At 43.8% G+C, this 288358-nt stretch overlaps 1 protein-coding gene across 1 annotated transcript; it reads left to right on the top strand.

The window, feature by feature from the left end:
* Positions 1-61906: 61906 nt before the first annotated feature.
* Positions 61907-271245, top strand: LRFN1 (leucine rich repeat and fibronectin type III domain containing 1). The gene is made up of 4 exons (XM_040404862.1): positions 61907-61993; positions 182136-182224; positions 250780-252178; positions 270402-271245. The coding sequence occupies exons 3-4, from the start codon at positions 250800-250802 to the stop codon at positions 271243-271245; spliced, it is 2223 nt and encodes a 740-aa protein (XP_040260796.1). The 5' UTR covers positions 61907-61993; positions 182136-182224; positions 250780-250799.
* The last annotated feature ends 17113 nt before the right edge of the window (positions 271246-288358 follow it).

Genomic DNA, 288358 nt, shown 5'->3' with positions numbered 1-288358 from the left:
CTGTGGATGGCACTGTAGGGGGATCTGTGGATGGCAGTGCCATCCACAGATCCGCCTACAGTGCCATCCACAGATCCCCCTCCCCTAAACAGTGCCATCCACAGATCTCCCCCCTAAACAGTGCCATCAACAGATCCCCCCTAAACAGTGCTATCCATAGATCCCCCCCTCCCCTAAACAGTGCCATGATGGCACTGTTTAGGGGAGGGGGGATCTGTGGATGGCACTGTTTAGGGGGGGATCTGTGGATGGCACTGTTTAGGGGGGATCTGTGGGTGGCACTGTTTAGGGGGGATCTGTAGATGGCACTGTTTAGGGGGGAGATCTGTGGATGGCACTGTTTAGGGGAGGGGGATCTGTGGATGGCACTGTTTAGGGGGATCTGTGGATGGCACTGTTTAGGGGGGAGATCTGTGGATGGCACTGTTTAGGGGAGGGGGATCTGTGGATGGCACTGTTTAGGGGGGGATCTGTGGATGGCACTCTTTAGGGGGGGATCTGTGGATGGCACTGTTTAGGGGGGATCTGTGGGTGGCACTGTTTAGGGGGGATCTGTGGATGGCACTGTTTAGGGGGAGATCTGTGGATGGCACTGTTTAGGGGAGGGGGATCTGTGGATGGCACTGTTTAGGGGGGATCTGTGGATGGCACTGTTTAGAGGGGAGATCTGTGGATGGCACTGTTTAGGGGAGGGGGGATCTGTGGATGGCACTGTTTAGGGGGGATCTGTGGATGGCACTGTTTAGGGGGGAGATCTGTGGATGGCACTGTTTAGGGGAGGGGGATCTGTGGATGGCACTGTTTAGGGGAGGGGGGATTTGTGGATGGCACTGTTTAGGGGGGATCTGTGGATGGCACTGTTTAGGGGGGAGATCTGTGGAATGCACTGTTTAGGGGAGGGGGGATCTGTGGATGGCACTGTTTAGGGGGGATCTGTGGATGGCACTGTTTAGGGGGGATCTGTGGATGGCACTGTTTAGGGGGATCTGTGGATGGCACTGTTTAGGGGGATCTGTGGATGGCACTGTTTAGGGGGGAGATCTGTGGGTGGCACTGTTTAGGGGAGGGGGGATCTGTGGATGGCACTGTTTAGGGGGGATCTGTGGATGGCACTGTTTAGGTGGATCTGTGGATGGCACTGTTTAGGGGGGATCTGTGGATGGCACTGTTTAGGGGGATCTGTGGATGGCACTGTTTAGGGGGGATCTGTGGATGGCAATGATTAGGGGGGAGATCTGTGGATGGCACTGTTTAGGGGAGGGGGGATCTGTGGATGGCACTGTTTAGGGGAGGGGGATCTGTGGATGGCACTGTTTAGGGGAGGAGGGATCTGTGGATGGCACTGTTTAGGGGGGAGATCTGTGGATGGCACTGTTTAGGGGAGGGGGATCTGTGGATGGCACTGTTTAGGGGGGATCTGTGGATGGCACTGTTTAGGGGGGATCTGTGGATGGCACTGTTCAGGGGGGGATCTGTGGATGTCTTTGTGATTAATTACTCTGCTTTAATTATGTTCAATTTGTAGCAATAAAAACACATCCTGCATATCAGATATTTACATTACAATTCATAACAGTAGCAAAATTAGTTATGACGTAGCAAGGAAAAAAATGTAATGGTTGGGGGTCACCACAACATGAGGAACTGTATTAAGGGGTCACGGCTTTAGAAAGGTTGAGAACCACTGCACTACATGAACAATTGTACGACAATGTGAATGAGGCCCTCCTTTATGTGATATACAGGTTGTATCGCAGTGCCTCTTCCTTGTAATTTTTGGCAGCACTTGCACTTTATATACAAGTAAATATACAGGAAAGAATAACAATTTTTCCTCTAAAATTGATTTTTTTTGTTTTTGTTTTGTGCGTATTATTGTCAGTCTGTAAAAGTGGCGTACTACTCGGACAACATCGCTCCTAGCAGCGACCTGGGAGTCCAAGATGCATCCAGACATCCTCCTCTTGCTGTTACTGAACCTTTGCGGTGGTGTTTCCATAAATTTCTGACCTTTTCCTATAAACCAGGCACTCTCCCCTCTTCAGAGCAGGTCGGTGCCTGGTTTAATGCTCGGGTTCTCCCATTGACTGCCATTATACTCGGGTGCTCAGTAGAGCACCCGAGCATCCCGATGTGTTCGTCCCGAGCACTATGGTGCTTGATCAACACTAGATGAGACGCAGCATGAAAAGTTGCATTATGCATCACAAAAAGAGTGGAACCTCAGGGGTGGAGTATCAGAAAAAAGGGTGTGTTTATGCCATAACTTTCTCTATCATCTCCGGGATGCCAACTACTAAAAGATGGCAAGTTTGGCTATAGGGGTTGTGCAGCGTACTCAAGTTGTGTTTAATAGTGTTTCTGGGTGTAGTAGTGCAATGACACTAACCTGAGACGGCTGACTCTCTGCATAAGCAGGTGATGGTAGGAAAATGTTCGTGACGCCAGTGCCAATTAAACGGTGGCACGCCGTTTGCTGATAGCAGGAATAAATGAGGAACACCGTGAGGTTAAAGCAGAACTCCAACTTTAGTTTTAAATATAGAGACATTCACGGAAGCGCAGTTCCTTTGCATACAGTCGATTTTTCAATACGGTTGATGCAGGCAATACAGATTGAGCAAGGTGACTACAGAGTGTTAAACACACAGGACTTGCAGTACAGGAGCTTGCACTCTATCTCTGACTGATCCTGGAACATAGCAAATCTTCTCCAAGGCCCAATACCTTAACTCTGGCGTATATCCTTGGTTTTAGCTTTATAAAGTACCTCCTCTGTTATCTTGAGTACCTCTTGCTTCTCTGCGCTTTTGCCTCTGTCTCTCTCCCTCTTTCCTCAGACTCTAGAAGCTTCTGAACGGTGGTCTTCCTGCTTCTGCATATATATATATTCAGGAGGGGAACCTTCTCCTTGGATTCAGAACCCGGTTACAGGGACTGCAATACCCTCTCCTGGTCCGCAGGCTTCAGGCCTGGACTTGTCTCTGACATAGTCTAAGCTCCAGCTTCAGACTACAGGCTGCAGCTTTAGACAGACACTTAGACTAGACTCCCTCTCACTTCCCTGACTGGGCCTTATATAAACTAGGGCTCTCTAGCTCCCTCTAGTGACTAGAAGCTGGAATGACACCCCTAGCAGGCCTGTACATGCAAGTATAATAGTAACAGGGAAATACATAGCATTACATTACATGACAATTTATAAAGATGACATATACCAACTTCCCCATAAATAAGGGGGACGACAGCACAACAAGTGACCCTTTTGTAGTGACGGGCATTACAGTCCCCGTACACTACATACCCCACTGCTTTAAGCTGAGTACGACCTCGTACTCCATCATGGGTCGCCCAACTGGAATCTCTACCTGAAACAGAAAAAAAAAAGACATGCAGGCATACATACATGTAATTCATCTGCATTTACATTCATATCAGGTCCAATTGGCAAAGATGAAGGGTAGTGACAAGGGGCGTCGTTCTCTTCTCTCAGGATAGTGAATGGAACTGGGGCGCTGACCTGGCACAGCGTAACATTATAACCAGGATAGTCCATGACAATGAATAAGTCCATAATAGAACAGCACAATAGATAAAACAGTATAAAAGTTCTTGGAGGCTCAAAGAACAAACATGAGTCCGTACCCAGGTTATTTTCCTATTAAATCACAGAGGTTCCTTAGTATGAAGTTGCACAATAAAATTGTAGAATATAAAACAAGTGCTGTAATACCCCTGATCAACCTGAAAAGGGGGTGAAGGGTAAAAGGTGCAACTAAGGAACAGGCACAACTTGGCGTGGGGGTAGCAAAAGCAGGCAGGAGGTCCTGGAAACAAACTTGGTTTTGTTAGCTTTATTACTTCAGTGGTCAACACCTACCACTGAGCTGTGGATGAACTGGCAGTCGCCACAAACGACCAGGAACATAGGACTCCTGTCCTGGAAGGGTTAATACCCTCATTCATTGAATAAATCAAAAGGCCTAGCAGGCTGGTTTACAGAGGCATATCATAATCACTTGACCCTGCTGGCAAGTACGGCCTGTAGTAGTCCTCTACAGGAGGATGGGCCCACATAACGGTGTTAGGGGGCAGCTGCAGAGTAAAGGGGCCCCTAATAGGTATTGGCCCCATGGGCCTAGGGGTAAACCCTTGGGTGGACCGTACCGGTCCCGGCATGATAATGGTGGGATGGATTGCAGCGGTTACCGCCGCCTCAAGCGGTCCGGTGGGCTCTGTGCAGCAATTCACAGCAACAGGGGGTCTTCTTTGGGGCACTGGCGGAGCGGTGGCAGCAGAAGGTAGTCTACGGGTGGTGACAGGCACCCTTACCTCGTCCTTCTTCGGCGGCATCTGGATCCTGGCGGTCGCGATCTTGCGCAGCTCCCGCAACTTCTCCTCCAGCCGGACAATCTGCTCACCGATGCTCTCCGTGTCAGAGTCGCGGTCATCTGCTGGCGCCGCCGGCGCAGGTACAGTCACCGATGGCACGGACTCGGCCTCTGCAGGTTCTGGTGATGCATCGGGTCTCCGACCCCTCCGGATGTTCTCAAAGGTATTTCGAAGTCCCTTTAGATTTTCCATCTCTTGCATGGTCTTCTCCCGACGAGGCAGCTCGGGGGAAGGGTAAGGGCTCACCCATTTTTCCAACACAGTTGGCTGCCAGAAGACGTTAGGCGCAATGAAGGAGCTCCGCTCCTGGAAGGCGTGATGGGCCGGCTCTGGAGAGCGTTCCGGTTCCCGCTCGCAGCCAGAGTAGTCTTCTTCTTCTGCCTCCCAGTCCTCAGGTTCTCGCTTGGGACGGGTCACGGCAGTGGCATAAGGGCCTCTCAGGCTCTCGGCAGGGGTGAACTCCACTTCCTCTCCCTCGCGGAGGCTGTGCTGATAGGAAGGGAGGTAGTCTCTCTTGACAGACCTTCTATTAACATATAAGTCTCTGCCAGTCAGGTAATCTTGTATGAACCCGTAGCCACGGGTTTTGTCAAAGGACACCACCAACCCCTTTCTCCTTTCCAGGCAGGGTTGGGTGTTGGTGTGTCTTTCATGGATTGTCTTGGTCAACTCTTCATAATAGATCTTGGTCTTTGTATTCCGCTTTATAGCGGCCTCCCGGATCTCTGCCATAAGTGACGACCACTTGAAAGAGGGTTGAAAGAAGTCTCTCCAAGAGCCATAGCAGGGCTCTGGTTCTTTCTCCCGTGGCGGGCAGGCGGGTTTCTCCGGTCCCGGAGAGTAGGCCGGTGGAGCCTCCTCTGGCTCTACACCAATAGCACTCATTTTTGAAATCTCAGGTGCGGACGTTGCAGCAACGCTCTGTTCACTTTCCAACATTCTCGATCCTTCTGAGGAGAGCGATAGGGTCGCGTCAATTAAATCAGCCAGCTCCTCCCATTGCACTGGGAGGCCGCCCCCCAGGTATTCCAGTATACGGAAGGCGGTGTCCATGCTGGCAGACATGCAAATGTCCAGATAAGCAGTGGCGCCTGACCTTGAACTCCTTCCCGCTATTTCCTCAGAAAGGCGCCAATTTTTCCCGCCTTTTCGGGATGAAGATGACGCAGCAGTTATTTCAGTAGCCTCAGCGGCCATCTTTAGCAAGAAACGCTGTCTATTCACTGACAGCAAGCAGGATGATGAAAAGTCCACAAAACCACACTCCGATGTGGCGATTTCCTTCCTCTTAGTAGCGCAACACTGCACAGCGCTTTTTAGAGGTTTTAGGAACACTTTTGGTATGATTTTCAGTTCACAAAGTCCACTTTAAATAAACAGGCAATTTGTCACTTTGGTCACAGGGCAACTGTATAAGGCACAAAGTTCACGCTTCTTGCACTAGAAAGCGTGCGTATCCTGTTCGTGACGCCAAAAGAGAGGTGCAGCGTACTCAAGTTGTGTTTAATAGTGTTTCTGGGTGTTGTAGTGCAATGACACTAACCTGAGACGGCTGACTCTCTGCATAGGCAGGTGATGGTAGGAAAATGTTCGTGACGCCAGTGCCAATTAAACGGTGGCACGCCGTTTGCTGATAGCAGGAATAAATGAGGAACACCGTGATGTTAAAACAGAACTCCAACTTTAGTAGTTTTAAATATAGAGACATTCACGGAAGCGCAGTTCCTTTGCATACAGTCGATTTTTCAATACGGTTGATGCAGGCAATACAGATTGAGCAAGGTGACTACAGAGTGTTAAACACACAGGACTTGCAGTACAGGAGCTTGCACTCTATCTCTGACTGATCCTGGAACATAGCAAATCTTCTCCAAGGCCCAATACCTTAACTCTGGTGTATATCCTTGGTTTTAGCTTTATAAAGTACCTCCTCTGTTATCTTGAGTACCTCTTGCTTCTCTGCGCTTTTGCCTCTGTCTCTCTCCCTCTTTCCTCAGACTCTAGAAGCTTCTGAACGGTGGTCTTCCTGCTTCTGCATATATATATATTCAGGAGGGGAACCTTCTCCTTGGATTCGGAACCCGGTTACAGGGACTGCAATACCCTCTCCTGGTCCGCAGGCTTCAGGCCTGGACTTGTCTCTGACATAGTCTAAGCTCCAGCTTCAGACTACAGGCTGCAGCTTTAGACAGACACTTAGACTAGACTCCCTTTCACTTCCCTGACTGGGCCTTATATAAACTAGGGCTCTCTAGCTCCCTCTAGTGACTAGAAGCTGGAATGACACCCCTAGCAGGCCTGTACATGCAAGTATAATAGTAACAGGGAAATACATAGTATTACATTACATGACAATTTATAAAGATGACATATACCAACTTCCCCATAAATAAGGAGGGACGACAGCACACCAAGTGACACTTTTGTAGTGACGGGCATTACAGTCCCCGTACACTACAGTTGACGTGCATGCTCACAGGGTTACCTTGTTATCGGACATATCTAGCAACCAATTACAGCACAGCTTTCATTTTGCAAAGTTTTTTTGAAAAATGTAAGCTGCATTGTGATTGACTGCTATGGGCAACAAAGACAGTATCATAAATATCATCCAACCAGTGGCTATTGCATAACTACAACTCCTAGGATGCCTTGACATCATATGACTTGGCAGGATTAGAGTTATAGTTAGACAACTATAGACACCAATGTAATTAACACTTGCTTTTTGATGCCAGGCACGTTTTCCCCAGAGTGTATTTTTAATCTGAAGAATTTCTTTTTTTACGGTTTTATGGCTTTTTTTTTTCATCTCTGGTCTATGATTTATAGACTGCAGCGCTATTCAGGGTCTAGGAACATTTTTTGGATATTGCCTGAGCAATTAGCCCAGCTACACAAGGATCAAACAATGTTCTTTTTTCAGTCTTCAGAGACTTCAGTGGGGAGAATACAGCCATCCAAAAAAAGTGCAGGACGGTCTTTTCAACTACAGACACAAAAATACGGCTGTCTGCACTGGATGACATGGACCTGTACAATATATACACAATTAATATATAAAATACAATTTAGTGACTAGTGGACAGCACCAATCTATCTGCACTTATTACCGAACCAGCATATCGGAAATTGGTGTCTGTGTATGCATGTAAAGATATATATAAAGTACACCAAGTATACATAACCAATAAGTTACGGTATACTGACCATGACCATTTGCTATGTACTGTAGTAACAAAAAATATTTAAAGGGGTTTCCCAAGATCTTAATCTTGAAAAAGTGAAGGTCTGACAACCGGGATCCCTGACGATCAACTGTTTGAGAAGACAGTGGTGCTTACTAGAGATGAGCGAATCGAATCCCACGAAATTTGATTCGCCTCGAAGACGAACTTCCTCGTGCTTCGTGTAAGCGAATCTATTTAACCTGAAATAGTGTAGAAATTTTTTTTTTAAAAATCATACTTACCTCCTCCATTTGCTCGCGATGGGCAAACAGCCGCCATCTTGATTGAAGATCTTGGGCCGAAATCCCCTGCGTGGTGACGTATGACGTCACCACGTCGGCTGGCGTGATGATGTAATCCCGCGCCGTGCGAGATTTTGCGCCAAATCCTCAAACAAGATGACGGCGGCCAGCCCGTTGCGAGCAAATGGAGGCGGTAAGTTTGATTGAATTTTTTTTATTGGTAATTTTACACTCAAATGCCGCGATCATGTAAGAATGCGGCATCTGAGGGGTACAATGACGGGAGGGCGGCGCTATCGCAGCTGTCATTGCACCCACATTTTTTGCAAAATTCGCTGAATCGAACTTTTGAAAAATCCACTCATCTCTAGTGCTTACGGTAGCACCTTGGCCTTCTCTCTGCTCTTTGTCGGCCGCTGTGCTTGGTAAGCTGCGAGAAGGCAGCAATGCTCACAGGAGCACCAGTGCCTTCTCAAAACAGCTGATTGACGGAGATCCCGGGTGTTGGACCACCACCGATCAGATATGATGACCTATCCTATCTTGGAAAACCCTTCTAACATTTTTCAGGCCATCACCTGGATCTGAATACTTTTATAAGTATTCAATAAATTCAATAAATTTAGTAGTCATTCAATAAATTGTATCTATATAGCGCCACCTGCTGTTTGTTCCTTTCCTAATCTCTCTGTCCACCTCAGTAACATCATAGAGGTGGCCGCACATGCTCAGTTCCATCTGTCAACTGCTACCAGCCGTATCTACTGTTAAAAGATGTCTGAGTTAGGGTGCCTTCACACACGGCAGATATTGTGGCAGAAAATTCCACAACTGAAAAAAATCTGTTCTATTCACTTGAATGGGGCGGCAATCACATGGATTTCTGCAAGCTCCATTAAGGTGAATGGAACTGATTTCAGTCACAGAATTTTCAGCTGTGTGTGAAGGCACCCTTACAGGGAGAGAGCTGCAGCAGCAAGGACACACTCACGGAGATGTGACAGGGAGAGGGCTGCAGAAAGGACACACTCCCTGAGCTGCCAGCCTAAAATAAATCTAGCAGAGCAATTGGAGCAATGAATGGGGAGATCTCTGGATCCATGTGAGGTCCAGGGCTGGTTCTAGCTTTGTTAGAAAGAGATTGTCATGTCCTATATGATGTCTGATGTTTATTTTTTACATTAGTCATGGGATAACCTCTTTAAGTTTCCTCTACAATGTCCGATATATGTTTGGTTTCCTTTGGTGTACGGTACTCACCGAGTTTAGAAATTACTTCTTGAAATGGAAAATTGTACAATGAGATGGGAAACTGTATTAAATCCATTTTACAGATGATGTTATAGAGCTTCCCTTTAATTTGCTGATAATGCCCCTGACATTGGGATGTTATATGTGCAGCTGGCGGGTGCCAGAGTCTGGGGTATCCCTTACCCCTTAAGAAGTTTTTACGATATATGTCCCTCTGATAGAGCAAGTTGTCGTGGCGCCAGTTGCATTGAAGCAACGAGGACATGGAGTCCCCTTTAAGTATAGTGGTGTTGGTACCAGGGGCGTTGCTAGGGTCTGAAGACATCTGGGGCATGAGCCCCCGTGAAGCCACGCCCCCACTCCGTGAAGCCACGCCCTCATCGCCACCAGGGGGGGCCTTCACAGTAGTTATTAACCCCTTTTAGCAGTCCCCTCTTTTAGTGGATGGGGGACTGCTGAAAGGGGTTAATAACTACAGTGAAGGGCCTAGCCGTCTGGGCAACCCCACAGATCATCCTAACCTATGGTAAGCCTAATTTAAAATCAAGCAAACCCCCCAACTATAAACTAATCACAGATTGTGCTGCTGGGATGCCAGAATCAGTTTTAATCTGTGAAGGAACCCATCAACAAGTGTAGAAAGTTGGAACCCATCAACAAGTGTAGAAAGTTGGAACCCATCAACCCCCTTGTACTTGTTCCGCTACTTGCAGGCTGCGCGGGCATGAGTTCAGAACTTCAGTCGCTTTGGTCCGCAATTCTCTTCTGCGGCGCGTGATCCCGTGAGACCTGTGACCCCCCTCGGCGGGTCTGGCGGGATCACTCGCCGCAGAACAGAATTGCAGACCAAAATGACTGAAGTTCTGAACTCATGCCCGCGCAGCCTGCAAGTAGCAGAACAAGTACATAGGGGGTTGGGGGAGGATCTGTGGGATTGTCCAGACGGCTAGGAATAGCCTAATAAATAAAAAAATCCCACCAGCATAAACATTCAGGGCACTGGACAAAACATCCGGGGCTTCAGCCCCGAATCTTTTGACCTAACGACACCCCTGGTTGGTACCCAGATGTAGTATTGCCAGAGTGGTGTAGAGTGACCTACAATCTCCCTGAAGGTGTCGTATGCATGTGTCACGTGCTTCTACCTGGATATCCTTGGATCTCAGACGTGGTCGTCCGTTGCAGTGCAAAAGGGGTGATTAACTTGGATGATGAAGGAATAATTGAGTCCAGACTTTGCATATAGTTCCAATGTAGCTTTACTTGAATAAATCTGTTCCAAAACAATCCACAGAACTCGACTTGGTTCCCAATTGGTTTTAGCATGGATTTGGCAGGAAAACAGCACCTGCAACAAACTTCTCTATGCTTTCTCAGCTCTGCTATGTCAGCAATATTAAATTGGAATCTTTTCCTTCAGCTTGCTTTCTGCTGCAACTTCTAACTTATCTGTAGTCTGTCTCTCACTGTAATCCTAGGAAAACTTCTTTCTGGCTTCAAGCTTCCTTAGCTTGGCTTTAGGCAATGCAAGCCCAGGAGGGGACATGCAACCATTTAGAACTCACAGGCAGGGCCTGTCTGGCAGAGACGAGGTCTGCTTCCTTCCCCTAGCAGGAGGCAAGCTAGACACACAACTTCTCCCCAGGAGGGGTAGGCTGGAACTGACTCCTAACTAATCTCCTCCCTAGAGGGAGCAAGAGAGACGGAAAGAAGGTTCCATCCTCTGCTAACCAGCTCTGCCGAGTGTTGCTGCCACCTACTGGTGAACCAAGCTATCGCATGAACATAACCAGTTACATAAGAATAAATATGCACAGTGTGAAGGACATGGTACAAATGCATTAGATGACATTAAGTTTAGCATCAGAAACAGTAGTTGGGTGTAAAAGTGGTAATGGCCCAACTCTGAGTCATTACATATGTTATACTGAATCAGTGATTCTGCAAATACCTTAATTTTCTATGGGTTGTTCTATTTGTGACAGCCAAAGCAAGATGCCAGAAGATGCCTGGAAATACGAACAGATTGCCTTCTCTTAGAATATGCCATCGTGTGATCTTTTTGAGATACCAATCAGCAGAACAAAGAAACCATGATTCATCTATCTGAGACATATTTGCAGTATCATGTAAGGCTGTGGCTTGATCACCATGGCCCCTTTGTCTGGGTGATCATTGGTGGTCACCTGGGGGTTGGATAGGCTGGAAGACCGTCATGGTCAGTATCGGACTGGGGTACTTGGGACCCACCGCAGGAAATTATTCTCGAAGCCCCACTCCTACACCATGCATTAAATGTAATAGGTTTTGGATCAAAGAAAGAGACTCTAATGGCAAGTGCTTGGCTCCAAAGGCAGTCACAATGTTTTTTTCCCCTGGATCTTTGGAGACCACTATGGCATCAGAGCTTATGGATCCTGTGGTACTCTGGTGGACCAGCCCAACTGTAAAGCAAGGTTTTTAATTGGTTCTTCCCCTTTAATTTTATGCAGTTGTTTAGTGATGTCTATACCTGCCTTATTTCTGCAGTGTGAGGTAACTGTACATGTGTACTAACCTTTAGGAGGGGCAAGGAGACTAGAAAACACTTAGGGGGCAATTTACTATGCAAACGACGGTCTTAATAAATGTGCCCCTGTGTTTTGGAACAGAGAGCTCAGCTCCACTGAAGACATCATCAGGGTAAGATGTCTTGCTACCATCACCTCTCTTTGTATAATTTAGGCCTCATGCACACGACCGCTGTTTGTTTCCGCATCCGTTCCGCCGATTTTAGCATTTCTGAAGCGGACCCATTCATTTCTATGGAGCCGTTGAAAATGCGGACAGTCCTCCATTTGTTATCCGCGTCCATGGTCCGTGGTTCCAGTCTGTCAAAAAAATATAACCTGTCCTATTCTTGTCCGCGAAAAATGGTTAGCGGACCCATTCAAGTCAATGGGACCACCAAAAATGCGGATGCACACCGTCTGTCATCCACGTCCATTGTTGTAGAATCAGTTGCCTGGTGACCAGCATATATACCAGTATGCTGGGTGGGGATATTAAAATTACACTTTTTTTACCTTCCTTTTTTTGAGGCGGTCCGTCCTAAAAACGGAAGACACACGGAAACACAGCGGAAATAAAAAATGGCAACGCACAACGAATCCCCAATTTGCGGACTGCAAAAAAACTGTTGTGTGCATGAGGCCTTAGGCATCAACCAAGTGCAATGTTGGGCACTGGTCAATGGAGCTGGCCCATTTGTTGGTGACTCTCGGTGACTGTTACTTTACTTATTTGTCTTTATATATATTTTATCATAGTTTAGTAAACTCTTTTTTCACCTAATCCGTGTTAAGTCTATTTTTTCCAAACTTCTGATCCCACCATAATACACCAACCCTGTTCATGGCATATCTACTGGATCCTCTGGCTTCCACACCTGTCTCCAGAACCCATGTCTCTTCTGATAAGGAAATACATGGTGAGGTCTCTCTGATCATTTCTGTGGGGGCCACTACTTCTGCGTTACAGAAAGTATTTTCAGTCATCCTGCCAGCAAATTGATGACCTAGGCACCATTTCAGGATCCTTGGCTGAGAGGCAGGTGGATGATTAGATGTTGTGTGCGTCATTACCTAGTTCCCTGCAGCGCGCCATGACATGCACCACCCTGTCACCAATCTCATCTTGCTTCATTAATCTACAAATAATTAGATCGCTGCACCTCCAGATTCTGGATATTGACGAGTTTTCTGCTTAAGACAAACTATTGTCCTAAAAATCTCAGCTCCAGGCCTGGAAGATCGGTGAAGACCGCGCTCATGACCAGTCACAAGGGGCTGCCAAGTGCTCAGCGAGGCAATGACTAATTTGTTGTGTCAAGGAGTAGTCACATGTCAAGGAGCACACATCACATCTTAAGGAGCCCCCAGGAGCGAGCATAATGGCGTCCTCGCCGCTGTATAGTGGGCTTACAATTAGTAGTTTGCTCCTTTTATCCCATTAGTAAGTGTCAATTGGATGAATGTGTCAATCTATCTAAGCACATTCAACTGGTGCGTAATCTTAAAAGGCTACTGCAGGTGATTAAACAAAAAAGAAAAAAGTTCCCTGGCTCTAAAATAATGAATAATGAGTTTTTACAATATACTAAATTGATTCTGCGTTGTTCCTCTGTCTTCTTGCATCCTACTGCATGTGATGATCCTACTGTACATGATGATGCATTGTTGATGGCATGATGACATCATCAGATAAATGATAGAACCATAGCTATCTGGCCAAATCAAGGTTGATGGAGACCTCTGAGCAAAGAATTTAGTGATAGCTACTCATTCATATAATGGTCAGATACTCATGAAACTCCAAGTGAATAAAATTGCCCACCTCTGGGTCTCTCAGTAGAGATGAGTGAATCTGACCAGGGGAAACATCTGCATGGAGTTTTGTATGTTCTCCCCGTGTTTGTGTGGGTTTCCTCCCGCACTCCAAAAAATAGGCAAGTTGGCTTCCTACAAAATTGTCTCGAGTGTGGTTTAGGCCCCTTTCACACAAGCGTGATTTCCGCGTGACGTGAACGCATTGCACCCGCACTGAATCCGGACCCATTCATTTCAATGGGTCTGTATACATGAGCGTTGGTTTTCACGCATCACCTGTGCGTAGCGTGAAAATCGCAGCATGTTCAATATTCTGCGTTTTTCACGCAAGGCTTGCCCCATAGAAGTGAATGGGGCTGCGTGAAAAACGCATCGCATCTGCAAGAAAGTGCGGATGCAATGCGTTTTTCACTGATGCTTGCTAAGAGATGTTGTTTGTAAACCTTCAGTTTTTATCACGCGCTTGAAAACTGCATCAATGCGCATTTCACCCGCGCGAAAAAAACTGAATCACTGAACGCAATCGCAGACAAAACTGACTGCGATTGCTTGCAAAATGGTGCGAGTTTTCCTGAACGCATCCGGACCTAATCCGGATCGTTCGTGTGAAAGGGGCCTTAGGGTTTAGTGCCTATATGGCAGCCGGGGAGTTGCCCCAACAACACAAATGATTGTCATTGAATTGGTCAACTAATTTCGGCAACAATCGATTGTACTTTAATTTAAAGTGCTGCAATCGGCCTGAAAATTTGTGTATGAGGTCTCCTAGGACTATTCGTTTCTATTTTTTTTTTTTTTATATATAAATTTTTCTCTCTCACCCCAAAATTCTCCCAAATCAAATCACCAAAAATGTATGTTCCTTTTTTGTATTTTAGATCCTCTAGGAAACATGGCAGCATTTGTACAATACATCGCAATACTTCTGTATTGCGGTGTACTGTGGTTTTATTACATAAAGCTTCTGTCAAGGTGTCATAGGAGTACTAAGATGGCAAGTCTAGGGTCCTTCATTAGGCCACTGGCTGCCATGACATCTGCTTGGCACCCCATGATAGGCGTCATGGGATGGGGGGCCGATTGGGATACGGAGGAAACCCCTCCCTCAAGTGTCGGACTGGGGTTCCTTGGGAATACCAGAGGAAATTATCATCAAGGCCAAAACCCTATATCATCCATAAAGTCTAATAGGTTTTGAAGACCCTAGTGGCAAGTGATTGGCTCCAAAGGCAAGTCAAATGGATTTTTCTTCTGGACCTTTGGGGCTCAAGAGCTTGGGCTCTAATAGTCTGGTGAGCCAGTCCGACCATGCCTCCTAATGTCTAGTTGCTCAGATGCCATAGTCAGGAGATGGTATTGGCATTATCTCACACTGCAGGTGGGTGTCAGCAGCATGAGATGCGGCATTCACTTATATGGAGCGGGCTCTTACACGGACTGTACTGTACGTCACAATGCACTAAGGAGGTTACATATACAAGGCATGCATCCATACAAAATATCAGTGAGCACCACCTTAGACTCCATATTCTGTTCCTTCTCCACATGTGTAGGCTACAGAGCCAACATACATACGTGAATAAAGCCTTAGAAATAGATTTTTTTCCTTCTCTTGAGACATCCCATTCTCATGCATTTGCTCATTCTGATACAACATACATATTTTTTTCCATCTCGTACACTATCCATACATGCTGAGCACGTAACGTGCTGAAATAACTTTACAGCTTATTGGAAAATTTCTGCCTTGCGAGAACCCGCAGCCTCTGAAATTGAGCATTAAATGTTAATTGGCCACGTGACAGTAATACTTTTTGAATTGCACAGATGTTTGCAAGTAAATATGCTGTTAAAATAAAGACAATATTGGCCTCTGATATAGACCACTAAAGTGGTCACACCGTAAAAAAAAAAAAAAAAAAACACAACGCATCTCCAATATCTGTATTTTCCAAGACTATTCCCTTATTTTCATTGCTTTTCTCTAAGATGATTGTGGAAGATTCTTGGACTCAAATGCAAATTCTGCCACGTATAGTACTGGTCTCCTTTAATGGGACCAGGTGACTTTTTGTGCTTCCTAAGGTTCCAGGGCTTGGACATCTGCACCCCGGATAGTTACAACCCTAGACAACTGACAAAGGCTTGGCTTCTCAATAGGCACAGGGCAAGAGGACATTCTTTGAGCCTACATTTGTCTATGATCCATTGGCGGTATATGTCAGGAGGATTTCTCGGTATATACAGCAAGCCATTTGGTAGCATCAGAGTTCAGCTTTCTTTTCTTTTTGGAAAGAGAGCTATTTTGCATATTCTTTTCCCAGAAACCCAGAGGAGCATTACCTGGCCTATAAGACTTCTTCTACCTCCTAGAGGCTCTCCTTAAGGAAAAATAATACCCCCCATAGGCCAAACAAATGGCTGAAACTTATTTCGAACCATTCCATTCCATGAAGACAATCCTTACCCAGGAATCCTTATTTAGAGCAGATATTCTTTCTGTAAACCTCATCTTTTAGTTTTCTCAGAGTCACCCACCCCCTCCTCCCATCCCCATTCATCTCTTCTCTCAGCCACTCGAGCGGCGGAATAAATCAACCTAATTGCGCAATCACATCACTGTGTATTTAGCAGAAATAATCCGACAAAATGAAAATTTAATTAAACATAATTTAGACCGCAATCATCATTTTAATACATATCTCGGTTCGTGGGTCCTCTCCCCCTTTCTCAGTTAAAGGGGTTAAGTCACTGACAATACTTATCCACATGATAGAGGATAAGTATCTGATCACTGGGGGTCCAACTCAGTGGACCTGCAGCAATCTCAAGAATGCAGGTACTGTTAGTATTAAAGGGCACCTGTGAGCAGTATTAACCCTATTAAACCAGGCCTATCGCCTCATAGGGTTGACCCTGCTGATCAAAATGATAGCTGTTTTGTGAAAATCGGTTGCAGCATTCCCGAGAAAAAGGACTTTTATTCTCTATAAAAATGAGGACCTCAGGGTACTGTGGGGCGTGGCCAGCACAGGAAAGCTAAGAAGTTAGGCTCCTCCCCTCATTGCATTGAAGTCCTCTTTTGTTTAAAGAACAAAAGTCTTTATTCTCAGGAACGCCGCAACCGATTTTCACAAGACAGGTATCATTTTAATCAGTAAGATCAACTCTACCAGGCAGTGTGAATGGTTTCATAGGGTTTATCCTGCTAACAGGTCCCCTTTAAGTATTGTTAGTGGGATAACCCTTTTAACGGAAATTCATAGAAATTGATAGACCCCATGACACAAAAATGTCTGAAAATGTATGAATTTCTAAAGATGGTCGATCAGTCCAATTGGTAAATCCTTTTATTCCCTATGAAATCGGGAATATCTTTTCATATAAGGTCCACGTCCGATCTGTATTTTCCACGGATTGCACGTGTACGTATTCATTTCTATGGGGCCACAAAAAACGTAGTCAGCACCAGATGTCATCCTTGTGCTGTCTGTATCTGTGCGGCCATTCCGCAAATAAAGAACATGTCCTATTCTTGTCCGTTTCTAAAATAGGACCCGTGGGAAGTGCAGAAGGCACACGGCCAGTGTCACGGCCTATGGTGTACGCTGTGACACTGTTGCCACACTTGCGGTTGCCCGCGGCAACGTGTTGCTGTTAGAGCATGCGGTGGCAGTGTCTCGGCCTTCTGGGTGATTGCTGTGACATGGTTGCCACGCATGCTGTTGCCGGTGGTAACGTATGGTTTTCTATGCTTGTGTATGCACTTCCCCTTTAAGTTGGGGTGGTGCTGTAAGCTGTCTGGTGCTGTAAGGGTTAACTCCCAGACTGGGTGTGGTCACTTGTGCTTCTTATTCCTGTGACAGTATGACCACAAGGGTGGCCCTCACTGGACAGATGGAACACCCTGGACTGGAGCAGAGCTCCAGCACCAACGACAGCTGAAGTGCAACTGACTCCAGCCAGGAAACCACAGTAGATATAAGCCAAGTGACCACACCCAGTCAGGGAGTTAACCCTTACAGCACCAGACAGAGGGAGGCTACAACTTAAAGGGGAAGTGCATACACAAGCATACTAAACCACACATTATCACCGGCAACAGCATGCGTGGCAACCATGTCATAGCAATCACCCAGAAGGCCGAGACACTGCCATCGCATGCTCTAACAGCAACACGTTGCCGCGGGCAACCGCAAGTGTGGCAGCAGTGTCACAGCGTACACCATAGGCCGTGACAGCCAGTATCCGTATTTTGCAGATCTGCGGATTGCAGACCGCAAAACGGTCTGTTGTGTTTTTACTTAGTTTTTCCTCCTACAAATTTCTGGATATTTTTTGGATAAGTGGGTATTATCATTGCCCTTGCCAAAGGGAGGTGTCCTTACATAGCCCGGCACTGATGAGACATGAGGGTGTGCAGGATTGACAACACCCCGTTTTCACTTTATTCACAAATTTCCAATTGGAATAACGGAGGAATGGTACATTGCCAAGTTATAAAACAGATGCTCCAGAACTGATATATTACGGGGAATACAATTCTTCACTAAAACAGACGCACTTTCACACTAGCGTTTTTCTTTTCCGGCGCTGAGTTCCGTCCTAGGGGCTCAAATCCGGAAAAGAACTGATCAGTTTTATCCTAATGCATTCTGAATGGAGAGTAATCCGTTCAGGATGCATCAGGATGTCTTCAGTTCAGTCTTTTTGACTGATCAGGCTTTTCAGAAAACCGTAGCATGTTGTATTTTTACCTCCGGCCAAAAATCCTGAACACTTTGACTGAACTCCGGATCCGGTCTTTTTCCCATTGACTTGACTTGCGCTGTGAGTTCAGTCAAACCGGATCCGGTTTTTGCATGTTAAACCCGAAAAATTTGAAAAAAAAGTTAAAGTCCATAAATGGCGGATCCGTTTTTTCCAATGCATTTTTTCATTGTGATCCAAATCCTGATCAGGATTCAAATGTAATCCGTTTTCACACGTTTTTCTGGATCCGGTGGGCAGTTCCGGTGTCGGAATTGCACGCCGGATTTAAACAACGCTAGTGTGAAAGTAGCCTAAAACAAGGAGAAGTTGGAGAAGTGAGCTGAATCCAAAGGGATGGAAACACATAGGAAGCAAATACACTAGAGCAGGGATGCTCAACCTGAGGCCCTCCAGCTGTTGCAAAAGTACAACTCCCAGCATGCCCAAATAGCAGTAGGCTGTTAAGACATGCTGGGAGTTGTAGTTTTGCAACAGCTGGAGGGCCTCAGGTTGGTCATCCCTGCTCTAGAGCACTAAAACGGGACATAGACTTGTGTGGCTCCTGTTTGACAGCGCCCGGCATCTTCAACATCCTTTTGCCCGGCCCTGTAATCGGCGCATGTGTAACATCCCAGAGTTATGTTACTAAACTCTTTTCCCCGCTACTATTTGTTGGTAACATGTGCCTTGTCATCTAATTTGATTTTACATAATACTCCTCACAAATGTGCATTTTCTAAGCCTGTTACATGTATTTGCTGTAATTTTCATGTACACCAGCAGGTGGCAGCAATGTGTTACCAGGGTCTTAGGTCAATTTAGCATATCTAGACTGGAATAGTTTATTCCAGTTTAGTTCCCCCCTCTTTGAGCAGAGTGGGCTGGCCCATGTCCTACCTCATGGGGAGGGAAGGAAGTTATAGTTAGTGTGCCAGCCACCCCGGCTAGGGGAAGGCTGTGCTGGTAGGAGCTCCCAGTTCTAGGGATCCCAAACCAGGATCTTGTCTCCGTTGAGACCAAAGATCTTCATCCCCAGTCTGAGCCTTCAGCCTCAACTGGTGACAAGCAAGCAGCACCTCCAGAACTCCAGGACAAACCATTCCCTGTGAGCAGAACTGTGAGTAACATCCAGAGATCAGGAGAAGCCAAATTCCTCCTCAGCTAGTCAGTCCCATACACAGCAGAAGATAGACAGAGCAGAAGATATAGATTCCTGCCACATATTACAGAGCCATAAGCAGACGACTAATCCTGCAAGAGAGCTCCAGGCACATGATAGATGCAGAAGAGATATTGATTCCTGCCATACATTGCCAAATACCTGCTGGGACCCAGGACTATTGCTGTAACTCATATGGATTAATGCTGCCTCCAGTAAAGACAAGTTGAATTATATTTCAAGTCTGGATCTCATTTACTGCTACTAAAACCCTCAATTACTCCTACTAGCAACACACTCATTTATTGCAAGTGAGCCAGGATCCAGGAGTCCAGCCGTACCCAGGTAGGAGACACCGTTGACACTATACCTACTACTACACAGAGACATTACACCACTCTGGCATTCCTCACCTGGTACGTGAGTTGCAACACCTTAAAGGGCCCTGAGACTGTACCCTGCGCACGCTGCAATTGGCGTCACGAACAAAAACTATTAACTATACCCATATCCGGACCCACTGTATACTTTGGTGTCCGCCTAACCGTACCACGGTCCTGCTCATTGCGCATGCGCCATGCAATCTTTAATTGACTCATGCGCAGCACATCTCTGCTGGATATTTCCAATGTTGAGATGCTAACTGCGCCTGCAACCAGGAATATAACCTTATAGAAACCAGGTCGGGAAGGAGATCAGAGCTGCAGCTATTACTTGCAGATCTCACTCCCCACCCCGTTTCTAAGGGCTCATTCACATGACCGTTGGATGTTTTGTGGTCCGCAAAACATGGATACCAGCCGCGTGCATTTCGCGTTGTGCAGAACAGAAGGGCCGGCCCATAATAGAACAGTCCGTTATGTGGACAATAATAGGACATGTTCTATTTAGTTGCAGAACGGCCATGTGTAATGCCCCACTTTTTACACCTCTCCACTATCTTTTATGGTTAATATAATGTCATCATACGTATTTATTCCAGATCCTGCAAAATGTGTATATTTATTTCTATGCAACTGTTATGTTATGATCAGTGCTTTAAGTGGGCCAAAAGAGGTGCCGGTACTCTATTAGGCGCCGGTGCTCCCCCCCCCTGCACATCAGACCCCCCCATCACACACATATATATTAGTTCCTCTATGTACCAGTACCCCCCCCCCCCCACCGCACATTCGTTCCTCTCTGTACCAGTACCCCCCTGCACATCAGACCCCCCCCCCCCCCCCCCTCATCACACACATTAATTCCTCTCTGTACCAGTACCCCTGCCAGGGGGGGGGGTACTGGTACAGAGAGGAACTAATGTGTGTGGGGGGAGGGGGGGTGCCTGTCACTCACCAGTACTCTTCAGAAGTTGGATTCCAAAGCAAAGTCGATGTTCTTTGCTGCACCGTCCGACTCCTGACTCCAAGGAGGACCAGTCACTGGTCGCCGCACTGATCGCTCCTCAGTCACAGGCGCGCGGGAAGGAGTTGACGTCACCTAACGTGAGGTCAACTCCCTGCCTGCGCCAGCCTGAGCCGTACTCTGCAACGACCCGCCCCCCTCCACTAGCTGCCCAGCCAACGACATTAGGGAGGAGATACTGCCAGCTCTCCGCTGCGCTCCGGTACCGGAAACCCACGTACTGGGCGCACGGAGAGGTGCTGGTACTCTCCAGGGCAATTTTTGGAAGTGGCGGTACTGAGTACCGCCGCGTTCCGGCCCACTTCAAGCACTGGTTATGATGTAATGTGCCTGGTTCACCAGCAGATGGCGGCAACAATGGCAAAGCTACAGGGACAGAGGATAGAACTTTCTTTCCGTTCTCTTCTCTCCCTCTAGGGAGGAGTTTAGTTAGTGAAGGTCAGTGTGTGTGGAGTACCCCCTGAAAAGGGAGTTTGTGCTGCAGGAGCTCGTCCCTGCCGGGCGAGCACTGCTAAAGCCAGCAGAGCACCATCAGCTACAAGCCCAAGCTACAAGCCTCAGGAGCCAGGAGTAAAAGTTCCCTGGATAAAGATAAAGAGAGAGAGTCAGACTACAGAAAGCTAAGTACAGCAGAGAGGAAAAGTTCCTATTTAATCCTGTCAGCACAGCAGAGCCAGAAAGTAACAGATGCAGCAGAGCCGAGTGTGTTTGCCTGCCAGAATTTATGCCAAAGCCTGCTGGTGACCGAGATAAAGTTGGAAGATTGTTGTCTGATGAAAGTTTATTCAAGTAAAGCTGTTATCAAGTTCTTCACAAGGTCTGGACTGAATTTATTTCTTCATACCACCATTCAACTACCCCTTGATTTTGCTGCGCACGACAACGCCTGGGATTCTACTGTATCCAGGTAGGAGCAAGTGCACATCTTAAGGGACATTAGCGCCCCCCCCCTTCCTCCCCCCTACACCTCTCTGGCATTCCTACCCTGGGTTCCAACTATATATATTTTTTTATTATTCCAGCTAAAAATTTGCTATGTTTTGCATGATCTAACTTAAATGTTTCATTTTTCCGCACGAGACCGAGGGGTTGTTCGAGATTGTAAGAAACCTCACTAACAGCAGGCAAAATGACATAAAAATAACTCACCCAGCACTCTGGCGCCACTGCTACGGTGGTCCTTGCACGGTCCTACGTCACTCACATAATTGACGTATGGCACCGATGCAGGATTGGCAGGGACCACGCGAAAGGCTACGGAGGATCAGAGGATTTAAAGGGTGAGTAATCTTTATTTTTTGTGTTATACCACATCCTGCTTTTGGCAAAGTTTCTTAAAGGGTTTGTATCATCTCAGACATTGGGGGTCATAGCGCTAGGATATGCGACCAATGTCAGATAGGTGCTGGTCTGTATTTCTAGAACGGAGCCCCCAAAGTGAACGAGGGTGCACTGCTCATGCGTGGCCACCCTCCATTTATTTGTAAAAATAGAGAGTGCTGGCTGAGCTGTTTCCGGCAGTCCCACAGAAGTAAACGCACCTGCGTCCGCACGGTGCATGGTGCACTCTCTATTCATTTCGCTTGCTCGCTCACTCGGCTATTTTCGGAACTCTTATGGAAGTGAACGGAGGGCACACCGCCCAGTTGTAGAGACAGGGTCAGGCCCCACCTCTTAGACATGCTTAGACCAGGCCGCAGGGGCAATATGTGAGTGTTGGTGGGCCGATGGGGGTAGTAGTTGTTTACTCACTGTTCTGTAGGGCTCCCTGGGACGGTGTGCAGTGATTGGAAGGACAGCACCAGTTCCTTCGGGGCACACTCTGTTGTCCAGGGACTCCCGCCAGATGGTGGTTGAGGTGCCCTTGGTGGAATGGTTTAAGGTGCAGTGGAGGCAGGGTCCCTGGTGTTCGTGACGCCAGCACCGTTAGGTGCAAAGGAAGGTGGTAGAAAGGATGGGGGGGTCAATGGTTGTGAACAACAGAACTTTTTACTTAATCAATTACCTTGAGGTAGTTAGTGCAGTACATTTATACGGCAAGGGTGACTACCCATATGGTGCGATGCATACACGATTGGCTTAGCTGCAATCCTAGTAACAGGCTTGACAATAGGTGCATTGAGATTTTCCTTTGGCTGGCATGAGAGAGTCCCTTTCTAACTGTCCTCACTATGTCCACACTCTAGCCGCCAGATACTGAATATAATAATGACTCTTACTTGTGTTTGGCAACCCACAGGTTGGTCTCCCTAAAGGCAGGCATGAATCCTCTGCTCCATTGTTTGCACTGGTTGCTTTCAGAAACACTGGTCCACAATGTCCATAGAGGAATGTGGTAATGGACAACCTTGCGCCTAGTCGTCCGGCTGTGTACCATGTGCTTTTAAACTTCTCCCGGTCACTGGTGCTCTGGAGTCCATGAGCTAAGGCTGCTTCTATCTCCACTAGACTTTCTCTATATCCACAGTTTACTGTGGTCTGTGCTAGGTAGCTGTAAAAATGGGCTTCCTACTACCTCAGCTTGGCCAGGGCCAGGGGCTAAAATGGCAGCTACATATTAGACTTTGCTTCTCCTGCTCCTCACACATCACTACCGCTCTCCTTACTTCTCAGCTAACTTCCTTCCTTCTACCTCTGACTTGACACAACCTAAGATATATAATAAACTTTGCCCATTTTCAGTTTGAATTTGTCGGGACTGTCCCTGAAAATTAGGAAGCGTTGCTGCAAATTCAGGATTGGTGGCAAGGCCTATATAAAGAGGCCAGTGGCGTACATAGAAAAGTAAGGGACCCATAGCAAGGATCAAACCAGGCCCCCACACAGGACAGAAGGGTTTCTGTCTAAACCCATTTCAATGATCCTTGGGCCATTTTTTCCACTGCCTCATTTGCTAAAAGTTGTTCCTTTAGAGGGTGGAGTCCTGACCAAGTTTTCACCCCACAATAGAAGAGGAGATGATCCCAACTGGGCCCCCTCTTGCCCTGGGCCCCATAGCAGTCGCACGGTCTGCCACTATGGTAGTTAAAGTCCTGAAAGAGGCTGACACGGTGTATACCCAACATACGTCACTCCCTCGCATGCACAGAGTCACAAAGAATCTACTGGTGCCAACCTTGAGATTCCAGAAGCCATTGTCACCGACGTTCACGAGTAGCCTGGAGAAGAGCAGCAGACATGACTTCTTATTAAACCTCTGGGCCCTGCATTAGACTGGAGACGAGGACTGGAGAAATCATATACAAGTCAGACTCCTAATTAAACCTCAGGATTGCAGCTTTGTTCATTTGCGCTCGATGGTTCCTACTGCCAATCACAGGCCCGGACTAATTAAATTTGATCATATTCCAAAGCTATGTGAGCAGGATAAATTTAATTAAAAGGCAAGATACTGGATCTTCAATCTTCCATATTGAAACTATCACTGCAGGTTGGATAATGAAAAGCTGCCCGTAGTATCTGTATTAATAGGTATTGGTAATATGAAAAGGTACGTTTGATCCCGCCACCTTCACAGGCCCCCGAATACAGCTTCTGCATTAAAATTATAAGGACTGGAACATGGTGTGACTGTTAGGTTTGTCTTTCGCATTTTTGGTTTAAGCAGAATTCCTTTTTTTGCCAGCAAAATTGATGTATTCTGTACTGAAGTTGAGATTTTTTCGACATCATCCTACACAACGTCTGCCTAATACCAGTACTCCTTCGTTGCCAACTATGCTGGAACTCTTCCCGATTTCCCAACAGTCTTGGCAAATTCAGGCGGTCTGGGGCTGGAAATCGGGTGGGGCTAATGTAAACCCCACCTATAAGTGGGTGTTTACGGGGCAGGGCTTAGATGCCCCAATTTTACCAACGTAAGTATTGGTAAGTATACATGAACTCTAAACTGTCCAACAACTTATGGATTCTTAAAGGGTTTTTCTCTATATGAGTTCGGTGGCAGTCCAACTCCCGGCACTCTCACCGATCAGCCATTTGAAGAGGCCGTGGTGCTCCAGTGAGGGCTGCAGCCTCCTCACAGCATACCGAGCACAGTGCCGTTACATTGTATAGAGGTTGAGCTTGGTATTGCACCCTAGGTCCATTCGTGCCTGATGAACATGATGTCATCGGCATAGGAAGAGGCTGTGGTGCTCACCGGATACTCTTCCTACAGTTGATCGGCAGGGGGTGCTGGGAGTTGGACCATCGATATGATATTGATGACCTCATCATATTGAAAACTTTCTTTCGGTGCCCATACAGAAAATAGCAAATTTAGTCAAACCGGCCGATTTGGCGAGACCGGACAACTATTTTATGTGTATCAGGAGGGGTTTGTGCCAACTCTCCTCCTACAGATGTCAGGGGGAAGAAGGGTTTGGCCTGTTCATTTTCAACATGCCCTATTCTTTGTTCTCACAGGAGCTAATCCACCGATAGAGGTGTCTGGCTGCGGCTTACTCCCATCTTACCGGTGAGAATACATGCATGCTTGGCTGAATCAAGTGTGCATGTGTATCATGGATGCGGGTTGAATAGCTTCCAGCTGAACGCTTGCTGAACACCCACTTTTTATTAAATATAAAGTGAAGAACTACTTGGACTCTCATTCCCAAATTACTTTTAGGTCTCATTCAAACTTGGAACTGAACTTTAATCTGCAATAAGGTATCTAATATGTATGCAGTGACCCAGAAGATCACTGCTAAAGAGTTACATTTTGTGATTTATTGCCTAAGCACTTTATGGTGTCTTCTTTTTACTTGTTCACAGTAAATCCCTAATGGTCATGTTTGGGCAACATATTGTTAAATGGCAGCTTTTCAGTGCAGTTGCCTGGGTGATGGGCTGCTCCTGCCACTTGATTAGAGAGTCTGCGTGTTGCACTGCATCGCTGACAGCAGAATGGAGGTAAGTATTTGAGTTTATTATTTTTATTTGGCAGCATGCTGTTCAGCCACAATGGGGTGGGGGTCATTATTTTGTAATTGGAGAAAGCACTATGGGGACATTTTGGCTGGAAAAAGGAGCATTTTTGTACTGGCACATATTATAAGGGGGCCACTGTGGGGACATTCGTCGTACTGGGGGCACTGAAAGGGGGTAGTGTTTTTGTACTGACAGGTTAGAAGGGAGTATTTTTTGTACTGGCACATAAAGTGGCATTTTTTGTACTTAGCACACATTATAATGGAGCATTTTTGTACTGGCACACATTCTTTGGTGACCACTATGGGGACATTTCTTCTACATGGAGAACTAAAAGTTTTGTTTTTTTTGTACTGGCACACAGGAAATTTTTTTGTATTGGCACACATAAGAGGGTATTTTTGTACTGCCACACATTGCAGGGGGGAATTATTTTACTGGCAAACATTATAAGTAGTGATGAACTAACTTGTGTTTTTTAAGTTCGGGTATTAGTGCAATTCCGTTATGGATTTGGAATGCTATGACGGAATGCACCACGGAAGCCTTCAAGAGGCATTCCGTTTTGCATTCCATCATAATAGAAGTCAATGGGCAGCATGACGGATGCATCTGGTTTCCGTTATGCGCCATTTTAGTTTTCGCCTCAAGCAGCAGAAAGGCTAGGTACACCGCTAGGAACTAGGCCTAGTCGAAGAACCTTCATCCCTGAGGTTGAAAGCTGCCTTAAACAACTTAACCGAGAGACTACCCCTGAAAGAAAGGACTTGCATTAGTTCGAAAAGCGTCAGTATTTTTCCACCTTATCTGCATGCGATTTTATAGGGTTTCAATAAAGAGTAAAGAGACTTTTTTTTTTTTTTGGCAGCAAGAACTGGTGCTGGACATTTTTCAAGATTTTCCCTTTTTTTTTGTTTCGTTATTGCTGCCGGTAAAAGAACACAAGCAGTTAAAGGATGAACCCTGCCCTATACAATAAAGAGATTGCCCCATGTCTGCATTCATTGGGTTCTAGGCAGAATTCTGCTCAATTTACGGTGTGAAATTCTCACTTCTCCCAGCAGAGGAGAGCCTGATTTATTTAGATATCTTTAGGCGATTTTAGGCAAAGTGAGCATTCAGTATCAAAGCTTCGGAATGCTTTTTCTTGTACAAACACTTCTCTCCCTGGATTCTTCCATCTTCCCTGGTAGCGATACTAGACATCTGGCCTGTGCTTTGCTCCTGTGCGTCCTAGTTGGGCGTAATGTCTCTACACAATATGCCTGGCAGGCTGATCTGAATGAGGCTGAGGAAATACATTCTGGTTCCGCCTGTACAACGCTCTCATACACCCCTCCACACTCCTCCACCCGCTTTCCATTAGCTGCTGCAGATACTCTGTCGTTCCTGAGGCAGGGACTCTGTTATCTCAGCTTGGATGAGGTTTTCTGCAACGTTTGGGGATTGTCAGGAAGATCTCTTGATATAGGCAGCATCACCTATACAACAATGTATATTATAAGAGAGTCCCCTGGCTGGATGCACAGTGGGAGTGGGGAGGTTTGATTGATGTCCTTGTATCTGCATTCCAATCCTTTCTTGGTGGAAACACAGTGTGGGGATTGGCTCTGGTAGACAGGGTGTGCGGACGCAGTACAGAGGCAAATTACCGGTTCTTAAATCAAACTTCCGTGTTTATTCACACATAAAGCAAAAACAAAACATCACTTTGCAGTCTTGGTGTTAGTTCACACACAATGGAAAGTCCACATAGCAAAAATCATCTTGTTGGCAGTTCTGCCTCCAGCAGTCCATAGCAGGCTTTTAGGGGCCCGTTTCCCTTACAGACGGGTCTCAGCCCTCCAGCACGGCACAAGCCTCAGATCCCAGCACACACACCTCCTGAGCTCCACTGTCAGACTGAGGTAATCCTCCTCACCTGGCAGTGCTGGCTGGTTTTTAGGCCTGGCAAAACCCAGCCTGGAACAAGGGGAGTAATCACCCACCCAGCACTTTGACTACTCCCAGTAAGAGCTGTCCCGGATCAGCTATACAGCCATACTAAGTATTAAGGTGTCAAACAGCAACTGCTGCTGACACATAAAAACCGGCTCTTACTCCACCGAGGCCAGGAACCTCGGTGACACGCACCTTTCATCCACAATGATTCCTTGTACCTTCTTATAGCAGATATAAAGGAGATAATGACCATGGGAAATATCCTTAAAGAGGACCTTTCATCGGTCCAAACATTGTAAGATAACTATCAGACTGTGTAGAGCGGCGCCCCGGGATCTCACTGCACTTACTATTATTCCGGGGCGCCGCTCTACACAGCCTGATAGTTATCTTACAATGTTTGGACCGATGAAAGGTCCTCTTTAAAGGGCTTCTGTCACCCCCAAAACTCTTTTTGATTTTTCATTTTTGGGCATATTAAAATCCTTATTGGACGACTATTCCCAATATAGGGCTCTTACCTTGTTCTGTGGCTTCGTTTAATAAAAAATCGATCTTTTAAAATATGCCAATGACTTTACTACCAGCAAGTAGGGTGTCTACTTGCTGGTAGCCGCTGCATCCTCCTTTTAAAAAAACACCCCCTCCTCTTGTTGATTGACAGGGCCAGCGAGCGCTCTCCTCCTCTGGCTGCCCCTGTCAGCAATTCAAATCCCGCGCCTGCGCCTTACGTGTCTTCATTCGGCGCAGGCGCACTGAGAGGAGGACGCTCACTTCCTCAGCACTTCCTCAGTGCGCCTGCGCCGATGACGTAAACCCGAAAGAGAAGACGTCATTGGCGCAGGCGCCCTACTTGCTGCTAGTGAAGTCATTTGCATATTTTAAAAGATCGATTTTTAATTAAACGAAGCCACAGAACAAGGTAAGAGCCCTATATAGGGAATAGTCGTCCAATAAGGATTTTAATATGCCCAAAAATGAAAAATTAGTTTTGGGGGTGACAGAAGCCCTTTAAGAAAGTAAGACAATGAGACAAGAATGTTTCCAATGACAGCAGACAAGACAGACATCAGTGAAAGGTTGCAAGTTATGGATTCCGTTTTTGTTTTCCGTTATAACATGGTTATAACGGAAAATAACGGAATCCATAAGACGGAAGTCAACACGGCAGGAAGCTGTAAGGTACCTTTCACACGGGCGAGAATTCCATGCGGGTGCAATGCGTGAGGTGAACGCATTGCACCCGCACTGAATCTGGACCCATTCACTTCAATAGGGCTGTGTACATGAGCGGTGATTTTCACGCATCACTGGTGCGTTGCTCGAAAATCGCAGCAAGCTGTATATTTTGCGTTTTTCACACAACGCAGGCCCCATAGAAGTGAATGGGGCTGTGAAAATCGCAAGCATCCGCAAACAAGTGCGGATGCGGTGCGATTTTCACGCATGGTTGCTAGGAGATGATCGGGATGGGGACCCGATCTTTATTATTTTCCCTTATAACATGGTTATAAGGGAAAATAATAGCATTCTTAATACAGAATGCTTAGTAAAATAGTGATGGAGGGGTTAAAAATAAAAAACAATTAATAAACTCACCTTAATCCACTTGAACGCTCAGCCTGGCATGTCGTCTTTCTTTTTTGATGAAAAAGACCTGTGGTGACGTCACTGCGCTCATCACATGGTCCATCACCATGGACCATGTGATGAGCACAGTGACGTCATCAAAAGTCCTTTAGCGAGGTCTTGAAGAAAGTAGAAAGAAGAGGAGCTCCGCTATGCGATCAAGTGGATGGGGTGAGTTAAATTTGTTTATTATTTTAAACCCCTCAATGGACATTTTACTAAGCATTCTATATTAAGAATGCTATTAAATCGCGCATTTTCCTGCAACGCACACGCATCTTGTCCGGCCCTCGCACGCGACGCCCGTGTGAAAGAGGCCTAAGTGTGTTGGTAACACACTTACAGCCAATGCATTACAATACAGAATTATTGCAATGCATTGTTAAGGGGTTCAGACACCCAAAAGTCCCAAAGTGGGACAAAAAATAAAGTTAAAAAATAAGTAATAAAATTTTAAGTTTCAAGTAAAAAAAAAAAGCATCCTTTTCCCAAAATAAAGTAAAAAAAAAAATGTTTAAAAGGGAAAAAGAGAAAAGTAGACATATTAGGTATCGCCGCGTCTGCATCGACCGGCTCGATAAAGGTATCACTCGATCAGTGAAATATCAGGTGAACGCCGTATATCAGGTCACCTTGCCTCACAAAAAGTGTAATACTAAGTGATCAAAAAGGTGTATTTAGCCCAAAATGGTACTAATAAAACCGTAATCTCATCCCGCAAAAATTGAGACCCTACCTAAGACAATCTCTCAAAAAAAAATGGCAACACAAAAACAAGATTTTTTTTCTGTTCAAAAAGGCTTTCACTGTGTAAAACTTTACAAAAATAAAAATGATAGACATAATAGGTGTCGCCACATCTGTAACAACCTGTTCTATAAAAATATCACATTATATGCCCCCTCAGGTGAATGCTGTACAAAAAATAAAATAAAAAAGATGCCAAAAATGCCTCACCTTGCCTCACAAAAAGTGTAATACCAAGCGATCAAAAAGTCTTATATACCCCAAAATGGTACCAATGGAACCATTACCTCATCCCGCAAAAAATTAGCCCCCACATAAGACAATCACTTAAAAAATAAAAACCAATGGCACCCGTAAACGAATTTGCACTGCAAAAGCCATATGGCGCTCCTTCCTTTCTGAGTCCTGCCATGTGCCCCCACAGCAGTTTACCACCACATATGGGGTGTTGCCGTATTCAAAAGAAAATTGGTAACAAAATATGGGGTGCACTTGTGAAAATAAAAAATTTGGGGCTAGAGCAACATTTTCTTGGAAGAAATTTAACTTTTCATTTTTGCAGCCAAGTGTTTCCAGATTCTGTAAAGCACTAAGGTGGTCAAAGTTCTCAGTACCTTCCTTAATATATTCTTTAAGGGGTGTAGTTTCCAACATAGGGTCACTTTTTATGGGTTTCCACTGTAGGGGTATGTAGGGTCTCTTGAAATACAAAATGGTACAAAAACCAATTTAGCAAAATCTGCCTCCAAAATCTATATGGCGCTCCTTTCCTTCTGACCACTGCCACGTGCCCATAGGGCAGTTTACCACCACATATGGGGTATTTTTGTAAACTGCAGAATCAGAGTAATATATATTCAGGTTTATTTTGCTGTTAACCCTTGCTGTGTTGCAAGAAAAAAATGATTAACATAAAAAATCTACCAAAAAAGTTACATTTTAAAATTTCACCTCCATTTTCCTTTAATTCTTGTGGAACACCTCAAGAGTTAACAAAGTTTTTAACATCAGTTTTGAATCATTTGAGCGGTGTAGTTTCTAAATTGGGGTCATTTATGGGTGGTTTCCATTACGTAAGCAACTCAAAATCACTTTATAACTGAATTGGTGCTTAAAAAAATAGTTTTGGAAATTTGGTTGAAAATTTGAAAAATGGCTTCTAAACTCTTAAGCCTTCTAATGTCCTAAAAAAATAGCATGACATTTGCAAAATGATGCCAGCATAAAGCAGACATATGGGGAATGTTGATAACTATTTTATGAGGAATTACTATCTGTTTTAAAAGTAGAAAAATTCAAATTTAGAAAATTGAGAATTTTTCAAAATTTTTGGTAAATTTTGGATTATTTTATAAATACAGTAAAGGTGAAATATATCGACTCAAATTTACCACTATCATGTTGTACAATGTGTCACGAGAAAACAATCTCAGAATGGCTTGGATGAGTAAAAGCGTTTCAAAGTTATTACCACATAAAGTGACACATGTCAGATTTGCATTTAAGGTGAAAACTGGCTCGGTACTGAAGGGGTTAACCAGTATTCAGTGTTTATTCACACTTGGCACATTAACAGAACATAAACAAAATCACCTTAGATTTAAGTCCTGGTGTTCGGTACACACATTGCCGCGGGTACCGCGTATAGACTTCAAGTCCTGGTGTGTGTTCACACCTTGCAGTGGAACCACGTATGGAGTTCAACTGCCACTTGGATATAGTCGACCTGTCCTTAGAGATGTCGCGAACATAAAATTTTCCGTTTGCGAACGGCGAACGCGAATTTCCGCAAATGTTTGCGAACGGGCGATCCGCCATAGACTTCAATAGGCAGGCGAATTTTAAAACCCACAGGGACTCTTTCTGGCCACAATAGTGATGGAAAAGTTGTTTCAAGGGGACTAACACCTGGACTGTGGCATGCCGGGGGGGGATCCATGGCAAAACTCCCATGGAAAATTACGTAGTTGACGCAGAGTGTGGTAAGTTGAATTCGCAATGCGATTAATATAACCTGCATTAATCGCATTGCGAATTCAACTTAGAGCTAAGTTCCTAATGGTTGTATTGCTAGAATTGACGAATATAACGAATATAGCACTATATTCTCAATCTTCGTTATATTCTAGCAATACAACCATTAGGAACCCAGCTCTAAGTTGAATTCGCAATGCGATTAATATAACCTGTATTAATCGCATTGCGATTACAACTTAGTCAAATTTGTGACACTGCAGCTTCAGAATGAATCTAAGATGGATGCTGTCCTTGCTTTTTGATAGGAGGTGGGAGGGTCTGGGAGGGAGGGTCTGCTGCTGATTGGCTGGAATGTGTCTGCTGACTGTGAGGTACAGGGTCAAAGTTTACTCAATGATGACGAATAGGGGGCGGACCGAACATCGCATATGTTCGCCCACCGCGGCAAACACGAACAAGCTATGTTCGCCGGGAACTGTTCACCGGCGAATAGTTCGGGACTTCTCTACTAGTTGTTAGCCTGTTGCAAATCATGTGATACTTGAAACATTCCTTGTGGGTCTATATAATGGCAACAGGAAGGTCCTACTACTTGACACAATCCCCCTTGCGCTGCAGTAAAATAATCCAGGACAAAAGCATGTTGATTTTTCCTTAGATATACTGAATTTTTTTCAATTGCATCAAACAGATAATCTGTTATGTTATCGAACAATTCTCCAATGTCTTCAATTTGCTTTGCATTTTTTAAGACTCCAGCAGATACATAATATGTGCTCAAATAAGGGAGATACATTACTACCTTTTCCCAAGCAGCAAGCTTAGTGCTTACAGTCCTTCGATGAGGGCAATGGCTTACTTTGGGGCAACACTGTCTCTTTAAATTGCAACAGGCAAATATAACACAGTCACTTTTATCGGTAACTAATCCCTCACTCTTTGACTTGCATAGCGAAAATCTAGTTGGGCATCGACACTTTGGCTTTGGTGTCTTGCAGTTATTACATTGGCTTTCTCATTTCTATGCACGTTGTCTACTACAGAATAATCTGCACAGTCCCAATCTGTCAAAGTAATCCTCCTCCTGACACAGTTTTGCACACAGTCTCTCACATAGAAATGTTTACAAACTGTAGTGTTGATCACGAATATTCGAATTTTGAATTTTTATCGCGAATATAGGTACTTCGAAAATTTGCGAATATTTCGAATATAGTTATATATTCGTAATTTCGAATATTCAAATTTATTTTGATTTTTTTTTTTTGATTTTGATTTTTTGATTTTTTCAGTACACATGATCCCTCACTGCTTCTAGCTTGTGGGCCAATAAGAAGGCTGCAATATACTTGACTTTAGGAGTAGTAGTGTTTGCAAATTTTGCTCTATATTCTTTTTTTTTGAATATTCACTATATATTGCTATATATTCTTGTTTTAGAATATTACGAATATTCGAAAAAACTAATGTATAGCAATATAGAGAATATTCGAAAAAAATCGAATATAGAGCAATTTAGCTAATATAGTGCTATAATCTTCTTTGTCTAATAGTTGTTGTAAGTTGAAAAATTCTCTATGAAAAATTCGAATTCCGAAAATTCGCATAATACACAATCATTACCTTCCCGATTTTTCGAGTAAAAAAAAAAATCGCGAATTCGAAAATTCACGTTTTTTTTTTTACTACAAAAATATCGCGAATTCGAATATGACCCCTGCCGCTCATCACTAACAAACTGCAGGCTGGCTGGTCTTGGTCACAGACCTGACTGTTTCCATTGTGCAGGAACTACAGTAGGTGAATTCTTCCTACCCTTCAGCTCTGTTACTCAGCTTCTCTGCAATGCTCAACTGCTGGCCCTATCTGTGCCCTGAGGCCTTTGTTAGTAGTACAAGTTACCTCCACTTGCTAGCTAGCTACTCCCAGGAATATTGCTGTCTTTGCTTCCTGCAATAGATTTCCAGCTCACTCTGCAATCACCTGCCTGCTTCTAACATAAGGTCTGCAGAACACTGCTATTTATCATCTCTTTGCCATGTGCTCTCACTACGTCTTAAATTATTGAATAAATTAAGGAAATCGAATGCCATATGCAAAATGTCTTTGTGCATCTGCACGTATTATCCAAAAGTAATACCAGTCGATGGTAGCATAACCACAGTGTTGTTTCCACACACATCTGCAATATCTGTTGCATATAACTTTCCCAGAGTGGTCTCATTGCAGCCTGTCTGTGACATTCCACACCAATATACGGCTATGCCCTGGCCCTGTGCACTCAGGGCCGCACCGCCAATTAGGCGAGGTGAGGTGACCGATTCAGGCGCCGCGGCCCTGGTGACAAGTGGTGGGCGACAGGGCACATGGAGATGAGCGCTTCCATTGTGGAAGCAGTCATCTCCATAGTCATCTGTATCGCCGTCCTCAGGACAGCAATACAGAGGGATGTTCTGTGGCTGGGCAGGGAAGGGAGAGGTGTCTCCCTTCCCCGTTCCTCTGATAGGCTGCAGGCCTAGTGCCTACAGTCTATCAGGGGCCGGCGCAGGAGGCGCGATGACATCTTTGCGCCGTCTGAACCGTACAGCGCGGGACACAGACCGGAAGAGGCCTGCATCGCATCGCTGCCAGCCTGATGGAGGTAAGTATAAGTGTTTATTTTTTATAAATATGGTACAATACAGGAAAGGAGCTCTATGGAGGCACTTCTTACTGGCACATGATTGGGGGGCATCTATGGTGGGGCACTTCTTACTAGCACATGATTGGGGGGCATCTTTGGGGGGCACTTCTTACTAGCACATGATTGGGGGCATCTATGGGGGGGCACTTCTTACTGGCACATGATTGGGGGTATCTATGGGGGCACTTTTTACTGGCACATTATTGGGGGGCATCTATGGGGGCACTTTTTACTGCCACATTATTGGGTGGCACTATGGGGGCATCTACTGAGGCCACAAAGAAGGGGTATTTTATATGGGGGGCTCTGTATAGGGGCATTTTATACTGGGACACATTATGGTGGGTACTATGTGGAAGTGGGAGAGGAGTACTATGGGGGCATTTACTGGGGGCACTAAGAAGGTGTATTTTAAACTGGCACATTATGGGGGCACTATGGGGACATTAGCTCAACTGGGGGCATTAAAAGGGGGTATTTTTTGCACTGGCACATTATAAGGAGAATTATTACTACTGGGGGGCATCATGGTGGGCTTTATTACTACTGGGGGTCTATGGGGAACATGATTACTAGTATGGGCACTATAGGAGCATTATTACTTCTGGGGCACAGTGGGGACATGCTGGGACACTATTACTACCATGTGTGCTCTAGTAGAGAATTATTACTATTGGTTGGACTTTTGGGAGCACTATTACTGTGGGGGCAGCCTGGCACAGTATCAGCTTATCACAGTTATTTTTGGGGGACGTTATGTTTACACTATGAGTGTCAGGGGCACTGTTTGCTGGGCGCAGTTATTTTAGGACACTGCGTTCCAATAATTATCTGTGTGGTACTACTATTATCAGGGGGTTTATCTGTTTCTGCAGTATAATATTGGGGAGCACAGCGGAACAGTATTGGGGGTGGTAGAATGATTTGTCCAGAAGATGGGAGGATGATGGAAAAGTAGTAAACTAAGAATTTTTTTGTCAAACTGCAGAGACGAAAAATGGCTGAAAAATGGTGGTCTGGTCTGAAGGTCTGAAAGGAGAAGATGAGGAAAGAAAACATCTACATCAAAGGAGACATCACTGGATGTAAAAGGTATGGGGTATAACACCCACACATCACATTGCATTTCGAGCATGGTGTATAAACAGTATTACCTGCATAATAGTTCAAGCTAGTGATCACACCAGAAGAAAGGATGCAGGTCTTCTATGTAAGACGGGGAGCACTTATATGTTCATACTGGGAGTTGTAGTTTTTCTGGAGTGTCGGGGACAGCTGATCCCTGCTCTGTAGGATGATGCAGAAAGCTCAGGGAAGGGCAGCACTATACGAGGAGCTTGATATTGAGAATGTAAGATCTTTGGCCAAGTATTTCCTACTGCATTTTTCTATACTGAATTTTAGTGTCGAACGAAGCAAGCTTCGGATCTTAACCCGAAGCCGCTTCGGTCAGAGCTTAGTTTGAATGCTGCGCGGAGATTTGTCTCTGTACAGCGTTCAAATGTATGGGCTACGGCGAGGGAAATTCGTTATTCCTAAAGGACTTTGGTGAATAACTCCGGGATTTGATTTTTAAATTTTAAAACCATTTTAAAACATGGATCCGAAGTCGGATTTGGTACTGAGGTACCAGTTGGTATTGAAGCCAATTTTGGATCCATGTTTTAAAATGGTTTTAAAGTAAAAAAAATTGATGGCCGAAGTTATTCACCAAAGTCTTGAGAGACTTCAGGAATAACTCACTTCTCCTTGCCAGAGCCCATACATTTTAATGCTGTACGGAGACCTGTTTGGAGCAAATCGACTTGAGCTCGATTCGCTCAACACTGTTGAATATACAAGTCAAACTAAATATGCTCACATGCATGTATAGTAACTGTGGCAACTTCTGTGTGTGTGTGTGTGTATATTGTGAGGGATAAGCTCTTTTTCGGGGGTCATTCTCACAATGATCTTCACAACAGCCGGATTGCAGGTCCAGATGTGAGGTTTATTTTCACAGCAACAAAACATAAATTAAACAAAGCAAACACCTGCCCGTCCAGGAACTTGCTAATACAAAAACACAAGCCCTGGCTCACCTAGATCGAGTGGAACATAAATGCGGCTTTCTCCAGCCATACAGTCCAGGTGATCCTTCAACACCTTTTGGGGGATTGTGGCCCAGTAGTCCTCCCGACTCTGGCCTCGTGACTAGTGTTGAGCGAACTTCTGTTTTAAGTTCGGCGTCTAAAGTTCGGCTTCCGGTTAGCGAAGAATCCCCATATGGATTCCGAATTCCGTTGTGGTCCATGGTAGCGGAATCAATAATGGCCAATTATTGATTCCGCTACCACGGACCACAACGGAATTCGGAATCCATATCGGGATTCTCTGCTAACCGGAAGCCGAACTTTAGACGCCAAACTTAAAACAGAAATTCGCTCAACACTACTCGTGACGCGTCAGGGCGTCCCCCAATGTCCCGGCTAGCACCTAGCCCCGTGGCCCCTCAGCCAGCCCAGCTGAGACCACTCGTACAGAGCCTACAGCAGGACTCTGTTGCACAAAGACTCTCTCTTCTCTGACTGGCTCTTATCCCAGACTGATTGTGTCACCTGGTGCTGCCTCAGACCTGATGACTGACGGGGAAGACATGGAAACTCCTGCCATAAATCTCCCCTAGCAGCTATGAGTCCTGTCACTGCCTCACAATATATATATATGTATATATATACTGTATACGGTATCTATAAGATTTATGTTCCTTTAACAATCCACAATGAGACTGGAATAATTGTGACAGATATTTGATGTGTGCCGCCTTACGCACATCTCAACAGCAAGTTTACAACCATTACACCGGCTTGTTCTTTGTAAGGTCATAATGAGCCTTGGGCCAACGACTGAATTTTATCACAGATTCAGTCATTGTAATTTCTCCTGGCTGGTTCAAACTTTGTCAGAAACATCTTATAATATCCCAGCTGGTCATATCTGATAAGGAATGCAGGTGACGACGTGTTTGAAGTCACCTTAAGAAAAAAGGTCACCGCCACCCTCCTTCCCCTACACGCACACCTCTAAGGCCTCTTTCACACGGGCGTCATGTTTTTTGGCCGGATAAGATGCGGGTGCGTTGCGGGAAAATGCGCGATTTTACTGCGCGAGTGCAAAACATTGTAATGCGTTTTGCACGCGCGTGAGAAAAATCGGCATGTTTGGTACCCAAACCCGAACTTCTTCACTGAAGTTCGGGTTTGGGTTAGGTGTTGTGTAGATTGTATTATTTTCCCTTATAACATGGTTATAAGGGAAAATAATAGCATTCTTAATACAGAATGCATAGTACAATAGGGCCTTAATCCACTTGTTCGCGCAGCCTGGCTTCTCTTCTGTCTTCTTCTTTGAGGAATAGGACCTTTGATGATGTCACTGCGCTCATCACATGGTCCATCACATGATCTTTCACCATGGTGATGGATCATGTGACGGACCATGTGATGAGCGCAGAGATGCTTATTTTTTAACCCCTCCAGCGCTATTGTACTATGCATTCTGTATTAAGAATTCTATTATTTTCCCTTATAACCATGTTATAAGGGAAAATAATAATAATCGGGTCCCCATCCCGATCGTCTCCTAGCAACCGTGCGTGAAAATCGCACCGCATCCGCACTTGCTTGCGATTTTCACGCAGCCCAATTCACTTCTATGGGGCCTGCGTTGCGTGGAAAACGCACAAAGAGGAGCATGGATTAGAACATTTTCAAAACTCTTCTGCATGCTGCATACATTTTCCTTGAGGATAATTACTTGCTGGGTGGATTTGGAAAAGAAGGAATAGTTGCAGGCATGTTGCAGATTTTTCTTAGGCCCCTTTCACACGGGCGAGAACTCCGCGAGGGTGCAAATCCTGTAGGGGCTGTCCAGATTAACTCTGTCACTGCCATACATTACCATACTGGGCATACAGAGCATGTTACCAGTGCCTGCATAGAACTGCGCAGGAACACACAACCCAACTGGTAACACCCATCTGGACCTTCATTGCACACTGCTAGCAATTCATTCATAACTTCTAGCAGGAATAATAAAAGGGATAGCACATCATAGAGCCATAAGAATAGATGTTCCAGAATTGTTATTCCATGGGGAGAGCAAGTAGTTACTAAAATAGTCATGTCAGAAGAGGTGACAGCTCCTCTGTAAGGGTGCGACCACACTGTCAGGTTTCTGCATGCAGAATTGGAAACCAAAATCAGGAGTCAATTTAAAATAGAGATGAAGCTGTATCTGTCCTTCATAGGTTTTCTCCTTTTATGATGCAGTCCTGCATCAGGAAACCTGTCCGTGTGGTCTGCAGTTTGTTTAAACTGATGATCTATCCTCTGGATAGATCATCAGCTTCTGATCGGCAGGGGTCCGACACCCGGTACCCCCGCCGATCAGCTGTTTGAGAAGGCAGCGGCGCTATAGCAGCGGCGCTATAGCAGCGCTGCGGCCTTCTCACTGTTTACCGCAGGCCCAGTGACGTCACGACTAGTATCAACTGGCCTGGGCGGGGCTAAGCTCCATTCCCTTGAATGGAGCTTAGTCGCGCCCAAGCCAGTTGATACTAGTCGGGACGTCACTCGGCCAGCGGTAAACAGTGAGAAGGCCGCGGTGCTGCTGAAGCGCCGCTGCCTTCTCAAACAGCTGATTGGCGGGGGTACCGGGTGTCGGACCCCCGCCGATCAGAAGCTGATGATCTATCCAGAGGATAGATCATCAGTTTAAACAAAGTGCAGAACCCCTTTAAGTATCTGGGTTCAGTGAATCGTGCTGCAGAGGCAACCCCGATCACAGATTTTTTGCAGACGCAGAAATGTCTTGAAGCAACACCTCTGCATTGCTCTTCCAAAAAAAAAGAGATGTATTAGTGTCACAACGGATTATTGTTTTTGTAAAAGAGGCGGCGAAAAGCAAGATTGGCGTCTTCTCAGATGTAGTTACAATGGAGTGACAAGACACCGGGGAATAGCTGCCAACGCTTGCATATATATCAAGGTCATCTCCGGATCACCATTCTTTTGCAAATACATCTCCCTCCTCGACATTTCTGCCCGCCTTAGTCTGAGCGCTGACACCTCCGTACCTCTAGGAGAGAACACACATAGAATATGGAGATCAGCGTGAAAACAGGAGCAGATGTTGCTCCCAGCCTGGTAACTACGGGGATGAGAGAGTCACATTAAGTCACGTTGATAGGAAATACAAAATCTGGAATTGCAGCTTCCACGAGTTGAGCTGGCAGCCAAGCTCGGCCTCAGCCAAGTCTGAATGCATCAATCCTGCTCCTGAGCCCTGTCACCGCACCGCCGGGTTATAGCCGGTGCCTCGTCCTGAAAGAGCGGACAGCATTATCTGCAACACAGGAAGGCAATTATGGGAAGTGCTTATTATCACAGACACCGGACAAAACATCGACTCCAGATCACGCGACTAACTCACAACATGTGGCGAGTTTACATGGGATCTGGTTGAGTGCCCACTCCCATGGCGGTGCTTATTCTACTAGCTACGGCTGCATGTTCTTTTTTAAGACTATCCAAGCAATGTATGAACAGGAAAGATTTTCATGCTTTCTGCATGATTGCATTTTACTCATCATTCTTTCAATTGGCCTTTATTACAAAATGTTCAGCCGCATTTGAATTACAAGGGTTAAAAATCAGTCTGTTTCCCTTCTCAGTTCCGCCAGCTGATGGCTCATGTGAAGCCTCATCTCTGATCTCCTAACCACTCATTTAAGCCACATTCTTATCAGTTTGACATGAGTTTAGCTATAGTAAGCCGTTTATGAGGTCAGGAGATCAGAGATAAGGGCTTCACATGAGCCATCAGTGGACAGGACTGAGAAGTGATACACTGCAAGCAGACTGATTTTTAACCCTTTGATCTCATACGCGGCTGAACATTTTTAATAAAGGCCAACTGAAACAATTCATTTTTAGCCCAAAATGAGTCAAATGCAGTCACAATTTTTTTTCCCTAAAGATGACCATGATCTTTAAAGAGGATCTCTTACCTCATGTCTGTGTTAGTAAATTCCAACAACAAAAATATATTTTTAGCCCAAAATGAGTCAAATGCAATCATTAAAAAATTGCTGTGACGGTGACCATGGCCTTTAAAGAGGATTTCTCACTTCATGTCTGTTTTCGCAAATTCCTCTATCCCCAATGCATTGAAGTTCCGGAGCATCTTTTTTTTTAGAGCTCGTTGTTGTTCCTCTGCTAATCCTCCTAGAAAGGTATGAAAAGGTTGACAAATGAGTGTTACTAGTTGTGGGCATGTAACTACACAGTCTGATACTGTCCAATCAGTGCTGACAATGGTCAAAACAGTCTATAGTGACACAGCCCTTTGACAAGGGGAATGGGAACACCCAGCTTTTAATTTCTTCATAGATAAGCTGGAGGAATTACAGAGAAACGGATACTTCCGAGTTGCTGTTTTACGGAGAGCACATCATTTTACTAAGACAGACATGCTATGTGAGCCGACCGGTCTTCGTTAAATATGTAGGAATGTATCCTGACTATAACACATAGGAAGAGGCTTGGGCTTGCAGGCGTGGGTCACCGCCGACCACCATTCTTATGATATACATTTTGATGACCCTCATCTCAAATATGATTTATGTGCATAAAGCTCAAAGGGCTCTGAACCCGGACATATCCCCATCTTCACCCCTCCAGCCCCCCTGATATGAGCATCGGAGCATTTTTTGGAGATCCGATGACATATCGGACTCTCCATAGGGACATATCCCCATCTTCACCCTTCCGGCCCCTCTTATATGAGCACCGGAGCTCCGATTCTCTCCCTTGCCCTGCGCGATCCAGCTTTTTTGTTTACAATGGCACACTGCTAGGTGGAGGCTTCCGCCCATCAGTGCTCCCGGTGACATCTCTGATGGGCGGGCTGTAGCAGTTCCCCTAGCTGTTTTGCAAGCTAGGGCACTGATACAGCCTGCCCTTTAGTGCCAGTGACGTCACCGGGAACACTGATGGGCGGAAGCCTCCACCTAGCAGTGTGCCATTGTAAACAAAAAAGCTGTATCGCGCAGGGCAAGGGAGAGAATCGGAGCTCCGATGCTCATATAAGAGGGGCCGGAAGGGTGAAGATGGGGATATGTCCCTATGGAGAGTCCGGTACGTCATCAGATCTCCAAAAAATACTCCAATGCTCATATCAGGGGGGCTGGAGGGGTGAAGATGGGGATATGTTCGGGTTCAGCTCTGAACCTGGACGACCCCTTTAAAGGGGTTGTCTCACCTCAGACTTCGGTGGCATATAACTAGGATATGCTACCAATGTCAGATAAGTGCGGGTCCCAGACCAGGACCCCCAAAATGAAAGGAGAATGGGCGCCCTCCATTCATTTCTATTGGAGTTCTGAAAATAGGCGAGTGCTGGAGCGTGCAGTCCCATAGAGGTGAATGGGGCAGTGGCCGTGCTTCTCATTCATTTTGGGGGCCCCATTCTTGAGACAGGTGCGGGTCCACGCACCTGTCTGACATTGGAACCATATCTAAGCATTATGCCATCAATGCCTGAGATGACACAACCCTTTGATCATGATTCAGAGGGAATCTGTCACCCAGGGGCCCAGCTAAAGGCTCAAGGGCCTTGATGCAAGAGCTCTGTGAACAGTTTGCTACAATGTATCAATCTGGAGACCTGACTGTTTAGCTGAGAGATACAATTGTATCCACTTCTCATCTGAGAGCAGGAGGAGCTGTGTACAGGATCACTGCCTCTGAATGTAATCAACAGGGCTGTCATTCACTGAAAGCAAACGTGTGTCTTAAAATGAGAGAGGATGAACCACAAAGTACCTTTTAAAAGTTGTAGAAAAAACTTAGTAGTTCATTTTTATTTACAGAAAAACAGGGAAAAAACCTAATGTTCTGACACAATAGGTTATTTGTGAATCAACTCATTAGAAGGAGACCCTTGTGAGAGTCATTTACTAACATTTTTGAGCCAAGTTTTGGGCGAAAGAAAGTTGCAACACTCCATTTTGCGCCGTTTTAAATGCCCATGTGACAATATTTTGTTGTGTGGGTGTTTTTACGGCATCCTTGCTACTTGTGAGTGGCAGGGGCATGACGGGGGCCAGGCATGGACCGGGACATCTGCCCCAAGAAATTGACTTGCTTCCAGGTGTAAATGTTTACACCAGGCCAGGGGTACACACTGCCAGAGGGGCGCCTAATTTATGACAAGGTGCTTCCTTAAGCAGCGTAGGGGGGGAATCAAAGACCAGCGTAAAACACCAGTCTTTGCAAATGATCCCCATTTATTCCAAGGTCACCTTCAAATGGGGTTGTCTTCTGCTGGACCTTTGTGGCCCATGATTTTGGTCTGGGCTGGAAGATCTTTCGGTGCTCTTGTGGGCCAGCTGACCCTGGCGGTATTTCACTGAGGGTTGCTGACCACTTGGGCACTGCCAGAAAGATCAATCTAATAGTTGGCACAAGTATTGCTACAGTACATTTGCTGGGCCATATAGGCCCTTCTTGCCTACACTATTTTTCTTTTCTTTTTTTATTAGAAAAGTGGCGAGCATGACGTAAAAACGGGAAAAGTGGAAAATTTTTGCACAAAACGAGACAAATAAACTTCCAGCAGTCTGCAGTAAAGGTATTGCTGGGTGTTACTACTAGAGGGTGTGTCTGACTCTGTCCAGTCAGTGCTGCTGGTGTCAGATTGTGCAGGGACACCCCCTAACTGGAAACACCCGTCTGTACCTTTACAGCAAGCTGCTGACAATTCATTCATAAACTTATAGTAGAAATTACAGAGGAAAGGCACTACACAGAGTCATAAGAATAGATGCTGCAGAATTGGAATTACATGGAGAATGCAAGTAATTACTAAAACAGACATGTCAGAAGAGGGGACAGCTCCTCGCTAAGGCTACTTTCACACTTGCGTTCGGGGCTCCGCTTGTGAGCTCCGTTTGAAGGGTCTCACAGGCGGCCCCGAACGCATCCGTACAGCCCTAATGCATTCTGAGTGGACGCGAATCCGCTCAGAATGCATCAGTTTGGCACCGTTTGTCCTCCGCTCCGCTCAGCAAGCTGACACCTGAACGCTGCTTGCAGCGTTCGGGTGTCCGCCTGGCCGTGCGGAGGCAAGCGGATCCGTCCAGACTTACAATGTAAGTCAATAGGGACGGATCCGTTTGAAGTTTACACAATATGGCTCAATGTTCAAATGGATCCGTCCCCATTGACTTTCAATGTAAAGTCTGGACGGATCCGTTCAGGCTACTTTCACACTTAGAATTTTTTCTAAGCTATAATGCAGACGGATCCGTTCTGAACGGATACAAATGTCTGCATTATAGGAGCGGATCCGTCTGAGCAGACATCAGACGGACCCTCTCTGAACGCTAGTGTGAAAGTAGCCTTAGTTGTATTGCTTCTCCTGCATTAGATGTGCATTTATGTGTTCACCTGGAGTCATGAGTGACCGACCTTCTCTGTGGTTCCTGGGATGATTAGGTGATGGCCCCAGGTCCAAGTTCTGCCATCTTCAGAAAACCACTTATTTCCCAGGGGAAGTCACGGCCAGCCAAGCATTTCCTCTATACAGGACATGTACTGTAGTTTAACATGGCAATCATTCAGATTTAGATGACCATTTAGTACATGGACAGCTCGAGACTGCCAGATAGAGAGATCCTCCTGTATAGCATCTGTCACTTATGGCTCACAGAGGAGGGTTCCAAGCACTGACACCCCATCATGATGTCAATATGCTCTAAAAAGTTTGTATTCCTGGCACAACTCCTTCAAGCTACGAGTCTGTTTGACATGTCTAAGCAACTACAGATGCAGAGATTTGTGCATTATGAAAATTGATCAACACATTAAGCCTTCTACCTAACTTATGGCTGCAAGTCTTCGAGGCCAACAATTCATCCATTACACCCTAGCTGGTTTCAGGAGCCAGGAAGCTTTATAGATGTGTCCTTCCTTATCTTTTCTCTTGGTTCAACATATCCAGATGCTACATGGGTGTGGAAGGACTGCGTCAACCAAAAAGTTGACTTTGAGCTAAACTTAAGGGTGTCATAACTGCAGTCACCCTTTTACCCATATACAGGGATCTGTATATGGCAGGGGAACCAACAGGCTGCTGTCTCCTGGATTAGTCTCTGTGTGGTTGACAGCTGATCCATGAGGGGTTAGAGCCATCGTTGCAGAAAAGCGCGGGTTCAAAAACAAATTAAAGTCAGGGACAGGCTGAGGTCAGAGCAGGCATAGTATGAGCAGCACAGTAAATGGTCCGAGGTCAGAGCAGGCAGCAAAGGATCAATATAGAGGTCAGGCAGTGAAGGGTCATAATCTGGAAAAGGGGCAGAAAGTCAGTACACAGGCAGACAACAGAGCAGACATTTTTGTAGTAACCTAGCAAGATAGAAAATCTATTGCTCAGGCACCTTCCCACAGGGGAAGGTGCCTTACGTACCTCAAGTTAGCCATCCACTGGCTGAAGCAGATTAGGATAAGTGTGCTGGTCTTTATGACCCGTAGGGAGCATATTGCACGCACTCTAAGGGCACAGGAAGAGAGGCCTAACCATCAAGCATAGTAAAATAGTTTATAAGCCTGAAAAATGAGGTCCATCCAGTTCAGCCTGCAAAGTTGATCCAGAGAAGAGCGAAAACCTTCATGAGGTAGAAGCCAAGTTTCCTTATTTTAGGGGGAAAGATTTCTTTCAGACTCCTCACTCCAATCAGGCAATCAGAATAACTCCCTGGATCAACGACCCCTCTCTAGTAGCCAGGGATGGACTGGGACAATAAAGTGGCCCTGGACTTCAGCCAGACCGGCCCACTTTATTTTTCCCAAACACACTAAAAAAAAAACATAAGTAAAAACATATAGCATAAGATGTTATATACGGTATGTATCATCCACAGATTCCCCATAACGGTGCCATCCACAGATCCCCCTCCATAACGGTGCCATCCACAGATCCCCTTCCATAACGGTGCCATCCACAGATCCCCCTCCATAACAGTGTCATCCACAGATCCCCCTCCATAATGGTGCCATCCACAGATCCCCTCCATAAGTGTCATCCACAGATCCCCCTCCATAACAGTGTCATCCACAGATCCCCCTCCATAATGGTGCCATCCACATATCCCCCCCATAAGTGTCATCCACAGACCCCCCCCCACATAAGTGTCATCCACATGACAGACCCCCCCCCATAACAGTGCCATCCACGGATCCCCCTCCCTATAACAGTGCCGTCATCCATAGATCCCCCTCCCCGCCACTCACAGTAGTATACATTAATAAATCGGTATCCGGCTGCAGCAGGCTGCAGACAGTAACTTTAATTTTAACACAGCGCTCATGAGCTCATCTCATCTCTTTACTACAGTACCTTACATACATTCAGCTCCCGCCTCCAGCCTCCAGTAACAAGTGCGGGCGGCAGCGCTCACTCACTGACGTCACGCGCCTGCGCCTAGTGGGAGGAGCAGGCGTGTGACGTCAGTGAGTGAGCGCCGCCCCCACACTGCCTGCTGTTACTGGAGCTTTACCCCCCTGATGGCGGCCCTGGCCGGCCCATAATTCGATCGGCCCACCGGGATTCTCCCGGTACTCCCGATGGCCAGTCCATCGCTGCTAGTAGCTATATCCTGTAATATTATTACGCTCCAGAAATACATCCAGGCCCCTCTTGAATTCCTTTATTGTACTCACCATCACCACCTCCTCAGGCAGAGAGTTCCATAGTCTCACTGCTCTTACAGTAAAGAATCCTCTTCTATGTTTGTGTACAAACCTTCTTTCCTCCAGACGTAGAGGAGAGAAGCAGGTGGGCAGCCAGCGTGGAGAGACAAAGCAGTCCCGAGGTCTGGATCCCCTGGGAAGGGGAGTGCAGGAGGTGGGTCCGACCTACTGGGATACCGGGATAGGTGAGTAACAAAGTGGCGGCTGCGGGCTGCTGTACTACTGAGATGTGTGTGGTGTGAAATGACCAGCTTTACAAAAAAACAAAAAACAAAAATGACTTTGCGATACTCATGAGATGCGTAATGCCACTGCCATGGGATATCTCAGCTATATTTGTCTATGTGTGGCCCCCAGTGGTTGCGATTTGAATTGCAGCCTGTCCAGGGTTTCTCTCGCGTGTCACGATATTGTATTGAACTTGTTTCATGAGAAATTAGAGTTGTTAACCAAATTCGAGCAACGTTTAGGGAAGACACATCTTGGGTGGTGAGCGTCCACTATCTCAATCTATTTCTTAGAATACATGCCTTTATTATAGCAGAGCAGCCGTCGAGTTAACAACGCTCAATTAATTTTACCTCCGAGGATCATATTATCTGTGGAATTTTAATTCTGGTGCTCCAGTTTCGGTGGCGTCTTTGGTATTGTGAAGCAGACAGGTTTGCTCTTGATGTGGTAGGCTTGTTTTGTCAGCAGCAGCTCCATTAGATCATTTTTTAATCCAACTCCCAAAAGGCAAAGGGAAGAATAATATTATCTGCATGTTAATATTTGGAAGTCATCTGACACAATTCAGTCAACCGCAAACACTAAAATTACTTCTCCGTCGCTCCCAACCAGAGAAAATAGAAGGAAATTAGCTACGACTGTATATCATCCAGCAGACCGGGTGGCCATGACGTACCCAACCATTACTCATAGCACATGGATGATCCTGATCGTAAGGAGAGGTCTTCTTCTCAATGCCTCTGATTTGTCATGCATTGAAGGGGGTGTTTTTTGTTTTGTTTTTTTACCCAGATTTTTTTGTGCATGTTCCATGCTGAAATATTCATCAAAGAAAACTTAAAATAAACTTTGATTTTAATGGGAATTCGTAACATAGTTCATAGGGATTTTTATTGCACTGATTTGAAATGTGCATTTTGAAGAAAGTCAATTGACATGTTCATTAGCGTTGAGCGAACCGAAGTTAACAAAGTGGAATTCGATCCGAATTTCAGGAAAAATTTGATTCACCCCGAATCCAAATTTCCTTGGCACTTCATGGTGACAAATCAATTTTTTCTGAAATAGCGGTTAAAAAAAACAACTCACCTCATCCATTTGATTGTGGAGAGGCCGATCGCTGTTCCCCGTCATTGTGCCCGCTCCATACAATGGAATGTGATTCCTTACGAAGTAATTCGTAACAAATTGAATTTCTTGTCGAAGTTCGGCGAAGTAGCCAAATTGAATTTTTGAAAAGTTCGCTCATCACTAATGTTTATGGCTGCCATGATTTTCACACAAAAAAACGTGGTCAGTGGCCACGTGTTAATTTGTCCCGTTGATTGGGGCTAAAACCACGTGTAGATCCGCAAATTCGTGGCTGAAATCCCTTGGATTTTTCCCTTGGAATCTACTCTGCCATGTACTCTCTTCGATGCATATTCCGACCTGGTGAGCATATCCTCAAATAGACTTGGAAACATAGCAGAGCTGAACACGAGTTTCGGGAGTTTTCATTCTGGTAACATTATCTGATATGTGGTCTTCAAGAGGTCTACAGATATCCCCACTGAGTTTTCTTAAAGGGCAGATGTGTTTATACCATAGAATGTCTCACACATGTGTGATTGGTGGGAGTCTGACCATTTGGAGCTCTACCTATTTAGAAAGAAGGGGTGCAATACTCTTGTCCATTGGCTTCCACTGGCCACTCTTGGCGTTGACCCAAAGTCAACCCTCAAAGATTGAATGATACCTTTGGCTCTACTCGATCCTATATCCACTGTTGCTTGTACAAGGACACATTTCATCATCTGCTTCCTCTTTTCCACAATTCTTCAGAGAATACAGTACGTAGTCGTTCTGGACCTGTTTGTTTTCTTCAGGAATCAACTATCTAGAAGAAAATTATCTGAAATGAAGACAAAGGGGGAAACCATTTGATCTGTAAAGAGTAGCAATGGACAGTAGCAAAGACACATAGAGGACCTCAAAAATACATTTAGGCAAAGTAGATATCAGTACTAAGAACGATCTGTAATGGTTGTGAGCTTGGAACCCATCCCTGGTTTGATCCTGCTGACAGATGCTCTTTAATAGGTTTCAATACTGTAAGCAGCTGCTAATAACTCTATACTGACTCTATATGGAACCAATTTCTCAGCCCCTGTGCCTTCTTCTCATATTCCTCCTGTCTAAATGGGGAGATAGGCCCCTTTCACATGCCGAAAACAGGAAAAAAAAAACTGTAATGGAGAGATTTACTGCTCTTCTGAGCTTTGGACCCAGTCCTGGTTTGGGCTTACTGATACAGATGCCAGCTACTGACCGCATGAAAGTGGCGGTCCTTCCAGATCGCAGCGCTGGGATCCTCGAGCTCCTGGCTGTGTGCGGCTGCAACATTTGGCAATGCATCTCCTGAAAACATATGCTCAGCACCTGGGAGGCAGCGGCGCGGCCAGTCATTGAGATGGGGGATGATGAGGTCCATGCATTCAGAACATAGCACAGTGCAAACAAATTGCCGCACACTTGAATTGTAGCCTCCATTCATCACTGATAATAAGGAATCCTGATACAAATCCTAAATTCTGCAGGTATAGAAAACAACTAGAAATGACAAGCCATATATAGGAAACACATGCTCACTACATCATTAAAAGGTGACTATTCAGCAGTGATGGCCAGTTCGCAGGCGAACACATGCGGGCTGCCATCTTGACTCACAAGTCCGGCGATGCACAGGTAAGCTCTTACCTGTGCCGTGAGCCGGTCTGAAATCAAATGCGGTCACCGGGAGCAGGCAGTTCCAAGATAAGCCGCCGGGGGCCTTCATCGGGCTGTTCTCGGAACTGCCTGTTGCCGGTGACCGCATTTGTTTCAGACCGGCTCGCGGCACAGGCACAGGTAAGGGCTTACCTGTGCATCGCCGGACCTGTGAGTCAAGATGGCAGCCCGCATGTGTTCGCTGGCGAACACTGTGAACTGGCCATCACTGCTATTCAGATTTGGTCAATACCAGGAAAACAGGCGCAAGTATGGGAAACAATGTCTAAGGTGTTGTATTTAAAGGAACATGACACCTTAAAGGGGTATTCAGCTACTTGCTGGATACGTGGTACTGCTAGATCAGCAAAGGACTGATTGCTGGGACCGCTATCGATCACTAGAATGGGGGACCCGGGTTCCCAAAATCGCCAGGGCACAATAATGATGATGGCGGGTGGGTGAAATCCCACTGAAGTATAATTAGCGTCTCCCCAAGTAATAACTGAATTAGTTGCTTAAAGGGTTATTCTCATCTAAGACAATGGGGGCATAACGAGATTGGAGCCTGAAGGTGTTGGAGGGCGCACTGCGCATGTGCAGCCGCCCTCCGTTCATTTTCTATGGGGCCGCTGAAAATAGCTGAGCGCTAGCTTGGCTATTTTCGTCGGGCTCATAGAAGTGAATGGGAGCAGTGCCCGGTCATGCGCGGTGTGCTCCCATTCACTTCTATGGGGAGAGAGCTTGGTGGTGGCCGGACTGGAGACTCCGTTCAGCAGTGGGACCCACACCTATCAGACAATGGGGGCATATCCTAGCGATATGCCCCCATTGTCTGAGATGAGAATAACCCTTTAAACCCGAGCCCGATCCCTCCCATTAACTATAATTGACGTTGTCGGGTTCTAGTATGGATACCGCCATTTTGCTGGACAAATCACCACAGCATGCAGAGGTATTTTGAAGGTTCCTCCCGGTACGTCAATCAACCCAGCCTAATAAACATCAATACATTACATTCATCTGCATAGCAAAAGGGGGATTCTGAATTCATTAAGAAGGATCCCACATTTAGGACCTTCATCTGTTAGAGTGGAGGGCAGCTACAAAGAGTGTCCCTCATTCTGAATGAACCAGCACATTTGTGATCTACATGGACAGCCCATTGATTTCAAAAGAATGTGTAATGCTTAAAGGGGTATTCTAGTTTTTTTCATTTATTTGTTTATATAATAGGAAATCATACAATTTTCTAATATACACGTATTTAACATTCTACATACCTGCCTTTCTTATATAAGGCTGTTGACCCCTATATGTAGTAGAATGGTATAGTCCTGTGTAATGTATCCATAGCCTAACGAAAGCATGACATCAGTCTTCACATCATATTACATGGCTGTCTGCCTCTAGATGATGTTATAAAATAGCCACCTGTCTCTAGGTGATGTAAAATGGCTGCCTGTCTTTAGGTGTTGTTAATAAAGTTTAGTGTTAAACACGCAGATCTGTTTTTACACTGACCTTGACAGACATGCTGAGATGCTGCTGTAGGTAGTAATACTGTATATTCAAGTCAGGTCACATGATACTTGTGAGGGTCACGTGACAGCTTACGTGACTGATGCTATGTTTAGTCCTATCCAGCTCTTCCGTGGATGTATTTTATTGGAATAAAATGGGCTGTACAATTTTCTTTTTAGGGAAAGGCTACTGTATGGATATAATTAGTGATGAGCGAAGTTTTCAAAAATTTGATTTGTCTGCTTCGCTGAACTTCGACAAGAAATTAGATTAGTTACAAATTAATTCATAACAAATCGCATTCCATTGTATGTAGTGGGCGCAATGATGGCAAATAGCAATCGCGCCACCCCCTGTCATTTGGCCCTCAGATGCCCCGTTCAACGCTGATTACGGCATCTGAGAGTCACATTTAGCCCATTAGGGGGATAAAACAAAAAAATACATACTCACCTCATCCATTTGATTGCGGAGAGGCCGTCAAAGCCATCTTGATTGAAGTAAATGCGCCAATTCTCAACATGATGACGTGATGTCACAAGTCAGCGCACGGGGGAATTGGCGCGTTTTCTTCAATCAAGATTGCTATGATGGCCTCTAAGCGATCAAATGGATGAGGTGAGTATGTGTTTTTTTTTTTACTGCCATTTCAGGAAAAGTTGATTCGTTATCACGAAATGCCCAAAAATTTGGATTCCTGGTGAATCAAATTTTTCCTCAAATTCGGATCAAATTCCACTTCGTTAACTTCGATTCGCTCAACACTAGATATAATAAAGGTCTGCAAGCAAAATTTTAAATAGATGTATATTAGAAAATTGTTCAACATCCTATTCCATTAAAACAGGAATTCCTCTTGGTATGGAAGACTCGCCACTGGAGAAGATTACAGCTGATGGCCGGAGGTCACAGCGACAGGATATTTTGTGGTAAAATTATTATTAGGAGACACTTCTAACAAGAAATGGTTGTCTAAGGAAACTCTTTTTACATGGGCCTAACGTATAACCACTTACCTAAATGTGGCAGCCAAATCACTGGGCATGCTGCAATATATGGTCCCACTGAGGCTTTCAGAGCTGTAGCCGCTTCTTAGAGAGTCTCTTTGCTTTGACTAATGGATGTCCATAGGCCATGGACAAGAAGCAGCGCCTAACAATATTAAAACATAGAATTTGCTAGCGTTTCTTCCTGTTTTAAGGCGAGAGAGGAAGTGCAGATTAGCAGGGACTGTTGCAGAGGCAGAATGGCAGCAGCGGGGAATCGGTGGAGGTGACCATTCTTTGTTATATTTAACATCTTCTGGCCGTTTTTTATCTCCTCGAGGCACCCCTTTAACCTATAATGCTATCTAATACCTGTGATTGCTATTGGATGTGAAATAGGAGTCAATTCTTGAAAATGGATGCAAAACTCTATGGCTAATGCTTATTCCTTAAAGGGCTTCTCCGGGAATTAAGAAAATGTAAATACTTAAATATTACTTCATTATAAATATATTCCCTAACTACATTTCATTAGTAAAAATGGCTTGTTTTGTCCAGGGAGCAATCATAAATAAAATGGCTGCCGTCCTATTAGTACAGACAAAACCCGTCCTAATTACACAGGAGGACAAGTTAAAGAGCTACGCCATCTTCTGCTCTTACTTGTCAGGGATTATGATCCTCAATACAGATGATAAAATCTTCAGCATATATTTCTGTAGGAATGGAGCTCATGAGGAGACATGCAGTACAGAGAGGAGGGTGAGGTGTGGCTGATGAGCAGCAGCACTTGTATGCAGTCTCCATTACCACAGCAACACATTACCACAGTCTGTCCTATCCATCCTCTCTATACTTCATGTCTCCTCATGGACTCCATTCCTACAGAGATTCAGCTGAAGATCTTATCAGCTGTATTCAGGATCATAATCCCTGACAAGTAGAGCAGAGTGGAGGATGAGGCAGCTCTTTAGCTCAGTGTTGTGAAGTAACTTGTCCTCCTGTGTGATTAGGACGGGTTTTGTGTGGACTAATAGGACGGCGGCCATTTTATTTCTCCTAATGATTGTTCCCCAGACAAAACGAGTCATTATAACTAATGAAAGGTATTTGGGAATATATTTATACTAAAGTAATTTTCAAGTATTATCATTTTCTTAATTCCCAGAGAAGCCCTTTAATATATATGCAAAAAATATTGCAGCAATCCAGAATATCAGTGAGAAATCAGCAATTGTTTCACTCATTTTCAGTGCAACATTTTAGTTCCAATCTGGGACTCACTGATGTTCTGGAAGGCAGCAATATTCTTTACATTACTTCCTGTATCAACGTACAGATCTTATACCTAACATTGAATTTTCCAGAGTGCTGCTGTGACCCTTTTGATTAGATATATAGATAGGAGATAGAATGGAAGGCTAGATAGATAATTGATAGATAGAGAGATAATAGATAGATAGATAGATAATAGATAGATAATAGATAGATAATAGATAGATAATAGATAGATAGATAGATAGATAGATAGATAGATAGATAGATAAATAAAAGTAGATAGATATATAGATAGATAATAGATAATAGATAGATAATAGATAAATGATAGATAATAGATAGATAGATAGATCGATCGATAGACAGATAGATAGATAATAGATAGATAGATAATAGATAGACAGATAGATAGATAGATAGATAGATAGATAGATAGATAGATAGATAGATAGATAGATACAGGGAGTGCAGAATTATTAGGCAAGTTGTATTTTTGAGGATTAATTTTATTATTGAACAACAACCATGTTCTCAATGAACCCAAAAAACTCATTAATATCAAAGCTGAATATTTTTGGAAGTAGTTTTTAGTTTGTTTTAGTTTTAGCTATTTTAGGGGGATATCTGTGTGTGCAGGTGACTATTACTGTGCATAATTATTAGGCAACTTAACAAAAAACAAATATATACCCATTTCAATTATTTATTTTTACCAGTGAAACCAATATAACATCTCAACATTCACAAATATACATTTCTGACATTCAAAAACAAAACAAAAACAAATCAGTGACCAATATAGCCACCTTTCTTTGCAAGGACACTCAAAAGCCTGCCATCCATGGATTCTGTCAGTGTTTTGATCTGTTCACCATCAACATTGCGTGCAGCAGCAACCACAGCCTCCCAGACACTGTTCAGAGAGGTGTACTGTTTTCCCTCCTTGTAAATCTCACATTTGATGATGGACCACAGGTTCTCAATGGGGTTCAGATCAGGTGAACAAGGAGGCCATGTCATTAGATTTTCTTCTTTTATACCCTTTCTTGCCAGCCACGCTGTGGAGTACTTGGACGCGTGTGATGGAGCATTGTCCTGCATGAAAATCATGTTTTTCTTGAAGGATGCAGACTTCTTCCTGTACCACTGCTTGAAGAAGGTGTCTTCCAGAAACTGGCAGTAGGACTGGGAGTTGAGCTTGACTCCATCCTCAACCCGAAAAGGCCCCACAAGCTCATCTTTGATGATACCAGCCCAAACCAGTACTCCACCTCCACCTTGCTGGCGTCTGAGTCGGACTGGAGCTCTCTGCCCTTTACCAATCCAGCCACGGGCCCATCCATCTGGCCCATCAAGACTCACTCTCATTTCATCAGTCCATAAAACCTTAGAAAAATCAGTCTTGAGATATTTCTTGGCCCAGTCTTGACGTTTCAGCTTGTGTGTCTTGTTCAGTGGTGGTCGTCCTTCAGCCTTTCTTACCTTGGCCATGTCTCTGAGTATTGCACACCTTGTGCTTTTGGGCACTCCAGTGATGTTGCAGCTCTGAAATATGGCCAAACTGGTGGCAAGTGGCATCTTGGCAGCTGCACGCTTGACTTTTCTCAGTTCATGGGCAGTTATTTTGCGCCTTGGTTTTTCCACACGCTTCTTGCGACCCTGTTGACTATTTTGAATGAAACGCTTGATTGTTCGATGATCACGCTTCAGAAGCTTTGCAATTTTAAGAGTGCTGCATCCCTCTGCAAGATATCTCACTATTTTTGACTTTTCTGAGCCTGTCAAGTCCTTCTTTTGACCCATTTTGCCAAAGGAAAGGAAGTTGCCTAATAATTATGCACACCTAATATAGGGTGTTGATGTCATTAGACCACACCCCTTCTCATTACAGAGATGCACATCACCTAATATGCTTAATTGGTAGTAGGCTTTCGAGCCTATACAGCTTGGAGTAAGACAACATGCATAAAGAGGATGATGTGGTCAAAATACTCATTTGCCTAATAATTCTGCACTCCCTGTAGATAGATAGATAATAGATAAATGATAGATAGATAAATAGATAGATAGATAGATAATGCCATCTTTATGGTCACTTTACAACCTTTATGAGAAGCTAAGAATATGCATTATTTGGCTATCTCTGCTAGTCCAATAGAGAATGAATGGAGCAGCAGAAGACAGGCTTGACCTGCTGCTCGATCAATATGGGAACATTGGACCCCATTCTGGGGATCAGTGGAGGTCCCCGTGGTCAGACTCGCAGCGATCAGTTAGTTATCCCTTAACTGATGGATAGGGGATAAATTCCTATTTGGCACAAACACTTTAAGCCAACAGAATTGTAAATGCAGCTCTGGAGTATAATACAAGATGTAACTCAGATTTAGTACAGGATAAGTAATGTAATGTACGGAGACAATGACTCCACCAGCAGAATAGTGAGTGCAGCTCTGGAGTATAATACAGGATGTAACTCAGGATCCGTACAGGATAAGTAATGTATGTACACAGTGACTCCACCAGCAGAATAGTGAGTGCAGCTCTGGAGTATAATACAGGATGTAACTCAGGATCAGTACAGGATAAGTAATGTAATGTATGTACACAGTGACTGCACCAGCAGAATAGTGAGTGCAGCTCTGGAGTATAGTACAGGATGTAACTCAGGATCAGTACAGGATAAGTAATGTATGTACAGAGTGATTCCACCAGCAGAATAGTGAGTGCAGCTCTGGAGTATAGTACAGGATGATTTGTACAAGGTAAGTAATGTAAAATATTCTTTAAGTAATGTAAGTCCTGTCTATACACAGTATAAAATATAAGACGGTGATAAAAGATTTGAACCTATGGACTCTTATACATAAATAATACAGGAAATATTCTGCAGCTCTTCTCATATAGAGCCAGTATTCATGTGCTAGTGGAGCAAGAGCCAGGGCCAGATATTAATCTTCACCCGAGGAGTTATGTGTGAAGACATGGAAATTGGCTTCTGTGTGATTCTGTGACCGGGCGTGCATTCACGGGTTCAATAGAATGGATACAGATGAGGATGCAGAGCCATAAATTTAATTTGAAGATACTCTATCTGCTCCTATCTTATTAGTTACCCTCAGTGCTAGGATAGCACGAGCCTAAGAGTCAGCCTTGCATCAATCTTCATGTCATTTCAGCAGTATTGTGCAGTATTCTGCATTCTCTAGATTATTGCAAGATACTATGGTCTACAGGTCTACAATACAAACCTATGGGGACCATCGCGCCTCCATGCAGCCACCGCCAATAATTAGATTTTGAGAACCATACATTTTTTGCCCATTGAACAAGAATTTTAAGAAAAAAAATCATTGTCTACAGGACCAAAAACAGGGGAAATGGAATGACCCTCGAGGACATAAGTTGAATACTTACAATTTGGGGAACTCAGCATTTGTTTGGGGGCAAGCAAAGCTGGAGTTTAAGTTTTTGGTAGGAGCTTTCCTTTATGAGCGCCACCTGCTGTTTGTTATTTTTCTTATTTCTCTGTCCTGTTCACTGAGATGGTCGCACGTGCTCAGTTTCATCCTTCCACTGCCTCCTGGGCTGTGATAGGGAGAGAGCTGCAGCAGAATGGACACGCCCCCTTAGCTGCAGCAGAAAAGACACGCCCCCTGAACTGCAGCAGAATGGACACGCCCCCTGAGCTATCGGCTTGATATAAATCTAGCAGAGCAATGAATGGGGAGATCTCTGGATCCATGTGAGGTACAGGGCTGGTTCTAGCTTTGTTAGAAAGATATTTCCATGTACTATATGATGTCTGATTTTCATTTTTTACATTAATCATGGGAGAACCCCTTTAACCGTGATTCTAATGTGAATTTTGAATAGCTGTGGAGCCCTAGCCTTATGGTCAGGCTTAGCTCTTAAAGTTCTGCAGGTTGTCTATCTTGAAGAAATATATCAGCATCCCCTTGAATTTAGCTTGTCTCTTATGGTCCCATGGTGGCGCCTCATACTGTAGCAACCCAAGAAGAGTTGGAGCAGAGGATGGGAGTGGTAGTGGCTCTGGCCGTCACAGTCAATCACGGTGCCCTTCCTCGCACCGTTGCTCCTTACAGCCATGCAGTGAAAGCGGGGAGCACCCTTTCTACCCCAAAAGCACATCCTGATGTTGGGGCTCCTGCTTCATGGTAGTTGGGGTGCCCATGATGTCAAGTGTTTGTATGGGTACAAGGCAGGACGTGTAGAGTGCAATGTCGGGCGTTTGATGCACGGAATCAGTAACCAGACCAGATTTAAAAGAATAAACGTCTCTCTTTACGGTGGTGAAAAATGGGAGTCGTTGTACTGTACATCTAACAATACCAAAAACACAGAAGCACATATCAACCAATCAGATTCCTCCTTTCATTTTCCAAAGAAGCTGTCCAAATTGAAAGGAGGAATCTGATTGGTTGCAATGGGCCACTAAGCCAGTTCTACTTTACACCAGTTTGATAAATGACCCCCACAGTTCCCACAATATACAGTGCGAATCTCCTCAGATGGTTTTATATGGATTTGAGCAAGGATGTAAATGATCAGACTCTTTCCGCTCTCTCTTTCTCAAGTCTCTTCCTGCAGAATCTATGGCTGGCAACCTCACTTTTGCAGTTGTGCCTATAATTCACAATTGAGGTTTACAGGTTTCCGAGACGCGACCGACAAAGTCGTGTCCAAGCGTGAAGGGTGTCTTAACAGTATTCCCCTCACTGCAGTAAAGTCTGAATAGCTTAAGTAGCAGGAGACCTTACTGACTCCAATGCTCAGGCAGGTTTCTAAACCTTCTTGTTACATATAGTTACATAGTTAATACAGTTGGAAAAAGACATACAGTACCGTAAGTCCTTCAAGTCAAACCAAATGATTGATGGGGATGCCTAACCACTAACCATTACCTCTAACCCCTAACCCATTTACCCCAATCACGGTTATATTATATACTCTACTATGTGATATGCTCTCGGCCACATGACTTTGCTGTTGTCTAGTTCACTATATGCTTAAAGGGATAATTCATTACATGTTTTACATATATACGGTATATATATATATATATATATATATATATATATATAATGAAAAAAGACTGCAGCACTTCCAATTGGTGAAAAAATGTGAAGTCCTTTAATGAAGAACTTCACATTTTTATCACCAATTGGAAGTGCTGTGGTCTTTTTCATTTTATTGATGGGACAGTGGTCAGGTTTATATCGCTGGCACTCCTCTTTATACTAAGGTGTGCTGCCCTGGATCTGTTTGTGTGTGTGTAGATATATATATATTTATGAGACATTTTGCTGTATATAACCCAGAGCCATGGACCAGCTCTACAGTATAAGCCATGTTTTAGTGTGTAGCACCTGTGTTACATGTATGTGCTCTATCTATATAAGCTATGTTTTAGTGTGTAGTACCTGTGTTACATGTATGTTCTCTATCTATATAAGCCATGTTTTAGTGTGTAGCACCTGTGTTACATGTATGTGCTCTATCTATATAAGCCATGTTTTAGTGTGTAGCTCCTGTGTTACATGTATGTGCTCTATCTATATAAGCCATGTTTTAGTGTGTAGCACCTGTGTTACATGCATGTGCTCTATCTATATAAGCTATGTTTTAGTGTGTAGTACCTGTGTTACATGTATGTTCTCTATCTATATAAGCCATGTTTTAGTGTGTAGCTCCTGTGTTACATGTATGTGCTCTATCTATATAAGCCATGTTTTAGTGTGTAATACCTGTGTTACATGTATGTGCTCTATCTATATAGGCCATGTTTTAGTGTGTAGCTCCTGTGTTACATGTATGTGCTCTATCTATATAAGCTATGTTTTAGTGTGTAGCACCTGTGTTACATGTATGTTCTCTATCTATATAAGCCATGTTTTAGTGTGTAATACCTGTGTTACATGCATGTGCTCTATCTATATAGGCCATGTTTTAGTGTGTAGCTCCTGTGTTACATGTATGTGCTCTATCTATATAAGCCATGTTTTAGTGTGTAGCACCTGTGTTACATGTATGTTCTCTATCTATATAAGCAATGTTTTAGTGTGTAGTACCTGTGTTACATGTATGTGCTCTATCTATATATAAGCTATGTTTTAGTGTGTAGTACCTGTGTTACATGCATGTGCTCTATCTATATAAGCTATGTTTTAGTGTGTAGTACCTGTGTTACATGTATGTTCTCTATCTATATAAGCCATGTTTTAGTGTGTAGTACCTGTGTTACATGTATGTGCTCTATCTATATAAGCCATGTTTTAGTGTGTAGCACCTGTGTTACATGCATGTGCTCTATCTATATAAGCTATGTTTTAGTGTGTAGCACCTGTGTTACATGTATGTTCTCTATCTATATAAGCCATGTTTTAGTGTGTAGTACCTGTGTTACATGCATGTGCTCTATCTATATAAGCCATGTTTTAGTGTGTAGCACCTGTGATACATGCATGTGCTCTATCTATATAAGCCATGTTTTAGTGTGTAATACCTGTGTTACATGTATGTGCTCTATCTATATAGGCCATGTTTTAGTGTGTAGCTCCTGTGTTACATGTATGTGCTCTATCTATATAAGCTATGTTTTAGTGTGTAGCACCTGTGTTACATGTATGTTCTCTATCTATATAAGCCATGTTTTAGTGTGTAATACCTGTGTTACATGCATGTGCTCTATCTATATAAGCCATGTTTTAGTGTGTAGCACCTGTGTTACATGTATGTTCTCTATCTATATAAGCTATGTTTTAGTGTGTAGTACCTGTGTTACATGTATGTGCTCTATCTATATAAGCTATGTTTTAGTGTGTAGTACCTGTGTTACATGTATGTGCTCTATCTATATAAGCTATGTTTTAGTGTGTAGTACCTGTGTTACATGTATGTTCTCTATCTATATAAGCCATGTTTTAGTGTGTAGTACCTGTGTTACATGTATGTGCTCTATCTATATAAGCCATGTTTTAGTGTGTAGCACCTGTGTTACATGCATGTGCTCTATCTATATAAGCTATGTTTTAGTGTGTAGCACCTGTGTTACATGTATGTTCTCTATCTATATAAGCCATGTTTTAGTGTGTAGTACCTGTGTTACATGCATGTGCTCTATCTATATAAGCCATGTTTTAGTGTGTAGCACCTGTGTTACATGCATGTGCTCTATCTATATAAGCTATGTTTTAGTGTGTAGTACCTGTGTTACATGTATGTTCTCTATCTATATAAGCCATGTTTTAGTGTGTAGTACCTGTGTTACATGCATGTGCTTTATCTATATAAGCTATGTTTTAGTGTGTAGTACCTGTGTTACATGTATGTTCTCTATCTATATAAGCCATGTTTTAGTGTGTAGCTCCTGTGTTACATGCATGTGCTCTATATATATATAAGCTATGTTTTAGTGTGTAGTACCTGTGTTACATGTATGTTCTCTATCTATATAAGCCATGTTTTAGTGTGTAGCACCTGTGTTACATGTATGTGCTCTATCTATCTATATAAGCTATGTTTTAGTGTGTAGTACCTGTGTTACATGTATGTGCTTTATCTATATAAGCTATGTTTTAGTGTGGAGTACCTGTGTTACATGTATGTGCTCTATCTATCTATATAAGCCATGTTTTAGTGTGCAGCACCTGTGTTACATGTATGTGCTTTATCTATATAAGCTATGTTTTAGTGTGCAGCACCTGTGTTTCATGTATGTGCTTTATCTATATAAGCTATGTTTTAGTGTGTAGTACCTGTGTTACATGTATGTTCTCTATCTATATAAGCTATGTTTTAGTGTGTAGTACCTGTGTTACATGTATGTGCTCTATCTATATAAGCTATGTTTTAGTGTGTAGCACCTGTGTTACATGTATGTGCTCTATCTATATATATAAGCTATGTTTTAGTGTGTAGCACCTGTGTTACATGTATGTGCTCTATCTATCTATATAAGCTATGTTTTAGTGTGTAGCACCTGTGTTACATGCATGTGCTCTATATATATATATATATATATATAAGCCATGTTTTAGTGTGTAGTACCTGTGTTACATGTATGTTCTCTATCTATATAAGCTATGTTTTAGTGTGTAGCACCTGTGTTACATGTATGTGCTCTATCTATATATATAAGCTATGTTTTAGTGTGCAGCACCTGTGTTACATGTATGTGCTCTATCTATATAAGCTATGTTTTAGTGTGTAGCTCCTGTGTTACATGTATGGGATCATGCACACACATGTGGCAGGACTGTGTTTTGCTCATGCATGTGCCGGGGCGGCTGTGGGCGGACCCTGCACGTGTGCGATGCCCTGATGTTATGCGGCGCAGTGCTGAGGACTGGCCCCGGGGCCCCGCCTCCCGCCGCAGGCCCCGCCCTCCCTCCTTCCCTGTCACCTCCAGCCTCCCCCACCCTAAACACCCAGACTAACCGAGCGAGGGATTGGACAAGGCGGCTGCCGCGCGGTCCTGCCGGGGGTCGGATGTGCGCCCTTCCTCTGCCTCTCGGGGGGCTGTCAAGGTGTGCGCACTGCCGGGGCGCAGCGCCATGGCCTGGGATAACTAGCCGGGGATTGGAGCTATGGATGGAGCCCTTCTTGCCCTTTGAATGCCCCCTCCGTGCCAGCTGGTTCCTTGAGGCGGGGGCTGCTGCAGAAAGGGCGGCCAGTGCTGGCACCAGGTGGATGGCATGGCGCAGGGAGAGCCCAGCTGAAGGTAGGTGGCCGCACACTGCAGTGCCAGCCCTGTTTTCTGCTCTGTCTCTGGTGATGATGAGGATTGCCTGGCTGTCTCCAGCTTTGGATGGATCTCCATGGACTGTCATTGACAGTCTCTTTCTGGTTCCCTCCAGCTGGGACTGTCTCAGGTCGTCTCTGTCTGTGCTTGGCTGTCTCTGACATTCCCTGCTAGCAATGTCTCGCTGACTCCACGTTTGTCTGTTTCTGATGCTTCTGTCAGGAGGGATGAGTGGTCCTGATTCTACCAGTTATTGATGCAGAACTCCTCCATGGTGCAGAACCTGCTGTAGTCCATAAACATGTCCCTGTCTATGGTCCTGAACCTGTAATAGTCCATGTTCCTGCACCTGTCCATGTTGATGAACCTGTAATAGTCCATGTTCCTGCACCTGTCTATGGTCCTGAACCTGTAACAGACCATATTCCTGCACCTGTCCATGTTGATGAACCTGTAATAGTCCATATTCCTGCACCTGTACATGTTGATGAACCTGTAATAGTCCATGTTCCTGCACCTGTCTATGGTCCTGAACTTGTAACAGACCATATTCCTGCACCTGTCCATGTTGATGAACCTGTAATAGTCCATGTTCCTGCACCTGTCTATGGTCCTGAACCTGTAACAGACCATATTCCTGCACCTGTCCATGTTGATGAACCTGCAATAGTCCATGTTCCTGCACCTGTAATAGACCATATTCCTGCACCTGTCTATGGTCCTGCACCTGTAATAGACCATATTCCTGCACCTGTCCATGGTGTTGATCCTGCAACAGACCATATTCTTGCACCTGCTCATTTTGTTGAACCTGCTGTAGTCCATATTCCTGCACCTGTCCATGGTGCTGGGCCTCCAACAGTCCATATTCCTGCACCTGTTCTTATTAGTCCTTATTGGTGGACCTGCTCCTTTCCACGGTTCTGGACTTCTGAAGTCCATCTAACTGCTCCTGTCCATGGAGCTGACCCTGCTGCAGTCCCATATTACTGCTTCTTTCCATGGTGCTAAACCTGCTCCAGATTACATTACTGCCCCTCTCCACGTTGCTGACCTTGCAACAGTCTGTATCACTGCCCTTCTCCATGTTGCTGGACCTGCTGTAGTCTGTATTACTGGACCTACCTCTGTCCATGGTGCTGGACCTGCCCTAGTCCATATTACTGTCCCAGTCCATGGTGCTGGACCTGCTGTAGTCTATATCACTGGACACCCCTCTGTCCATGGTGCTGGACCTGCCCTAGTCAATATTACTGTCCCAGTCCATGTTGCTGGACCTGCTGTAGTCTATATCACTGGACCTCCCTCTGTCCATGGAGCTGAACCTGCTCTAGTAGATATTACTGGACCTGCTTTTGTCCATATTGCTGAGTCTACTACTGTCCATGGTGCTGAACCTGCTCTAGATCATATTTCTGGACCTGCCCCTGATACTTAACCTGCTCCAGTAGATATTACTGGACCTGCTTTTGTCCATATTGCTGAGTCTACTACTGTCCATGGTGCTGAACCTGCTCTAGATCATATTTCTGGACCTGCCCCTGATACTTAACCTGCTCCAGTAGATATTATTGGACCTGCTTTTGTCCATATTGCTGAGTCTACTACTGTCCATGGTGCTGAACCTGCTATAGATCATATTCCTGGACCTGCCCCTGATACTTAACCTTCTCCAGTAGATATTACTGGACCTGCTTTTGTCCATATTGCTGAACCTACCACTGTTCCTAGTGCTCATTCCTCTTCTCTTAGCTCAGCATGCCCTTATTCATGGTGCTGATCCCTGATCATATTGCTAGGAATACCCCTGTGTATGGCGCCATCTCTCTCTCCATAATGCTGAACATAGTGATGAAAATACCCCTTTCCATCAAGATAAAAGTGTCCATATCCATAATGCTGAAGCGACCCAACGGTGATAAACATGTCCTCCTGATCTTCCACTGAATCAGATTTTGGATGCCTATTACCTACAAGAAGGCAGGATCAGTGTCACCGGGCTAAAAGTCAGCACGTATGTCACATCATATCTTCACATGGCAGGTCATTGACACACAGTGCTACATGGTAACAAGCCTGAAACATACAGTATAATCATCAAATAACGCGTAGACCGTGAGACCTGCCAGGAACAGCTCACACCTCGACCAGCCGAGGCTTAATATTCATCAGCAGCTCTGAGACCGAAATCCATTTATGATTATTATTTGCATACATGTAGCGGCCCTTAGAGGTGACATCCACATATATGCTGCTCCCCTTGAGACATCTCAGCAAAACTGCATCCCACCATCTTATCACCAGTCAGCACTCTGCATCAAACAGCCCAGGAACATGCCTTTTTTTTTCCATTCCCTGATGCATGATACCAGCATTAATCTTCCAGCCTTGACACGTATCAGCAGCACATAAAAAGGACTGGCTAAAAAAACACCGACCAGTATGATCATCTATGTATGACACAAGGATGGATATGCCTTGATCTTCATTAGCTCCCCCGAATACATGATAAAGTCCTCATATATCATGACACGGCGATGTCCTATAGAATTGCATGCAAGATTGTGATGCATCAACCCAGATCTTCTACCTCGTCTGCAGGGTGTTAAGGCATGGGACCATCACCAGTGAGCAAATAGGTGGGAAGCTTACTGCAAATGTGATTACCACAAATGACACTGCCAGAACTTATCTACTGGATCTCATTTGTCTGCACAGAAGGGGTTTAGGCTTGTTTGCTGAGGACCATACCTGGGCTACTAGATGCAGAGTCCTGGAGAAACCATCCAATGCACAGTGCACTGATGGTCACTGATGATGTTCAGCTACTAGATGCTGAAAATGATAACATTTCTAGCAGTGGGTCCGATGTGAATGGGTCAACGGTCAACGGTCTAGAAAATACAGCTAATCCGGTTTGGAGGTTCATTAGAAGCAATGGGCTCATTAACTAGTGATTGAAGTGGGGTCTAAGTTTTGAAAATTTATTGCAAAATGTCCTAAAAGGGGAAAGAGAGTTTCTAATTTTTTCCCTCCATTAATTAATGAGAAAGGAGAGCAACATCAAGGAGCGTGACTTTGGAGGATCTGGTGTATCCATGCATTACTTGGGCAGCCCCTTGATCCCACTGGGGATTACGTAAAGCTTCCCTTTCCCTGTGGTGGGACTGCAGGAATCTGAAGAGGTTACTCCACAGATTGCAGCTGATTGCTGGAGGTCCCTGCGACGGTGTACCCTGGGATCAGCTTATTATCCGGAGACCTGCGCCATTCTCCAAAGTGAACTTTCTTTTTTTAATGTGCTAATAAATACTGCAAAGGGTCCCAGAAAAGTAAAGTTATGAGCACTTGGCATCCATAGTAACTCTATGATGTCTCATACTTATTGGGTGTCTACCTCTCTCTTTTCTTCTGTTTATTCACTTCTCTCTTTCTCTTCTCTTTCCTTTATTCTTAAAGATTCTCTCTCTTCTCTTTAGTCTTCTCTCATTTTTCTCTTCACTACTCTTCTACTCACTACTATTCTATTCTCTCTTTCTTTCTCCTCTCTTCATTTTCTTCTATTTTGTCTGTTCTCTTAATTCTCTTCTCTTACTTTCTGTTTACTCACCCCTCTCTCTCTTTCATCATTATCCTCTTCTCTTTATCCTCTTCTCTTTATCCTCTTCTCTTTATTCCTTTCTCTTCTCTTTATTCACCTCTCATTCTCTTCTCTTTAGTGTCTCTCTCTTCTCTTTTTTCACTTCTTTCTCTTACCTTTCTTTTTAATGAATTCTCTCTCTTTCTCTTTATTCTCCTCTGTTCATTCGCTTCTTTCTGTTTTCTCTTTTACTCTTTATTCTCTTCTATATCTTTCTATTCCTATCATTCTATTCTCTTTCCACCGTATTCTGTCTCTCTCCCTCTCTTTTCTTTTATCTCCATTCTTCTGTCTGTTATATTCTCTTCTCTTTTCATTATTCTCTTGTCTTTTCTATCTTTTGTTCCTTTTATTCTCTTCTATCTCCTCATCTTTTTATTCTCTTTATTTTCTTTTTATCCCCCTCTCTTCTCTTATTTCTATTCTTCTCTTTCCTTTTTATTAGTCTCTCTCTCTCCTCTTTATTCTGTCTCTCTCTATTCTTCCCCCTCCCTTTTCTTCTCTTGTGTCTATTCTTCTCTTTCCTCTTCTCTTTATTCTATTTTCTCTCCTCTCTAGTCTCTCTCTCTTGTCTTCTTATCGCTATTCTCATTATTTATTCTCTTATCTTTTTCTCCTTCCATTATTCTCTTCTTTCTCTCTCTCTCTTCTCTTTCTATTTTGACTCTATCTTGTACATCCTATTATAGATGCCATTTGTTTACCATTCATGTACAAAATTAACTTAGTACAACGGTCCTTCAAGTCATCTGGAGTGTACAAAACGGGAAACCTTAATTAATCTCACGTTTATCTCACTTATCATCAAGTCTTACAACTTTCTGGTTTGTAAATGTCATTAGTACCTTTATGTAACCCATTTGGTATTTTAGGTTCAGTGTTCATTTCCCTAATGAGCTCAGCTGTGAGGTTCTGTTACAAACATTACCATGATGGGGGGGCTTGCTGAAATAATGGCATAGACTTGATGATGATGGTACTGTAGATGGTGACATGGGTTGTCCACTCAATGCCAGATTTGGGTAGAGAATGACACCACAGGGTTGATTAAAAAAAACGTGCACAAAATAAAATGTAGGTGAATTATCCATATCAAACAATCAGGTCTGTGAAATCTATGAGCTGGAGTTTAATTTGTAGGCACAAGTATCTGTTCCAACTTTCCTCTATGATAGTTATTCAAAAATCCCCCAGTAGTGTGTCAAATGGGTTTGCTTTTTGGAATATTTTCACCTTCTGCAGTTTCTTCTGCAATTTAGTGACTGTACCCCTCTATTCTGCTCCCAGCTAGTCAACTGTGAGACCCCTATAAGCTACTTGAAACCACCTACTCCTCTATGTTATCCTTACCCTTGCTCATCCTAGGTTATCCAGTCAATTGCCAGGCCACTATTCATGCTTATAGGGGCATTGTCATAGCAAACATTGATGGCATATCCACAGGAAATATGTCTGACAGATGTTGGTCTTTCCTCTCTCCATCATGGTCAAGCTCACTATGCTGTGCTGTTTCTGTAACTCCTATTAAAGGGAATAGGAGTTACAAAAACAGTGTAGCACAGTGAGTTTGGCTGTTTTAGTAAACCTGACCACCTTTCGTTTCCTAGATATAGCTGCCAGCGAGATCAGGTGAGATGGGAAGGGATAAAGAGAGCTTCATTCTAGACATAGGTTCCAGAGGTGAAACCTCTATCTAAGGTGTATCTTAAGATGAGGTAGGATGTCATCATGAGAGCCCCGTTCTAGAGATAGATGCAGGTTCCAGAGTTGAGGTCCCTATCTAAGACGTATCCTGAGATCAGGTGGGATGTCATCAGAGGAGCCCCATTCTAGACATAGGTGCAGGTTCCAGAGGTGAGGCATCCATCTAAGACGTATCCTGAGATGAGGTGGGATATCATCAAGTGATCCCAATTCTAGAGATAGGTGCAGGTTCCAGAGGTAAGGCCCCCATCTAAGATGTATCCTGAGATGAGGTAGGATGTCATCAGAGGAGCCCTGTTCTCGGGACAGGTGCAGGTTCCAGAGGTAAGGCTCCCATCTTAAACGCATCCTAAAATGAGGTGGGATGTCATCAGAGGAGTCCCATTCTAGACATAGGTGCAGGTTCCAGAGGTGAGGCCCCCATCTAAGACGTATCCTAAGATGAGGTGGGATGTCATCAAGTGATCGCAATTCTAGAGATAGGTGATGGTTCCAGAGGTAAGGCCCCCATCTAAGATGTATCCTGAGCTGAGGTAGGATGTCATCAGAGGAGCCCTGTTCTCGGGACAGATGCAGGTTCCAGAGGTAAGGCTCCCATCTTAAACGCATCCTGAAATGAGGTGGGATGTCATCAGAGGAGCCCCATTCTAGAGATAGGATACGTCTTAGATGGGGGCCTCACCTCTGGAACCTGCACCTAAGATGAGGTGGGATGTCATCAGAGGAGCCCCACTCAAGAGATAGGTGCAGATGAGACCCCCAGCCAAGGCTTCATGCACTGACCATATGTATTTTGCAGTATTCAAATTGCAGATCTGCAAAATACAGATACTAATTGTGCCGCATCTGTCTGCATTATCTTTTCGCGGATTGACGGAACGATCCATGAACATTGTTTGTTCACAAAATGGGGACCACAGACCAAATGAAGTCAATGAGTCCACACAAAAAAATGTGGGCGGCACATGGACCGCATCTGTATTTTGTGGATCTGCGGAATAGATACTGTCATGTGCATGAGTCCAAGGGTGCATCCTGAGCTGAGGTGGGATGTGATCAGAGGAGTCCCTTTCTAGAGATGGTGTGGGTTCCAGAGGTGAGACCTCCATCTTAGGCATATATCCTGAGATAAAAATACCACTTTAAGCTGTAAAACCAGCAGAAGATCTAGACCAAACACAAAGTCAAGAGACACTGCTATTCTGGCCCGATAGGTGAAATGCGTGTTCCAATTTCTTTTTAGGGCATCTTGGAACCCGGTCCTTTACGTTTCTTTCCTATGACTGTATATGGTTCCTGTATCCCATGGCTTTAATGGAGTTTTTTTTTTTTGCAATTTGTTCTAGTAATATGTACACGTCCTTCTAGGTAAGGTTCATTAATTTCCTCTTATGGTGTCGGTAACAGCCCAGTAGCAAATTTGTAGTACCCTGTAATGAATCTTTGTTTTTAGTGCATTGCTGCATATTGTCATCTCTGTACGGTATCACCTTCACCATCTTAAAATAATTGTCATTTTCCATCCATTTACTCTGTAAACAATGAATCGTGTGTCATTTATCTGATGATAAGCCTGAGCACATAATGGTTCTCCATCGGTAATAAGCATGAACTCTGATCCTGCTTTTATTAGGCTTTAATTTTCTGATAATGGTAAGTGCCAATAAGCGGATACAATTGAATGCACATTATGTAGTGATCTCTGATAGGAGACAGCTAGAGCTGATGTATAGTCATTGGTATCAGAGATCTCCCAGTGTTTACTGGAGAGGATCTGGAGGTCTCGGTGACCTGACTAAAGAAGCCGTCTTCTCGTTCCTTATTCTTTATGAAGAACTAGTAATCGCTTCCATGTAGCTGATGTGTACAACTGAACGAGCAGCTGGAGGCTGGACACACGTCTTGCATGGAGGACAGCAGCTTACTATGGTCCTTACAGTGCATGCAATACAGGTCAGGTAGATGCAGGGCTAGAAGGGAGCACAGGCAGTATAGATATAGAGCCGTGTAGCACATGCAGCACAACACATGCAATAAGGGTAGAGAGCAGTATAGTGCATGTAGAGAGCAGTACAAATCATCCTGAGAGGGAGAAGTACCATACATTTAATACAGGTAGAGAGCAGTATAGTACAAGTAGAGAGCAGTATAGTGCATGAAGAGAGCAGTACAATTCATCCCGAGAGGGAGAAGTACCATACATTTAATACAGGTAGAGAGCAGTATAGTACAAGTAGAGAGCAGTATAGTGCATGAAGAGAGCAGTACAATTCATCCCGAGAGGGAGAAGTACCATACATTTAATACAGGTAGAGAGCTTTATAGTACAAGTAGAGAGCAGTATAGTGCATGTAGAGAGCAGTACAGTACATGTAGTACTGGTAGGGAGCAGTGTAGTACAGGTAGAGAGCAGTACAGTGCAGTACATGTAGTACAGATACAGAGCAGTACAACGCAGTACATGTAGTACTGGTAGGGAGCAGTAAAGTACAGGTAGTACAAGTGAGGAGCAGTACAGTACATTTAATACAGGTAGAGAGCAGTACAGTGCGGTACATGTAGTACAGATACAGAGCAGTACAACACAGTACATGTAGTACTGGTAGGGAGCAGTGTAGTACAGGTAGTACAAGTGAGGAGCAGTACAGTACATTTAGTACAGGTAGAGAGCAGTACAGTGCAGTACATGTAGTACTGGTAGGGAGCAGTGTAGTACAGGTGGAGAGAAGTACAGTGCAGTACATTTAGTACAGGTAGAGAGAAGTACAGTGGAGTACATGAAGTACAGTTAGAGAGCAGTACAGTGCAGTACATGTAGTACAGGTAGAGAGCAGTAGAGTGCAGTACATGTAGTACAGGTAGAGAGCAGTAGAGTGCAGTACATGTAGAGATCAGTACAACGCACTACATGTAGTACTGATAGGGAGCAGTACAGTGCAACACATGTAGTATAAGTAAAGAGCAGTACATGTACTGGCAGAAAGCAGTACAGTGCAGCACATGTAGTACAGGTAGAGAGCAGTACAGTGCAGTACATGTAGTACAGGTAGAGAGCAGTACAGGGCAGTACCTGTAGTACTGGCAGAGAGCAGTACAGTGTAACACATGTAGTACAGGTAGAGAGCAGTACAGTGCAGTACATGTAGTACAGGTAGAGAGCAGTACAGTGCAGCACATGTAGTACAGGTAGAGAGCAGTACATGTAGTACTGGTAGAGAGCAGTACAGTGCAGTACATGTCGTACCGGCAGAGAGCAGTACAGTGCAGTACTTGTACTGGCAGAGAGCAGTACAGTGCAGTACATGTAGTACAGGTAGAGAGCAGTACAGTGCAGTACATGTAGTACTGGCAGAGAGCAGTACAGTGCAACACATGTAGTACAGGTAGAGAGCAGTACATGTTGTACTGGCAGAGAGCAGTACAGTGCAGCACATGTAGTACAGGTAGAGAGCAGTACAGTGGAGTACATGTAGTACAGGTAGAGAGCAGTACATGTAGTACTGGCAGAGAGCAGTACAGTGCAGTACTTGTACTGGCAGAGAGTAGTACAGTGCAGTACATGTAGTACAGGTAGAGAGCAGTACAGTGCAGTACATGTAGTACTGGCAGAGAGCAGTACAGTGTAGTACATGTAGTGCAGATAGAGATCAGTACAATGCAGTATATGTAGTACTGGCAGAGAGCAGCACAGTACAACACATGTAGTACAGGTAGAGAGCAGTACAATGCAGTTCATGTAGTACAGGTAGGGAGCAGTACAGTGCAGTACATGTAGTACGGGTAGGGAACAGTACAGTGCAGTACATGTAGTACAGATAGAGAGCAGTACAATGCAGTATATGTAGTACTGGCAGAGAGCAGTACAGTGCAACACATGTAGTACAGGTAGAGAGCAGTACAGTGCAGTACATGTAGTACAGGTAGAGAGCAGTACAATGCAGTATATCTTGTACTGGCAGAGAGCAATACAGTGCAAGACATGTAGTACAGGTAGAGAGCAGTACAGTGCAGTACATGTAGTACTAGCAGAGAGCAGTACACTGCAACACATGTAGTACAGGTAGAGAGCAGTACATGTAGTACAGGTAGAGAGCAGTACAGTGCAGTACATGCAGTACTGGCAGAGAGCAGTACAGTGCAACACATGTAGTACAGGTAGAGAGCAGTACAGTGCAGTACATGTAGTACTGGCAGAGAGCAGTACAGTGCAGTACATGTAGTACAGGTAGAGAGCAGTACAGTGCAGTACATGTAGTACTGGCAGAGAGCAGTACAGTGCAACACATGTAGTACAGGTAGAGAGTAGTACAGTGCAGTAACATGTAGTAGTGGCAGAGAGCAGTACAGTGCAGTACATGTAGTACTGGCAGAGAGCAGTACAGTGCAACACATGTAGTACAGGTAGAGAGCAGTACAGTGCAGTACATGTAGTACTGGCAGAGAGCAGTACAGTGCAGTACATGTAGTACAGGCAGAGAGCAGTACAGTGCAGTACATGTAGTACAGGTAGAGAGCAGTACAGTGCAACACATGTAGTACAGGTAGAGAGCAGTACAGTGCAGTACATGTAGTACAGGTAGAGAGCAGTACAGTGCAGTACATGTAGTACAGGTAGAGAGCAGTACAGTGCAGTACATGTAGTACTGGCAGAGAGCAGTACAGTGCAGTACATGTAGTACTGGCTGATAACGCTGCATATAACAACATACTGAAGATTGGCCCCACTAGACAGCCAATCATTGTCTCCAGTTGCCTCTAATGTGATCTGCTCTTTATTATAACCAATCACGGGCATTTTTCCCATGAAATAATCCGGTGATTGTGTGAAGGTTCCATAGGGTCAGCAGAAATCCAGAATTTTGGTCTCTGGATATGCCAAAGAACAAAATAAACTCTGAATCATACCCCATCCACATAATTCTCCTCATAAACTAAGTGGATCTGAAAGTGAAATTAATATGTAGTGAAACAAATGCAGCACAATTTTCCTTTCATTATAGAAGTAATCTGAAACCCAGCCTTGCTACTTTTGCAGACAAGCTCCTTTGAGTTCTCCCTTTAAACCACAATTACCATGCATATGAGATTTGTGTATGGATAATGAGCTTGTTTAATGGGAGCAAGCACTTTTTATGAGAACATACCCATAAAAGCAGTCACAAACAAACGCATATAAACATTGTTCTATCCTGGTTCTTCACAAATGGCTGCCCTATTGTCTTGTTATCCTGATGCAGATGAAATGTGTCCTTTTTTTGTTTTTCAATTCATGGGAAACATCATCAATTAGAAGAAGTAAATTAATTGTGAATCATCTCATAAGACATAATGTCTGGTTCCAAAGTCACCTCCAAATGGGATTGCCTTCTACCGAACTTTTGGGGCCATTTATCATGTTAGAGCCTGGGTCTACCAAAGGATCTTCTGGTGCTCTGATGGACCAGTCTTCTTGAAGAACAATGTTTGGAAGATCATACATTAGGAGGAACTTTTCTTAGAGAATCATAAGAAGATATCCTTTATTATAAAAGAAAATGCAGGCAAGGCAGGTAGATGAGGTCCCTTGGGTGACAGAGTCCCCTCTGGCTTTTTTTTTTACCCTGGGCTTGTTTTACATGTTTCACCTGTTATCTGTAGACCAGGGGGTGTTGATCCATCCTGTAGACCACTAGTGGAAATACAGATGCAGCAGAGTTAACAGTCACAGTCATAACACAATAACCAGATGTGAAAACTCATCAAGTGTGACTGTTAATTCTACTCCGTATATATTCTGTGATACTTCCTTAACTGTTTCTGGACTGCCTGTTGATTATAAACGTCCATGTGGTCTGAACTTATCTGTGCAAGGACGTTTATGAATGTCCTTGCAGCGTAAGCAGCTGATCATCCGGCTCCCCCACAGAGAAGTAAGGGACTTTTTTGAAACCTCCATCTCTGTCTACGTAGCACTCAATGAGTGCTGGGTATACAGATCGTGAAGCAACACCTACTTGATCAATGGGTTCCTGTGGGTTCCTGAGCAGACCCAGATCAGCTCTGCAGTGAGAAATGACTTAGCAAAAACTCTCTGGGGGCTGTATTTGTCAAGTAACTGGGGCTAATATGGCAGCAATAAAAATAAAAAAAAGTATATTTACAATGTTAAATACCCTTTAAAAGTCTATGGGCAAAATAAAGGCAAAATAACATAAAAAAAAATAATAATATAAAGAACGCAGCCACACCACTGCTTCTAATGATCAATACCCCCCCTTTTTTCACAACCATTATGGAAAGATGTTGACATAATTTTAAATTAGCTTTTTAGTTGCACTTTGTGTTATTAAAAAAAAATTATAAATTCCGGGCTATAAAAACGTAAAACAAAAAAATAAAAAGCTCCATGTATGAGCATAAAAAAGCACAAAAAAATTGTCGCAGAACCAAACGGAAACAAAAAAAAGTTATGGCTTTCAGAGACTCATGTACTAAAAAAATTGAAAAGGTGTCTGGTCAGGAAGGGTGGGGCGGGTAAATGGCCCGGTCTTGAACTAGTTAATAATGGTACATTGCCTTTGCGGGGTATGACTGATGGATTTATTCTGTTGCAATAAAAAGCACAACTTTACAATTGAGACATATAATTAAGTAAATGCCTGGCTTTCCCTTATTACATTAGACCTGCAGCTCCCAGGTAGGACTGAAACATCTTGACAGCCACGCGTTGGAGACCTCTGCATTAGAGCCTGACCCTCGTTCATCATGTTACCCTACACAAGACCGTTGCTTCAGTTCTAAAGGAGCGACACAATACACAAGTCTATGGAAAGGAAAAATAGATACAAGCAATTACATCTTCATTGCATAATCTCCTGTCACACACATTACACTGACCCAGTCGCCTCTTTCCTAATTATATTATTTGTCTTCTTCATTTGGCTGGCATCATAGGCTGAGACATGACAGAGAAGACCTGCCTGCATCATGGGGTCTCGGCCTGCTCCTATGACTTTGGTATAATAACCCAGCTCTCATGACAGTGATCAGAGACCATAATTGTGGCATTCCCCCTTATGTGACAACATTTCCAGGAATTATAAGTTCCTGGGTTGCCCTCTGGTGTCTTCATTGGCATATTTATTATCTTAGCCTTCTACACAGAATGTAGACATTGCCTTATAATGAGTTGTTATCTGCTGTGCTCGGTACTGCGGTCCAAGTCCATCCACTGTGCCTGAGCAACCCTCCATAGAGCACCATTACCCCTTGATTCTATCATCAATGAGGGCCATGGTGGTCACCATCGAAGGACTATCCATGTTGACTAAGAAAGATCTATGAAGCCATACATCTCACATGTCGGTTCCCCATCCAAATGTATGTATCATATATACTGTATGGTCTATGAGGGCAACCTAAAGCTCGTTGTAAGAAAGTTCATATTTTTCATAGAGGTCCATATTCTTCAATGGCTTCTCATCGAGTAATTGGCCAAATGTAGAAACGTGCACCCAGTAAAAAGCAATAAATAATGAGATAATGAACATACTGGGAGCTCATAAATGACACTCTCTGAGCAATGGAGTTGATTTTATATTTCAGATCTATAGATAGTTTCCAACATAGAGACAAGAATAAGTGGGATCAAAAAGAGGGACTGTCCCTACAAAGTTGGTTGGCATTGGTGGCCATGTGAATAGTCAAAATTAGTTATTGATATAATATGGTATAATATGATGCCATATCCTTCTCATCATTCATGGAGACCCTTCTAAAAATGGCAGTCTACTAAAATGATTCTGCTCTTTACTGCCAAGATCCTGTTGGACGTAGAGGGCTTAGGGAACTTCATGGTGTCAGGGTGTTCAGATTGGCTCAGGGCAGTTTTTTCCAGCCAGAGCCAACGGTATACATTCAATGTAGGTCTGTGCTATATACTAAATAGTGCATAGGTGTGATAGGTAGACATTGTGTTGCAAAAAGTCTCCTAACCATAGGTTAGTCCCGAGACATTGGCTACGACCGAACTTCTGTATCAATCTATAGGATGCCTCTCGTGAAAGTGACATACCTATGGATGAGGCACTTATCATGAGACATCAATGGCTGGGATGCCATTCTTCTGGTTGAGAAAAGCTGTTGTACACAGGAATGTACTGTAGATAGAGAGGAGTTGATGAGGCATGTGTCCCAGTTTTAGGCGCCAGGGAAAACACCAAAGTATTTAAATACAGGACTAGTCCAAAACGGAATATTTGACCCCAGTGAAGAAAATCCTGGCTCCGACTGCATCAGGAGCTTCAGTAACAAATAACAGTGCGCTGCATGTGTTCCTTTCCCCATCAAAATGATGGACACCATGTTGGAACCCAACCGACTCCATTGCTCCTCGTTTCAAGCAACATTACTGTGTTGTGGGTTCCATTTATGACGGAAACCACAATGCAGATGTGAGCAGAGCCTTATAGAAGTAGCTGAGGCTTAATTTTATAAACCTTCAGACGTTTTTTCCATTTTCATTTTGGTAATGCCAGTGTCCCCATCATATCCACTAGTCTTCCCACTGTCTTATAGCAAGCAAGGACAGGTCATCATCTTGAGATCTCCATGTCTGGCTAGAGCCTTCGTTGCCCATCACAATATTTGTAGATGTAGAAAATATCTCAGGCTGGAAATATCTGTAAACACATTCTTATGTATTTGCTCCTTAGGTAAATAATATTCACATAAAGAAACAAGTCAAGACAAAACTGTTTTGTCTGTGCAAACAGCAGGAAATGCCGCTGACGTATGTTCAAGAATGAAAAGAAAATGCAGATTACTGACATTTTGTGCCAGAATTGGCCATTTTATAAACCATTGTGAATTTGCAGTGACAAATGCTGGAACACTGGGGGATGCGCTCAAATGGGCTCTCAGCATATGTCCCATGATCATGGAGTTTGTATCATATCCATAGATTAAGTACCGCATGGCTATCCCAAACACACAAAGCCATCTGCTGTATTGCTCTTGTCTATCAGCTCCCACAACATCTGTCCTCACTTTATCCTACTCGCTGCTCCTTTCTAAGATAAATTCTTATATTCGAGGAAGGTGGCAGTGAACCTAAAGATATTTTCTAAAATAGCTGATGCACAGTGTAAATCCTTAGATCCCATACACAAGATGTAATTTGACTAGATGAACCTGCTCAGCAGCAAAATGTCCCCCGAGCTTTAACTAAAATAGTTGAAGCTATGGTAAGTTGAATAATTGCATTGCCAAGTGTCCTGGTCATGTCTTTTCTTCATCAGTTGATCTTTCGTTGCCTTCCCTACTGAGAGAGTTGTCATTTCTAATATGTCCTGTTGAAACCATGATGTCATCTTAATACTGACTTGCTTTGAGGAACTTGTACCATATCTTTAGGTAGTGTAATAGGAAGCTATCCCATACATTCATACTGAAATCAGGTAGTACTGATCTTCACAACACAGAAATACATGAGGTCTCTTGACTTTGGCCACTCATATTGAAAAATTGGGCTCTCTGAGGTTAAGGTCTTTGACTCTTCTGTATTTTTATACTGACCTTCAGAATGAGAAATATATGATGTTTCTTGACCATTTATATTAAGGATTGGTAGAAGGAACCTTCTGTCTCTTCTGTCAAGGTCCTTGACTCTGCTGTATTTTCATATTGACCTTTGCTTTGACAATATATGAGTTTTTTTGGTCTTTACCACTCATAGTTAGTGATGATGCAGGGGGCCTTCTGTGTCACATTAGGTTTACAACCTTGAATCTTCTGTATTTTCATATTAATTTCCACAATCAGAAATATATGAGGTATCTTGACCTTGACCACTCATACGGAGGATTGTTACAAGGAACTTTCTATGTCACATGAGGCTCAGAACCTTGAATCTTCTGTATTTTCATATTGACCTCCACAATAAGAAATACAGGAGGTATCTTGACTTTGATCACCAATATTAGAGACTGGCAGAAGGGATTGTCTGTGTCCCATGAGGTTCAGAACTTTGACTTTTCTGTATTGTCATACTGACCTGCACAATAAGAAATACATGATGTCTCTTGACCTTGACTACTCATATTGAAGACTGGTAGAAGGGATCTTATGTGACCTATGAGGTTCGGAACCTTGACTCTTCAGTATTTTCATACTAACCATCACAGTGGGAAATGTATGATGTTTCTTGACCACTCATATTGAGAACTGATAGAAGGAAACTTCTGTGTCTCTTGAGGTTAAGATCCTTGACACTTCTATATTTTCCTACCGACCTTCACAATGAGAAATACATAATGTTTCTTAGCCTAGACCACTCATATTGAGGGCTGATGCATGGAACCTTGTTTGTCCCATGAGGTTCAGGACCTTGAATCTTCTGAATTTGCACACTGACATTCACAATGAGAAATATATTACCTCTCTTGACCACTCATAATGAGGATTGTTACAAGGAACATTCTGTTTACCATGAGGTTTAGAACCTTCACTGTTCTGTATTTGTATACTGATCATCACAATGAAAAATATATGATATTTCTTTACCATTCATATTGATTTTCATACCATCCTTCACGGTGAGAAATACATGAGGTTTGTTGGCCTTGATCACTCATATTAAGGGATATTTCCTTCAAACTGTATGAAATAAATGCATGTTCTTGCAGCATTCTCACTCTCTTTCCTAAAAACTTTAACCACAGCACTCCAATTTATAATGCAACCTTAGTGCCTCCAATGATAATGCTACTACAGTGCCCCTAAAGTGCCCTCATCAGCAATGCCACCAGTGCACCCATTTAGAGTGCCTTCAGATTATCTCCTTTACAATGCCACCTAAAATGAGAATGCAATCGCTGTAGGAGACTCCTCTCCATGGTTGGACTCTAGGCAAAGCAACAGAAGAAAGATCTGTATTTCCAACAATGATGTAAGTTCATTTGCACTAGTGTCTGTCAATACATGAGTACTGCACCCCTCTCCGTTCATCAGCAATTGATCCAATTACCATTGATCTACTCAGCACCACCAGTGATTATCCTATCAATCCCGATACACCTGTTGCTGACCCCTAGTTTAAAATCTTGATTTACCAATATTTTCATGTTGACCTCCGTAGTGAGAAATTGTGACTGTTTCTTCTCTCTTTGACCTACAGTCCATTGCAAGGAACCTGCCATGTACCTTCACAATGATCTCAAATGTAAGGATTATGCCGCTTAATTCAGAGTTTTCACAAGAGGATCTTACATTGCTCACATTCTTTATTGCCCCAGATTAAGAAAAGTCTACCGTGTGCTTATCTACTTTGATCTCTTCATTGAGGAACCTGTCCTGTCCAGCCATCTAATCCTGTTGATTTAGAATTTGTGTACTCATTAAATCTAACCATTCAGTAAAGTGTCCATGTTAGAGATGACCAAATTTCTTGACATTTGTTTTGTGTCCTGTTTGTCAAATTTTTCTAATAATTTGATTCAGGTCCAAATCCATTTTACCCGAATCACGTATGCTCCAATGAAAATATATAACACTCTAAGGTCTTCTAGGATAAGTGAGATATAAACGAAAGTGAGTGAGACATGCCAGCCAGTTCTCCTGGCATTAGGCCATCCTTCATATAAGATAGGGCCAGGGGCTATCCATAGTATTTAGTATATTGGGCAGACTAGATGGGCCAAATGGTTCTTATCTGCCGACACATTCTATGTTTCTATGTTTTAAAGGTCAAAGAGTACTGAGTGTCTCAAGACAAAATTGCCCTGGTTAGCTGAGTGGCCTTGGGGAGGGGGGGGGGGGGGTGCTCATTATCATTAGGGAGACCACCTAGTATGCATGAGGAGTACTGCAGTTTCTCTTTTTCTCTCTCCCTCTCTAATTCTCCCAAAATGAATCATAAGAAATTTGGGTCCGTTAGAATCTGAATTTTTGGGAAATTTGTGATGAATTTCGAATCAGTAGAATTGATTTGCTCATTTCTAGTCCACATAGCTTCATCTCTGCATGATAAATCTGTCCTCACCATCTCTTCCATCCATCTCTTCTGTCGGTCGGCTATGGAATATATCCACTTACATCTGCTGTGTTCATACATGATCGGAGCCATCTACTGTAGAAGTTCTCACTTTGAGAAACCTGTAACATTCCTTCACATGTGTGCGAAGAAGCATTTGTGAACTTGTAGGATCTACTCAAAAGGGCCCTAAAACCTTGTGAGATATTCATAGATATGTATAACCTGTCACACAACGTGGCGAGGAACCTGCATTGTCATTCATTATATGCAAAGCAGTCTCAGGAATGGTCCATAAAGCTTCTTATCACCTGGATAATATGGGTTGTAAGGTCTATTAATCCTTGATGATTATGTCGTTCATTCTTGTGATTATTTATAGGATTTACAGTATGAGGCTAATCATCTCCAAGACATGGACAAACAGTTGCGCCACTAAACAGCTGCATGGTGGATGAAGGGTTACAATATATGTCTTGGTGTCTCAGTTCTTGCCGAGATACTTGGTTCTTAGGGTCCCAGAAACATGTAACGGGGTAAGGGTCTGTGTGTTGTTGCTGGGATTTCCTCTAATCTCTGATGTGATGTATCCTCATGTTTGCTTCTCAGGAGTTGTCGGCATGTGGTAAGTTTGCGGTTGACGCTTTGATGGTGGATGTGTCTGATGATGAAAGGAAGATGCTTCAGTAGAGTATTCGCTGGGGGGAGTGGGTCACTTGAAAAGCAGAATTTAGAGGGTCCTTTGCCTTCATTTAACTTTAATAAGAGAATAAATGGGTACTTTAACCCATCAATGGCAGGTTCAGGTAGTGCGATATACCAGAATATTCACCGGCGGAGCTTATGTCACTTGACTCTTCTGAAATATTGAAGCAGCAGTCAATATTTGGGCTCACTTTGCCATGTGGGCACTACATGTTACCTGCAGATTTACATAGGTGTGCAGGTACAACAAATGCATTATGGTACTTTAATTCAGTGAGTTACCTAATGAAGCAAATATAGCTCACGTTGAAGTGAACACCTTCAGACTACCCAGTGTTTCCAAAGTGTTTTTTTACCGGTCATAGCTTTTTATTTTTCCCTTAGGCTAATTTCACACAAGCAAGTTTTCTGCCCGGATGCATTCCGTTTCGCCAACAGACAGCATCCAGACTGAACCCTGACCCGTTCATTTCAAAGGCTGTATGCATTGTTTATCACAAATCATCGGTCCGTTCTGGAAAAATCTTCATTCATTTCATGCAGGACTGATCCATTCAAATCAATGGGTCACTGCAAAAACTGATGGGATGTGCACAGCATCTGAAAGCAGTCTGCTTTTCATGGGTGGTTTGTAGGAGATGCTGTGGGATATTCTTCAGTTTTTCTTCACGTGCATAAAAAACGGATCTGAAACAGACGCAATCAGGACGTAAAAAAACTGAAACATGAAACTGATTCAATTTCCATACAAAACTTTCACTGAGCAGACCCTGACACATTCTGAATGGCTCACGTGAAAAAGGCCTTAGGGTCTATTCAGTTTTGGAGCTGATTTTGATGCATTTTATGCATCAGAAGTAGCGCCAAAAATGACTCAATGACTTGCTTTCATACCGCACTGGAAAAAAGAAGCAACATGCCCTTTCTTGGTGCGGAATCCTATTCCAATCAATGGGAAGCGGCAAAATTTGTTTGCTTGTCTTCTTGAGTGGTTTTTGGCACCCTCGAGCAAACCTCAAGCAGTTTTGAAATCATGTATAATAAAATGTGCATGATAAAAACACACAAAAAACGCACAAAGAACACACCTAAAAAAAGTTTCAAAATCAGCATGGATTCCGCGCCAAATTTTTTGGGCCAGATTTTCTAAATCCTTCGAGTGAACATAACCTTAGGGTGCACCTAGCCCCGTTGTTTATCTTCCAGCCATTCTAAAAGTTCTGGGACATGTACACAAGAGAGCGCGCTGGCATGGGCCAATTCGATGCCCACATTTCTGCTATGAGATCGCACATACACAAGCACGAACCTGCCCATTTTTCTGCAAATCCATATTAATTAGAATATGGCTTCTAACGTAGCTTCAGTTTATAAAATATGACGGGCTTTTGCATGTCAGAAAGATCCCAGTTCATACGTGACGCAGACCTCAGACAGCATGCAAGACATTGTTTTCTACGTGTGCAGAGCATTGACATTCACTAATATCCTAATTTAATCGTAATTACCCTGGGTGGGACTAAATCATCACATGACTGTGCACACCTGCCACACAACGCCAATTTGGGACTAGGTGATTGACACGTACAGAAAGCATACGACTGGTATAAACTGTCCCATGGAGACCCTCACAATGTTCTTTCCATCTTCAGAATGAGTCAGTGAAGCGTTCTGTGGATGCACTTTGAATGAGCCTAGTGAGGATAATCTATTTCTTCACGTTTCGGGAAGTGTCCTAGTTTACCCTAAACTGGGAAATCCACCTTTATGTCTTATTGACTGAACAACATGTAAGACGTCGACTTGTGTCCCTATAGACATCACCTGGCCCTATCTAGCTTCAGTGTTATATGCGCTACCTTCCGAGGTGACCATGTCATATAGGACAGGTTAAGCTGTGCCACCAGAGAAACAGAGGATCCTATGGACTCCTACGATTTATCCAGAGAGAAATTTAAGTCCTGGGGGGGGAGAGAAACCCACCTGTAATACTTCTTTGAGTGAGACATGCGAGCCAGTTCTCCTTCCAAAAGGATATCAAGATAAAATTTTCTTTGGTTAACTGAATGTCCTTGGGGGTGATCATTCTCATTAGAGAGACCACCTAGTATGCATGATTATTGAAGTCTCGCTTTCTCTCTCTCTTCCTCTCTCATTCTCTAAAAACGAATCACAAGAAATTCAGGTTCATTAGAATCTAAAATTTTTTTGAAATTCGGGATGAATTCTGAATCTATAGAACTAATTCGCTTATCCCTAATTTGTAGCCTCATCTCCATGTGATAAATCTGTCCTCACCATCTCTTCCATCCATCTTTTCTGTTGGCTGTGTGACATATCCACCTACATCTGATGTGTTCATGCATGATCGGTGCCAGCTACTGTACAAGTTCTCACTTTGAGAAACGTGTAACATTCCTTCCCGTGGGTGCAAAGAACCATTCGTGAAACCAGCCCTTAAACCTGGTAAGATATTCATAGATCTGGATAAACTGTCACACAACGTGACGAGGAACCTGAATTGTCATTTGTTATATGCAGAGTAGTCTCAGGGATGGTTTACCTGGCCCTGTTATCTAATTTGACCATTATATATGCTACCTCCCAAGGTGACCGCGTCATATAGGTCGGGTTAGGCTGTGCCACCAGAGAAACAGAGGATCCTATGGCGGACCTGTGTGAATGGAGAGTATGTGTTCATGATACAATAATGTACCCCAGAAGATCCAGCAGTAGACAACACCTTTTGGAGGTGTCTTTAGAGACAATCACTTGTTACTAAGGTCTATTTCTTATATGATGTATCTTTACAGGGGATATCCAGTTGTTTAATATTGATGAGCTATCCTCAAGATAGGGTCTATTTCTTGGATTCAAAACCTATTGAACTTTATCGATAATATAGGAGTTGGGCCTCTACAATAATTTCCTCTGGAAAGCGCCAGGATTAAAATCCCAGAAAACCCTTTAATATTCTGTGTCAATGTCATAGTATCATGTAGTTTCCTGTATATTCACGCTTCCATCCAGAGCTTTGCACAGGCTTAGTACGCCTCACAACTGATGGTTTGCTACAATTGTATCCAGTTTACAAAAACCTCTATGAACTAAATAGACGTGCAGAAGGACAAATCTCATACTTGTCCTGATAATTTGCTGCCATGTATCAGGGCAAATAAATTGTATAAATCCAGGTTTTGGACTGTTTAAATGCTAAGGAAACTGTTAACATGACAAAACTTATGGGATTAGTAACTTTGAGTAAAAAAAAAGTTTCTGTTTGCAGCCTGCTTCAGACTTTTCTCATGTGGACGTGTCCCCCCCATTAATACATGCAGGATCTGTGTGTCCAGGATGCTGCTGTCTTCCCTCTGCCTTTTGCATGCTCTCCACACTCTGATCTGCCGTCTACAACCTCTTGTTGCTTCCTCTAAAACCCTATTTAGAAAGTTGATTAATTTTGTGTTTTAAAGGCAAATAAACAAGAAAAAAGTCAGTGCAAAGATGTTCATAGCCTTTAAGACAGAGGTGGTTGTCTAAACCGGATACGATTGCAGCAAACTCTCAGCAGTTAGAAGTCTCAAATGTTCGTCTCTTTATAGACTCGAGAATGTTCTCATCTTCTGATACCAAACCCATACACACGTATGACAGCTAGGGGTTTGTTACAATGTATCCATTCTGTTACCTCCTCCCTACACTGATACATTGTAGCTAACCCTCAAGGCAGGAAAGAGTTTTGTGCTGCCCAGGTGTTTGCCTGACACTGATACATTCTAACAAACTACAGTTGTGAGGAGTATATAAGATGTTTTCAGAAGCTGGATGTTAACAAGAATGCTTCCATTCACTGACAGCAAGCAAACATCTTTAAAATAGTGATGAATTGAGTTGCAAAGTATATTAGGAGCAGTGTTCCCTCTAAGCCTTGGCAGCTGCTGAGCGGGGTCGGCTCAGAGCTGGGCACAGCGCCATCAAAGGTGGGCGATAGGAAAATCTAAGATAAATGTCACATCAAAGAGCATACAGTGTAACCCCTGCACCATCCTGTACAATACAGTATAATCCCTGCATCATCCTGTACAATACAGTGTAACTCCTGCACCATGCTGTGTAATATACAGTATAATCCCTGCACCATGCTGTGTAATATACAGTATAATCCCTGCACCATCCTGTACAATACACTGTAACCCCTGCACCATCCTGTACAATACAGTATAATCCCTGCACCATCCTGTACAATACAGTATAATCCCTGCACCATGCTGTGTAATATACAGTATAATCCCTGCACTCCTGTACAGTATACATTATAATCCCTGCACCTTACAATATACATTATAATCCATACAGTAAAATATACAGTATAACCCATACAGCATGCTGTACAATATACATTATAATTCCTGCACCATGCCGTACATTATGCATTATAATCCATACACCATGCCGTACAATATACAACATAACCCCACAGTGTAGGTGTTATACTGCATATTGAACGGCATGGTGTATGGATCATAATGTACTGTATATTGTATAGCATGGTGCAGGGATTATAATGTATACTGTACAGCAAATGTATGGAGGTTACACCATGCCGGACAATATAACCCCTGAGGGATAGCTAGATATACAGCCTATACCTATATACAGCTTATACCTATACACATTTTATACCTATATACAGCCTATACCTTAGTACATTCTATACCTATATACAACCTACACCAATACACAGCCTATACCTATATACAGTCTACACCTATGTACAGTCTAGACGGTCTAGACTGTACATAGGTGCAGACTGTATATAGGTATAGGGTGTATATAGGTGTAGACTGTATATAGATACACTCACCTAAAGAATTATTAGGAACACCTGTTCTATTTCTCATTAATGCAATTATCTAGTCAACCAATCACATGGCAGTTGCTTCAATGCATTTAGGGATGTGGTCCTGGTCAAGACAATCTCCTGAACTCCAAACTGAATGTCAGAATGGGAAAGAAAGGTGATTTAAGCAATTTTGAGGGTGGCATGGTTGTTGGGGCCAGACGGGCCGGTCTGAGTATTTCACAATCTGCTCAGTTACTGGGATTTTCACGCACAACCATTTCTAGGGTTTACAAAGAATGGTGTGAAAAGGGAAAAACATCCAGTATGTGGCAGTCCTGTGGGCAAAAATGCCTTGTGGATGCTAGAGGTCAGAGGAGAATGGGCCGACTGATTCAAGCTGATAGAAGAGCAACGTTTACTGAAATAACCACTCGTTACAACCGAGGTATGCAGCAAAGCATTTGTGAAGCCACAACACGCACAACCTTGAGGCAGATGGGCTACAACAGCAGAAGACCCCACCGGGTACCACTCATCTCCACTACAAATAGGAAAAAGAGGCTACAATTTGCACGAGCTAACCAAAATTGGACTGTTGAAGACTGGAAAAATGTTGCCTGGTCTGATGAGTCTCGATTTCTGTTGAGACATTCAAATGGTAGAGTCCAAATTTGGCGTAAACAGAATGAGAACATGTATCCATCCTCTGATGGCTACTTCCAGCAGGAGAATGCACCATGTCACAAAGCTCGAATCATTTCACATTGGTTTCTTGAACATGACAATGAGTTCACTGTACTAAAATGGCCCCCACAGTCACCAGATCTCAACCCAATAGAGCATCTTTGGGATGTGGTGGAACGGGAGCTTCGTGCCCTGGATGTGCATCCCTCAAATCTCCATCAACTGCAAGATGCTATCCTATCAATATGGGCCAACATTTCTAAAGAATGCTATCAGCACCTTGTTGAATCAATGCCACGTAGAATTAAGGCAGTTCTGAAGGCAAAAGGTTGGTCCAACACCGTATAAGTATGGTGTTCCTAATAATTCTTTAGGTGAGTGTATATGCAGTATATAGGTATAGGCAGTATATAGTTGTAGGCTGTATATAGTTGTAGGCTGTATATAGGTATAGGCTGTATATAGGTGTAGACTGTGTATAGATATAGGCTGTGTATAGGCAGTATATAGTTGTAGGCTGTATATAGGTATAGGCCAGTGGCGTAACTACCAGGGAAGCAGGGGAAGCAGCTGCTTCGGGGCCCGGGCTGACAAGGGGCCCGGAGCAGTAGTAAACAGTCAGACTGGCCACACCCCCCTCTACACTCACTTCACTGCTGCTTTAGAATGTCCTCGGAGCAGAGCAGGGAGCTAAGCCCCGCCCATCAGCACAGACCATTAATAGAGGAGCCTGGCTGCTTAATAGTGCAGCCAGGGCTCAGTACAGTGTGCTACAGGGAGATCCTGTCTCCCCTCCCTCTCCTATTAGTACAGCCCAGCTTCTGCTACAGAGACTGCTCTGTAGTCGGCAGTAACAGGAGGGAGAGGGGAGACAGGAAGTGCTGCAGAAAGAAGATGCTGTGCCTGTCACTATCAGGAGCCCATACATTCCAGGCTTATCCCTGCCAACCCTAGCTGTCCTGCAGCATCTCATGCCCCCCCCCCCCCCCGCTGCATTCATCTGCTGTCCTGCAGCATCTCATGCCCCCCCCAGCTGCATTCATCTGCTGTCCTTTGCCCCCCCCCAGCTGCATTCATCTGCTGTCCTTTGCCCCCCCCCCCCCCCCAGCTGCATTCATCTGCTGTCCTTTCAGAAGCCCCCCCCCCCCCAGTCCTGTCCTGTGGGCCCCCTACTTATCTGATGCCCTGCCCTCTAGGCCCCCTATCCATCTGATGCCACACTCCTCTGGGCGCCCATGTGCAGCTTGGGGACACCAGTATGAGGCCAGAATGGGGACTGGAAGATCACGGAGCGGCGGGGAGCAGGCGAGTATGGTACAACTGTACAATGCACCGCTAGTTCACATCACATTTTTGTCCCACATTTAAGGCTGGGTTCACATCACGTTTTTCCCATCCGTTTAACGTATACAAAAAAACGTATTCGGATGCCTCATACTGATGCCATGACAGTGACATCCGTTCACCATAGAGTTTCATTGAAAAAAAAAAAAAAAGTATCAATTTTTTTTACCGGATTGCGCAGGATACAAGAACGTGGAGTACTGCATTTCTGTATCGTGTACGTCATACTCCAGTAAAAACACATGTATGTTAAAGAATCAGATGCCACTATATGACGCCTGCCTGCCCGTTTAAAAATTTGCTGTGGGGCCCAGTCATTTCTAGTTACTCCACTGGTTACCAGGGGCTCAGACCATGGGGACAGACTACAGTTGGTGTCAGCCCTGCAGCAATACATAGAATGGGCCCCTATCCTACAGCAGGGGTCATACTGTGCTGTACATACAGTGTAGTGTGATGTCATGTTCACCTCTCCGGGTATATTACCCAGGAAAGCACAATTCTGCAAAAAGGACATGTTCTATCTTTTGGTGGAACGGAAGTGCGGAATGGAACCCCACATAAGCACTGCGTAGTGCTTACGTAGTGTTCCGTGATTCCGTTTCGCACCCTTCCGCATCTCCGGATTTGCGGACCCATTGAAGTGAATGGGTCCGCATCCGTGATGCGGAATGCACACAGAAGGGTGCCCATTTATTGCTGATCCGCATATGCGGTCCGCAATACGGGAATGGCTGGCCCCTTTCACACGAACAATACGGGTTGGCTCCAGATGCGTTCAGGGTGCACTCAGTGAAACTCGCACCATTTTTCAAGCAAGTTCAGTCAGTTTTATCTACGATTGCGTTCAGTTTTTTCTGCGCAGGTGCAATGCGTTTTGATGCGTTTTTCATGCACGTGATAAAAAACTAAAAGTTTACAAACAACATCTCCTAGCAACCTAGTAGTGAGCGTGGTGACGTCGGCGCAGGTCCTGCTGAATGAAGATAGAAGATTTCTATCTTCATTCAGCAGGACCTGCTCCGACGTCACTACGCTCACCACGTTGTGAGCGCGGTGACGTCATCAAAGGTACTTTTCCTGCCAGGTCCTGAAAGAAGACGAGCCGGGCTGCGCGATCAAGTGGATGAGGTGAATAATTAAATATTTTATTATTTTTTAACCTCTCAAGCCACATGTTACTTAACCATGTTATAAGGAAAAATAATAAACCATGTTATAAGGAAAAATAATAAAGTTCGGGTCCCTATCATCTCCTAGCAACCATCCGTGAAAATCGCATTGCATCCGCAATGCTATACAAAAATTTGCTGTGGGGCCCAGTCACCTCTAGTTATGCCCCTGGTATAGGCTGTACATAGGTGTAGAATGTATAGGTATAGGCTGTGCATAGGTATAGGATGTAGACTGTATATACTGTAGATATTAGCAGTATAAAGGGATAGGCAGTATATAGTTGTAGGCTGTATATAGGGTATAGGCTGTATATAGGTGTAGAGTGGAATGTGTATAAATATAGGCTGCATATAGCTATAAGCTGTATATAGATATAGGCTGTGTATAGGCAGTATATAGATATAGGCTGTATATAGGTATAGGCTGTACATAGATGTACACTGTATAGGTATAGGCTGTACATAGGTATAGGCTGTACAGTCGTAGCCAAAAGTTTTGAGAAGTACATAAATATTGGAAATTGGAAAAGTTGCTGCTTAAGTTTTTATAATAGCAATTTGCATATACTCCAGAATGTGATCAGATGAATTGCATAGTCCTTCTCTGCCATGAAAGGTAACTTAATCCCAAAAAAACCTTTCCACTGCATTTCATTGCTGTCATTAAAGGACCTGCTGAGATCATTTCAGCAATCGTCTTGTTAACTCAGGTGAGAATGTTGACGAGCACAAGGCTGGAGATCATTATGTCAGGCTGATTGGGTTAAAATGGCAGACTTGACATGTTAAAAGGAGGGTGATGCTTGAAATCATTGTTCTTCCATTGTTAACCATGGTGACCTGCAAAGAAACGCGTGCAGCCATCATTGCGTTGCATAAAAATGGCTTCACAGGCAAGGATATTGTGGCTACTAAGATTGCAGCTCAATCAACAATTTATAGGATCATCAAGAACTTCAAGGAAAGAGGTTAAATTCTTGTTAAGAAGGCTTCAGGGCGTCCAAGAAAGTCCAGCAAGCGCCAGGATCGTCTCCTAAAGAGGATTCAGCTGCGGGATCGGAGAGCCACCAGTGCAGAGCTTGCTCAGGAATGGCAGCAGGCAGGTGTGAGCGCATCTGCACGCACAGTGAGGCGAAGACTTTTGGAAGATGGCCTGGTGTCAAGAAGGGCAGCAAAGAAGCCACTTCTCTCCAAAAAAAACATCAGGGACAGATAGATCTTCTGCAGAAAGTATGGTGAATGGACTGCTGAGGACTGGGGCAAAGTCCTATTCTCCGATGAAGCCTCTTTCCGATTGTTTGGGGCATCTGGAAAAAGGCTTGTCCGGAGAAGAAAAGGTGAGCGCTACCATCAGTCCTGTGTCATGCCAACAGTAAAGCATCCTGAGACCATTCATGTGTGGGGTTGCTTCTCATCCAAGGGAGTGGGCTCACTCACAATTTTGCCCAAAAACACAGCCATGAATAAAGAATGGCACCAAAACACCCTCCAACAGCAACTTCTTCCAACAATCCAACAACAGTTTGGTGAAGAACAATGCATTTTCCAGCACGATGGAGCACCGTGCCATAAGGTAAAAGTGATAACTAACTGGCTCGGGGACCAAAAGTTGACATTTTGGGTCCATGGCCTGGAAACTCCCCAGATCTTAATCCCATTGAGAACTTGTGGTCAATCCTCAAGAGGCGGGTGGAGAAACAAAAACCCACTAATTCTGACAAACTCCAAGAAGTGATTATGAAAGAATGGGTTGCTATCAGTCAGGAATTGGCCCAGAAGTTGATTGAGAGCATGCCCAGTCGGATTGCAGAGGTCCTGAAAAAGAAGGGCCAACACTGCAAATACTGACTCTTTGCATAAATGTCATGTAATTGTCGATAAAAGCCTTTGAAACGTATGAAGTGAATGTAATTATATTTTACTACATCACAGAAACAACTGAAACAAAGATCTAAAAGCAGTTTAGCAGCAAACTTTGTGAAAACTAATATTTGTGTCATTCTCAAAACTTTTGGCCACGACTGTATATAGGTGGAGGGCATGCTGCTGCAGAACACAAGGGCCCTTGTCAAGACAAGGGGTAAAATCACTGTCAGGAACACACCATCATAGTGATAGACTATCACTGGGATGGGATAGTATGTTCCTGCCAGTGGTACTTTCACAGTTTCACCCCTTGTGTTCTGCAGCAGCATGCCCTCCAGGACTGTCCTCAGCATACGTATGTAGCAGGCAGCTCTCAGACTCAGGAGAAGTCTAGCTTCTAAGATGGCACCGGCCCCGATTGCCACGCACACAGAAGGAGGAAGTTTGGAAGAAATCATCACTAGTGTGGGCATTTTGGAAGCAGAGTGAGCGGGCACTGAGCGGACCTAGTAAACTTGTGCGCGGGGGCACAATAATTGCTGCGCGTCCGAGCAGCTTAGAGGGAACACTGATTAGGAGGGCGTAGAACTTTTCATTCTATGAGTATTAATCTTTATGTAAAAATCAGAAGACAAGGTGAGAGCAATGGAACGATGAAACCTTGTGTATATGTCAGTGAATCATCCGTCTGAAGCAGCAGAGTCCAACGCGCGTCCTGGCTACCAATAGTCGGTTTCCATCTCCCCAGGTCCATACATAAATATAAAGAGAGGCTGCAGTTTATACTTTCACCTTCTATTGTTCTCCAGGCCACGCAGGGATTTATTAGAAGTTGATGTTGATCAGATATGGATTTAACACTATGACACCTGTCTCCGTCTGCACTTGTCCTTCTAACCTGCAGTACAATAGCTTCTTTTTCGTGGTCTTGGAATGAAGGGCCATAAGGGGTTCTGGACTGAGCATCACCCTTCATGATACTGAAGGGGCTGGAAGTAACCAAAGTAGCTCCCCTTCCTTCCACAAGCCGATTTCAGATTTTCCCGTATTCACATCATACCGCCATATAGTGCAAAAATAACATGCAGTATCTAACCAATTATTCCTTAATGCTGCAAAACACAAATAATACCGCCAGGCACTAGTGTTGGGCGCAAATTTTCGAATCGCGAATATCGCCACTTCGAGAATTCATGAAGATTTAGAATATAATGCTATGTATTCATATTCGCGAATATTCTAGATTTTCTTTTTCATCAGTAACCTCCCTTCTTGCTTGTCGGCCAATGAGAAGGCTGCAATGTCTTTGTCTGAGCTTAGCAACATCCCTAGCAACCAATAGGAAAGTTGCCTCCCCCTTACTATATAAGAACCTCCCCAGCAGCCCTTGTATGCAGTTTTATGGAGTTCTGAGAGAGAGAGCAGTGTTATTGTTGTGCTCTGTGCTTTCCTGTGTCATTGCTAGTTAGTTAGTTACTTAGTTGGTTAGCTCATATATATAATACAGATAGTTAGTGGGAGATAGTCAGTGTAGGTTAGATAGTGATATAGTGTAGCTGGTAGGTTCTGAGGTCCATACATACATGCTACAGACATAGTGCTATGATGTCACAAGTTCAGAACAATACTTAGTGCACTAATAAGTAGTCAGACCTGTTAAAATGTGAAGTTGCACGTATTGCGCCAAAATATGCGCATCATTAATTGCCGATTTGTGCAGTCGCAAATATACTGGAGCACTCTATCTGCATATAAAGCTATTCTGATGTTCTTCTGTGCCAACTATTTTCTCCAGTCTCATGAAACTTCTAGCGGCTTGAAAAATGTAGCTATAGTGACCCACGCCGGTATTGCACGCGCAATACGCGCATATTACATTGCCGATTTTCGCAATCAAGAAAATAATCACTTGAAACAAATATGGATGGCACACACTATATCTGGAGCATAGTACAAAATACATTTATTAGGAATAAAAATATATTAAAAGATAAAAGATAGTGTATAAAAAAAGTTCAATCCTACAAAGAAAGATAAACCTATAAATGAATAACTTGCCACATAGGTAATATATATAAAAAAGTAGTAATAGGGTCAGACCAGAAGGGTAAAATGCTGAGATAAATGGGTAAATCAGAGGATTATCAAATCTCTTAAGATAGTTTAAGTCTGATCCTAATTATGTTAATGACGCAGTGTGATATAGGATACAATATAGATAAAAATCCCACATCAAAATAGATCTGTAATCACAATAAATGTACAAAAGTAGGGAAGCGGTAATTGATGTCCATAATCTGATATTTCTCCTAGTTGTCAAGGATACTGTAGTTCAAATGTTCTTAAATGTATAGAACAAAGTACAATAATATAGATATGTTCCTTAGTTGTTGAACTTGTTGCAGTGCAGGTAAAATAGAAGTTCCTCAGGTGTCCTCACTTATAGTGATTAGTATTCCAGATGGTTAGATAAAAAACATCAAAATTGATAGTTAGTGGTCAGACCATACTGGGAGCATTATAATCAGCGTAATTAGTCCTCTATATCTTTAGGTTGTTTATATCACCGCTTCTAGTCGTGCAGTTGATCCAACTGTTATTGTGTTTGGAGCAGATTAGTAATCTATAGTGGCTTCCCTCCTGGTTTCAGATAATGTCCCTTCATAGGGTAACTCACAGTTTTGATGATATAGGATGCCAAGCACCTCGCTTACAAACACCTCTCTCCGATCTTCATCGCGCGCTTTCAGTTGAGCTGTCTCACGTCACCGGTGGCGTCCCACGTGGTTGATCACGCTACTCCCGTCTGGCCGGTGATTATATGTGCTTGCAGTTCTCTCCGATCTTCATCGCGCGCTTTCAGTTGAGCTGTCTCACGTCACCGGTGGCGTCCCACGTGGTTGATCACGCTACTCCCGTCTGGCCGGTGATTATATGTGCTTGCAGTTCTCTCCGATCTTCATCGCGCGCTTTCAGTTGAGCTGTCTCACGTCACCGGTGGCGTCCCACGTGGTTGATCACGCTACTCCCGTCTGGCCGGTGATTATATGTGCTTGCAGTTCTCTCCAATCTTACATTGCGCGCTTTCAGTCGAGCTGTTAGCGTCTCACGTGACCGGTGGCGTCCCACGTGGTTGATCACGCTAAACAGTTTGAGGCTACCACCAAAAATTTAACATACATACTAGAGATGAGCAAATTGATGCTATCAATTTGGAATTCATCCAGAATTTTTTGAAATTTGTTTTGGGCCAACGTTTACCTTCTCTGCTGGACTGCCCTGCTATAAAACTTTTCCTCTCCACTCAGACTCTTCTGCTGTCTGTAAGCAATGCAGTCTTTCATCTGCTGAAAAGGGTGACTGTCTCTCGAGGTAACAGTCCCTTTTGCCGGCAGGCAGAGGAATGAGAGTACAAGGGAGTGTATTAAACCCATCACCCCCTTTACGCCATCGCCTGCTCCTCTGGTAGAAGCACCAGTATACAATATCTGTATCTAGCTCCAAAAAGGGACCTCATTATGGTTTCCGCCTTCATTTTGAACTGGTATATTCCTATCACACCAGTAGAACCATCTTCCAAATTCAGCAAGTAGCCCCTTAGCTCCTCAGCATGTCGTTCCTATATCTTGCTGTGAGCCGCATGTGACTTTCCTCCGCATCCTCTGGAAGCACCTGAAAGAATTCTCCTTGTCCTATATTCCGTCTCTCCGGATTTCTAAGCACTGTGATACATCCTGACGCTGTTACAGTTATGATGCTGGATATGTGGGTGTTTGCCCAGGGGAATGATTATTAAGCGTTATTTTGGGACGGGTTTACGCTGGGTAAAGGCTGTTAGCAATGGATCATTCCTCATATTAATGCACAGCAGCACAGGCTCGCACCGCTACCCGAGGATGCACAGCGTACAGTGCGCCGTTCTTCACTCCTCTTGTTTTGTCCTCAGTGTCTTTGAACAATGTATCTTTCCACAGTGCTGCTTTTTTTCTTCTTCTTTTGTTTTTGTAACTTTTCCGTTGTCGGTTCTCCTCTCCTTCTTGCTGAATTGCAATGTTACAGGCCTTCCTTTCATCTGTTCTGCTCCAATAAGCATGGACTAGTCATGCTGGGGGACATTTTACAATAAAAGGATATGCACCTTGTACACGGCGCAACATGCACCAATCTGTCTCACTGTGATAAATTTGGCACATCTAAAATATAGCAAAAAATAAATAAAAATAATAAAAATCACAGAATCCACCGTAGGGTGAAATCCAGTAGTAAAGGTTTAACAGATGATGGGTATAAGGAATACATTCACCTTTTGGGGTTGTACAAATTATAATTGGTGCCATCATTACGACATCATCTCACATTGTCATGACATTGCACGTCATATGATATCATCTCACATTATGACATCATCTCACATCATGTCACAATATTATGACATCATTACACATCATTATAATATCATCTCACATCATAATGGCATCAGTACGACATCATCTCACATCATAATTGCAGTGGCCGGGTTTGGGGTGGCCCATAACAAAACGCTGGGTTTCCCGGACACTGTTGTGGTGTCACCACATGTTTCTGCTGGTAATGCATGGTGCACATCAATGGTAAATAAGTCCAGAGGTAGCTTCCCAGACAGAAGAAGGCTTCATGCTGAGGAAAGGCCTGAGTTAGCGGTCCCTCTCTCTCCGAAGGCTGGCTCTCTGGGCAAAGGCTGGTGGCCCAGGGTCTGTGGCTCAGTAGTCCAGCTGGCTCCTTGGTTACAGGGCTGGTAATCCAGGGTCTGTTGCAGAGTATCCCCATCTCAGCATCTTCTTCTGGTCACTCATGCAGTCTGCCAGAATCTCTTCTACCAATGCCAGAGTCTCTTCTACTAAACATTGGCCTCCATCTACAGACAACTAGGGGCTCTGACTGCTCTCCTTGTATACAATTTCTAGCTGAACTAAAACCTTCTAGTGGGAGGGATGGAGTGGAGAAGCACAGCCTAAATGAAAACACTGTTACAATTTTTGTCTAATATAGACTTTTGAGTTTCGATGCAAGTCTATGGGAATTAATAAGCAGTTCTTCCAGGCAAAAGTCTTCAGACATAAACAACAGAGCTAAACCAGTCAGAAGGTCAGTGTGTCTGTTTTTTTCTCTCCAAAACTCTGTACAGGAAGAAAGTGATAAAGTCTCACAGTATTACCCAGTCGTACATTAACCCATTCCACAGTGCAGTGCAGTGCAGTGCAGCTATAGTGTAATAACAGTGCAAATGAATACAAAATATATTACAGTAAACATATAAAATGTAGTTCAACAATACAAAACGGTAGAAGTGTATGCAACAGCATAAATCAGAGTGCAAGTTAACCCTTCAAAGTGTAATAAAGTAGGGTATGGCTTTGCATAGTAGCAATAGGGGCAAATGTCTACAGTCCAAAGTACCCTTGCTCCAGGGCACTACATTATGACATCCTCTTACACTATGTCATGTTATGGCAATATCCATTCACTTATGATTTTTGAAATCCAAATTAAAAGGGATTTGAGCGCTTGGGAAACTGACACAGTCATTGGATATAGCTGGATCAGATTTCTCTTTAATTCAAAGACAAGCTCAAGCTCTCTTTAATTCAAAGACAATAATATAGGTTTGAACAGAAAAAAATTATCACATGGTAAACATGACATTTGCGGTTATAAGATATAGATCATAAGACCATACAAGCTATGTATCCATTACTCTCTCCTCTCCCCCCCTCCACCCCCAGCACTTCCTGAGGCTCTGACTATACTATCTGCTAGAGAGGAAACTTTCTTATTATCTGTCTATTTAACCCTGTAAGCTCCATTTAAGACCTGACCTAAATATCCCATATACACAAGATGTTTATAGAAACATGTTTATAGAAAATGGATTCTCATCCCTCACAAATCCCCAATTTTGTGATATCTTCAGTTCTGCAGCTGGCGCAGGACAGAAGATTTTCTCAATAGTCTCTATAATCTCTTCTCTTGGTTCCTACTTTGTGCACATAAACAGTAGCCTAAGCAATACATATGCTATGAGGATAACTATGGCAACTTGGACAATTCGTTTGAAGAATTCCCATGAACCACCCTCCCAAAGTTTTGAACCAGTTGGCAGGGTTGAGGAAGAAAAAGTGCCTCTCCACCATGAGTCTTTGCACTATTTTCCTGTAACCATTTGTCTCTCATGGCTTTCACCTTTTCTATTCCAGCTTTTACCTGTAGGTTACCTTGGGGATCTATATAATGGCAACAAGCAGGTCCTACAACCTGACACATACCTCCTTCCTTTGCTGTCAGGTAGTCTAAAACCAAGGTGTGTTGATTGTGACAATGATTATCTGGTTCTGGACAATGTTAGAGGTGTTCATGAGTCTTAACATCTCCCATATCTGATCATCCAAATAATCAGTTGCCACCACTAGCTTGTCCCACATCTGCATTACCGTGGGGTACAAGAACAGGGTATTGAAAATCTTATTGGAGATGCTCATCTCTACTACGTGATGTTTACCATATGGTCTGGGTGTATTATCCTTGGCCTTTAGATTTAGGTACAGCGTTTATATATACTGTCAGGTCCATAAATATGGGACATTGACACAATTATAAATTTTTTGGCTCTATACACCACCACAATGGATTTGAAATGAAACGAACAAGATGTGCTTTACCTGCAGACTGTCAGCTTTAATTTGAGGGTATTTACGTCCAAATCAGGTGAATGGTGTAGGAATTACAACAGTTTCCATATGTGCCTCCCACTTGTTAAGGAACCAAAAGTAATGGGACAATTGGCTTCTCAGCTGTTCCATGGCCAGGTGTGTGTTATTCCCTCATTATCCCAATTACAATGAGCAGATAAAAGGCCCAGAGTTCAATTCAAGTGTGCTATTTGCATTTGGAATCTGTTGCTGTCAACTCTCAAGATGAGATCCAAAGAGCTGTCACTATCAGTGAAGCAAGCCATCATTAGGCTGAAAAAACAAAACAAACCCATCAGAGAGATAGCAATAACATTAGGCGTGGCCAAAACAACTGTTTGGAACATTCTTAAAAAGAAGGAATGCACCGGTGGGCTCAGCAACACCAAAAGACCCGGAAGACCACGGAAAACAACTGTGGTGGATGACCGAAGAACTCTTTCCCTGGTGAAGAAAACACCCTTCACAACAGTTGGCCAGATCAAGAACACTCTCCAGGAGGTAGGTGTATGTATGTCAAAGTCAACAATCAAGAGAAGACTTCACCAGAGTGAATACAGAGTTCACCACAAGATGTAAACCATTGGTGAGCCTCAAAAACAGGAAGGCCAGATTAGAGTTTGCCAAACGACATCTAAAAAAGCCTTCACAGTTCTGGAACAACATCCTATGGACAGATGACACCAAGATCAACTTGGACCAGAGTGATGGGAAGAGAAGAGTATGGAGAAGGAAAGGAACTGCTCATGATCCTAAGCATACCACCTCATCAGTGAAGCATGGTGGTGGTAGTGTCATGGCGTGGGCATGTATGGCTGCCAATGGAACTGGTTCTCTTGTATTTATTGATGATGTGACCGCTGACAAAAGCAGCAGGATAAATTCTGAAGTGTTTCGGGCAATATTATCTGCTCATATTCAGCCAAATGCTTCCGAACTCATTGGACGGCGCTTCACAGTGCAGATGGACAATGACCCAAAGCATACCGCAAAAGCAACCAAAGAGTTTTTTAAGGGAAAGAAGTGGAATGTTCTGCAATGGCCAAGTCAATCACCTGACCTGAATCCGATTGAGCATGCATTTCACTTGCTGAAGACAAAACTGAAGGGAAAATGCCCCAAGAACAAGCAGGAACTGAAGACAGTTGCAATAGAGGCCTGGCAGAGCATCACCAGGGATAAAACCCAGCATCTGGTGATGTCTATGCGTTCCAGACTTCAGGCTGTAATTGACTGCAAAGGATTTGCTACCAAGTATTAAAAAGTGAAAGCTTGATTTATGATTATTATTCTGTCCCATTACTTTTGGTTCCTTAACAAGTGGGAGGCACATATGCAAACTGTTGTAATTCCTGCACCGTTCACCTGATTTGGATGTAAATACCCTCAAATTAAAGCTAACAGTCTGCAGTTAAAGCACATCTTGTTCATTTCATGTCAAATCCATTGTGGTGGTGTATATAGCCAAAAATGTTAGAATTGTGTCGATGTCCCAATATTTATGGACCTGACTGTATGTTGGAATGGGGTATTATAAAGGTTGCAGGAGTAAGCCGGGCAATTGTACATAGACCAGTGACATTTCTGGGCAAACACTTGTATGCCTTATACCCACAGACCAGGAATATATCTTCTGGGACTGCAACCACCGTACTATTAAACAACTGAGTTATCAATTTGGCCAGTTGGACATCTTCTGCCAGTTTTGGTCCCTTTTCCTGACCCTCTGAGGAGTTAGAGGTTATTCCAGAAATTAAATCAACTGCAGGCCAGATTCTTACCATTTACAGGATTTATACCAACACACTGCCCCAGGCTGTTCGGGTTAGAGTCATTGCAGCCAAATTTGTTATGAGGACTAAAAGACATAACTTTCGACTGTATTTGCAAACAATAACAGTATGTAAAAACTTGAAAAGCATGAAACATTGCAACATATGTTCTCGTTCCAGGGGGTAGAGCTATAATCAACTGGTTGCCCTGATCTGTTTACCATGAGGCAGGGGGGCCCAGCCCATCCTGCAACGGGTAAGGGTGCTTCCCTGTCTCTAGTTTTAGACTTAACATGCTTCATGTCTGAGAAAAAGATAGTAGAGTTGGGCAGTTTAGTCAATTCAGAAAAATTGAGGGGCACGGCGAAATAGGGCATACTGGCTGAACTCACAGGACTGTGAGTACAGATCCAACAGTCCCTCAATTTTTCAATGTCATTCAGTCCTTCAAACAGCACCTGATGGTGCCGTATCAAAGCATTGTCCCATTCATCATTCAGTGGACCAAACGCTGCTGACACGCTCAGGGTCAGAGCCACTGTCAGCAGAAGGATCTTCTTTCTGTGGTGAGAAGTGTGTATCCAGTTGGGTTTTCCTTCAACCTTTACAGCGGTGTGGGTGGTCAACAGTACTTGAAAGGGACCATCGAATCTTGGATCTTTTCTCACATGCCTCTTTATCACCACCCAGTCTCCGGGCTGCAAGCTGTGAATTCCTTCTACTGAGTCAGGATCTGGAATTGAAGCAAACACATGTTTATGAGTATGTTCAAGCCGTTTTGTGAGGGCCTGGACATACCTAGCGAGATTGTCATTGTTTATCTGTAACTGCTGGGGGAAGTACAACCCAAGCCTTGGAGCAGTCCTGTTTTTCGCTTGGAAGTGGTCCTAACAGAATATAGGGCAAGGTGCAGGTATTCTGGCCAAAGTTTTTGGGTTTCCTGCATGGCTTTCTGAATCTTTAACTTTAATGTGCCATTGAGGCGTTCAATTCGACCGCTGCTTTGAGGATGGTAGGCCGTGTGAAACGCTTGAGTGACCCCTAGCGCCTGCATGACCTCCCTCATTACTTCTCCTGTGAAATGGGACCCCCTAACTGACTCAATGACTTCAGGGATACCGTACCTGCATATCACTTCACTGAGCAATTTCTTGGCGGTATTCTTTGCATTTGCCTTTGCTACTGGGAAGACTTCTGGCCATCCTGAAAAGAGATCAACACACACAAGAACAAACTCATACACACCTACCTTAGGTAGCTGTATATAGTCTAACTGCAATCTCTGAAATGGGTAAAATGGCCGTGGGGTGTGTTTGCTTGGAATCTTTACCACTTGACCGGGATTCTTCAATGGACAAATCATGCACCCTTGTACAAACCGAGTTGCTACTGTGGAACATCCTGGTGCAATCCAACCAGATTTTCAACACTTACCATAGCACATTTAGACAGATGGGTAGGCCCATGGGCCTCCTGTGCCATAGCAGGATAAATTGGATGAGGTAAACAACCTCGTTTCTCCAGATTCCTTGTTCATCAACCTTGGCCCCATGCTTTGCCCAAAGTTCTTTTTCCTCAGGAGGGGCTTGACCAGTCATTTTCTGGAGCATACTTACAAACACGTCTTCAAGCTTCGGGATTTTTCCCGGGTTGGGGACAGTCTTTATGAGCTGTAGTGCAGCTCGTTTGGCCGCTTTGTCAGCTTGATCCTTACCTTTTGCCTCCACCGTGGTGTGCCTGGTGTGTGCCTTGACCTTGATGATGGCAACTTCCTCTGGTTACAACAGAGAGTTCATAAGTTCTAGTACAGAGTCTTTATTCTTTATAGGCTGTCCTGCAGATGTTAGGAAGTCCCTGGCCTGCCAAATAGGTCCATAGTCATGTGCAATACTAAAAGCATACCTTGAGTCTGTGTAGATGTTCACCTTCTTCCCCTCGGCCATTTTACACGCCTCAGTGAGTGCCTTCAACTCCGCCTCTTGTGCTGATATATGAGATGGGAGTGGTTCAGCTGTACCTACCTCGTGCTGTGTGACCACTGCATATCCAGTATGGAACCGGCCATCCTTGGACCTGCTTCCATCTACAAAATACTCAAAGTCAGAATTAGAAAGAGGTTTTCCATGAACGTGTTCAAAACCAGACGTTTCCTGCTGCATTAATTGTACGTAATCATGAGGGTTATGTTCAACAAGAGCAGTTAAAAGATCTGATACACCTCCCTCCCCCATTTCTGAATCTGTAATCGGTAACAGAGTAGCAGGATTCAGAGTAGTAGAACATTTGAATGAGATGTTTGCAGGGATGAGGAGTGCACACTGTAGTCTCAGTTGTCTGGCCATGGAGATATGTTTTGGTTGCACTTGAGTGAGAATGCTTTGAATGTCATGAGGAGTTTGAACAGTTACAGGGTAGTCCAGAACAATTTCAGAAGCTTTTTCAATCATGGCTTGCACTGCCGCTACTGCCCTGACCTTTGGCAACAGGATCGAGGCGAGCAGAAAAGTAGGCAACGGGCGTTGCCAATCTCCATGTTTCTGAGTCAGTACAGCAGTGCTATGCCCCTGCATTTCAGAACAAAACAAACAGAAAGGTTAGTCATATTTTGGAATGCCCAGAGCGGGGGCAGACAGTATGCACAGTTTCAAAGTATGAAAGTTATCTGTAAGAAGAAAGGCATCAGAAAACAAACAGTCATAGAGGGGTTGCATTAACATACAGTAGATGCGTGCCGTATCCAGGGGCGGCTGTATGAGACAAGAGTACCCAAAAATATTCTCAAGTTCTGTGCTCCTTTGGGCACCTGTATCTTTTCCACTGCCTCTTTTCGTTCGGGGGTGAGGTGCCGGGCACCGTGTGACAGGCAGTGTCCAAGAAATATCACCTTGTCTTTTCAAAACTGCAGTTTATGCCTAGAAACTTTGCACCCATTTTCTTGGAGAAAAATTAGGAGTGACAGAGTGGCGACTTGACAGCTGGTCTCTGTTTCAGCAAACAAAAGTAAGTCATCAACATATTGCAATAGACCACAGTTCCAGGAGGGGACCAGTTGGCTAAGACAGACTGTAGGGCCTGACTGTACATGGTGGGCGAGTTCTGGGCCCCCTGGGGTAAAACAGTCCATGTATATTGGTTCCCCTTGAAAGTGAAAGCAAAAAGATACTAACAATCTGGATGCAGAGGTACACTGAAAAATGCATTTGCCAGGTCAATCACAGTAAAACAGGTAGCTGTGGATGGAACTTGGGACAGCAGAGTGTGTGGATTGGGCACTATTGGGGTTTGTAGGACTGTGACTTTGTTGACCTCTCGAAGATCATGCACCATTCGATATCTGATTGGCTGACCCTTAACGGCCTTCCTTTTCACTGAAAATAGGGGAGTGTTTGCCGGGGACACAGTCTTGATGAGAACACCTGCTCGGAGAAAATCATCTATTTGGCTGGACACTGCTATTTCCTGAGCATGATTCAATGGGTACTGTTTAACTTGCGGGGGCTGACGCTCGGGCTTTAGAGACACCATCACAGGGGACACAGGTAATTTGCCTATGTCCATATTTGAGGTTGCCAAAGGCTCTCAGGGACCTGGCTGAGCAGACTCTTTTCAGATTCTGTCCAATCAGGAAGATTTAATTCAGCCACCATTATAGAAGCCATCATTGGGCAAAGAACTTCTTCTGGGACTCCAAAGTCTATGTGACTAGTCCCATCTGGGTGTAGATGGATACTGGCCCCGAGCGCTTGAAGTACATCAGTTCCCAGAATAGGTTCAGGGAGATCATCCTTTACCAAAAAATTTATGGTGATAACAGTACTGTCTTTGATTTTTAGTTTGACTGGTTCAGACTCACGGACAAACACGGTTTCCCCAGTGAAACCCAGGGCTGGGACGTGCTATGGACTGAGTTGATAGGGTTTTAAAAAGTTCTGGTCAACGACTGTTTTGGCTGCCCCTGTGTCGACCAGGAATGGTACTGCCTTTTTATTTCCTAGGGATACCGGGATATGTATTTGGGGGCCCACGGACTCTACTTTTACAGGCAGAACCGTCACATAGGTACCAGTATCCTAGTCTGAAGACGGTGGTGATTGAGGACTAAATTGTCCACCGTTGTCTCTAGGTTTCCTGGGAGCCCTGCAATCTCTCTTCATGTGACCTGGTTTGCCGCAATTGTAACATTTAAAATCACGTTTGGGTTTGGGACCGGTGCCCTGCCCCATATATTTAACCGGAGTAGGGTTTTTCTTCATGTCTAGTTCTAACCCTTTGGCTGCAGCAATTAATTAGGTTAAAGGGGTCACACGCCATCCAGGTTTACAAGCTTTCAGCTTAAAAACAAGAGAACAGAGCTCATAGTACCAAAAGTAAAAATATAATTTTATTGTAACATAATTAAAAAGACATACAAAGCAATAAGTGATATGCCGTTAAAAAATGAATGGAAACTGAAAAAGAGTGCCACCCTGGGATAGCACACAGGTCAAATGTAAAAAATGGTGATCAATGGAATAGATTGTATTATATACGGTACAGTGACCGACCAATGACCGAAATAAATACAGCCTAAATAAGTCAGCGGTCAGAGAAGAACCTACACGGCAAAAAAAGGGGCTGGAAAAAGGGTTTGCATTGCAAGTGCTTAGCCTGGAGGGTGGCTCGAAGCCCCTCCAAGAATGCATATGTCAACAGTTTTTCTCCCATGTTTCCAGCTTGATCCCAACCCATGTCGGTCCAGATAGTCCTTAGTCCTTAGTCCTGCAGCATAAGTCTCTACAGTCTCATGAGGACCCTGTACTATGTCTTTAAGACTTCTGGAACTTTCTTCCTCCCTTGTATGTACGTGCCCATTCTGTAAAAACCCTGACAAATTCAGTCCCAGAATGTAAAGTCTTGACCCAGTCTCTAGTCATAATATCCATGGGGACATTTCTGTGTTCGTTCATATAATCATTCACCATTTGATGTTGTGACTCGCCCATCTTCAGCAACATCAGATCTTTCAAGTCAGTTCACGTAGCCCAATAAGTCACCTGTATCTGCTGAAGAGTCCTAAAAGTAGGCATAGGTCTTGTCAGAGGGTCGGGCAGTCAGGTCAAAAGTCTGAGTTGGTCTTTCGGACTCCAGGGGTGGTACTCAGTCACACTGGTGTGAAGAAATTCAGGTTCCTGATTCCGGCTGGTCGCTCCAATGACCTGTCCGGGTGGTCCTGAGGTTGTATCAGGTCCTCCCATCACCCCCTGTTGTCCTGTTGTGGGTCTGGGTAGGAGTCTTGTCTTAGTCAGAACAGGGTAGGGTCCTACAGGTCTGTGGGGTCGGGGGGCATTGGCCCAGTCTGGATTCGGATTGCCACAGACATTACAAGTCCATCCCTCCAGTCCATTCCCTCTTGGAGATCTAGGGGTAGTTGGATATGGGGGAGGTCGTTCGTCAGCATCATTGTCTTTTGCTTTCTGAGTACACGACAGTCTACCTCTGACTACTTCTCCTCGCCACCCCTCAGTTTCAACTTCCCCTGCCACTTTAACCTAGGTATTAACTACTTCTTCACATCCATGATCCTTAATCCAACCACAATGTGTCCTTCTGAATCTTTCCCAAGTATCCACATTCAAATTTCCATGCTTCATTCCAACCTTCAACATCCTGTCAATAATTTTCAAACTTTCTTTTCCTTCCCTCTCTTCGACTAAAGTCTTAGCTGTTTTGTAACCCTCTGATATACTGAAATTGTTCCCCATTTTGTATGTCAGTCTTTTTCCACAGAAAGTTAAACAATTATTCAGACGTCTGATTCCCTCAGTTTCCTCTGAATTTTCCCCACTATATTAACCTAGTGTATTCTGTTACTGAGTTTCTTAACCAATCAAAACCTCACAAACCAGGCATTGGAGTCCAAGGACTTTTATTACCCTTCCTGTTATTCTCCAAGATTTTTCACATACAATAAAGAACAAATAAGGCATCAACTCCCAAAACTAAACCAAAGACTTCCCAATTGAAAATGTCCATCTCTTAGGTCTCAAAATCCAACAATCATAGTCATTTTCAGCTTCTTACCAAAAATAGGCTCAACCATATTTCTTATATCTGCAAATCCCGGACAGGAACGTCCAATTTGTCGGAGACCAGATGAAGTGTCCTTTAGTTGAGCCCCACGTTGGGTGCCAAGATTTTGTTAGGGAAATATCCCTTCACCTATGATTGTTGGAATCAAAATTAAAAGGGATTCGAGCGTTCGGGAAACTGACACAAACATTGGATGTAGTTGTATCAGATTTCTCTTTAATTCAAAGACAAGCTCACAATAATATAGGCTTGACACACAAAAAAAAATCACATGACAGACATGACATTTGCGGTTATAAGATATAGATCATAAGACCATACAAGCTATGTTTCCATGCCACTCTCCCCCCCCCCCCTCCCCGCACTTCCTGAGGTTCAAACTAAACTATCTGCTAGCGTGGAAACTGTGGGGAGGGGGATGTTCACACATGAGCTGACCTTTTCATGCCTTGATTTTAGCTTTCTTATCTGTCTATTTAACCCTGTAAGCTCCATTTAAGACCTGACCTAAATCTCCCATATACACAAGATGGAGGTCATTTTTATACAAAATGGATTCTCATGCCTCGCAGTCACCATCTTCTCTCATATCATCTTACATCATCACAATATATCATCTCACATTGGGATGACATCATATCACATTATCATGACATCACTATGACATCTCACATAGTTATGATGTCCTTTCACACTATGTCACACACAACATTATGACATCATCTCACATCGTTCTGATGTCATCTCACATCAGGGGGAGGAAATAAGGGCTCTGGAGTTGAAGTAAGTAGACTTATGATGGTGTTCCTGACTAGGAGATGGAAGACACATTACTGTGAGCCACATGTTACGGCTTTGTGCACACGGACATGTCCATATTTTAGTCTGCAATCCATGGATCCACAAAATACGGATACCTTTCATTCCACATTTTCCTCACTCCCATCAATAGAAATTACTATTCTCGTCCACTTTATGGACCAGAATCGGACATGTTCTATAGTTTGCAAAACGGCCACGTGGATCCGCAGAAAATATGGATGTGTGCACGACCACATAGAAATGAAAGCAGGGGCGGACATACCACCTGTGCAGCTGGTTCAGCTGCACAGGGGCCCAGCATGCGAGGGGGCCCTTACAGCTTGGATTGGTCCACTGGTGAGTGGGGCCCCCTTCCTGAACTTCAGACTAAAAGATAATGTGCAGCTCAGGGGCTAATTCATAGGAGAGTTAACAGGTTTTAGTGTAATCAGCACTCCTGGTCAGTAAGGCTGTGCCGACAGGGTCTGATTTTTACAAAATCTCTGCAAAAAAAACACCGCATTTTTACGCGATTTCCTTGAAAATAGAACTTTGTGGACCCAACCTTACTAACCAGGAGAGCTGATTGGTCTAAAAACTGTCCCTCAAAAGCACTGACAGCCTCTCCTCCAATGGGCCAGCACTGCTAATCAGTGAGGAAGGAAGGACCCACTGCTGCTGTGTGGAGACCGAGCCCTGCTGCGAGAAGGGGGAGGAGCCTGACTGAGGCCACGAGAAACAGCAATACAGCCAGGAGGTGAGAAAGGGATCTGTATGTAATGTAGTGTAAAATAGTTCCTACATGTATGACAGTGTGTGTATGTGAGAGTGCCTGCATGTGTACAAGTGTGTATGTGAGAGTGCCTGCATGTGTGAGGATGTATGACCGTGTGTATGTGACAGTGCCTGCATGTGTGAGGATGTATGACCGTGTGTGTGTGACAGTGCCTGCATGTGTACAAGTGTGTATGTGAGAGTGCCTGCATGTGTGAGGATGTATGACCGTGTGTATGTGACAGTGCCTGCATGTGTGAGGATGTATGACCGTGTGTGTGTGACAGTGCCTGCATGTGTACAAGTATGTGTGTGGGCCTGCATGTGTGAGGATGTATGACCGTGTGTGTGTGACAGTGCCTGCATGTGTACAAGTGTGTATGTGAGAGTGCCTGCATGTGTGAGGATGTATGACCGTGTGTATGTGAGAGTGCCTGCATGTGTGAGGATGTATGACCGTGTGTATGTGAGAGTGCCTGCATGTGTACAAGTGTGTATGTGAGAGTACCTGCATGTGTACAAGTATGTGTGTGCGCCTGCATATTTGACAGTGTGTGTGTGGCAGTGCCTGCATGTGTGAGGATGTGTGAAAAAGAGCGGTTGCATGTATGAAAGTCCAGTATGTATGTTAGGGCTCATTCAGATGGCCATATGAAGGAGTCCGCATCTGGGTGTGGATCCAATCATTTCAACGGGTACGCAGAAGATGCGTGCGTCACGTTGTGTCTTGTCCACATCCATGTCCTTTCCGCAGCCCCCTCAAAAGCCTCTGCTGTCTGTGTCTGCCCCTGAATGAAAGAGTCGGTGTTCTGTCTGCAAAAAATGAGAAATCCAGCCTAAGACTGTCTCATCCAGTACATCCAGCTTTTAGTGCATAGCAGAGGAAGGAGGCGTCAGCCGGTGGGTAAAGTATGGCTGATTGTGTCATTCACTGTGCGCTTGTTCAGACTGTGATGAATAAGATGTTGGGCTCCGCACACAGAAGGCTGGCAGCCTAGACAGGAAGCTGGCTCTTGCGGCTGCCAGTTCCATATTGGTCGGTTCCAGGGCTGAGCTGCAGGTAACATTACCCAGAGATCGATAAAGCAGTGGGAGCCGGCACCGAGGACGGCGAGGTCTTAGATCAACACATCAGCCCCGCAGCGTGGACGCCCATAACTGTCTATGGAACATGGGGCAGGAAGAGCCGCGGCACCGAGACGCGGGAGATTTACTGTCACATTTACCAGATGACTCTCAGGCGTTTGCTGCATTTACATTAAAAGCCGCCATCCTGTGAGCTCGGCACCATCCAGTCTAATCTGTGCTATTCAGCCACAATCTGTTCAGCTTATATAAGAAGCAAATGAGGGGGAGAGACCAACTACGAGCACAGAAATACTACTCACCGGCTTATATGTCCTCCGAGGAACACGGGATAGATAGATAGATAGATAGATAGATAGATAGATATGAGAGATAGATAGATGGATGGATAGATAGATAGCAGATAGAAAGATTAATAAATAGTAGATAGATAGAAAAAAGTAGATGGATAGATAGATATTGGATAAAAAATATAGATTAAAGGGCTTCTGTCACACCCAAAACACATTTTTCATTTTTGGGCATATTAAAATCCTTATAGAACGACTATTCCCTATATAGGGCTCTTACCTTTGTCTGTGGCTTCGTTTCATTAAAAATCGATCTTTTAAAATATGCAAATGACTTCACTACCCGCAAGTAGGGCGTCTACTTGCTGGTAGCCGCCGCAAAAAAACCGCCCCCTCCTCCTGTTGATTGACAGGGCCAGCGAGCGCTCTCCTCCTCCGGATGGCCCTGTCAGCATTTCAAATCCCTCGCCTGTCTTCATTCGGCGCAGGCGCTCGCCTCCTCAGCACTCCCTCAGTGCGCCTGCGCCGATGACGTCACCGAAGGAGAAGACGTCATCGGCGCAGGCGCACTGAGGGAGTGCTGAGGAGGCGAGCGTCCTTCTCTCAGAGCGCCTGCGCCGAATGAAGACAGGCGAGGGATTTGAAATGATGACAGGGCCAGCCGGAGGAGGAGAGCGCTCGCTGGCCCTGTCAATCAACAGGAGGAGGGGGCGGTTTTTTTGCGGCGGCTACCAGCAAGTAGACGCCCTACTTGCGGGTAGTGAAGTCATTTGCATATTTTAAAAGATAGATTTTTAATGAAACGAAGCCACAGACAAAGGTAAGAGCCCTATATAGGGAATAGTCGCTCAATAAGGATTTAAACAAGCCCAAAAATGAAAAATGTGTTTTGGGGGTGACAGAAGCCCTTTAATAGATGGATAGATAGACAGAAAGATTGATAGATAGTAGATGGATAGATATTAGATATATAGATAGATATAAGAGATAGATAGATAGATAGATAAATAAATAGGTAGACAGATAGTAGATAGATGAATAGATACATAGAAAGATAGTATTGCATAGATATTACCTAAATAGATAATTACAGACATAGACCAATAATAAATCGATAGATATTAGATATATATCACATTGATATTACAGACATAGATAAAAATGAGATAAATAGATATTAGGTAGCTAGATACATACTGTAGACAGACAGATACATAGTTTGATGATGAATAAGTGACTTGTAATTATCCAGCTCACTATTTCTCTGTCCCTCTGAGGTATATTCTAGCTCCTTCAAGTGTATTTGAGGTGATTCCTGCTCCATCCTTTTCACTCTGACCTTCTGTTTCTGGCTCGTTTATTGTGGGGTTTAGATCTCTGAATGTCAGAGTAGTTTCAGGATATGTCATCAGTTTCAGACTGATGGGGGTTCCATACCCCGCACCCCCATCGACCAGCTGTTTGAAGGGGGCACAAAGCGTTGTGTCCTCTTCATAGTATGCCCAGCACAGCGCCATGCATTGTGTAGTGGCTGTGCTTGGTATTGCAGCCCAGGCCCATTCACTTGAAGGGGATTGAGCTGCACAAAGGCTATGCGACCGATGAACGTGACATCACAGGACAAAGAAGAGGCCACACCTGAGCACTAAGACCTCTTCAAAGGGCGGGGGTGGCAGAAGTCAGGCCCCCACCAATCTGATTTTATTGACCAGTCCTGAAGGTGTTAAAAATCCGGAGATCCCCTTTGAGGTCGTCAGTTTCCCTATTCAGTGCACTTAATAACATACTCGACACAGTATTCCTACAATGATCCCGGGGCCAGTGTATACTGAGTATTTAGAAACATTTTCCATGTTTATGAAGCGTATGCTGCTATTAGTCCCGTTCGCCGGCTTCCATGCCTGCTAGTTCAGTTATTAATGGCATGAAGCGATTTCCGCGTGTGATATAATAGATCATTTTTGTCGTATTGTGTCTAATGCCATTAGTGACCTCGTTAAGCATATTATTTGTTATGTGATTATTTTTAATTACTGTGTTAATCAGAAAATCCTCATGGTTGTGATTTGTTACTTTGTAACATTTCATGTGTTTTGTTTATTTTAATTAACATTTTAAAGAATCTATAAAATATATAAAGAACCCCCCCCACACACACACTGTAAATTCTAAGAATATTACAAGTCACCTAGACGTTCTGCAACCATAGAAATGTTCTGCATACAGGTCAGTGGAGTTGTGTGACTTGACTTGTAATATTATGCTACTTTTATAGAGTGTTTGTGTGTGGAAAGGTGGGGTGGGGGTGTCATTATTCCTTAAAATAAACACCTCCGCTGCTGCAGAACCTCTTTCTGAAGGGGAACTATTAGTCTTTCATTAACTGACATATGCAATGGCCTCATTCTGTCCCATTCAAGTTTGTATTGTGTATTATGAGGTTCTGCAGCAGCTGAAATGTGTATTATGAGGTTCTGCAGCAGCTGAGGTGTGTATTATGAGATTCTGCAGCAGACGAGGTGTGTATTATGATGTTCTGCAGCAGCTGAGGTGTGTATTATGATGTTTTTCAGCAGCTGAGGTGTATATTATGATGTTCTGCAGCAGCTGAGGTGTGTATTATGATGTTCTTCAGCAGCTGAGGTGTAGTTTACAGAAACGCCCCATATGTGGTCGTAAACTGCTGTACGGGCACACGGCAGGGCGCAGAAGGAAAGGAACGCCATGTGGTTTTTGGAAGGCAGATTTCACTGGGATAATTTTAAGTTGCCATGTTACATTAGAAGACCCCCTGATGCACCCCTAGAGTAGAAACTCCAAAACAATTACCCCCCATTTTGGAAACTACGGAATAAGGTGGCAGTTTTGTTGGTACTATTTCAGGGTACATACTACTTTTTGATCACTTGGTATTACACTTTTTGTGATAAAAGGTTACCAAAAATTGCTTTTTTTAGCATAGTTTTTATTTTAAAAAAAATTCGGTGTTGAACAGACGGGGTGGATCATGTGATATTTTTATAGAGCAGGTTTTTACGCACGCGGTGATACATAATATAATATGTCTCTTTTTATGGGAAAGGGGCTTTTTTTTTTATTAAAACTTTAATTTTTGTTGTTGTTAAAAACACTTTTAATATTTTTTATTTTTCCCCCACTATGGGACTTCAACATTACAGGGTCTGATCCCTGTTTCAATGCAGCACAATACATCTGTATTGTACTGCATTGACTATCAGTGTATTACACAGTGTAATACATTGATAGTTTGCCTATGAGACCCAGCCTGGGGGCTGGGCCTCATAGGCCTCCGTACATGCCAGGTCCCACGGCCTTGGAATGGCTTGGGGCTGCCATGGCAACCATCGGGTCCCGGCCACCGCAGCGCGGGGACGCGATGGCTAAGGAGAGGGAACGCAAACCTCCCATATGCCGCGGTCAGCCGCGGGGTTAATCCACCGGCAGCAGCGTTATCACCGATGATGGTGGATGCAGCAGGGATTCGGCTGTCAGTAACAGCCGGATCCGTGCTGCTGATTGCAGGACCGCTAATGGGGGGGAGGAAGGACCGCAGGATGAGAATGCTCGACCTGGGGCGCAAATTACCGCCCATTTAGGACGAGCATTCTCGTCCTGGGTCCTTAAGGTGTTAATGATATTTCCGGGCCGTTTTTTATTTATTTTGTAGTAGGACGCTCAAGAACGTTGTGTGTGAAAACCGGCCCAACCGAGTGATCTTTCCTAACCTCCTAATGGGGTTGTTTCGTGAGGCGATAAGCTTATCGATCAGTATTCAGTGTACGTGCAGTACCCCAGACCTGGGGGTATCTGCAATTATGTTGTGTATTATGTATTATGTTTTATGTTCTGCTGTATATTCCAGCAAGAGGAGGTATGTATGGGTGGACTGGAAATTTAAAGTGGCCCTAGAAAAAAACTAAAAGTGGCCCCATGTTGTAGGTGACAGTAGGCAGGGCCAACACAAGCCACAAGCAGGCAGGTAAAAACAAGTGGGTGGGGCCAGCAATACCATAGTGCAACACAAAATACCGCCGAAGCAGAACCAAATACCATAGTGCAACATAAAAAACTATGGTAATACAGATGATTTCAGGAAAGCACCTGCGGCTGCTGAGCAATTGCATAAGTACCTGATGCTCCTACATTAATGAATGCTGAGATGATCAGATCGTTATGTACCAGGACAACAACCGTGAGCAGGGCTCCCTGTAGGATCTATGGCCAATCCACCCTCTGGAGGTATGGTTGGCAAGGAACAAGGCTTATCACCCTGTTCCTTCCCTCTTTGTAGAGGAAGGCTGGTCCTATTTCCTGCCAGGAGTGGGGGATGCTCCAGAATAGAGAATGTAGAGGAAGGAAGCTGATGGCTGTGCTTCTTCTTCAGGGAACCCCAAACCAATTCTCCTGTGAGACCATTACTCCAGTAAATTGTCAGAACAGCAGACCACTGTATCCAAGAAGCTTCAGAATTCTAGACTGCAAAATGATCAGCAAAACCATAGCTTCACAGACCCTGCTGCTGGTGAGGGAAAACAGGTCAGACACCCATCACCGAGAACAACCACCCGACCATACTAACTTCAAGCCTGTATCCCACAGTGGACACCTATATCCACAAGTGCCTTCAAGTTCCAATTAGTTGCCCCACAAGCCACCAGCCACATCTCCTCATCTGGTGCCAAAACCGGCACTTTGTACTTGATACTTCTGGATGTGCCACAAGTTATATTAAGTAAAAAGAAGCTGTAGCACGTTCATTTCTGGCCTGATTCTTCAAACCAATATAACACTTCTCTGAACACCAGATAGCAATGACCTGAAGGAGTACATCGTGACACAACACCTTATCAGGGTCATTACCACTACCACTCGCATCCTCTGCACTGGGTCCTCAGGGACTCACTGCCTACATAGATCCAGTTTCAGAAATTCATGACAATCCCTTGAGGAAGCTTTAGTCAGCCATACATTTTTCCATGCAGTGCCCTCTACAGGATAATTTAGTATTACATGGTGGCCATTCAAGTGAACAGCCAGCCTTGTACTGTAAAATGTGGATTGGTCAGTTTGCCAATCCGAGAGACAGTTCTTTATAAATGGCTCTCTGCTTAGGATACCACCCATTTTCAAGTGGAGGACCCACGATATCATCTGTCCTATGTGTCCTAATAAGAGCATCTGGATGAGGTTTATCTTTGGTTAGACAACCACTTTAATTTAGCTACCTTCCTTGAAGGGAGATGTGCTGGTGTTAGTATCTGTAACTATCGCACCATGCGACAAGACAGAAGTTTCTTGAAGTCCTGAAATATCTGCAATTTCCCATACGGGAATTAATCTACCGTGAGAAGAACTCTCTAATTATCTGGATTTATCCCACAGACAGAATATCTTCCCTGTGATGTGTCCATACGCTATCCCCTCATGAGATTATATCTCCAGCTTCTCTGCATCGTAGTTATCGCTTGGCTAGAAAATTTCATTCACATATTATCTCTCTTTGCAAATAGAATATCTTTAAATTGGCGAGCCATACGCCATTGCCCCGTGCCAAGGGAGGGGACCTATCGGAGAAGATCTATAAAAATAGGTGTAAAAGGAAAACTGGTTTATGTGCCCATAGCAACCAATCAGAGTCCACCTTTCATTTTTCACAGCTCATTTGGAAAATGAAAGGTAGAATCTGATTGGTTGCTATGGACAACTAAGCTCATTTTCCTTGACACCAGTTTTGATAAATCTCCTCCAATGGGTCCCTTGACGGTCATGTCCAAACTGTACATTTTGTGGTTCTACAGAAAGATTACTAGTCTTATGTGGGTGTGCTGGTGGTTGTTCGCCATGTTAAAAGAAACAATTTTTAGTGAAATAAAATAAATTAAAGAAAAATCTAAAAGAAAAAACAAATTGGTATCCTGACAACCGTAACAGTTCTGATCATCAGTGCACAGCATACAACGTAAAATAACAAAAACTCTGATGCAAAACAAAATATAACAATTAACATAAATATAATGCTAAAGTATGTATACTAGAAAAGGCCAAAAAGGAAAAAAAAATAGATCTAAAAATAATAGGCACTTCGCCACTCTTAGCCATGGGCTGTATGTGGTATGTGGTTTTGCAGCACACCAAGGTTAAGGGGAGTGGCTTGTGCTTCCAGGTGATATAAATTAAACCACTGAACTCTCCCAGAGCTTGCTCTACATGAGGCTTGCTGTACCAAGTTGCTGCTGATTAAGTGGAGTTTAAAGAACCGGAGTTTAAGACAAGGAGCAAGAAACTAAGGTTTGATAGAATTTCCTTGTGTGTTGTTGGCTTGATTCTAGCTAGTCCTCCAACTACAGCAGACAGGGTCTAATTCTAACTCAGATTTACTGTTCTCCTTCTTTACTGTTCATCCACATTTAAACATGTGCTCCATGGACAATGCCACTAACTGTGTGTCCTGTGCAAGGTACGCCTTTCGAGGGTGAATACATTTGCACTAGATGCAATCATGTAGCATATTTGGAGGCCCAGATCTTGGATCTAAATAAGCAGCTTGAAATACTTAGGGGCATTGCAGATCTGGAGAGAGGCTTAGACCTCACTGTGCAGGCACTGACTGCGGTGGGAGGAGGAGGGCAAGATCAGAACTATCAGGTCAGCAGTTGGGTTAATGTAGGAAGAAAGGGTAGAGGGAAAAGTGCCAGAGAGGCTAGTCCTGAGCTGGCACGCCCTAGTACCGTATTTTTCACCCCATAAGACGCACTTTCCCCCCCAAAAGTGGGGGGAAACTGCCCTGCGTCTTATGGGGCGAATGCTGCCATTTTACATCGAAGTCTGCGAAGTATCAGCTGGAGGGTAGAGAGAGGAGGGGCCGGTGTCATGCAAATGCGGCGGGGCCGGTGCGGTCACTGTACTCCGGCCCCGCCGCTCATTCATAAAGTAGGTGGCGCAGGCACGTGACATCAGTGAGTTACGGCCGGCCGCCCGCCCTGCTCTGCCTGCTACAGGACATTTAGTAAGTAGTACAGATGGGGCTGGGGATCAGAAGTTCAATTAAAGTTATTATTATAAAAGGTTTAGGCAATAAAGCAGTGAGTGAGCGGCGGGGGCCGGTGTACAGTGACCGCACCGGCCCCACCGCATTTGCATGCCACCGGCCCCTCCCACAGGTTTAACTCCGGTATATTAGGGCATCTGTGGATGCCACTATTATGGGGTGGGGTATATGTGGATGGCACTGTTATGGGGTGGGGGATCTGTGGGTGACACATATATAGCAGTGCCATCCACATATCCACCCCCCATAACAGTGCCATCCACACTTCCCCCTCTATAACAATGCCATCCACAGATCACCCCCCATAACAGTGCCATCCACAGATCACCCCCCATAACAGTGCCATCCACAGATCACCCCCCCCCATAAAAGTGCCATCCACAGATCTCCCCCCCATAACATGGCCATCCACAGATCACCCCCCATAACAGTGCCATCCACAGATCACCCCCCATAGGGCGAAAAATACGGTAAATATGCCTGTTTGGCTGATATTAGGGATGAAAGCCCAGGGCCAGCAACACTGCAGCAGGCTCTTTCTCCTAGCAACGCGGAGGATGACCTCTGCAGGAAGGATGGGAAAAGGAGTGCAGCAAAGGTCAGACAGATGCTGGAGGTAGGGGACTCTATTATAAGGCAGATGTACAGGGACATCTGTCGCTGAGACCTTGAATGCCGAACAGTGTGTTGTCTGCCGGGTGCTTGGGTTCGGCATATTGCGGATCGGATTGACAGATTGCTGGGTGAGGCTGGGGAAGACCCGGCGGTCATGGTACACATTGGCACCAATGACAAAGTCAGTGGGAGATGGAAGGTCCTTAAAAATTATTTTAGGGAGCTAGGTGAGATGCTCAATTCCAGGACCTCCAAGGTAGTGTTTTCAGAAATACTACCAGTGCCACGAGAGTCACTAGAGAGACAACGGGAGCTTAGGGAGTTAAATAAGTGGCTCAGAACCTAGTGCAGGAAGGAAGGGTTTAGGTTCATGGAGAACTAGGCCGACTTCTCTATTGGTTACAGGCTCTACAGTAGGGACGGGCCTGCACCTTAATGGGGAAGGTGCAACTGCCCTGGGGGAAAAAATGGTTAGATGGCTGGAGGAGCTTTTAAACTAGGATCTGGGGGAGGGCGGCTGTCATACTGCTAAGGCGGTAGATAGTGTAGATAGAGAGTGGGAATTTAGTGGGGGCTGGGGTTAGCGAGGAAAGTAGGGAGAAGACTGGGCAGAACTATACATTTATGGAAAATAGAACTGCTGCTAACAAGAACCTGTTACATACAAAAATCAACCAAGGTAACCAAAAAATCCCAGATATTCACTTTACAGGTAATAGTAAGTCTAACTAGAAAAATGGGGTAGCTGGAGGCTATGGTACTAGAAGAACACATAGATGTAGTTGGTGTGGCTGAGACATGGTTGGACTCTTCGCTTGACTGGGCTGTAAATATGGAGGGTTTTACACGATTTAGGAAAGATAGGGTCAAAAGAAAAGGTGGTGGCGTGTGCCTGTATGTGAGGAGTGATCTGAAAACAAGTGTAAAAGAGGCAATTGTGGGTGAGGATGGTGAGGATGTGGAAACCTTATGGGTGGAAGTTCAAAAGGAATTTAAACACAGAAAAAAATAATACTTGGTGTAATCTATAGACCCCCTAACATCACAGAGGAGATAGAAACGCAACTGTATACCGAAATAAAGCGGACTGCACAGTGGTCATTATGGGAGATTTTAACTTCCCAGATATTGACTGGGGTCATGGTTCTGCCTCAACTGCAAAGGGGAGAAAATTCCTCAACTTGCTGCAGGACCACTTTATGGGCCAGTAATAGTGACCACAACATAATTATATTCCCCCTAAACTATAAAAAGCAAACTCTGTCAGGCAGAGCAAAGACACTGAATTTCAAAAAAGCTAATTTCCCTGGGTTGGGGGCAGCATTTCAAGGCATAGACTGGTAGCAGCTACTGTCACATAATACTACTGAGGATAAATGGGAGAGCTTTAAATCCACATTGAGTAATTGCACTAAAAAATGTATCCCTTTAGGTAACAAGTATAAACAGCTAAAATTAAACCCCCATGGCTTACAGCTACTGTAAAAAGGGCAATAAAAGACAAAAAAAGGGCATTTAAAAAATACAAATCTGAGGGTTCAGCTGTAGCGAAGATTACAAAGGGCTTAATAAAATCTGTAAAAAGGAGATAAAATTAGCAAAAATACAAAACGAACAACAGGCGGCAAAAAAGAGCAAAACAAATCCCAAACAATTCTTTAAATATATAAATGCTAAAAAACCTAGGTCTGAGCAGGTAGGTCCCCTAAATAATGGTAAAGGAGGGTTAGTCACTGAAGATAAGGAAAAGGCAGAGTTACTAAATTATATTTTTTTTTTTAGCTCTGTATATACAAAAGAAGAGAAAGGAGCTGATATCTGTAGTGTTGGGGCTGTTAGTACATCCAGTGATATACTCAATTGGCTAACTATAGATATGGTCCAAGAAAAGTTAAATAGGGTAAATGTGAACAAGGCTCCGGGTCCAGATGGATTACACCCAAGAGTGCTTAAAGAGCTCTGTTCAGTCATTGCTGTGCCCCTGTTTATAATTTTTAAGGATTCTCTAGGGACTGGTACAGTGCCAAGTGATTGGCGCAAGGAAAACGTGGTGCCCATATTCAAAAAAGGTTCAAGATCCTTCACAGGTAATTATAGACCAGTGAGTTTAACTTCTGTTGTGGGAAAAATGTTTGAAGTACTCTTAAGGGACTATATACAGGAGTATGTGACTATAAATAATATTACAAGTGATAACCAGCATGGGCTTACCAAGGACAGAAGTTGTCAGACTAACCTGATTTGTTTTTATGAGGAGGTGAATAGTAACCTGGAGAGAGGGGCGGCTGTGGATGTAGTGTTTCTGGATTTTGCAAAGTCTTTTGATCCTGTCCCTCATAGACGCTGAATAGTTCAAGTAAGGTCTATAGGTGTGGAAAGTATAGTTTGTAATTGGATTGAAAACTGTCTGAAGGTCCGTGTCCAGAGAGTTGTGGTTAATGATTCCTATTCAGAATGGTCCCAGGTTATAAGTGGTGTACCCCAAGGTTCAGTGCTGGGCCCTCTATTATTTAATTTATTTATTTATTAATGATATTGAGGAGGGGATTAATAGCACCATATCTATTTTTGCAGATGACACTAAGCTGTGTAGTACTGTGCAGTCTATGGAAGATGTCCATAAACTACAAGCTGATTTGAACACTCTGAGTGATTGGGCACCAACTTGGCAAATGAGGTTCAATGTGGATAAATGTAAAATTCTGCATCTTGGTAGTAATTATCTCCGTGCTTCATATGTCGTGGGGGGTGTAACACTGGGGGAGTCACTTATAGAGAAGGATTTGGGTGTCCTTGTAGATCATAGATTGAATAACAGCATACAATGTCAATCAGCTGCTTCTCAGGCCACCAGGATATTGTCATGCATTAAACGAGGCATGGACTCGCGGGGCAGGGATGTAATATTACCACTTTACAAAGCGTTGGTGCGGCCTCATCTGGAATATGCAGTTCAGTTCTGGGCACCAGTCCATAGAAAGGACGCACTGCAGCTGGAAAAAGTACAGAGGAGAGCAACTAAACTGATAAGGGGAATTGAATTTATTTAGTCTTGAGAAGAGACGTCTAAGGGGGGACATGATTAACCTATACAAATATATAAATGGGCCATACAAAAAATACGGTGAAAAGATGTTCCATGTAAAATGCGCTCAAAAGACAAGGGGGCACTGCCTCCGACTGGAGAAGATAAAAGTTCAGTCTCCAGAAGCGTCAAAGCTTCTTTACTGTAAGAACTACGAAGCTGTGGAATAGACTTCCTCAGGACGTGGTCACAGCAGGAACAGTAGACAGTTTCAAAAAGGGTTTAGACGAATTCTTAAAAGTAGAAAACATTAATGCTTATGAAAACGTGTAGAAGTCTCAATTCCTTTTGGGATTCGCATTCTCACCTATCCCTGGTTGAACTTGATGGACTTATGTCTTTTTTCAACCGTATTAACTATGTAACTATGTAACTGTCTCATGTGGTACAGATTAGCGAGTGTGGACCCACTGTGCCAACTAACCGGTTTGAATTTGGGTTAAACCCTAAGGATGTTATTCCGGCGCTCCCCTGGTGTTCACCCTTTAACCAATGTACAGAAATCCGGACTTTACTGCAGGTAAACAACTAGACCACTACCTCCGGAGATAGTCCTGGTCTAGTTGGCAGCTGACCTACAGTGTGCGCCTTCCCTTCATGTAGCTGATCAGCGGGGGTGCGAGTTGTCGGACCCCCACCTATCTGATATTGTTGACCTATCCTGAGCATAGATCATCAATATTAAAAGCCCGGAGAACCCCTTTAAGTCAGGAGAAATAGCTGTCAACTAGAGGCTTGTTCAAGGTTTTGGTCACCTTTAGCCATGATGCCCTTGCAACCAAAACTGCAACCATCTCCAGTAAATCAACTAATGATACTGAGGACGACGAGGCCAGTAAAGATAATTTCATGATATCGGCCAGTTTCTGGCAGCTATGAGCTCTGGTTGTCCTCTGCCCCCACAAAGGATATCTTATATCATAGTACAGTGGTTTCTTTCTTCTAGTACAGGACAATCTGCTATATCAATGTATGCCATCTTCCGTTAGCTGCACATTTAATACTGATATCTTGGGATGTTCTTCCTTCCATCTTCGTAGTTTTTTTTAATCTCCTGAAGTGACATTCTTCCCCTGAACGGTACGTTTTATCCGCTGTGTAATTTTGAAATTCATCAAACCTTAGGCAGGGTGCAGCCTCTCCATCTGTAGACTGGGTGCTTGCATTCCACAAGGTGGCGCTAGTGAGATGGTTCTCTTTCCTTGGGAGATGCCTCTTTGCATATTTTTTCCCATGGAGCATTGCTAAAAAGTTTCCATACGGAGCTGGTCTCTTTAAGGAACCCAAAACACATTGTATGACATCAATAAAGTCCCTTTCCTCATTCTACAAGTGTGGCGGCAAGGGTCTGTTTTAATACATGCTATTTTGGTGGTTATGCGCCAAGCACAACACTGCCAGGTGAGAGGCTGTCTTTTCTCCCCCTCACCTCCATACACCCCCATCCTACACACCCGGCTCTCCTCTTCTTTGTTTACTTAGCTGCGTTCAAGGCATTGCACTAAACCAGCCAGAACCCTACTCCATACTGTTAAAGGGCATTTATGGACAGGTGCATGGCTATTTTCGCTTGTCGTGTTCCAAAGCTTGTTACTAAGTTGGAATTTTGACTCATAGGGAGCCACTTCCAGAAGGTGGCACTCGTGAGATGGTTCTCTTTCCCTGGGTGATACCTCTTAGCATATCAAATCTCAGTACGAAACTGAATGGTCAAGCTCCTCCAGCCCAGGGCTTGAACTTTCTGAGCCTTTTGTAGTACAGTATTGTGATCTTCTGCTGCTAGTCTGGAGACAAGATGTGTGGTAAGGCGTTAGAAGAACATAGCTGTAGAAATAGTGCCACTCTTCTCCATGGGCCGTGTCTGGTATTAATAATTTATTATAATTTATTATAATGTGTCCTAATTTGGGATGAGTAATTGATTTATCTCATTATCAAGAGTTCTTCACCGTTGCTCCTCCAGTGGAGGAAGCAGGCCTCTGCGACCATGCCGTTACTCAGAGCAGCGGCACGGGCGCCAGATTGTCATGGCTGGGCGAGATGTCCGGGCCTGTCAATCAGGAGACATTCAGGCATTTCTTCACCTGTGGAGACCGCCCCTCACAGGTGAAGAACTCTTGCCAATGAGACAAATCAATTCATTAGAATCAATTTGCTAATCTTTGGTGTACAGATGTATCAGTTTGGCATACTACACAACTTAACGTTGTGGACCACAACACTCTATGCTATTTAGGCAGTGCAGCCACCCTACTATATAGGGGGAAATTATTAAATGATTTATGCCAGTTTCTGGCAAAAAAAGATTTAAGCCCAACCTATATTTTCTCTAAAATGTCAGAATTTTTATTTCTCCTGCCAAAAAGTGCAAAGAAAAGTGATCTATTAGTGACTGGCTGGTGTCAGGACCTGTGTGCAGGTCCTGAAAGCAAGGGAAGCTGGGATCTTGGTGAGGTAGATCAGGATTTGGGGTTTGATCAATTTTGGGGTCTGATTCTGGTCTGGGATCTGAATTAATTTAAAGGTCTGATCTGGGTTCTGAATTGAGTTAGAGGTCTGGTCTGGGATCTGAATTGATTTTGTGGTCTGGGCTTTGAATTGATTGAGATGTCTTGTCTGGGATCTGAATTGATTTAGAGGTCTGGTCTGGGATCTGAATTAATTTAGATGTCTGGTACTGGGTCTGAATTGATTTAAAGGTCTTGTCTAGGGTCTGATTTGATTTAGAGGTTTAGTCTGGGGTCTGAATGCATTTAGAGGTCTAAAGTATGATTTGATTTAGAGATATGGTTTTGGATAGGAATTAATTTAGAGGTGTGGGGTCTGAATTCATTGAATTGATTTAGAGGTCTATCCCAGGCCATGAATTGATTAAGATGTCTGGTCTGGGATCTGAATTGATTTAGAGGTCTGGTCTGGTGTCTGAATTGATTTAGAGATCTGGTGTCTGAATTGATTTAGAGGTCTGGTATGGGGCCTGGATTGACTTAAAGGTCTGTCTTGGGTATGAATTGATTTAGAGGTTTAGTCTGGGATCTGAATAATTTTAGAGGTCTGATCTTGGATCTGCATTAATTTAGAGGTCTGGCCTGGGTTCTGAATTGATTTAGAGGTCTGGTCTGGGGTTTGTATTGATTTAGAGGTCTGTTCTGGGATCTGAATTGATTTTGAGGTCTGGGCTTTGAATTGATTGAGAAGCCTGGTCTGGGATCTGAATTGATTTAAAGGTCTGGGGTCTGAATTAATTTAGTGGTCTTGTCTGGGGTCTGAATTGATTTACAGGTCTGGGCTAGGGATTGAACTGATTTAGAGGTCTGGTGTCTGAATTTATTTAGAGGTCTGGTATGGAGCCTGGATTGACTTAAAGGTCTGTCTTGGGTATGAATTGATTTAGAGGTTTAGTCTAGGATCTGAATAATTTTAGAGGTCTGGTCTGGGATCTGCATTAATTTATAGTTCTGGCCTGGGTTCTGAATTGATTTATAGTTCTGGCCTGGGGACAGAATTAATTTAGAGGTCTGGTATGGGGTCTGAATTGATTTAAAGGTCTTGTCTGGGTCTGAATTGATTTAGAGGTTTAGTCTGGGGTCTGAATGGATTTAAAGGTCTGAGGTATGAATGGATTTAGAGGTCTGTTTTTGGATAGGAATTGATTTAGAGGTGTGGGGTCTGAATTGATTGAATTGATTTAGAGGTCTATCCCGGGCCTTGAATTGATTGAGATGTCTGGTCTGAGATCTGAATAGATTTTGAGGTCTGGTCTGGGGATTGAACTGATTTAGAGGTCTGGTGTCTGAATTGATTTAGAGGTCTGGTATGGGGCCTGGATTGATTTAAAGGTCTGAATTGATTTAGAGGTTTAGTCTGGGATCTGAATAATTTTAGAGGTCTCGGATCTGCATTAATTTAGAGGTCTGAGGTCTGAATTGATTTAGAGATATCGTCTTGGATAGGAATTTATTTAGAGGTGTGGAGTCTAAATTGATTTAGAGGTCTGGTCTAGGGATTGAATTGATTTAAAGGTCTTGTCTGGGGTCTGAATTGATTTAGAGCTTGAGTCTGAATAATTTTAGACGTCTGGTCTGGGATCTGAATTAATTTAGATGTCTGGTCTGGGGTCTGAATTGATCTAGGGGTCTGAAGTCTGAATTGATTTAGAGGTCTAGTCTTGGATAGGAATTGATTTAGACGTGTGGGGTCTGAATTGATTTAGAGGTCTGGTTTGGGATCAGAATTCTGAGATCTGGTCTGGGGTCTGAATTGATTTAGAGATCTGGGGTCTGAATTGATTTAGAGGTTTAGTCTGGGATCTGAAATTATGTTGCAGTCAGACATTTTAATTAATTGTATTGTCTAACTTCTGGGGCGTGATTTAAATTAGCAGTATGGAATTTAAATTAAAGGGGTTGTCTCACTTCAGCATATATATGGCATATATCATTTAGATATATTGTTATTATCCATATTGCTTACTTTGATGGCTAGACAAATCTTTCCATCATATTATATACTTCTAGTTTCCATGGTTATAACCACCCTGCAATCCAGCATCATTTAAGAAAAAAAAAACAGCCTCTCTGGTGCCTGGGACTGTGGGTGCACACATAGGCCAGTGCTTTGTTGTTACCATGGACACGAGAAGTGTATAATGTGATTAAAAAAAATTGTATAGCCAGCAAAGGAAGCAATATAGACAATCACAATACATTAGGAAGTTCCTTGTATTAAAGGGATTCTGTCACCAGGTTTCACCCCTGTCAGCTAAACATATGCTGATGTTCAGGGCCTCATCAGGATTCCTAATGTTGGCTTCTAAATGTGATCCGTAGCCTTATTTTGCAAAAAAACTGGTTTTACTAACCTGTCACTCAAAGAAATAAGGTGCCCAAGGGGATGTCAGGGGATGTCAAGGGATGCAAGGTGCCCGCCGCACCCACCGCCGTTCGTGCCCAGCGCCGCCTTTCCAGACTTCTGCACCGCCTCCTAATCCTCTGTGCCGCCTCTCAATCCTCTGTGCCGCCTCCCGCTCTCCCTCCCTCCCCCTCCTCCCTCCTCCTGCTGTAAGATCTCGCGCGTGCGCACAGGGCTCTGCCTGATGCGCCCGTGCGGACTTCTCGATTTGGCTTCTTGAAGCGAAGTGCGCATGCGCCGGCACTTCGCTCAACCCAGGTTTGACTTGCACTCTGGCGCCAGCCTCTCAGAGCCCTGTGCGCACGCGCGATATCTTACAGCAGGAGGAGGGGGGAGGGAGAGCGAGAGGCGGCACAGAGGATTAGGAGGCGGTGGAGAAGTCTGGAAAGGCTGCGCTGGGCACGAACGGCGGTGGGTGCGGCGGGCACCTTGCATCCCTTGACATCCCCTGACATCCCCTTGAGCACCTTATTTCTTTGAGTGACAGGTTAGTAAAACCTGTTTTTTAGCAAAATAAGGCTACGGATCACATTTAGAAGCCCACATTAAGAATCGTGAAGACGCCCTGAACATCAGCATATGTTTAGCTGACAGGGGTGAAACCTGGTGACAGAATCCCTTTAACATTGTCTACATGATAAATGCCATTTGCTGAAGTGAGACAACCCCTTTAATTTTGGAGTCTCAATTTTACTTTGCCTCTGCAATTTACTTGTACGTAAGCCTTTTTTCCACTTTGAATTAAATGTAATTGGGAATGGTTCTCTGAGATGAGAAATATTTTCCAAGGGATCCTAAATTCTAAAAGGTTGGGAAATCCTGGTGGTACAGTAATAAATAAAGTCTACTAGAGTCCTGAAGAAGGTGCAATAGGTCATTTAGACTCAGAAGAGGGCACCAGTACTGTGAATGCCCAGTATACAGTAAAGGTCTGAGTATAGATAGATAGATAGATAGATAGAGAGATAGATAGATAGATAGATAGATAGATAGATAGATAGATAGATAGATAGATAGATAGATAGATAGATAGATGCCGCTGATATCAGCCAGGCAGGCTTCTACCGTTCAGAAAATGCACATCTTTGATTTCCATATTTTGGCAGCACTGAGTGACAGCTCCGGGTGACTCTGAACCTCGGTGTGCTTTCTGTTTTCTTCTGTATTTGTATTTCTACTATGATAATGGCTCAGTAATAACAACAGGATGGTTTGGTATAAAACGCGACCTTCCTACATCTCCGCTATTTCTTTATTCTGTACTGATCCAGAGCTGCCACCTGTATTATTGCCGACAGCAGATTTCAGATTCCAGGTTGTTGCAAATGGAAACAAAGGTTTCTCCATAGACACAGATGGCTGAGTGCCCATAATGGGTTTCCGCCGCAGTGCATTCTGGGAATGAGGCTTTCCTATAGCAAACTACTGTCCAGTGCCTGGTGTCAGGAGTGCAGTACCCGAATCATCAGAGCAAGCCCTGGGCATACACTCAACCAGCAGGGGGTGCCGGAGATTACTGTAAATCTCTGTATTGGTTAAGTGACTCTAGGTAAAAGTATACTTTATAGTCAATGTCCACTTTTTAGGTCAGGCGTTCAGTCCTAACTTATATGTTTGGAGGCGTGTTTTTCTGACATCTAGTATGGTTAACCCCTTAATGAACTTTCCTGTTTTAACTCTTATGACCAGCTTTTTATATTTTTTTCCTCTGCATCTCAGTAACCGTCACGTTTTTTCATTTCGCATTCCTATGCCTTTATGATGTCTTTTTTTATGTGGGAGAAATTGTATTATTTTTCAGCACTGTTTGGGGGCGCATATAATTCACTGTGTCATTCATACTGTAAGCCGTTTTTTAATTATTTTTTATTTTTTTTACAGAAAAAATATAAGAAAGAGAGATTATTTTTTCTTATTCTTGACAGCACTTATGTTTCACACTAAATGACCTGTTAAATGAATTCTTCAGGCTATTACAGTCATGTGAATATCTACAACGTGTAGTTTTTTTAAAATTTAGTTTTATGTAATGTATGCCTCATAAAATGTAAATTTATACCAAATAATCCCATATTTTGGGTGAGATCGACTTTTTTTTAAAATGATTTATATTTTTATTTATTTTTTTCAGTCCATAAGAAGAACCTAGGATTTAGAGGCGGAAAATAAGAAAAAAATATTTTTTATCAGACCTTAGTTCAGACTCTCAAATTATTCAGACCTTAATTCAGACCCCCAATCTTCATCAGACCTCATATCAGACTCCCAAATCAGACCCCCACAGAATATGCAGTCTTTCTCTTGATTCCAGCAGGTTTTGACATAAACTGGCAGGCTCTCTCTGCTGTGCTAAACTCGGCCTTAGTCTGGTCGCTGGACTTTAGGGCTGTTCTGGTACCTTTGGAGTAGGGTGCCTTTGGCTGTTGACCCCCTCGCAAAACTCTGTAGGTAAATCTGCAAGGAGTCATGGTGCTCTATGAGCTGCTTCCCTTCGCTGCTACATCTTGGCACATCTTTTCAGGCCCACTGTCTAGACTAGACTGGAATAAACTAGAACTGCAACTCCTCCCTTTGGTGGGAAACAGGACTAGATCACTTCTGCCCAAAAAGGGGAGAATGGAATGGTAAGTTCCATTCTATCTAAGGATCTCTCTCTCTGCCAGATATCCACTGCCACCTGCTGGCATATTACATGTACAAAACTTTTTCATGGCAGCATTATAATTGCACAGTGACAAAGAACCTGGACTAAATACACAGATGGCATTAGTGTTAGCCATTAGAGACAGTAGCAGGGTGAAGAAATGGTAATACCACTCTGGAGTATTACATAACCCCCACTCCTGTGGCTAGTCAACATCACTCTGTCAGAAGGGGCCCAGCAGCCTCTCCCTCCATCTCATACACTTATATACCGTATGTCACGTCACTGTATATAGTGTCATTTTATAGTACTGTTGAGGGGGACCTGACAATAAAAATCTTTAAGTCCTCCTCCTGGGTGTGCCCCTTTTGAGCTCAGGCCCCAAAGCAGCCGCTTCCTCTGCTTCCCCTATAGCTATGCTCCTGCCCCCAAAATATAATATTTCTGTTATATACTATTTCCCCAAATGGATATCTCTGGGACTTCATTTTATTTTTTATTTTTTATCGTGCAGTTTTTTTTACTGCAACTGGAGCTTCTGTGCAAGGTCCGGTAGACGTTAACAGCAATGCCATTTCTTTTGTTCACTAAATAGCACCCAAAATGCGGTATGTAAGCAGCTAGACAAGTCTGAAGTGAGTTTCCAGCTGCCAAGTGTCCCAACTCCAACTTTAATGGAGCGATGTGGGTGGTATTAAATAAAAAAAATTCTGTCTGCCTGCAACCACTACTAGGGGGAGCTAATGAGCTCACTGCATATAAATGCATCATTAAAGAGAAACTGTCAGTAGGATCATATTACCGTATTAAATCCTGGTAGGATTGGTCCTGCTGAATTAAACAATACCTGTATGGGCAAAATCCTTAAAAAAATAATTGTATTTTATATGCAAACATGGACTGCAGTGCACCAAGAGGTGGGCCCGAGCCCCTCGGTGCACCTCAGCTCTTTTGCTTTCAAGTGTTTGCCACTCCCCGTCCCTTGACTGATAGGGCTTCTTGCCTTGCCCTGTAATCCCACGCATGCGCTGTAGATTCTATAACCGGCGCAGGCACAGTAATCATCTCGGCAGGTTGTCCACTGAACTTGTGCTAAACATGGAATCCATGACACGAGTGGGATTATAGGGCCAGGTAAAAGGACAATGGTGAAGCCAGGCCCTGTCTGTAAAATGGATAGGGGAGTAGCTGTGTCACACCGAGGGGCCAGGACTCGCCACTTCAGGGCACTGAAGCCTTAAGTTGCATATAGAATAAAAAAAAATTCTTCCTCTGATACTGCTCAATGTATTTTGACCCTACAGGTATCTTTTCAATCAGCAGAACCATGTAATGACAACTCTGGAGCATCTATATGTATGACTCTGTGCTGTGTCATTCCTCTATTATTCCTGCTAGAAATTATAAATTAATTGCTAGAAGTTTGCCTTAAAGGTTCAGATGGGTAATTGCTAGCAGTTTGCCGTAAAGGTCCAGATGGGTGTTACCAAGAAGTTGTAGTGGGGAGAGCAGTTGCAAGTTATGAGGGCTTCATTTTATTTGGGCAAGGGTGGCAGATGTATTATTGGAAGGTTTGGAGCAGCATGGAGTATTGCGTTTTACAGAACGATTTATCTACTTACAGTGGCGGAAATAATTATTTGACCCCTCACTGATTTTGTAAGTTTGTCCAATGACAAAGAAATGAAAAGTCTCAGAACAGTATCATTTCAATGGTAGGTTTATTGTAACAGTGGCAGATAGCACATCAAAAGGAAAATCGAAAAAATAACTTTAAATAAAAGATAGCAACTGATTTGCATTTCATTGAGTGAAATAAGTATTTGAACCCTCTAACAAAAAAAGACTTAATACTTGGTGGAAAAACCCTTGTTTGCAAGCACAGAGGTCAAACGTTTCTTGTAATTGATGACCAAGTTTGCGCACATTTTAGGAGGAATGTTGGTCCACTCCTCTTTGCAGATCATCTCTAAATCCCTAAGGTTTCGAGGCTGTCTCTGTGCAACTCTGAGCTTGAGCTCCCTCCATAGGTTTTCGATTGGATTAAGGTCCGGAGACTGACTAGGCCACTCCATGACCTTAATGTGCTTCTTCTTGAGCCACTCCTTTGTTGCCTTTGCTGTATGTTTTGGGTCATTGTCGTGCTGGAACACCCATCCACGACCCATTTTCAGTTTCCTGGCAGAGGGAAGGAGGTTGTCGCTCAGGATTTCACGATACATGGCTCCAAAGCAAAATGTTTCCACCCCCATGCTTGACGGTGGGGACGGTGTTTTGGGGGTCATAGGCAGCATTTTTCTTCCTCCAAACACAGCGAGTTGAGTTAATGCCAAAGAGCTCTATTTTGGTCTCATCAGACCACAGCACCTTCTCCCAGTCACTCTCTGAATCATTCAGGTGTTCATTGGCAAACTTCAGACGGGCCTGCACATGTGCCTTCCTGAGCAGGGGGACCTTGCGAGCCCTGCAGGATTTTAATCCATTGCGGTGTAATGTGTTTCCAATGGTTTTCTTGGTGACTGTGGTCCCTGCTAATTTGAGGTCATTAACTAACTCCTCCCGTGTAGTTCTAGGATGCTTTTTCACCTTTCTCAGAACCATTGACACCCCACGAGGTGAGATCTTGCGTGGAGCCCCAGAGCGAGGTCGATTGATGGTCATTTTGTGCTCCTTCCATTTTCGAACAATCGCACCAACAGTTGTCACCTTCTCTCCCAGCTTCTTGCTAATGGTTTTGTAGCCCATTCCAGCCTTGTGCAGGTCTACAATTTTGTCTCTGACATCCTTGGACAGCTCTTTGGTCTTTCCCATGTTGGAGAGTTTGGAGTCTGCTTGATTGATTGATTCTGTGGACAGGTGTCTTTTATACAGGTGACTAGTTAAGACAGGTGTCCTTAATGAGGGTGACTAATTGAGTAGAAGTGTCTAACCACTCTGTGGGAGCCAGAACTCTTAATGGTTGGTAGGGGTTCAAATACTTATTTCACTCAATGAAATGCAAATCAGTTGCTATCTTTTATTTAAAGTTATTTTTTCGATTTTCCTTTTGATGTGCTATCTGCCACTGTTACAATAAACCTACCATTGAAATGATACTGTTCTGAGACTTTTCATTTCTTTGTCATTGGACAAACTTACAAAATCAGTGAGGGGTCAAATAATTATTTCCGCCACTGTATATGACGGGTGTCATGGTGTAAGGAGGGGGAGGCGGGAAGGTGACGAGAGCTGATTGATTGTCAGCCTGGAAGATGGCACTGTCAGGAAAGGAGCTGTATCCGAAACAAAGTTACAAGTTCAAACATTTCCTTTCCCCTTATGAAGTAGCAAGAAAATCTGCTGACATTTCCAGATACACAATGAATCCTTACTATCATGGCTGGAAATATACTCTCCTGCAGGTAAATGTATGCTTCATCAAGAAACAGTGGGAGCAGGAGATAGTGCATCTGAATGAGGCTGTCTACTGTGACAGGTGGGCTCAGACACTGTAGTTATTGTGCGGCGGGCTGCCATCCAGGGGCGATCGAGTCCCGGTGTTTAGGAACGCAGAGTGGTATGTTGTGGCCCTAATAGTTTGTGTCACGGTGCTCCTACCTGGATACTGTCGCTCCCCGGGGTTCAGGCTCCATAGCAACAAAGGAGTTGTAGTTGGTGAAGAAACTTGGTAAAGTTCAATGGATTTTACTTGAATAAACTTGTAATAACTTTGTGTCATCCAAACGATATTTGACCTTTATCTTGGCTCCAGCAGGCTAAGGGTAAACTGGCAGGTAACTTGAATACTTTGCTTTATCTCTCTGCTGCTGTGCTGATCTCTGGCTTCAGTCTGGTTCCTCTCAGCTTCAGTTACTGTTTCTTATGAGAGTGAGGTATCCTGTGACCTGTTTTGCTGAGTTGGGGTTTTGCCTCTCAGGTGTACTGAGTCATTTTAGATATCAGGAGTGGGCTGCTCTCTGAGCTACTTTCCCAAAGCTCCTACAGCAATGTGGGGGACGCTCCCTTACCACCAGGGCCGGCGCTTCCATAGAGGCAAGGGGGGAAATTGCCCCCGGGCCCCCGACTCCTTAGGGACTCCCGGCGCCAGCCCGCAACTAACTACTATTCTATAATTCCATTTCTTTCTGTGTGGGACAGGACAGTGCTAATAATAACCCCGCAGGAGTCCTGAGCGGCGGGCAGTCCGGTCTGGAGTAATGTAATTAAACAGGAGGGGCCCCCCCGCCGGCGGCCGCTCTGCCTGCGCTGCCTGTTTCTTTAAGAGATTCGAGACTGAGAGCAGGGGCTGGAGCGGCACGCACGGCACAGGCAGGCACGTCTCGCGTCAGACTGTCTGACGTTGCCACAGGCTCCGCCCCCCAGAGCAGAGAACTTGAAGAGGGAGCAAGCACCATTGGCAGCCAGCCACAGCCCACAGCCTGACTCTGCCAGGGAAGGCCCGTGGCCCGCCGCCCACAGAAGACAGGCAGCAGGCAGCCAGCCAAGTTCCACATCCACTTCCAAAGTACAGAACAGACCAGTTACTGGTAGGTTGGTTATTGTTAATTAAACTGGATCGGATCCATCCATTCCCACTCACTTAGTCCCAGGCACCATCTCACCCGTCCTAGCCCGCCCTGCGGCCCTGGTTCTGTTTGGAGTCAGTTGGACTGGAGAAATGTGCATTTGGGGGGGGAGGGGGCCAGTTACTGGTAGGTTGGTTGATTAAACTGGATCGGATCCATCCCAGGCACCATCTCACCCGTCCCAGTGCCAGTGTACTAGCCCGCCCTGGATCTGTTTGGACTGGAGGGCCAATAAATATTAAAGAAATTTTTACTTGTACATGTTGCTTTGCCACTTGCATTTGTTTACAATACGGGACGTTAAAGTCATCAAGTGTCATGTGGGGGAGGGGGGGGGCTCTTATTGTTTTTCGCCCCAGGGCCCCATTTCACCTAGAACCGGCCCTGCTTACCACACCGTGCTACTTCACTCTCTTGCTTCAACTTCTCAACTCCACTCCATCTCAACTCAACTCTAGCTTCCTGCAACCCCTCCCTTGGTAGAAAGCAGGACTAGCCCACTTCTGCCCAAAAAGGGGAGAGAATAGAATGGCAAGTTCCATTCTATCTAAAGGTACTCTGTGCTAAAGATACACTGCCACCTGCAGGACAACCAGGAACATTCCATGCAATACAATATATAAAAGTTACATAGCAATATTATTAAAGCACAGTACCAGACAACCTGGAATTAAATACACGGATTACATTCTTTGCTAGCCATTAGAGACAGTAGCTAGGTGTAAGAATGGTAGTGCCCCTTCTGGGGAACTACAAATGCAAATGAGCATTAGATAGATTGATAAATAAATAAATAGATAGATAGATAGTGTCAGACTGGGGTGCCTTGGGCCCACCAGTAAAATACATTTTGGGGGCTCACTGTAAAACTACATGTAAATATTACCTACTTACACAGTAGCAAGACACAACAAAATGATGGATGATGGGGGTCCTCGTAGTGACTCCGAGACCACCGGCTGCCCTGCCACTGTGTTTAGAAGTCTTCCCCACCACCCGATGTCTGTATAATAATAAACTGGGTAGTTTATTAAATAATATAGTTTTTATACAAGCAAAGGCTGTTATCTGTATGTAGTACTGTCGGTCTACTGTGCCATGTGCCACTAGTGCAGGGGATGCGGGACTAAGGGCCCACCGGGGGACTCACTTGTTCCCCTGTGAGCCAGTCTGAGCCTGGATGGATAGATAGATAGATAGATAGATAGATAGATAGATAGATAGACCGATAGATATGAGATAGATAGATAGATAGATAGATATGAGATAGATAGATACAGGGGGGCACCTAACCTTTCTGCTGCCTGAGGCGAAAACTGAAATGGTGCCCCTCCTTCCCCAATGCCAATTTCTCAACCTAACCCCTTCCTTTCAGCCCATAGCCCTTCAGCTGCTCCTTTCTTGCCCCTACTTGGTGCTGCCTGAGGTGATTGCTTCACCTGGCCTCATTGGTGGTGCACCCCTGGATAGATAGATAGATAGATAGATAGATAGATAGATAGATAGATATGAGATAGATAATAGATAGATAGATAGATAGATAGATAGATAATAGATAGATAATAGATAGATAGATAGATACATAGATAATAGATAGATAGATAGATAGATAGATAGATAGATAGATAGATAGATAGATAGATAGATAATAGATAGATAGACCTCAGCTGTTTTAGAACCTAATTTAGATAAATATGGAAGTGGTTCCTGTGCACCATTGATTGATATGGAATGAAGTTTATGATGTTCTGCAGCAGCTGGGGTACAGGGCTCTATAATACACACTGCACATGGTGAAGGCTTTGGGGGGGATTTATTATAGACTGGCACAGGCCTCATCATAAATTAGTCTTTATGTACACCAGAAAACTATTTCCGGCCCACTGGCGCCTTGCAAAGTTTTAGACGGCTCCTGCAGAGGCGGAGATAAGCAGCGCCTACATAGCGTCAGATTCTGACATTAGAATGTGACTTGTATTCCCAGACATGTCCGTTGGCATATAGAATTGATATATATATATATATATTTCTGACTTCTGGCGGGGATAAAGTGTACTGATGCTACATGGATGCCGTGTAAGCCAAGCGACGCAGATACTGCGTAAGCCACCCACCTCCATGAAACAAGAGCTTATCTTCAAGAAATTGCATACACAGATATACGGCATAGTCAGGGGCGTCTTTATGCGGCAGTGTATGTAAATGTACGGTATCATGCACACACATAAAAGGCACAAATGCAGACTAGACATGACATTGCACACATGGAAGCACAATCTAGTAATTATACAGCTCCTAATCCATCATGCATGCACATTAATAATAGTATGTGCAGTGAGCGCTCTGGCGCCGCTTCTCACTGTTCATTATCCGCTGCAGATCTCACACTTTCCCCCAGGAGCTTAGACGTGTTTGATACAGACATCAGGCTCAATCCTAAATAGAAAGCTGATCCGGCGAAGATCACTGGTATAGGACAAAAAATATATATATATGCTAATTTCGCTTGCCGCCAGCTAAACTTGACCCGTTGCCACAATGTGCCATTAAAATCAAACCTTAGCTGAAGAATCCCTAAAAAAAAACTGATGTAGATATCTAGTTAATGGCTGCTGGTAGCCACCACTAGGTGGAGCTCACAATTTAATTGCATTGCCCATTGGAGTCAATAATAACTCTGTATGCAATTAGCTCCCTCTAGTGGTGACTGCAGCCAGCCAGAATTTTTGCATTTGGAGATTTGGAGTCTGTACTGTTATCATACATTGTAAAATAACCCAGTGCAGAATTCTGGAGGCAAAAACTAAGTGGCCTTCAGGAGTAGATATTTACTTTAAGGTAGGTGGGTAAGTGGAGGTAGTTTGGTCACGTGGAGGTGTCAGGTAATTGTAAAGAGTCACAATGCTCTAAAATTTTAAAGGGGTGAGCCCACGAAAAACATTTATCGGGTAATGTAGAATGACTGGGATCCCCTATCACAAGAATATGGGCGCCTGTTTGAATGGAGCAGTCGTCACGAATATGCAGTACCACCCCAATCGAAGTCTATGGGACTGTGATAGTCGAGCAAGGGACTCCACCAATCCCATCAGTCCTGTAGTGCACATGCGTGACCACCACTCCATTCAAACATGAACATGGCGCCCCCGTTCTCAGGTTTGGCGGGGATTCCAGCTGTCGGATTCCCAGCGATTATACATTTAGAACCTATTCTGTGTCAAACCCCTATAAGCGCCACATGTGTTAATGCTGCAGTCCCAGTCTCGAATTGCACTAAACCACAAGCCGATACCCTCCACAGTTTCCAGCAGCGGCCCTGCAGACAGCGCGCTCCAGGAGATCGCTCCAGGAGATCTTGGCTATACAGTCGTATAAAGTGCAGCGTGTAATTTCATTAAAAGCAATAAAAAACATTAAAAACAATGGAGGCTGATTCAGCGCGGCTGCCAACAGCATTTAGGCAGAGGAACTCAGTGTGAACGAAGCCGAAGGAAAGGATCCGACTTCTAAAAAGCAACATAACAGTGAAATAAAGTTTATCTAAAAGACATCCACAAATATTTTCCATTGTGTCTACCATGTTAGGTCTACAGCTCCAGTGCAAATCTATGTGCTTCCATGTTTACAGACGACAAACAAACCCTGTGTAGTCTGATCCGAGTCATACTTCCCTCCACTGGTCCCCTGGTTATCATCACCTTCCAAAATAAGTCCATAGCAATGGATGGGAGTGTGACCGCTGGATCTGACTACGCCGAGTTGGTTTGTAGTCTGTTACCATGGAGACACAGAGCTTAACATAGGTGCTACAGACACAAAATGGTAGTTGCATTGACACATCGAAGCAATAATAGACAATATATGATAATATAACTCAGCCTACATTTTGATTCCCCCTTAGCAGAGGATGGCGGAGGAGCCGATGAGATGTGACGGAGCGCAGCGGGATGACATCACACTGCGTTATTTGTTCTCCGGCAGAACGTGATATTTATCTCACCTGAACTTGTCCCTCTTGTCCTCTGAGTCGTCTCTGGATAATATTTATGTGATTACAGCAGCGGGGAGCCGTGAGCTCATCCGGAGCCTGACGGGCTGATAACTCTTCAATTTACCCGTAGAAATAATATCAAAGGGAATTAGATCGCTGATGATGCGTCTACAAAGTAGGTGCCTGCCATTTCTAGGGGTCATGCTGTATGGTCATTGGCGACAGTTTACAGGATCCTGCAAAACCCTCTCCAAAAATATATGCTTAGTAAAGATTCGGGTTCCCCATATAATAACAATTCTCAATCCTCGGTTTTTCCTCCTGGTAATAGACGAGGACCTTGACAACGGGGTAGTACAATCACCATTGTCTGTGTACAGATGTAGCAGGGTTAACACACAAACCCTTAACTCAAATTTCTTAACTCATCGCATTATCTTGAAACAAAAGCCATTGAAAAGCAATCGAAGGTGTTTGCTTAACGCATTTAGTTTAGATAACCCGTCTCATAAAGCATGCGTGTTAACTCTACTACATCTGTAGCATGTTCCCACTCATAATCCAGTCAGTACTGACACTGTCACACTACTCTATATAGAGATCCATAATCCTATTGGGAGGAGAATGGTAACAACTAGAGATGAGCGAATTTCGTTTGGTGGTAAAAGGTGAATTGCGTTATGGATTCCGCTACCACGGACCGTAATGCGATTCTATGACGGAATTTCTTTAGAGGCATTCCGTTATTCATTCCGTCATAATAGAAGTCTATGTCCTGCCCAGGACTCCCCTGCAAAACGGAAACGGGACGGATCCGTTATGCAGCCCATAGACTTCTATTATGACGGAATGAATAACGGAATGTCTCTAAAGGCATTCCGTCATAGAATTGCGTTATGGTCCGTGGTAACGGAATCCATAACGCAATTGACCTTTTACCATCAAACGAAGCGTGAACGAGTTTCATAAGCGGTAATTCGCTCATCTTTAACAACCAACTACAATGTAAGTTTAGTGTTAGGTTCCAGTCTTATAGAGATCACCTTGACGTTTGGCAGACGGGCCCAAATAATTTTGTACAAGAATCTCAAATTTGCAAAATAAGCGTAGCATTAGCACCAGAATGTTTTCTATAATTATGACATTATTGTACTTTATTTGTGTTTGCAGAGTGCTGTTGCATTGTCTTTTTTTCTTTGTGTTTCTAACCCATTTACAATGTATTCATATATTTCCAGTAGGAATAATGGAGGGACTGACTGATACAGACTGCTAAGAAACGATGATTTTGGTTTGAGGAACTTGTCCTCTTGAAGGACGATGATATGTAGGCTGGGAGCTCCTTTATGTGTGAGGTGAACGCATAGCACCCGCACTGAATCCGGACCCATTCACTTCAATGGGGCTGTGTACATGAGCGGTGACTTTCACGCATCCCTGGTGCGTTGCGTGAAAATCGCAGCAAGCTCTATATTGTGCGTTTTTCACCCGCATCTTGTCCGGCCCTCGCACGCGACGCCCGTGTAAAAGAGGCCTAAATCTTTATTCAGCCAGGGTAAAGGTGGGATTACACTTTGCTCATTTAAAGGGGGTCTCTGCTTTGGCTCACAGATAGGGATCCAGAGCAGGGGAGAGTTGAGTTACACATCTAGAGCACATGAATTTGTTCTGGAGTAGTTGTGAACTCAAACGCCATAGAAAACAAACTTTTTTTTAATTTGTTTTATAGAAAATGAAATGTCAAAATGCCAGAAGAAATGCCAAAAGCTTCAATATGCTGCGTTTTTCGAAAAAAATGCCAGGGACCACCCCCCAAATAAAATCCCCCTAAAACCACCTAATTGTCCTGTATTTCATATTTCCCATATTTCCCATATTTCCCATAGACTTTCAGACATGTTTTAGCACAACTAAAGACTCAAAATTGCAGAAAACGCCATTAAAAACCTATGTGAATCCACTCTAAACTGAACTTAATACCTGGTCTGCAGGTGATAGAGCAGGAGGAGCCGAGTGGATTGATATATAGATTGATATATAGATTTTATGAGAAAAGGATTCAGCATAACTTATCATTTATTGATCTAAATCTCTGCTTAGGAGTCCAGTGGGCGGTCTGACTCCCCACTGGACTCCTTAACGTAGAAAGAGCAGAGACGTAAATGAAAAAATGGCAAGTTTTTCTCACATCACTATATATCAATCTGCTCAGATTCTCCTGCTTTATAAAATGTTGCCAGATCAGATATCATGTTCAACATGTCATGACAGGGTCCCTTTAAATTCAGATAAGGCCCTTAGAGCTATGTCTTAAAGAAGTACTTCCACCCCCAAAAAAATTCTCTGACCTGTTAGAAGAGTACATGATGGAAACTGTAATGAGGGCGATTTTCTTACCAGTGACTGTATTTGTGAGTTATAACCTCCCTTCAGATCCTCAGCTGTGTCAAGTTATAATCACTCTGTCTCTCCAGCTGACACAGGACGTCAGTTACTTCTCTATTCATTCCTATGAGACTGACATTGAGTCTCTCATAGAAATACATAGAGAAACCGGCTTCCTGTCCACATATAAGATACTGTGTTATTTGGAAAGTCAGAATGCTGGTCACATGACACAGCTGAGGATCAGAAGGGAGTTTATAACTCACAAATACAGTCACTTATAAGAAGATTACCTTCACCACAGATTAAACCATGCACCTTTCTAATAGATCAGAGATAGGGTTGAGCGAACCCGAACTGCAAAGTTTGGGTTCGTAACGAACTTTGCGAGTTCAGGTACCCGGACCTGAACCCAGACTTTTTTTCACTGAAGTTCGAGTTCGGTGTTCGGGTGATTTTATTATTCTCCATTACAACATGGTTATAACGGAAAATAATAGCATTCTTAAGACAGAATGCTAGATTAAAATGGCCATTGAGGGGTTAAAAAAATTAATAATTTAAAAAACTCACCTCATCCACTTAATCGCACAGCCGGTATCCTCTTCTTTCTGCAGGACCTGCAAAAGGACCTGCGATGATGTCACCACGCTCACCACTTGGTGAGCGTGGTGACGTCATCGCAGGTCCTTTTGCAGGTCCTGCAGTAAGTAGAAAGAAGAGGATACGAGCTGCGCTATCAAGTGGATGACGTTAGTTTTTAAAAAAAATTATTTTTAACCCCTCAATGGCCATTTTATTTAGCATTCTGTCTTAAGAATGCTATTATTTTCCATTATAACCATGTTATAACGGAAAATAATTAAGTGAAGTTCAGGTCCCCATTGACTTTAATGGAGTCCGGGTTCGGGGTCAAGTTCGGGTCACGAACCCGAACTTTGACCTGAAGTTAGGCTGAACCCGGTGAACCCGAACTTCCACGGGTTCGCTCATCCCTAGTCAGAGAATAACATTTTTTGTGGGAGCGCTTCTTTAAAAGGGTTGTTCCGAGATTTTTATGCTGATGACTTATCCTCTGGATAGATCCTCAATATCTGATTGGTGGGGGTCCAATACCTGCGACCTCCACCGATCAGCTGTTTTTTTATAAGACACTGGCATTCTTGTGAGCATCGGAGGACAGGAGGTCAGGTGGATCACCACCTATCCTGAGAACAGTATCAAATGTTCGGAAAACCCCTTTAAGATCTTTTCCAGCAAAACATCTTTGCTGCTGCTTCATGAACCTAGGACTAGGATCTTGAGATGATACATTCCTTCCACGGAGGTCTCCGTGAGTTTTACCTGGAAAAAATATATGTAGGGTCTTCGTTGCGATCCCTGAGATCAGCTCTAGAGACCAAACAGATAGTGAATACATCCAATACCAGAAGATGTGCAGTAGGACAGCTGCCTAGGACATGCCACCAGCTTTCCAAGCTCTACGTCTAGAAGGGCAGGGGCTTCCCTTTAGACGACAATCACAATGGAGTTGCAACTGTATATTCTTCACAATCGTGGCACAACTCCATAACCGTGAGCACCAAGTAATGTAGAAGTGACCCAAATAGGTTAAAAAAAGCTTCTGTACAGAAACCAAAGCAGGGTTTGAACTAATTTCCAGGAACGATTCGCACACTTCAGTGAATGTCAGAGGTTACTGAAGAGGTGAAGGAATACACGACATCTGTCCTGTCTCCGATAGATATCTGGAATGAGTTCCGTGACACCAATAAGTCTTCTCAGTGTCCAACACGTTTCCTATGTCACAAGGGCGAATCGTATCAATCGATCGATGGTAGACAGGAAGCTGCTTCTTAAAGGGGTTCTCCGACATAAGTATATTTATAGTCTCTCAGCACCTCTTTCGGTCAGCTGTTGGAAGGGGACCCCGGCACTCTTCATTGTTTGCATGGGGCCGTCCAGACAGTATTTCGTCCACTTAGTAGCATCAGTGCAGGATATGTAGCGTCAGATATGTAGTAGCGTCAGATGCAACATCCTGCTACTAAGTCGTCAGCCCCAGGTAAGCAATAAAAAGGTTGCACTGCTCATACCCTTTAAACACGTAGGGTGGCCACCTTCATAACACCAAAGAGGAGGACACCGTACACGGGACAGTGGGGCAGGACACTAGAAATCACAGAATGGAAGCCATAATCCGTATCACAGCTTTAGCCAAATTAATCTAGAAATCTATAGGATAAAGCATTGTTTTACTTCCCAAACTTGGCCCCTACTTACATTAGTAATTAATGCCAATGGGACCCCTATATATTACTGGCTACAGAACCCTCATACAGTACTGTTCACTGGACCCCCATACATTTCTGGCTATTGGACCCCCATATACTACTGGCTATGGGACGGACCCCCATATACTACTGGCTATAGGCCCCCCATACATTAATGGCAATGAGGCCCACATATATTACTAGCTACAGAACTCCAATATAGTACTGGATACAGGCCACTCATACATTGCAGGCTATGGGACCCCTATATATTACTGCCTACAGAACTTGCATACAGTACTGGTTACAGGGCCATACATTAATAGCTATGGGACCTCCATATATTACTGGCTATGGGACCCCCATATATTGCTGGATACACAACCTCCATTCATTCCTGACTATACATTACTAGCTATGGGACCTCCATATATTACTGGCTATAGGCCCCCCATACATTACTGGCTATGGGACCTCCATATATTACTGGCTATGGGACCCCCATACATTACTGGCTATGGGACCTCCATATATTACTGGTTACAGGCCCCCGGGCATCTGGACACCCTAGCATTGGGACTGAGGCAGATATCCCAGCATGTACAGGCTACTACTGAAGGCTGTCAGAGGAAAGAACTACAACTACCAGCATATCATTGACTCTGTAGAAGAAGGAGATGAAACACAGAACCCATAACTTTTAGGGGACGTTCACAAGATGGATTTTACAGCAGAATCTTGGAGCGGAAATTTCAGATTCAACACGCTCAGTCTTTTTTTCCACCAGCATCTGTCGGGGGAAAGTCCTCACTCCCCCATACATATAAAACAGCTGGCTGGGCCCGAATTTGACCGATTTAGCTCATATGCATATGTGCATCATTACTCTGTATAAAGAAGTTCTGCAGCAGCTGTGGTCTGTATCATAAGCAGTGATAAGCCCCTCCCCTACTATAAATGATAAAGATTTGCACAAAGGGACTCAGCCTTCATATTTTATCTTGTCGCTTCTAATATCCTTATAATTTATAGTTGGTGGTGGTGGGGGGGAGGGGGGTCCCATATATAAAGGTTTAAGACGTCTGTGATGTTTCCTGTCGGGATAGAATTCATCATCTAACTCAAGTATTAGTACAGGTGCATTACCCCGAGTAATACAATATACGGTTTCAGCATTTTGATGTGCTAAGCCCAAAGCTCAAGCACTTGCTTTATAATTGGATTTATAGGAACGGGTATTAATAGAGCATTAAATTACTTTCCATTCATTCCCTGTAATTGTTTATTTGAAATGCAAATAGAAGAGCATTTCCATAGAAGAGCAGGAAAAGCCCCCATAGGAGCGCACGTGTACGTGTATTCTGCATGATACGGGGCCCGATGACCGGCGGAGCTGCCTAGGAAAACCCAAGCTCAGAGAGACTGTACCCCATGTCTGGTCCAAATGAGGAAGACGCCCCCGGATGAAGCAGATTATAAGGCTACAGATTTGTGTCCGCAGCCCCAGTGCAAACCTATGTGCTTCCATGGCTACAGACTACAAACGCAGACTACAGCTGATTTCAAAATCCGCACCAAAGGTCAATTTCCGCATTGAAAAATCTCATCTTACGAGTGCTGTCCGCATCCGTTCATTCTACGGCCATGCATTCTTTTCCGTTTTGTGGACAAGGATAGGACATTTCTGCAGGAGTAAAAAAAAAATTTGTGCAGCCTTAGGCCTCATGCACACGACCGTTGTTTTATTCCGTGTCCGTTGTTCCGTTTTTCGTGATTTTCTGCAGACCCATTGACTTTCAATGGGTCCGTTGAAAACTCGGCTAATGCACCGTTTGTCATCCGCGTCCGTGATCCGTGGTTCCAGTCTGTCCAAAAAATATAACCTGTCCTATTTTTTTCACGGAAAACGGTTCGCGGATCCATTCAAGTCAATGGGACCGTGAAAAAACGCGGAGGCACACAAGATTGTCATCCGCGTCCGTTTTTTTCCTATCATTTGCATGGCAAACTTGACTTAGACTTTTTTTTTTACTTTCCTTCATGTCTGGTGATCCTCCAAAAATAAAGGAAGACACGCGGAAACAAATCACGGAACCCCATTTTGCGGAACGGAACACAACAACGGTCGTGTGCATGAGGCCTTACTCTGTGCACCCTAAACACTTGATACTCCTTGACTGACAGAGCCAGGTTCCTGCATAGTCATCCCGTCTAGATCTGCCAATCAAGAAGAGAAAGAGGGGCTGGAAGGGGAATGAGGAGGAGCAAGGTTGCACAGAGTGGCTCAGGCCTGACTTCAGTGCACTTAATTTCTCATTTGCATATGGATTAAAAGTACTTTTTTTCTCCAGAATGAAAGGTATCATTGCATTCAGCTGAGCTTGCTCTACAAGATCTTGTACCCACAAACTCCCTATAAAAATGTTCAACCATTTGTCTTCTGCAGCCTGCATGTGTTTAAAGGAGTGTTCCCATCTCAGAATGGGCCCCTGTGGATGCCACAGCTAGAGGTGGGCGGAATTACAGAAACTAAGCAGACCGTCTTATACTGTTTCAATAGCTGCAATACAAGTTAAGAGATGCAGAAACATCATAGCAGAACCCAATTAGCTTTCTTCATGGTTCTGATCATGTCTGGCGAGGGTACATCCATGCCAAAGGAAGTTATGGGGACCCCATTCCAATCTCGAGATGTGTGCATCCTCATTTCTATCTGTGTACTCTAGATCAAACCCTTCAATTATGCAGACTCCATAACGGATATTCTTCTGTCCTCGTTCTTGCACCCATCTTAACTCCCGGGTGCCACTGTAGACAACCTTCTGATACAGGGGCAAGCATCAAGTTGTGGCCTGCAACCATGTCCAGGATTGAAGAGGAGAGCAGAAATGGGGAGAGTTGAGTATTATTTTTAAAATATCTGTTGCTTGGAAGATTTGCTCTCTCTTTTGGAAGTCATTGAGGTCCCTTTTTCTGGGAGTTTCTCGGACATTCCAGTTGAGTTAGGAAGTATGTTATTAGAAGAACCCACCAATAAAAGATGATGGAACTCCCAGAGATCAGGAAACATGGTAGCCAGGTTACCACAGGTAAAATAAAACATTAAATGCTGTCCACTGAACTCAATAGGCTGTCCATCTAACTTGGACTAGGTCCTGCAAAAAGGTAGACACCCTTTGTAGACACTCTTCAATCCAGACAACCCTTTATTACTCATTAAAGGCTTCAATAAAGCACAAATGAGCTTTGTTTCCTTAGAATAATGCTTAAAGTTTAATTAATCTAAGGAGGCAGCGGAAAACAAAAGCAGGCGAGACGTGAAATGCTGTCTTACGTGCTGCCATCTCTGCCCGCTCTACTGCAGATTGTTGAGTGAAGCAACTTCATGGATGCATATCAAACAACTGAGAGGGTACACCTGTTCATGCGCCTGATGGGATTATTACTCGTTTTTGCAGATAAATATGCGCTGAGCCTCGGCATTTCTTTACCGAGTGTGAATGACCCAGATGAAAGTGAATGTCTGATGGATTGCTGTAGGTTGCTGATTAGTTGCACTTCATTAGGGATATAAGCTCCAGTGACATGATCTGTGGCTAAATAATATAGAACAGGATCAATAGTGGAGCCTCACAACTGAAACAGAACCAGCTGACAGATGTTTGACAGGCCTAATCCAATTTTACACAGCTACATCCGCCCAGGGCTTCTCAAACTTTGTCTACTCGGGCCTCACCAGCCGATCCATGGTGATGTCAGGTCCAGTCAAATACGAGACAGACCATATAAGTGAATACAGTGCAGTTAACTATAGTAACTCTCAGATGATGTCTTCTCTGAAATCCTTTACTATTAGTACCTTACTTTTCCCATTGTTCTCCAGCTGGCACAGACCGCTATGAAGACTTTTTTTTTTGGCTCCTCACTTTTCAAGCACCCTCTCTACCACTGCACAAACTGGCCATCCCTAGTGCCTCAGATGGTTATAGGGCTCTGGACAGTAATAATGCCTCCTTTGGTGCCCTACATAGAAATAGTAACCCCCTTTAGGCCTTAACACTAATAAGGCACCTCATAGTTCCTCACACAACTATAATGCCATGGTACCTCCATAGAATAATAATGTATCTTTTTGTTCCCTCTACACAGTAACTCCTCTTGCACAATAGTAATATACCTTCTCTGTGTCTCCACACAGCAGTAGTCCAATTTTGTGGCCCCCATATTGTAGATATGTCTTTAGTGCCCCTTTTTCATCATTAAAAAAAACCCTGAAACAACCCTAACCCCATTCCCACAACAAGTAACTGTGTTGTCCTCCTGTCTCTGCTTTTGCCACCCAGAAGCAGGGCCGGCTCTATCATAAGGCAGCCCAAGCGGCTGCTTGAGGGCGCAGAGAAGGGGTGCGGAAAACAATTAACTTACTAACTTACATTTGCATGAGAAATGATGGGGGGGGGGGGGGGGAAATGGACATGAATCATGAGGGGCAGAAATGTGAAATGATGGGGGGGGGGGGGGGGGTGTGTGCCAAAATGTAGATTCGCCTGAACTGAGACAGTGACCTGCAGTCCCCTCATAGGTCCCAGGCCTAAAGCATACTGTGATTTACAAAGGTAAATTGCGGAGCAGAGAGCCAATGTCTTTCTTCTCCACCGTAATTTTTAAACAGATCCATGTTTTGAGGACAGAGACACAGTTGAAAACAGCGTCCACCTGGGGAATTATAGTACATATAAAATATAACTTGTGGCACATCCAACAGTATCAAGTACAAGTTTCTATTGCCAGATAAGGAGGTGTGGTGTTTGGTTGGATGGCAATAGGTTGGCACTAGAAAGCAATTGTGGATGCAGGTGTCCACTGTGATACAGGCTTGATATTAGTCTGGCCTAGCAGTGATTTAGGTAGGTGATCAGGGCCGTCTTTTAACAAGGGGCAAAAGGGGCAGCTGCACCGGGCCCAGTTGCTCCTGGGGGGCCCAAGGCAGCTGCCTCTTGAGCCCTGCTTGCCACTGCCCCGGGTGTCAGGCTGTCAGCTACACTGGGGGTGCTGCCATGCTATGCCTGCCGGCACTCCAGGCAGCGTACTGTGAGAGCTGTGATTCTCTAGGACCTTAGATGACATCATCACCATGTGACCAGTAACCTAGCAATATTACTGGTCACATGGCTATGAGGTCATCAAGGTCCTTTCTACCAGGAGTGTTGCTGTAGAAGTTTGCCTTAACTGTGGAGCTTTTTTGTGAAGATTACATCAGAAAAAGGTGACAAGGCTGTGGGAGGCTGTATACTGTATGTGCTGTATATTGTGGACTGCTGTACTGTATACTGTGGGGGGCTGTATACTGTATACTGTGGGTGCTGTATATTGTGGAGTGCTATACTTCTGTACTGTATAGTGTGGGGGTCTGTATAGTGTGGGGTGCTGTATCGTGTATAGTTTGGGGTGCTGTATACGGTGAGGTGCTATACTGCTCTACTGTTTACTGTGAGGTGTTGTATACTGTGGGCTGCCATACTGCTCTACTATATACTGTGGGGTACTGTATAGTGTGGGGTGCTATACTGCATACTGTGTGGTGCTGTATACTATAGGGTGCTATACTGCATACTGTGGGTTGCTGTATACTATAGGGTGCTATACTGCATACTGTGGGGTGCTGGGGTGCACTGTAACGCTAGGGTGAGCCGAGCCCTGGTCTCCTTCCTGCAGAGCGGTGCCCACTTCCAGCCTGAGCACAGCTGTCCAGAGCACTGATCCTGAGCCGCTGGAGTCTTCAGAACTGGAAGTATTTACAGTCATTCACTGTACTCTACCAGATGTGTGGATTTTTTGTGTGTGTGTGTTGTGGTGGAGGGCATGATTGCCTGCTAAGGTGTGGGAAGGCGGGATCAAGGGGGCCCAAGTAAATTTTTGCCCAGGGTCCAATCAATATTAAAGACGGCCCTGAGGTGATGGTGTCTGAGCTGTAGTCCTTCACTTTGCAGCAGCGTCTAAGCTGAATTTTGATGATCACTCTGCTGTCTTGTCACACTGTTGCTTTATGTAAGCAGTACTCTTGTTTCTGAAGATCTCTCTGGTGTGTTTCCCAGGAGAACTGGATCCCTCTCGAGTGTTGGTCTCACAGAGGGAATAGATCCTGTTTCTAGGAGTAGGAGCTCTGCCCTGTGCTTCCTCACTCTCCCCTCTCTGGCAAGAAGCAGGATCAGCTAATTCCCAAGAGCGGAGGAACAGAGTGATTAGCCCTGTTCCTGCCAACCTTTGCCAACCATACTTTCACCTAGCTCAAGCATGAAAAATACATAACATTATATATAAAACATAACAATTGCAAATACTCTCTCTGGGGTATTGCATTTGCTAGCACTTTTTTGTCAATGAGATTTGTAAGAGACGGTAAGAAAGGGCAATCGTGGCTTCTCGGTGCGCCGCGATATACCTCCAGTCTTATCACTGTCTTCCGTCAAGAGTCCCTTGCTAATTTTAGCATAGCTCATGTGACAAAAAACACAGAATGTATCTCTGTTAAATCCTGAGAGAATAGATTTACTTATTTTCGCACATGGCTGGGCAGCTCGACTATCTGAAAAAAAAAAAAAAAGAATCTAATTAGGGAACAGCTTTTCTGTCACCGAGAATGTACCAGACCCTTGTACGCTTGTAAACAGAGGCAAATAGTCATTGTTGGGTTGTTATTTTCTTATAATTAATGGCCCGAGGCTGACCTCAGCAGAAAAGAGTCCTGAACTCTCTCACCATACTGTATGGGAAACATGAAAGATGGAGCTCAGTGGGTGACGTAGGTACGCAGGACAGAATCGGAAGAAAGTAATGTGGAATGATTGTGTCTGGGTGGTTTCACCTCAGGTGCACATTCTACTTGGAATTTTTCATTTAGTTTTGCTCTAATCTGTAGTTGTGGGCTTTCTGTAAAGGGAAGAAATAGACACAGGCAGCTAGGCTAGGACTATCCACCCACATTTGACCGACATCATTATGGATGGGGGGTTGTAACAGACTGCAAACAATCCTCATGTCGTCTACAGTCATATTGTCAGTCGTTTGTCCCCTGATTCTTGCTATCCTACTAAATGAAAATTGGTGAGAGTTTGGATGGTCAGACTACGCAGAGTTTGTTTGTAGTCTGTGACCATAGAAACATGAAGGTAATATTAGTGAAGTTGGTTCATTTCACATTCATTAGGAGAATAACAAGAAAGGTTTTTTTTTTTGTTTTTTTTTAAGATGGACATTCCCTCTGAAGAAATCATTGTCCCATTCTATTTGCCCCTGTGACCCTTTAATGGACTATGCTTGATAGATACACTTATCTGAGGCCTATTTGGCCACATTCTCTTTTCCAAGAGCTGGCCAACTGCAAGTCCAGAGTGTCCAGGAGCTCCAACTTAAAGGGGTTTTCCAGTATGTGGGAGCTAAGATGCAGTACTCCGGCATGGCCACTACAGAATGGATGAACTCTTCTGCTTCTCTGTCCATTATTTTGTCTCCAACTGAAAGCAGCCAGGGTTTTGGAACCAAAACAATCAGATTTTGTTGACATAGCCTACCAATATCCCATCAATATCTACAAACTTGAAAACCCCTTTAAGCAGGAAAACTTTTTGAAGGGGGTGCAGAATTTTATTTAAAAAATCCCTCTCCACCAGCCAAGGGTATTTGTGATGAGATCCATACTTACCTGCTCGCCACCACTCTGTTCCAGCTACATGGCTTCTGAGTTGTATTCACTGTACTTGCAGTCCCCATCTTTCAACTTCTGCACGGACAAGGGTACGTGCACCAATGCAGCCAATGACTGGGATCTTCGGTGACGTGTCCCCAAGTAGGACATGACTGCTGGGTCACATGTCGCTTGGGGACTCAACACCGTCAGTCATTTGCTGCACCTGACCTCATCCATGCGGAAGTTGACAAGTAAGGACCAAAAGTCCAGTGAAGACCATGGAAGCCATGGGAAGCAGGTGAGTATAGATTTCTTTACAAGTTCCATTGGAGAGGAAGGAATAAAAAAAATATATCCTGGAAACCACTATAAGGTCACAGGTCGAAATTCAAAAAATATCAGCCAACTATTGTTGGATGTGTTTAAAGCCTATAAAAGCCGTTTTCCTTATAATATGGCAGAGCTTGTTTGTAGCTTGTAAGTAGATTTCATCACCATATAAAAGCCCATTGCTCAGAACACAAAATAAAAGGCTATTTGGATGTCTATGTCATTAAATTGGAGAGAAGCTTTTATTCCGAAGAAAGCGTTGGCGGATGGCCTGGGAATTCTGGAGAACCTGGTAGTTACAATAATTACCATTGTGTGTGGAGATCTAGCGGTAAATAGCCATAAATCATAAGACCCTGACAACCGTTAAGTGGTGGACCTCATTGGATAAAATAAGAGTAGTCCAGGGAATTGTTGCCTTCACACCATATTATTATACTTAACTCCTCAAACTCCTAACCAAACAGGGTCACATCAAGCAAATACAGGGTAAATAATGCATATTTGCCAACAGTCCCAATTTTACCAAGACAATCCTGCAAATCGAGCAATGAAAGCTCTTTCCAAAATGGACATTTTGTGGGCGTTCCACGGTAGTCCAAGGGATGGTGCTGAGAGGTCCTGATTTTTTGTGTTTTAAATGTTGATACTGTAAGTATTTTGATGGGTTACAAACTTTGAAGTGGCCCAACTCTGCCATGAGCGCCTTCACTTGATTTGATCTCTTTCTTCTCCGTCATCCAGATAGAGATCACCATTGTTACTCCTCAAAGGGGTGTACATGTTCCTCATCTTCTTGGGCCTATAGCCATTGCTGTGACTGCTTCTAGTAGTACTTGCTTGCCTTAATGATATTGTGTGATATTCCTTGATTATGACGGGGTTCATGTAACAACTGACACAGCGTATAGCTTTTCTTTCGCTGATGTTACGTACATTGGTCCCGTGGTAAAGACACTTATGAGGAACTGGGATATCTAGTGGAGGCTACAAGCAGGTCGGGGTCTAGCACCTTGTGCATGAGCAGGAGATGTTATTCAGCACACTAGGGTTTTTTGCGCTATGTCTACTAGGCTGAAACTGGTGGACGAATCTTGCCATGCTGGGAATTGTAGTTCTCAGGCTGAATGCACATCAGATCAAATTTGGTCTCTATTACAACGTCAGGTTTTGGTAGGATAGGATAGCAGGGCCTGATGTTTCCCCATTGACCCCCTTTCCATGACCGTTGTGCTAGTGGCCCTATATAGGGAATCCTGAACGTTAATTGCCCCTCAATAGTGAAACAGATGGAACCAACCAAGGCTGGGCCCCTCCAACCCAAGGTCCCATAGATGCCACCCGATCTTCCTCTTGCTACCTATGCCCTTGAACAGAAGATCCCCTGCATTCTGTGCATCTGCCTTTTATGCCTGGGCATTTCAGACCTAGATTGTTTCTTAACGGACAAACATGGGACATAACCTTGCTAAATTTGAGGTTCGGTGGTATTGTGCATCATCAAATAATTCTGCACATTTGATATCTTCATGGAATTCACCTTTAAGCTTCAAAGAAATGGGCAACAGATTAAAAGAGTGATGGACCTTGGATGTGCAGCGGTCATCATCACCTGCTGCAGCCTTCTTCTGCAGATCCTATCAGTTTTGCTGTATGGATCAATGATCATCCAGTCAAGCTCAGTTAAATCTCCATTCGACACATCATGACCAGAACATATGTGAAAAATATAGTGCGGGGGCTGCAACGCCAGCCAAGTAGAAGATCTTACAATGTCGCGGTATGGTCTGTCACATGTACAATGGGGCCACATTTGTAACCCGCTGTGTAATAGACAAAGCTATGGCACGTCATACGGCCTCAGCCCGCTGTCCTTTACTTCTCCCTTCTGATGTCACATCCAGCAGGCGCGTTCTCCTCTGATTAGGGGTGGGGACGCCTGAGCATCTGCCAGATGGGAAGGATTGATGAAAGAGGCATCGTTCTAGACTGCATTATTGTATTCTGAAATTTGTCTTCAAAGCACAAGCTCTCCGCTCTCCAAGAGTGAAATATACCACGGGGGATTGTGGGCCATAGTCGCTAAGCAGCCTTCCTCATACACTCGCACATTCGGCAGCACAATTAAGCGGAGCAATCAGCGTTGTCTCTCAGGATGTGGCAGGAGAAGCTGAAGATAGGTTTTCATGTAATGCATATAGCAGGATTTAGCTGGGCAGGCTAAGGCGAGCAATATGAATGCCGCTCATTAACCCTTTTTACCCCTGCGCTATAGCAAAACCTGCTGCAAGCCTGCATTTTGTATAAAAGAAGTAGTCTCTTAGGTTTAGGACCATGGTTGGTCATAGGAAGCCACAAGTGCTGTGCATTTACAGCTGGGTACAGTGTAATGCTATGAGGCAAATCTGGATGCATCGGGTGCAATGCATTGCTGAGACACACCTCTCTGTTACACTGACACCACTATATGGCAGTATATGATGGTATATAACCATTGGAATTTTCAATGTATGAGCAGTATATACGGTATACGCAAACAGTAGTGTAGCTAGCAAAGGGCTGGTGGTTCATTGGTCATGGGTGCTGGGTGCCAGGACGTAGAGCAATAACCCATCCTGTTTTGGACATCTTCACACTTAGGCCTCATGCCCTCGACTATATGTACTTTGCAGTACACCAAATACATACGGTCGTGTGAATGAGACCTTAGTAAATATTGCAAGTAGCTTTTAAATAAAGATATAAAACAGATAGAAAGTCCAGCGGCTTTCCCACCATAGACGTATGTGAGACAGGGACAGGTAGGAGGAGGACTATGTCCATAGCTTGCTGTGATAATGTTAAAGTGGCTACCTGCACCCAACTAGGGGGAGTTTCCTGCATACAGGTAAATGGATCTCCTATTGAGTTCAATGCTAGCTCCTCCTGGTGGTGACTGTGGTCAGCTATAATTATATCATTTAGGTAGCCAGAAGAAGAGAGGTTGCTATATTAATATATTATAAAAGATTTTTTTACATGTGCCAGTGGTTATCTCCCTATCTGCAGCCTGTGTGAGATGCCCTCCTTGGATCCTCTACCCCCTCTTCACACTCCGATCTGCTACCTTCTGCTGCTTTCTCTAACACTAAAAGATGGGAGGGGGAGAGCAGAGACAGCCATGAGAAAAGAAAGGGGTTTTCCAGGAGTCTTTTTACTGATAACCTATCCTCTGGATCGTTCATCAGTATCTGATCGGTGGGGGTCCGACAGCCAGAACCCCAGCCGATCAGCTATTTGAGAAGGCACCAGAGCTTGTAGTAGCTCCACGGCCTTCTCTCAGCTCACCAAGCACAGCGGCGTACATTGTATAGCGACCGTGCTTGGTATAGCGCTCAGCCCCATTCACTTCTATGGAGCTGAGCTGCTCCTAGGCCATGTGACCACAGAACGGGACAGCACATGGCATAGGGAAAGCTGCACTGAGAGCACCAGTACCTTCTCAAACAGATGATCGCCGGGTGTCGGACCCCCACCGATTACATACTGATGACCTATCCTGTGTAAAACTCCCAGAAAACTCTTTTTATACAGCTGAAAAAAGACATAAGTCCATCTGACAGAGTAACATCAGATTCAGCAGCATCAGCAGCTAGGCGACGGACTTACACATGCTTTGCAGAAGCAAAATGTTGGACATTTTTTATGAAGTCTATTTAGAAAGTTGCAAATTCTAAAAAAATCCATTGCAGAGATGTCTATATTCTTTAAAGGGGTTTTCCGACAATGGGGGCAAATTGCTAGGATAGGACCTCTGGGACCTGCACCTACACTCAGAACGGAACCCCGAAAGTTATGAAGGGCGCATGCGCAGCCGTCCTCCATTCATTTCTATGGGGCCGCAGCGGCTATTTCCGTAATCCCCATAGAAATGAATGGGAGCGGTGGCCACACAAGCACGGTGCGCTCCCATTCACTATTACGGGTAGAGCGCTTGGTGGCCTCCGGCCACCAGCTTCCCAGCTCATAGGAAATACACTTTGTAAGAAGGAGGCTGAGGACGAACCGTTGGTGTAATTTATAAACGATAAGTGCACAGGATAGTTAATAAAATTACATCGCCCCTAAAACTGGCACATTTACATGTTTTTATTGCCTTATTAAATGAGGCCAATAAGGTTTTATGAACATCTGCAAAATACTTCTCTTGTTCTACACGTGGATGCAGTTTTCAGGAATTTGTCCGTGCAGTTATTTCAGGGCAACTTTTCCTTGTTTTCAATGGTCGCCCCCTCTAAAGTCCTACAAATGAGACGGAAAAGAGGCGGAGCTTATGCAGAGTTGACTAAGAAGGGGCGTGTTTTAATTTGATTGATGTGTAGTATTCTAATTACACATACGGATGTAGCAGAGCTAACACGCACTCTTGGTGAGTTATCACTAGTTAACCACTTCACGACTGCCCATTGACTATAAACATCCTTGGGCTGGTCATTTATCTCTGAACGGACATTCTGGAACGTCCATTCAGAGATAGAAGCTACACGCTAATCGTGCAGCTGCCGGAGTGAGGGGCCCGCTGTCAGTGACAGAAGGGCACCCCAGAGAGAAGGCAGGGACCGTTCCTCGGTGTCCCTGCCTTCTAGATCGCCATAATAAAATATGGCTCTATGAAAGTTGCAACACAAAAACATGATTTTTTTTCCTAAAAATGCTCTTACTGTGTAAAATGTTTTTTAAAAAAAGACATATTTGGTATCGCCGCGTCTGTAACAATTGGCTCTACAAAAATATAACATGATCTACCCCATCAAGTGATTGGTGTAAAAAAAAAAACATAAAAAAATATGCCAAAACAGTTTTTTTTGTCACCTCACAAAAAACATAATATCAATCAATGAAAAAGTTGTATATACCCCAAAATGGTACAATAAGAACGTCATCTCATCCCACAAAAAACAAGCCCTCACATAAGTCTATAGCCAGAAAAATGAAAAAAATATGGCTCTAAGAAAATGGCAACACAAAAACATGATTTTTTTTCTAAAAATGTTTTCATTGTGTAAGGCCTCTTTCACACTTGCGTTGTTGGGATCCGGCATGCACTTCCGTTGCCGGAGGTGCCTGCCGGATCCGGAAAAACGCAAGTGTACTGAAAGCATTTGAAGACGGAACCGTCTTCCAAATGCGTTCAGTGTTACTATGGCACCCAGGACGCTATTAAAGTCCTGGTTGCCATAGTAGGAGCGGGGATCGGGGGAGCGGTATACTTAAAGTCCGTGCGGCTCCCGGGAGCGCTCCAGAATGACGTCAGAGCGCCCCATGCGCATGGATGACGTGATCCATGCGATCACGTGATCCATGCTCTTGGGGCGCCCTGACGTCACTCTGGAGCGCCCAGGGAGCCGCACGGACGGTAAGTACACTGCTCCCCCGCTCCCCGCTACACTTACCATGGCTGTCAGGACTTTAGCGTCCCGGCAGCCATGGTAACCACTCTGAAAAAGCTAAATGTCGGCTCCGGCAATGTGCCGAAACGACGTTTAGCTTAAGGCCGGATCCGGATCAATGCCTTTCAATGGGCATTAATTCCGGATCCGGCCTTGCGGCAAGTGTTCCGGATTTTTGGCCGGAGCAAAAAGCGCAGCATGCTGCGGTATTTTCTCCGGCCAACAAACGTTCCATACCGGAACTGAAGACATCTTGATGCATCCTGAACGGATTACTCTCCATTCAGAATGCATTAGGATAAAACTGATCAGGATTCTTCCGGCATAGAGCCCCGACGACGGAACTCTATGCCGGAAGACAATAACGCAGGTGTGAAAGAGCCCTAACATGTAAAAAAAAACAAAAAAAAACATATTTGGTATTGTTGATACAGTGTCCGTAATGACCGGATCTATAAAAATATCACATGATCTGCCCCATCAAGTGAACAGTGTAAAAATAAAAATAGAAAAATGACACCAAACTGCTTTTTTTGTGACTTCACCTCCCAAAAATGAGATAAAAAGCAATCAGAAAGCCAAATGTACGCCAAAATGGTGCCAATAAAAACTACAGCTTGTCTCGCACAAAATAAGCCCTCACGCAACTCATTCAACAAAAAATAAAAAAAGTTCTTTCTCTTAAGAACCATGACAGAAAATTCCATGTTAGAAAATCCAGATGCCGCCTCCTCCCTTCTGAGCCCTGGCGTATCCCCAAATAACAGTTTACGACCACAATTGGGATGTTATTGTATTCAGGAGAAAGTGGGTAGCAAATTAGGGGGGGGGGATATTATCCTGTTATTTTTTGTGAAAAAGAAAGTTTGGGCCTAAAGCACCATTTTTTTTTTTCATTTTCACACCCAAGTATTAAAAATTCTATGAAACAGCTGTTGAGTGAAGTACTCGCTATACCCCTTAAAAATTCCTTGGGTGGTGTAGTTTACAAAATGTGGTCACTTTTTGGGGGTTTTCACTGTGGGGTTACCTCAGGGCCTCTTTAAATGCAACATGGTGCCCAAAGACCATTCCAGCTAAATCTGCCCTCCAAAAACCATATGGCGCTCTTTGCCTTCTGTGCCCAGCCGTGTGCCCAAACAGCGGTATACGACCACATCTGGGGTGTTTCTGCAAACTGCAGAATGAAGGTAATAAATATTGAGGTTTGTTTTGTTGTTAACCCTTGATGTGTTCCTGGAAAAAAATGATTAAAATGAAAAATCTTCAAAAAAAGTGACATTTTGAAATTTCACCTCTATTTTGCTTTAATTCCTGTGGAATACCGAAAGGGTTAACAACATTTCTAAAACCAGTTTTGAATAGTTTGAGGGGTGTCATTTCTAAAATGGGGTCATATATGGGTTGGTTCTATTATGTAAGCCTCACAAAGTGACTTTGGACTGAACTGGTCCTTAAAAAAGTTGACTTTGGAAGTTTTCTTAAAACTTTCAAAAATTGCTTTTAAAATTCTAAACCTTCTAACGTCCTAAAAAAATGTAATTACATTACTAAAATGATGCCAACATAACATAGACATATGGGGAATGTTAATTAATAAATATTTTTTGAGGCATCACTATCTATCCTAAAAGTAGAGAGATTCAAATTTAGAAAACAGTGAATTTTTTCACATTTTCGTTAAATTTTGGATTTTTTTTTATAAATAAAGGTAAAACATATTGACTCAGATTTACCATTAACATGAAGTACAAAGTGTCACGAGAAAACAGTCTCTGAATGGCCTGGATAAGGCTACTTTCACACTTGCGTTGTTCTTTTCCGGCACTGAGTTCCGTCACAGGGGCTCTATACCGGAAAAGAACTGATCAGGTATGTCCCCATGCATTCTGAATGGAGAGTAATCCGTTCAGTTTGCATCAGGATGTCTTCAGTTCAGTCGTTTTGACTGATCAGGCAAAAGAGAAAACCGCAGCATGCTACGGTTTTATCTCCGGCTAAAAAAACTGAAGACTTGCCTGAATGCCGGATCAGGCATTTTTTCCCATAGGAATGTATTAGTGCCGGATCCGGCATTCAGAATACCGGATTGCCGGATCCGTCCTTCCGGTATGCGCATGCGCAGACTGAAAAAAAGGTGAAAAAATAAATGCCGGATCCGTTTTTGCCGGATGACACCGGAAAGACGGATCCGGCATTTCAATGCATTTTTTCGACTGATCAGGCATTTTTAAGACTGATCAGGATCCTGATCAGTCTTACTAATGCCATCAGTTAGCATACATTTTGCCTGATCCGGCAGGCAGTTCCGGCGACGGAACTGCTTGCCGGATCTCTCTGCCGCAAGTGTGAAAGTAGCCTAAGTAAAAGCTTTCCAAAGCTATTACCACATAAAGAGACACATGTCAGATTTGCAAAATTAGGCCTGGTCAGGAAGGGGGCAAATGGCCCGGATGTAAATCGAGGTTGCAACAGACCTCCCAAGAGTCCCTCTTTTGGAGGGACAGTCCCTACTTTGGACCCAAGTCCCTCTGTCCCTCTTTTTTTTCTTAAATGTCCCTCTTTTTGATCTGAGGTATAGATTTGCATTGTTACATTTACAAAATTGATCAAAAAAGGGTTTGTCTGGTTCCTATATTTGCTCTATTAAAGTGTATAAATATGCAGGAAAAATGGACTTTTACACAATGAACCATAAGTGTCCCTCTTTGACCGTCCAAAAATTTGGGAGGTATGTTGCAACCATATGCAAATGAGGCCTGAAGTGTCCAGTGGGCGCATGTCACCAAAAAGGGGTGGGGCTAAATAAAAATGAAAGGTGGACTTTGATTGGTCGCTATGGGCAACTAAGCCATTGACACCAGTTTTGATAAAGCTCCCCCTATGTTTAGCATATTTGCCCATAGCAACCAATCATAGCTCAGCTTTCATTTTTCAAGCGCAGAACACAAAATGAAATCTGCCCGGTGATTGGTTGCTATGGGCAACATATTCAATGCAGCCCATACAGTGCACGTGTAGAAACTAGAAAGGTGTGTAGTTGTGCAGATGTAGCAGAGCGGAGATTTTCTAAAGCAGTGCTTTCACCTGTAGTCCTACAGAAAATAGTTCCACATAACAAGCCCGACTCTGCTACATCAGTACGACGCAGACCGCCTCTGTCTGACAGCCTCTCCTCGGTCTCCGCTCCCTCCTGCGGTTTTATTGTTCCTGACAGACTCTACATACCATAAAATGCACAATCACAAACTTTTTGACGAGCAGAAATGTTAGAAAGCGCAGAAAGCCATTTCCGGACATAACGTCTTCTTTTCATTTCATTTCCATTATGCTCCGGCACATTTCATTTCTTCAAGAGTCTCATTTGCCGACAGAAAGCTGTTTTTTCCCGCGCCTCTTGTATAATAGCAAACAGCATTCGGGAGATTAAGCCAGACGTTATGTACGGGAAAATACAGTTAGCGGAGATCGTTCGCCTACACGTTCCCTGGCGGCCATTTTGTACAGCCTGAGCCACACGCACAAATGAAAGCAGCAGCCCCAGTCAAAAGTGGTCAAGCTCTTGTCTGGAACCACTTAACATGGTTGCTTTCCACCAGAGAGAGGGCCACCCCTGTCCATGGGTTATGTCCGGTATTACAGCTTAGCTCCATTGATTTCAATGTCTAAGCTTTAGCCGGTGAATAGGAGCGACGCTGTTTTTGCATGAAAGCGTCCGATTTTTCTAATTGTGTACAAGTCCATACTGTGGAATCACCTTATATCGGGGAATTGCATTATAGGCGATTACCTGCCTTGGCCGCAGGAAGCATAATGGTGGCACCAGTTCATAGACTTCCCAAGGAAGCTTCCAGCACATTCTGACAGGCTCTTAGAGTGCGGGCGCCATTTTGTGTCCGTTACGTTTTATTTTTGCGGATAGGATGCGGACCCATTCATTTCAATGGGTCTGCAAAAAACGTGTGTCCGCTGTCCGCATCAGTATGTCCGTTCCGTTGCCCTGCCAAAAAAATTGTGCATATTTTTTTCTAGTTTGTGGACAAGGATAGGCATTAGGCTCCATTCACACGTCCGCAAATGGGTCCGCATCCGTTACGCAATTTTCCGGAACGGGTGCAGACCCATTCATTTTCTATGGGGACGGAATGGATGCGGATCTTCAGGTCCGCAGCTCCGCAAAAGATAGAACATGTCCTATTCTTGTCCGCAGCTTGCGGACAAGAATAGGCATTTCTATAGGGGTGCCGGGCGGGTGTGCAATTTGCGGGTCCGCAACACACCACGGACGTGTGAATGGAGCCTCATTACAATGGATCCGCAAAAAAAACAGATCCGCAAAAAAAACGGATGCCATACGGAACGTCATCCGTTTTTTTTGTGGACCGCAAAACACATACGGTCGTGTGCATGTAACCTTAGGCCTCATGCACACGACCGTTGTTTTATTCCGTGTCCGTTGTTCCGTTTTTCCTGGTTTTCTGCGGACCCATTGACTTTCAATGGGTCCGTTGAAAACTCGGCTAATGCACCGTTTGTCATCCGCGTCCGTGATCCGTGGTTCCAGTCCGTCAAAAAAATATAACCTGTCCTATTTTTTTCACGGAAAATGGTTTGCGGACCCATTCAAGTCAATGGGACCGTGAAAAAACACGGAGGCACACAAGATTGTCATCCGCGTCCGTGTCCGTTTTTTTCCTATCATTTGCATGGCAAACTTGACTTAGACTTTTTTTTACTTTCCTTCATGTCTGGTGATCCTCCAAAAATAAAGGAAGACACACGGAAACAAAAACGGATCACGGAACAACGGAACCCCATTTTGCGGAACGGAACACAACAACGGTCGTGTGCATGAGGCCTTAACAGAATGTTTTTTAGGCCTCCTGCACACGACCGTTTTTTTTCCCCGTTTACTGGCCGTTTTTTGCATTCCGTATACGGTCCGTATACGGAACCATTCATTTCAATGGTTCCGCAAAAAAAACGGAATGTACTCCGTATGCATTCCGTTTCCGTATTTCAATTTTTCCGTTCCGTTTAAAGATAGAACATGTCCTATTATTGCCTGCAAATCACGTTCTGTGGCTCCATTCAAGTCAATGGGTCCGCAAAAAATAAAACACATACGGAAATGCATCCATATGTCTACCGTTCCGTTTTTTGCGGAACCATCTATTGAAAATGTTATGCCCAGCCCTATTTTATCTATGTAATTACTGTATACTGTATATGCCATACAGAAAAACGGAACGGAAAAACGGAACAGAAACGGAAACACAACAGAAACAAAAAACGGAACGGATCCGTGAAAAACGGACTGCAAAACACTGAAAAAACCATACGGTCGTGTGCAGGAGGCCTTAACAGAATTTTGAGACACAAAATATCATTTTGTCACACAGAATTTTATTTTGTCCACAATACTGACAGGGAATGTCCCACAGGATTGGCGCGTGGCATATGTGGTGCCAATATTCAAAAAGGGGCCAAAAACAGAGCCTGGAAACTATAGGCCGGTAAGTTTAACATCTGTTGTGGGTAAACTGTTTGAAGGTTTTCTGAGAGATGCTAAATTAGAGCATCTCAACGGAAATAAGCAAATAACGCCATATCAGCATGGCTTCATGAGGGATCGGTCATGTCAAACTAATTTAATCAGTTTCTATGAGGAGGTAAGTTCTAGACTTGACAGCGGCGAAGCAATGGATGTCGTGTATCTGGACTTCTCCAAAGCATTTGACACTGTACCACATAAAAGGTTAGTATATAAAATGAGAATGCTCGGACTGGGAGAAAACGTCTGTATGTGGGTAAGTCACTGGCTGAGTGATAGAAAACAGAGGGTGGTTATTAACGGTACACACTCAGAGTGGGTCACTGTCACTAGTGGGGTACCTCAGGGGTCAGTATTGGGCCCTATTCTCTTCAATATATTTATTAATGATCTTGTAGAAGGCTTGCATAGTAAAGTATCAATTTTCGCAGATGACACTAAACTGTGTAAAGTAATTAACACTGAAGAGGACAGTATACTGTATATATACTACAGAGGACAGTATACTGTATATATACTACAGAGGACAGTATACTGTATATATACTACAGAGGACAGTATACTGTATATATACTACAGAGGACAGTATACTGTATATATACTACAGAGGACAGTGTACGGTATATATATACAGAGGACAGTATACTGTATATATACTACAGAGGACAGTATACTGTGTATATATATATATATATATATATATATATACATACTACAGAGGGCAGTATACTGTATATATACTACAGAGGACAGTATACTGTATATATATATATACATACTACAGAGGACAGTATACTACTACAGAGGGATCTGGATAGACTGGAGGCTTGGGCAGATAAGTGGCAGATGAGGTTTAACACTGACAAATGTAAAGTTATGCACATAGGAAGGAATAATGCAAGTCACCCGTACATACTAAATGGTAAAACACTTGGTAACACTGACATGGAAAAGGATCTAGGAATTTTAATAAACAGCTGCAAAAACCAGTGTCAGGCAGCTGCTGCCAAGGCCAATAAGATAATGGGTTGCATCAGAAGGGGAATAGATGCCCGTGATGAGAACATAGTCCTACCACTTTACAAATCGCTAGTCAGACCACACATGGCGTACTGTGTACAGTTCTGGGCTCCTGTGAACAAGGCAGACATAGCAGAGCTGGAAAGGGTTCAGAGGAGGGCAACTAAAGTAATAACTGGAATGGGGGGAATACAGTACCCTGAAAGATTATCAAAATTAGGGTTATTCACTTTAGAAAAAAGACGACTGAGGGGAGATCTAATTACCATGTATAAATATATCAGGGGTCAGTACAGAGATCTCTCCCATCATCTATTTATCCCCAGGACTGACTGTGACGAGGGGACATCCTCTGCGTCTGGAGGAAAGAAGGTTTGTACACAAACATAGAAGAGGATTCTTTACGGTAAGAGCAGTGAGACTATGGACTCTCTGCCTGAGGAGGTGGTGATGGTGAGTACAATAAAGGAATTCAAGAGGGGCTTGGATGTATTTCTGGAGTGTAATAATATTACAGGCTATAGCTACTAGAGAGGGGTCGTTGATCCAGGGAGTTATCTGATTGCCTGATTGGAGTCGGGAAGGAATTTTTTATTCCCCTAAAGTGAGGAAAATTGGCTTCTACCTCACAGGGGTTTTTTGCCTTCCTCTGGATCAACTTGCAGGATAACAGGCCGAACTGGATGGACAAATGTCTTTTTTCGGCCTTATGTACTATGTTACTATGTTACTATGTTACTAAATGTAATTTTCTGACACAGAATACAATTGTGTGACATAGAATTCCACAAAATGCATTTTGTGTCACAAGATTCACTGTACACAAATGGGCCCCCATATTTGAGGGGTCTCAGTTGATAAAATTGCTGCTTCCAGTTCCCATCAGACAGGAAGTGCCCTGATCCCATGACCACTGCAGCCAATCCCTGGACTCTGTAGTCCATTGGCCACAGTGGTCACGGGATCAAACCACTTCTGATATGGCAGGAACTAGGTGATTTTTTTTTTTTGGTCACACATTACAACTATTGGGGTTGTCGCCCCTTGGCAGACAACCCTTTTAAGGGCACATTCACACGATCGTGCCCTGTTTTGCGGTCCGCAAATTGCGCATCAGCAAAACACGGATACGGCCCTTGTGCGTCCCACAATTTGCGGAATGGGTGGCCCATTATAAAAATGTCTATTCTTGACAAAAATAGGACATGCTCTATATTTTTTGCGGGGCCACGGAACAGAGCAAAAGGTGCAGGCAGCACACAGTGTGCTGTCCGCATCTTTTGTGGCCCCATTGAAATGAAGGGGTCCGCACCTGTTCCCGCAAAATTGGTCGTGTGAATGAGCCCTAAGGGTGTAACTTGAAGCTCCAGTGCAAAGTCTGTAATAGGGCCCTTCACTTACCATCTGCCATTTAGGCCTCATGCACACGGCCGTGGTTTTGGTCCACATCCGAGCCGCCGTTTTTGCGGCTCGGACGCGGACCCATTCACTTCAATGGGGCCGCAAAAGATGCGGACAGCACTCAGTGTGCTGTCCGCATCCGTTGCTCTGTTCCGTAGCCCCGCAAAAAAAAAATATAACATGTCCTATTCTTGTCCGTTTTGCAGACAAGAATAGGCATTTCTACAATGGGCCGCCCGTTCCGTTCTGCAAATTGCGGAAGGCACATGGACGGCTTCCGTTTTTTTGCGGTTCCACTTTTGCGGACCGCAAAAAAACGGAACGGTCGTGTGCATGAGGCCTTATACTAATGGTTTAGCTTTATGTTTTGGGGATTGTCTGCAGACTGCAGCCGGTACTCCTGACGGATTTTTCGGTGTTAAGCTCAGAAGTAGATACATCCCTGCAGCTGAGCAGTCAATGCACCAAGAACCTGGTACCTTAGGTTTTTTATATTATTATTAACATCTATGCAAATCCAGGATTTATCTTTATGTTTAGGGATTGCTATCTGACTGGAAACAAGGGGGGAGATTTATCAAAATGGTGTAAAGTAGAACAGGCTTAGTTGCCCATAGCAGCCAATCAGATTCCACCTTTCAATTATCACTGCTCCTTTGGAAAATGAAAGGTGGAATCTGATTGGTTGCTATGGGCAACTAAGCCAGTTCTCCCTTACACCATTTTGATAAATCTCCCCCAATAGTTCTCCTGCAGACTACAGCAGGTTTTCATTAAGGATTTTTAAGATTTTTATTTTAGCTCAGAGCGAGATAGATTCCTGGAGTCAGTTGATGTATTTCAGAGTTCTTATCGACCATTTCCCCCAAAATCAAAACTTGCCGACCTTAGTCTTGACAGTGTCATTTTGGTCGGGTCTTCGGGAGTACATCCATCAAGTACCAGCTCTATAACCTACAACTCTAGAAAGTGCTGATTAGGGAGAGTTCACATCTTGGTTTCATTCTCCGTTCCTCTGTCAGAAGAAAAGCGTGTTCGCATTGACGTTACGGAATTCCATTATAGATTCCTTTATAACAGAGTTATAACAGAATATAATGGAATTCTAGGACGGAATGCAAAACGGAGGCCTTTAAGAGGCTTCTGTTTTGCATTCCGTCCTAGAATTCCATTATATTCCATTATAATGGAACCTATAATGGAATTCCAAAACGCCAATGAGAACCAGCCCCAACAGATAAAAAAAAAAAGAATCCTGTAAAAAAACCCGGATCCTGTGCATCAGTTATGCATCCGTTTGTATCAGTTATGCACAGGATCCGTTTTCTTTTCAGGATCCTGTAAACAAATAAAATAAAATGGATCCGGTTGCACATTTGGCATCCGTTTGAGTCATTTCCGTCAAAGATCCGTTTTTCTAGACGGGGAAAAAAAAAGTACTGCATGCAACCCCTTTAAACTTTATGTTGGCGTTTTAAATATTAGTTTCTGTCTGTCAGGGTTTTGGAGTTACAAATCAGTTTTGTGTCTGACGACTTATGATGTTCAGTATATAATTTATGTGTCATTAGATGAAAAATCGAATTGACCGCGACATTTATCAACTCATCTCCGCTCGTAATAATAATACTGAGAATAAATGGTCACGTAACTGGATTATCTCAATCAGGTGCCTATCATATGTACGTTCAGGCTTAGCTATGGGAGTAGCATGAAGCTTCTGACCCACGATCCATCATCTTCGCAAGTCCTCGCATCACGTACCGTTGGTCATATCTTTAGGACCACATCTAGAATGGTACAGGGGCCGTGTTCTGATACTTTTTAGACTTGGCTGCCACCTACGATGAATTATCGCTGTCATTGACACTTATGGGACATAGGGTTTAATTTGCAAACATGTGTGACAGTTACATTGTAAACTGAACATGGATTTTGTGTACCGTTTAATTATCTGTACGCCTGTAATGCAATCCACATAATTATGCCCCGTGGGCCCGTGGAAATAATTGAAGAATATTCAGATAAACCAGAAGTGAATACACCCGTGAACATGTGATGATTGCTTCACTGAAGAGAACACGCGATTATCATGGGAAAACTAAAAAAATTAATAAACAATAATGAAACGATAATGAAATGTATCTCTCCATCTCTGTTCTTTTGAATTGTATATTTCCATGGGCCAACAATGGGAGCAATTATTGGGGGGGGGGGGGGGAGTGCTCCTTGGGCACTTAAGGTCACCTAAATATTGTTTCTGGGTAGCAGATCGTCCTGTGTAACGATCACTGGTCCCTATACAGAGGAGATGGTTGCTGAATTTAGGCTACTCCGGCAGGCTCTTCCAGCGGGTGAACAGCCTGCCGGATCCGTGCTGCCGCTAGTGCATGCATGCCGCCGGAGGTCCGCTCCGGCCCCATTGACTATAGTGGTGTCGGGCTGGAGTTCCGGCGGCAGCACGGCAAACATGCCGAGAGGTGGCCGGAATAAAACTACGAGATGAACGGCACGCGTGCACTAGCGGCGGCCTCTGGAACAGCCTGCCGGATCCGTGCTGCCGCTAGTGCATGCATGCCGCCGGAGGTCCGCTCCGGCCCCATTGACTATAGTGGTGTCGGGCTGGAGTTCCGGTGGCAGCACGGCAAACATGCCGAGAGGTGGCCGGAATAAAACTACGAGATGAACGGTTCGCGTGCACTAGCGGCGGCCTCTGGAACAGCCTGCCGGAGGAGGCTGCCGCTAGTGTGAAAGTAGCCTAATATGCTGCTCTCACCTCCTCTGATAAGCAGGCAATTATCAGGAATGAACAGTAAAGAAGTTTGTTGCAAAATTCGACTGATTTAGTTATTATTCACTAAATCTCTAAACTCTATGGACAGACCATTTGACCAAGCGTTGACTTTTTGCAGAAGGCATCTTGTCTACCTGCTTTCTTAACCATAAAATGAAAGGGGTTCTCCAGGCATAACTTAATAATTGCTGCCTAAATCTAACCTGTGGAGGGAAGGTTAGTGCTGTAATATTTACCTTCCACAGTGCAGCCCGTTCGGAGATCCGCCTCCCGATCATGTGGTCCCTCCGGATGGGTCTTCTTAGTTTCTGGCCGAAGTCCGTATTCTTCTCTTCTTTCTGCAGCAGGAGATGGATCGTCATGAGTGACGTCACCGCCTCCTGCTGGGACGCAGTCTTCACAGCGCACTAGGCAGAATGCTAGTGCGCATGTGCAGGACTGCTGGTTGTCAGTCTCTGCTGTGTACAGGGTTCTATCCAGTGCCCCTTTGTGCCATCCATTGCCCCCTTGTGCCAACCAGTTCCCCCTTGTGCCATCCAGTCCCCCCTTGTGACCTACAATGCCCCCCTGTGCATTCCATTGCTCCCTTGTGCCATCCAGTTCCCCCATTGTGCCATCCAGTGCCCCTGTTTGCCATCCAGTGCCCCCTTGTTTGCCATCCAGTTCCCCATTGTGCCATTCAGTGCCACCTTGAGCCAACCAGTGCCCCCATTGTGACATCCAGTGCCCCTTTTTGCCATCCAGTGCCCCCTTGTTTGCCATCCAGTTCCCCAATTATGCCATTCAGTTCACCCAACTCCTGACTCAATGTAAGCGCTGTGCAGGAGTGGCAGCATAGCGATCTGCCACAGAGGCTGATCACTGTGCTGTGTGTGTCACAGGGGGGCACTGTGGATGGCAAACAGAGGGCCCTGGCAGACACAAAGGGGGCACTGTATGACAAACAAGGGGGCACTGAATGGTACAGTGGTGGCACATGGGGGCATTGGATGGCACAATGGGGCAATGGAAGGCACAAGGGGGCAATGGTTTGCACAAGAGGGAACTAGATGGCACATTGGGTGAACTGAATGGCACAATGGGGGAACTGGATGGCAAACAAGGGAGCATTGGATGGCACAATGGGGAAACTAGATGACACAATGGGGGCACTGGATGGCAAACAGGGGCACTGGACAGCACAATGGGGGCACTGGAGGGCACAAGGGGGCACTGGATGGCACAAGGGGGCAATGGATGGCACAATGTGGGAACTGGATGGCACAAAGGGGGCAATGGAATGCACAAGGGGGCATTGGAGGTCGCAAGGGGTGACTGGATGGCACAAGGGGGCAATGGAAGGCACAAAGAGGCACTGGATGGCACAAAAGGGCACTGGATTTCACAATGGGGGAACTGGATGGCACAAGGGGGCAATGGATGGCACAAGCGGTCACTAGATAGCACAATGGGAGCACTGGATGTCACAAAGGAGCACTGGATGGCAAATAGGGGACACTGGATGGTACTAGGGACACTGTGGATGTCACTGTTATGGAGGCACTGTGGATGTCACTGATATGGGGGCACCATGGATGGCACCATTATGGGGGTACTGTGGGGGTCACTGTTATGGAGCACTGTGGACGTCACTGTTATGGGGGTACTGTGGATGTCAGTGTTATGGGGACATCGTGGATGTCATTGGTATGGGGTCATTGTGGATGTCATTGGTATGGGGATGCCATGGATGAAACTGTTATGGGCGTTCAGTATGAGAAATAGGACTTGTGCACATAACCGTATCAGTTTTGCAGTCTGCAAGTCGTGGATCCACTAAATAAGGATGTTGTCTGTGTGCGATTCACTTTTTTTTTGCAGTCCCATTGAGTTCTATGGGTTTTAGATCTGCATTATGCGGACCAGAATAGGACATGTTCTATCTTTTGCAGAACGGATGTGAAAAACACAGGGACGTCGTTAGCGTCTTTTCTACATCCATATGTCAGTTCCAGTAAAGATAGAACATGTCCTATTCATAGAACTCAATAGGACTGCAAAAAAATGTGGATCGCAAAATGGATACGGTCGTGTGCATAAGGATTTAGATACACAGCTCAGCAGGCAGGATCATACAAGATGGGATTAGACACACACTTCCGCATGCTGTATCTTACAAGATTGGATTAGATTCACAGCTCAGCAGGCAGTGGCTGGGGAAGGTCATGGATGCATCCAGTGATTGGCTCCGCTGCATTTTACAACCACTTCCTGTCGTGTCGAGACAGGAGCAGGAAGTGGAGCACAGCCGGGAATCGGCCTTCATTGGAATAGCAGCAGTGGAGGATCGGCAAGGTGAGTATAACCTGGTTTCATTTTTTTTTGTAAGAAACCTATATATAGCCCAAAACTAAAATCCAGGACCCACACCTGAACATGTAAGAAAACCAATCAAAGATAATGGATTACTCAAAAACACATGTGAAGACAAGGTAATCCCAAAATTCCATAATTTTTATTGAAAATTACGTAGAGACATGATTGACACAAGTCACAAGACATTTAAAACATTAAAAACCAAGAGGACCGATGTGGGCTTTCGGTGTACACTGAAAAAGTGCAAGTGCAATATTAGTGGTCAGCCACTAGTAAAAAAGTTGGTATAACCAAATAGTTCCGGCTCAATAATAAATAGTATCAAAATTCATCTTCAATTGCATAAAAAAAGACACATTGCCATGTGGGTGATGTAACACACCACATAAAGTGACTAGGGCATAAGAGCAGCAAAATATCATGAGCACATAACAGATACTGACCAACCTAACTTGGACACCGCACACGACCACCACCAGTCCACTCCCCAGCGCACGTTTCGCGTTAGCTTTTTCAAGGGGGTTATACCAACTTTTTTACTAGTGGCTGACCACTAATATTGCACTTGCACTTTTTCAGTGTACACCGACAGCCCACCATCGGTCCTCTTGGTTTTTCATTTTTTTTTGTACCCGAATAACTATCACGACCGGCGTGCCGATCACATACGTGACGCAAAGGGAGGGAAAAGGGAAGGCCCTGTCCAAGGGGGAAGGAAAGATGGTGACCCCTAACTCACCTTGAGGCTGGCACCTGACTGCCCTGACGTCCCTAGACGGGTTTTTCACCCGTATGCCGATCACGTGCCTAAACCCTGGCTTTCCTTAAGATGATCCCTAAGTAGTGAATAGGGCGGTGGGGACACTAGTCCGCACCACTAACACTAAGGCCTGTTTCACACCTGAGCGTTTTACAGCGCGTTCCTACGCACTGTAAAACGCTCAACAGGCGAAAACCCATGTTTCCCTATGGGCATGGTTCTCACCTGTGCATTTTACAGCACGTACGAACGCGCTGTAAAACTCCCTACGCCCAAAGAAGTACAGGAGCTTGTTTGGGGCGTATTGTTGCGCGTTCTGTACATAAACACCTCTGTTTTTCATTGGACGCCTCTGTGGTCAATCGCAAGAACGCACGTACGACGCGTGTTTCCTATTTCCAAAAACGCGTCCCGAAAACGTCCGACTAAAACACGCGTATCAAATATGCTCAAGTGTGAACCAGGCCTAAAGGAAAACACCAGGGAGAGGACAGACAATACTGATGAAACATATAATCCCAGGTGGGTGACAACAGCGGACAACAAAAGACCAACAGGGATCCGGAGGGTAACGTTCTGGTACGACAACCAGGAATAACAGCGACACAGCTCCAGTGGTTCAGTATAGAAGTCCAGGCAGGAAGCTCTATATCTGGCAACCAGAGAAGTGTGAGAGGGGAATATAAGGAGGTTGGGAGTGCCGGACAAGAAAAAGCTGAGGAGAAGAAGCTACGGATCCCTGAGTGAGACAAAAAGCATTGCAAGGCAAACACAGAAAGCTACCATTAAGAAACAGCGCGATCTTTAGACATAGAGCGCGCAGCCACCCGCTTCGACTTCCTGACCCCGGGTATAACGGAGTCAGACGTGGCTCTTGACACCCTCGTGACAATAACCCTTGAACTCTATGTTTGTGTCGTATCTTGTAGTTTTAATGTATTTTACAAGAATATAACTGAATTGTTTATGAATTTCTGTTACATAATTATAGTATGTAATAAACATAATGTGATCATAGTAAATAAAACAAAAATACATTAAAAACTCGATCATACATTCGTCTGTGCAAACAACAACGGTGTCAATTGGCTGAGATTAAATAGGAACACATTTTGTAACACCATTCATTGTGCCAAACATATGTGATGTATTACCGTACTTCTCGCAGTAGTGATGAGTAATCATTTCTTAAGAACAAAAATTAAGCTTTCTATAGAAATTAGCCAAAACTTCATTTAACAAAATGTTACAGTTATAAACTGCAAGTAAAATATTGTAATTAAGCATTACTCACCATTAAGGACCCACGTCAAGAGTAGAGCTTTATGTTGTGATCTACCGTAGGGCAAGTAAAAGTTATATTCACCTTTAAACCATCTTCTTTTTTAACTTATCCCCCCTCCCCCCTAAAAAAAAACATGATTAGAGATCTAGAGATTAACACATTTTTAAAATTCAATTTAAGTTCAATTTGGCAGAATCAACCAGCCAATTGGATAAATTGGTGCTCTTGAAAACTCTCTCTTCCTCTCTTCTGTCCGCTGTTTGATTCTCCCAAATGACACAGAATTCTAATTACTAGAATCAGAATTTTTTGGAAAATTTAAGATCAAATTTCCAAATGTATCAATTGGTTCATCTTTAGACGTGAACAACCACACTTCAAACCACTTCCTTGTAGTCTGATCCTGAAGTGTTATTGACTTTCAGCTATCCCCTACTTCTTCCTAATTGAGCAAATGTAGCAAGAAATAGAGGACGTGGAGAAGACAGCGTGACTGCAGTGTCAGACTACACAGGACATGCTTGTAGTCTGTTACCATGGAGACACATAGGTTTGTGTTGTAAAAGAGATGATTCACTGCATCGCTTGAAAACACTTAAAGGGAACCTGTCATCAACTTTGTGCTGCCCATACTAACTTCAGCATAAAGTAGAGACAGGTGAGTTGATTTCAGCGGTCGGTCATTTAAAAGTTAAAAGTTGCCGAGAACCAACATCACAATCATTGCAGACTGGGCCTGGAAAAGAGTCCCGGCCACCTGAGAAGAGTCATGGTTATTCATGAATTCCTGCTCTCCCGCCCACCTATGACTGACAGTCTTCTACCTAGTTTTCTCCCTTTATCTCTAGGAGAGAACTGTAAATCATCAGCAGATGGGGGAGAGCAGGAGATTATGAATAACCAGGACTCTTGTCAAGTAGATTTGACTCTTTTCAAGGCCTGGGCTGTAATGATTATGATGCCGGTTCTCGTCAACCACTTAGATTTAGCTCATGAGTGACATACCGCTGAAATCAGCATTTCTGTCACTAATGTATGCTACCCTCAGTGAGGTCAGCATAAAGTTGATGACAAGCTCCCTTTAACCCCTTCCAGACCCATGACGTACTACTACGTCATGGAAACCACTGCATTCCCGCAATTTGACGTAATAGTACGTCATGGTGATCGGGCGGGCACCGGAGCAGTGCGCGCGCAATCACTGCAGGGGCCCGGCAGTCCCTGGTAGCCGGGCCCCTGCTGTATCCGCCGGCATTGCTGTAAAAGCCGCTGTCAGCGGATTAACCCCTTCTATGCTACGGTCCGCGCTGACTGCGACATAGAAGGGGTTTGTGTTGGGTGATTGAGCGCATCGAGTCCCCGCGCTGCTGTGGCGGGGACCCTATGCGCGACAAGGCAGCCCAATGCCGTGCAGAGGCTGCCCAATGCCTTACACGGCATCGGGACCTGCCTTCTATGGGAGCCAAGGAGATCCAGCCTCAGGCCCGGTCTCCTAGGCAACCTGTTGGTGTATGACTCAGTGTAGTACACTAACAGGCAATGCATTACAATACAGATGTATTGTAATGCATTGCAGAGGGGATCAGACCCCCAAAAGTGAACATCAGAAATAAAGTAAAGAAAAAAAGTAAAAAAAAAAAGTGTTTTTAATAAAATTAATAAAGTAATAGAAATTAATAAAGTAAAAAAAGAAAAAAACGCCCCTTTCCCCTTATTTTATAATAAAAAACAGAAAAAAACCAACCCACTCATATTAGGTATCGCCGTGTCCATAATGATCGAATCTATAAATATATCCCATGATACACCCTGTCCGATAAACACCATACAAAAAAAATTAAAAAGGTGTAAAAAAAAGCTATTTTTGTCACCTTACATCACACAAAGTGCAGCAGCAAGCGGTCAAAAAGGCGTATGTCCCACAAAATTGTATCAATAAAACCGTCACCTCATCCCGCAAAAAATGAGCCCCTATCTAAGACAATTGCCCAAAAAAATAAAAAAAACTATAGCTCTCAGAACATGGAGACACTAAAACATCATTTTTTTGTTTCAAAACTGCTATTATTGTGCTAAAGTGAAATACATAAAAAAATATACATATTAGGTATCGCCACGTCCGTAACAACCAGCTCTATAAAAATATCACATGACCTAACCCCTCAGATGAACACCGTAAAAAAAAATAAAAAAAGTGTAAAGAAGATGCTATTTTTGTCACATTACATCACAAAAATTGCAACAGCAAGTTGTCATGCAATAGGGAGTGGGGAAGAAGAAGTGCACCCACTAGCTGCCACCCACGCCTCTGTCCCTGCCTACTTACACTACCCGTCCTAGGCGATGGGACGTAACTGGGCGACGGTCCCTAACCTCTATAAGTGCAGAGAGGCAGAGCGGACAGAGACAGAATATAGCCAGGCAGAGGCAGTAGGAGGGAACCCCACAGATGCATCCGAAGTCACGTAAAGTGTCAGGAGCAATACTGAAATGCCAGAAATCAACACTAATGTAGGCGAGCAGGGGTAACAAGGACGGTAAACAAACACGCCTAGGGTCAAACTAGGATGTCACGTCAGTACACAAGGAACAGCAAGGATGGGTCAGAATACAAGCCGAGGGTTAAACCTGGAGGTAACGTCAGTACACAAGGAATAACAAGGACGGGTCAGAGTACAAGCCGAGGGTCAAACCTGGAGGTCACGTCAGTACACAAAGGCAGGCGAGGTCGGGTCAGGAACAAAAGCCAAGAGTCAAAATCCAGAGTAGCAGAAGCACAGAGTAATAGCAATTAGGCACAGGACCAAAATCGCAGGCAACCTGTGGCCAGCAGGCTGCCTGTATAAATAGTGAAAGGCTAAGGTCATGTGACATGGCCAGCGTCACATGACCCGCTCAGACACAGAAGCCGAGCACCGAGTGGCCAGCTCGGTGCTCAACCTGATACTGTTGCCAGGGGAACGGAGGACGCCGACCGCACAGTCAGCATGAGGGCAGTCGGGTCCGCTCCACCCCCTGTTACCTGGGAGACGGGGATGCAGCATGCGTCGCTGTTCAGGGAGAGAGGCAGGACGCCGGCGGCGCAGCGCAGGAAGATTGCGTCGCCCCCTGTGACACAAGTGATCAAAAAGGCGTATACCCCCCAAAATAGTACCAATCAGACCGTCACCTTATCCTTCAAAAAAATGAGACCCTACCTAAGATAATCGGTCAAAAAATAAAAAAGCTATCACTCTCAGACAATGGAGACACTAAAATATGATTATTTTTTGCTTCAAAACTGCTATTATTGTGCTAAAGTGAAATAAATTTTAAAAAGTATATATATTAGGTATCGCCACGTCCATAACAACCAGCTCTATTGAAAATATCACTTGACCTAACCACTCAAGTGTACACCGTAAAAAAAAAAGAAAAACTGTGTAAAAAAAAGCCATTTTTGTCACCTTACATCACAAAAATTGCAACACCAAGCAATCAAAAAGGCATATACCCCCCAAAATAGTACCAATCACACCGTCACCTCATCCTACAAAAAATGAGTCCTTACCTAAGACAATTGGTCAAAAAATAAAAAAGCTATGGCTCTCAGACTATGGATACACTAAAATATCATTATTTCTGTTTCAAAAATGCTATTATTGTGTAAAACTTAAATAAAAAAGAAAAAGTAGACATATTAGGTATTGCCACGTCCATAACGATCTGCTCTATAAAAAAGTCACATGACCTAATCCCTCAGGTAAACGCTGTAAAAAGAAATAAATAAAAACTGCGCCAAAACAACCAATTTTTTGGTCACCTTGCCCCATAAAGTGTAATAATGAATGATCAAAAAATCATATGTACCCAAAAATGGTACCAGAAAAAACGTCAACTCTTTCTGCAAAAAATGATGCACAAGATGATTGGCAGAAAAATAAAAAAAATAGGGCGTTCAGAACATGGAGATACAAAAGCCTAATTTTTGTTTTCAAAAATGCTTTATTATGTAAAACTGAAACAAACATCATAGAAAGTAGACATATTTGATATGATTGCGTCCGTAACAACCTGCTCTATAAAAATAGCGTATGATCTAACCTGTCAGATGAATGTTGTTAAAAATATAAAATAAAAACGGTGCCAAAACATCCTTTTTTTGGTTACCTTGCATCACAAAAAACGTAATATAGAGCAATTAAAAATCATATGTAACCCAAAATAGTACCAATAACACTGGCAACTTATCCCGTAGTTTCCAAAATGTGGTCACTTTTTTGAGTTTCTACTGTAGGGGGGCCTCAAGGGGGCTTCAAATGGGACATGGCATCTAAAAACCAGTTCAGCTAAATCTGCCTTCCAAAAACCATATGGCGTTCCTTTCTTACTGCGCCCTGCCGCGTGGCCGTACAGCAGTTTACGATCACATGTGGGGTGTTTCTGTAAACCGCAGGATCAGGGTAATAAATATTGCATTTTATTTGGCGGTTAACCCTTGCTTTGCTACTGGAAATAATGTAAAATCTGCCAAAAAAGTGAAATTCTGAAATTTTATTTCCATTTTCCATTAATTCTTGTGGAACACAAAAAGGGTTAACAACGTTTGTAAAAATCTGTTTTGTATACCTTGAGGGTTGTACTTTTGTAAAATTGGGTCATTTTTGGGTGATTTCCATTATGTAAGCCTCACAAAGTGAAAAATTTCAAGATTTGCTTCCAAACTTCTAAGCCTTCTAACGTCCCCAAAAAATAAAATGTAATTTTCAGAATGATCCAAACATGAAGTAGACATATGGGAAATGTAAAGTAATAACTATTACATAGTGGCATAGCGTGGGTTGCCAGCACCCAGGGCAAGCCAAGTATTGCGCCTCCCCCTCCCAACCTGTGGACACGTACCTTTTACAGATAATGTAGCAGTCCTATATAACACCACAGATAACATGGTGGTAACTCTCTAAGTACAGATGAGGTAGTAGATGGGTATAAGTCCCAGAATTCAGAACACACACTGTGTGATCTGAAGTCTGGGGCCAGGATGCGGTAGGGTGGGCCAAATTCTCAATCCACCCCCCAACCCTACCGTGAAACAAATATGTGTTTGGACATTACATACATCACAAAAAAATATACAGTATAATACAGCACCACATACCTCATCCATCCAGTGACATCTCCTGTGATGTAGACTTTCCTCAGCCTCTTCATTCGGAGATAAGACCGCCATGACACCTTCTTTCAGCCGCGTCTCATCTCTGCAGAGTTTTATTATTATTAGTTATTATTATATATAATGGCCCCCTCTGTATAATATATAATGGCCCCTCTGTAATATTAGGATATATAATGGGCCATGAAATATAGAAAATGGTGCAGAATTTCGACAAAGACTATATCAGTAAGTGCCATATAATCATCTCACAAACACATTGGTCTCTCCGAGTATAAATACTTTTTATGTAATGCCCACAGCCTGCTTCTTTCAGCAGAACATTCATACTTACCTGCTCCTAGCTGGGACCACGTCATACTGAAGCCAGTTGTTGGCTGCAGCGGAGAGCATGTGACTATGCCCATGTATCTCAGGATATAAAGAGTCCAGGGAAAGGAACATGGAAATTCGGAAAACAGCGCGGACTGCAGGCATTGCTTAAAGGGGTTCTCCGGGAATTAAGAAAATGAAAATACGTAAATATTCCTTTATTATAAATATATTCCCAAATACCTTTCATTAGTTATAATGGCTCATTTTGTCTAAGGAGCAATGATTAGGAGAAATAAAATGGCCGCCGTCCTATTAGTACACACAGTACCTGTCCTAATCACACAGCAGGACAAGTTACTTCACAACACTGAGAAAGAGCTGCCTCATCCTCCTCTCCTACTTGTCAGGGATTATGGTCCTGAATACAGCTGATAAGATTTTCAGCTGAATCTCTGTAGGAATGGAGTCCATGAGGAGACATGAAGTACAGAGAGGACGGATAGGACAGACTGGTGATGCAGGACTGTGGTAATGAAGAGTGCATACAAGTGCTGCTGCTCATTAGCCACATCTGTTTACAGAGATTCAGCTGAAGTTCTTATCACCTGTTTTCAGGTTCACAATCCCTGACAAGTAAGATGGGAGGATGAGGCAGCTCTTTAGCTCAATGTGGTGAAGTAACTTGTCCTCCTGTGTGATGAGGACAGGTTCTGTTTGTACTAATAGAACAATGGCCATTTTATTCCTCCTAATGATTGCCCCCCAGATAAAATGAGCCATTATATTCCAAGGTATTTGGAAATATATTTATAATTAAGTAATATTTAAGTATTTTCATTTACTTAATTCCCAGAGAACCCCTTTAAAAGGTCGTTATACCCTGAGAAGCCCTTCAAGGATTTTGGATGGATGTACATTGTAAAGGAATACTCTTGGCCAGTGGTATGTAACCTGTCTCTCTCCAGCTTTGCAAAAGTACAAATCCTATCATGCTCGGATTTGTAGTTATGCAACAGCTGGAGAGCCTCAGGTCGGATACCACTTTTGTAGGCAAAACTAATATGCTGTGTTATGTCTAAGGAGGTAGCACATAAGACATGGATTTACTCTTCGATGCTCCTCAGAATTTGCACTAGTCATATCAGGTTTGCTTTGAGTGCGGCTTTAAATTCTCTACTGAGCCATAAATTTGAGAACCTAATGTCTGCTATCAGCCATATCAGCTGATCTCGCTGCTCCATCCTTAAGGCCAGGGTCTAATGTGAGTTCTTTAAAATGACCAATAGTGTTGACTAGTGTTCAGGGAATCGAAGTCTTCGATCCGAATTCCAGGATAAATTTGGTTTGCTGTGAAACCGAATTTCCTTGTGCCTCGTGGTAGCGAATCGATTAAACTGAAGTAGTGTAAAAAACTAAACAAAAACTCATACTTACCTGATCCATTTGCTTGCAACAGGCCGGCTGCGGCCATTTTGCTTGAAGTTCCCGTCCAAAATTCAGTGCGCGGTGACGTATGACGCCAACAGGCAGGCCCCATAAGACGTCATCTCGGGCCGCATGAGATTTCACATTAGATCTTCAAGCAAGATGGTGCCGGCCGGCCCGTCGCAAGCTAATGCGTCAGGTAAGTATGATTTGTTTGTTTTTGTTTTTTTTAATAAAAATTTTACAATCTGTTATATATCAGATGCCGCTATCATGTATGAACGCGGCCATTTGAAGGGTAGAATGCGCTTTGTGATGAAGTAATTCATCACAAAGCGAATTTTTTTGTAACATTCGACGAAACAGTCTAATCAAATTTTTCAATGATTCGCTCATCTCTAGTGTTGACCAAGTGACCACAATGCAGGAGATCCGGCTGATCATAGCACTTTTTGGACAGTATCTTGTTGATGAGAACGATAATTAACAGCGATAGGATTTATTTGGGACCATACTCATTGCATGTACCATATTGATGTTTTTATGTCCAGCTGGAACCTGTAGATGCTACATAAAAATAATACTATGAGGCTAAGACAGGGGCGGATTGGCCATAGACCTTTCAGGGAAATTTCCCGGTGGTCTGATGCCCAAGGGGCCGCCTGAGCCCTCCTCAGGGCCAGCCAGTGGATGTTTTTGGGGATGTATTTTGTGCTGTTGGCTGCAGTATTTTGTGATGGACTGTGGTATTTGGCTCTGTTGGAGTGGTATAATGTGCCACAATATGATATTGCTGGCCCTACCTACTTATTTTGGCCCTGCCTTCCATAAATTTGGACACGAATACAAAATGGGGCCACTTTTAGCATTTTTTCCAGGGCCACTTTAAGTTCCCAGTCCGTCACTGAGCCAAGACATCCACTGTTGCTAAGCAGGAATAATACAAAGCACCTATCCAATCAGCTATGTGACACAACGCTATGCATAATTCTACATTTTCAGTTACATAACAAAACAAGTGATAATGCAATTATTTCACCTACTGTATATAGTCGTCAAGTGCGAGAAATCATTTCCATAGGCGCCCCGTGTAAAATGAACATTATCACTTAGGGTTAAACAGCTATTTTTATATCTAACCATAAATTCTCAGGCTGTGTTCATATGATGTTTTTGTCCCATGTTTATTGTATATGCAGCAAGCCCATCAGGAGCCGGAGTAGAGGATGGGAGTAATAGTGGATCTGGCTGTAGAAAGTCTATCACGGTGGCTTTCCTCACACTGTTGCTCCCTACGACCGTGCAGTGAAAGGATGGGGCACCCTTTCTTCCCTGGTGGCAGTCAGGGTAGCCATGATGTTAAGTGTCTGTATGGGTGCAAAGCAAGGCAGGGCGTTTAGAGTGCAACGGCCGGTGTATGATGCAGGAGTCAGTAACCAGGCCAGACGTAACAGAAGAAATTCTTCTTTTTACTGAAGTGCAAGATAGGCGTTGTACTGTAGTACATCCAACGATAGCAAAACTCAGTTCCAACTGTACACAGTGCAATTCTTCCCAGATAGCGATGTATGGAGATATGGCCCGTTTCCCTTTGTCTCAATTATTTTATAGTAGAATCTATAATTAGCAATAGTACCCTTTCAGTGTCCACTGAAGGATACAGGGTTTTAGAGATACGACTGGCCCAGGTGTGAAGGGTGTCTTAGCAGTATTCCCCTCACTGCAATAAAGTCTTAACAGCTTTTGGTAGCAGGTTATCTTACTGACTCCAATGCTTGGCCATAAAGACTCTAAGTTCTCTAGTTCTCTCCCTCATCTTACTCCTTCTCTCCTTCTGTAGATCATGCAGAGATCAGTGAGTCTCTGTAGCTTTATGGGCCTATGAAGAGGAAAAACAAGTCACAGCTTCCTCTCTCCTTGAACTCCACTGTTGACCTAGTTAGGGTTGGGGGTGGGGGCAGTCCATAACTTATCTCCTACAAGGGCTGAGCAAGGATTGTTAACCCCAGCGGTGCCATCCATACCAGGTTATTCTGTGTGCAATTCATAGCATGATATAACATTACATTATATAACATAATGAAACTAACAATTTGCTGATACCCTGTGCTCTGGGGTACTGCAAATACACATGGCATTTAATTTAAACGGATGCCTTAGATGAATGCCACACATCCGTCACAATAGGATTCTATTGTAAAAAATGTATCTGTTTAGCGTTGAACACAGCCTTTATTGTACTGTGACATGGCCACCCCAAGGCAGTCTGGCTCCCAACATTTCCCTAAATTATACCCTGATCCACCCAGGAATGCCACAAACCTCCTAGAAATACCCACCCTTGGGAATTCCACATGTTCCACCCTTTATGGGTCAGTTTCCTAGGAAAATCACTATAAATGGGATAGTTAAGAGATATGGGACAATCCTTTCTTCTGTTGAAGCTAACACCACTGATAAGCTGTAATCAGAGAAGAAACCAACACTGGCCATACATTTCTTATGAATGTAATGTGTGTACAAGTGATATATATCGACTGGTGGGGGTTTGAGACAGTTCTGGACCTCTAATATCTATTTGCCCTAATAGTGCACATGGGAACTGTCAGTAAGAGGACCACTTTAAAATAGTTTCTTGTACTGCTGGAAACTAAGGGTGTCATTTATTAAGACCAGTGTTTTAGACACCGGTCTTAGTAAAGCCCTGCGCTGGCGGACGCCGGCCTCTACATACTTCAGCGTATCCACCTCCTCTTCTAAATCTACTCCAGCTCCATTGCTGCTGTAGATTTAGACTATTTTCATGCTCTTCAAACAGGCAGAAAATAAAAAATAGCCATCTGGACTCCTGCTATCTGCAGTACTACTCATGTGTCACTGAAGATAATAGTCCAAGATCTTGGAGACAGCTTCCCTTTAAGAAAACCAGAAGTTAATGTTGGTTGTTTGACCATGTGCAAATGAAACGATGATGGAAAGATCTCTCGATGAAGTAGATAAAAACTGATCATTTTCAATCGAATGGATTTTTCCAGATCCCCCTGAAAAATGGTGGCTGTGACTGAAGGTTCACCAAATGGAATATTGCATGAGTTTCATTTGTAGAAGATAACGTAGATAGTATGGAAATTCTGAGTCCAGCGATGACCCCACAAACCGCAAAATGTTCTCAGTTTTTGATATTTGTGATTAGAGATGAGCGAATTTCTAAAAAATTTGATTCTGCTGGTTCGCTGAATTTTCCGGAAAAATTTGCTTTGATCCGAATTAATTTGCGATGAATCACATCAAAAAACGCTATTTCCGGGATGCATAGAGCCTTTATATGGGTGTAGAACACTGTGCCGTGCAGTAACACGCATAGGGAGTCTGCTGGGGTAGTGAAATAATACTGTGAGTCAGTATGACATGCAGATGACAGGCGTCACTCTTAGAATCACTGCACACTTCACTTATTTGGGCAGTCACTGGGCCAAAACTGACCAAATAACTCAAGTATGAACTCAGTCTTACAGGTCAATGTTAGTGTAAAGAAGAAGCGCACTAATTTTACACCGTCGTCAGCTGATTCCACATAGATGTCTACATAACCTGTTCTACTAAACGCTTATACAAGTAGAGTCCCTCCCCCGACAAATATGACAATAAACGCTTTCAGCGCAAATAACACCAAATGTGAACTGCGTCTATTTTTCTCGTATTGTAGTGAAATATGGCAATAATTGCTTTTAGCACAAATAACAACAAAAGTGACCTGCGTAAATATTTCTCGTATTGTACTGAAATAGGCCACTAAATGATATCAGCCACAGATAAAAGCCACTAAAGGCTTTTCAACATAGCACTCGCACCCCAATAACTAATTGCTGGAATGACAGAGCTGTATTATGACTATCTGGATCCCCAAGTAATGTTTCCCTGCACTTGTAAATCGCTTTTTTTCACAATGAGGTTTTTCCTATGACTCTCCCTACTAGCATCTGCACACGTCTCTCCCTGCCTGTAAAATGATTCCTCTCGCTATCCTTTCCCTGCACTAGTAAATCACTTTTTTCCATTTTTTTTTTTAACAATTAGGTTTTCTTTCACTCGCCTGCATACACGTCTGTCCCTGAACAAAGTACGATGGTGAATGGCAGACTCTAAGATGGCCGCCGTATTTATAAGGCTGTGACATCACCGGGCTGGCTGGCTGCTGATTGGCTGCATGCATGGCATCATGGGTCATCCCGCCTTACCAGAGTTCCTTGTCCCATGTCCTCACACGTGTAGCCGGCTAGCCGCCATGTTATGAAAAATTGCGATTTGTTACCGCGAAGCGCGAGGACATTTGCATTTGTTCAGAATCGAATTTTTCATGAAATTCGGAACGAATTCGACTTTGTCAGCTTCGATTCGCTCGTCTCTACTTGTGATCATGATTTTATTATTAAATGATTTTAGTATATTTTTGGAAAACAATCTTCACAGAAAATCACTGAAAATGGTGCACTACAATGGTAAATGCAATTGACAATATATGGCTAAACCCTCACGCTGATATTAAAATTAGACTTTTGCCAATATATTCTTATATCAAGAACATACTGGAGCCCGTGCACCCGTCAAGGTCTCTCAAAATGGCATGGGACCTAACTCTAACCTACCTATGCCGTATGGACAATTTATGATAGGTGCATAAAGTCCGACACACAGCCAGCAGCTCCCAGTCACCTCCAGCATGAAATCACACATACAATGGGAGGAGAGAGGAGGCTGTGAGTCCCACCTATAACTGGCTCATGTGACGCAGGCTGCCCAGGTGCACCTGAATGTTACCCATAGATCAAAATCAAGGAACATTCAAACCTGAGGTTGCCCCACCTCCAGGCATACATATACAAACAAAGTCACATAATAAAGTGGTCTAGAAGGCAAAAGATGCTCAAAACAATCTTCACACCTAAACTCAACCTGGATGTCATACATCTCATATAGTCAAGACCCATCCAGGCTAGAATTCCATTTTTTCTATTATTTATTTATTTTGCTTATATGGCGCCAATATATTCTGTGGCGCTTTACAGACATTTTCATCAGTCACTATCCCCATGGAGCTCACAATCTAAATTTTCTATCACTATGTCTTTGGAGAGAGGGAGGAAACCAGAGTACCAGGCGGAAACCCAACACATGGAGAACATCTCAACTCCATGCAGATGTTGTCCTTAGTCAGATTTGAACCCCAGGACCCAAGGCACCAGTGCTAACCATTGAGCTGCCATGCCATTTATCTTCACTGTTGTGAAATTACTATAGGTGTAGGTCCCACCTCTGAGACACACATCTTTCTCTAGAATGGTGCCTCCAAAGTGAAGCAGAGTGCACTGCCCATGAGTAGCATGCTCTCCATTCACTTCTATCGGAGTTCTAAAAAAGGGCAGAGCGAGCACGGTTGGCCATTTGCAGAACTTCCATAGAAGTGAATGAAGAGTGTATGGCACAAGTTCGTCCATTTTTCCATTCCCTTCTATGGGAGTTCCAGAAATAGCCATCACTCTCAAAGAAGTTACCGGTGGATGGTTGGTAACTGGTGGAGCACCCTTATTCACTTTAAGGGACCAGTACTAAAGATAGGCGCAGGTCACAGAGATGGGACATGCTCCTATTTGACTTTGGAGGCATATCCTAGCAATATGCCACCGGTGAGTGAGATGGGCCACCCCTTTAATTATAAAGCTTTGGCTAGATTCAGAGTGCACAATCTAACCCCCATTCTCATTGCTACTATTACAGAAGACATTGACAGAGATCAGTGGAAAAGATTCCTCCTCGTCTCCTCTTGTGGAGAAGAGACATTCATTCCTTTGACCCTAAACAATGGCAGTCACATCCTATGCTCAGCAAACTTTGCTGTACTGTACACCTTGTCCTAGTGGCGCTGTGGCAGGAGAGAACTCTTGATATTAGTATTACTAGTCACACAGCCTTTAAATAATACCATGTAAATTAAGGTCTAAACAATACTGCACACCTTGACCACATATAACCATCAGATAGTGCCTGAATAACACCACCATACTGTTACCAAATAATACGTCCACACCAGGACCACACATTGCCATTGAGTAGTGGCTAAATAAAATGCACTGTACAAAGGACAATTTTACCACCATAATAATGATCATATGGTGGTAAACTACTAGTTCTACCTGGGGGTTCTGCAGAACATATTCTGTAGGTGAATACAGTGCAAATGAATTCAGTATATCACAAGTGACATTGCATGTAGTTGCTGTCATTCACTTTCTATTTTGTTCTCCATCTGATGCAGACCACCATGACTACTTTTCCTGACCATGACTTATTAGATCTTAGCTTTCCAGCACTCTTCCAACCTATACTCACCCTGTACCCAAATTTCCCATCCTACTGCCTCTTTGAAATTACCTTACTGCTGCATTCGCCAATACTGTCCTTGCTGCTTCCCTAGATCCCCCCATATCTATAGTTACCCCCAAAATATTAGTGCCATAACAGATAGTGCCCTAGATGGTAATAGTGATAATCACACAATCAGGTAATAACAGTGCACCCCTTTGTGCCCTACACAGTAATAGTGCCCCTTTACTGCCCAACACAGTACTAGTGCTTCCTTAGTGGCATCAAGTCATAATGCTGTAACACAGTATAGTCGTTACACAGTAACGGTGCCCCCCGCAGTGTCCATACACAGCAGTAGTGCCGCCCCTTTCTCCACCGCAGAACTAGTGTTCCTATCTCTTTGGCATCAGCTCAGTAATGGTGCCCCTACACTGTAACACTGCCCTCCTCACAGTAATAGTGCCCCCTCAGTGCACCCAACAATTTAAAATGCCCCTTTTTGATCCCCACACAGTTAAAAGGCCCCTTAGTGCCTCAATAAGTTAAAATGTCTCCTTAATGGCTCCCATACAGTTAAACTGCCCCCCTTTGTGCCCATACGGGTAAAATGCCCATTTGATGTCTGCACACACATCATTCGCCCCCTTGTTTCCCCACACACAATAAAGTGCCCCCACACAATTAAAATGCCTCCCTTGTTCCCACTCATGTTTACGCACCCTTTCCCATTTTTTGTTGTAGAACAAGATGGCATTGCCCTCTGGCTGTTACCTCCTCAGCTGACCATCTCATCTTATGGGTCCCATACCTGGTGCTTATGTCCATGTCTCGGGTTTCTGATACTTTTCCTCCGCTCATCTTGAATATAGAAGCACAAGAAGTCCCCCGGCGAAGATACATTGTGTCTGTGGCTCACTTAATAATCCGTATTTAAATCTATTTCTTTAAACCTGAAAACAGTATTGATCTTTTTTGTGCCAGGAATCTTCGCCGTTCGTCTCGGGCTTGTAGAATTTAAGACTTAATCATGAAAACTGTCAGGTGTATACAGTAAAATGTTGCTTTTATTACCAACTTTGTTAGCACAATATAAAGTTATCTTTTACAACAATGAAATGCTGATTTCAAAGGTTTATTAGATATATTTGAGTTCATTGTTACATAACCCGAATGATTTACACACAGGCGTCTTTATGACTCTCATAAATGTTTCTTTAATTTCCAGATACAACTAAACTCCCTTGTTGCAATGTACACATGACAGCGACTCCAGCTTGTTAACTTCAAGATGTAATATCCCAGCACTGTTAAGAGGTAGGTACACATGTTCCCTTAATTTCATACTGTATTCCATACTAATGATTCCACTAATGTGTATATGAGAGAGTTAGAGCTGAATTGGTTATTGAACTTGAATTTGATGATTCTTCTGATACATCATTAAGGTTATGTTCACATTGCAGAAATACTGTACCTGTCAAAATATCAGACACCCCCATGGACCCGTAAATCCAGTGTGTATGTGTGAATAGGAGCTTAGTTCAGTGAATATTGTAACTGGCCGCCTCCGCCCAGGGCCTTCTGTGTCACGCGTCCCAGGTGTAGGAATACCTAGTGGTATAGTGCGGACTAAAATGTCTTTTTATGTGTGTCATGGTGCTCCTACCTAGATACCGCTGGACCCCAGGCTTTGGCTCCAAAGTAATAAATAGGGGGAATAATTGAGGGTTTTGAAGAAATAACAGGCTTTAGCATTAAACTGGCAGGCAAACTCAACTCTGCTATATCTTTATCTCACTCTGCTGTACTGACAGGCTGGCTGTATAACTCAGCTTCTTCTGTATGCTGCACTTCACCTTATAGTCTGACTCTAGGTTATTGCAGGGAACTTTCCTCCTGGCTCCTGAAGCTTCAAGCTTTGGCCTCCATGGCCAGCAGAGCTTAAGGTGCTCTGGCTGGCGTGGGCATGTCCAGCAGAGACGTGCCCCTGCACACCCTTCCCCTAGCTGGGGGTAAAACTAGACTAACTCTAACTTGTCCCCACCCTTCCTGCAGGAAGTAGGGCTAGCCCACTTCTCTCCAGAGGGGGGTTAGATTGGAATGGGCAGTTCCATTCTCTCTAAGTACAGCTCTGCCGTGTTTGCTGCCACCTGCTGGTGAACCAGGTACATTACATAAACATAACAGTTGCAAACAGATTAGTAATGCACAGTTTGGGGGACCTGGAAATAAATGCATAAGATGACATGAGGTTAGACCAATAAAGACAGTAGCAAGCTACAGAAGTAGTAACACCACTCTGGGGTGTTACAGTATCACCTCAGGTTCAGCACAGCAGGGGTTACACCCTTTCTCTCCTTGCTCCGTGTGTTTCTGTCCAGCTGCCAACTAACTACATAGTTACCAGCTCCCCTATAAACTCCTGCTTGCCTCTCTCACTCTTTGCCTGATCAATACAGATCCTGCTAGGTTCTGCTGCTTTACCTTGCTATCTGAGCTATAATTGTTTTCCTGTAGGTATACTGACAGTTGCCATCCTGGACTTTGACCTCAACCCGTTCCTGACTATGAGTTAGTCTCATTCCTCAGGTACTCCACTCTGGTGCCCCTTATCCCCATGGGTCAGCAGCCTTCCACTTCTGGGTGGTTGGCACGGTGGATCAACATCCACGGATCATAGCAACATGGATATAATGTCTGAAGTTTGCATCTTCTATGTTTTCTTTTAATTTGTATATCTCGTTATAGTATTCAACAAGATCTGCAAAGTAGGCCATAAGTGAGAACAACAGTTTTCAAAACGCGTTAGCATCAGCAGTAATGGAACACGTGTTTTACCTTGTGGAAACTCATGTCATAGGCACAGTATGCACCATAAATGTCCAAGCGGTGTTGGTCCCAGCTCTAGGACCTGCCTCTATCTTGAGAACAGAGCCCCGTCTCATGCCATTTTAAATGGAGAAGTGGCCGCACATGCGTGGCTCTCTCCATTCACTTCTATAGGACTTTCAAAACTAGCCTAGAACACTGTTTTTGGAAATCCCATAAAATTTATGTTAAGAGCCATGCATGTGTGGCCTCCTCTCCATTCCTGGTAGCACGGGACAGAGCTCTGTTACCAAGACCTAAAGTTGCAACCTACAAGTATTAGACATTTATGGCATATTCTTTGGATATGCCATAAATGTCCAGAAAGGACAACCCCTTAAATGTTGTTCTACTAAAGCAAGTAACATTTTATCGCTATTGGTGCCAGACGGTTCACTTCACATTACCAAACACTCTGCTTGGGAACATTGACATAAAATAAGGGACTCTGCGCAGAGCAGAGGGATTTTTCAAACGTAACTTTCATGAATTTGCAAAAGTATAGAGTACAGTCCAACACCTTGTGACCTCTGAACTTGAACAACTGAATATTAAGTCCGCACACCATAGGAACTGATCTGTCAATCAGTTTGAGGCACTTAAATCACTGGAGAGAGATAGATCCATAATTACTAAGTCTTCTGACTAGGGCGGGAATCTTGTTGTCATGGATCATGACAAGTATCGTAACATGTGTCTGGATCTTCTGAAAGATCCGGACGGATATCGGGTTCTACCCGCAGACCCCACAGCAGCCTTTGTGTCAGAGCCTAATACCATCTTAGGATCAGGGCTTGTCTCAAAGGTAATTAATCAAACCAAATATAATTTCTTACCTGAGGCACCACAAATAGCCACATTTTATGGACTCCCCAAGGTCCGTAAGGAGACAAACCCACTGAAGGGTCGCCCGATTGTATCAGGAGTGAACTCAATCACACAAAATTGTGGTGTTTATTTGGATCAGGTCCTACGTCAATTTGTCCTATCTCTCCCATCGTACACCAGAGACACAATGGATTTTCTCAACAAGATTGAGACTCTCCGTTTTGATCCCTCGTGTCTTCTGACAAGTATAGATGTGAAGTCACATTATAGTAGCATTCCACACGATAAGGGTCTCACAGCGGTGGCCGAATATCTGCGTACTAGAGGGACGTATTGTAGGGGGCACAATCAGTTTGTTATCACACTCCTTGAATTTACCCTCACCCACAATTTATTTTTGTTTGACGAACGATTCTACTACCAGCTTAGGGGGACGGCAATGGGGAGCCCCTGTGCTCCCACATAAGCTAATCTCTTCCTGGGCTGGTGGGAGGATAATATCGTTTTCCCTGACCATGAAATGTGGTGGAATAACAAAATAATATTTTGGTCACGTTATATCGATGATGTGTTTGTACTGTGGAATGACAAGGAGGAGGAGTTTGTTACTTTTGTTGAAGCATTGAACATCAACAACATCGGTCTGAGGTTTACATATGAGTTGCACTCTGAATGTATCCGTTTTTTGGATGTTAAGGTCAAGAAACAGGGCGACAGACTGGTTACGACGATCTTTAGGAAACTGTCTGCCACCAATGCCATACCATCCCCCACACTTAAAAGGGGAATCCCAGGGGCCAGTACCTCAGGGTTCGAGGGAATTACACGAACCTTGAGGAATTCTACAGGTGTCTAGGAGTCTACACACGAACCTTGAGGAATTCTACAGGAGTCTAAAAAACTTTACAACAGGTTCACTGGGAGGAGTAATCCTAAGACCACCCTAAGACAAGCACTAGGTAGAGATAGAAAAGATCTTTTGGTCCCCCAAAACCCCCCGGAAGATAAGCAATCAATTCGTCTCATTTTTACCTATGACGTGGCCAGTCCTGAAATCAAAACCATCCATGACAAATACTGGCCCATCTTATTGATGGACCAGGATCTGACACAGATTATGTCCCCGTACCCTAGTATTACATACCGCAGGGGTAGGAGCTTTAAGGGACCGTCTTGTACACAGCCATTACATGGGTCTGGCTGTTACTGGCATCTGGCTTGACCGACGTCCTACAGGGATGTTTCGCTCTGGCACTTGTAAGGCCTGCAGTTTTATCTCTGTCTCAAAAACAATCACAGGCTCTGCCACCAAAAGGACAATCCCTATCCACGATTTCATTAATTGTAAGAGTAAAGGAGTTGTGTATATTTGCCAATGTCCCTGTCCTATGGACTACATAGGTAAGACCTTCAGGGAACTGAGAAGGAGGGTCTGTGAGCACGTTCATGAGGTATGCAAAAAGGAGACCACACCCGTAGCAACACATAATAACATAATAACATAGTACATAAGGCCGAAAAAAGACATTTGTCCATCCAGTTCAGTTCAACCCATGTTAACGAAAAGCATTCAGGGGACCCACGTGTACTTAAATTCTCTGTTTTAGAGATGTCTCCCCCATCACCGAGGGAAGGAAATTGGAACAGAAAGATCCTTCAGAGGGAAACTGAATGGATCTACCGATTCAGGTCCCAGGCACCATTCGGTCTTAACGTTCAATTGTTTCATTTAACAGGAGATCTTTTGTTTTTGTTTGTACTTATATGCATAGTTGTGAAGCCCCCCTATGTTTCTCCTTCTTTGAGCACACCACCTCCGCCTCTGGAAACCTTGTGCCTTATACTTGCCTTGACAACTACAAATTGATGCGACCTCACAGCACATGTCGACGTTAACTAAATGAGTGAACTAACAAATGGTCCAATAGGACCTATCTACGTCTTGTTTCATGCGCTGTTGTATTTTTATAAAACATCACTGTTATTTGTCAATTCTCTTAAAAACATGATGTAAATTAGTGCTCATTAAACTATGACAGATTAAAACTATCCGTGGCCAGGGTTCGCTCCCTCTTTAGCTCTGTATGCCGCTGCGTTTGTGCTGCTTCACAGCAGTTATATTATCCCAATGTCAACTATAGCCTGGTATCGCGGCTTGTAGTTACCTTGTTTCTATTTCTATATTAGCTATAATTTGCTCCTATATTTGGAGCTCCCTCACTGCACTGAGCCTAAAAACACATGCACACATGCAAAACAATCCACCCTGCATCTCGACATGTTTCGCTGGACTCCCAGGGGATCGTGCAGGTATGTGTGTTGGGGACGGGGACCATCTTTTAAAGATTCGTATCACGATGACATAATTATGACTGCCTATGGTGTGGTTTCCAGTCCGTCTCACCCCTTTTTGCCACACCTTCTTCCTCGTTCCGATAGGTTCACACACGCTAGGAGTTTCTCCTTCAGCCGCGTCTCCAATCTCTAAACATCTTAGTAACCTGAACACAAATGAAGAAACACCCCTGTCAAAACATATAAATAAATATCATAGAGCCAGTCCCTCAGGCCTCAAAATCTGGGGGATACAGAAAGTCAAGGCAGGCCCTAGACAGGGAGACTAAAATCTCTGTCACCAACTGGAATAAATGAAGGTTTTACTTTTTCTTAATTTCTGTAAGATAATGGAACAGCACTTTTCTAATTTACATAAGAGTAAAAAATAAAATAAACACAATAGAGAAAACTCTTTATTCATAACGAATATGGACAGATAAGGGACCATCATGATAATACAGTGGGATGCGAAAGTTTAGGCAACCTTGTTAATCGTCATGATTTTCCTGTATAAATTGTTGGTTGTTACGATAAAAAATGTCAGTTAAATATATCATATAGGAGACACACACAGTGATATTTGAGAAGTGAAATGAAATTTATTGGATTTACAGAAAGTGTGCTATAATTGTTTAAACAAAATTAGGCAGGTGCATAAATTTGGGCACCACAAAAAAGAAATGAAATCAATATTTTGTAGATCCTCCTTTTGCAGAAAAACAGCCTCTAAACGCTTCCTGTAGGTTCCAATGAGAGTCTGGATTCTGGTTGAAGGTATTTTGGACCATTCCTCTTTACAAAACATCTTTAGTTCATTCAGGTTTGATGGCTTCCGAGCATGGACAGCTCTCTTTAAGTCACACCACAGATTTTCTATTATATTCAGGTCTGGGGACTGAGATGGCCATTCCAGAACGTTGTACTTGTTCCTCTGCATAAATGCCTTAGTGGATTTTGAGCAGTGTTTAGGGTCGTTGTCTTGTTGAAAGATCCAGCCTTTGTCACTGATTCCTGGACATTGGTCTCCAGAATCTGCTGATACTGAGTGGAATCCATGCGTCCCTCAACTTTGACAAGATTCCCACCCAGTCCCTGCACTGGCCACACAGCCCCACAGCATGATGGAACCACCACCATATTTTACTGTAGGTAGCAGGTGTTTTTCTTGGAATGTTGTGTTCTTTTTCCTCCATGTATAACGCCCCTTGTTATGGCCAAATAACTCATTTTTAGTTTCATCAGTCCACAGCACCTTATTCCAAAATGAAGCTGGCTTGTCCAATGTGCTTTAGCCCACCTCAAGCGGCACTTTTTGTGCTGTGGGAGGAGAAAAGGCTTCCTCTGCATCACTCTCGCATACAGCATCTCCTTGTGTAAAGTGCGCCGAATGGTTGAATGATGCACAGTGACTCCAAGATGATGTTGTAGGTCTTTGGTGCTGGTCTGTGGGTTGACTGTGGGTTGACTGACTGTTCTCACCATTCGTCGCTTCTGTCTATCTGAGATTTTTCTTGGTCTACCACTTCGAGCCTTAACTTGAACTGAGCCTGTGGTCTTCCATTTCCTCAATATGTTCCTAACTGTGGAAACAGACGGCTGAAATCTCTGAGACAGCTTTCTGTATCCTTCCCCTAAACCATGATGGTGAACAATCTTTGTCTTCAGGTCATTTGAGAGTTGTTTTCAGACTCCCATGTTGCTACTCTTCAGAGAAAATTTAAAGAGGAGGGAAACTTACAATTGACCCCCTTAAATACTCTTTCTCATAATTGGATTCACCTGTGTCTGTAGGTCAGGGGTCACTGAGCTTACCAAGCCAATTTGAGTTCCAATAATTAGTTCTAAAGGTTTTGGAATCAATAAAATGACAACAGTGCCCAAATCTATGCACCTGCCTAATTTTGTTTAAACAATTATAGCACACTTTCTGTAAATCCAATAAACTTCATTTCACTTCTCAAATATCACTGTGTGTGTCTCCTATATGATATATTTAACTGACATTTTTTATCGTAACAACCAATGATTTATACAGGGAAATCATGATGATTAACAAGGTTGCCCAAACTTTCGCATCCCACTGTAAGTGACAAAATGAAAAGAAAAAGAAAAAAAGATGACAAAATAAAAAAGAAAAATAGATATAATACAGTGGAAAGATGATAATACCTACCATGGAGATGGGTGGGCGTCTTTTCCCTGGGACCAATGGGACCCATGGATGAGTGGGGCTGGCGGAGCAGCTTGCAGGATCCTAATTTTGACATATACCTAAATAATGACCAAGATAGGGATATGAATTATACAGATACTAATATTCAATAAGTACAGCAAAAACCTCTGATCCTCTGTGATCAGTTAGAATATAGAAAGCTTCCATCCTGGTAAATACATGCACAATGGTGCAAACTCGCAATATAGGAAAAGCTACCCATCTTTAGATAGATCTACTGTAGTACCAAGTAATTAAACTGCTGCATTAGAATGTTATAATATACCTATTTCCAAAACTATCGCTCATGCGCTCCACTTTGGGACGGTGGGCTAAAGAAGGAATTCTTCTAAGTTGGTGCGCCTCTTGGGGGGGGGGAGGGGGTAATAAAAAACTTATTCTAAGTAGATGCGCCTGCGCCCATCCATCCTACAAGATGAGGAAAATATTTCAAAGTCCGCACGCCTGCGCAGTCCCTCACCAAATACTTACTGTCGGGAGAGACTTTTGCGCCAACTTGTGTGATACATCGCGAGATTGAAGACGCGGCTGGAGGAGAAACTCCTCGGAACGAGGCAGGTGTGGCAAAAAGGGGTGAGACGGACGCCTAGAAACCACACCATAGGCAGTCATAATTATGTCATCGTGATACAAATCTTTAAACGATGCCCCAAACATACATACCTGCACGATCCCCTGAAGACGCTGGGAGTCCAGCAAAACATGTCAGGATGCAGGGTGTATATGTGCATTTGTTTTTAGGCTCAGTGGCAGTGAGCTCCAAATATAGGAGCAAATTATAGCTAATATAGAAATAGAAACAAGGTAACTACAAGCCGCGATACCAGGCTATAGTTGACATTGAGATAATATAACTGCTGTGAAGCAACACAAACGCAGCGGCATACAGGGCTAAAGAGGGAGCGAACCCTGGCCACGGATAGTTTTAATCTGTCATAGTTTAATGAGCACTAATTTACATCATGTTTTTAAGAGAATTGACAAATAACAGTGATGTTTTATAAAAATACAACAGCGCATGAAACAAGACATAGATAGGTCCTATTGGACCATTTTTTAGTTCACTTATACTGTACTTGCCTTGGATGCGTGAAGCGTCCTATCACTATAGGGTGGTCTCCATCTAGTACCACCCTTATCTTTATTCATATACTTCCTGGGTTTATCCATATCTAGGAATCCAGGCAACTGGGTTACTATATATATCTTTTGTTCTTGTGCCAGGAGCTATATATGTTGTCTGGCTATGGTACTTAATGTTTGATATATCATTTCCCCCTGGAGTTGCCTTTGTATTTTATTGTAATAACTGGTGGTCATCAATATCATTTGGCATATGTAATAGTGCCTTCTATTATGTACCACATTTATTTATTTTGTGCACCCCTCCTCCATCCCCTGCTGTTATCATGCGCGCGGTTGGTCGATCAGGGATGGAGGGGAGGAAGCAGCGCTTCGCTGATGCGCTCCTGAATGCGACCGGAGGCAAACATGGGACCTGATATCCCTGGAAGCGACCACTGCGTTCCATCTGCCGGAAGTGGTGCGTTCCATTCATCAGAGTCACATGAAGATGATAGGAACGCACAATGGATACTGCATTGAAGCGCTGTATGCGCTCCACATACCAGAGGTAGGCGGTACTAGCATTCCACTGACCGGAAGTAAGTCCCCTGGCGCGAATTTCGTGCGCCGAGGTGATATATTTAAAGCTAGACAAACACTAATACCTGCTCCTGCACCAGCCTTTGCAGGACAGGCGATACACGTCATGGGGCCCTCCCAAATGTAAGTTACCTGCATTCTTTCCTGTATCTAAGGTTTGGATTATCTTGTTTGAAAAGTTATGCATGGTTCTCCTTTTCGGTTTTCCCTTCCTTCTACTTTGCAGGTAGTAATCCAGTTGGATAACATGTGAGTTCCCTGAGTATGCGCCTGACCGACTGTCTACCATAAGTACTATATTATTTTTTTCATCCCTTTTTATCCTGTTTTGACCACTCATCTAATCTGTACCAGCCCCCTGAAGAACCTAAATTGGGGGAAACGCATTGAAGAAATCTGTGTTTTAGGTCCCACGTGGTAGGGATGGTTAGGGCTCATCAGGCCTAGGCACGAGGACGGTGAAATCCAACCATCAGGGGTTGTCTCCAGGCTGAGGCTACAGTAGGGTCGGTGTAGGAAGAGAATAAGACCCACCCCCTCCTCCGCCGTCTCTTTGCCTCTTGGCCATTATCCCTTACTTCATGTTTTGTTTTGTTTTGGTAACATTTTTTGGTATTCAGTGATATTTGCTATCTAGTGATATTTGATATATACTGTACCTGGTTTGATTAATTGGGCACTCGGTTTTCCCCCTGGGTGACCTTTATGTGTAGGTCCGTATTTTAGGAATTTAGTTAATAAAAATTTAATGTTTTTAGGGGTCTGTTTTTTTTCTTAGCAATTACCTGCCAAGAGTGTCTTCCACTGTGGAGGACCTAGTACATCCCTACATTATACATTGGTTTCAATGACCTTTATGTATTTCCTCCTTTTCCCTGCAGGGGAGCTGCAGTGGAATTGAACACTTACTGCCAGGTTCCTCTGCAGATTACAGGTAACACAGATTACAGGCGTAACCACAGCATGGGACAGTATGGGGCCACACTGAGGAGCATTATAGTGGTTTATGCCCATTGGCAGAATAATTTCTTCCCCAAGCATCTACCTTTTCATGCCCAAATAGCATGGACCCAAGCAAGTTACATATTACAACAAAAAGATCGAAGAAGGAGGATCTCCCCTAGCCAGTGTTAAGGGGTTAAAGTCTATTTCCATCTGCGGCACTGTGTTCGCCTTTCTCCTCCTTGTCATTGAAGATATCATGCGGTCTTCTTCCCTACTAGGGCATCTTGAGCTGAAAGAATGGGGTCACCCTGATTGAAACTCCTCTTTATTCATCAAGGTTGAGAGCTGCAGGAACCACGACCCTCAGCACTGCAGGATTTCACTGGGTGCTGTGTAATAACGGTGTACGTTCCAGCCCCCCAATGATAATAGCTAAACGTTTGACTCTCCGGGAAACCCTCAGATTGTCTACCCCTTTAATAAATAACTTGGTGCATGCTCCCAGCACATAGTGGCCTCCTCAGTAGAAGTATCCAGATGCCTATTCAATGGCAATGATTTTTATCCCTTAAAACATATAGAAAATAGAAATATAAGAAATACAGTGACATTGCAGATACAGTATACAGTATATGTGTCCTTGGATGTAGCCATGACAACCTGGATGAAAACTCCCATTGTTTATATCACAGGCTGCATGTGGAGAACCGGAAAATGGAGCAAAATGAGGTTTATATTTAAAATTGACATTTACGTGATATAGACGTGTAGCCTGTAAGAATGCAAACTGAGTCCTTTTGATACGGAGCCATTGGCACGCCGTTTGCCTCTGTATGGTGCCTTCAATATGGCATCCAGTGTACTTATTGCCATGGTACGGGGCCCATAAAGGTAAATTACAGCTTCCTAATACTAATACTCCCCTGATACGACTGTGTGCATTAAGCCTTACATGAAGTATAGAACCCCTTTAAAATGGCAGTCTCATGAAGACAAAGCAGCCTTCAGTTAAGGCATATGGATGTCATAGGAGGCATTCCATGCTTGGGGGCCTTCTCTGTGAGCTAGAACAGAGACTCGCTATGTAGTTTCAGCTTATAGACAGTTAGCCAGTCAGTCTCCCTATACATTTTCATAAATTCATGGTCCCGTAAAGAGGTCTGCTTATCTCCCACATTGATAGCATATCTCAGATTGGTGCAGGTCCCACCTCTAGGATCTGTACTTATCTCCAGAATGGGACCCCCAAAGAGAAGAAGAACACACTATGAATGCGAGGTGTGCTCTCCATTCATTGCTGTGGAAGCTCCGAAAATGTCTGAGCAAGTGCATTCAGCTATTTTCGGAAGACCCATACAGGTGAATGGAAAGCATGCCATGCAAAAATGGCCACAACTCCATTTATGGTTATGGTACCGCAGGCACTCGGCTATTTTTGGAACTCCCATAGCGGTGAATGGAGGGTGGCCAGGCATGCAGGGCTGCTCTCCGTTCACTTCTGGAGATAGGTAGTATCCACACCTATCTGAGGCTACTTTCACACTAGCAGCAAGGAACTCCGGCAAGCTGTTCTGGAGGGTAAACAGCCTGTCGGATCTGTGCTGCCGCTAGTGCACACGTGCCCCCGGACTACCGCTCCGGCCCTATTGACTATAATGGGGGCGGGACGGAGTTCCGGCGGCAGCATGGCAAACATGCTCTAGGTGCTAATGACGCCCACATAGCACCTAGAGGCTCATTAGCATATCTATAAAAGTACGTTTTTAAGGTGAACGGCAGCAGACAGATGATAAGTAAGAACACTGTTATGGACTGCTGACACTAACACATCGCTAGTGTCAGTCAGCTAAATAGGACCAAATCTGGTGATAGAAGCCCTTTAAATATTTTTTTTTGTACATAAACATTTCAGAGACCCAAAAGGCGGCCGGAATAAAACTATGACATGGCTAAGGCCAAGGTTAATCACATGGAGTACAGTATGGCCCCACAGATCTCTACATTATGGATGCCTACAAAACAGATCCATAATACAGTGTGCATGAAATAAGATCTTAAAGTGGTTTTCTCAATAATATTTAACACTGTGGTGCTATTTCTGATCATGAGGGTCCATCCTTTGAAATTTCTACGACCAATGGAATGAAGGTGTCACAGTCTTTGTTGTAGGCTGTGACACATGTTTCAGCGTGTATGGGCTTTGCTCCCTTCTCCTGGTTCCTCCCCTGTCTGGTGATGGACGGGTTAACTTCCTGGCTGGGTGTGGCCACTTAGGTTTTATCACCTGTGGCTTCCAGGCTGGAGTCAGTTGTACTCCAGCCTTTGTTGGTGCTTGAGTTTTGCTCCTTTCCTGGGTGTTTTGGTTCTTCTATGTCTCTCCGATGTCATCTATTTTATCCCGTTTGTCTACCTTCCCTTCACTACCCTTGCATATGTTTGGTGATGTTTATGTTTGGGTGGTTGTTGTCTTGTCTAGTGGTTGTTACATGTCTGGTCTGGTTGTGTCTGTAGTCCAGCATATTTGCTGGACATGTTTTCCTGTGTGGTGTGCCTCCGGAAGGGGGTCTCAGAGTTCCCCGGAGGGGGAACCACTAGCCTGTATGCAGCGCTGCCTGGGGCCACCGTGCATCTTGCTGCATGGGGGTCCAGGCAGTAACTGGTGTGCTGGATACCTGTGTGTGTTGTTGGTACGGTGTCCTGTTTGGTGTGTGGGCTCCAGTCCTATAGCATGGGTTCCAACGTGGTGGCAGCGGCAGGTAAGTAAGTGTGTTGTTTTGTCTTCTTACCTGCTGATCCAGTTGCTGTTTATGGTCTCCACTTTTCCCTGCAACTAGGCCGGGGGAGACTCCTGTTTATCCGTGTCTGGGATGAACAAGTCGTCTCAGCCCCTTCCCTATTATGAGGGATTATCAGGGTGACTCAGGGTCCGAGGAAATTCCCCACCGTACAATGTGGTGAGTAAACGGGAAGACAACTAAGCCAGGACACTGAGGACAGGGAGCAGGTCACCTCCTAATGCTTCCCTAATCCTCGCCCTTACTCCTCACCATATGAACGGACCTGGATGGTAGGACGGCTCATACCCAGGAACCTCGGACCCTGAGTCGCAGCCAATAAACGTGCAGGTAAGTACTGTCCTCACTGTAATGCCAGTAGCCATGTTGGCTACTGGCATTACAGTGATTGGCTGGCCGCAACGTGTTATCGGGTGCTATATACCACCAATGACACATGTTCGGCTCATTCGTAGTCAGGGAGAGCTGGGCATAGGAAGGAACAGAGAGTGTAGGGAGTGTAATTAAAGGGCTTCTATCACCAGATTTGGTCCTATTTAGCTGACTGACACTAGCGATGTGCTAGTGTCAGCAGTCCATAACAGTGTTCTTACTTATCATCTGTCTGCTGCCGTTCACCTTAAAAACGTACTTGTATAGATATGCTAATGAACCTCTAGGTGCTATGTGGGCGTCATTAGCACCTAGAGGGCTCCGTCCACTAACCATTTCAGCCGCCCATCGCGTCCCTCCAGCCCGCCCCGCTCCTGTTGATTGACGTGAAACTTCTCAGTATCTCGTACCAACTCCCGCGCCTGCGCAGTGCGCTTCTGTATTCTCCCGGCGCCGGCTTCCTCACTGCGCCTGCGCCAACTACGTTACAGTGAGGAAGCCGGCACCAGGAGCGCGGCATTCACTCACTGCGCCTGCGCCGAATACAGAAGCGCACGGCGCAGGCGCGGGAGTTGGTACGAGATACTGAGAAGTTTCACGTCAATCAACAGGAGGGGGGCGGGCTGGAGGGACGCGATGGGCGGCTGAAATGGTTAGTGGACGGAGCCCTCTAGGTTCTAATGACGCCCACATAGCACCTAGAGGCTCATTAGCATATCTATAAAAGTACGTTTTTAAGGTGAACGGCAGCAGACAGATGATAAGTAAGAACACTGTTATGGACTGCTGACACTAGCACATCGCTAGTGTCAGTCAGCTAAATAGGACCAAATCTGGTGATTGTACATAAACATTTCAGAGACCCAAAAGTCCTTGTAAGGACTATTGTGTGCGACAGCAGCAATATATATTTGTAGCGCAACCTGTGCTAAATTGCTCATTGTTAGGCCTCATGCACACGACCGTTGTTGTGTTCCGTGTCCGTTGTTCCGTTTTCCGTGATTTTCTGCGGACCCATTGACTTTCAATGGGTCAGTTGAAAACTCGGAAAATGCACCGTTTGTCATCCGCGTCCGTGTTCCGTGTTTCCAGTCCGTCCAAAAAATACGACCTGTCCTATTTTTTTCACGGACAACGGTTCGCGGACCCATTCAAGTCAATGGGTCCGTGAAAAAACACTGAGGCACACAAGATTGTCATCCGCGTCCGCGTCCGTTTTTTTCCTATCATTTGCAAGGCAAACTTGACTTAGATTTTTTTATCACTTTTTATGTCAAAAAATTTGTGCATACACTTCTAAATCCTACGCTATTGTACGCTGGCATGAACGTGGCATGAACTGGCGCTCTACGCCTTGGAGGTGCTGGCCTGCCCTGCCACCAGCGTTTTGTCTAAGTGGGTATTTAGTGCTGCTGGTGGCATTATAACAGATAAGCGTATCCTCCTGTCAACTGAAAATGCTGACAGGTTGAGTCTTATAAAAATGAACAAGGCCTGGATTGACCATGACTTCTCAATTCCACCAGAGGAAAGCTAAATGTGTTGTTTATAATGTACTGAATACACTGTAATCCCATGCACCCCTTCCACCACAAACAAGGGTATATGGTCGAATCTTCCCTTTCTCCTCTTCCATCATATCAGCACATGCTTATTCATTGCATATAATGCCCTCGCATATAGGCCCTTCACATATAATGTTTTACAGGGTCAGCTCACCAGCAGGCCCTTGCATATAATTTTTTACAGGGTCAGCTCACCAGCAGGCCTTCACCTACAACCTTTTAGAGGGTCAGCTCACCTGAAGGCCCTCGTATATAATGTTTTACAGGGTCAGCTCACCTGCAGGCCCTCACCTACAACCTTTTAGAGGGTCAGCTCACCAGCAGGCCCACACCTAAAATCTTTTACAGGGTCAGCTCACCAGCAGGCCTGCACCTAAAATCTTTTACAGGGTCAGCTCACATGCAGACCCGCACCTAAAATATTTTACAGAGTCAGATCACCTGCAGGCCCTCACCTAATTATACCTAATATGTAATTTGCGTGCATGCTTCCTTGCTTGGATGTGGTAGCCGTAGCTGTTTCTCAGGCTCCCTCTCCGGAATCAAACCCTGATTGCCCGTTACCCGTAGTCACCATGGTTTGCGCTGACAATTACATCGAAAGTTGATAGGCCAGACATCCGAATGGATCGTCGCCATCACGGGGACGTGCGATTGGCCCCAGGTTATCTAGAGTCCCCAAAGCGTCAGCAGGCCCCCACACATAATGTTTTAGATGGTCAGATCAGCAGGCCCTTGCTCCAAATGTTTTTGAGGGTCACCAGCAGGCCATCAATCATAATTTTTCAACACTGTGTATGATGCCCTCCTTTATGTGTAACAAAGGGTGTATTGTATTGCCGGGTCCTTGTAATTTTTTCACTTAGTGCATAGGCTTTATGAGTGTAGGAGTCCCACTACATGAACAATTGTACCACATTGTGAATGAGGCCCTCCTTTATGTGATATACAGGTTGTATCGGAGTGCCTCTTCCTTGTAATTTTTGGCAGCACTTGCACTTTATATACAAGTAAATATACAGGAAAGAATGTTTCCTAACAATTTTTCCTCTAAAATCGATTTTATCTTCAGTTTTGTGCGTATTATTGTCAGTCTGTAAAAGTGACGTACTACTCGGACAACATCGTTCCCAGCAGCGACCTGGGAGTCCAAGATGCATCCAGACATCCTCCCCATGCTGTTCCTGAACCATTTCGGTGGTGTTTCCATCAATTTATGACCTTTTCCTATGAACCAGACACCCTCCTCTCTTCAGAGCAGGGGGTGCCTGGTTTAAAGGGAACCTGTCACCGGGATTTTGGGTATAGAGCTGAGGACATGGGTTGCTAGATGGCTGCTAGTACATCCGCAATATCCAGTCCCCATAGCTCTGTGTGCTTTTATTGTGTAAAAAACCCGATTTGATACATATGCAAATTAACCTGACATGAGTCCTGTATGTGAGATGAGTCAGGGACAAGACTCATCTCAGGTTAATTTGCATATGAATCAAATTGTTTTTTTTTACCAAATAAAAGCACACAGAGCTATGGGGACTGGGTATTGCGGATGTGCTAGCGGCCATCTAGAAACCCATGTCCTCAGCTCTATACACAAAATCCCGGTGACAGGTTCCCTTTAATGCTCTGGTTCTCCCATTGATTTCCATTATACTCGGGTGCTCAGTAGAGCATCCTGATGTGTTCGGCCGAGCACTATGGTGCTCGATCAACACTTAAGGCCACTCCTTCCGGTTCTCAGATACAAAACATCTCAAGTAAGTCTGAAGACTATGATTAGTGCGCTCCGTCTGTCCGTTCGACTGAGGATGAAAAGCCGAAGAAAAGGACAGTTGTATACCCAGTCGAGTACAGAACTCTTTCCAGACTCTGGAAACAAACTGAGTCCCACGATCTGAGACCACGTCAGAGGGAATGCCATGGAGTTTCACAATGTTGTCAACAAATACTTGTGCAAGTGTTTTAGCATTAGGTAGGCCCAGTAAAGCAATAAAGTGCACCATTTTACTAAAGTGATCAACTAACCCTAAGAATAACTGTCTTTCCTATAGAGTTAGGTAGATCAGTGATAAAATCCATAGATAGGTGAGTCCATGGTCTGGACGGGATAGGTAACGGAAGTAAAGATCCGGAAAGTATGTGTCACCTTAGCACGTGCACAGGTGGTACAGGCTGACACATAGTCCTTAACACACTTACGCCACACCGGCCACCAGAATCTACGAGATATGAGGTCAGCAGTGGATCTGCTTCCAGGGTGTCCCGAAAGAACTGTACAATGATGTTCCTCAAACACCTTGTGACGTAATTGTGGCACAAATAGTTTCCCAGAGGGACACGAATCCAGTGCGTCTCCCTGAGCCTCTAACACCTTTGTCCATCCAGTTCGGCCTGTTATACTGCAAGTTGATCCAGAGGAAGGCAAAAAAAAACTGTGAGGTAGAAGCCAAATGTAACGCACCGTTTCAGCAGACAAGGGGTTAAAATCCGTTTAGGCGATAAGCCCCTTTCTGAGAAACAGGCACAGCTACTGCAGGATACACCAAACTCCCGAACTGGATACAAAGTAGCACTCCAAACTGGAACCTCACGAATAGCTGCTAGCAGACGAACAGGAATCAGCTTACACTTCTGGCCGGTCTTCTAACAGCATACAGTGAATCCCCCCAATAACGAGACAAGGCTCCGTGTTGAGGGTCAAGCAGTGGTCTGACTGTACTTCACGTACAGCCTCTTTTATTCATAAACCACAAACATAGTACTGCCCACAGGGGTTTGAAATACAACCAATCAGTAATTTATAACACATACAATGTAACTACAGCAACCAATCATTCACGCCCCCAGAGGACCAGAATGAAGACTGTGACATAGGACAAATACAACATATCCCCACAATGCATCATGGTCTCCTCCTCTCTGTCCCGGAGACAACCTGAGGAGCAATCCAATTATCTCTGAGGACAAAGGGAGATCGCCAATACACATGTGAGGACAACAGAACAGACATCACCATTTAAACACACAATGGGACAATGGCACAATAGAAACACACCCAGCATTTTCCTCCCAAGCTGACAAGTTACACTTATTATAAATTGTTACAACTTTGTGAGTTTACATTGGCCATACATATATCTAACATCAATTTAAACAGTATAACTTTGGGACAAACCTATCCAAAATTCACTTGAATAGGTTCAGGGGTTTAAAAGTTAGTATATGGCCCATAATCCAGGGGCAAGAGGCCAGCAGCCAGTCCTCTCCAAAACCCAGTGGCGAGGTTGGTTTCGCCACACATCTCCCCCCCCCCCAGGGAAGACTAACCAGATACCTGACCTCACGCCGGTCGGTACCTGAGTTAGTCTGGCAGCCCACCCACAACCCAATACTGGACCTGTTGAATTTAGTAGCCTGTCTCTGTCCAGTGAGTCCACCAAGGTTATGTTGGAAGCTGGTACTTCCGGTCTCTGTGTTGCTCCCTGGCTTGGAGTGGAGGTTGCTTTGTGGGCAGGGATCAGCGGTACTCTGCCCTGGTGCCAGCGCTACCACGGAAGAAGCCTGGTTGGAGCCTGGTTGTTGGAGGGGGAGACCGACTGTCTCTACCCCCTGTGCTGTAAGTGCAGAGACCACGGTCCCATCTGCACTGTTGTGGGGCTTACTGTCTCCCCCTGGTGCGTTAAGCTGCCGCTGGGGAGAGGGGGTAACGAGCTCCTCTCCCATACATACTTCCAGCCGCTGGGGAGGGCGACCGACCGTCTCCGCTCCCAATACAGTGTCCTGCTGCTGGGGAAAGAATACTGGGCTCTCTATTCCCTGCTGGACACTCTGCCGCTGGGGGACAGGACCGACTGTCTCTGCCCCCTGTAACTCCGCCTGCCGCTGGGGAATGGAGACTGGGCTCCCAAGTCCCAAAAAATCATGCTGCTGCTGGGGGGCAGGAACAACTACCTCTGCCCCCTGTAACTCAGCCTGCCGCTGAGGAGGGAGGACGCTGCTCTCCTCTCCCTGCATTTCACACTGCCTTCCCGGCATATCACTCTGCTGCTGGGGGGCAGGAACAACTACCTCTGCCCCCTGTAACTCAGCCTGCCGCTGGGGAGGGAGGACACTGCTCTCCTCTCCCTGCACTTCACACTGCCGCTGGGGAATGGAGACTGGGTTTGTCACCTTACTGTCCTTCTGAGCCTTCTCACTCGCGTGGAACAGCTGCTGGTAGCCCTGTTCCAGCTCCATCTCCCGGGTCACCAGGTGGACCAGGTCCTGCTCAATCTCATGAGTGTCGTCCCAGTCATACCTGCTCTCCCTCCATTCCAAGAGATCATGGAACCGGGCTTGTGTAGGGCTCCCAAACTCCAGCTCTGAAAAAGTCTCCCATAACAAGCCAGGACCATCAAACTCCTCTCCCTCCGGCTTGTCATGCTCAGCTGTCCTGGGTAGGTACTGTGCCCCATACCACCAGAGCGCCTGGTAGGCATCTTCCAGCCACAGCTCCCGCCATGCTAGGAGTTCCAATTCCTTTACCCATTCCTCCCGGGGCTGCTCTCCCAGGAAGGGCATCCGCAGGGCTACTCGCTTCTGCAACCGCTGGTCTTCCGTGGGGAGTCTCTCGTCCTGCATATACTCCACAATACCCAGTACCTGGTACCAGGTGCCTTTGCGGACTGCATCTCGGTCATCCATGACACCCTCATCGTACTCCACTGCTGTTTCCATTCTGGTGCTGTCAGGGTCGCTGTACTGGGACATGCGTTGCCCTCAAATTGTAATTCCAGGGAATGATGTTTCTTTGTAGCTGTCCTTCTGGGCTGTGGGAACGATCCCACTGCTGCCACCAATGTAACGGACCGTTTCAGCAGACAAGGGGTTAAAATCCGTTTAGGCGATAAGCCCCTTTCTGAGAGACAGGCACAGCTACTGCAGGATACACCAAACTCCCGAACTGGATACAAAGTAGCACTCCAAACTGGAACCTCACGAATAGCTGCTAGCAGACGAACAGGAATCAGCTTACACTTCTGGCCGGTCTTCTAACAGCATACAGTGAATCCCCCCAATAACGAGACAAGGCTCCGTGTTGAGGGTCAAGCAGTGGTCTGACTGTACTTCACGTACAGCCTCTTTTATTCATAAACCACAAACATAGTACTGCCCACAGGGGTTTGAAATACAACCAATCAGTAATTTATAACACATACAATGTAACTACAGCAACCAATCATTCACGCCCCCAGAGGACCAGAATGAAGACTGTGACATAGGACAAATACAACATATCCCCACAATGCATCATGGTCTCCTCCTCTCTGTCCCGGAGACAACCTGAGGAGCAATCCAATTATCTCTGAGGACAAAGGGAGATCGCCAATACACATGTGAGGACAACACAACAGACATCACCATTTAAACACACAATGGGACAATGGCACAATAGAAACACACCCAGCATTTTCCTCCCAAGCTGACAAGTTACACTTATTATAAATTGTTACAACTTTGTGAGTTTACATTGGCCATACATATATCTAACATCAATTTAAACAGTATAACTTTGGGACAAACCTATCCAAAATTCACTTGAATAGGTTCAGGGGTTTAAAAGTTAGTATATGGCCCATAATCCAGGGGCAAGAGGCCAGCAGCCAGTCCTCTCCAAAACCCAGTGGCGAGGTTGGTTTCGCCACACCAAATTTCCCCATTAAAGGGGCAAAAAATTCCTTCCCGACTCCAATCAGGCAATCAGAATAACTCCCTGGATCAACGACCCCTCTCTAGTAGCTATAGCCTGTAATATTATTACACTCCAGAAATACATCCAGGCCCCTCTTGAACTCTTTTAGTGAACTCACCAGCACCACCTCCTCAGGCAGAGAGTTCCATAGTCTCACTGCTCTTACCGTAAAGAATCCTCTTCTATGTTTGTGTAGAAACCTTCTTTCCTCCAGACGCAGAGGATGTCCCCTCATCACAGTTACAGTCCTGGGGATAAATAGATGATGGGATAGATCTCTGTACTGACCCCTGATATATTTATACATAGTAATTAGATCTCCCCTCAGTCGTCTTTTTTCTAAAGTGAATAACCCTAATGTTGGTAATTTTTCAGGGTACTGTATTCCCCCCATTCCAGTTATTACTTTAGTTGCCCTCCTCTGGACCCTCTCCAGCTCTGCTATGTCTGCCTTGTTCACAGGAGCCCAGAACTGTACACAGTACTCCATGTGTGGTCTGACTAGTGATTTGCAAAGTGGTAGGACTATGTTCTCATCATGGGCATCTATGCCCCTTTTGATGCAACCCATTATCTTATTAGCCTTGGCAGCAGCTGCCTGACACTGGTTTTTACAGCTTAGTTTGCTGTTCACTAAAATTCCTAGATCCTTTTCCATGTCAGTGTTACCCAGTGTTTTACCATTTAGTATGTACGGGTGACTTGCATTATTCCTTCCCATGTGCATAACCTTCCATTTGTCTATCCAGATCCATCTGTAGCAGTGTACTGTCCTCTTCCGTGTCAATTACTTTACACAGTTTAGTGTCATCTGCAAAAATTTATACTTTACTATGCAAGCCTTCTACAAGATCATTAATAAATATATTGAAGAGAATAGGGCCCAATACTGACCCCTGAGGTACCCCACTAGTGACAGTGACCCACTCTGAGTGTGTACCGTTAATAACCACCCTCTGTTTTCTATCAATGAGCCAGTTACTTACCCACTTACAGACATTTTCTCCAAGTCAAAGCATTCTCATTTTTTATACTAACCTTTTATGTGGTACAATGTCAAATGCTTTGGAGAAGTCCAGATATACGACATCCATTGATTCGCCACTGTCAAATCTAGAACTTAGCTCCTCATAGAAACTGATTAAATTAGGGTATTTTCACACTTGCGGCAGAGGATTCCGGCAGGCAGTTCCGTCGCCGGAACTGCCTGCCGGATCCGGTAAAACGCATGCAAACTGATGGCATTTATCAGACGGATCAGGATCCGGATCCGTATGACAAATGCATTGAAATGCCGTATCCATCTCTCTGGTGTCATCCGGAAAAACGGATCCAACATTTATTTTTTTCACATTTTTGAGCATGCGCCGACCGTAATGCCGGATCCGTTTTGCCAGAACACTCGGCATTAATGCATGTCAATGGGACGTGTTCCGGAATTTAGGACGGAGATAAAAACACAGCATGCTAGGGTATTATCTCCATCCTGAAAAGTCAAAAAGACTGAACTGAAGACATCCTGATGCATCCTGAACAGAATGCTCTCCATTCAGAATGCATTGGTATAAAACTGATCAGTTCTTTTCGGGTATTAAGCCCCTAGGACGGAACTCAATGCCGGAAAAGAATAACGCTAGTGTGAAAGTACCCTAAGTTTGACATGACCGATCTCTCATAAAGCCATGCTGATATGGCGTTATTTGCTTATTTTCAATGAGGTACTCTAAGATAGCATCTCTTAGAAAACCTTCAAACAGTTTACCCACGACAGATGTTAATTTACCGGCCTATAGTTTCCGTGCTCTATTTTTGGACCTTTTTTGAATATTGCCACTACATTTGCTATGTGCCAATCCTGTGGAACACTCCCTGTCAGTATAGATTCCTTAAATATCAGAAATAAGGGTCTGGCTATGACATTACTTAATTGTCTTAGGATGCGGGGGTGTATGGCATCTGGTCCTGGCGATTTGTCTATTTTAATCTTTTTAGGAACTACTTCTTCCTGAGTCAGATAGGGCACTTTTAATGGGGAATTAACTTTTACATTCTGCATTTCATCTGACAGTTTATTTTCCTCAGTGAATACAGTGGAGAAAAAAATATTTTATAGCTTTGCTTTTTCCTCATCGCTGTCTACAACTCCCCCCTCATTACTCTGTAGAGGGCCGACACCTTCAGATTTATACTTTTTACCATTTAAATAATTGAAAAACATTTTAGTTTTGCTCCCTTTGGCAATTAATTTCTCAGTCTTTAGTTTGGCTGATTTTATTTGTTTTTTACATATTCTATTTTTCTCTTTATAGTTTTTCAGTGCTTCCTCGCTACCATCCTGTTTTAGTGATTTACTGTAAATGCTTTATTTTTTTTCATTTATTGCTTTCTTTACCGTTCTATTTATCCACATTGGCTTTTTCTTGTTCCTTAACCTTTTATTCCCATAAGGTATGTACCTCTCACACTTAGATTTTAGGATGCTTTTAAAAATCTCCCATTTTGTGGCTGTATTTTTATTTTTGAGGACTTTGTCCCAGTTAGTTAGACCTATGGCCTCTCTTAGTTGGCTAAATTTAGCTTTTTTGAAGTTTGGTATTTTTGTTCCTCCCTGAAGAAACACTCTTTTGAATGATAATTGGAAGGTTATTACTTTATGGTCACTATTTCCCAGGTGTCCCCCGACCTGCACGTCTGTTGTTCTGTCAGGTCTATTGGTTAATACTAAGCCCAGTATAGCCATCCCTCTAGTTGGGTCCTGAACCAGGTGGGAAAGGTAATTGTCTTTGGTTATTGCCAAGAACCTGTTTTCTTTATGAGATATACAAGTTTCAGTTTCCCAGTCTATATCTGGGTAGTTGAAGTCCCCCATAATAACCACCTCACTATGATTTGCCGCCTCGTCTATCTCGTTTAGTAGTAGATTTACTGTGGTATATTAGGTGGTTTTTAATAAACTCCTATTAGTAATTTATTATTGTTTTTGCCTCCATGTATTTCTACCCACAGTGACTCCACATGTTCATGTCCCTCACTTATATCTTCCCGAAGTGTGGGCTTTAGACAGGACTTTACATAAAGGCAGACCCCTCCCCCTCTCCGGTATTCGTGATCCTTTCTAAACAAACTGTATCCTTGTACATTAACTGCTCAGTCATAGCTATCATCCAGCCATGTCTCAGTTATTTCCACAGTCATATCTATCATCCAGCCATATCTAAGTTCTTCCCACTATGTCATAGTTCTCCTTACACATCACTAATTCTAGTTCCCCAGTTTTATTAGTAAGGCTTCTGGCATTAGTATACATACATTTAAGAGGTTTATGTATATTTTTTACCCTACACCTTTCCTTCTGAACTGTTCTAGTCCCTCTTTTCATTCCTCCCCCAGTCCGATTACCTGTCACCCGGTCTCTATCTTCACTATCTTCCCATCCTATAACGTAATTACCCTCCCCCATTCCCTAGTTTAAACACTCATCTAACCTTCTAGCCATCTTCTCCCCCAACACAGCTGCCCCTTCCCCATTGAGATGCAGCCCATCCCTACGACAGAGCCTGTAGCCAATAGAGAAGTCAGCCCAGTTCTCCAAGAACCCAAACCCCTTCTTCCTACACCAGTTCTTGAGCCACTTGTTTACCTCTCTAATCTCCCTCTGCCTTTTTTGTGTGGCTCGTGGTACAGGTAGTATTTCGGAAAATACTACCTTTGAGGTCCTTGCCCTAAGCTTTTGACCTAAATGCCTAAAATCATTTTTAAGGACGCTCAATCTACCTCTTACTTTGTCATTGGTTCCGATATGGACCATGACCGCTGGATCTTCTCCAGCCCATACCAGTAAACTGGCAACCCGATCTGCGATGTGTCGAACTCGAGCGCCAGGAAGACAACACACTGTTCAATGATCCCGGTCTTTGTGAAAGATCGCCCTATCTGTACCCCTAATAATAGAGCCTCCTCGCTACCACCCTTCCTCACATCTACCCCATAGAGTGCTTGTTCAGTGAGCAGCAAACTCTTCCAAATTGTCAACACTTCTCAGTGCTGAAATTCGCCCGTTTAGATACTCGATGTGCAATTCCAAACGGGCAATTTGCTCACATTTTGAAAAAAGATATGCACCCTCAAACGGCTGTTCCAAGACTGCATACATTAGACAAGATGTGCACTGGACTGTGTTGTCAATAATGGAACACATACTAAATGGGGATTACACAAGAAAAGAGAAAAATACAATATATTGTAGTGCAGTGATAAGAATGTAACTTACTGTAGTCCCCTCCTAAAGTCCCTGAATCTGAAGTCACGTAATCTAAAGTCACACACTTAATATAAAAACACACTTGAAATGAAACACTCTAACGCTCACAAACTCGCGTTATTTTCCTGCTTGTATAAATGCAGCTCTCAAACCAGCCTGCTTTTTTTCCTCTGGATTCAAAGGTCAGTGTAAAGAGCGGATATCACCACCCCTTTAGACAGTATGGGACTGAGATTTTCAAAATCACCACCTCCAGGAAAATTATGACGTTCTTAACCCCAGGATGATAGGTGACAGTGAAATTGAATCTGGTGAAAAACAATGACCATCTGGCTTGTCTCGGGTTCATTCGTTTGGCTGACTGCAGGTAAGCCAAATTTTTGTGATCAGTGAATACTGTGATCGGGTGAATCGCCCCTTCCAACCAATGACGCCACTCCTCAAAAGCCAATTTAATGGCCATTAACTCTTTTACCCACATCATAATTTCTCTCAGTGGGAGAGAGTTTTTTATAGAAAAATGCACATGGTCGCCATTTATCAGGTGACGGGCCTTGTGACAAAATTGCTCCTACCCTCACCTCGGACACGTCCACTTCCACAATAAAAGGTTGTGATACATCCGGCTGCACCAATATAGGGGCAGAAGAGAAGCATTCCTTAATTGCAGAAAAGGCTCACAACGCTGATTCAGACTGAGACATCCGTCCTCTTCTTAGTCATGTCAATTAAGGGTTTTACTATTGTCAAATAATTCTGGATACATTTTTGGTAATAGTTGGTGAACCCTAAAAACCGCATAAGAGCCTTCAGATTCTCGGGTCGATCCCAGTGCAATACAACACGAACTTTCTCTGGATCCATTCGAAAACCTGAAGATGACAGCAGGTAACCCAAAAACTGCACCTCGTGTACAGCAAAAACACATTTCTCTGATGTGTTTTTACGTCTGGAGAATAAATTTGAATGTCAGCTAAATACACGACTACAAACCTCTTCACCAGGTGATGGAAAATGTCATTCAAAAAAGTGTTGGAACACTGCAGGAGCATTGGTCAACCCGAAAGGCATGACCAGGTTCTCAAAGTGCCCATCAGGAGTATTAAAAGCCGTCTTCCATTCATCCCCTTCCTTGATCCTAACAAGATTATATGCCCCCCTTAGGTCCAACTTCGAGAACACCTTGGCGCCAATAATCTGGTTAAAAAAATTGGGAATCAAAGGAAGCTGGTAAGGATCACGGACAGTAATCCGATTAAGTTCACGGAAATCCAGACATGGCCGAAGACCTCCGTCTTTCTTTTTAACAAAAAAGAACCCTGTTGCCACTGGAGACTTAAAAGGTCTTATACAGTCAGGTCCATAAATATTGGGACATAGATGCAATTGTAACATTTTTGGCTCTATACACCACCACAATGGATTTGAAATGAAATGAACAAGATGTGCTTTAACTGCAGACTGTCAGCTTTAATTTGAGGGTATTTACATCCAAATCAGGTGAACGGTGTAGGAATTACAACAGTTTGTATATTTTGCCCCCCACTTGTTAAGGGACCAATAGTAATAGGGCAATTGGCTTCTCAGCTGTTCCATGGCCAGGTGTGTGTTATTCCCTCATTATCCCAATTACAATGAGCAGATAAAAAGTCCAGAGTTCATTTCAAGTGTGTTATTTGCATTTGGAATCTGCTGCTGTCAACTCTCAAGATGAGATCCAAAGAGCTGACACTATCAGTGAAGCAAGCCATCATTAGGCTGAAAAAACAAAACAAACCCATCAGAGAGATAGCAAAACACATCAGAGAGATTAGGCGTGGCCAAAACAACTGTTTGGAACATTCTTAAAAAGAAGGAACGCACCGGTGAGCTCAGCAACACCAAAAGACCCTGAAGACCACGGAAAACAACTGTCGTGGATGACCGAAGAATTCTTTCCCTGGTGAAGAAAACACCCTTCACAACAGTTGGCCAGATCAAGAACACTCTCCAGGAGGTAGGTGTATGTGTGTCAAAGTCAACAATCAAGAGAAGACTTCACCAGAGTGAATACAGAGGGTTCATCACAAGACGTAAACCATTGGTGAGCCTCAAAAACAGGAAGCCCAGATTAGAGTTTGCCAAACAACATCTAAAAAAGCCTTCACAGTTCTGGAACAACATCCTATGGACAGATGAGACCAAGATCAACTTGTACCAGATTGATGGGAAGAGAAGAGTATGGAGAAGGAAAGGAACTGCTCATGATCCTAAGCATACCACCTCATCAGTGAAGCATGGTGGTGGTAGTGCCATGGCATGGGCATGTATGGCTGCCAATGGAACTGGTTATCTTGTATTTATTGATGATGTGACTGCTGACAAAAGCAGCAGGATAAATTCTGAAGTGTTTCGGGCAATATTATCTGCTCATATTTAGCCAAATGCTTCAGAACTCATTGGACGGCGCTTCACAGTGCAGATAGAAAAATTACCCGAAGCATACTGCAAAAGCAACCAAAGAGTTTTTTAAGGCAAAGAAGTGGAATGTTATGCAATGGCCAAGTCAATCACCTGACCTGAATCCGATTGAGCATGCATTTCACTTGCTGAAGACCAAACTGAAGGGAAAATGCCCCAAGAACAAGCAGGAACGTAAGACAGTTACAGTAGAGGCCTGGCAGAGCATCACCAGGGATGAAACCCAGTGTCTGTTGATGTCTATGTATTCCAGACTTCAGGCTGTAATTAACTGCAAAGGATTTGCAACCAAGTATTAAAAAGTGAAAGTTTGATTTATGATTATTATTCTGTCCCATTACTTTTGGTCCCTTAACAAGTGGGAGGCACATATGCAAACTGTTGTAATTCCTACACCGTTCACCTGATTTGGATATAAATACCCTCAAATGAAAGCTGATAGTCTGCAGTTAAAGCACATCTTGTTAGTTTCATTTCAAATCCATTGTGGTGGTGTATAGAGCCAAAAATGTTAGAATTGTGTCGATGTCCTAATATTTATGGACCTGACTGTATGTCCTTTGGCCAAATTCTCGGTAATATACTCTCTCATGGCCTGTATTTCAGGTTCAGAAAGGTTATACAACCTAGATTTAGGCAATTTAGCTCCGGGAATAAGATTGATAGGACAATCATATTCCCGATGTGGAGGTAACTCCTGGCATCCACTCTCAGAAAACATGTCGGCAAACTCAGATATAAAAGAGGGTACATTCTTGGTAGTTACAACAGAAAAAGATGTATTAAGACAATTGTCAATGCAATAATCACCCCAATCCAGAATCTGCCTAGCCTGCCAATCCATAGTTTGATAGTGCTTGCTAAGCCACGGCAAACCCAGAACCACCGGAGCAGGGAGACCTTCCAACACAAAAAACAAGATAAATTCTTGATGAAAGCTACCCACTCTTAATCTGATATCATGCACCACTTGAGACAAACACTTCTGAGCAAGAGGTGCAGAATCAATAGCAAATACGGGAAAGTTTTTTTCTAATACACTTGGTGACAACCGATGCATAAGGACAAACTGAGCATCAATCAGGTTCACCCCTGCCTCACTGTCGATAAACACCTCAGTCCCCACAGTCTTGGACTCTAGCACCACCTCGGCAGTCAAATGAGAATTAAATGTCTTTTTTCTCTCCTTTTGCCGTTGCATAGCTGGACAAACATTGAAAAAAACACACTCCTTCCTATTACCAGTGCATCCAGGGGTAGCTCGCCCTAACTGCATGGGTTCATCTCCCGACCCAAACTCAGGAGTAGCTTCACCCAAAGTGTCAGAGGAAGACGAAATGTTTTGTTATAGAACGTCTTGAGAGAGTGGGCCCTTCAATCTCTCTCTCAGGCGTCTATCAATACGTAGAGCAAGAGACATAGCGGCTTCCAAAGACTCAGGATTCTCATGAAAGGCTAGAGCGTCCTTCAGCCTCTCAGATAATCTCTGACAGAACTGACTACGGAGATCCACCGATCGGAGAGACTGTGATCCGGTCGGCAGAAAAAAAGCCCAACACAGGGGACCTTTTAAGCAACAAAATAATCACATCCACTCTCTGACTCTCATCCCCAGATGAGTGTGGACGTAGCTTAAAATACAATTTGCACGCTTCTCTGAACCAAATGAAATTATCACTCCCCCCGAGAATCTATCCGGGAGGGCAACCTTAGGTTCAGGACAGGCCTGGTAACCACCACTAGGATCAGCCACCTGTGGTCTCTGAATCTGTGAGACGGTCGTGCTGAGGTTAGCTACCAGAGACAGCCCCTGCAGCTGTCCTGCCAGTGCAGCGATAGCATCCATGGCTGAACTGATATAGACAAACAAAAATGACGGTTATTTGGCGGTTTATAATGTCACAGATTCTGTGTGGGTGGGAAACTCCACACTGAGCACAGGAGGAAAGGGGACAGGAACTAGGCCTAGAAAGTAGGGAGGTGAAGGTCACCTCCTAGAACAACCCTAATCCAAGTCCTGACTAACTATCAGTATGAACTGACCTCGATGGTAGGAAAGTTCATACACAGGAACCTAGAGCCCTAACACACCCTGTAGTGCCCTGATATAGTGACAGGACTTGAGACAACCTATTCCTCCACCAGAGGGATGAACAGGAGTCTCCCTGAGGTTGATATCCAAAGATAGGGAAATACAACAAACAAAATACAAATAAGGAAGATGACACTTAACTTCACGTGGAGCAAAGGCAACGCCAGGAGCTCAACCGAGATCCAACAACTAGCTAGCCCAGAGTCCAGAAACTGAAGCCATAAACAGCACCCCAGAAAGGGTAAGCCGTTATAAATAGGGGAAGTTAAATAACCAAACCAACAACACCTGCAAGAGGTGTGGTCATACCAAAGCAACACAGACACATATGATCCACAAGGAACCAGTCAGATTAACCCACGTGTTGCCAGTCTCGCTGATTTCCTGGCACCTGTCACGGGAGTGTTCGTGACAGGTCCTTACCCAACATTTTGCAAGGACTCCAAAATAGCTCCAATAGATGATGCCATTGAGCAGATAAAGTGCCGTGAGGGTTAGACCAGACCACTACAGATCAGTAAGTCATTGCATATTCTAGTGGTGTGGTGTATCATTAACTAATGGCAAGTTGTCCAGGTAATGAGACAATAAAGCATCTTCTCATCATCACATTAACACCACCACACTTGACTACTGGTTTGATGTTTTTACTATGAAATACTGTATTTGCTTGAAATCAGACATTTTGGGATCTGTGTTGTTCAAAGAGATCCACTTTTGATTCATCTCTCCAGAAAACAGCTTGAGGAACATCTAAAGTTTTTTGAAAATCTAAGAAGAGCATTGATGTTGCTCTTGCATAGTAGTGGTTTCCTCCTTTCTACTGCTCGCCTACAAATCACATTTTATCCAGTGGAGTCATGAACCTAGAGAGGCTTGATGTTCATCTGAGATATTTGCTCATTTCCTGAATGAGTTGGTACTTTGCCCTTAGAGTATTTTTTCTTGTAGACTGGTGTCTCCTGGGAAGATTCACTTCTTCTCTAAAAGTAGTCATACATATGAGTCAAAAATTTATCAAAACAGCTTATTTCAACCAAAAGGAATGTTTGTCAGGTAAAATTTAACAACAAATCATAGTTTTAGCCTACCAATGACAGGCTAATATTGTTTGAAAAAAAGTTGGCTGTGTTCGATATTTTCATCTCATTGGACAAAAGATCTTTCATTCTAAGATAGATTGTTTGTGAATGGAAGAATTTTCTTTGAAAGAACATTGCCAGAAATAACTTTTGTCCATAGCTCGGTTTCATTGAACGTGTGTGGGCAACTTGAACAACAGTAACGGCCAGTATGGACTAAAATATGTATGGTCGTGTCTGCTAAATGAACGTTCACCAGATGTTTGTTTGTTCAACTGTTGTCCAATCATCAACCAACTTCTATCTAATCTGTATGGTCAGCTTTAGTCTTCATTCTCCATTTGGATACAGCTCTTAATGTTGTTCGGTAGAGACCCAGAGTCTTATATAACCCTGATCAAAATTTTTTGTTTCCATGTCTTTGTTTGATTTGGACATAATATTAATGTAGAGGCTAAAGGTGGCCATATTAGGGCCACAACACCTAGATACAACATCTGTTCTACCATAGGTGTAGCTAGGCTTTCCAGCACTTTGGTCAAGTATTTAGTACAGCCATTCCCGCACCACCCCAACCCCATCCCACCGCCCATATATCGCACCACAGCAATTTTTTTAATACTATGTCAGGACATTAACTTCGCCCAATGCATCATTCTACTCAACCAGTCTCACCCAATGCCCACCCATCACTGTAGTGAGCCCACATTGTTCCCCTCCCTTAGTGTAGTTAGCCCACATTGTCACCCTTGACAGTAATGTCCTACTTGTGCCCCCTCACAGTAGGTATGTCCTCATTGTGCGCCCCTCACAGCAGTAATGCCCACATTTTGCCCCTAGTGCCCACTCCAGCTCCATTAATAAAGTTAAAAAAGAACAGAAGTACACACCTGTTTCCCTAATCATCTGGCACATCCAGCGTTCCCAACAGCAGCACAACGCGGTCACACACACATAGAGCTGATGGCTGTGTAGGAGGCTGATTCCTGGCCTGCACCTCTCCTCCCACAGACCCAGCATCTCGATGTGTGGCCTGCTGGGGAGCACCAAAGCTCAGCTGAACAGTGAAGCAGGGAGCGGACGGCTCCCTGCTTCACCATCTAAAGCAACTGTCTGATCACCCCCTCAACCCTCTCCGCCGGGGGCACATGCCCTGCTCGCCCCGCATTACAATGTTAGGCACTCGCGTGGAAAAATCGTGCATGTTCCCGCACCTTTTCCCGCAACGCCCGTGTGAAAGAGGCCTAAGTTTGGTTTAATTTATGCCTGGGGGGTACAGGTTTTGGTTTACTAGAGATGAGCAAAGTTTTGTGATTAAATAATTTGTCATGAATCATTATGTTAAAACCCTATTCAGACTATCAATCAATGGGACTGTTTTTAGCTACCGCTTAGACAGAAGTGCACCTGTCAAATGGCCATTAAAAATGGTAACGCGCGATGACATCACCGGGTGATCACACCAGAAGCGTGCGGTGATGTCATCACTAGTGTTGAGCGAATTGAAGTATCCGAAGTGGACTTTGATATGAATTTCAGAAAAAAATCGATTCACCACAAAGCCAAATTTCCTTGTGCTTCGTGGTAACTAATCAATTTTTCCTAAAATGGTTGCTAAAATTACAAAAAATTATACTCACCTCATCCACGTGATCACGCCGAGGCCATCCGCTCCCGTCTTGATTGAAGAAAACTCCCCAAAGGACCTGCTGCAAGCATGAAGACGTCACCACGTGATCACAATAACCGCGTGCTGTGACATCATCATCTTCACGCTCACCGCAGGTTTTCTTCAATCAAGACAGGAGCGGACGGCCTCTCCGCACACCTGAATGTGAGTCTCAGATGCTGCGATCAGCGATGAACACGGCATCTTAGGGGTTAGATGACGGGAGTGGCGCGATCACCGTTCCCTATCATTACACCTGCTCCATACAATAGAAGGCAAAGTGTGAAAAAGTAATTTGTAACAAATCAAATTTCTTGCCGGAGTGCGGCAAAGCTACCAAAACAAATTTTTAAAAACTTCACTGATCTCTAGTCATCAGGCTCAGCATAGGTCCTTCGGCAGGTCTTTTCCACTCAAGAGAGGAGGGGACTGCTTGTGCGTGAGCATGTGGATGAGGTTTTTTTCCCCGTTCTTTCTAAGACAACTCTAGCCACCATTTTAGGAAAAATGATTAGTTACCACGGAAATTCGGCTTCATGGAGAATCACATTTTTTCTAAACTTCGGATCGAATTCCGCTTCGGTTGCTTCGATTCACTCAACACTAGATATTACGATTGCATGAAATTGTCCTTATTTGAATATGAAGTCACATTTTAGTCAAAAGTAAAAAATTAAAAACATTTAGATGAGAGCCAATAGTTTTTTACTCCGTTTACATTCTAGAAGGACACCACTTCTTCATTTCCACACGCTGACCTGTTTGTCGATATAAAAGCTTTCACGCTAGTTGTACTGCTTTAGCACAAATCCTGCGAGAAAAGATGGAAAACATTAATAATTCTTGGTTATTTCAGTTGAGCTACCAAAAAGCCACAGAAAGGTCAATGTTAGATAGCGTTAAATGGCAGATCAAGGTCTCCATAGAAGATTCAACATTGAGAGGCACCTTCTTGTCTTCCATTCTGTCAGAAATGTATGGATTTAATAAGCCTTAAAATATATCATTGAGTAACCTAATTGCTTGGCGGAGACATTACACAAAGAATATGATCAATACAAATCTTATATTTAAAGGTATGTACTGAATACAATTCCAAGCATTTTACCTCGGTAATAGCGGTGGAGAACGTGGGAGAGATAACATTGTTTTCAGTAATGGCTGTAATCTGAGGTGATGTTGCAGAGAATACAGAGATATAGACAGAGATTTGTGAAACTGTCTAAAAGGAAGCCTGTCTTTTCACAACGCAGCTTTCATTTCGTACTGCACTCCTGAAGAATAAAATCTGGGCTGTGATTGGTTGCTTTGGGCAACAAAGACAGGTTTCCTTTTAGAAATTTGATAAATATGCCCCGTTCCACAACTGTATGTACTATAGAGATATATCGTAGAATACAAAAGACATGGAAACTGATAGTATGTAATGACATGGCGAGATTGTGGAACCTCTAGAACCCTATGTAATGACATTGAGAGATTGTGGAACCTCTAGAACCCTAACTAGTTTGGAGCAAAGTAACGGGGGCCTAGAGTAGTCCACTCCTCATCGCTTAAGAGTACTTGTATTCTCAATAAAAGCAAACAGTTCTGAATTGATGGATGTTTTTTTGACCACCTCATGGTGGTATGGATTGGTCAGATCCAGAGTTGTCACCAGCATACTGCTGAGAATACCAGGTCGGGAAATCGTTATGATACAGATGAGCAGGTCAGAATAGACAGCAGACGATACCAGGAAGGGGGTCTGAGTTGGGCAACAGTATCAGGGAAGATGGTCCAAAGACATATAACGAGGTCAATATCAGAGTCTCCAGCAAGGAACATAGCATTCATAAAGGAGGAGTGAGGTTGGGGTAAAAGTCAGATGTAGTGAAGGTATGCAACCAAGGGCAGAAAAATAAAATACATGGAAATACTCTTAGTAGTCAGGAAACTCTAGAGGTTCAAGTGGAGGGTCTGGAAGGGCCCTTTAGACTAGGAGGACTACTATCCTAAAAAGGACATCAAGGCTCTCTGGCTAAAAAATACTAATCCAGTAGATGAAGGATTACTAAAGAGTTTGTACAAGGTATCCGTATGCTATTTTTGCAGCGAGGTCCTCTATTGTCCATGTCCGCCCCTGAGGGTGCATACAGTCAGTGTCACCGTTTGTGGATAAATTCTGAACCATACAATAAAGATGAAGATGGCAGCACTTTAAATACTTTCCAATAGCAAGATTTCAACCTAAACTGGTCTTTATCTTGATAAAGACCAGTATTGGTTGAAAAGCTGAACGTCTTGGTGGAAAACAAAACACCTTACTATTGAAGAGCAGCTTTCTGCTTCTTTATTATACAATGGATATAAAAATTCTGCACACCCCTGTTAAACTGTCAGGTTTCTGTGCTGTAAAAAAAATAGACAAAGATAAATCAATTCAGAACTTTTTCCACCTTTAATGTGACCTATAAACTGAAAGACAAACTGAAATCTTTTAGGTGGAGAGAAGAAAACAACAATAAAAATAATATGTGGTTGCATAAGTTTGCACACCCTCTTATAACTGGGGATGTAGCTGTGTTCAGAATTAAGCAATCACATTCAAAATCCTGTTAAATAGGAGTCAGCATACACCTGCCATCATTTAAACTGCCTCTGATTAAACCCAAATAAAGTTCAGCTGCTCTAGTTGGTCTTTCCTGAAATTTTCTTAGTCACATCCCACAGCAAAAGCCATGGTCCACAGAGAGCTTCCAAAGCATCAGAAGGATCTCATTGTTAAAAGGTACCAGTCAGGAGAAGGGTACATTTTTTTTTCCAAGGCATTAGATATACCATGGAACACAGTGAAGACAGTCATCATCAAGCGGAGAAAATATGGCACAACAATTACATTACCAAGAACTGGACGTCCCTCCAAAATTGATGAAAAGACGTGAAGAAAACTGGTCTGGGAGGCTACCAAGAGGCCTACAGCAACATTAAAGGAGCTGCAGGAATATCTGGCAAGTACTGGCTGTGTGGTACATGTGACAACAATCTCCTGTATTCTTCATCTGTCTGGGCTATGGGGTAGAGTGGCAAGACGAAAGCCTTTTCTTACGAAGAAAAACATCCAAGCCAGGCTACATTTTGCAAAAACACATCTGAAGTCTCCCAAAAGCATGTGGGAAAAGATGTTATGGTCTGATGAAACCAAGGTTGAACTTTTTGGCTATAATCCCAAAAGATATGTTTGGCGCAAAAACAACACTGCACATCACAGTGATGCATGGTGGTGGCAGCATCATGCTTTGGGCCTGTTTTTCCTCAGCTGAAACTGGGGCCTTAGTTAAGCTAGAGGGAATTCTGAACAGTTCCAAATACCAGTCAATATTGGCACAAAACCTTCAGGCTTCTGCTAGAAAGCTGAACATGAAGAGGAACTTCATCTTTCAGCATGACAACGACCCAAAGCATACATCCAAATCAACCAAGGAATGGCTTCACCAGAAGAAGATTAACGTTTTGGAATGGCCCAGCCAGAGCCCAGACCTGAATCTGATTGAAAATCTGTGGGGTGATCTGAATAGGGCTGTGCCCAGGAGATGTCCTCGCAATCTGACAGATTTGGAGTGTTTTTGCAAAGAAGAGTGGGCAAATCTTGCCAAGTCAAATTGTGCCATGCTGATAGACTGATACCCAAAAAGACTGAGTGCTGTAATAAAATCAAAAGGTGCTTCAACAAAGTATTAGGCCTCATGCACACGACCGTTGCGTGTTTTGCGGTCCGCAAATTGCAGATCCGCAAAACATGGAACGGCACGGACAGCCATTGATATAACTGCCTATTCTTGTCCACAAAATGGACAAGAATAGGACAGGTTATATATTTTTTGCGGACCACGTAACGGAGCAACGGATGCGGACAGCACACGGAGTGCTGTCTGCATCTTTTGCGGCCCCATTAAAGTGAATAGGTCCGCATCCAAGCCGCAAAAACTGCGGCTCGGATGCGGACCAAAACAATGGTTGTGTGCATAAGACCTTAGTTTAAGGGTGTGCACACTTATGCAACCATATTATTTTATTTTTCTATTTTTTCTTCCCTCTACCTAAAATATTTCAGTTTGTTTTTCATTTGAGTGGTACAGTTTATATGTCACATTAAAGGTGGAATAAGTTCTTTGTCTCATTTTTTTACATCACAGAAACCTGACATTTTAACAGGGTTGTGTAGACTTGTTATATCCACTTTATATTGTACACCGTCAGCCAACTATTGTTTAAGTCTCTTGAAATATGCTGTAATAACACAATGAGTCTAGACACACAAATGCTATAAAACATTGATAGATCTTGGGATGAAAAGCTAGATTGCTGTCTAGTCGCATTCGGGAGGTTAAAAAGGAGTCATGATGAGAATGCTCGGACTAGGAGAAAATGTCTGTATGTGGGTAAGTAACTGGCTCAATGATAGAAAACAGAGGGTGGTGATTAACGGTACACACTCAGAATCGGTCACTGTCACTAGTGGGGTACCTCAGGGGTCAGTATTGGGCCCTATTCTCTTCAATATATTTATTAAAGGGTTTCTACCACTTTGTTTTCATATAATTAGCTTTCAGACACTAGCGATCCGCTGGAGATGTCTGAGCAGTGAGCGGTCAGACATTCACTGTGCATGCGCCGAATACAGACACGCACGGCGCATGCGCGAGAATTCGTCCACTGGCTCATTTTGTGAAAGTAGACCGAACCTCTAGGTGCTAATGACGCCCCCATAGCACCTAGAGGCTCATTAGCATATCAATATAAGTTCGTTTTTTAGCGAAACGGCTGCACAATAAGCTATTATATTAGGATTGTTTGGTAGAGCAGACACTAGCGGATCGCTAGTGTCTGAAAGCTAATTATGTGAAAACTAAGTGGTAGAAACCCTTTAATGATCTTGTAGAAGGCTTGCATAGTAAAATATCAATTTTCGCAGATGACACTAAATTGTGTAAAGTAATTAACACTGAAGAGGACAGTATACTGTATATATACTACAGAGGACAGTATACTACTACAGAGGGATCTGGATAGATTGGAGGCTTGGGCAGATAAGTGGCAGATGAGGTTTAACACTGACAAATGTAAGGTTATGCACATGGGAAGGAATAATGCAAGTCACCCGTACATACAAAATGGTAAAACACTCGGTAACACTGACATGGAAAAGGATCTAGGAATTTTAATAAACAGCAAACTAAACTGTAAAAACCAGTGTCAGGCAGCTGCTGCCAAGGCCAATAAGATAATTGGTTGCATCAAAAGGGGCATAGATGCCCGTGATAAGAACATAGTCCTACCACTTTACAAATCGCTAGTCAGACTACACATGGAGTACTGTGTACAGTTCTGGGCTCCTGTGAACAAGGCAGACATAGCAGAGCTGGAGAGGGTCCAGAGGAGGGCAACTAAAGTAATAACTGGAATGGGGGGAATACAGTACCATGAAAAATTATCAGCATTAGGGTTATTCACTTTAGAAAAAAGACGACTGAGGGGAGATCTAATTACTAGGGTTGTCCCGATACCACTTTTTTAGGACCGAGTACAAGTACCGATACTTTTTTTCAAGTAGTCACCGATACCGAATACCGATACTTTTTTTAAATGTCATGTGACCGTTTTGGGGGATCTGTGGATCTGTGGATGACGCACTGTCATGTGGGGGATCTGTGGATGGCACTGTTATGGGGGACCTGTGGATGGCACTGTTATGGGGGATCTGTGGATGGCACTGTTATGGGGATCTGTGGATGGCACTGTTATGGGGGATCTGTGGATGGCACTGTTATGGGGGATCTGTGGATGGCACTGTTATGGGGGATCTGTGGATGGCACTGTTATGGGGGATCTGTGGATGGCACTGTTATGGGGGATCTGTGGATGGCGCTGTTATGGGGATCTGTGGATGGTGCTGTTATGGGGGATCTGTGGATGGCACTGTTATGGGGATCTGTGGATGGCACTGTTATGGGGATCTGTGGATGGCACTGTTATGGGGGATCTGTGGATGGCACTGTTATGGGGGATCTGTGGATGGCACTGTTATGGGGATCTGTGGATGGTGCTGTTATGGGGGATCTGTGGATGGCACTGTTATGGGGATCTGTGGATGGCACTGTTATGGGGGATCTGTGGATGGCACTGTTATGGGGGATCTGTGGATGGCACTGTTATGGGGATCTGTGGATGGTACTGCTATGGGGTGGGATATCTGTGGATGGCATTGTTATGGGGTGGGGGGATCTGAGGATGGCATTGTTATTTGGTGGGGGATCTGTGGATGGAACTGTTATGGGGAGGATCTGTGGATGACACTGCTATATGTCATCCACAGATCCCCCTCATAACAGTGTCCCCCAATACACCGGGCCCCGCCGCTCACCGAAGTATTTATAAACGTGAATCCTTATCCTGTTGTTAAGTTGAACTAACGCTGCCCTCTCCCATGTTCCCCTGTATCCCCCTGTATCCCCACAGCACTTACTTAAGCTTCAATAGCAGGCAGAGCAGACGGCACCAGTAACGTCACTCACTGACGTCGCGCGCCTGCTCCGCCTGCTTCACTCATAAAGTGGGCGGAGCAGGCGCTCTACGTCAGTGAGTGACGTTACTGCTGCCGTCTGCTCTGCCTGCTATGGAAGCTTAAGTAAGTGCTGTGGGGATACAGGGGAACATGGGAGAGGGCAGCGTTAGTTCAACTTAACAACAGGATAAGGATTCACGTTTATAAATACTTCGGTGAGCGGCGGGGCCCGGTGTAAGAGTACAGTGACTGCACCGGGCCCCGCCCATAGTTACGCCCATAGTATTCTATTTATGTATCGGGGCGGGGTATCGGCGGCTGAGTACCGCCGAGAAAACTCGGAATCGGTCCCGATACCGATACTAGTATCGGTATCGGGACAACCCTACTAATTACTATGTAGAAATATATCAGGTGTCAGTACAGAGATCTATCCCATCATCTATTTAGCCCCAGGACTGTGACGAGGGGACATCCTCTGCGTCTGGAGGAAAGAAGGTTTGTACACAAACATAGAAGAGGATTCTTTACGGTAAGAGCAGTGAGACTATGGAGCTCTCTGCCTGAGGAGGTGGTGATGGTGAGTACAATAAAGGAATTCAAGAGGGGCCTGGATGTATTTCTGAAGCGTAATAATATTACAGGCTATAGCTACTAGAGAGGGGTCGTTGATCCAGGGAGTTATTCTGATGCCTGATTGGAGTCGGGAAGGAATTTTTTCCCCATTAAGTGGTGAAAATTGGCTTCTACCTCACAGGGTTTTTTTGCCTTCCTCTGGATCAACTTGCAGAATAACAAGCCGAACTGGATAGACAAATGTCTTTTTTTGGCCTTATGTAATATGTTACTATGTTACAATGTTACATGTTGTGTAGGGGGAGACCTTTGGAAGGATGGAAAACAGCCTTGTAACATAGTAACATAGTAAATAAGGCAGAAAAAAAGACATCTGTCCATCCAGTTCGGCCTGTTATCCTGCAAGTTGATCCAGAGGAAGGCAAAAAAATCCCTGTGAGGTAGAAGACAATTTTCCCCACTTTAGGAGAATAAAAAATTCCTTCCCGACTCCAATCAGGCAATCAGAATAACTCCCTGGATCAACGACCCCTCTCTAGTAGCTATAGCCTGTAATATTATTACACCCCAGAAATACATCCAGGCCCCTCTTGAATTCCTTTATTGTACTCCCCATCACCACCTCCTCAGGCAGAGAGTTCCATAGTCTCACTGCTCTTACCGTAAAGAATCCTCTTCTATGTTTGTGTACAAACCTTCTTTCCTCCAGACGCAGAGGATGTCCCCTCATCACAGAATATGTAGGTAATCCAGGGCACACCAATGTCTTTTGTTTGCAAATTTATTTTGAGTACAGAAATTCAAAAAATTGTCAATATATGACTGATCGCGCCATAGTTATAATTCGAACATGTACATAATATATTTGTAGGCCATAATGTATCCCAACGTTTCGGTCCTATCGAGACGTTGGGATACATTATGGGTGTGCCGTGGATTACCTACATATTCTGCGACTGAAGTCCTCCGCGAGCACCCATCATCATATATAAGGTGTGCGGACTCCACAATTTCCTCTAATTGAAGTCCCCTCATCACAGTCACAGTCCTGGGGATCAAGATATCATATAGTACACAAAAGTTCTGTCTTGGCTGTCATGAACCAGTGGGTGTGAACCCACTGTGCCACGTGTAATGCCCCAGAGGTGCATTGCCACATTTTACACATTTTACACCCCCCCCCCCCTTCACACTATCTTCCATGGTTGATTTAGTGCCATCATGTGTATTTATTTCCAGGTTTTGCACATTGTGTATTTGTATTTCCTATTTTGTGACTGTTAACATGCAATGTGCCTGACTCACCAGCAGATGGCGGCATGCATGGAAGAGTTAGTTTGCCTGGAATGGACCCTTCTTTCCATTCTAGCCCTCTCTAGAGAGGGAGGAGTTTAGTTAGTAAAAGTCAGTCTAACCTAGTGAGGTTGAGTTGAGAGGATCCCTCCTAAGGGGAAGGAAGCAGGCCCTCGTCCCTGCTAGACGAGCCCTGCAGAAGTGAGTATAGATTACCCCCTTTAAGGGGAAAGCTATGTGCCAGGCAGCAGAGTCCTGTCTGCTCTGCTGGAACAAGAGAAAAGAGCAAAGAGCCTCAGAAGCCAGGAGGAAAGGGTCCCTGGATAAAGACAAATATAAAGATACAGATAAAGATAAAGACTGAGTCAGACTACAGAAAGCTAAATTTAGCAGAAAGGAAAAATTTATATTTAATCCTGATAGCACAGCAGAGCCAAAGAGTGACAGATGTAGTTGAGCTGAGTGTGTTTGCCCAGTACAGGCGTAGTCAGGCAGGCAGAGTCGTAACCAGGTGCAGGACTGAAGGATGAGGCAGAGGCGTAGTCAGACAGGCAAAAGGTCAGGGCAGGCGGCACAGGTACAGGTCAGGCAATCCGGTTCGGCAACAGGAGAGTCAAGGCAAGCAAGCAGGGATTAGACGGGTAGGAGAATCCAGGAGCACAACTACAAGTCAGGAAAACAGGAACACAAGTGAATATCAGGAACCTAATCGGTGGCCTTCTCCTGATGCTGCTGCTGCATCCTCCACCTTCAGACTCTGCCATTGTTCCACTCGGTGGCCTCCTCATACTGCCGCCACCTCCAGACTCTGCCATTGTGCCACTCGGTGGCCTCCTCATACTGCCGCCACCTCCAGACTCTGTCATTGTGCCACTCGGTGGCCTCCTCATACTGCCGCCACCTCCAGACTCTGTCATTGTGCCACTCGGTGGCCTCCTCATACTGCCGCCACCTCCAGACTATGTCTTTGTGCCACTCGGTGGCCTTCTCATGATGCTGCTGCTGCATCTACCACCTCCAGACTCTGTCATTGTACCACTCGGTGGCCTTCTTCTGATTCTGCTGCTGCTGCATCCGCCACCTCCAGACTCTGTCATTGTGCCACTCGGTGGCCTTCTCATGATGCTGCTGCTGCATCCGCCACCTCCAGACTCTGTCATTGTGGCACTCAGTGGCCTTCTCCTGATGCTGCTGCTGCCTCCGCCACCTCTAGACTCTGTCATTGTGCCACTCGTATAAACCTACAGCGAAACAAAAGAGTCCGTAAAACGGCAATATATATTAAAATAAAATACATTTTATTAAATACATAAATATAAAAACATAGAGATAACAAGACACACACAAAATGTGTGGTACCTCCTAGCGGACAGGGTATACATAAGCAAATGGGTGAGGGGTGAGCACATGTAGAGAGAGCCTGCAAATGTCTATATGGTAAACAATTATAAAGTGCCAAGTGCACTCATTGTGGTCCTCATTGTGGTGACAGCAATATTATGAGTAAGCTTGACTTGTACTACATGAATACACTTTGTTTGATGGCACTTAGTTGGGAATTTTCACAGCAATGTTCTAACCTAAATATTCTAATCATTGTGCCACTCGGTGGCCTCCTCATGCTGCCGCCACCTCCAGACTCTGTCATTGTGCCACTCTGTGGTCCCCTCATGCTGTTTCCACCCTCCCCACTTCATGACTGGGCCAATACTGATGGATTACTGAGCAAATGCTGACCGAGTGAAGGCGGATGCTCCATAGACAGGATCTGTTTTTTGTGGGTTATTGGTCTGATGGATTAGAGGAAGGGCAAAATAATCAGCGACGTCAACACAAACATACGGCTGACACCCTCTCCACTCTGTCGGGGGGACTCTACTTGTATAAGCGTTTAATAGAACAGGTTCTGTAGACATCTATGTGGAATCAGCTGACGATGGTGTAAAAGGAGTGCGCTTCTTCTTGCATCGACCTGTAAGGCTGAGTCCATATTTGAGTTATTTTGTCTGTTTTGGCCCTGTGACTACCCAGATAAGTGAAGTGTGCAGTGATTCTAAGAGTGACGCCTGTCATCTGCATGTCATACTGACTCACAGTATTATTTCACTACCACAGCAGACTCCCTGTGCATGTTACTGCAAGGCACAGTGTTCTACAACCCTATAAAGGCTCTCTGCAGCCCAGAAATAGCCTTTTGTAATGTGATTCGCCGCAAATAAATTCGGATCAAAGCAAATCTTTTCAAAAAATTTGGCGAACTGGCTGAATCGAATTTTTTTGAAATTCGCTCATCTCTAGTCATTACCCAAGTTTGGGCATGTCACACGAGGCTGAGATAAGCCAAAGTGACTGTAGACTATGCAGCCATGCCTACCGTACTGCTGTGGGTCTACATCTGCCACAGCCGGCCCTGCCAATACACCACTCAAAGGGTCTAAAGACACTTTGAAGGTAGCAATTCAGACTCTTGCACAACCATCCTTGGACATCTCACCTCCCATGGCCTTAAGCAGGCAATCTCGAGAATAGTCCCAGGCCCAACTATTCCACTTGGCTTAGTTCTGAACACTCAGGAGGAGAAGGATAATTGTGGGAATATTCCTGTGCACAACCAACCCAAATGTCCTGTGAGTCTCCACAGGAAGGCAGCCTTACAGTCCGTCTCTAGGACAGAGGCCGTACTTGTCCTATATTCAAAGTCTGGAGGCCATTCCTCAGCACCCCAGAGAAATGTCCTCTCTGTCTGACCACTTCAGCTCAGGAGTTTCTCTCTATTTTTTCTCATGGGACTGGGTTGGGCCTACAGAACTCACAGAAGGTCCCTTTGCTTGCACACGCAGTCAGCTGAACTAACCTGCTACTGTTTACTTTTATAACTTCCTACTGACTTCTCCTTACGGTACCATCATGAAGCATCTCTCAGCGCCAGCACGCACCCTGCCTGAGCGTTTGCCATACTTGCGAAAGCTTCCTGGCATATTCCAGAGAGCTGCATGTGGTGTTCGGACTTGTGAGATCAGATGCGGTCCTGGCCCAAACACACATTGGCGGTAGCAGCAGTAAAACGGGTGAGGTCTACAGGGGAAAGTAGAATGACTGATGGGTCCTGTCAGTAAAATGATGTGGCATGTGCAAAGGGTTGTGACTGCAAGCTGTCCCCTTCCAAGTCAGTGGCTCCAAAAGTTCGCAAGTATGGCCTATGCAAATACCAGGCTACTTTGCCTTCCAACTGAAAAACCGGTTTGTGGCCAATCACAACACTAACTAAACAGAAAAGGAAAACAGGCAAACACAAGGGGGCAAAGAAAATCATATACTGTAAAGATAGTGAAAGTTTTGGTAGGGATTTCGAGAGAACCCGCTGCTATGATGGAAATTCATTCATTATTGTTTAGAGCTGGACGTCCTAATCTTTATTAGAAGCCCACATTATCAGACTGTGTTAAAGTAGAAATTGGTACAGCAATAGGATAATCCGTGATACCATTGTGCTCCAGAGCACTGAATTGAGTGTGTTCCTTCTGATTTCCTCTCTAATTGCGGCACAGTGTCTGGCGAAGGCATTTTTTGCCGAAAACGTTTACACGCACATTATGGCCGCATGTCAAACTTAAAGTGTTAAAATAAATAACACCATTGATTGATGAAAACAAGATCTTGCTGTGATTTACTTATCTAGCCAGGAAATACTTGTCAGCAGTGAGTTGGCTCCAAAAATTGTCTTTATTTGGATTACCGGACCTGATGAAGGGAGCATTCTGCTCCTGTAACGCGTAATCCGAATAAAGACAATTTTTAGAGCCAACTCCCCGTTGACAAGTATTTCCCGGCATCCTGGTCACAATACCGGATCATCCTATTTCACCCACTCCTGTGTTTGGCATATGATCCAGGCACATGCGATACCTTGCTATACATGGTGTTGTGCCCCATTGCACAGCCATTGAAGGTGAGCAGCCCATTATCTTTCACATAGCCCTCTACTGAAACGTATTATACTAGGAGCGCCGTGTTTCTTTTATTTCTCTATTAAAGCGGAACTTGTACAGTTAAATACAGTAACATGACATTCTGTCATCCATAACATTGCATATAAATTGTATATCATCCGCCTGCCAGCAAGCAAGTTAGGATTTGCCAGTGACATGATGGAGTTTTGTAACCCCGTTTCAATGTCCTATGGCGTTGGATAAAGTACAAGCAAAATCATGCCACCTCTAAGGTAGAATCACATGCTGCTTGTATAAAGATGCCATCAAGGCTGCAGGCAACAGACATTACCGTGAAGCTCTTGACTTAAAAGACTTTTCCAAGAATTTGATTATCTTTTTTTTTCTAGGCCTAGAATATAAAATATAGGAGACTTTTCGATCTACTTTCCAATTCTTCTCAGTTTCTTTGCCAAGTCTTCTTTGTCCTTAGCATGTGATTACATTTCATCCATGCCACTGCAGCCGGCAATGATTGGTCACCATGGTCTTGTGATGTGTCCTCAGCATGGAAAACATGATATCATGCACTCTGGACAGAAAGGAGATGCTTCCAAAGGCAACTAAAGGCATCAGAGGCCAATGCCACGTGGTCATGATATGGTCACATTTTACAGTCTGTATTGCGACCACAACAGCCAGGCCATCTGATATTCTACAGAATCCAATATAGATCACTACTTGGTTCTTTGGAGATCTAAGTTTGGTTCAATGGAACCATTGGGACTGGGTACGAATTGAGCTTTAGGGCTCCATAGAGATCGTGAGGCCTCCACTCTATCTCTGTTATGCTTCCAACTTTATACAGGAACAACCACAGTGCAAATCATGAATAAATATCATGGCATGCTCCATTGGATGCCATATATACCTATAGTGGATAACATCTTTGTACATATGGCACTTGACAGAGCCTTTATGATAGCTCATGGAGGCTGTGCAGCTCCATTCTAAGGAGTCATCCCTTAGTCCAATGCATTCTAATTTCTCAATCCCAACACCACCACCAGGGACCTCTCATCTTTGAAATTTGTCTCCATCCTGCCCACTGCTGTCAGTATTAGATAACTATTAGATAACCATTCTTTTGAGAACAGCTTATTTTGGAATGCTGTCAGTTTGAGTAAAATCAGCTGCAAGGGAACGATCGTGCATCCAAATGGCCTAGAACAGAACATTAAATGATGTTATCCGTTTACATAACTGCTAAAGCTGTATGTAGATCTATAATTATGTCAGCGAGTTCTGTCTGTTCAGTGAATGGTATGTGGGAGGGGGAGTTCTTGATCCTGTGTCTTATATAGGATATTTTTTAGAACTTAGTTTTCTGTGGGATCCATCGTGCAATTCAATAACATATGAGGTGCTTCTGGCTTTTCAGCTGTTGTGGAGCTACAAGGAAGAACATGCCATTCAAGTCTGTAATCGAGGCAGTGTCACTCAACTTGTCCAAAATATGGGATTGGATGTGACATTCGGCTTTGGAGGAGTGCCATAGGGAAAAAAAGATATCCAATCTAATCAATACTATCAGTGCGGTTTTAGGGTCTAGAAAGGGGATAACAGAAAATGACATGGCTTTATATTGTCCATGTGTAGATGCAAGGCTCAGAGAAGCATATAATTACTGAGAAACCTGAATAAGAAACCATTCAAGGCAGAGCCAAATGCAAGGCAAGCGTCTTTAGAGGGATTTTTCCCAAATTAGATAGGTATTTCCATTTTAGACCTTTATGGTATATCCTCAAGATATGCATGGCCACCACTCCATTTATTCTTCCCCTAGATGAGGAGAAGAGCCCACCTCAACAGCTGGACTGAGGGTCTATGATGACATTGGCATTTGTCAGAGAGTCAAGGCATATCCTGTAGATATGAATTAAATGGGTTTTCCTAGACTTAAATACTGATGACCTATTCTCTGGATAGGTCATAAGTATGCGGCGCTCACAGGAGTGGCGGAGCCTTCTCAAGCAGCTAATCGGCAGAGGCCCCGGGTGTCATACCCCTACCGATCAAATAGTGATGACCTATCCATAGTATTTAAGTCTCGGAAAACTCCTTTACATTTAAAAGATGGGAATATCCTATTAACATGTAGGTCATATCAAATGGCAGATTAGTGCTGACCCTATTGCTTGGATCCCACTGATCCAGAAAAAGATGGTGCCCAGTTAGTGGTATTCCAACTGCTGGTGTTTCCACTAATCCTAAGGAGCTAAAGGTGGTTCTAGGATTGGGGTGTCCCAAGAGCAGAACTGATCCCAGGTGGTTGGTGCCCGATCATTAACAGCATTGACCTAGAGAACAGGGTGTCCAGATGATGGTGAGCTAGCTTAGAGACCCCAAGTTATTATGATAATGGAATATTCAGTCATTGTGGTCCAAGTTGGGTTTTGTCTGACAACTGGAACCTCCACTAATCCTTCACTGGGATGCTCAACTGAGGGTCTGTGGTGGGAATGGCATCTGTCAGGCAGTTATGGCATATCCTGTAGATAAGCCTTAAATTCCTAAGATGGGAATAACATGTAATTCATAAGATCAAACGTCTGATTAGTAGTTGGCCCTACTGCTTGGGCCCCACTGATCTAAAAAATGTGTTATCCAGTCTGTGGTGGGCCAGCTGCTGATGGCCCCACTGATCATGCAGTGTCAATGCTGGTTCTAGGAATGTGGTGTCCCAAGAAAAGAACTGATTCCAGAAAATTGCACATCCATTTGGTTGTTGACCCAGAGAACAGGATGTCCACTTGGTGGTGATCTAACCTAGGGACCCTCACTTATTATGATAATGGAATGTTCAGTCATTGCAGTCCACTAAGCCCAAGAACATGGTGCCCAGTTGAGCTTTGTCTGGCAACTGGAATTTCTACTAATCCTAAGACTGGGGTGCCCAATTGAGATGTTGGGCCCTTGCGCCAAATAAGATATATGGATACAGCTTAGCATGTCTACTTAGCCTTTTCTGTTTCTTCCCAGACATTTAAAAGAGATTGGAGATACTGTGTGGCCCACTCTTCACCAGGAATTGGGGACCACATACTTCTGCTCTTAAGCATAGTGGGGGTCTTAGCAGTCACCCACTCTCCTATAATTCAGTGTTGTATCACATTGATAGGCCATAAATATTACTTGTAAGAAGCTCTCATGTGATTATCATTACTTCTATTGATTACTCAATTACCAGATTCAGCAATTATTAGAGCTTAGTCCTTGCACACGGAGAAGCTTTCTTGGTACAGAATAATTACTGCTTCCTACTTTACGCTACTGAAAATCCAATATTTGGCCAGGGATGTACCTTACTACATAAAGGTCAGAACCTGTATGTATTATGTCCTGCTGTTATTCTTACATTAGATGCATTACTGTGGAGCCTGTTGGCACTCCTGGGAACAGTGGGTCATACAGTATAAATATTTTTTGCTGATGTTCCAGATCTTGGTCTTCTGTCCCAATGTCAGATCTGATGTATTTGGAGGTCCATGCACAGTCTAAGTGAACGTTCTCTGTGGCATTCCACCTTTATGCCGTGTTTTATCTAATATTCCATTTAGTTGGTTATTTGCACTGGAAAACCCTATGTTTAGAAGTAATTACTAATTCTGTTGAATGTGTACATACCACCTACACATAGTGAAGAGAGAATTCTACAGACGAATGTTCTAGAGGTTTCAAGGGATATATTTAGCAGTAACATCACCAAGATATGAAAGTAAGTCCCCTATTATTGGATATTCATCGCACTCAATAACCTCTGATATTTTACCAAATGTTAAAAGGGAGCCTGAGTAAATACAGGTTTGAATTATTCCTGCATTAAGTTGAGAATCAGTGTTATCCAACACTTATACCACCAATGTTATAGGTGGATGTTTAACTGTTGAATGACAGCAATGTGAAACTATCCCACCATGCAGATGTAGACATTAACAGCTGAAATTAATTTTTCTGTTAAAAGGGTAACTATCATTTTTATTTTTATTTGCTAGTTTGTTAGAGCTAGGCATGTACAGTATACCTGAGTTAGTCTGTCAATGATTGTCAAAAGATCTGTATTTACCTTATGATAACAGCTTTCATTAATGAGGAGCCAACCCGGAAGGAGGCCATTTTAGATTTAGTATTCACAAATGGGAATTTGGTATCTGATATTACTGTAGGGAAAAGTTTGGGATCTAGTGATCACCAGTCAGTGTGGTTAACTATAAGTCACACCACACAAAAACAAAAGTTTTAGATTTTAGAAAGACTTTTCTAAAATTATATTAGAGGTATACGAGTCCCTATCAGATTGGAACAGTTTCAATGGAGTCCAGGAGAAATGGGACTACTTAAAAGTGGCACTATTGAAGGCAACAGATAATTGCATTAGGCTTGTCAATAAAAACAAAAAAAGGAAGAGACCACTGTGGTACTCAACAGAAGTGGCCAAAATCATTAAAAACAAAAAGATAGCATTTAGTAATTATAAAAAAAATAATTAAATAAAAAACAAGGAAGACAGGCAAATTTATAAGATTAGGCAGAGAGAGGCCAAACAAGTTTTAAGAGCTTCTAAAGCACAGGCAGAAGAGAAATTAGCTCAGTCAGTGAAAAAAGGCGATAAGACATTCTTCAGATACATAAATGAAAAAAGGAAACTAAAACAAGGAATTACCAAATTAAAAATAAAAGAAGGAAGGTATATGGAAGAAGATAAAGAACTAGCTGACTGCCTCAATGAATACTTCTGTTCAGTCTTTACAAAGGAAAATGAAGGAAAAGGACCTCAGTTAGGAAAGAAGACTAATGAATCTTTTGATGCATGTGTCTTTACAGAGGAAGAGGTTCTAAGTCAGCTGTCTAAAATTAATAATAAGCTTAGCGGTGAACTAGCAAAACCATTAACAGATTTATTTAACCAATCACTGGTAACAGGAGTCGTCCCAGAAGATTGGAAATTAGCAAATGTTGTGCCCATTCACAAGAAAGATAGTAGGGAGGAATCAGGCAACTATAGGCCAGTAAGCCTGACATCAATAGTGGGGAAATTAATGGAAACCATACTTAAGGAGAGGATTGTGGAACATCTAAAATCCCATGGATTGAAAGATGAAAAACAGCATGGGTTTACTTCAGGGAGATCATGTCAAACTAATCTTATTGATTTTTTTGATTGGGTGACTAAGATAATAGATGGCGGAGGTGCAGTAGACAGCGCTTATCTAGACTTTAGTAAGGCTTTTGATACTGTCCCACATAGAAGGCTTATCAATAAATTGCAGTCTTTGTGATTGGACTCCCATATTGTTGAATGGATTAGGCAGTGGCTGAGGGACAGACAACAGAGGGTTGTAGTCAATGGAGTATATTCAGACCATGGTCTTGTTACCAGTGGGGTACCTCAGGGATCTGTTCTGGGACCCATATTGTTTAATATCTTTATCAGCGAAATTGCAGAAGGCCTCGATGGTAAGGTGTGTCTTTTTGATGATGACACAAAGATTTGTAACAGGGTTGATGTTCCTGGAGGGATACACCAAATGGAAAAGGATTTAGGAAAACTAGAGGAATAGTCAAAAATCTGGCAACTAAAATTTAATGTTGATAAGTGCAAGATGATGCACCTGGGGTGTGAAAACCCAAGAGCAGAATATAAAATCAGTGATACAGTATCTGAGGAAAGGGATTTAGGGGTCATTATTTCAGAAGACTTAAAGGTAGGCAGACAGTTAATAGAGCAGCAGGAAATGCTAGCAGAATGCTTTGGTGTATAGGGAGAGGCATTACCAGTAGAAAGAGGAAGGTGCTCATGCCGCTCTACAGAGCACTAGTGAGACCTCATTTGGAGTATTGTGCTCAGTACTGGAGACCATATCTCCAGAAGGATATTGATACTTTGGAGAGAGTTCAGAGAAGCGCTACTAAACTACAGTGGGATGCGAAAGTTTGGGCAACCTTGTTAATCGTCATGATTTTCCTGTATAAATCGTTGGTTGTTACGATAAAACATGTCAGTTAAATATATCATATAGGAGACACACACAGTGATATTTGAGAAGTGAAATGAAGTTTATTGGATTTACAAAAAGTGTGCTATAATTGTTTAAACAAAATTTGGCAGGTGCATAAATTTGGGCACTGTTGTGATTTTATTGATTCCAAAACCTTTAGAACTAATTATTGGAACTCAAATTGGCTTGGTAAGCTCAGTGACCCCTGACCTACATACACAGGTGAATCCAATTATGAGAAAGAGTATTTAAGGGGGTCAATTGTAAGTTTCCCTCCTCTTTTAATTTTCTCTGAAGAGTAGCAACATGGGGGTCTCAAAACAACTCTCAAATGACCTGAAGACAAAGATTGTTCACCATCATGGTTTAGGGGAAGGATACAGAAAGCTGTCTCAGAGATTTCAGCGGTCTGTTTCCAGTTAGGAACATATTGAGGAAATGGAAGACCACAGGCTCAGTTCAAGTTAAGGCTCGAAGTGGCAGACCAAGAAAAATCTCGGTAAGACAGAAGCAACGAATGGTGAGAACAGTCAGAGTCAACCCACAGACCAGCACCAAAGACATACAACATCATCTTGCTGCAGATGGAGTCACTGTGCATCGTTCAACCATTTGGCGCACTTTACACAAGGAGATGCTGTATGCGAGAGTGATGCAGAGGAAGCCTTTTCTCCGCCCACAGCACAAAAAGTGCCTGCTTGAGGTGGGCTAAAGCACATTTGGACAAGCCAGCTTCATTTCGGAATAAGGTGCTGTGGACTGATGAAACTAAAATTGAGTTATTTGGCCATAACAAGGGACATTATGCATGGAGGAAAAAGAACACAGGATTCCAAGAAAAACACCTGCTACCTACAGTAAAATATGGTGGTGGTTCCATCATGCTGTGGGGCTGGGTGGCCAGTGCAGGGACTGGGAATCTTGTCAAAGTTGAGGGACGCATGGATTCCACTCAGTATCAGCAGATTCTGGAGACCAATGTCCAGGAATCAGTGACAAAGCTGAAGCTGCGCCGGGGCTGGATCTTTCAACAAGACAACGACCCTAAACACTGTTCAAAATCCACTAAGGCATTTATGCAGAGGAACAAGTACAACGTTCTGGAATGGCCATCTCAGTCCCCAGACCTGAATATAATTGAAAATCTGTGGTGTGACTTAAAGAGAGTTGTTGCTCGGAAGCCATCAAACCTGAATGAACTAAAGATGTTTTGTAAAGAGGAATGGTCCAAAATACCTTCAACCAGAATCCAGACTCTCATTGGAACCTACAGGAAGCGTTTAGAGGCTGTAATTTCTGCAAAAGGAGGATCTACTAAATATTGATTTCATTTATTTTTTGTGGTGCCGAAATTTATGCACCTGCCTAATTTTGTTTAAACAATTATAGCACACTTTCTGTAAACCCAATAAACTTAATTTCACTTCTCAAATATCACTGTGTGTGTCTCCTATATGATATATTTAACTGACGATTAACAAGGTTGCCCAAACTTTCCCATCCCACTGTAGTACATGGATTGCAGGATAAAACTTACCAGGAAAGATTAAAGGACCTTAACATGTATAGCTTGGAAGAAAGACGAGACAGAGGGGATATGATAGAAACTTTTAAATACATAAAGGGAATCAACAAGGTAAAAGAGGAGAAAATATTTAAAAGAAGAAAAACTCCTACAAGAGAACATAGTTTTATATTAGAGGGGCAAAGGTTTAAAAGTAATATCAGAAAGTATTACTTTACTGAGAGAGTAGTGGATGCATGGAATAGCCTTCCTGCAGAAGTGGTAGCTGCAAATACAGTGAAGGAGTTTAAGCATACATGGGATAGAGGCATAAGGCCATCCTTCATATAAGATAGGGCCAGGGGCTATTCATAGTATTCAGTATATTGGGCAGACTATATTGGCCAAATGGTTCTTATCTGCCGACACATTCTATGTTTCTATGTCCTCTGTCCCTTTCCACTGACCGTTGCTAGGGCTTGTCTGTCTTCCTTTTAGTATAAACAGAAGACAGAGGGGCGGTCCTTCACACTGCATGCCTGCATTAGGCTTCAGAGTGAGGAGGCATGTCTCTCAGTAATCTAATCTGATTGTCTGGCAGGGAGCTGCTGGCTACAGCAAGTGTGTATGGGAAGTGAGGGAAAGCAGTTTTGGCCTCAGAGAACTGGCAGAAGAGCCATCTTGAGAAGGTCCTCATATTGTAATTTTTTAAACAGCTGTAACTAAGGGAAAAACTCAAGGAAAACTGTGGTATGCAGCAGTAACATGTGCTAAAATTAATTTTATTTTTTTATGAAAACATGACAGCTATCCTTTAAACAGAATATTTAGCAAATTGATCATTTTTGTAAAGGGTAGATGCAACTTTAAAAAAATGAAGCAACTTTGCAAACAGTACCATTTTAAGGTTCACAGCTCCTAGGCAAAAACTGTGTTTCTCAATGGTCACAGACTACAAAGAAACCCTGATCATGAACTCATGCTTTATTTATTTTTATCTGTCTGTCTATCGGTTATTTAGAAGAGAGAGTAGAGTAATACAGGGTCAGACTACACAGGATGTGTTTGTAGTCTGTAACCATGGAAACACTAAAGTCTTCATAAAAGCTATTTACACAAAATGGTGGAAGGTTTTTAATTAAGATAATATGCACAGTTGCTTCATTTTCTTTCTTTCAGATGTATGCAATTGTGTGAATTTTTTTTTTATAAACTAGTGCATTAAAGATGGTCTCTTAGATGTCACATTATACCCATTATCCACCTCAACACATATAGCCCACTCCGATATATAGTGGGTAGATAAAAGCCTAGACCCTGCTCCTAACCTCAGATATGCTCTATTGTTTTTTGGGATAGAAACGTCCCAAGGTATCCACACCATAATACAAAAAAAGGTCTTACTGACACTGATGAGTGGTGGATTAGACAGGATTGAAACTGCAACCTCCAAAGGCTCTGCCATTCTCATTACAAATTATTGGTTGTCTACATGTCCAAAGAAGGCATAAATCAGGTTAATAATGGGAAGGCAGGAAAGTAGAAGACTGTGCTGCTGCTGCTGCTGCTGGATCATCTCAAGGGGGACTCTTGTTCATAAACAGATAATAAAACATCTATACAACTTCTTGAGCCATCGCATCTCTTATCCTGGGAGAAAAGGAATCAAGACTAAAAGTACAGTATCTGTACACATAATAGTGAAGTTGACTGAACCCCCTGATCTTATGTGTATGGGGGTGTCCCAATACTCCCTTGACAGATGATGTCTGGGGAAAGAAGGATCGGGCATGTTGAATGTCTCAGGAATGAAGTGTCTGGCTGACTTGCCTTTTCTTGACAACGCATGCATGCTGGGCAGAACTGAAAAATAAATGGGGAGTTCAGAAGAATAGTTGTCAGACAAATGAGCATTGACAATTTTACGAGTAACATTATAGGTGAGCTTGGAACATTTTCGCTGTAAGGAATTGCCACTGAAAATGCTTCCATTTTAGATTCGTTCATCTAGGATCCTTCAATAGACCAGGTTTTAAGACCATAATGTTTCCAAAAGGTCTAGTAGAAGACAGCTCCCATTTAACCTTACTTTGGAGCCAATAAGTTGCCATCAAGGTCTTATTGATCATATGACCTGTGTGTACACTGATAACATCAAAGGTTATGGTGCAATTAAGAGTGGGCATGTGGACCACTGAATCAGCGCCTGGAGTAGAATTGAGGAACTCTAATGTAATCTTTTTCCCAAAAGGTTAACTAAGATTTATGGTCACTTTTCTTCTAGTTCTAGACCTGTTAGTGACTCACACAGTCCTGATCAAAAGTTTAAGACCACTTGAAAAATGGCAAAAAATCATATTTTACATTGTCAGGTAGTCACACGTTGTGATGGCAAAGGCAAAAAAACTCTCCCCTTTTGAACGTGGTCGGGTTGTTGAATTGCATAAGCAGGGTCTCTCACAGCGCGCCATCTCTGCTGAGGTGGGACGCAGTAAGACAGTCATTTGGAATTTCTTAAATGATCCTGAGGGTTATGGAACAAAAAAGTCAAGTGGAAGACCCAAAAAAATGTCATCAGCACTGAGCCGGCGGATCCAATTGGCTGTCTGTCAAGACACTGGACTATTCTCAACCCAAATTAAGGCCCTTACTGGTGCTGACTGCAGCCCCATAACCATCACACGGCATCTGAGACTGAAGCGCTTCAAAAACAAAAAACGTCTTCAAAGACCTCGTCTCCTTGAACGCCACAGAACTGCTCGTTTTGGACTTTGCAAGAGAGCACCAAACATGGGACATTCAAAGGTGGAAGAAAGTTTTATTCTCTGATGAGAATTTTTTTTACCTTGATGGTCCTGATGGTTTCCAATGTTACTGGCATGACAAGCAGATCCCACCTGAGATGTTTTCTATGCGCCACAGTGGAGGGGGCGCCATAATGGTATGGGGTGCTTTTTCCTTCAGTGTAACAATGGAGCTTCAGGAAGTGCAGGGGCGTCAAACGGCCGCTGGCTATATCCAGATGTTGCAGAAAGCATTCCTCATGACTGAGGGCCCTCGTCTGTGTGGTAACGACTGGGTTTTTCAACAGGACAACGCTACAGTACACAATGCCCGCAGGACAAGGGACTTCTTCCAGGAGAATAACATCACTCTTTTGGCCCATCCTGCGTGTTCCCCTGATCTAAATCCAATTGAGAACCTTTGGGGATGGATGGCAAGGGAAGTTTACAAAAATGGACAACAGTTCCAGGCAGTAGATGGCCTTCATGCGGCCGTCTTCACCACTTGGACAAATGTTCCCACTCACCTCATGGAAACGCTTGCATCAAGCATGCCGAAACAAATTTTTGAAGTGATAAACAATAACGGCGGAGCTACTCATTACTGAGTTCATGTTTGGAAGTTGGATTTCTGTTTTGGGGGGGTTTAATTTTTTTTGGAGCTGTGGTCCTAAACTTTTGATCAGCTGAAAAACAGCCTGTTTCAGTTTATTTGTTGTTTTCATTAAATTGAATGCTCAAAAAATAATTTGTCTTACTTCCATTTCTTCTTGTTGCATGTTGAAGCTCTACATGGAACCTTGTTAAGATCCAGCCATGCTAAATATGATTTTTTTCCATTTTTCAAGTGGTCTTAAACTTTTGATCAGGACTGTATTATACAGTCAGGTCCATAAATATTGGGACATCGACACAATTCTAACATTTTTGGCTGTATACACCACCACAATGGATTTGAAATGAAACAAACAAGATGTGCTTTAACTGCAGACTGTCAGCTTGTTAAGGAACCAAAAGTAATGGGACAGAATAATAATTATATATCAAACTTTCACTTTTTAATACTTGGTTGCAAATCCTTTGCAGTCAATTACAGCCTGAAGTCTGGAACATATAGACATCACCAGACGCTGGGTTTCATCCCTGGTGATGCTCTGCCAGGCCTCTACTGCAACTGTATTCAGTTCCTGCTTGTTCTTGAGGCATTATCCCTTCAGTTTTGTCTGCAGCAAGTGAAATGCATGCTCAATCAGATTCAGGTCAGGTGATTGACTTGGCATTGCATAACATTCCAAATCTTTCCCTTAAAAAACTCTTTGGTTGCTTTTTCAGCATGCTTTGGGTCATTGTCCATCTGCACTGTGAAGCGCCGTCCAAAGAGTTCTGAAGCATTTGGCTGAATATGAGCAGAAAATATTGCCCAAAACACTTCAGAATTCATCCTGCTGCTTTTGTCAGCAGTCACATCATCAATAAATACAAGAGAACCAGTTCCATTGGCAGCCATACATGCCCACGCCATGACACTACCACCACCATGCTTCACTGATGAGGTGGTATGCTTAGGATCATGAGCAGTTCCTTTCCTTCTCCATACTCTTCTCTTCCCATCACTCTGGTACAAGTTGATCTTGGTCTCATCTGTCTATAGGATGTTGTTCCAGAACTTTGAAGGCTTTTTTAGATGTCGTTTGGCAAACTCTAATCTGGCCTTCCTGTTTTTGAGGCTCACCAATGGTTTACATCTTGTGGTGAACCCTCTGTATTCACTCTGGTGAAGTCTTCTCTTGATTGTTGACTTTGACACACATACACCTACCTCCTGGAGAGTGTTCTTGATCTGGCCAAGTGTTGTGAAGGGTGTTTTTTCACCATGGAAAGAATTCTTCAGTCTTCCACCACAGTTGTTTTCTGTCGTCTTCTGGATCTTTTGGTGCTGCTGAGCTCACCTGTGCGTTCCTTCTTTTTAAGGATGTTCCAAACAGTTGTTTTGGCCACGTCTAATGTTTTTGCTATCACTCTGATGTGTTTGTTTTGTTTTTTCAGCCTAATGATGGCTTGCTTCACTGATAGTGACAGCTCTTTGGATCTCATCTTGAGAGTTGACAGCAACAGATTCCAAATGCAAATAGCACACTTGAAATGAACTCTGGACCTTTTATCTGCTCATTGTAATTGGGATAATGAGGGAATAACACACCTGGCCATGGAACAGCTGAGAAGCCAATTGTCCCATTACTTTTGGTTCCTTAACAAGTGGGAGGCACACATGCAAACTGTTGTAATTCCTACACCGTTCACCTGATTTGAATGTAAATACCCTCAAATTAAAGCTGACAGTCTGCAGTTAAAGCACATCTTGTTCATTTCATTTCAAATCCATTGTGGTGGTGTATAGAGCCAAAAATGTTAGAATTGCGTCGATGTCCCAATATTTATGGACTTGACTGTAGCTGCTCTCTAGAACTTGCCATTTGTAGAACTCAACAAAGCATAGCGTCTGTTTTCTCATATGCTCCAGAATTGCTCTCCATGTAGGTGGATGACTTAATGGTTGCATTGTGTATTGTATTAGTGACACTACATTGGTTTGACACGTAGATTTTCAGATTACCCCCCTTTTCCTGATCATGACAGCAGCACAGTCTGGAACAGCCTGCTTGTCCTTTTAAAAGGTCTAATCAAAGTGAAAAGTCCACGCTTGTTCTGTCCAAGTGTGTCATTCCGATTCAGACTCACGTTCTCTATCCTGAGGCAGCTGACAGATTTCTCCCGGGAACAGAAGTAAACAGTGTGTCACCTCCTGTAACCCATCACAAACACGTCACAATGCCTCTGGGGAGCAGGAGATCTCAGGGGAATGTATGCCTTTGCAGAAGAATGTCTTTGCAGGAGGGCATGACAATTAATTGTTTTACAGTTTTCATGTGCAAAGTGCACAGTTGTGAACAAGAAAGACTTTTCATCTAGTTTGAAAATTCGAGAACTATGAGCAACCAATCAAACGTTTCATGGGAGTCTACTGAAATTAAGTGGTTGTCTTCAAGGGTTGTTGTTGAGTATGGTCAGTGCAGATCTATACTTTGGTATTTACCCCTTAGTGACCACGCAAATGTTTTCATCATTGTTTTCCAAGAGCTATAACTTTTTTCATTAACGTACCTGTAGGACACCTTATAGTTAGGGGCGTAGCTAAAAGCTGATGGACCCTGGTGCAAGAGTTCAGCTTGGGCCCCCCTTTCCTCAGTGCTTTGTGGTTAGGGGCAGGGAAGCACATTGCCTTTGAGCTGCCTGAGGCAAAAATTTAAACGGCACCCCCCCCCCCCTCCCTCCCTCCCATGCCAAATTCTTGACCTAATCCCTTCCCTCCATCCAGAGGTGTAACTTGACCTGCATGCACTTTCTATAATACCAGTGTCTTCTTATATGGCACAAGAATCATTGGGCCCCCTCAGGCTCCTGAGCCCGGTAGTGACTGCTACCTTTGCACGCCCTATAGCTACAACCCAGTATTAAAGTGAGCTGTATAGCCTAAACCCTCTTTGTTTATGTCAGTAAAAAGGATTATTTGTGGTCACTAAGGGTAAGTAAACCAAATTCATGCCTAATATGTATGATGCCCACCTACAGCTAAATAGTTGTATAACACCTCCCTGGTTCTAATATAACCAAACACAAATATTCCATCTCCTAGCTCAACCAGGCATCCTCCCAGATTAGACCTGGACTGTGAGTAATTTTCTATATTTGCTTTAGGCTTCATGGCTTCATGGTTTGTGCCATCTGTGACCACAACAATCAGGTCAGTTAGAAGATAAAACTCTATGGTCAATGAGACAGGAAGTTGATGTCATTTGACAATAAAAGGTGCAGGCAAAAGTACATCATTTATTGTTTTCAGTTCCATCTCTATATAGCTAATTCATCATTCTTTCTCTCTTCTTCCAAATTAGACATCTAAGGCCAGGTTCACATCACCATTTTGTTTTCCTTTCTTCTGATCCATCAGAAGACCAGAAAAAAGAAAAAAAGAAACGGATCCTATATTTTGAGCATCTGTTGTGCTCATTTTGCATCCGTTTGCATCCATTTTTGTCAGTTCCATCACAGACCCATTATTTTAGATGGGAGACGAAGCTCTGAAAGTTGCAGATGTGAAGCTGGTTTAGTTATTTTCCTAGTTTTGCTGCATAAGTATTTTTAAAAGGCTGAGCAAGGAAATTTAAAAATATTTGGGTTTGTTGGAATTCATTTTTTGGGGAAAATTCAGGATGAATTCCAAATAGATAAAACTGATTTGCTTAATTCTATTATCTGTATATAGATATCTCTCTCTCTCTCTCTCTCTCTCTCTCATTCACTCAAAACAGGTCACAAAACGTTAGAATTTTAATTTTGGGGGGGAAATTCAGCACAAATTCTGAACCAGTAGAACTGATTTGCTCATCCTTACTGGTCATCCTTGTTTCCACAATCTTCTCTGACACGCAAAATATCCCCATCTGAAAGCAACACTCCACTACTTTTGTTTAGAATTTAAGTCGTCCCTCACATTTAAGCCTCACCTCCTGCAGTCTACAATTTGTCAATATTTTTCATATACATTTTTTCACCCAGGACACTGCCAAAATGTAGGTTTTTCCATCTTTAAAATTCTCAATATACTACAGTAGCACCCTCCTTGGTGACCACTCTAAACATCTCTTGACAAGCACTTCTTTCATGCTTCTCCTCTCTTCTGCACAATTCGTTTCAACATTTTCCAACCCTTTAATCTTTTAAATTCTGGATGAAAACTTACAGTACTTCTTTTGATACTCATAAAACCTACCCTAAAGAGTCCCCCAACTTGATATGTTTAGAGCTGCTTATTTCCTTGACCTCCTGTTTCTGTTCCTTATTCCTTGTACATTGTAATCTTATATGGGCAGGGCTCCTACCTGTCACACACCTATTTTTTTTTTGCAAACTTCAAAAAGGATCTGGCTCTTCTTAAAATGGCCAGAGATTGGAATGGTGGTATGAGTCAGACTACCTTCTGTAATTTAGGCAAGGATTGTTCATAATGAGATATGAAAACAAACTGAGAATTCCTTATGAGTAATTCTGAGATGCATAGTCAATGAGATCATTTACCCACCGTTGCAATCATGGTTTTTTGAATGTTTATGATTCATTGTTTGCTGCAACCATTCACATTGATGTACGAGGACCAGCTACACCTACGATTGAGAATTTTTTGCAAAAAATTACTGACATGCTACCAGTATTACAGCGTGTACAGAGCTTGAGGAAGCAGTTAGAAGCAAGCATTTGCTCCAGGGCCGTAGAGTGATTTCTTTTTGTTTTCTTTAGGAACAATATTCCTGTCTCCGAGTTCATTAAAGAACACAGCGGGGAGCAACGTGTAAGCTTTTATGAGAATAGAAAAGTAAGGAGGACAAAAGCAATATTAAAATAGTATATATGATTCCAAAGATCTTAAATCCTGCAGTGCTACAAAATCTTATAGCAGAGGGGAGATGAGGTGAAGCATCCAAAACTCAAGGGGGGCAATGAAAGACCTACTTAAGACTACCCTATTTATGGGTTATCAAAAACTGTGAATGCAAATGAGCCCATGAGCATGTTATTCTGGGTGAGATTGACCACTTCACTGTGAGCTGTATGGACTATTATGGGTTACCTGCTTGAGAGACACCACAGCTTCATGTAGGCATCATGAGACGTCATGTAGATCCAGAAAGCAGAGGGCATCTGTGCAAGAATAGTCTATGGACCCATTGCCCTCAAATAGCTCAGCATATAGCACCACCATAAAGGGATTGTCTGGATTCAACAGAAAATGAGCAATGATAGGAAATGCTATACTGTAAATAGAGATGAGCTCAAAACTTTGGTTTCCAACAAATCCAAATTTTTTCATCACAGCTGCAGTCAGGTCATCGAAGTCCTTCGGGGCAAACTGCAGTGGCTGCATGGAATCTGTTGACTAATGTTGCTTTTATTATTTTCTCACATTTCCCACCATCACTGCTTTTTTCTTTGTGAACAATCCCTTTTTAAACTCTCCAGGTATTTTGAAGGTAGCAAGGATACCCATTGCCCTGCAAACCCCTATGCAGCTACATATTTGCTATGCCTGCCCTTATGTAGATTATTATACTACCCATCTCTTTTGCAAGGCATGAAAGGAGCCCCTAAATTTGTAATGGGACACTTTTTCTTGGCTTTAAATATACACTGCTCAAAAAAATAAAGGGAACACTTAAACAACACAATGTAACTCCAAGTCAATCACACTTCTGTGAAATCAAACTGTCCACTTAGGAAGCAACACTGAGTGACAATCAATTTCACATGCTGTTGTGCAAATGGGATAGACAACAGGTGGAAATTATAGGCAATTAGCAAGACACCCCCAATAAAGGAGTGGTTCTGCAGGTGGGGACCACAGATCACTTCTCAGTTCCTATGCTTCCTGGCTGATGTTTTGGTCACTTTTGAATGCTGGCGGTGCTTTCACTCTAGTGGTAGCATGAAACGGAGTCTACAACCCACACAAGTGGCTCAGGTAGTGCAGCTTATCCAGGATGGCACATCAATGTGAGCTGTGGCAAGAAGGTTTGCTGTGTCTGTCAGCGTAGTGTCCAGAGCATGGAGGCGCTACCAGGAGACAGGCCAGTACATCAGGAGACGTGGAGGAGGCCGTAGGAGGGCAAGAACCCAGCAGCAGGACCGCTACCTTCGCCTTTGTGCAAGGAGGAACAGGAGGAGCACTGCCAGAGCCCTGCAAAATGACCTCCAGCAGGCCACAGATGTGCATGTGTCTGCTCAAACGGTCAGAAACAGACTCCATGAGGGTGATATGAGGGCCCAACGTCCACAGGTGGGGGTTGTGCTTACAGCCCAACACCGTGCAGGACGTTTGTCATTTTCCAGAGAACACTAATATTGGCAAATTCACAGATGAAAGCAGGTTCACACTGAGCACATGTGACAGACGTGACAGAGTCTTGAGACGCCGTGGAGAACGTTCTGCTGCCTGCAACATCCTCCAGCATGACCAGTTTGGCATTGGGTCAGTAATGGTGTGGGGTGGCATTTCTTTGCAGGGCCACACAGCCCTCCATGTGCTCACCAGAGGTAGCCTGACTGCCATTAGGTACCGAGATTAGATCCTCAGACCCCTTGTGAGACCATATGCTGGTGTGGTTGGCCCTGGGTTCCTCCTAATGCAAGACAATGCTAGACCTCATGTGGCTGGAGTGTGTCAGCAGTTCCTGCAAGACGAAGGCATTGATGCTATGGACTAGCCCGCCCGCTCCCCAGACCTGAATCCAATTGAGCACATCTGGGACATCATGTCTCGCTCTATCCACCAACGTCACGTTGCACCACAGACTGTCCAGGAGTTGGCAGATGCTTTAGTCCAGGTCTGGGAAGAGATCCCTCAGGAGACCGTCCGCCACCTCATCAGGAGCATGCACAGGCGTTGTAGGGAGGTCATACAGGCACGTGGAGGCACACACACTACTGAGCCTCATTTTGACTTGTTTTAAGGACATTATATCAAAGTTGGATCAGCCTGTAGTGTGTTTTTCCACTTTAATTTTGAGGGTGACTCCAAATCCAGACCTCCATGGGTTAAAAAATTTGATTTCCATTTTTTAATTTTTGTGTGATTTTGTTGTCAGTACATTCAACTATGTAAAGAACAAAGTATTTCAGAAGAATATTTAATAAATTCAGATCTAGGATGTGCTATTTTTGTGTTCCCTTTATTTTTTTGAGCAGTATATATTATTTATAAAATGTTTTGTTAAAGTAAATCCCTTCCTAATGGTCAACAACCTATGTGCAGGTTCTCGTCTCTTGATACTTGCCTACAGTCGTCCGCATGCTACATGATAACCATACTCCAGTTTCCATGTATACCAGCTGCGTACAGTAATCGCCCAATGGAACAGACCAATCAAGGTCAAAAACTTCACTTCTGATAGCCATAGGGAGTTGATAAGTATTCAACAGGATTTTTCATGGGTGATCATCAGGCGGCATGCAGCAGGCTATCTGACCAGAACAAGTTTTCCCTCTATCGCCAATGCTCATCTGCTTTTAACCTCAGCAGGCTAATCTCATTGATTTTCAGAGAGTAAAAGCTTCTTTCTTTCCCTACGGAATACATTTCCCGTTAAACAGCAACCTTAGAGATCTATACAGGAGGAGAAAACAGCATATGGAGGAGGCAGTGAGCAGTGGGTGGTGGAAGTAGGAAAGAAAACATATCTATGGGGGGTGAATGTTGGGTATGGCCATTATAAAATGATGCCATGCTAGCCAATATCAAAGTGTGGACGCTTAGGCTATTTTTACATGACAGAATTCTCACGTGGAACATGTCAGAATTTTCACGTGGATTTCAGTGCGCATTCAGCGGTCTTCATCCTATGCATTCGAATTGGGTTTCTGTTGCCCCATTGAAAATTTTCATGTCAACTATTTCGGGAGGGGTGAGAGATTCAAGGATTGTCCTTATTAAATGACATTGCAATCTGCAAATCCTAGGCAGGAAAATACACAATGGAAAATATTCTGCTCCCTTAGGTAATCCATTTGAATTGTGTACTTCTTCTTGGGATTCTTTGGTATAGAGTTGTTGGTGAGAGGCATGGACCATGGAGCCTAAGGGGCCTAAAGGTTCTCTCTGTCCAATATAAGAAGACTAGTACTAGAGATTATTTGTGATAGGGCTCATGTTACAGATTTTCATCGATATCCAGGATTTCATTAATCTAACCACAATGAATACTAATAGAGATGAGCGAAGTATTGGAAAATTTGATTCGGCTGCTTCGATGAATTTTACAAAAATGAATGACTTTGTCACAAAGCACATTTTGTTGTTAGTAAGGCTGAGTTCACATGTTGCATCAGTTGGATAGGATTGCATAGGATCCGTTTTTTACAGTTGTCATCCATCAGTTTTTTTACTGCATGCAGGACTTTTTTTCCGTCTAAAAAAATGGACCTCAGACGGAAATGGCTCAAACGGATGACAACTTGATGCAAAAGGATTCCGTTTTTTTTGTCTCTCTCTCTCTTCTTCTGATGGATCAGAAGAACGGAAGGCTAAACGGTGATGTGAACTCATCCTAAGCCTTTCCCTGTCATTGCACCCCTCAGATGCTGCCTTCATAGCTAATCGCAGCATCTGACATTAATATTACAGTGTAAAATAAAATATGGCCCGTGATAACGTCATCACGTCAGCTGGCATGGTGACGTCAAACGTCACTGCACACGGGATTTCGTGCGGGATCTTCAATCAAGATGGTGGTGGCCGGCTCTTTGCACTCAAATGGATGAGATAAGTATGATTTTTTTATATTTTTTTACCGCCATTCAGGGATAATCGTTTGGTTACTAGTATTGGGCACGAATATTCGAATAGCGAATATTAATCGCGAATATCGGCACTTCGAGAATTCGTGAATATTTAGAATATAGTGACATACACTCACCTAAAGAATTATTAGGAACACCTGTTCTATTTCTCATTAATGCAATTATCTAGTCAACCAATCACATGGCAGTTGCTTCAATGCATTTAGGGTTGTGGTCCTGGTCAAGACAATCTCCTGAACTCCAAACTGAATGTCAGAATGGGAAAGAAAGGTGATTTAAGCAATTTTGAGCGTGGCATGGTTGTTGGTGCCAGACGGGCCGGTCTGAGTATTTCACAATCTGCTCAGTTACTGGGATTTTCACGCACAAACATTTCTAGGGTTTACAAAGAATGGTGTGAAAAGAGAAAAACATCCAGTATGCGGCAGTCCTGTGGGCGAAAATGCCTTGTGGATGCTAGAGGTCAGAGGAGAATGGGCCGACTGATTCAAGCTGATAGAAGAGCAACGTTGACTGAAATAACCACTCGTTACAACCGAGGTCTGCAGCAAAGCATTTGTGAAGCCACAACACGCACAACCTTGAGGCGGATGGGCTACAACAGCAGAAGACCCCACCGGGTACCACTCATCTCCACTACAAATAGAAAAAAAGGGCTACAATTTGCACGAGCTCACCAAAATTGGACTGTTGAAGACTGGAAAAATGTTGCCTGGTCTGATGAGTCTCGATTTCTGTTGAGACATTCAAATGGTAGAGTCCGAATTTGGCGTAAACAGAATGAGAACATGTATCCATCCTCTGATGGCTACTTCCAGCAGGATAATGCACCATGTCACAAAGCTCGAATCATTTCAAATTGGTTTCTTGAACATCAAATTGAGTTACTGTACTAAAATGGCCCCCACAGTCACCAGATCTCAACCCAATAGAGCATCTTTGGGATGTGGTGGAACGGGAGCTTCGTGCCCTGGATGTGCATCCCTCAAATCTCCATCAACTGCAAGATGCTATCCTATCAATATGGGCCAACATTTCTAAAGAATGCTATCAGCACCTTGTTGAATCAATGCCACGTAGAATTAAGGCAGATCTGAAGGCAAAAGGGGGTCCAACACCGTATTAGTATGGTGTTCCTAATAATTCTTTAGGTGAGTGTATATTCGTAATTTAGAATAGTCTAGATTTTTTTTCATCAGTAACCTCCCTTCTTGCTTGTGGGCCAATGAGAAGGCTGCAATGTCTTTATCTGAGCTTAGCAACATCCCTAGCGACCAATAGGAAAGTTGCCTTTCCCTTACTATATAAGAACCTCCCCAGTATTTTGCAGATCTGAGAGAGAGAGCAGTGTTATTGCTGTGCTCTCTGCTTTCCTGTGTCATTACATTAGTTAGTTAGTTAGTTAGTTAGTTAGTTAGTTAGTTAGTTAGCTTCCATATATAATACAGATAGTTAGTGGGAGATAGTCAGTGTAGGTTAGATAGTGATATAGTGTAGGTTCTACTGTCCATACATACATGCTACATACATACATAGTGCTGTGATGTCACAAGTTCACAACAATACTCAGTGCACCAATCACTAATAAGTAGTCAGACCTGTTAAAATGTGAAGTTGCACGTATTGCGCCAAAATGTTTGCATCATTAGTGCCGATTTCGCAATGCACTGTATCTGCATATAAAGCTATTGTAATGTTCTGCCGTGCCAACCATTTTCTCCAGTCTCAGGAAACTTCTAGCAGCTTGAAGAATTTAGCTATAGTGACCTAAGCCTGTATTTAGCGCGCATTACGAGAATATTACATTGCCAATTTTTCACGATCAAGAGAATAATCTTGAATTTGCGAATATATGACGAATATTCTACCAAATATTCGCGAAATATTGCGAATTCGAATATTGCCCCTACCGCTCATCACTATTGGTTACCATGAAGTACGAGGAAATTCTAGCTGTGAAAGCTACAGGGAGAGAGCAGAAGCAGAAAGGACATCCCCCCTGAGTGGTGAGAGGGAGAGAGCTGCAGCAGAAAGCACATGCCCCCTGAGAAAGGATATGCCCCATCGGCTGCCAGCCTGAGGAGACTCTAAAAAAGAAATACTCACGCCGAACAGTCATGTAGATGGTTAAGGATAGGCAGACAAAACTGAAGTGAAAAATATGCAGAAGAGACAGCATTGATGGGTACTTACCGTATCCATTCATTCCCAATTTATCTGTTATGATTTGTAACTATTGAATTACTGTAAATAATCTATAAACGTAATGAGTCTTCTCCCGAGCCCGGCCAGGGAACCTAAATTTTAGCAATGACACAATGAAAGCGCCGTCCTATAAAGCAATGTACAGTATGACAGCCGATGCTTTCAATCAACCTCGCTGATCAATATCTGCCACAGAGCTTGAACCTGACGCGGAGAGGCCCAGCTCAGGGTTTTTTTTATATTTTACTTACACTTGAAATACGAGAGCAATTGAGAAAAGCTTTAAATTCTCCAACAGGAATGTTTTCCAAGACCATTTTATTATTTTTTCAATTTGATTGTATGCAATGGATCAACTCAAGTTGATATCATAATTATTTATATTTGGATTAGCATAGGACTGCAGGTACTGCAGATGTGCTAATTATGTTAAATGACAAATTCAGCACTGCTACATTTTCAACTTTGCATAATTGGGCTGTCTATACATCCAATATATTCAAAGGATTGAATAATGAGGCATATATGCAGCCGGCCATAGGGATATAGGGGTGGCCTGAAGTCCCATAGTTGGTGCCTGTAATTAAAAAGGCTTCTAGCTTGTTTATTGCTTAGATGGCATAGCTACAGGGGGTGCAAAAGCAGCACTGCCCCATAAGAAGGCACCAGTATTATAAATAAAACTTGGTAGGCCATATGGGTATGGGGGTGGTCTGAAGTAGGCCTGATGAAGTTTATTCCTCTAATCCCACAGTTGGCGCCTAAGGAGAGGCATCTACAGTACCTAGTTTATTGCTTAGGTGGCATGGCTATAGGGGGTGCAAAAGCAGCACTGCCCCATAAGAAGGCACCAGTATTATAAATAAAACTTGGTAGGCCATAGGGTTATGGGGGTGGTCTGAAGTAGACCTGATGAAGTTCATTCCTCTAATCTCACAGTTGGCACCTCTGGAGATGCATCTACCTAGTTTATTGCTTAGGTGGCATGGCTATAGGGGGTGCAAAAGCAGCACTGCCCCATAAGAAAGCACCAATATTATAAATGGCACATGGTATGGTGGGACCATATTAAAGATTTTGCTTTTGGGCACAGGAGCTTAAATTGATACTTCTGTTGAGTGGTGTACCATGGGTACTGTATGAATCCATTATTTGGGAGCTATAGCATATGGTAAACTATAGGAGGTGTCAATACTGTAGATGGCACCAAACTAACCTAAGATCAACCACGCACATATGCAAGTGTAGGCAGTACATTGAGGAGCATGCACTAATGTATGTATGTAAAGGGATTGTCCCACCATACGAACTAACTTAGTTATCCACATGTGAAAATTGTCTGGTTGATGGGGATCTGACTGCTGGGACCCACTCCAATACCAAGGATCCCTGAGTCAATTGAATGGGGATCCTACAGGCACATTACCGCTCCATCTATGAGACTGTCAGAGGTAGCCAGATGCTGTTCTTGGCTTCTGTTTGGCAGTCCAATAGAGTTAAAGGGTTTGACTGGTTTCAGGAGGAAACTGGACAACACATGTGAATATATCATTATGTACTCAACAGATCCTGTGCTGTTGGTCCGGTTCTCTTGGCAGGGCTCTGTCTACCCGGCTGCTGCTGTGACATCTGGTTGAAAACGTGACCATTGCAGCCAATCACTGGCCTCAGAGCTGCTCTAAAGAGGCCAATAATTGGCTGCAGTGGTCTCATGTTGCCGACGTGACATCACCCTGAAGCCGGGAGAATTGGTGTGGGACCTGTAGGGTAACTTACGATTTATTGTTTACTGCCAGCGGATCGCATGTGTTGTCCGGTTACCTCCTGAAACCAGACAACCCCCTTCAAATAGAACACGCATGCATAACCATTGCTACTTTTACTCCTGGGCCATTCTCATGATTGGGGGTCGAAGTGGTTGGAAACCCACCAATCAGATACTTATACTGTTATGCTGGGACAACCCAATTAATTCTAAATATTCTGGCAAATTTATTCCACTCTGCATAATAAAAATGAAGCTAGTTAACAATTTCCATCCATATGCCGCCCCAAAACCAATGGGACAAATATATACATAATTCCTGAAAATGCTATTTTCCTATATGTACTCTAATGTTTTTATCAACTCTACATACGGCTTTAATTGCCAAATATAACTGAAGCCATTACGATATCTCTCGCTAAATTCATAATAATGTATGAATTTAATTTTCCACTTAGGGAGGTTCCATCACTAAACTGTACAGAAAGGCATCTCAAGTGAACCAGAATTGTCTGTAATAGCCAGGGTATTTTATGAAAAGCAGTGGAAGAGATCACACCACCCACAGCAACGAGTCAGATATCACCCTAGGCAGCAGTAGAAATGTGACAGAATCTAATTACGTTCTTTAAGGAACATCAACTTTTTTCCAGGGAATGTGTTCTCGTAAATAACCCCCCACCTCATTGTAATAATTTACCTGTAATGCTGGATTGATAGACTTGACTTGTATAATACATTCCTTGGAAATTTTACAGAATGCATTAAAAGTAGAAAATTACAGCCCCAGGGTCCTAATTGGTAAAGATAAAATTAACTGTTTATGCAAATCTGTGACTTCTTGTAATGATAAAAATGTACTCAATGTTCTTTTCTCTCTCTTTTTTCTCTCCCCTGAAGACTCTTTTGGCCAAGGGGCCATGGAGAAGTTGCTGTGCCTGCTGCTGATGGGAGCTCTGGGGTACTTTGGGAGCGCACAGTATTGCCCCGGTCGCTGTATCTGTCAGATCAACTCTCCAACTCTCACCATGCTGTGTGCCAAGACAGGACTTCTCTTCGTTCCACCAGCCATTGACCGAAAGACAGTAGAGTTACGACTAACAGATAATTTTATTACCATCATTCGACGCAAGGACTTCAGCAACATGACCAATCTGGTGCATCTGACACTGTCACGGAATACTATTATCCAAATTGTACCACTGGCATTCTCCGACCTACGTTCTCTAAGAGCTTTGCATATGAACAGCAACAGACTTTCCGCCCTGAGGAATGAACATTTTCGTGGCTTGGGCAATTTGCGCCATTTAATTTTAGGTAACAACCAAATAAATTCTATCCAGCCTGGGTCATTTAGTGAGTTTGTCTCCACTGTAGAGGATCTTGACTTGTCCTATAACAACCTCGAACAACTGCCCTGGGAAGACATTGGCCAAATGGTGAATCTAAACACCTTAACTCTAGACCATAATTTAATTGACCACATTGCAGAAGGAACTTTCACTATGTTGCATAAGCTTGTGAGGCTTGACATGACCTCTAATCGTTTGCACAAGCTGCCTCCAGACAACCTTTTTCTCAAGTCTCAAGTTTTAGCCAGTTCAAGAGGTTCAAGTTCATCTCTATCCATAAGCTTTGGTGGGAATCCTCTACATTGTAATTGTGAGCTTTTATGGCTTAGACGACTGACAAGGGAGGATGACCTTGAGACTTGTGCCTCTCCAGAACAGCTTACAGACAAGTATTTTTGGTCAATTCAAGAGGAGGAATTTATCTGTGAGCCTCCACTCATTACTAAACACTATGCCAGCAAATCGTTTGTCATGGAAGGACAAAGCGTCAGCCTTAAGTGCAAAGCGGTTGGAGACCCTGAACCATCAGTCCACTGGATTGGTCCAGATGGAAAACTTATCCATAATACAACAAGGATGGTAGTTCATGACAATGGAACTTTAGATATTGCCATTACAACACTGAAAGATAGTGGTTTTTTCACATGTATAGCATCAAATGCAGCTGGTGAGACCACTGCTCCAGTGGAGCTGGCAGTAGTACCCCTTCCACTGCTGGTGAACAATACGGCTCATATTAAAGAACCAGATCCTGGGTCCTCTGATATCACAACTTCTACTAAGTCTGGATTTAATGATACCAAGAATTTACAAGATAGGAGAATTCTGGTGGACAAGTTAAAGTCAACTTCAGTTGTCATACAGTGGCCATCACAGCGTCATATCCCTGGGATCCGCATGTATCAGATTCAGTATAACAGCTCTTTAGATGACTCTTTAGTGTACAGGTGAGAATAAATTGTTGGTAATAATAGTAATAATAGGTCGGTCCTTAGAATATGATAGCATTTAATTACTAGGAATTGTCATGTGTGTGTGCCCTATCAACTATCCATAGCTGTGTTGTGCTAAGATCCTGTTTATGATCTGTTGTAACACCACTGTTCCCCAACCTGTGCCGTCAGCTGTTGCAGAACTACAATTTCTACTAGCTTGTAGCATCTGATTGCATCTAAGTACCAATCCTGTGTATTCCGAATAGATATGTGCTTGTTAATGAGCAACTATTGAGCTGAATTTATCCTATCAGGGTAGCAACACACCATTATAGGTGGAGATATAAATGGCACATAGGCTAAAACACTGCAGGGTTTGATCAGGGGCGTAGATAAAGGGTTGTATAGCTAGTAGTCACACCCCGCCCCAGAAGAAGTGGCACATGGTAGGTGGGGGGCTGTTACAGGCTTAGCGTTTTGGGCCAGAAGCCTCAAGTTATGCTTCTAGTGTTGTGCAACCAAGCCACCACTTACATTTACATTTTGGGCTAACAATCATTTTTTCAATTGGTCTTTATAAAAAATGTTAAGCCATTTCTGAGATACACTGGTAAAAATCAGTCTGTTTATCAGTTTCTGTTTTCTTTGAATCCTGTCATATTCTTATAAGCCAAATTATTATGAATTTGATAAGAATTGAGCTATAATAAGTATTTATAAGGTCAGGAGATCAGAGATAGGAGCTACACATAAGCCGTCAGATGACGGGATTCGAAGAAAACAGAAACTGATTTTGACCCCGTATGTCAGAAACAGTTGAACATTATTAATAAAGACCTACTGAAAAAATGATTTTTTAGCCCAACATAAGTAAGATGCAATCTTAAAAAAAATTGCCCTGAAGGTGTCTATAACCTACTATACATGAAAAATGGAAGCTCTCTGCACACATTTTTGATCAAACGTGTGTCGGGCCCATCTACCAACGTCAAGGTGGCTTCTGCAGATGGGTACCTAACACAACTGCCTCTCCTGAGCCTAACCTAAGGCCTCATGCACACGACCGTTGTGTGCATCCGTGGCCGTTGTGCCGTTTTCCGTTTTTTTTCGCGGACCCATTGACTTTCAATGGGTCCGTGGAAAAATCGGAAAATGCACCGTTTTGCAGCCAAGACCGTGATCCGTGTATCCTGTCCGTCAAAAAAATATGACTTGTCCTATTTTTTTGACGGGCAACGGTTCACGGACCCATTCAAGTCAATGGGTCCGTGAAAGAACACGGATGCACACAAGATTGGCATCCATGTCCGTGATCCGTGGCCGTAGGTTAGTTTTTATACAGACGGATCCGAAGATCCGTCTGCATAAAAGCTTTTTCATAGCTGAGTTTTCACTTCGTGAAAACTCAGAACCGACAGTATATTCTAACACAGAGGCGTTCCCATAGTGATGGGGACACTTCAGGTTAGAATATACTAAAAAAAATGTGTACATGACTGCCCCCTGCTGCCTGGCAGGTGCTGCCAAGCAGCAGGGGGCAGCCCCCCCCCCTGTAGTTAACACATTGGTGGCCAGTGCGGCCGGCCCCCCCCTCCCCTGTAGTTAACTCATTGGTGGCCAGTGGGCCCCCCTCCCTCCCCTGTAGTTAACTCATTGGTGGCCAGTGCGGCCGGCCCCCCTCCCTCCCCTGTAGTTAACTCGTTGGTGGCCAGTGGGCCCCTCCTCCCTCCCCTGTAGTTAACTCGTTGGTGGCCAGTGGGCATTCTACCCTCCCTCCCCCTCCTAATTAAAATCTCCCCCCTATCATTGGTGGCAGCGGAGTGTACCGATCGGAGTCCCAGTTTAATCGCTGGGGCTCCGATCGGTAACCATGGCAACCAGGACACTACTGCAGTCCCGGTTGCCATGGTTACTTAGCAATTTGTAGAACCATTATACTTACCTGTGAGCTGCGATGTCTGCGTCCGGCCGGGAGGTCCTCCTACTGGTAAGTGACAGGTCATGTCACTTACCAGTAGGAGGAGCTCCTGGCCGGACGTCACTTACCAGTAGGAGGAGCTCCCGGCCGGACGTCACTTACCAGTAGGAGGAGCTCCCGGCCGGACGTCACTTACCAGTTAACTACAGGGGAGGGGGGGGGGGGGCGGCCGCACTGGCCACCAATGTGTTAACTACAGGGGGGGGGCTGCCCCCTGCTGCTTGGCAGCACCTGCCAGGCAGCAGGGGGCAGTCATGTACACAGTTCTTTTAGTATATTCTAACCTCAAGCGTCCCCATCACCATGGGAACGCCTCTGTGTTAGAATATACTGCCGGATCTGAGTTTCACGATGTAACTCAAATCCGACGGTATATTCTAACATAGAGGCGTTCCCATGGTGATGGGGACGCTTCAAGTTAAAATATACCATCGGATTGGAGAAAACTCTGATCCTATGGTATATTAACTCCTGACTTTACATTGAAAGTCAATGGGGATGGATCCGTTTGAAATTGCACCATATTGTGTCAACGTCAAACAGATCCGTCCCCATTGACTTGCATTGTAATTCAGGACGGATCCGTTTGGCTCCGCACGGCCAGGCGGACACCAAAACGACTTTTTTTTCATGTCCGTGGATCCTCCAAAAATTAAGGAAGACCCACGGACGAAAAAACGGTCACGGATCACGGCAAAACGGAACCCGTTTTTGCGGACCGCAAAAAAATACGGTCGTGTGCATGAGGCCTAAGCCTAATGGTCAGGGCAGTGTGGGAACCAGCTATATTTATACTGTGCTTAAAAGCCCTGGACAGATGGGCGGGGAGTTCTCAATCTAAAGGAACCAGCTATAATTATACTGTGCTTAAAAGCCCTAGACAGATGGGCGGGGATGTTCTCAATCTAAAGGAGGCAGCTATCTTCCAAGCACCCTGCAAGAAAATTTAGACTAGCACATCCAAAGTCACAGGTGCACATCCATAAAGCCAACATGCAGACAGCAAACAAAATACATATGGCAGCACACTGTTTATACATGCAAACAATTTTTCATAGTATGTATAGTATCACTGTAATCCAGAATAATCTCTAATATCTAGTTCTATTGTTTGCATGTATAACAGTGTTCTGCCATACATAGTTTTTTTTGTGTCCATAACCTTCCAGATGCCTTTTATGAGACATATATAGTGTATAGGACTGCATGAAGGCACACTAGACCAAGTAACTTATGGATCTGAATTATATAAACTCCCTTATATGTAAACTACCCCACTAAAATGACTACATAATGTAGTGTTGGGTAACATAATGACATAGTTTATAAGGCTGAAAAAAGACATCCGTCCATCCAGTTCAGCCTGTTATCCTGCAAGTTGATCCAGAGGAAGGCAAAAATTCCTTCTCGACTCCAATCAGGCAATTATAAAAACCTCCTGGATCCACAAACTCTCCAGGAATCTAATAACTATACCATTCTACATACAGTAGGTTACTAAGTTACTATTGCTCCTGGTTAGAGATGAGTGAATTTCTTGAAATTAGTTTGGGTCTGACTGACAAACAAAATTGGTTGTCGTATTCGATTTGGGTACAAATAAATTTGATCTGCATAAAGTATCATGAATTTAAAAGATTTGAGAATGAATAAGTTTACGCAGGCTAAGTGAATAAATATATTTACTAAGTGTGATTAAATATAAGATAACACAGACAAATTACATACAGAGTAATAAAAAGTAAATACATCACTAGCCTAAATATGCAATATTATGGGGTGAGACTCAGTCAGTCATGCTATAACACATGGCTGTTTACTACGTTATAACACATGACCAACACTCTAAGGTATACAAGAGATAGAACAAATCAATATTTACATCCTACCTAAGATGAATTTCTAGGTAGAGTCCCCCGAATATATGTGTGCAAACCAGAGTTATTCTCATCAGCCCCTCCTCCAGTGTGCATCACACATGTCTCTGAGATCACTCAGTATTGTGTCTTATCAGCACAATGGGTGATGGGTACTTCTCTAACCCACTACATTACAAGGGAAACTTTATTATACAGAATATTAAAAGTAATATAAAAAAGACATGGGACAGAAGCAATCAGTACCTAAAAATACCCTTATTATTATTTTTATTATTATTAATGCGCCATTCATTCCATAGCGCTGTACATATGAGAAGAGGTATACATACAAAATACAGACAATTGCACTAATCATAAACAAGACGAGTTACAAACTGGTACAGAAGGAGAGAAGGCCCTGCCCGTGAGGGCTTACAATCTACATGGTATGGGAGAAGGACACAGTAGGTGCGGGTGAAGTTGGTCATGGCGGTATAGAGGCAGCAGGGTCACTGGTTGTAGGCTTGTCTGAAGAGGTGGGTTTCCAGGTTTCATTTGAAGGATTCCACTGTAGGTGAGAGTCTGATATGTTGGGGTAGCGAGTTCCAGAGTATGGGGGATGCTTGGGAGAAATCTTCGAGTCGATTGTGGGAAGAGGCGATAAGAGGAGAGGAGAGAAGGAGGTCTTGTGAGGATCGGAGAGTGCGTGTAGAGATGTATCGGGACAGTAGCTCAGAGATGTAGGGAGGGGACAGGTTATGGACGGCCTTGTATGTATTTGTTAGTACTTTGAAGTGAATTCGCTGGGCAATGGGGAGCCAGTGAAGGGATTGGCAGAAGGGGAGAGGCAGAGGAGTAATAGGGTGAGAGGTGGATTAGTTGGGCAGCAGAGTTGAGGATAGATTGGAGGGGTGCGAGAGTGCTAGATGGAAGGCCATAGAGGAGAGTGTTGCAGTAGTCTAGGCGGGAGATGATGAGGGCATGTACAAGCATTTTCGCAGATTCAAAGTTAAGGAAAGCACGGATGCGGGAGATGTTCTTGAGTTGGAGGTGGCAGGTGGTGGAAAGGGCTTGGATGTTTGGTCAGAAGTAAAGGGCAGAATCCAAGGTCACTCCAAGGCAGCGGACTTGGTTGACTGGGGAGAGTGTGCAGTCATTGATTGTGATAGATAGGTCTGTTGGGGGGGTTGAGCAAGATGGGGGAAAGATGATGAGTTCTGTTTTATCCATGTTAAGTTTTAGAAAGCGAAAGGCGAAGAAGGATGATATAGAAGATAGACATTGTGGGATTCTTGATAGTAAGGTGGTGATGTCTAGACCAGAGAGGTAGATTTGTGTGTCATCAGTGTAGGAATGATACTGAAAGCCATAGGACTCTATGAGCTGTCCCAGGCCAAAAGTGTAGATAGAGAAGAGCAGGGGTCCTAGGACAGAGCCTTGCGGGACACCAACAGAGAGGGAATAAGACGAGGAGGTGGTGCGGGAGTGGGAGACGCTAAACGTCCGGTCTGTAAGGTATGATGTGATCCAGGAGAGGGTCAGGTCAGTGATGCCAAGAGATGAGAGAGTTTGCAACAGAAGGGAGTGGTCAACAGTGTTGAAGGCAGAGGACAGGTCGAGGAGAAGGAGGACAGAGTATTGTTTCCTGGTTTTGGCCGTCAGTAGGTCATTGGTGACTTCGGTAAGGGCAGTCTCAGTCGAGTGGTGGGGTCGGAAGCCAGATTGTAGGCGGTCAAAGAGGGAGCAGGAGGAGAGGTGAGAGGCATACGGAAGAAGTAATATGGTGCGATAACTGGACAAAGAAGATGGGTCAAGTGAAGGCTTTTTGAGGATGGGTGTAATGGTAGCATGTTTAAAAGCAGAGGGGAAGACACCAGACGTTAGTGATAGGTTGAAGAGATGAGTTAGGGCTGGGATAAACACTGTGGTGAGGTTAGGGATTAGGTGGGATGGGATTGGGTCAAGTGCACAGGTGGTGAGATGTGATCTGGAGAGTAGAGTGGAGAGTTTTTCCTCTGTAATGGTGGAGAAGCGGGTTTTGGGAGAAGAGGACCGAGCAGTTGTGTAGAGGGTCTGTGGGGACTGTGTAGTGAAGCTTTCTCTGATGTTGACTATCTTTTGTTTGAAATATTTGGCAAAGTCCTCAGCTGAGAAGAGAGGAGAGGATGGGGGTGCTGGGGGATGGAGAAGGGAGTTAATAGTGCTAAAAAGTTGTTTAGGGCTGTGGGCCAGGGAAGATATGAGAGACAAGAAGTAGGCCTGTTTTGCATCAGCGAGTGAGGATTTGAATATGAGGAGGGATTGCTTGTATGCGGTGAAATAAACTTTAGAATGTGATTTCTTCCATCGCCGCTAAGCAGCCCTGGAAGCTTGTCTGGGTTTTTTGGTCAGGTTGGTGTGCCAGGGTTGTCTGTTAATTTTTGGGTTTTTTTTGTGGGTGAGGGGGGCAAAAGTGTCCAGAGCTGTACTTATTGTGTTGTTATTTGGGTGGTGGCAGCATCTGGGTCTTGGAGGGAACAGATGGTAGAGAGTGGGAGAAGAGAGTCAGAAAGCAAGCGAAAGTCGAGATGTTTAAGGTTCCTGCGGGGGTGTGCTAGTGTGTGGACCGGGGAAGCAGCAGAAGAGACCAATGAAGAGAAGGTGAGTAGGTTGTGGTCAGATAGGGGGAGAGGCGAATTAGAAAGGTTAGATAGGGAGCAGAGGCGGGTAAAGATAAGATCCAGAGTGTGACCATCTCTGTGGGTGGGAGCTGAAGACCACTGTGATAGGCCGAAGGAGGAAGAGAGTGACAGGAGTTTAGAGGCGGCCAAGTGGCAGGTGTCAATAGGGATGTTGAAGTCACCCATGATGATAGTGGGGATGTCGGCAGAAAGAAAGTGTAGTAGCCAGGTGTTAAAGTGGTCAAGAAAGATGGTGGCTGGGCCTGGGGGGCGGTAAATGACGGCTACTTGAAGGTTGGAGGAAGAGTAGATGTGAACAGAGTGTACTTCAAATGAGGTGAGCGTAATGGAGGGTGGCAGTGAAGTTGGGCTGTAGGAGCAGGTGTCTGATAGAAGACCAACTCCTCCACCATGTTTGCAGCCGGGGCGGGGGTGTGAGTGAAATGAAATCCACTATAAGAGAGTGCAGCAGGGGAGGAGGTGTCAGAGGGTGTCAGCCATGTTTCTGTGAGACCCAGAAAGGAAAGGTTTTGAGAGATGATGAGGTCATGAATGTAGGACAGTTTGTTACAGACAGAGCGTGTATTCCATAATGCTCCTGCAAGAGGAACCAAAGGAGCAGGGGTCACAGGAATGGTTATTAGGTTTAAGGGGTTGCAGAAATTTGTAGAAGGAGATTTGTAGTGGGACATGGAGGTGATAGTGGGGATTTGCTGAGGGGGGCCTGGATTTGGAGAGATATCACCAGCAAAAGGAGAAGCAGAGAAAGTGTTAATAGGTGAGAATAGGAGAGGGCAGGAGGTATCTGTGTGTGTTTGGGAAGGAAGTGTTTTATGTTGGCAAACAGGTTTGTGCAAGCGGTCAGATGAGAAGGTAAGATGGAGGGAGAGATGAATAGTTCCTTGCTGGGTGAATGGATGTGGGGGTATTTCAGGAGGTTGTGGAAAAGTGGGAAGAGTAAGAGGAAAAATTGAAACATTGTTTGCATTAACTATGTCTGTAATTACAATACAATCTGAAAATCAAAAGTTCCTCGATTGCCCTGAAAAGTCATGCATGACACTCTGAGGTCTCACAGGGCGGTATCCAACTGCTTTAAATCTCTTTAACACCAAGACAGCATTAGTAATGTCAAAGTGACAGCGACATATATAACTATGGGTAAATGGATGGCTGACAGTGTTAATTTGTGGCAAATTCAAAGCAAATTCAATTTGTTTAGTATCAATTCACGCATCTCTACTCCTAGTAGCAACTTTTTTCTGTTCTTGAGTATGAGTGCCTCCTATTAGTGATGGACGAATATCGGCCGCGACGGTTCACAAACGCGCCCCATTCACTTTAATGGCAGGCGAACCTGAAAAACCTTCAGCTTATATTTGCAGCCACCAAATACTTAGTAGAAGTGTACAAATAGTCCCACAACATGGACAGTGACATACCAGAGGGGGATCAATGGCAAAAATTCCAACAAAAAATATGTATCTTAATCAGGGGACATTTTTATGCGTCTTAAAGGGAAATTCTCTGAAATGTGCTCTGTTAGAGCCTAGAAAATTTGTATTTTAGGCCACAGGAGTACGGGCCTTAAAAATTAGGCATTCACCTGACATAAAACAAATTCTGATTATGTGGCTCGAGGTACATTATGCGGTCACTGAATAACAATTTTACTGTAGCCCAGTTTTTTCCATTTTTTTTTGGGGGGGGGGGGGGGCAACTGGTGCTGTATTTCAAACCAGTAGAAATTATTGGTTCCAATTGCGTTTGTCACTCTGTGAGCTGAGGTAACGCAGCAAAACCGCAGACAACTGCTGCACTACCTAAATGTACTATATAGAAAGTATATTATTGGTATATAACACCCCTGCTTCAATCAGTTTTTTGGGGGGGCAACTGGTATATCACACCATGAATAAATATAAACGCAAGACCAACGCTGGCCCACATGCCAACCTACAGTTAGTATATGTAATACATATTACGGCAAATTCAACGGGCCAACAATTAGAGAAATATGAGGGTACCAGCTCCTATAACAAAACACAAAACCTACAAAAATTTAAGCTCACAGGTACTAATACAAAAAATTATATTTTATTGAATTACAAAATGCACTATATAGAACGTATATTATTGGTATATAAAATCCCTGCTTCATCCAGTTTTATTGGGGGGGCAACTGGTATATCACACCAGTAGAAATTATTTCTTCCAATAGTGTTTGTCCTTCTATATACCTGCAGTATCGCAGCAGAACCGCACACAACTGCTGCACAATACAAATGCACTATAATATACTTTCTATGTTAGAAAGTATAAGTATATCACGCCCCTCAGTATGTCACACCTATAGATAGCACACCTATACCAGTCCTTAAAAGGACTTTTGTGGCCCTATTAGCTAGCGTTTGGTGTCCCTAACAGCCTGTCCCTGCTCCACACAGCAACCTCTCCCTACACTGGCAAAAGACTGAATGTAAAATGGCGGCCAGATCAGGTTTATTTATAAGGTAGGGGGTATGTCCATGTGCTGAAACGTCTCAATTGGCTGTCCTGTACCACCTGATGGATGTGTCATGGGTCAAGGTTCTTCACAATGTAAAAGAATATGGCACCGGCGGACATCTCCATATGTTCGCATGCTCGGCGAATCTCGAACGAGCAAAGTTCGCCGCGAAGCGGCCGCCGGGTGAACCGCAAGGCCATCTCTAGCTCCTATTATTACTCTAGATATTTCTTACCATCGAAGAATGCGTAGTTACGGGAGAACCGGTAAAATAAAGTCGGTCTTCTGCCCAACATCACTGTAATGAGTTTCCCTCAGGTGTAAAGAGCATGTCACACACTGCAAACAGTTTATAAGGGGACAATTCAGGTTTGCTGAGCAGTACAGAGAGGTAATATTTACCCTAGATAAATATTACAGAAGAATAAAATCTGCTTAACATGTAGATGCAAGGCAGAGCAAAGTGTACGGTGTTTAACCAGAGATAGTGCATAGGATATTGGAGCCAATCTAATTTATGATACGATACTGTGACTATTTAATAGGAAAATATTTCCAGAGAAGGTTTCAGTTTGTCTCCATGGTTATCAGAGAATTTGGGCACTAGACCTAATTCTGCCCAACTGTTTCAGACTCGGGTTCCCTTAGCTCACCAGAAGGGCCCAACCGTCCCCTTGTTATCATCTTACAAACAGTATGTATCATTAATAAGATCTAATAGATTATTTGTGAATTTTCCCAAAAGAAATAGGCCCTAGTGATCAATGATTTCTCTAAAGTCAGATCCAAATGGAGTTATCTCCTGCTGGACCCATTATTGCGCCAGGCCCTAGGTCCACCAGTAGGATCTTCTGGTATTCTGGAGAGCAGTATAGCACTGTATGGTTTGCAAAAGGACAATCACATCATAACGATGAGATCTTTCATGAACCAGAAGAGAGAACTGATAAATAACAGTGACTCCTACTTTGGTAGACCCCACCAGAGGACTAACATGGAGATCTTGGGCGCTAGTACAATATCTGTTTGACATAGGATACTGATGTCTTTCTATGTGGTAGGGGGGCCATAAAGTGCCTTTCAGCTTCTGGGCACAAGTACAATTGCCACCTCTATTGCTATACCTCTTGACTTGGCCACCTCCACATTACATGGTCACCTCTCCATCTAAATGACCATTTGTAATTAAATATTACCCCTGCTGTGGCTATGTCTCCCCAAAATTACTTAAAGGCTGTTATTTCCCCACCTTTATAACTTTCTCATCAGTCTTATCTCTGACATGTATATTACAGTTGCATTGATTACATCAGAAACCACAATCCTTGGTAGACAGCCTTGAATTAGTTCTTAAAAACCATAAATAAATTATGTAATAATACTAATAATAATTTAATATATAATAAACAATAAATTAACTTATAAACTAAAAATTTATTCTGTATACAACTGCTCTGAAGTAACTTTTTGTTACCGTCAATGTCACTTTAGTTGTTGATGACTGTTTCTCTATTTTCTTATGTAAATTACTTGCTATATTCTCCTAAGATTAGAACTGAGAGGTTTCCCTGCTGTTCATGTCTGGGGAGAGATTTTAACATCATTTCTTCAGTTGTCTGATTTTATTTCTGTCTGGTATTAGCAACCAAATGTCTCCCACTCTGTTTTGCATGAGCAGATTTCACACAATCCATCACATGATACAGTTTTATTTGTCGGCAGCACATCCCCTGTGTACATACTCGGGGCAATGCGCTGCCGATAACAGATGATTTCGAGCTTGAATTTCTGATGTTCGGCGACATGTTTACAAGTGGTTAAGAGAAAGGCCATGTGGCCCAAGAAAACCCCCCAAAAAGCGCACATCCACCAGTTATAAAACCAATACTTCAATTTTATTAGGCTGCAAAGACAAACAAACAAAGTAAAAAATTGTATACAATAGACCGTGAGCTGGTGTCAAATAAAGGCAGCAGCTTTGGGCGACTTTCTTTTCTTCAGACCCACCTGGATAGTTTTTTTCACCCATGTACTTTACTCAGGTATTGGTGCTTTGATGCCACATTATCCTTGACTACTAATTGTATATCCTGAGATGCATTGATGGTTTACTTCTTTTAAACTATCGATATTGTGTCCACATTTGTGGCTATTGGTGGGGACTGTATACGTGCTGGCTTTATTTGACACCAGCTCACGGTCTATTTTATACAATTTTTAACTTTGTTTGTATGTCTTTGTAGCCTAATAAAATTGAAGTATTGGTTTTATAATTGGTGGAGGTGCGCTTTATTGGGGGTTTTCTTGGGCCACATGGCGTTTCTCTTGATTATACATATGTTGAACTGCCAACGCACTCCAGTTGTGTGCCCCCCTACACATTTCTCATGTTTACACGTGGTGGGAACGAGCATCGTTCATTCCTGAGCATCAGCCCATGTAAGAGAGCCCATACTCTCTCTCATCTCCCTCCACTCAATTCTATGGCTCTATCTTTTACTCTATCCTCCTCCTTATTTATCTATTTTCCGCTTCCACTTTCATCCCTCCCTCTCTTTCTGCTCATCTCCCTATACTTTATTATATTCATTTATAAAGCACCAACGTTTCCCGCAGACTGCACGCTGTCATCATATCGGTCTATGTCCCCATTGGGGCTCACAATCTAAATTCCAAATTAATCTAGCAGTATGTTTTTGGAGGGTTTTAGGAAACCAAAAGTACCCAAAGGAAACCTGTACAAACACAGGGAAACCAACAAACGTCATGGAGACGTTGTCAATGGTCAGATCTTAACCCAGGACCGCAGTTCTGCAAGGTTGCAGTGCTCACTGAAATAAAGTGGCCTAAATGGGAGGAAATGCTCAAAAACCCCAAACACTGTGGCATGTTTATAACCGGGGGAGCAATTCCTCCGCATGTGATCCGTTGCTAATGGCAATCCCGAAGCAAAAATGCATACAATGGAGGATGTTGGCAGTGGACCACATGCACCACAAGAGCATCCTACACAAGATGGGATAATGTGTGGATGCGAATATAAAAATACAATATCACTGCGAAAGGTGCACCACAATGATATGCAACTGGCAACACTGGCTAATCCCTCAGGCTGATGTTAAGAACTGAGACTTTAGCCAATTTATTCCAGTCAGGAACACATCGGAGTCCTTTTGCACCACCGTCATGGTATCTCAGCGTGGCATGGGTTCCTACCACTAGACTACCTACAGTGTGTGAACACGGTCTGAGAGGTGCTAAGATACAACTTGCAGCTAAGCTCCCATATACCTCCATAGTGAGATCACTCAGGTAGTGGTAGAGATGATAAGGCTGTAAGCCCCACCTATAACAGGCCACGTGACACAGGCTACCAGGCGCAGAAGAATGCTACCAGCAGTACACAATGGCACATTCTAAACATATCAAGAAAAATAACTGAAATAAAGTGGCCTAAATGGGAGGAAATGCTCAAAAACCCCAAACACTGTGGCGTGTTTATAACCGGGGGAGCAATTCCTCCACATGTGATCCGTTGCTGACGGCAATCCCCAGCAAAAATGCATACAATGGAGGATGTCGGCAGCGGACCACATGCACCACAAGAGCATCCTACACAAGATGGGATAATGTATGGATGCGAATATAAAAATACATAAATCACTGCGAAAGGTACACCACAATGATATGCAACTGACAACACTGGCTAATCCCTCAGGCTGATGTTAAGAACTGAGACTTTAGCCAATGTATTCCTGTCAGGAACCCATCGGAGCCCTTTTGCACCACCGTCAAGGTATCTCAGTGTGGCATGGGTTCCTACCACTAGACTACCTACGGTGTGTGAACACGGTCTGAGAGGTGCTAAGATACAACTTGCAGCCAAGCTCCCACATACCTCCCTAGCACCTCCACCGTATGTAGTCTAGTGGTAGGAACCCATGCCACACTGAGATACCTTGACGGTGGTGCAAAAGGGCTCCGATGGGTTCCTGACAGGAATACATTGGCTAAAGTCTCAGTTCTTAACATCAGCTTGAGGGATTAGCCAGTGTTGTCAGTTGCATATCATTGTGGTGTACCTTTTTGCTGTGATTTATGTAGCAGTGCTCACCATTGAGACACGGGGCTACCATAGGAACCATATTTAACCATTTCTTAATTTTTTCCCCTGTCCTCTCCTTCTGACCCCAACCCCACCCCTTCTGCTCATCTTCTGTTCTCCATCTTTATCTCAAGCCATCTCTTTATTTCTACACCTCTCTCCTTTCTCGTACTTTCCATCCACTTCTTTCCTTCTCTGGCTCGTTCTTCTCTCTCTTGCATAATTTCATTCACACTCCTTATCTTTCTCATCCTTGTGAACCCTGTTCCCGCATCTTTTTTCTCTTACACTTTCTACCACCCTCTCTCTCTTTTCTTCCCTTCTTGCTCCCCTTTTTTTTACATTCCCTCCCTTATCTCCTTCCCATCTCTCACCCTTCTTTCCTCTGCATGCAATTGTTTTTTTGTCTAGCCGACAGCCGGAATTTGGGCCATATCAGGCAGCCGGATCTCTGAAACAAAAACAAATCTTAAAGGGGAGTTGTCACCTCCCCGGACATCAGTACTGTCATTGTCAGACTGTGAAGGGACAAACCCCAACTGGTAACACCCATCTAGACCTTCTTTGCAAACTTCTAGCAATTTATTCATAATTTCCAATAGGAATAATAAAGAAATTGCACAGCCTAGAGTCATAAGAATCATGTTTATTTGTGCTACAGCATTATGTAAGCAGTGCAGCAGGTGACATTTTGGTGACAGACTCCCTTTAAGCACCAAATAATGCAAAACTATAAAATAATAAATGATAAAATATTTTTGAGAAGTTATAAAATAATAAATATAAAATTTTATATATATATATATATATATATATATATATATATATATACAGTACAGACCAAAAGTTTGGACACACCTTCTCATTCAAAGAGTTTTCTTTATTTTCATGACTATGAAAATTGTAGATTCACACTGAAGGCATCAAAACTATGAATTAACACATGTGGAATTATATACATAACAAACAAGTGTGAAACAACTGAAAATATGTCATATTCTAGGTTCTTCAAAGTAGCCACCTTTTGCTTTGATTACTGCTTTGCACACTCTTGGCATTCTCTTGATGAGCTTCAAGAGGTAGTCCCCTGAAATGGTTTTCACTTCACAGGTGTGCCCTGTCAGGTTTAATAAGTGGGATTTCTTGCCTTATAAATGGGGTTGGGACCATCAGTGGCGTTGAGGAGAAGTCAGGTGGATACACAGCTGATAGTCCTACTGAATCGACTTTTAGAATTGGTATTATGGCAAGAAAAAAGCAGCTAAGTAAAGAAAAACGAGTGGCCATTATTACTTAAAAAAAAATGAAGGGCAGTCAGTCAGCCGAAAAATTGGGAAAACTTTGAAAGTAAGGGCTATTTGACCATGAAGGAGAGATGGTTTGGGGTGAGCTGGACCGCAGAGTGAAGGCAAAAGGGCCAACAAGTGCTAAGCATCTCTGGGAACTCCTTCAAGACTGTTGGAAGACCATTTCAGGGGACTACCTCTTGAAGCTCATCAAGAGAATGCCAAGAGTGTGCAAAGCAGTAATCAAAGCAAAAGGTGGCTACTTTGAAGAACCTAGAATATGACATATTTTCAGTTGTTTCACACTTGTTTGTTATGTATATAATTCCACATGTGTTAATTCATAGTTTTGATGCCTTCATAGTCATGAAAATAAAGAAAACTCTTTGAATGAGAAGGTGTGTCCAAACTTTTGGTCTGTACTGTATATATACTTGGAGTCAGTGAATGGAAATTTATTGTCTGCAACCGACAGTTGAAACTTTCTTTTGTAGCCCTGCACACAGGAAATTTGTATGTCTCCATGTACGGCTTTGTGTGTGCGCGAGGCTTTAGGCTAATGGAATTTATGTGCTGTGGATCTCACCACCAATCCACTACGAACAGGCCACATGGGGATATCATTTTCAAAATCCCATCCCCAATTTATAATATCGTAATTTGTTGAGGATTCGTGCCAATTCGCACAAAATCTGCAGGATCTGGACTCACCCTAAGGCCTCATTCACAAGAACGTAAGCCGCCCATGCCCGTGTGGCGGACCACAAGTTGTGGTCTACAATGCATGGACACTGGCCGTGTGAATCCCATATTGCAGCATGGACCCATTGACTTGAATAGGTCAGCGATCTGCAATATACAGCTAAAGATGGGTCATGTCCTGTCTTTGGAGGTGCGAAGGCATGGAGCGCTTCTGAGGGCTTCTGATCCGTGCCTCCTCTCCGCATTTTGCGGATTGTGGACCCATTTAAGCCAATGGGTTCACGCCACAATACAGCATTCACACAGCCAGTGCCCGTATATTGCGGACCTGCCATACGGGCGCGGACGGCTTACAGTCGTTTAAATGGACCCGAAGGATATGCAGGACTGGAAGTAAATTTCACCACGGACTCTATGTCAAAATCTACATCACATCTGCTAACGTTCTGCATCCAGTGCAACCAAGTGAGGGATTCTATGCCCCGTTCACATGTAATGGATAAAATCCAGGCAAATTTTTGTCCACCCTGCAGAAAACATCATCCCAAGAAGAATGAACATGTTCATTCTTCTTGCGGATCCCACATGGAAAAGCTGCAGATTAGCCACACACGGATTAGCTCCGTTAAGTGGGACTAATCCTTTTAAGATTTTGCAGACAAATCCACTGCATATGTGCGGCAGAAAGCCTCAGATTTCTACTGCGGATCCTCAAGTAAATACACAATGGATTTGCCAAAAGCAAATCTGTCATGTGCAAACTGAGCCTGAAATTTACAAGACCAGGACATCTACATAGAACTACCTATAGATCAATAGATATCTATCCAGAGGTCCAAGTTTCCTTTTCATAGGGTATATGAAACCAAAAATAACAAAAGGAACACTGCTAAAGACCCAAAGAGCATAATTAGGCTGCTGACTGCAATGTGTGCATTTACCAGCCCACTGCACTAACTCAACCCCATGTGATTTATCGATCTTCCACATCTATATTGTTTTTATCTTCCATTCTCTTTCCCTATTGCAAGTCAAGCACCAAGCACTTCACAGGTTTTCATTGTGTTCCACAATTACGCACGGTACAATTTATTATACTTATTTTTATCTTTTTGAATATATTATGAGAAGATAGTAGATTTGGTACCGATTTGGGAACAGAAACTTTAGATAATAAAAGGTTAAGTGATACGTAAGTTCACTTTTCTTGATGAGTGCAATCATCGTTCTTGCACATATGGACAGCATTGTGTTCAGAGTCTCGTAATCTCATGGTTTTTATTTTTTTCTGCTGTCCTCTGTCTTTCTGCTGGTTTCCGCACAAAAACTCCCAGCTGGCCACAAATATTTAGCGATTCTGCTTAATGAGCCTTGAAAGATACTTAAAAAAACATTAAATGTCACTTGCTCCCTTGAAAATATAAACTGTGCGTATACTATGATGGGGGAAATGAGTGGAATGGAGATCCTTCATGAGTCACCCCCCAATCTTGAGGAACAGGTAGCCTGCTTGCCTCCTTTGTTTTCCCAATTCCAATTTTCTTTAAAGTATAAAATATATTAACAGTTTCTCAATGTCAGACTCTGCTTCCTTGGACCAATCAAAAGAAATGGGGTCCATCCCCCATCTATACAGAAGATGTCTAATTCTTGTTATCGCAGTGGTCCATGCCCACAGCCGCTCCTCTCCTGCTCGAGGACACAGCAGGGACCTTGCCCACTTGTTCCATAGCTGCAGTGGCTCAGTCTCACTGATGGCTTCCTTTTTCTGCCTGCCAATCCCAGACACTGAAGGAGCGATGCTTCTTTCATGCAGGCTGAGCCCTGCTTCCTGCCTTCAATGCTTCTCTCTGCCCATAGGGCATATACTCCCTCTGGCTCGTAAAGATTCCTTATGTGCACCCTAATCTTTCCCAGCCAACGGCTAGTTCCCGTTGGCTACTTTAGGCACAGTCCTGTGTGAGAATGTGCCTAAGCAATAGTTTCTAGTTTGCCAGTTTCCTGCTGAGGTGTGCCATGTTCCTGAGCTGCCTCCACTGACCTCAGACTGTTTACTGGATTGCACATACTGTGCCTGCCCTGACCTCAGCCTGCCCCTGACTACGATTTCACTTGATCCCTTTATGTTCTGTACCGGTGTCACCTGACCCCCATGGGTCAGCAGTCAATTGAACAGAGACTATGCCAAGGGCAGTGGCTTGATGGTTTCCCTACAGTGAAGTCCAGATCCCTCTATAGGGGTTAATGGATGAGCTCCTGGGGAGCAAAAGATAACATCCTTAAAAGTAGTCTCAGTTCAAGTGACTGCTGACCTATGGAGGTCAAGAAACATTAGTACAGAATATAGAGAGTTCAGGAGAGACAGGCTAAGGTCAGGGCAGGCAGCTCAGGGTCAGTACAGAGAAAAGGAAGAGATCCGGTACATGGAACAGGAAAACAAACACATCACACTGGAGCTCGAAACTAGTGAATGGGAACCTATTGCTCAGGTACCTTCCCCTGTGGAAAGTACCCCAGGGTAACCAGACATTGGCTGTGGAAAATGAGGGTGTACACACGCTGGCCATTTAAGAGCCAGAGGGAGGGCACGCCCTATGGGCAGAGAGATGCATTTCCGGCAACAAGCAAACCTCAGCCTGTGTGGAATAAGCCTCACTACTCTGGCAGCCGGGACTGCCAGGCAGGAAGAGGAAGATGCCAGTAGGATCCAACCGCTGGAGTGCTGCAGCTATGAAGTAGGTGAGCAAGGCGACTGTGCCAACCAGCATGAAGGGAGCGTGGTGGTCACGGACTGCCACCATAACACATAGTTTTAATTGTATCATTAGTAGGGTCTAATGGGTTTTTGTTGATCATCACATAACAAATAGACTTGGTAACCAGTAACAAAGTTAGTTGTAAATGGGGTTGTCTTCTGCTAGTCCTTTGTAGCCCATTATTGTGTCAGAGCATGATCCACCAGAGGATCTATTGGTATTCTGGTGCGGTGATCCAAGCCTGCATACATATAAGAAGAAACTTCTTGACATTGAGAGACTCAAAAAATAAATCTGTAATACTGTAGTAATCTTGTGTTGGAACTTGTTTTTTTCTGAGCTTCTGAAAACATACTTTTGTTTCTGTTCTCTTCATCCAGGATGATCCCACCGAGTAACCGAAGCTTCTTGGTCAATGATTTGGCTCCTGGACGTGAGTATGACCTCTGTGTCCTGGCTGTCTATGATGACGGGATGACTTCACTAACTGCTACTCGAGTGGTGGGATGTATCCAGTTCAACACAAAAGAAGAAGGTGCGCAATGTCAACCTCTCCACACCCAGTTTCTTGGAGGCACTATGATCATTATCATTGGTGGAATCATTGTGGCTTCTGTGTTGGTGTTTATCATCATCCTAATGATCCGATATAAAGTGTACAGTGGCCAGGAGGAAAGTGGCAAAGCAAGGGTCAGTAATGTATATTCCCAAACAAATGGGCAACAAGGCATGGCTTGTGCTCATTCCTGTGCCAAGTTGGGAGAAAATAACTATGAACCATTGCCCCCAGCTTCCAAAGAGCCCCAAGTGGATGGCAAAGACCCTGGTAAAGGGGAGAACCAACCTTGTTCACCTATTCCAGCTCCTCTAATGGAAATGGACAAGAGGAGAACTAAGACATCTAGTGATCTTCAAACAGTGGCTCTTTTGTCTTCTCTCTCAGGAGACCAGACCGAGACCAGCGCATTAGGTTCCACCACCTCATTATGTCTGATTACTTCAGAAGGACAGGCACATGTGGGGGCCAAAGCTCCTCCCAGGACTTATCAACATAGATTCTCCTTCGATGGAGACTACTCTCTGTTCCAGAGCCACAGTTATCCTCGCAGGGCACGGACAAAGAGACACATGTCCGCCTTGGAGTTGCACACCCAAGAAGCTGACCTTGGTCATCGAAGAGTCACATTTAGCAGCACAGAGTGGATGCTAGAGAGCACCGTGTGAATAGCACAGTTGTTCACAAAATCTTTGAAGGGGCAGGTAACATGGAGGAACACTTCCTACGATACCTAATGTCTCAGCCATCATTTTAGGGGCACCTCAAACCTTTCTATCAAAATTCTGCATTGTGTAGCTATGTTTAATATCTCTGTCCACTTTGGGAGGTGTTGAGAAATATTTGAATTTTTTGGGAAAATAATCCACGTTCTTACCCGGTCAACATACATGTATTTGTAGTTGTCATAGGTGGTGTACTAGATCATAACAATATCTCATTGATTCCTCTAAGTGTACAGATATATTAAACACTTGTATATGATGCATTAACTGAAGAAGAAACATGGGCACTGCTTTTTTTGAGAGTCTTAATGCTGTTTCTCTAGAGCCCACAGCCCAGTACCATGAGATTCAGAATAAGACAAACACCATATCATAACCAAAAGCTAACCAAGAATTTTTCGACGTGCTCCTCCAACTTGCCCCAACTAAAACTGATCCACATCTTGTGAGCCCCTCCCTCCTCTGGTTTGGGGATCTAGAGGGATATTGTTCTGCTTGGGTTGTGGTACATGAAGGCTGAGCCCTTGAAGCAGTGCCTTAAACCAAGAGAGAGACCAGCACACAAGCTTTCTGGAACCCTCTGAGACTTCTCTTGTAAATGGAGACGGACAAGCTGGTTCATCAGGGGGAAACTGGACATATGCACAAACGACATGATACCCAAACCTACCGTACCAGGCTGTCTGCAAAGAGGAAAGAGGGAAAGCTTAGAGGGATTTTGTTGACCATGTTGTCTGGGTCCTGACACAATATACCGTCTGTACATCTAGCTGGTCTGGATCCGTTCTGAGTTACTCAATTCAGGAGCCTTTCTGGGACCTAGCAGGAAGAGAAATCATCTGTAATTGACAAGCACAAGTTTTTACATTAAAAACGTGTGTCACCCTCCCTCTCTTCAGCACATATATAATTGCAGAGAGAGAGAGAGAAATGCCAGTTGGGTGCAGTGGGAAATTAAAGTCCTTTCTGTGACAGCCCTGTGTGTCTGATGTGTTTATTTCTTCTCTGGAAAAGATGCCAACTAAGTCACTATGGATTAAATCCTATAGAAGGAATTTTATCGTATGGTTACTAGAGATGTTATGAAATTCGTTCACACTTTGTTTGGTGGTAAAAGCAGAATTGTGTGATGGATTCCGTCACCACGGACCATAACGCAATTCTATGACAGAATGCATAACGGAATGCCTTTAGAGGCATTCCATTATTTATTCCATCATAATAGAAGTCTATAGGCTGCGAAACGGATCCGTCCCATTTCCGTTATGCAGGGGAGCCCTCTCCTGCATGACGGAAACGGGACGAATCCATTATGCAGGTCATAGACTTCTATTATGACGGAATGAATAACGGAATGCCTCTAAAGGCATTCCGTTATGCATTCCGTCATAAAATTGCGTTATGGTCCGTGGTAACGGAATCGATAACGCAATTCTGCTTTTACCACCAAACGAAGCGTGAATGAATTTCATAACATGAAATTCGCTCATGTCTAATGGTTACTAATAGAGATGAGCGAATCGATGGAATTCGATCCGAATTTTAGGATAAATTTGATTCGCCTAGAAGCCGAATTTCCTTGTGCTTCATGTCAGCGAATCGATTTAACCTGAAATAGTATAAAAAACAAACAAATTCTAACTTACAGTACCTCCTCCATTTGCTTGCGACGGGGATCTCGCCTGAAATCCCATGCAGCTCGAGATTACATCATCACATCGGCTAGCGGGATGACGTCATACGTCACCATGCCAGCCGGTGTGATGACGTAATCTCGGGCCGCACAGGATTTCGGCCGAGGTCTTCAAGCAAGATGGTGGCAGCCGCCACGTCACGAGCAAACGGAGGCGGTAAGTTTGATTTCATTGTTTTTTTAATTGTTAATTTTACACTCAGATGCCGCAATCATGTATGAAAGCGGCATCTGAGGGGTACAATGACGGGGCGGCGCTATCGCAGCTCTCTGTCATTGCACCCGCTACTTACAAAAAAATGTGCTTCGTGACGAAGTAATTCGTCACAAAGCAAATTTTTTTGTGAATATCGGCGAATCAGCCGAATCGAACTTTTAAAAAATTTGCTTATCTCTAGTTACTAAATATGTAGCAGAGCAGAGAGTGCAACTAGAGTGAGGCTTGAAATGTTGTGAACACATTTTTCTATATTTCTCCATAAATTTGACCTAAAACTACATCAGATTTTCACACAATTCAGAATTCATTGTTCCATCAATGATGACTAGCTGTCATCGTCGGTTTTTTTTTAATGCTAGAATGCAATGTGTTCCTTTTTGCAAACATAACGCTTCTCATTTAAACCACAAAGTTCTATTGTGGTCCCAACTATCCACAAAACTTTGTTCCAATAGCCTTATGGCTTTTACATGTCATCTTTAGGAAACTGCAGATGAGCAACAATGTTCTTTTTCAGAGAGCAGCAGCTTACAATCCTGTCATGCACACCATTGTTGTTCAGTGTGCTTTTGATGATGGACTCATGAAAATTAACAGTAGCTAATGTGAGAAAGGTCTAAGTTGCTTAGAGGTTAGCTTGGGTTCCTCTGTGACTTTGCTGACTATTACATGTCCTTGGTGTGATCTTTGTTGGTTAACCAATCCTGGTAAGGGTAATAATGTTCTTGAATTGCCTTGATTTTTACACAATCTGTGTAAAACTGTGGATTGGTGGAGCCCATACTGTTTAGAGATGGTTTTGTAACCTTTTATAGCCTGATGAGCATTAACAGCTCTTCTTCTGAGATCCTCAGAAAACAACTTTTTTGTGCCATGATACATGTCCATAAACATGTGTTGTCAAGTTCAGACTTCGGTAAATCCCTGTTCTTCAAATAAAACAGGCCGCCCAATCACATCTGATTGTCATCCTATTGATTGCAAGTACCTGACTGTACTTTCACTTTTAAATGATCTGCTAATCCTCAAGGTTCACATATTTTTGCCACTCACAGACATGTGATATTTTATCATTTTCTTCAATAAATAAATGACAAAGTCTAATAGCAAGTCTAATAATTTGTTTGATTTGGTTATCTTTATCTACGTTTAGGGCTGACTAGTTGAAGCTAATTGTTTGTACTTCTTTTCAGCCCAAACTTTAATATTACTATGTGTGCAATAATGTGGTTTTAGGAAGTGTTGCTACGTTGGAGCCCTCGTAACTGAGGGGAACCTAAAGGTTCCTCTTCGCATAAGAAGATGCCAGCTTTATAAATCGCACCTGGTAAGTGGGAGGCCCCCGGAATGTCATGCTATGCTTTGGTTTTCAGCATCTGTATTTAACCAAGAATGTTTTATTCAGCGGTGCACCACCACTGAGGAACGTGGAAGATTTTATGACAAATGACAGGTCTATTAAAGGACTAGATAAAGCAGGATAGAACATTACACACATGGACAAGGCTTGGTTTGCAGCCTTCCTGCCACTGCCTGGTCTTTAGGGATTGATTGTACTGTATCATTTCCTTGAGACTGTATTAGTCTATGGACACTTTTCTGCACAGGGGTGGAACTACCACCATAACAGCAGTAGCGGCTGCTACCGGAACCTCATTAGCAGGAAGCCTGGCAGTCAGTTTAGGGCCTTGCCTGGTAGAACACACATAGTAATGATTACTGTTTGTGTGTACTGGCAAGCGAGGCCCAGGCCATAATGGATGACAGACACAGCAGCCAGACCCGGGACGCCATCTTGCCTGCTGGGCTGATTGCTAAAGTGCACTGCCCGGTGGGTCATCCTTCTGCCTGTGCGCGCTCATGCTCAGCTCATCGCACCTGGTGCTGGGAAGAGTATGATGTATTGGAGGAAATAGGCTATGTGAGGATGACCATATTTTATTAACACTGCAGGGGCTCCATAATTGTAATGGGTGGGACTATGGGAGGAGTACCACTTTAAGGGGGCGGCACTACTGTAAATGGGCAGCACTACTGTAGGGAGGGAACTAAAGGGGCAGCACCACTCTAAAGGGGGCACTACTGTAAGGGAGGTAGTAATGGGGCAGCACAACTGTAAGGGATCAGTACAACAGTAAGGAAGGCAGCAAGTGAGTAGAACTCTTGTAAGGTGGGCACTAAGGGGGCATCACTACTGTAGGGGGATACAAAGAGGACAGCACTACTGTAAGGGGGAGACATTACTGTAAGGAGACATAACTACTGTGTGGGGGGCACTAAAGGGGAATCCTACTGTGTGGAGCATTAAGGAAGCATTCTACTATGAAGGGGCACTAAGGGGGTATAACTAAATAGGCAGTCTTGATTAGGATGGAAGTAGCTTGGGAGGGGGTATTCAAAGATTTTCTAAGGGGCCCAGCCCCTGTTTCCATCCGTAAAAGGGGTTTTCCAGGATTTTGATACTGATGACCTATCCTCACTGCTCAGTGTCAACATCACAGTGGCGATCAGGTTTAACTACAAGAAGTAAATGTCACTGCAATGTCAAAGTGGAGCAGGTAAGCAATGAACGGAAGGCAGCGCTCACTTGAACAGTTGATCGGCAGGGGTGTCGGGTGTTGAACCCCCACCAATCTAATATTGATGACCTATCCTGAGGATAGCTCATCAATATTAAAATCCCAAAAGAAAACCTTTAACTTCCATTCACTGCAGCAGCCATAAAGCACACAGCCTGCCGCTGTGTCCAGGACGTAACATTCCCTTTAACCTGGGTTATCTCAGTTCATAAAAGAAGCTGACAGATTCATCTCTGCTTCATCTCTTTATGAGTATGAATAATATATGAACAGAACATGGTGGTCAGCAGTGTGCGGTATGAGAACTTGGTAATATTAAGAGATGGGCGGCAGTAATAGGAGGAAAGAGAGAGGTGCCGGCATAAGATGGTGCCAAGGATAAAAGGGTGTAAGAACAAAGTAAGGTGACAAGAGGGGCAGGGTAAGAAGGATCTCCGAGGAGGGGTGGGCAGAGTGGAAGGTTAGTCTACTGCTCTATCCAGCATCATTATATGTGATCGCTTCTCCCCGAGCCCAATAATTAGAACAAAAACTGGAAGAAAATCTTTCCTTACATCCCATATGCCCTGAGCCCAGCAGAGTGCTTAATACTAATCACTTCTCTAACAAAACAGCTGTCTGACGGCCACTTGAGACAGCAGCTCTGCCCAGTTCTTATGCGGTTATCTCCGCTCCTTCTCCTTCACCTGCTATTCACCCCTCACCCCTTCCGAGCATCTTTTTCTCTGCGTTTCTAGCTACTGATCTTCCACGTCTACCATCCCTTGTGCTCAGTGTCGTCCATTGCTTTCTCCTCCCTCCTTTTCTTCATCTCCTGACAGCTGCAAGGTTCTTACATTAAGGAAAGCAAACACGGGCACTGTACGCTTTGAATTCTAAACAGATCTTCCTCGTTGACATCGCTGCTCTTAGCATTGAGGAGGGGTGTCGCGCTTTAGAGACTATCTACCAATACCTCATCCCCCTCGTACACAGTGACAGATGAGAATGAGGTGCGGTGCAGCCAGTAATGATGTTGTGCGTACACTGTATATTTTAGGTCTTTTGGCATCCTTTTTAATGCAGATTCTCACTCTTCATACTTTATGAGTAGAGCCCAACCAGATTTGAGAGTGCGCTCATACTTGTGTGACACACGAGGTGGAAATCAAATGTGTCCCCTTGATTTTCCCTGCCACTTAATACAATTTCACATATGGTGAGGAGCCGTTGAAGAAGATGGGAGTGGTAATGGTCCTGATGAGGTGTTGTGTCACGGTGTACTCTCTCAGGCCGGGAATGTAGCTTAAAGTATCAGGCCAGAAGTGAACGTATAACAGTCTTATTTTACTAATATAACTTATTCCAGCAGTATTGAATACAAACTTCAGCTTCTGGCACCAGTTGATGAGGTATAGATTTGGCACTAGCAGGCACTTGTGGGTATAGGTGTCCAGTGTAAGATTCAGACTTGAGTTTTGTCTGGCCTAGTGGTGGTATAGGTGATGGTTGTCTGAGCCGTAGTCCCTCACCTTGCAGTATTTTTCTGTTGACTCTGCTGACTTGTTTCACTGATGCTTTTTGGAAGCAGATCTTGATGATCTTTCTGGAATGTTGGTCTTGCAGGAGAAGAATCTCTGGTTCCCAGGAGTAGGAGCTCTGATGTGTGATTCCTCTCCTCTCCCTAGCTAGACTAGAACTACCCCTCCTGGCAGGAGGCAGGACCAGCCCGCTCCCACCAAGAGGGGAGAAACAGGGTCGTTAGCAACCATACTTTCCTCTTGCTGGAACACATAGTCAAAACATATAATACATAACATTACACTACACAGCTATATACATTTGCAGATACCACCAGATTTGGGGTACTGCACCTTCCTTATCTTCCATCGTGGTTGAAGATGAATGGCACAAGATGGCCAGCTTTGAAAAAAAATGGTCTCATATTACTCTGTCAGGAGTTGTTTACGCTATAGGTGTCTATATGTGGTGTGCATTGGGACCTGTTTGGTTAGCATGTCGAAATAATGTATTGAAATTGTCCTTAACAAAGTTCACCGACAGGTAAAAGGTATACAAATCTATATACTGAAGAAGAGAGATAATACAGCTCTCTGTCTATTATTTACTACGTCAATCAGTCAGTGGGTCTTGCCTCTGACCCACTGAGGCACGGACTCTACAGTGATTCTGAAGTTGTCCTGTGGTATCTGGCATCAAGACATCACCTTCAAATCCCCTAAGTCCTGTAAGTTGTGAGGTAGGGCCTTTATTGATCAGATGTGCATCAAAGAGCTTTAGACACTGGTGAACCTGTCTCCAGTACACAGATGGTACTTCCTTGGACCACTTTTGGTAGGTATTACACCAGGAACAGTCCACAATTTAGTCTGTGCCAAAGTCATTTAGACCCTTAGGCCTAATTCACAAAGCAGTGTTTTGCATCAACAGTGGGGAGCCAATTTTTTTTTTTTAATTTATCACTATGGAGGTTTCACTCGTGGATTTGGCCTAAAATCACCAATGGAAATCATAGACCAAAAACTGGCATGTGAATTAGGTCTTACACTTGCCCATTTTTCCTGCTTCCAATACATCAACTTCAAGAACTGACTGATCACTCGCTACCTTATATATCCCACATGTTGAAAAGAGCCATTGTAACAAGAAAAGTCAACGTCATTTATTTTACCTGTCAATGGCTTTAAAGGGGTATTCCGGTTGTTACACATTATCTCCTATTCTACCACTGAGACCCCTACTGATCACGAGGATAGGGACCACGTATCCATCAGAGCCCCTATAAATGAATGGATCAGCAGGTTGAGAATGTACATAGCACTCCATTCATCTCTATGGGAGCTCCTGAGACAGCTGAACACAGCACCAGACTATTAAAGGAGCTTCCATATAGAGAAATGGAGCAACAGTCATCATGGCCATCATCTTACCACTTTATTTATTTAAGGTGGCTCTGAGGGGTGTCCTGTTCTTGTGATGGATGCAGGTCCCAGTGGGACCCCCCACTGAACCAATAGTGGATAGGGGGTGACTTGTAACAACTGGAATATCTCTTTACTGTTATGGCTGATTGGTGTATATTATGATGGTCAGGTAATGGTTTGGTTTTCTTTCACCACATTACCACAACATGGAAATTAAACCTTACCATACAGCTTGGGAAAACATTGCAGGAGAAGAAATGGTTGGATATTCTGATGATCTGTAAGCTTGACATTACTCAATGCCAAGGAGCTGCTACAAAAGCACATAGACATTTTATAAAGCAAGATAGTAAAAAACTCATCTACATATATACTGTTAAAGAAGAAGTACAGCGGCTCACCTCCTCAGTATATGGAAAAGGTGCTCACCCCCAGGTCCCACCCTCAGGACCGAGTGGGAAATTGAATGTAAAAGACAGGTGTGGGGGGGCACACTACAAAAGGGAACACCAAGCAACAAATTATTAATACGCTTTATTCCACTGGATTATGGTAAAGTCCTAAAAACATACCCCTAAAATACAAATAAAATATAGACCATATACAAATCTATAAAAATGCACACAAGGGAATGACACGGTTAAATATCCAAATAGCAGCTAATCAACTTGAGCGGCACACCAATATTGTCCACAGTCGCAAAATGTCCCGTAGGTATCCAAATCTAGTGGATTAGTGTAACACAGTTCTTAATGGGAGACCCCAATCTAAGCCTGTGGGGCCCAATAGTTTGCTGGGTATGGCCTATGATGAACGGCTCAATACCGCTGCCACAATACCTGCACGTGCTGTCTCTGCTCAGACTCAGCTCGGTCTTACCGGTCTTCACTGCTAATCCTGCAGCGGTGGTATGGAAGGCCGCACACCCGCAGCGTCCCACGTGGTGTGCTTCCGCCTGCACGTAGCGTCCCACGTGACCGGGTATCCAAGGAGACCGGATGCTTTACTACTGTGACGTCAGTATTGTGCGACAGCTTTCACAGCGGCGCTGTTCAATTCACTTTATCTTCCTTTCTTTGCCGGCTTTGTTTTCTTTAGTATGCGGTGGATCAACGCTCACTCTAACTACCGCCAGACGCGTTTCGGGGTCCCTCGCCCCTTCCTCAGGGACCCCGAAACGCGTCTGGCGGTAGTTAGAGTGAGCGTTGATCCACCGCATACTAAAGAAAACAAAGCCGGCAAAGAAAGGAAGATAAAGTGAATTGAACAGCGCCGCTGTGAAAGCTGTCGCACAATACTGACGTCACAGTAGTAAAGCATCCGGTCTCCTTGGATACCCGGTCACGTGGGACGCTACGTGCAGGCGGAAGCACACCACGTGGGACGCTGCGGGTGTGCGGCCTTCCATACCACCGCTGCAGGATTAGCAGTGAAGACCGGTAAGACCGAGCTGAGTCTGAGCAGAGACAGCACGTGCAGGTATTGTGGCAGCGGTAGTGAGCCGTTTATCATAGGCCATACCCAGCAAACTATTGGGCCCCACAGGCTTAGATTGGGGTCTCCCATTAAGAACTGTGTTACACTAATCCACTAGATTTGGATACCTACGGGACATTTTGCGACTGTGGACAATATTGGTGTGCCGCTCAAGTTGATTAGCTGCTATTTGGATATTTAACCGTGTCATTCCCTTGTGTGCATTTTTATAGATTTGTATATGGTCTATATTTTATTTGTATTTTAGGGGTATGTTTTTAGGACTTTACCATAATCCAGTGGAATAAAGCGTATTAATAATTTGTTGCTTGGTGTTCCCTTTTGTAGTGTGCCCCCCCACACCTGTCTTTTACATATATACTGTTATACCCTCTCTGCTATCGCCTCCTCTGATAAATGGGGCAAGGTTTTGAAAGATGAGAGTTGAAAGATGGGTGACCAGTTGATAAGTCAGTTTTAAAATGAGAGGCTAGCAAAATTGGGCTTGCTCATAGAGGTGATCTTATTAACATTTAGAAATATATACAAGGTCAAAGAATAAAGGATCAGAGAACCTCTTCTAATATGGAGGAAAGGCGGTTTACTTCCCAGTATAGAAAAAGGGTTCTTTACAAGTAGAGCAGTCAGTTTATAAAAAGACTACCAGAAAAGGTACTTAGTAATAGATACTTGCCAACATAGTAGGGACATGGAAGCTCTGCCCTTGAGAATGCCCCAAAGCAATCAGGGCCTCTCACTTATTGGCATGGCTTATGCCCATTTCGAGTCCGGGTGATCCCGAGTTTGCGGGACTGTCTCTGAAAATTAAGGACAGTCCAGGCAAATTTAAGGATGTTGGCAACTATGCTAATGGCAGAGAAAATGAAAGAAATTCAAAATTGTTAATGGCTTTATCTCATGACTGATAATTTTGATAGTTATGGTAGGTCTATTTCACACGTCCATGTCCTTAATGACATCTTTGACAAGATGATCAGTGGTTCATCCATGAACATGTCCCTAAAGCATCCGTGTTGAGTCTGTGTGTCCGTTCTTTGCTCTTCGTGTGTCATCCGTATTCCACAGACCCTGCTAGGCTGAAAATTACTGTAGTCTCCTGAGCATCTCCAACCAATGGTCTGTGAAAGTCACAGACCAAACACAGATGGCATCCATGTTGTGCCCTATAGACTACAGACCCATAAACTATAATGTGCGTGAGGGATCTGTAATCAGGGACAAAAAAAAAAGGCATGCTCCCGTGGTGTCACCTCAGATCCACAGTCTTTTGAAAAAACATTGATGTGCGAATACACTCATTAAAGTCAATAGATGCTTTAGATGCTTGAACGGTCTGTGGAGACCATGGGCAGCACACGTCCATGATTCACTGATGTGTGAAAAAGACCTTATGGCAAGAGATTACGTTTTAATGGAGCCAGATAAATTATTTGACAACTTTGTGGAGTCAGGAAAGATTTTTTTCCCCTCTGGATCAAACAGCCAGGTCTTAGAAAGGTTAAACCTGATGGATATATGTCTTTTTAGAATACAATGCCACATGAAACAGGTGACACATATATAGAATTCATAAGGGGGTATACAGTAGCAAAGTCAAAGCAAGGAAAATTGAAAAGTAGGTATAGGCAACTAGATTAATCCTCTGCAAAGCACAATTGCACACACTGGGGGTCATTTACCCAGAGTCTTTACACTTATTTTGGCATAAAAATGTCATAAAACCCACATTTTTTGGCATTCTTTATTTAAGAAATTACTCCCATATGACTTGCTTACTATATGCAAGATTTCTTTCATATACTGCATATCATTTAATAAATGCAATACTTCAGTGTGAAATGACCAAGACCAAGCAAAGTCTTATCAACCAACATCAGAGATCAACCTCATGAATATCTTTGTGGCTGAGCAGAAGAGAATCCTATCAGCCATCTTCGAAGACTAGCCGAAGGCGTTCCCTGAAGAGCGGAGGCTTTTAGGGGGGAGTTTAATGAAATATTAACATTTTGGTCTGAGACACTCAACAAACATAGATGTCATGTTCAGATGTCCATCCATAGATGAGGTAGAGATGTGGCAGACCCGAGTATATTTCCTGCCCTGACTTGTTTTGTAGGTTCTTCCACAATAGCTAATGAGGATCTGTAAAATAAAAAGGTAAAATAACAATTTCAGCTCAGCTATATTTCTAGATTGAAAGGATTCGGAGAACGGATTATGGATTGAAATGAACTCCAACATTAAGACATCTCTGTACCTAGAGATTCCAGGAGTTATTGATTGTGTTTTGGACTACACCGATGATGACGTTATCACGTGGAACTCAAGAGAAATCATACAAATCAATATATATGAGCGTTCACTGAAGGTCATTCAGGAGGCTGCAGATACCATTCTGAGAGATTATTTACCTGTTTTAGCCATTTACCCTCATTTTATAGGAGCAGACATGATTTATTACATTCACAGTCTTGTGACTAAATGATACTTTGATGAAAAAAGATTGAAACTTTGATGATTGCTTCTAGAAATATAGCCAAACATGTGCCCTTGGATGATTTATTATTTTGGCATTATGTTCCTTTTCTCAGGATAGGCTAGAGAGGAGCACATTGAGCTTCTCCCACTCACGTGAACTCTCCCACTAAAGCCTCATTCACACGTCAGTGTTTCACGGATATGTGTTGTACGTGTTCTCCACGGACAGCACACGTCCCCATTCATTTTAATGTGTGTGTATTCAGACATCAGTGTTTTAGCACCGTCCGGGGGTCAGTGTTTTTAGCACGGATGCATGCTTTATTTTGTCCGTGTTCACGGATCCATCACGTCCATTATAGTCTACGCCATCCGTGTTGCATCCGTGTTTCACGGATCATTAAGAAGAGATGCTTTGAAAATTATTTTTCAGCTGTTCAGTGTCAGTGAAACACGGATGCAACACGGACATCAAAAAACGGACACACAGATCCTTCACAGACAGCTTCATGGATGCATCACTGAACACCCGTTCACGGATTTGACATGTGAATAAGGCTTAATAGGTGACGATCAAAAGGGTATTCACAAATTAATGGTTGAGCAAATGGTGCCTCAGGTTATTTGTAGAGTTAAGCGGACACCTGGATGTTCGGGTTCGGCCGAACTTCACAAAAAAGTTCGAGTTTGGGACCCGAACTTGACCCCAAACTCCATTGAATTCAATGGGGACCCGAACTTTTTGGCACTAAAATGGCTGTAAAAATGTCATGGAAAGGGCTAGAGGGCTTCAAATGGCATCAAAATGTGGTTAAGAGCATGACAAGTGCTCTGTGAACAAATGTGGATAGGGAAATGACTTTAAATAACATAAAATAAAAAAATAAAAAATCTTGATCTAGGAGGATGAGGTCCATATGGAGTAGGAAGGTGAGGAGGCAGTGGATGTGGCGGTGTAGGTGGAAGCGGCAGTGGAGGAGGAGGAGGTAGCCTACACTGGTTTTTGGCTTTAAATTTATTTTAATTTTTTTAAATTAGGGTACACCCCAAAACATTGGGAAATATAACCTGTGATAACCCCCTCCAGTCGTGCTAAACACACATTCAGACAATACACTGGCTGCAGGGCAGGCCAGCACCTCCAAGGCGTAAAGGGCAAGCTCAGGCCATGTGCCCAATTAGGAGACCCAGAAGTTGCAGGGGGCAGAACCATCAGTCAGTTCATGTAGGCGTGTGCAAACATACTTCCCCACCATGTTGCACGACCCCATGATGTTCACGATCCAATTGGATATCTGCTCTATCAACTTTCGATGTTCTTTTCTGCGCCTACCATGTTGATCACGGTTAGCGGCGAATCAAGGTTCCACGCCGGAGAAGGAGCGTTAGAAAGAGAGACCACATCCAAGGGAGATCAATGGATGAAATGTAATTGTGATCGAGCAGAAATGTGGGAGAAGCTATTAAAACGGAAGAATTGAAGGAAATTAGGGGGCGCGCGGCAATTACCCACTCCCGACTCGGGGAGGTAGTGACGATAAATAACAATACAGGACTCTTAAGATGCCCTGTTACTGGAATGATTAATAAAAAATTATAGGGAATGTCTTTGGGGTATTTTGGATTTGAAAACGTTAGATAGGAGAGGCCCTGCTGCCGCTTTGGTGACTCTAGATAACTTTTGCCTGATCGCACGTCCCCGTGACGTCCACGATCCATTTGGATCGAGCTGAAATGTGGGACAAGTTATTAAAGCAGAAGGATTGAATGAAAGGGACAATTAACGACAAATTTTACAAATTTAATTCCCTGTCACCTATGCAGAGCAGAGGTTTTTCATTGCCAGGAAATGTGGAAAAATAAGGGGCAGTAACGTATTAAAACCTAGAGTTTATTAGGACTATTAAGATCCCGAATGGGGAAAGAAAGCCCCTACCAGACAAACTAAACAAACAACAATTTTTTAGGGCCAGGTTCCGGACGGGGCCACCCCTGTTAGGAGGTTACCCTAGGGATTCATAGGCCAAGTAGGGCATTAACAGGGACAGTTTTTCCCTGCAGCCCCTTGGCACCAAGGTACAACTGACCAGAGGACGTTTTTCAGACACGAGAAGCTCCTCCACCTCCTGTGTATTGGACTACAAGGTCCTGACTGGCACCACCGGTAAGATCTACCCTTTTTTCCGCCTTTTGGCATAACCTTAGGTCTATGGCACACTGCCAAAGACTCAATTTAGTGTTTATTTGTTGGTCAGTTCCGCTTCCCTATATGGTCTGTTAGTGGACCTGACCTTTGGTGACTCACCCACGTGGGTCCCATATTGTTGTTTGTTTAGTTTGTCTGGTAGGGGCTTTCTTTCCCCATTCGGGATCTTAATAGTCCTAATAAACTCTAGGTTTTAATACGTTACTGCCCCTTATTTTTCCACATTTCCTGTCACAGAGCAGTATATCCCGGGAGAGTGCCTGTGCATCATCTCCCCTTAGGGACCACCTCTTTTTTCTTGTTTTTCATTGCCAGAAATGGGTTAATGTCACCCACCAATGGAACAGACGATTTTTTAAAATTTTGGTCCCTGTCACCTATGCAGAGCAGGGGTTTATTCACGGCAAAAATTGTAAAATGTCACCCAAGAATGTAACAGAAAAATTTGTGAAATTTATTAACTAGGTAGAGCAAGGGTATATCACAGCCAAAAATTGGTGAATTTCACCCGAAAATGTAACAGACAAATTAGTGAAATGTTTTTACCTGTCTACTAGGTACAGCCGGGGTATATCACACCCAGAAATTGGTGAATTTCACCCGAATATGTAACAGACAAATTAGTGAAATGTTACCTGTCTACTAGGTAGAGCAGGGGTATATCACACCCAAAAATTGTTGAATTTTACCAGGAAATGTAACAGACAAATTAGTGAAATGTTTTTACCTGTCTACTAGGTACAGCAGTGCTATATCACACCCAAAAAGCGGTGAATTTCACCCAAAATGTAACAGGCAAATTAGTGAAATGACATAAAATAAAATACATACAAATGAAAAAAAATAAACTTGATTTATGAGGTGGAGGTCCATATGGAGTAGGATATTGAGGAGGCGGTGGACGTAGCGGTGTAGGTGGAAGTGGCGGTGGAGGAGGATGAGGTAGCCAACGCATTTTTTTTTTATATTAGGGTACACTCCAAAAGAGTGTGAAATATCCAAAATACAACAATGAGCAAATGCGCTGTAGTATAACAATGGCTGGTTAAGGCCGGTATACATGTCTATTCTGCACAAGGTACGGACAAGTCCTGTGGCCAGGCGGCTGCGCTTGTCTGTGATAACGCCCCCTGCCGTGCTAAACACACGTTCAGATAATACACTGGCTGCAGGGCAGGCCAGCACCTCCAAGGGAGAAAGGGCAAGCTCAGGCCATTTGCCCAATTTGGAGACCCAGAATAAAGGGGGCAGACCCGTCATTCAGTACATGTAGGCGTGTGCACACATACTGCTCCACCATGTTGGTGAAATGCTGCCTCCTGCTAAGACATTCCATGTCAGCTGGTGGTGCTGGTTGTTGTGGCGTGCTGACAAAGCTTTTCCACATTTCGGCCATTTTAACCCTGCTTCTGAGGTGCTGGTGGTGCCCCAGGTGCGTTGGTGACCTCTTCCTCCTCCTCTGCCTTCGCCTTGTGCTTCCACTGTGCCCCTGCTGTCAGGTGGGAATACCACCAGCAGCGCGTCTACCAGCGTGTGCTTGTACTCGCGCATCTTCCGATCACGCTCCAGTGAGGGAATTAAGGACGGTACGTTGTCCTTGTAATGGGGATCCAGCAGCGTGGCCACCCAGTAATCAGCACAAGTTAGAATGTGGGCAACTCGATGGTGGTTGCGGAGACACTGCAGCATGTAATCGCTCATGTGTGCCAGGCTGCCCAGAGGCAACGATAAGCTGTCCTCTGTGGGAGGTGAATCGTCTGTGTCCTCTGAATGCCCCCAGCCACGCACCAGTGATGGCCATGAGCTGGTTTAGGTGCCCCCTTCTGTGAACATGGTTCCTCCTCCTTCATCTCCTCATCCTCCACCTCGTCATCCTCCAGAACTGTGTCCTGGCTGGACAATTGTGTACCTGGCGTTTGTGGGTGCAGGAACCCACCCTCAGAGCCACTTGTGAATGACTGGCCGGAAACCCTATGAAATGATCCTTCTTCCTCCTCCTGTGCCACATCCTCTTCCATCATCGCAAGCAGCGTTTTTTCAAGGAAGCATAGAAGTGGGATAGTAACGCTGTGAACGGAGTTATCGGCACTGGTCATGTTGGTGGAGTATTCGAAACAGCGCAACAAGGAACACAGGTCTCGCATGGAGGCCCAGTCTTTGGTGGTGCTTTTCCGCAGAGCGACTCACCCGTGCGTGCTGCAGCTGAAACTCCACTATCGCCTGCTGCTGCTCGCACAGTCTGGCCAGCATGTGCAAGGTGGAGTTCCACCTTGTGGGCACGTTGGATATGAGGCAGTGAGAGGAAAGGCCGAAGTTACGCTGCAGCGCTGACAGGCGAGAAGCAGCAGGGTGAGAACGATGAAAGCGCACACAGACGGACCGAACTTTATGCAGCAGCTCTGACATATCGGGGTAATTTTTAAGGAACCTCTACACCACTAAATTCAGCACATGTGCCAGGCAAGGGATGTGCGTCAAACCGGCTAGTCCCAGAGCTTCTACGAGATTTTGCCCATTATCGCACACCACCAGGCTGGGCTTGAGGCTCACTGGCACCAACCACTCATCGGGCTGTTATTCAAGGCCCGTCCACAGCTCCTGCACGGTGTGGGGTTTGTCCCCCAAACAGATAAGTTTTAAAACTGCCTGCTGTCGTTTACCCCTGGCTGTGCTGAAGTTGGTGGTGAAGGTGTTAAAACGCTGACCGGATGAGGAGCTGGTAGAGAATGAGGAAACAGAGTAGGAGGAGGAAGCAACAGGAGGCAAACTGAAGCGCCCTGCCATCCTCGGTGGTGGAAGGACATGCGCCAAACTGCTATCCGCCTCAGGCCCAGCCGCCACTGCATTTACCCAGTGTGCTGTTATGGAGATATAACGTCCTTGACCGTGCTTACTGGTCCACGTATCCGTAGTTAGGTGGACCTTGCCACAGATAGCGTTGCGCAGTGCACACCTGATTTTGTCCCCCACTTGGTTGTGCAGGGAAGGGATGGCACGCCTGGAAATGTAGTGGCGGCTGGGCATGACGTACTGTGGGACAGCCACCACCATAAGGCTTTTAAAACTCTCAGTCTCCACCAGACGGAATGACAGCATTTCAAAGGACAGTAATTTTGAAATGCTGGCATTCAGGGATCGCGGGTGGGTAGGGAGGTACTTTCTCTTCCGCTCCAGTGTTTGGGAGATGGAGAGCTGAACGCTTCCGTCGGACATTGTGGAGATGCTTGGTGACCCAAGTGGTGGTGTTGCTGGCAGATCCTCTGTTTGCGGGGTGGCAGGTGGCACTGTCACTTCAGAGCTGGATGAAAAGGCCGAGAATGCAGCAGAAGAGGAAGCAGTAGGAGCCAGAGACCTTTCTTTTCTTTTGTTTTTTGAGGTGTCTACTCCACTGCAGCTCATGCTTTGCACTTAGATGCCTGGTCATGCAGGTTGTGCTCAGGTTGAGAACGTTTTTTGCCT

Source organism: Bufo bufo, chromosome 8, assembly GCF_905171765.1.
Source record: "Bufo bufo chromosome 8, aBufBuf1.1, whole genome shotgun sequence".
Classification (NCBI taxonomy): Eukaryota; Metazoa; Chordata; class Amphibia; order Anura; family Bufonidae; genus Bufo; species Bufo bufo.
The sequence above is the reverse complement of the archived record's forward strand: the minus strand, read 5'-3'. Positions and strand labels throughout refer to the sequence as shown.

Bases quoted from the DNA above. Each gene is read 5' to 3' on its own strand.
- LRFN1 (XM_040404862.1), top strand. From the start codon at position 250,800: ATGGAGAAGTTGCTGTGCCTGCTGCTGATGGGAGCTCTGGGGTACTTT. The intron at 252,179-270,401 runs GTGAGAATAAAT...CTCTTCATCCAG, and splicing joins GATGACTCTTTAGTGTACAG to GATGATCCCACCGAGTAACC.